The sequence below is a fragment of the Leuresthes tenuis genome, unplaced genomic scaffold, assembly GCF_036924035.1.
Source record: "Leuresthes tenuis unplaced genomic scaffold, fLeuTen1.0.hap1 SCAF_19, whole genome shotgun sequence".
NCBI classification, from domain to species: Eukaryota; Metazoa; Chordata; class Actinopteri; order Atheriniformes; family Atherinopsidae; genus Leuresthes; species Leuresthes tenuis.
In genome coordinates, this window is record NW_027325373.1 from 31,598,955 (window position 1) to 31,887,312 (window position 288,358).

A 288,358-nucleotide genomic window follows, 5' to 3' on the forward strand; every position below is an offset into this window, starting at 1 on the left:
ACTCTATGAAAGTTGCATCATCAAGGCAGCATCTGCCTCCGTAAATGTCATCACTCCAATTCTATAAGCAGCCATCCTCGACCTTCCAACCTGGCCCACATTTTTCAAATTCAAAGCTCAGTTTCAATCACATCGGAAAACATCACAATGATTTGTGTTCCTTTCCTGGAGACTTACCCTAACCTTTACATAACATTCAATAGAGGATTCATAATAACATTCAAGGATTTGCCTCTTGAGAACTTTCTCTATACCCCAAAAGCCAAGATGAGACCTGAAAGCTCTGCAGGTCTGCTATAAATGATTCATGTGTATCTTACAAACTGTTCCAAGATTAATGAGAAATCTGTTATATGCTGTATTCTACTTTAAAAAGCAGCAGGCACCCTTACAGCCCCTTCAAGTCCATGACATCTCTGTACCTTTGCACCTGCCTTCATCTTAAAATGACTTGCCATTTAAACTGTCCCTTTGCACACAGTATGTGGTAGATCGGCCACAAATGAATACGAGGGGCATTTACATTGAAAGCAGTTTATCTTGACAGCGACATATTACAGCAATCCTCCAAAGTATTGCTCTTTGAAAGATGAGTGACGCTGAGGGATTTTAAAAGCCCAGACTGCATGGAGGGACCTTATGTTGCCGGTGGGGCAATTCCAGGTGGATTATTTTTTCAAACTAAGTGCCAAATGACTGTTTGCAGAAGGCCTGTAGGAATGGATGCTCTTTAGTTCCCATGATATACTCAACTTTATTAGTGTGTTTTATGTGAAAACACTTAAATCCAAATGGATGGAAATTAAAACAGCCTGGAGTGACTTTTATGACCGGCTCACACCAAACAACCGAGATCATGGGAGCAAAGCACACCACAACTTTAGGAACTTTTAGGAACTCAGTCGGAATAATACTGAAATTGATTTATTAATTACAGGTGATGCCCCCATCTCATGAGTGCTGTTGAATTGGTGTCTTTTAACTCGGCGGAATATCGGGAAAATTATATGCACGACTATCATTTGGCCTTTTGGTGTGGAGTCCTTGTCACAATTTGACTGCTCTCAGCACTCATACCTGAATGAGGAATTGTGTCAGTTTCAAAGACAAAGAATTAATGATAATATATTTTACAGATGTAAATCATGTCAGAAAGGCATTCATAACGACATAATTAAACAACATGTCAGGACAATACAACATGATGACATTCTAAATGACAGACTGCTGAAGACTACAGAAGTATAGACTAAGGTTGAATCGCTCCACCCAGATTTGTGTCAGGTCAGCAATCTACATAAACAATGAAGTTTTAAAAGTAACTTGGTCCCAGCTGAAGTAGTCAGAGTCCCATAAACATATGGAAGTGTTTTGTTACATGTTCTGTGAACATAGACTGTCAGTTTACCAGGGGACACAGGACACAGGCGCAGGGTCGTATGGGTTCCAAGAGGGTTTATTAGTTAACAAAGCACAGTAACTACGCGGAGGAGGAGCTAACGAGGCAGAATAAAACAAAAGACACACTCTTTACAAAACAGAGACTATGAACTTTAACGATAACTTAAAGCTCTCCTTTAACGGAGGCGACTATGAATGGTTACAACGAAAAATCTCTCCTTGAAAACAGAGGGAAAAAACAAAGCTATGAAACTTACCGTGTTAATAAATAAACTAAGGCTATGGGTAAGCAAAACAAGATAGCACTACAGGAGGATCGCTCACTGCAGGCTCGTGGAACTGTGGATCGAGGCTTGACACAAATGGCTGGTAATGATGCGCATGGGGTGAAACAACATACTAGCACAAGACAAGGGAAACGCAGACTATTTGAACACATGAGGGACCAAGGGGAAAAGGTGGAAACACTTGGGAATCAGGGAAGACAATGAGACGCTTGACACGGGAGGAAGGGCAAGATACCTGAAACGAGAGGGGACAGTTAGTGCTTTCAAAATAAAACAGGAAATGACGAGACAAGACATGGAACAGAACATAAACTGTGACATAGACAGTGTGCATGTGAGCATAATTTTGGCAGAGGTGGATCCTCATACAATGTGTGCTTTATTTTCTCCATGACTGCATATGATGATGAAATTACATGTGGAGGGAACAAATGTTTTCAGGTATGGATCGCAAAACATTTCAGTCTTGGACCAGGAAATTATGTAAATGCTAAAAACAGTGAAAACTAAGAATAACGATGATAATACACAATGATGATAAAGCTCACATGCTAAATAAAAAGAATGAATTGAAGGAAATTCAGTTTGATAAAGAAGTTATAATTTTTTTGGCAGAAAAGACCTTCAGCTTTTTAACCAACTTTTCTGTTTTCTGTATATTTTTCTCTTTGAAGTAGTTCTGCAATCGTTTGGATATTTTCTGATCTTTTTATAAGCAGCCTACATTGTTTTGCATCTGTTTTTTCTTCCAAATATCAGCTTCTCCTTGCAGTTAGTTTGATTCTCCTTCTACTTATTCTGTGGCCTTGTATCTGTATGCAGTGTTTTATTTATTCTGTTTTGAGTCTCATATAAGTTATTTCTGTCTTCTTTTTAAATGTTCGGCATCTCATTGTTGTCTCAGGTTTTCATAGTTTTTGTGATGGAACCATTCAGGAATCCCTCTGAGATAATAATTCAACCAATTGTAGGGAAGCTAGAAAGAATGTAAAGAGTAGATGATTGAAAAATGAGCAGAGAAGACATGATACACATAAACATATTATAATATTCATGTATCTGTCTTTAATTTCCTGGTATAAGTACATGATGAAAAAAAGTAGTGAGAGATGTGTGGTTATTTTCATGCTGTTTGATTAATTTATCCTGAGTTTCATTGACAGTAAAGAACCAAGCAGGCATCATGGAATCAGCAATCTTTTGATCTTGAATTCACCAGAGTTCTTTCATATGCTCTCAAGAGGGCACTTTAGCATGCGTTTTTCAACGATTGGGCGGTTGCACACCACTGGATCAGAGTAATGTTCCATCACTGTGTTGAACATTGGATGATAGCTTTTCCTTTACAACCAGTTTGTTAAAAACAACACAAAAGAAATGTATGTGAATTGTTATGGACGTTTTTCCACGCTTCCTCCCTAATACCTCTGATGAGAAATTAAATAGAGAACTTCTCTTTTTCTGCCTTCCAGCTAAGTTTTATTTTTCGTTGCAAGGAAAAAAATCAGTCCACACCATTCAGCGGTAATGGTATGAAAAGATATAAACTAATGGAAATCAGAGCATTTATACCTGTGGAGGGCCCTGTTCTTTGGGTGTGTATTGTTCGACCATAAGATCATGAGTGCATCTGGGTGATACAAATGATTCAATTAAATTCAATTCAGTTTTATCTATATAGCTCCAAATTACAACAATTGTCATCTCAAGGCACTTACATAATATAGTCCAATTCAAGTAAATTGGAATTCAATTAATTGTAATCATAATCCAATGAAATCCAATTAATTCATATTGAGTCAATTCAAAAAGAATATCCGAGCTAAGGAAACCAACAGATTCCAATAAAACTTGTCTTCAGTCCAATCTCCCATCCTGAGCGTGCTTGTGGCGGCTGTGGAAAGGAACAAATCCCTTATAACAGGAAGAAACCTCTGGCAGAACCAGACTCAGAAAGGGTGGCCAACCGCCTCGACCTTGCTGGGTTTTGAGAAGACAGAAAAGAGGGGGAAAAACACTGTAACACCATTCAAAGGATACCTGTTGGAACAGGGAAACACAAGTTAATAACCACAATAATGTCACATGTACCTAATATCATTTGAGAAATTAAACAGGGGGAAAAGAGAACAAAGTGAGGAAAGGTGTGATAGATGAGGCCCCCCAGCAGTCTAAGCCTATAGCAGCTTAACTATGGGATGTTTCCGGATCAACTGAGCCATCCCTAACTACAAGCTTTATCAAAAAGGAAAGCATTAAGCCTAATCTTAAAAGTGGAAAGGGTGTCTGCTTCCTGGACATTTACTGGCAGCTTATTCCACAAGAGAGGGGCCTGATAACTGAAGGCTCTACCTCCCATTCTCCTTTTAGAAACTCTGGGAACAATAAGTAAACCTGCAGTTTGGGAGCGAAGTACTCTGTTAGGAAAATATTTTACAATGAGATCTTTAAGATATGATGGAGCTCGGTCATTAAGAGCTTTATATGTGAGGAGAAGAATCTTAAATTCTATTCTGAATTTAACAGAGAGCCAATGAAGAGAAGCTAAAACTGGAGAAACATGATCTCTGCTGTTAGTTCTCGTCATAACTCTTTTCTGCATCACTTTGAGTCAGAATGTTCCTGATTTTAGCAATATTACGAAGGTGAAAGAAGGCAGTCCTAGAAACCTGTTTTATATGTCTGTCAAATGATAAATTCTGGTCAAAAATAACTCCAAGGTTCCTCACTATAGAACTAGAAGCCAAGGAAATACGATCTCGAGTAACTATATAACTAGACAATTTCTCCCTGAAGCGCTCAGGTCCAAAGAGAACAACTTCAGTTTTGTCTGACTTTAGAAGCAGACAGTTCTGAGTCATCCAGGTCTTTATGTATTTAAGTCATGCTTGCAATCTGACCAACCTATTGGTTTCATCTGGTTTCATAGATAAGTACAGCTGACTATCATCAGGATATCAATGGAAATGTATGTCATGCTGTTTAATAATGTTACCTAATGGAAGCATGTATAAGCAAATAAAAAGAATCGGTCTAAGCACAGAACCCCGAGGAACTCCATGACTTACTTTGGTGTGTGAGGAAGATTCTTCATTTACAAGAACAAACTGGAATCTATCAGATAAATATGACTTAAACCAGCCTAATGCATAATGCACGTATCAAATGCAGCACTGAGATCCAACAGGGACAAGCACAGACACAAGTCTGCTATCAGAGGCTAAGAGGAGATCATTGGTAACTTTAACCAGTGCCGTTTCTGTGCTATGATGCACTCTGAATCCTGACTGAAACTCTTTAAACAGATTATTTCTATGTAAATGATCACAAAGTTGAGCTGCAACTATTTTTTCAAGAACTTTAGACAAAAAAGAGAGATTGGATATAAGTCGATAATTAGCCAACACTTCTGAATCAAGAGTAGGTTTTTTAAGTAAAGGTTTAATTACAGCAACCTTAAAAGTCTGAGGTACATATCCTATCAACAAAGACCGATTGATCAAATCCAAAATGGAAATGTCAATTAAGGGGAAAACCTCCTTGAACAGTCTGGTTGGGATTGGGTCTAACATACAAGTTGATGGTTTAGAAGAGACTATTGCTGTTGTTAGCTCAGAAAGATCAACTGGACAGAAGCTGTCTAAATACAATTCAGGTTCGAAAGATACTTCTAAAGCTGCTCTACTTGATGATACATCAGTGATAATAATGGGAAGGATTCCATTAATCTTCTCACTGATAGAAACAATTTTATTGATGAAGAATCTCATGAAATCATCACTGCTGAGAGTTAAAGGAATACATGGCTCAACAGAGCTCGGACTCTTTGTCAGCCTGGCAACAGTACTGAAAAGAAACCTGGGCTTATTCGTATTCTCTATCAACGATGAATAACAAGCAGTTCTAGCTTTACGAAGGGCATTCTTATACGTTATTAAACTATCTTTCCAGACTAATTGAGAGTCTTCTAAATGGGAGGAACGCCACTGTCTCTCCAGCTTTCTTGCAGTCTGCTTTAACGCATGCAGCTGTGAATTATACCAAGTAGCCAACCTCTTCTGACTGATTACCTTCCTTTTCAGAGGGGCAACATTGTCCAGTGTTGTACGCATTGAAACAATAGTGCTGTCAACAAGAGAGTTAAGTTCTACTGGAGTAAAAATTAGGTAGCCGTCCTCTGTCATATCTGCACATGGCAGTGAAGAAAAAGATGATAAATTAACTCTTTGAAACTGGTAACAGCATTCTCTGATAGACACCTATATGTAAAATTCTTCTCAGAAGCCGTATAGTCAAGTCATATAAATTCAAAAGTAATCAAAAAATGGTCAGACAAGACAGGATTTTGAGGGAACACTGTTAACTGTTCACTCTTAATGCCATAAGTCAGCACAAGGTCAAGGGATTAAGGCAGTGATTAGGTCTGTGAACACTTTGAGAAAATCCAATAGTCTAATGTAGAATTAAAGTTAATATTTGGGCTGTCATTTTCAACATCTACATGAATATTAAAGTCACCCACTACAATGACTTTATCTGTACTCAGCACTAACTGGGATAAAAACCCTGAGAATTCAGACAGAAACTCAGAATAAGGGCCAGGTGGACGATACACAAGAAGAAGAAGAAGAGGTTTTTGTGATTTCCACTTTGGGTGGGAAAACTGAGAATCAGAGATTCAAAAGAGCTAAAACTAATCTTGGGTCTAGGACTGATTAGTAACCCTGATCTGAAGATAGCTGCCACTCCTCCTCCTCTGCCTGTGGTTCGAGGAACTTGAACATTTAAATAGTCAGGAGTTGATTCATTAATGCTAACATGTTCCTCCTGCTGCAGCCAGGTTTCTGTAAGACAAAATATATCAATATGATGATCACAAATCAAATCATTCAATAACAGAGACTTCGAAAAGAGAGATCTAATATTCAGCAAAGTGGAAAAAAAAAGTAGTCACAACTTAAGTATCCGATACGCTAATTCACGCCTATTTCAAAATGTATCATCAAGGCAGTTGTTTAGAGGAGAGAAAATAATAACAAAACAAAGCAAACAAAACAACCCCAAAAATAAATAAATAAATAAAAATTTACAAAATGTCATCAGAGTCAGAGTCTGAGCTGGGGTAATGATCGGGGTCAGGAATATGAAGAGAGGTTGAATTTTGATCAGCATTATTGACGTTGACATGAACATATGTGGAGGAATGAGTCATCTCTTTCATGGGCATGTTAGACAGGCATTTCAATACACATGGAATTAAGGTGCAGAGCAAAAAGAAAATCACTACATAGGGGCCTACTTGCCCTACACTACATCCTTGGCCTAAAGATTTCAGCCAAGAGAACCATGAGTCATTTACTACAGGAGGTGTTTGAATGGCATCTTGCATATGTTTGATGATGTTGGTAATGTTTTCATACTCATCGGGGATATAAAAACAACAAGAGACATTAAGTATTTTGCAAACACCTCCTTTCTCAGCTAGAATGATATCAAGAGCAAGTCTTTGTTGGTTAACTGGTGTTTTAATAGCAAACATTTCAGTGTTCATCAAAGTGAGAGCAACTTCAGTTTGATTTGCTAAGGAAAGTACAGACCAGACGAGTTCATTAAATTTGTTCAGGGCCGCAGCCGTCCCACCTCCTAGAATCAGGGACCAACCCACATTCGCGTTGGGGGTAGTCCAGGGATCAGCTAGTACATAACCATCACATTTCAAAGGAACACCAGTAGAAATTACTGCGAGCTTGAATTGGATTGAATGCTGGTGACAGGAGCCTTCTGATGGAAGACTTTTGTATCAGTCGCAACAATTGACGGATGACAACAACCGGACCACTGAAATAGAGGTGGGAAATCATGATAGGCCTTTCTACCACAAGACCACTATATTCCCGGTTGGGATGACAGTTGTCTAAAGGGACAGGCAAATCTTGTCAGGGTGTTCATCTGTGAGAACAATTAGTTGGTGTTGTAGTATTCACAAATATTCTAGTTTGACAACTTGATTGGCCTAGGTGAGGTCCTGATGATGATGTTGAACAAATACAAGTCTCTGCATGCTGTGCAGGAATTTCAAATGCCATGTTAGTCAGGGTATTTTGGGATGTGGAGCAACAGGGCATTATTCCTGATTTGTTGACCAGCAAGGAATAACATCATCATTCCCAGGGGAACAGTGCATTTACCATGATCTTCTCTGCCCCAAGATTATTTCACATGACCTTGTAATACAACATTTGCTGTTAGAGGTTTTGCTTGCCATCTAGCTGTTAAAGCATGGCACACCCATCAGTCACCAGGAATTTTCAGCTCCTTTTTGCATAAAAGAGCTAGAACGCACGCACTGTTGTCATTACATTTTCTGAGGGCTGTGCTGTGTTGTCTTTGGGATCTGCAACGTTTAAGCTGCTGGAGTGGTTGTCTTCCATTCCAGAGGTTACAGAGACAGTCTTAACACCTGACAGCATTCAATTCCACACCAATATGTGCCTGCATCAGTGGGCTTGACATCAGAGATGGTGATTTGAGCTCTGTTTGAATTTGGGACTTTTGTTATGGTGAAGTGGGGATCTCTGTTTGGAACAAGGCTTTTTGTCAGTGGCGGCAACGATCAAATGCCATTTGTGTGGGCCGCAGGGGTCTCTGCATAGGTACTTGTCATATTTGGCATAATATGCCTGAACCCGTCCTGATCACCAAATTTCAGGAAAAACGAGGCAGGTGAATGTTGCACTTTGTCCTTCTGTCAAAGTGACAGTTCTGGCAGGTTTGTAGATGTAAGCCGCGCCAAACATGACAGCACCAGAATCAGGTGATGCATGATGGAGTTTGGTGGAACACGTCTAGTTGGTGTTCGTTGAATTTACAGAGCTGGGTCCGCGTGTTGTCCTCCTTGGCGTCTGTGTGTCCTTGCACCGTCCTCTTTGGCGTCTGTGCGTCCTTGCACTGTCTGTCCTCCTCGGCCTCTGTTCATCCTCGTGTCGATCAGGTTGGCACCTTGGCTCCTCCGTTGGCTCGGGGATCTTCCTGCAATGGCTGGCATAACCCACCTTGCCCTCTCTGCTATCTTCACAATGGTATGTGTCGTCAGAAGCACCTGGAATAGACCTTGCCACCATTTGGAATGCCAGTGCTTCCTTCTTAGGTCCTTTATCACTACCCAGTCGCCAGTCTGGAAGTCAGGGAGTGACGTGGAAGCTGGTTGTCACGGACCGTGAAAGCACAGGAAGCAGACACAGGGTCGTATCAATAATAGTATTTTATTTATACAATAATTACTGATAGTCTCTTTTGCAGAGCAAAACAATGGGCTATAAATTCCTAACACACTCTCATCAATATCTATGATGAGGAGAGTGTGACTATAAAACTTATCAAACGAAAATTCTCTAGCGGAGGCGCTATAGAAATTTAACAAAACAAAAACAGAAAGAGACTCCTTCTAATGGAGTTGCTATAAACTTTAAGGATATAAATGAAAAACCCTGCACTAACGGAGATACTACGAGCATGAAAAATGCCAATAAAAATCACTTGGGTTAAATCTATGACTATCGAAAAGGTACAATAGAAAATCACTCTGAAAAGAGGATTGCATCAATAAACAAGCTCTATGGGTTACTCAAGACTGTGGTCGCTGTGGAGGCAAGAGTGAGAACGCTTAGAAAGACAAATTCAACACAATAGCAACGAGACAAGAGAAGACGCAGACTAAATACACATGAGGATCCCAGGGAAGCAGGTGGAAACATTTAGGGTGATTAGGGTAGACACTCAGACACATGACACGGGAGTAAGGGCAAGTTATCTGAAACGAGAGGAATGGTTAATACTTCAAAATAAATCAGGAAGTGACAAGACAAGGTACAAAAAACTAAGAGTGTTTACGAGACCTGACAGAACCCCCCCTCTAGGACCGGCACCTGACGGTCCAGGTCCATCTTGGTGCTCATTGTAAAAGTCCCAAATGAGGGAGGGATCATCAATGTTTCTCTGTGGCACCCATTCTCTCTCCTCAGGTTCATATCCTTCCCAATCCACCAGAAACTGCTTGCCCCGTCCTCGTTTGGAGCAGTTTCCGGACATCATAGAGAAGGCCTCCATCAGATTCCTCCAGCGGCGCTGGGGGCTTGGGCTGTGGTACCATGGCGCTGTCTTTAGTAGGTTTGACCTGGGACACATGGAAGGTAGGATGGACACGGAGGGACCTTGGAAGGCGAAGCCGGACGGCTGCAGGACCGATGACCTTGTTGATGGGGAATGGACCAACAAATCGGGGTGCGAGCTTGGGTGACGGAACTTTGAGGTGTAGGTTCCTGGCAGACAACCAAACTCTCCTCCGGTCGGCAGACCCCTTGACTCTGACACTTTGTCGTACTAGCACTTGCCTGGCTGCGGCCCAGATGCGGTGGCAACGGCGCACCATGGCATGGGCGGAGGGAACCGTGGGCTCAGTCTCAGATTCCGGGAACAATGGAGGTTGGTAACCGTGCACACAGTGCAATGGGGACAGACCAGTAGCAGAGGTAGTCAAGGTGTTGTGTGCATACTCAACCCAGACCAGGTGGGAGCTCCAGGAATCAGAGGCCGGTTTCCAGTTGTTGGTTGAGGCACTCAGTCTGGCCGTTCGCCTCGGGGTGATATCCCAACGTCAGACTGGTTGTGGCGCCTATGAGCCTGCAGAACTCCCTCCAGAACCGTGAGACAAAATGGGGCCCCCGGTCTGAGACAATGTCCCTGGGAAACCCATGGATGCAAAATACCTGCTTCATCATTATTTTGGCCGTTTCTTTGACAGTGGGTAACTTTGGCAGGGCTATGAAGTGGGCCATTTTCGAAAATTGATCAACTACCATTAGCACGGCGGTATTACCCTTGGAAGCAGGGAGCCCATGACGAAGACGAAGTCCATGGAGATATCTGTCCACGGTCTGGAGGGAATGGGGAGGGGCTGCAGGAGACCCATATGTGGGCTGGATGAGGTCTTATTCCTGGCGCAGACCGAGCATGCCTCAATGTACTCCCGCACCCCCAATTTCATGGATGGCCACCAGAACCGTAGAGAAATGACAAACATAGTGTGGCAGACCCCCGGATGACAGGTAAGCAGCGAGGTGTGGGCCCAATGGATCACCTGTGGGCGCAGGCCAACTGGTACATACAGTCGATTCTCAGGGCAACCCTCAGGTGATGGTGCCCCACCGTTGGCTTGCTTTACCTCTTCTTCTATGTGCCAGGAAACTGCCTCAACCACACAGGTTCGTGAGAGGATGGACTCTGGTTCCTTGGCAACTGGTTCTGGGTCGTAAAGCCGAGACAGAGTGTCTGGATTTGCGTTCCGGGAGCTCGGCCTGTAGGACAGAGTGAAAGAGAAGCGGTGAAAAACAGTGTCCACCTGGCCTGGTGAGAGTTAAGCCTCTTAGCCTGTCTGATATATTCTAGGTTCTTGTGGTCCGTCCAAACCACAAATGGATGCACGGCCCCTTCCAGTCAATGTCTCCACTCCTCCAGTGCAATCTTCACAGCCAACAGTTCCCTGTTGCCGACGTTGTAAGTGCGCTCCGCCGAGCGGAGCCACCGGGACAGGAAGGCACAGGGATGCATTTTACCATTCGCCGACCGTTGGGACAACACCACCCTGACCCCATCGTTGGATGCATCCAACTCCACTATCACCTCCGCTGAGGATCTGGAAGAGTGAGAATGGGTGCTGAAGTGAAGCGGCGTTTAAGCTCATTAAAGGAGCTTTCTGCCTCTGGAGACCAGAGGAATCGAACCCGAGGAGAGGTGAGAGCATGCAGGGGTGCCACGATGGAACTGAACCCTCTAATGAAACGCCGGTAAAAGTTAGCAAACCCCAGAAACTGCTGCACCTTCTTTCTACTTTCTGGGGTTGGCTATTCAGCCACGGCACTGATCTTGGCTGGGTCCATCTCCACCTTTCCCGGAGCTACAATGAATCCTGAAAAGGAAATGGTGTTTACGTGGAACTCGCTCTTTTCTTCCTTTACATAAAGGTGATTATCTAGGAGACATTGCAACACTTGGTTAACGTGATTTCTGTGAGAAACAAGGTCAGTGGAATAGATCAAAATATCGTCATGGTAAACACACACAAATTTGTCTAGAAAATCTCTAAACACATCATTTATCATGGATTGAAAAACCGCTGGAGTGTTTGTAATTCCAAAAGGCATGACCAAATATTCATAGCGTCCTCTGGGGGTGTTAAAGCCGGTCTTTCACTCGGCCCCCTCCCTGATGCGTACCAAGTGGTACGCGTTGCGGAGATCCAATTTGGTGAACACCTGAGCCTGTTGAAGCTGGTCAAAAACAGAGGACATAAGTGGTAGAGGATAGCGGTTTTTAATGGTGATGTTATTTAAGGGGCTGTAGTCTATGCAGGGCCTCAAGGACCCATCCTTCTTTTTCCTTTCAACACACTGGCAACGAGACAAGAGAAGACGCAGACTAAATACAGGATCCTGGGGAAGCAGGTGGAAACATTTAGGGTGGAAACATTTAGGGTGATCAGGGTAGACACTCAGACACATGACACAGGAGGAAGGGCAAGTTAACTGAAACGAGAGGAATGGTTAATACTTCAAAATAAATCAGGAAGTGACAAGACAAGGTACAAAAAACTAAGAGTGTTTACGAGACCTGACACTGGTGGTGGAAGGGCTGATTTCACCTGCTGCAAGATCTGAGGGAGAGTGGAGGATAAGTTTTTGCAATATTGTAACATATTGTCCTCACATAGGTCGGTGGAGGGGAGTGGCCTGGTTACAGGTTCTACTCCCAGAGATGGAGGTCTGCCAAAAAGAATTTCAAAGGGACTCATGTTTATTCTAGATCGTTTCCTCATCCTCATATGCATTAGAACAATAGGCGAAGCTTTCGTCCATGGCAATCCTGTTTCCTCACAACACTTGGCCAATTTTGATTTTAGAGTGCCATTTTCTCGTTCAACAGCACCTCCACTGGTGGGGTGATATGCACAATGTTTTCTGAGGTCAATAGCAAGAAATTCACTGATTTGGGTTATTGCAGAACTGACAAAGTCAGAGCCATTATTGCTGCTCAGTTCAGTTGGTATTCCCCATCTGGGAATAATCTCTGTTAGCAGAGCCTTTGCTACCACTTGGCTACTCTGGTGTTTTGCTGTAAAACTATTACTAAGCAGTATTTCTTTCCTTCTGCTGGTGATAGTTCTATGAAATACATCATTAAGTGCTCGAATGGTCTGTATGGTGATTGGCGTGTGTGATTGTTTTGGTTTTACCTGCGTTATGCATTGCACAAACCATACACGATTGACAAAACTTCTGCGCATGAACTGAAAATCCTTTGGTGAACCAGTGTTGGGTTATGACATCCATCATCCCCCCGTTTTGACACATGGTCCAATCCATGTGTCAATTGCGCGAAATGAGCGAAAAAATGTTTAGGCAGGCAAGGTTTATTATCGGGTCCTCGCCACACATCTTCTTTTTGTGTTTCACTGCAGCATCTCCACAGTGCCTTTTCCTGTGGTGTGGCAAAAGACTGTATTGCTGTAACAGAGATGGGAATAGTGAGAGGAATTGATACAAACATTGATACAAACAAAGAGTGTGGCTCTTTTTGCAGCAGCATTGGCCCTTGCATTTCCTTGAGAGATAGGATCTGTGTTGTTAGTTTGAGCAAGGCATTTACAAACAGCAATTGACTTTGGGTGCAAAATGGCATCAAGAAGAGCTGCGACTTTGTCATGATGGAGAATGGGTTTGCCATCAGATTTTAGGAATTGTCTGTGTTTCCACAGAGTGCCAATATCATGCAGAACACCAAAAGCGTATCTGGAATCAGTGTAGATGGTTACTGCTTTGTTTTTAGCTAATCTGCATGCCTCTGTCAAAGCTATCAGTTCTGCCACCTGTGCAGAATAGTGAGGGGGGAGTGAACTGAAGAGAAGAGTTTCATGATTAGTGACAACAGCGAACCCAACTCCTTTGTGACCAGTTTCTGGGTCACATGAAGCTGATCCATCTACAAAGAGAAATCTTCAGAAAACAAGAAAAAGTTTTCGAAGTACTTCTGGGTATCAGCTGGATTGTTCTTTATCCGTGCACAATAGATGTCAGGTGAAAAAAGGACGGATTGATCAGATGTTTCTTGCCAATCGGCTGCGCACTTACATGACTCCACGAATTGGCCCAAATCGTCCCAATTATCTGATGTATGTTTTGCGAGAGGGATGTGTGGGACTGAATAGTCCATGGTGTACATGTTTCATTGAGCTGGTGTGAGAGAGACTGACACAGCACATTTATGTTGTGTCCAAAAAATGTGTGTCAATGTGAGTTTGTCAAACTTCTCCCTTAACCAGCCTTCCTCATATGATTCGGCAGATTCTAGTGACACGTGGGAGGTACACTGCAGGTCCTCTGTCACGGTTCGGAGAGGTAGGACCCAGATGCAGTTCTTTTCCAAAATCAAAAGGTTTATTTACAAAACGTGGAGCAGGAACAAAAGGCGCGGCAGAGCCGGATTATCAAAAATACTTAACATGAAGAAAAAACACTAAACAAAACAAGGCTATGAAAAAACACTGACTATGGCTATATTAAACAGGCTATGAGGCAGGCAATCCAACTTATCTTTTTCTGTGGAAGCATGAAGGGATAGTGAGGTAAGGATTCTGCAGTGACTGAAAGGAAACCAGAAGACTAAATACTGTGGAGGGAGTGATCAGTGAATGAGGTGCAGCTGTGAACAATGAGCCAGGTGACTTGAGTGAACCGAGGTGGCAGGGGAAAAACAGGACTAGAACATAACTGAAACCATGATTAAACAAACTGTAACCGATAAAACATAGACTGTGAAAGAGCAGATTGTGACATCCTCTTTGGCCACGAAGTCTGTTGAGGCTATTGAAATTGTGTTTTTTGCTGAAATAAACTCAGGAAAGGTTGTTTATGGTTGCAGTTGCCATTGATATGTCATGTTCGGGGTGTGGTGGACAAAGGTGTGTGAAGCATTTGGTGCCAGGTCAGATAGTCTGAGAACTCTGACGCCTTCTGGCGTTGAGATTAGACAGAGGCCTAATTTGCACATCAAGTCCCTGCCCATCAGGTTAATAGGACAGACTTCAGAGAGCAAGATTGCATGTTGGAAGCTTGAATGTGACTCATCTACACATTTGAGTGGGATGGTTATGTTCTCTCTAATTGTTTGACCTGATGAACCAATAGAATACACATTATTTCCACTTAGTTTTGACTTTTTTGTTAATCCTGAAGTTTTTAATCACAGAATGTTTGTTCTGGAAATTTCTTGACATGATCAGATGTGTAATGAACATATGTTAGAACAACTGCATGTGTGCTGTGAGAGCTTTCAATAGATTGTGAATCAGTGTGGTCACCATGTGGTGTAGTACCTTCCTTTCCATTCACAAGTTGGTTGGGCTTCTCAGCAGGAGTCCATCTCTTTCTGGCAACCCCCAAACACCTTCAGTCCGACTTGTTTGCTGGTGCCAATGAGGTGTTTTTGTGACAGTCACGCTTCCAGTGTCCACGTTCCCCACAGAGGTAACAGACATCCCTTGGAGTTTTCCATTCCCGGTTCTTGTTGCGGCCACATCCTCTTCATTTATCTTCATCGTGTTTTTGTCCATGAGCTTGGACTGTGTTATACATGGTTATTGCTGCCATGTGCATCTCTTTCTGTGTTTTCTCTTCTTTTTCCCTTTTAGTTAAGAGTATTTAGTCATGAGCATGTATGGCATGCCTGCGAAGGCATGCATCATTCCAACCCATGCAGGATTTTTTTTTACAGCTGAGGCAATGTTTGGTTTTAGTCCACTTAAAAAACAATTGCAGAGATGAATTTCCCACACATCTGGAGCGTTGCTTAACTCACCGGGTAGTTGAAGGCCGCTGTGGGTGTTGAATACCTCTGTCAGAAGGGTAAGATATTCATCAGGGTTTTCACCATCCTTTTGTTTGCAGGCGGTGATTTTCCCCATGTTAACTTTTACAGGGAAGGCTTGAGTGAATGCACTGCAGAGATGGCGGACAGCGTCTCTGTACTGGGCATTAGACTCATCTTCCCAGATGATGTGCTTGCAGCGGATGTCAGCATTTGATGGGAATTTTCCAGCTATCTTTTGCTAGTCTGTGGGTTTCATCTTGGTGACCAGGAGTCTCTTTAGTTCATTCATGGTGGGTTTAAATTCTTGGCAGAATGTGAGGAATTGTTCAGCAAACATTTTACCTGATGTTGTGGGGTTGGGTAAATGTTGAGCAGCTACTGTGATGTCATCAGAGGTCCAGGGACGAAAAACTAAAGTTGCACCTTGTGGTCCAGATACTTCAACCATGGCCATGTTGAACGTTGTATCTTTATTGGGATGGCGTAGTCTATGTGCAATAAGAGGGACTGTTTGTTGAGTCTTGTGGTAGAACAGACGCTTCAGGATGAGCTGCTTGTAGTTGTTGCATGATGGCGTTCTTGCCACTTCTTTCACTGGCATATGGTGGTGGAGCTGAAGAATGAAGAGGTGGGTTTCCATCGAGGTCTGGATCCAGCTTCAAAGCCGCCAGCTGTGGATATAAAGAAGAAACCTGTGAGTCTGGTGCCCTTTGTGTGGTTGAAAGTTGCTTCTCATTAGTTAAATTTTTTTCGGATGAAAATTTCTAATTTCGTCTCTCTGCCTCTGCTTTCGACATCTCTAAACATTCTTTTTGACCTTCCATGATTTCTAATTTCTTAACAGAAATGTTGTTTTTTCTTCTCATTTCTTGTTCTTTTTTCTTCAGTTTTTCTTCTAGTTTTTCTATATTTTTTAAACTAAGGGATCCCCCTATTGGGAATCCGAGTTAATTTGTCATACATTTAAATATTTTAAGCTTTTATCCCCAAATCTCTTTTTCATAATTTCCACAATTGGCCCCTCTGCAGACTGAACAGCTTCTATGGAAAATCTACTCCCGGTTCTGAATGAAAAGGCTGTAAGACAAGATACTTCAATAAGCTACAAGTGACAAAAGCTAGCCTCTTTGATAAGCTACAAATGGCAAAAAACAGACATTTCCATAAGCAACCAGTGACAAAAGCAGACACTTCGAAATAAGCTTCAAGTGACAAAAGCTAGCCACTTTGACAAGCTACAAATGGCAAAAAGCAGACACTTCGATAAGCTACAAATGGCAAAAAGCAGATACTTTGCTGAACTCTGTTCTTGGAACCCCGGTGACAGCGATCCAGGACGTTTTCCGGTTAGCCCTCTAAATTAATTGAGGTTCGGAGGCTGGAAATTATCTATTTTTCTCCAGGATGGCCTGTCACTTTCCGTGCCTCATCCGAACGGCTGCTCACAGGGTCCTGCCGACAACGCCAAATTGTTATGGACGTTTTTCACGCTTCCTTCCCAATACCTCTGATGAGAAATGAAATAGAGAACTTTTCTTTTTCAGCTGGCTGGCTAAGTTTTATTTTTCGTTGCAAGGAAAAAGATCAGTCCACACCATTCAATTCAATTCAATTCAATTCAATTTTATTTATATAGCGCCAGATTACAACAATTGTCATCTCAAGGCACTTAAGTAATATAGTCCAATTCAAGCCAATTGGAATTCAATTCATTGTAATCATAATCCAATTAATTCATATAGAGCCAATTCAAAAAATTAATATCCTAGCTAAGGAAACCAACAGATTGCACCGAAATGTGTCTTCAGTCCAATCTCCCGTCCTGAGCGTGCCTGAGGCAACTGTGGAAAGGAACGACTCCCTTTTAACAGGAAGAAACCTCTGGCAGAACCAGACTCAGGAAGGGTGGCCATCCGCCTCGACCAGCTGGGGTTTGAGAAGACAAAAAAGAGGGGGGAAAAACACCATAACGCCATTCAAAGGATATCTGTTGGAACAGGGAAACATAGGTTAATAATCACAATAATGTCACATGTACATAAAATCAATTTTGAAATTAAACGGGGAAAAAGAGAGCAAAGTGAGGAAAGGTGTGACAGATGAGGTCCCCCAGCAGTCTAAGCCTATAGCAGCTTAACTATGGGATGTTTCAGGATTACCTGAGCCATCCCTAACTATAAGCTTTATCGAAAAGAAAAGTTTTAAGCCTAATCTTAAAAGTGGAAAAGGTGTCTGCTTCCCGGACATTTACTGGCAGCTTATTCCACAAGAGAGGGGCCTGATAACTGAAGGCTCTACCTCCCATTCTACTTTTAGAAACTCTGGGAACAACAAGTAAACCTGCAGTTTGGGAGCGAAGTACTCTGTTAGGAAAATATCTTACAAGTAAATCTTTAAGATATGATGGAGCTCGGTCATTAAGAACTTTATATGTGAGAAGAAGAATCTTAAATTCTATTCTGAATTTAACAGGGAGCCAATGAAGAGAAGCTAAAACTGGAGAAACATGATCTCTCCTGTTAGTTCTCATCAGAACTCTGGCTGCAGCATTTTGGATCAGCTGGAGGCTTTTCAGAGAATATGTGGGACAGCCCAATAATAAGGAATTACAGTAGTCCAATCTTGAAGTAACAAATGCATGAACTAGTTTCTCTGCATCACCCTGAGACAGGATGTTCCTGATTTTAGCAATATTACGAAGGTGAAAGAAGGCAGTCCTAGAAACCAGTTTTATATGTGCGTCAAATGATAAATTCTGGTCAAAAATAACTCCAAGGTTCCTCACTGTAGAACTAGAAGCCAAGGAAATACCATCTAGAGTAACTATATAACTATAACAGTTTTGTCTGAATTTAAAAGCAGACAGTTCTGAGTCATCCAGGTCTTTATGTCTTTAAGACAGGCTTGTAGCCTGACCAACCTGTAGGTTTCATCTGGTTTCATAGATAAGTACAGCTGAGTATCATCAGCATAACAATGGAAATTTATGCCATGCTGTCTGATAATGTTACCTAATGGAAGCATGTATAAAGTAAAAAGAATCGGTCCAAGCACAGAACCCTGAGGAACTCCATGACTTACTCCAACGTGTGAGGAAGATTCTTCATTTACAAGAACAAACTGGAATCTATCAGATAAATATGACTTAAACCAGCCTAATGCAGTTCCTTTAATCCCAATAACATGTTCAAGTCTCTGTAACAGAATGCTGTGATCGATCGTATCAAATGCAGCACTGAGATCCAACAGGACAAGCACAGAAACAAGTCCGCTATCAGAAGCTAACAGGAGATCATTGGTAACTTTCACCAGTGCCGTTTCTGTGCTATGATGCACTCTGAATCCTGACTGAAACTCTTCAAACAGATTATTTCTATGTAAATGATCACAAAGTTGGACTGCAACTATTTTTTCAAGAACTTTAGACAAAAAAGGGAGATTGGATATAGGTCGATAATTAGCCAACACTTCTGAATCAAGAGTAGGTTTTTTAAGTAAAGGTTTAATTACAGCAACCTTAAAAGTCTGAGGTACATATCCTATCAACAAAGACCGATTGATCAAATACAATATGGAAGTGTCAATTAAGGGGAAAACCTCCTTGAACAGTCTGGTTGGGATTGGGTCTAACATACAAGTTGATGGTTTAGAAGAGACTATTGCTGTTGTTAGCTCAGAAAGATCAACTGGACAGAAGCTGTCTAAATACAATTCAGGTTCGAAAGATACTTCTAAAGCTCCTCTACTTGATGATACATCAGTGATAATAGTGGGAAGGATTCCATTAATCTTCTCTCTGATAGAAACAATTTTATTGATGAAGAATCTCATGAAATCATCACTGCTGAGAGTTAAAGGAATACATGGCTCAACAGAGCTCGGACTCTTTGTCAGCCTGGCAACAGTGCTGAAAATCAATAATGAATAATAAGCAGTTCTAGCTTTACGAAGTGCTTTCTTATACGTTATTAAACTATCTTTCCAGACTAATTGAGAGTCTTCTAAATGGGAGGAACGCCACTGTCTCTCCAGCTTTCTTGCAGTCTGCTTTAACGCATGCAGCTGTGAATTATACCAAGTAGCCAACCTCTTCTGACTGATTACCTTCCTTTTCAGAGGGGCAACATTGTCCAGTGTTGTACGCATTGAAACAATAGTGCTGTCAACAAGAGAGTTAAGTTCTACTGGAGTAAAAATTAGGTAGCCGTCCTCTGTCATATCTGCACATGGCAGTGAAGAAAAAGATGATAAATTAACTCTTTGAAACTGGTAACAGCATTCTCTGATAGACACCTATATGTAAAATTCTTCTCAGAAGCCGTATAGTCAAGTCATATAAATTCAAAAGTAATCAAAAAATGGTCAGACAAGACAGGATTTTGAGGGAACACTGTTAACTGTTCACTCTTAATGCCATAAGTCAGCACAAGGTCAAGGGATTAAGGCAGTGATTAGGTCTGTGAACACTTTGAGAAAATCCAATAGTCTAATGTAGAATTAAAGTTAATATTTGGGCTGTCATTTTCAACATCTACATGAATATTAAAGTCACCCACTACAATGACTTTATCTGTACTCAGCACTAACTGGGATAAAAACCCTGAGAATTCAGACAGAAACTCAGAATAAGGGCCAGGTGGACGATACACAACAACAAACACAAGAGGTTTTTGTGATTTCCACTTTGGGTGGGAAAAACTGAGAATCAGAGATTCAAAAGAGCTAAAACTAATCTTGGGTCTAGGACTGATTAGTAACCCTGATCTGAAGGTAGCTGCCACTCCTCCTCCTCTGCCTGTGGTTCTAGGAACATGAACATTTAAATAGTCAGAGGGAGTTGATTCATTAATGCTAACATGATCCTCCTGCTGCAGCCAGGTTTCTGTAAGACAAAATATATCAATATGATGATTACAAATCAAATCATTCACTAACAGAGACTTCAAAGGGAGAGATCTAATATTCAGCAAACCACATTTAATAGTTTGATGTTTTTGTTCAGTTAAAGTTTTTGTTTTAAATTTTTTTTGCACAAGAGGATTTGCTCCTTTTGTGTTTTTTGATTGAGGGGGGGGGGGGGGGGGGGGCAGCATCAGGTGGGAAGCCGCAGAGAAGTGTGTAAGACTACAACTCTGCATCCTGGTCTCAACCCTGGGATGTCATGTTTTTGGATGACTGATAAATTCGTCCATATTTCTAGAAATTAGAAGAGCTCCTTCCAAAGTGGGATGGATGCCGTCTCTCCTCATCAGACCAGGATTTCTCCAGAAAGATTGCCAATTATCTATGTATCCCACGTTGTTTGCTGGACACCATCTAGACAACCAGCGATTGAATGAGGACATGCGGCTAAACATGTCATCACTGGTCAGATTTGGCAGGGGTCCAGAGAAAACTACGGAGTCCGACATTGTTTTGGCAAAATTACACACCGATGCAACATTAATTTTAGTGACCTCCGATTGGCGTAACCGGGTGTCATTACCGCCGACGTGAATAACTATTTTACCGTATTTACGCTTATCCTTAGCCAGCAGTTTTAAATAGGATTCTATGATTCTATGTCGCCCGCTCTGGCCCCTGGAATGCATTTGACTATGGTCGCTGGTGTCGCTAATGCCACGTTTCTGACTATAGAGCTGCCAATTACCAGGGTTTTGTCCTCAGTGTCGCTGAGTGGAGAAAATCTATTTGAAACGTGGACAGGTTGATGGTGAACCTGTTAGTGCTGACAGCTTGACTTTAGGACTATGACTCCTCTTCCTGACAGTCACCCAGCCACTCTTAAGTCCCGGCTGCTCGGGATCTGCTCGGGGGCGACTAACAGAGCTAGCTACGCTTGGTGGTGCCGCACTGACTAAAGGGGCCTGGCTCGCTATCGGGTGGTTTTCAACAGTGCAGAGCCGAGCTTCCAATTCAGATAACCTTGCCTCCAAAACTACAAAAAGACTACATTTGTTACATGTACCATTACCACTAAAGGAGGCAGAGGAGTAACTAAACATCTGACACATGGAGCATGTGAAAGCAGGAGATAGAGGAAGAGAACTGGTAGCCATGCTAAGCTAGAGAACCAGACACACCGCTAAAAAGTGAAAAATAAAAACTAAAGATCTGTAAGAGTGAGCGTTAGAATATAACAAGTATGGGATAGAGTTAACTATGCAAGATGTGTAAATTATAGGGAGAAATAAGGTGATTATTAGTAGTTCAAGAAGAGCGAGAACTGTCACAGTGCACACACAAAGCAACAGGAAGTGATGCAATACGTCTTACCGCAAAGCAAAGCCGTCAGCCACACACATTCAGCGGTAATGGTATGAAAAGATACAAACAAAAGGAAATCAGAGCAGGAAGTGTTTAGTATTGAGTCATGACAATGGCATTAAGGTGCAAAAAGAAAAACTTTACAGGCTCTGAGATTGAAGTTCTGATTTCAGAGATCCAAAAAGGAAAATCTGTCATTTTTAGCAGCGTCAGCGGTGGAATTGCAAGACCTGCTAAATCGAAGAAAGCGATTACGAGTGCTGTTAATTCCGTGTCACCTGTAGTTTGTAATGTCACCGAGATAAAGAAGAAATGGTTTGATATGAAAGTGGCTTAAAAAAAAAAAGTCTGGTGATGACACTGATGTCACTGAGTCTAGTGTAGTCTGGCTGACCACTCAAAGTGTTTTTAACACTACATGCCACATTCACCCATTCACTCCCACACTCATACAGCACGTCTTCATCTATATAGCTACACAGTGCTTCCTACTATATTCACACACATTCATGCACCGATTTATGCATTGGTAGGCAACGTGGGGTTCAGTGTCTTGCCCAAGGACGCCTCGACAAGTGACCCGGGGAAGCAGAAGTTTTAACCACCGACCTGAATATTTTGCCACTCAGGGACTGTCAATTTAAGTGTTCTGCACATGTCTAGACAGAACAGTGAAGTTGGTGTATACCCTCTATTATAAACCAATGTTCATATGCTCTATACCACACTTTTACTATAGTGGTTTGTACACTGTCCAACAACCTGAAGGTTGGCGGTTCAATTCGTGCTCTCACTGCTCGAAGATTTCACTGTTCACTGATGTATCTATGGCTTGGCTTAAGAACGACAAAGAAAGAAGATTGTTGATTAGTAGTAACCATAGTAACGACATGGAGACTCAGTTGGATGGGTATGTATGTGATAACAATTATGGATGTTTTTTGTTGTTAGTCTGTAGTTTTAAAGTTTTAGTTTTATTTCTGTTTACCCTGCTGAGTTTGCACCGCTATTTCTGAAACTGGACAGACTTTGCTTGCATTGTTTATCTTATAAGTCATGAGTCTATCATACAGAATAAAACCTATTTTTGTTTTAAAATCTTAGCTTGAACCATTATTTGTCACAGAGGGAACTCTCGAAGAGGACTTGGACGCAAAGATCAGGTTCAGCTGACAATATTTATTTTCAAACAAAAAACACAGGGAAATTCCTGGAAACAAAAAAAAAAACTCCTCCAAAGAGGGAAGAACAGGAACGGGCTCAGACTACACTAACAGAGCCAGGACGTACAAAAAGACGAGAAACAAACAAAAACCTCTCTTAGCAAGGAAATAAGAAATTAACAAGCAGAACTAAATGCTCCGATTAAACTCAAAGAGCTGCTAAGTCAAAACGGCAAAAAGCCAAACCAAAATCTCTCTTATCGAGGAAATAAGAAAATAACAAATCACAAACAGAAAAAGCTCTGATATTACTTGAAGAGCTGTGAAGTAAAAAACAGCACAGGGCCAAACTAAGAATCCCTCTTTAACAAGGAATTTACAAACAATACTATTCTATGAGAACATAAATAAGCTAAATGGCAAAGCCCAACAAAAAAACTCACAAAAACGTGGTTTGGGACGTACAAAACTATGACTTGCCTTGACAATGGGAATAAGGCTGGTGTTCAAGACGAATGCACATGACACACTGTCACAGGACAAGGGGAGACGCAGACTATAAGTACACATGAGGGAAATGGGGGAACAGGTGGACACAATCAGGAATCAGGGAAGACAATCAGACTGGTGACACATGAGGAAGGGCACGGAACCTGAAACGAGAGGAGAGTTAATTTTCAAAATAAAACAGGAAGTCACAAAACAAACGTGGAGACAGGACAAAAAACTCAACTTGACCTACAGGTGTGAAATAAGGAAACTGTGACAAAACTAGTGACACTCTCTAATGTCACTATCTTCACAAATTCGTACAGAAATTACATAAAAAGCATTTTTATGAAAATATCGTAGATTAAACTAATTTGCTCTCCCACACTTGGGTGACTTTTGTGGACTGCGAGTTTAGATAATGTGTCATAGCCACAAGAGAAATGAATAAAAGTCTCTTCAAAGGACAGGTCTGCTTCTTCTCATTCAGACCTGGAGGCGATTTGAACGTTTTGTTGGAGATTCAGGTGATCATCATGAAAACTGACGCACAGGAACAAAGTGTATATTTTTATTGTTTGTGAGTTTCTTACCTAATGCCAATCTTTTTTCACTCAGTGACAATGTTTTTTAATTGAATGTCTTTATTTCCCAAAATCTAATATGTTAGCGCATCTCTCATCCCTTGCTCTGTGGCTCCAAGCTAATTAGTTTCTACCTAATTAATTGTTATAATCAAACATGTGGGCACAAGTAGCATATTTCTTGGACCGTTTTTAGCTGAATATGAATAAATACTTTTTTCATTTTTTCAGGGCAGCATAACAGTATATATAGGTTACCACATGCATTCATACACAATGTGTGCATTTGTGATTATAAAGGATTATGTCAGGCAGTGAAACATGGTGGTTCAATGTGTGGCACATGGTGGTTCAATGTGTGGCACTTTGCTGGCTTTTGAACAGGTCAAATAATTCAATCAGTTTTAAATGGTTTTAAATGGTAGTAGACTTGATTATGAATGACAAAAATAAGTTCTGAGTGCTTTCTGTTTTAAAAAAAATTTTTTTAGGTAATATCTTACAGAGTTGGACTCTCTTGAATCATGATAACCAGTTGTTTTTTTTTTGTTTTTTTTAATTGTTGCTTGTTTTAGAAAAATTAAGATAACAATACAGGTACAGTAAATCGCTTCACCAGGACCAGGTTGAGTCCCAAGTACAATGTCTATATTATGCGAGACAACATGGGACAGTCAAAAATGGAAGTTTCATGCAGTTGTGGTAAATCCCAAATTGAAATGAACAGGTCCACATCATCAGCACCTCCAAATCCTAGACCATGGTCCTCAGTCGGAAAAAGGTGGAATGCTCTCTCCGGGTCGGAGATCCTTCCCCAAGTGGAGGAGTTCAAGTATCTCGGGGTCTTGTTCACGAGTGAGGGACGAATGGAGCGTGAGATTGATGGGCAGATCGGTGCAGCGTCTGCAGTGTTGCGGGCTCTGCCCGTCGTGGTGAAGAAGGAGCTGAGCCAGAAGGCGAAGCTCTCTATTTACTGGTCAATCTACGTTCCCATCCTCACCTATGGTCACGAGTTGTGGGTAGTGACCGAAAGAACGAGATTGAGATCAAAATGGGTTTCCTCCGCAGGGTGTCTGGGCTCTCCCTTAGAGATAGGGTGAGAAGCTCAGTCATCCGGGAGGGGCTCGGAGTAGAACCGCTGCTCCTCCGCATTGAGAGGAGTCAGATGAGGTGGTTCGGGCATCTATTTAGGATGCCCCCTGGACGCCTCCCTGGTGAGGTGTTCCGGGCGCGTCCCACTGGGAGGAGACCCCGGGGAAGACCCAGGACACGTTTGAGAGACTATGTCTCTCGGCTGGCCTGGGAACGCCTCGGGGTCCCCCCGGAAGAGTTTGATGAAGTGGCCGGGGACAGGGACGTCTGGGTTTCTCTGTTAAAGCTGCTGCCCCCGCGACCCGACCCCCGGATAAGCGGTAGATGATGGATGGATGGAGGTCCACATCATGTCAAGTCCCAATTATCAACTCCATGACAAGTTGGACCAGTCTAAGATAGTTATTGGAAAAGCTCCAACTCATGATCAATAACTGCAAATACACAGATTGTAAGTCAAAACCAACAAGTTCCACCTCACTTTAAAATTATGATTAGAGACTGCAAAGAGAGAGTGTTAAGGATTAGTTCACTGTTGGACTGTAAGATTGTGTTTATCACAAAGAAAAAAAAAAACATACCACCAGACTATATCTTGAAAACCGAGCTCTTATATTACAGGTCAACCTTTACTACTTCTACCTCAGTGAACAAATCGTTTCTTAAGATTGTCTTTTTAGTTACCATGACAGCAGCATATCAAGAGATGCATAAAGCTAAAATAAGAGATCAGTTATTCTCAGATGTTGATACACAAGTTTGTCATGTTCTTCTTGAGGAATGCTTGTGTTCTGATAACTGAAGTGTTGCTTCACCCAGTGTGACCTGAGACAGTCATCCACTACTGAGCATTTTCTTAACAAACTGCCAGGTTTAAGTGTGAGTGACCCACTCGAGTAACAGAATGACAACCTCTGGACAGATTGAAGAGGCATTGAGGGAGGTGGGAGGAGACAAGCAAAGAAGAAATTAGGCCTTCAAAAGCAGACAAGGGAAAAGGAGAAAGGAGACAAGGAAGCAAGATGAGAATAGAATAACTTTCCTGGGGAGATTAGGGGAAAGGGGGTTCAAGAAGAGTTTAGAAAATTTGAAGCTATCCAAGGAGGGGAGAAGAGGAAAGACACAATAAGAGAGGAGAATCTACATTTAAAGAGGACAGAAGAAGAGAGGAGACTGATGGAGGGCAGCAGATGAGAAGAAAAGAGGCTAACAAAGGATGTGAAATGAAATGAAGATGAAGAGAATCAGTGTCATCCTGATGAGGACACAAAAAAGGAGGCTTGCAGAGGATGTATGGACAGATGACACCAAGAGGAGAGAAGAAAAGAAGTTCCCAAAGAAGGTTCCCATCAGATGGAATAAAAATATAGAGAAATTAGTCTTTTGTAGACGAGAAAGGAGGCTACCTGAGGATAAAAAAAAAGGCAGGAGACGAGATGCTCAATTACGTCTGTTTCATATTTTGATCGCCTTTACCTTAAAGAGCAAAGATGACCTGTTTGCAAGAAAAAAAGAGTAAATATGTAATGCAGCAAAATTAAAAAAGTATATTATGTGATTCTTCCATGAAGAATAAACCACAACTCGTATTTTTGTTTTTTGAATGAAAATAAATTCCAATCCCAATTTCAAATTTTTCCACTATGAAATATCATCACTTGTTTCTCCTGTGACAGTATGGAACAAGTGAAGACATACCAAAGATCAAGAGGTAAAATACTTTCTTCCTTTTCTCTTACTTTCACACACCTCCACACTGTGACAGCCACCTGCAGCTACATGCACACGGAGACAAACAGAATGGCATCACCATTACAGAAAATGTCATGGCCAATCAATGGCAGCCTTTGGTGTTACACTGAAGGGCCCTAAGTACTTGACACTCTCGCACAGATCAGCATGCCGTGTCTCCACACTGATGAATGACTCACAGTCACTTTCACATCGCCCGTAGTCAGAATAACAAAGCTTTGCTCTTTCCCTGAGCCTCACAGGCTCATGGCAAATTGAAACTTTGAGATAAAAAAGACAAAAATGGTCCCAAAAAGGGCCATTTTTGAGAAAGTCAGGCAATTTGAAAAGGTCCATCTCTGATAATGTCACAGCTGTTGCAGGTAAAAGTGCCCAGTGAGAAATGTGATCATTTAAATGAGAGTGGGGGATGATGGGAGAAGTAATTGCCAGGGGTTTTATCGACTGTTGATCCAAACGAACAGCTCTTTGAATATAATATTAACTACATGCTGTTTTAGGATCATTCTGGAATATTCTGAAACAGGATCTTGTGTTATTCATTTGGTGTATTGCATTCATTAGACAGTTGGAGTGGAAATAGAAAAGAATGGCATGCAGTTTTAGCAGCTTTTTTATGGCTAAATTCTCCCAAAACAAACACATTTATCATTTATCGGGTCATTTAATCTGTTAACACTTTCTCAAGTGACCTATGATTCATTTGAACCTTTATGATTTGAAACTCATTTCAGCCTCTCGTTTCCATAATCTCATTCTTTTGGTCACTACCAAGACCACAGGAACATAAGTGAGGGTTGGAACAAAGATGGAGCAGTAAACTGAAAGCTCCTCCTTCCGGCTCAGCTCCCTCTTTACCACAACAGACCGGAGCAGTGCCCTCATTACTGTTGATGAAACCCCGATCCATCTGTCCATCTCTAACTCCAACTAAGAATCACTAAGAACAAGATCCAGAGATGCTTAAACTCCTCCACCTGAGGCGGGAGCACTCACTGTGTTGATTCTTTGTATATAGATAAAATTTGTACCATCATTTCAGTTGATCTCTCCTGTGGGTCCTGACCAAACATAATTATGAGATGATTTGGGAGTAAAAAAGAGTCTCCCAAAATCTTAGCATGCTCCCTCAGCTTCTGCTGCAGAAATACAGTTCAAGATGTTTAAGAAATTTGAATGCTTTTGAAAATAGACTTAAAGTTAATCTGATAAAGCTATTAAGCAAAAACATTTTGATTTTATTACTGAAAAGGTTTAAACTGTTTGCTAAACCTGGGCCATCAGTGTATGTAATTTCCAATCTGTTCCTCAAAAGCTTTAGATTTATGAAAGTAATCATCTCTTTAGGATTGAAAATGTGCTTCTTTAAGTCCAAAACTGCTATCTTTTATAGATCTTCTAAAGTTCCATGACGTAAGAGTTTTTAGAAGATTACACATGAGAATAGAAAGAATTATCAAAAGCTGGTATTCAGCATGTAAAACCAGATATGTGGAACTAAGATGGTGGAACAATAAGCCTGCACTAAAACCTGAGACTAATAAGAAGGATTAGCTTTTTACTGTATCTAACTATATTGACAAAAACTAAATGAACACATGAAAAACACTTTTAATAAGAGATGGAACCAATTCACCAATCAGTTTTAGATTTCTTGCATTTTCAAAATCAAAACCTGTTTTATCCAAATTCTCAAAAATCGTGATTAAAGTCTGTAATTAAATCAATATAAAGTCTGAAAGATTTTTCTGTGCTAATATTCTTCATGATAGAGAGGCTCTCAATTGGTGTCTCAGAGTTCCCGCTTTGATTATCATTACACAGCTGATGCAGCGTGCTATTAGAAAACACAATTCAACCACGACTTTCTGTCTTTAATGAGATTTTCATCCTCTTGGGCGAATGGAAGCAACGCATTCTTGACTTTTAGGGGAGACACTGTACCTTCAATAAATTTACCAGAGGAAAGCAGCTTGGAGTTTCTGCACATAAACAGCATATAAACAGCACAGAAAACAACCTTAGTCTCAGAGTCTCAGAAAGCCAATTTCAGCCAGAGCTGGACTGTAATGACGGACTACAATGGGAGGCAGCTCCCATAAGGCTGTGTGCTGCAGTTTCCCATTGAATTACATGGGCTGTCATGCATTCAGCCCACAGGAGAGCTTCCAGAAATACCTTCCTGAGATGGACATGGCTGTGAAGTGGCACTATGATTCATTATATACACATTTAAGGCTTTATATCATTACCATCCAACTGAAGAGGAACACATGAGCCCAGAGGAAGTGTAAAGCTTCTGTTGATGACCTGGCAAACAACAGGGGAACGAAAGCATGCAACGGAATAAATCTTCTTCTCAAATAAAGAACAGGTTCAGCTGACATATCCTTGTGTGTTTGACCTCCTCTGTGACTCTTTCATCTTTCATTTTCACAAAGATTTTCTACAATCCCTCCCTGCATTTGTAAAATTTTACGTTCTGTTATGAAAGCATTTACTGTGCTTTGCCTCTGGGCTGCATTACTGACTGGAATATTATGGAGATGGAAACAGGCACAGAGGCAGATATTAATATACAATCATGAGAGCTGTACACTCCACATGATCAATCAGGAAAACACAAGATAAATCCATGACAAAATTGAAAAATATCTCATTGGGCACGACATTTGAACACTGCATTATGTCGTGAAGGGGTGTTATATTAATCATGCTGGTCCCACAAAAAACAACCGAAGCTTGTCTTTCTCAGTTGACAGCTGTGTGAAAAAATTCCTCATTTACGGACAGAAAAGCACAAATCAAGTTCTGCTGGCATTCTCAGGTCATGTCAGGCTGCCCAAACTATATGAATTTTTCATAACATGGCGTTCTATTTTTAAGTCTCTCTAAACTATCACAGATGTCCTCCGTCTGCTGGATCCCAACAGATCAGCCACAACTGAGGCTTGTAGAACCTGGGACTCTGGACCCAAAAGCACCAAAACGTGCCAGTGAGACACAACAGCACACCCCAGAAATCTGGTGTTCATGCCTGTTTATAGCAACACAAAGGGAAGCCCACATAATATCAGGCTGGTGGTTTTAATGTGATAGATGATTAACATATTCAACCCCCATTACCAATTAAGTTCATCAGAAGAATATAATAAAGAAATGCTGAGTGACGGAGTTGTATTTGTTCAACTCCTTAATGAGAAGCATCTCTAATACTTTGTGGAACCACCCTTTATACGTCACTACTCAGTTTTAAGACTATGTGAACAGACAGAGACTGCAGACAGAGAGGTAACAGTAAAGGATGACAGAGCTTGTTAACAACAGATGGTGTAATCATGTTGTCCCTGTGTTACTGTGAGTGACACCATCAGCTATGTTACTGCTGAACTAAAACCATCTATAACAACAACATTATTTTAATTATAAATTATACTGCAGCACTATAATTTACCATCTGAGATCAATGAAGAGTTATTTTTCAATCTTTGAATCTTTAGTTCCAGGACTTTCTCTGTAGCCTTGCTAGAATTTGAAGTATCTTTTGGATCATTGTCCAGTTGGAAGATAAATGCTTCAGCTTCCTCACATATGACACAATCATTTTAATGAAGATATTCTGGTATTAAATTTAATCTATGATGTATGCTATATGCTGCAGGTTTCCAGTACCTACCTCCAATTTGGAGTCATCACTCCACAGAGGAATATACCAAAACATTTGTGGCCTGTAGATGGTTTCACGTGTATTTTAGATGTTTTCTTGTGCTTTCGGTCCGCCGTGGTTTACATCTTGGAATTCAGGCATGTGATCCGTCGGCATGAAGTGTGTACATGACTGTGTCTGCAGTGACCAGAGGCCTCATTGTTTGAACAGGGAGTCGGTACAGCTGTGGGTGACACTGCTCTTTCAGGGGTGGTGTGAGCACATGTGGGTGACAGAAGTGCACAGGGGAAAAGGTGAGGCTGATAAAGACATTTCACACTTTACGCACAGGGTTTTGATCAGGGGCTTGTTAGGAAGATCTTAAGCTGTAGTTTAACCAGCAAAAAACAGCAAGTTAACTTTAACCACCAACTAGTAATGATGTTGTGAAGACGGGATGGACATTGGGGGCGCACATGCTCAATGCACGTCACAGGGAATAATATTAGGACAATTACACAAATAAAGTTACTCGCCAAGAAGCCACCCATCGCGCACAGTGCCACCTTGTAGTTTGTTCCCAACAATGCTGTTACTCAGAATGTATGAATCATGCGTTGAAGGCCACCTCATCACAATGTTGGTTGCATTTGCGCACCGCATATGAGAACTGATCAAATGAAAATATTACTACTTGACATATACAAATTATTGGCACTTTTATAGCAATGTGTGTGCAGTGATAGCTCCGATTACATTAGGAAAACTGGCTCTCGCTTAAAATAACGCTTTAATGTTGGGCTGTTCAACTCAGGGTCGACTGGCACAGTCCCAATCAGTTTTCCAGCTCCTTCTGAAATGCCCCAGTTGCTAGGAACCCCAGTGTGCACATCACCTGTGGGCACAAGCAGCGCATGGCTCCTCGCTGTTGCGCACAAACGCCGGTCGCAGCTCTGATACAATATGTTGTACCAGATTACAGTGCAGAAAAAAGAGAGTGCAAGTGATTTTTTATTTTTAATTGTTCTCCTTTCATTATTCATTGTTATCAACTGGCTTGCGACTTTGCGGCTTTCTTTTGCGGTAAGACGTATTGCATCACTTCCTGTTGCCTTGTGTGTGTACTGTGACATTTCTGGCTCCTCTTGAACTACTAATAATCACCTTATTTCTCCCTATAATTTAAACATCTTGCATAGTTAACTCTATTGCATACTTGTTATATTCTAATGCTCACTCTTACAGATCTTTAGTCTTTATTTTTCACTTTTTAGCGGTGTGTCGGGTTCTCTAGCTTAGCATGGCTACCAGTTCTCTTCCTCCATCTCCTGCTTTCACCTGCTTTCACCTGCTCTGTGTGTCAGATGTTTAGTTACTCCTCTGCCTCCTTTAGTGATAATCGTACATGTAACAAATGTAGTCTTTTTGTAGTTTTGGAGGCGAGTTTATCTGAATTGGAAGCTCGGCTCTGCACTGTTGAAAACCATCTGATAGCGAGCCAGGCGCCTTTAGCTAGTGTGGAGCCAACTGGTCTAGCTAACTCTATTAGTTGTCCCCTAGCAGATTCCGAGCAGCCGGGACCTCAGTGTGGCTGGGTGACTGTCAGGAAGAGGAGTCATAATCCTAAAGTCAAGCCTGTGGTTCACCATCAACCTGTCCACGTTTCAAAGAGATTTTCCCCACTCAGCGACACACCCGCTGAGGACAAAACCCTGGTAATTGGCAGCTCTATCGTCGTGTTATTAGTGACACCAGAGACCATAGTCGCATGTATTCCAGCGGCCAGAGCGGGCAACATAGAATCCTATTTGAAACTGCTGGCTAAGGATAAGCGTAAATACAGTAAAATAGTTATTCATGTCGGCAGTAATGACACCCGGTTACGCCAATTGGAGGTCACTAAAATTAATGTTGCATCGCTCTGCAACTTTGCCAAATCTGACCAGTGATGACATGTTTAGTCGCATGTCCTCCTTCAATCGCTGGTTGTCTAGATGGTGTCCAGCAAACAACGTGGGCTACATAGATAACTGGCAATATTTCTGGAGAAAACCTAGTCTGATGAGGAGAGACGGCATCCATCCCACTTTGGAAGGAGCGGCTCTCAATTTCTAGGAATAGGGACAAATTTATTAGTCATCCAAAAACATGACAAATTCCCAGTTTTTCCCACCCAAAGTGGAAATCACAAAAACCTCTTGTGTTTGTTGTTGTGTATTGACCACCTGGCCCTTATTCTGAGTTTCTGTCTGAATTTCCGTCTGAAAATGACAGCCTAAATATTAACTTTAATTCTATATTAGACTATTGGATTTTCTCAAAGTGTTCACAGACCTACTCACTGCCTTAATCATACCCTTGATCTTGTTCTGACTTATGGCATTGAGAGTGAACAGTTAACAGTGTTCCCTCAAAATCCTGTATTGTCTGACCATTTTTTGATAACTTTTGAATTCATATGCCTTGACTATACGGCTTCTGAGAAGAATTTTACATATAGGTGTCTATCAGAGAATGCTGTTACCAGTTTTAAAGAGTTAATTTCATTATTTTTTTTTCACCGTGGTTGGTTTTTTTTGCCATGTGCAGATATGACAGAGGACGGCTACCTAAATTTTTACTCCAGTAGAACTTGACTCTCTTGTTGACAGCACTATTGTTTCAATGCGTACAACACTGGACAATGTTGCCCAGCTGAGGAAGGTAATCGGTCAGAAGAGGTTGGCTCCTTGGTATAATTCATAGCTGCATGCGTTAAAGCAGACTGCAAGAAAGCTGGAGAGACAGTGGCGTTCCTCTAATTTAGAAGAGTCTCAATTAGTCTGGAAAGATAGTTTAATAACGTATAAGAAAGCCCTTCGTAAAGCGAGAACTGCTTATTATTCATCATTGATAGAAGAGAATAAGAATAATCCCAGGTTTCTTTTCAGCACTGTTGCCAGGCTGACAAAGAGTCTGAGCTCTGTTGAGCCATGTATTCCTTTAACTCTTAGCAGTGATGATTTCATGATGTTCTTTATCAATAAAATTGTTTCTATCAGAGAGAAGATTGATGGAATCCTTCCCACTATTATCACTGATGTGTCATCAAGTGCAGCATACAGCTTTAGAAGTATCTTTAGAACCTGATTTGTATTTAGACGGCTTCTGCCCAGTTGATCTCTCTGAGCTAACGACAGCAATAGTCTCTTCTAAACCATCAACTTGTATTCTAGACCCAATCCCAACCAGACTGTTCAAGGAGGTTTTCCCCTTAATTGACATTTCCATATTGGATTTGATCAATCTGTCTTTGTTGATAGGATATGTACCTCAGACTTTTAAGGTTGCGTTGCTGTAACTAAACCTTTACTTAAAACAACCTACTCTTGATTCAGAAGTGTTGGCTAATTATCGACTTATGTCCAATCTCCCTTCTTTGTCTAAAGTTCTTGAAAAAATATTTGCAGCTCAACTTTGTGATCATTTACATAGCAATAAACTGTTTGAATAGTTTCAGTCAGGATTCAGAGTGCATCATAGCACAGAAACGGCACTGGTTAAAGTTACCAATGATCTCATCTTAGCCTCTGATAGCAGACTTGTGTCTGTGCTTGTCCCTGTTGGATGTCAGTGCTGCATTTGATACGATCGATTACAGCATTCTGTTACAGAGATTTGAAGATGTTATTGGGATTAAAGGAATTGCATTAGGCTGGTTTAAGTCATATCTATCTGATAGATTCCAGTTTGTTCTTGTAAATGAAGAATCTTCCTCACACACCAGAGTAAGTCATGGAATTTCTCAGGGTTCTGTGCTTGGACCGATTTTTTTACTTCATACATGCTTCCATTAGGTAACATTATTAGACAGCATGACATAAATTTCCATTGCTATTTTTTTTTGATTAACCCTTATTTATACAGGTAAAATCTCATTGAGACCCAGGGTCTCATTTGCAAGAGAGACCTGTTTTAGGTAGGCAGCAGCAAAAAACAAAGTTACAGTTTAACTGAACGTAAAAGAGACAAAAACAAAACAGGAACATATGATTATTAATAATAATAAAATTAAAGAAAAAAGGAACCAGTTAAGTAACGTACATGTGCAGACTCCCACTGACTGCCTCACCAGCCTTCCTACAAGTAGTTTGAAGTCCTCTAGTGAAATAAAACTGGACAGCTTCAGCTTCTATTGGAGCCTGTTCCATGTTACAGACGCAGCATAGGAGAATGCCTTTTTGCCAAGTTCAGTACGGACTGAGGGGATGGCAAATGTGATGTAATCCAGGGACCGGAGGCTATGATCAGGCTGTTTCCGTGTCAAGTATGTGGACAAATAGGAGGGGAGTAGTCCAATGATGGATTTATAGATAAAGAGATACCAGTGGGTGGTTCTGCACATGGAAAGTGAAGACCAGTCAGTGAGACAGTACAATGTGCAGTGATGTGTATTTACAATCAGTTATGAATCTCAAAGATCCTTGATATGCAGTATCCAGTAGATGTAGGGAGTGAGCAGAGGCATTCATATAAACAACATCACCATAATCCAGGAGTGGCAAGAAAGTGGCTGCAACAATATGTTTTCTTGCATTAAAAGAAAAACAGGCTCTTTTTCTAAAGCAAAACCCCAAATTTAATTTAAGTTTCTTCAGTGATTGGTCAAAATGGCATTTAAAAGAAAGGCTATCGTCCAATGTTATGCCAAGGTATTTTTAAGTGGCCACAGACTCAATATGGGTACCCTGAGCAGACGCAATACAAGGTAAAACAGCAGGCACCTTCTTTTTATTTGAAAAGAACATAGACTTAGTTTTACCTGCTATGCTGATGATACTCAGCTGTACTTATCTATGAAACCAGATGAAACCAATAGGTTGGTCAGACGACAAGCATGTCTTAAAGACATAAAGACCTGGATGATTCAGAACTGTCTACTTCTAAATTCAGACAAAACTGAAGTTGTTCTCTTTGGACCTAAGCGCTTCAGGGAGAAATTGTCTAGTTATATAGTGACTTGAGATGGTATTTCCTTGGCATCTAGTTCTACAGTGAGGAACCTTGACCGTTATTTTTGACCAGAATTTATCATTTGACGCTCATATAAAACAGGTTTCTAGGATTGCCTTCTTTCATCTTCGTAATATTGCCAAAATCAGGAACATCTTGTCTCAGGGTGATGCAGAGAAACTAGTCCATGCATTTGTTACTTTAAGATTGGACTACTGTAATTCTTTATTATTGAGCTGTCCCACATATTCTCTGAAAAGCCTCCAGCTGATCCAAAATGCTGCAGCCAGAGTTCTGATGAGAACTACCAGGAATAGCAATTCAGATTCTTCTCCTCACATATAAAGCTCTTAATGATCAAGCTCCATCATATCTTAAAGATATGAGAAGTAAGATATTTTCCTAACAGAGCACTTCACTCCCAAACTGCAGGTTTACTTCTTCCCACTTTTAAGATTAGGCTTAAAGCTTTCCTTTTTGATAAAGCTTATAGTTAGGGATAGCTCAGGTGATCCTGAAACATCCCATAGTTAAGCTGCTATAGGCTTAGACTGCTGGGGGACCTCATCTGTCATATCTTTCCTCACTTTGCTCTCTTTTCCCCTGTCTAATTTCTCAAATGATATTATGTACATGTGACATTATTGTGGTTATTAACTTGTGTTCCCCCCTTTTTCTGTCTTCTCAAACCCCAGCTGGTTGAGGCGGATGGCCACCCTTCCTGAGTGTGGTTCTGCCAGAGGTTTCTTCCTGTTAAAAGGGAGCCATTCCTTTCCACAGTCGCCACAGGCATGCTCAGGACTGGAGACTGGGCTGAGGACAAGTTTCGGTGCAATCTGTTGGTTTCCTTAGCTAGGATATTGTTTTTGAATTGGCTCTACACAAATGAATTGGATTATTTTAAAATTAATTAATTGGATTTCATTGAATTATGATTACAATGAATTGAATTCCAATTGGCTTGAATTGGACTATATTATTTAAGCGCCTTGAGATGACAATTGTTGTAATAAAACTTAATTGAATTGAATTGAATTGAATAGCATTCATAGCTTAAGGCTAGGTATTAAGAGATATAAAAGGACGCCTTTATTCAAACTCATTTTGACAGGTGACCTCTGACCTCTTATCGATCAATCAAATTAATATGACAGGTGACCTTTGTTTGACATCCGTTTGCTGACATCTGGGGATATGACTTTTGACCTCTTATCGATCGATCAAGCTATTTTGACGTGTGACCTCTGTTTGACATAGATTAGCCATCTGTTGAAGAGATCTAAGGAAGGAAGGGGGAGTTTATGGCTAGGGTTAAGAATGATTACAGCTAAAGTCAGGAGGTTGTGAGAAATATATTAGTTGAATGTTTAAATAAGAGAAAGGGTTAGGGTTAATAGAAAAGGTTAAGTTGTAGAAGTGGTCAGCATTTTAACAGCTTCAAAGACCGGTCCCTGTAAGGTAAAGATGGGAAAATAATTAGATGTGTGGGGTGGGGTCTGTTAACAGACATCTGGCTGTCTCTGGCTGCACCATACTGTGACACTGAACGGAGGATGGGTTGTTTATAGCAAATAGAGGTAGGTTTAAATTACATGAAAAAGGTTTCCCTCTTAGTTTGCATACATGTTGTATATGGTATCATGGGCTAATCTACAGAGAATTCACTAATAGAACAGGTTGCCCATAAAGTTTACATCTAGTTCTCGCTCTGACTGATCAGCTCACACTATGAGAGCCAACTGCAGGGGGTCGTAAGAATGCATCATGCTGCGGCACTGGGCTGTAGGGGGCAAATGGCCCGGGTCAATAAGAATGCAAAGTACAGTGTGGTAAACAGTATGTGTCCTTGTCTTAGTTCGTAAGTAAACAAATGAACATATATGATGTTCACAAGGATGCACCATGCTGTGTGGGAATGAGATAACATTTTAAGTCTCGTACGAGCAAGGCTCAGGGTGCTGGAAAGTCCTCCTTTTACCAGGTGTTGCTAGCACTGCATGGATTTGGGTGGGGTGGGGGTGGGGGGTGTTAACAGACATCTGGTTGTCTCTGGCTGCACCATACTGTGACACTGAACGGAGGATGGGTTGTTTATAGCAAATAGAGGTAGGTTTAAATTACATGAAAAAGGTTTCCCTCTTAGTTTGCATACATGTTGTATATGGTATCATGGGCTAATCTACAGAGAATTCACTAATAGAACAGGTTGCCCATAAAGTTTACATGTAGTTCTCGCTCTGACTGATCAGCTCACACTATGAGAGCCAACTGCAGGGGTCTCAAGAATGCATCATGCTGTGGCACTGAACATTAGGGACAAATGGCCCGGGTCAATAAGAATGCAAAGTACAGTGTGGTAAACAGTATGTGTCGTTGTCTTAGTTCGCAAGTAAACAAATGAACATATATGATGTTCACTAGGATGCACCATGCTGTGTGGGAATGAGACAACGTCTTACTTCACAAGTAAACAGAATCAATCTGTTACTAACCGTAGGGTGGATATAAACTAAGTGTGAAGAGCAAATGGGTTGAAATTAGCACTTCAAGAAATTTTTAAAACACTCCCTTATTTCTATGGAGGGGGGTAAGACTATATAAAATGGTTCAGGCATTTACGTCAGGGGCTCAACCGACAGGATAGGAACCATGGACACAGGTACGCAAAAAGTCTCCTTAAAACTTTAAAAAAAAAAAAAACCAACAAAAAAACCAAAAAAAAAAAACCAACAACAAACAACTTTTTTAGGACGGAAAACAAGAGCTGACGTCCATACACAGCCAACCGGCGGTTCTTTGGCACTCTTAGGAGTATTCAACGGTAAGTAAAAAAGATCTGATGTTAAACATATGAATGCGTGTATAATTATATTACCACACCATGACAGAGTGTTAATTTCCAGAGTTGGACGCAGAGGATTTGGATGACTTCATATTGACGCAAGCCGATTATGGTAATGTTACTTTAACTTTAATAACCTTTAACAAGTGAAATGTTTCAATGAAATAACAACAGATGTAATTGTTCACAGATTTACTAAACAGTGTGGAGCAAGGCCGAAAAAAGAAGAACCCAGCCGTGTTCGAAGGTGAATTGACTTTAAACGTGCCGGGAGGGGGAAACGGACTTTCCCTGAATAAATCCCGGCTACGACGAAGACTGCTCCCTGTACAACACAACCAGTTTTCAACTGAGTGTCCGAGTGTTAGTACAGAGGACGGACGGCAGGAAACATCTGTTCTACACACACCTCCGAGTGTACCTTACAGCCCACGAGAAACCCAACGACCCGAGTCGCCTGTGAGCGGCTACCATACCGACACAGCTGCAGGGGCTGAAGGGGCTGTCGGTTTACTAGGCTGCATAACGGCGCAGCTATTAGAGGCGCCAAGCGTTGCTCGCGGGGGGGAGGGACCCCTCGCTAAACAGCCTGATCAGCGGGGTAAGTTTTTAAAAAAAACTCATCACTCATTGTTTTTGTTTTCTCACGTGAGCGCGTAAGCGTCATACGTCATCAACACGGATGTGACGCATAGGGAGAGGGTGAAGGGTGAGAGGGGTTAAAAGAGCGCAGCTTTTTTTTTTTTCCAGTAGAACTCATGTCTGGTGCCTGTAAAACAAGCCAGTTGATATATTATTACTGCTCTGTCCACTTATCCGTGCTGCATTCAACGGGAGCATTACATGGTAACATCTATGCAAATTTCACATAGTGTATACTTAAGCAAGGTTTTTTTTTTTTTTAAATTTATTTATTTATCTATTTTACGCTATTAAACTGTGTTTCAATTTGACAGAATCTGATGTTATAGCTCCCGTGAGGTCCGTGGTGAAGAATCGGCGGTGCAATAGAGTGCGCAACAGACTGTCGCTTGTCGAAGGGCTAATGAAAGGTACAGCCTATTATTATTATTATTATTATTATTATTATTATTATTTTAAATTATTATTATTATTTTTTTTTTAAATTTTTTTATATATAATTTCTTTTAATTTCATTTATTTTAATTTAAATTTTTAATTTTTAATTTAAATTTTTTTTTTTTTAAACTTTAATTTAAATTTTTAATTCTTAATTTTTTAAAAAATTTTTTATTTTTTTTATTATTTTTTATTTTTATTTTTTTTAAATTCACAATCACTGAACCAGGTATATTCAAAATACTTTTATGGTTATTTCTCCTTCAACCACAGAGGCCGATCTGTCAATAGAACGGATAAATCCTCCAAGCCGGCCCGACCCTCGTCTGTGGAGGAAAAGAAACGCTACCATCCGACGTGAAAGATCAAGAGCTCGGGCATTCATGAGAAGTAGCGAGATTCTTATACAGAGAATTAACCGTGACTTGGCCGTGATTTCGAAGTAAAGTAAATGTGTGTATATATATATAAGTAGATATCTTAACCCCTCTTAGCCATTCTCAATTCTGTGTAAAGATGGATAATCAAGCAGGCAGAGCTGTGCCGGCTGTAATATCCGAGGCTGTGGGAAATTTGGAAAACATACCCATACCGGTTCATGTGTGGGATTACTTTACACCACTGGAGTATGCGCTCCTTAATATCGATTATCAATCATCTCCTATGAATATTGAAGAAGATGAAAATGGTCAAATTGATGTGTTACATGAATTAGAATCATCAGTCCTGAATTTAAACGGGCCTCCGCCACCCGGCCCGAGTTTACAAAATGAGTCATCAAAACCAGCTCCTTGTGTCACATCACTAGAGACAGCCTCAGCGATTAGTGCTTCTCAATCTTCAGCATCAGACACAGCCTCATCAAATCTGAATTCTTTACCTTCTCCAGCTGCAGCAGAACAAACTCTGCAGCATGGTAGGGGGGTGAATCAGGAGAACGTAGCCGTCCCTGAATTAGAATCGTCAGTCCTGAATTTAAACGGGCCTCCGCCACCCGGCCCGAGTTTACAAAATGAGTCATCAAATCCAGCTCCTTGTGTCACATCACTAGAGACAGCCTCAGCGATTAGTGCTTCTCAATCTTCAGCATCAGACACAGCCTCATCAAATCTGAATTCTTTACCTTCTCCAGCTGCAGCAGAACAAACTCTGCAGCATGGTAGGGGGGTGAATCAGGAGAACGTAGCCGTCCCGGAAACGAGTCGGAGAGCTACACCTCAACCGATTGAGCGGGAACGCTACAATTGTCTTGAAATAAGACGTCCCGTCACAATACCGCGTCCGTGCCCTGATAGAATGCCCAACATCGCTGAGTTCACTTCAGCTGTTATGAGCAATCTTATTGAAGTGGCAGAAACAGCGCGATCACACGCCAGATGTAATGATGTCGTCCAGCTAGAATTAGTAGGTGAGAGTATTTCTCAACACATTACCGTTTCTGTCACAAATGAGTCTGATGTAATCCTGAAAGCCTTTCTGGACTTTTTAGACGAGTTAACTCAATCGAACGCAGAGATTGCCTCTGATACTAACATGGAGTTAGTCCTCCAGGTAGTAAGAAACCCTACAGGGGGCGCCAAACGGAAGGCTTCAAAAACCTTAGAATGCGAATTAATCCATAAGAAAAAACGTCACTTGTACATTACAGATAACTGTGACAATCAGCTCTGTTTCGCCATCAGTCTCGCGCACGTCTCCGGTTCTAAATTTACCGATAGTCAGGCTTCGGCCCAGGCGAGAGAGTGGCAGCGTCAGGCAGGGCTGACTGATCAGACGCCTGTGTCTTTCGGTGATGTTGGAAAATTCGAAAAAATCCTAAACAGAAAAATTGTGGTGTTTCACAGAACCAAGGGTGATCGAGCTCTGTGTAAATTTGAGACTGATTTCAGAGATCGATCAAGCCCTCTCTTTCTGTTATTACTCCAAAACCATTACTATGGAATAAAAAACCTCAAAGGATTTTTAGGGTCGAAGTACATTTGCGAGCACTGCTACACCAGTTACAATGAGCCACACTCACACTACTGTCCTGGTTACTGTCCTGTGTGTTGCGACTCGTCATGTACAAATCAAGAGCTCAGTCCTGTATTTTGTGGCGATTGCAACAGAAGCTGTCGTAACTCGTCGTGCTTCAACAGACACAAAGAACCTCGTGAGAGACCCCAAGCCAGAATGCAAGTGAGTCATTGTGATCTGATTAAAAGGTGTCCGACGTGTAAGAGATTTTATCGCGTTGCGATGACTAAGGTAAAAACCCCCCACGTGTGTGAAGGTTTAAAATGTAAAATCTGTGGTGAGAAACTGACCCTCGGTTCTACACCAACTCTCGGTGGACATCAGTGTTACATTCAGCCTACCAGCACCGACGAACGGCTTGACGAAAAACTGATCTTTTATGATTTTGAATCCTTAGTCGGTCAGAACGATGTGCACGTCCCCTTTCTGGTCTGTGCAAAAACGCTGAAAGGTGTGGAGTGGTCTGCCTACGGGTTGGATTGTGTCAAGAAATTCCTCCTCCGTTTCAGGAGACCACGCTACCGTGGATACACGTTTATTGCTCACAACGGACGAGGTTATGATAGTTATCTAATCCTTAACGTCATGGTGCAACTAGGTATGAAGCCCTCTCTCATCACACAGGGGAGTAAAATTCTCTGTTTTACAGACTGTGATTATGGTTTGAGATTCATCGATAGTCTGTCCTTCCTGGCTATGAAACTGAGTATGATGCCGAAAGCGTTAGGTTTCAGTGATCATACCAAAGGTTTCTTTCCCCACAGATTCTCTTCAGAGCAGAATTTGAAATATGTGGGGCCTTTTCCTTCACCGAGTTACTACTCTGTAGAACTCATGAGCCCCAGTGAGCAGGGAGAGTTCTACAGATGGTACGATGGAGTTTGTAAAGGCACCTTTAACTTTCGTGAACAGAGCATGCTTTACTGCAAAAATGATGTAGATATACTGTTCAAGGGGTGTGTCAAATTCCGCGAGCAATTCTTTAACGAGACGCGCGTGGACCCCCTGAAATGCATCACGATCGCGTCGGCCTGTATGAAGGTTTTTACCGCCAACTTTCTGCAGCCTAAAACCCTGGCCATACCTTCACCCGTTGATTACAGTCAGCAGAGTAAGACCTTCTCAAACGCATCCATCCAGTGGCTGGAGTGGTTAGCGTTTAGCAGAGGGATTGAGATTAGCCATGCGTTAAACACAGGGGAAAAAGGAATCGGTCCTTATCACGTAGATGGGTATGCGGAAATTGACGGTGTGAGGGTAGCTTTTGAGTTTTACGGCTGTTTCTTTCACGGCTGCCCCATCTGCTATCAGCCTCAAGACACATGTCCGCTGAGGAAGGAGCCGTTTGAAAAGTTCTATGCAGAGACCCATGAGAGAGAGAGAGAACTTCAGTCAGTGTACGGTCTTCGTCTGCATATCATGTGGGAGCACGAGTGGACTGAGATGAAAAAGTCCCATCCGGAGGTGATTGAATTTCTCAAGAGCTTTAACGCCCCTGAACCTCTCTCTCCGAGACAGGCACTGTACGGTGGTCGGACCTGCGCACTCAGGTTGAGGTACAGTGCGGGGGTAGATGAAACTGTGCACTACGCTGACTTTACATCTCTTTACCCCTATGTAAATTGCAGCTTTCCTTACCCTCTCGGCCATCCCAGAATCATCTGCAGAGATTTTGATGACCCTGACAGCTACTTTGGTTTCATAAGAGCTGTTGTTTATCCTCCGCGTGGGCTGTTTTTCCCAGTTTTACCTTACAAGTCATCTCACGGAAAACTTGTATTCACTCTCTGTCGCACCTGTGCTGAAATGAATAACCAGGCAGGTGCGTGCAGCCACAGCGATGAGGAGAGAGCACTAACAGGTGTGTGGGTGAGTGTGGAGTTTAGCAAGGCGTTAAAGCTTGGTTATCGTCTTGCTAAAATCACTGAGGTGTGGCACTTTGAGAGGACCAGTAGCTCAATCTTTGTAGACTACATACACACATTTCTTAAGGGTAAACAAGAGGCTTCAGGATATCCCGCAGACGCAGTTGATGAGGAGAGTAAGCAGAGGTACGTCAGTGATTACAAACTCCATCAAGGTATTCAGTTGGATACCAGCAAAATAGAGGTGAACCCTGCTAAAAGACAGGTGGCTAAACTGTGTCTGAACAGTTTCTGGGGGAAATTTGCGCAGAGAAGCGACCTCCATCAGACCACCATCGTCACAGACCCGAATGAATTTTTTAATTTCATGTTCTCGGGTAAATACAAGATAGCCTACTTCCACTTTCTAAACCCTGACATGTGCATGTTGCAGTGGACTTACAACAAACGGTGCATCGCTCCACCCAACAAGGTAAACAATGTATTCATTGCAGCATTTACCACCGCATATGCACGTTTAAAACTGTACAGCTGTCTGGAAGTAATGCAGGACAAAATTCTCTACATAGACACAGACAGTCTGATCTATGTGGTGAAAAAAGGTGAGACTCCACTGAAACTGGGAAACTATCTGGGGGATTTGACCGACGAGCTGGGAGGTGACACAATTCAGGAATTTGTTGCAGCAGGACCCAAGAGTTACGCCTACCAGACCAGAAATCAGAAAAAAGTATCGATGCGCGTTAAAGGCATCACTCAGACGCATGAATGCAGCGAGAAGGTCAACTTTGACAGCGTCAAAGAGTTAGTGGAGGGATACTTGGCTGACTCCAGAGAAACGGTGATCGAGACCCCTCAGCGTACCATCAGAAGAGATAAAAAGGGGTTTCTGTTAAAAAATGTGACATTCCAGAAAAAGTTCCGGGTGGTGTATGACAAGAGACGCCTTTTTCCTGACGGTACAACTCTGCCTTTCGGTTATTAAGGTATTAAGGTGGTTAAGAGAGGGAAAAAAATAAATAAATAAAAATGCCGCAATTTTCTGATATGAAGGAGATTGATTTTGACCCCAGACTAAAGACTCCTTTTTCATGTCTGATTGTGGGGCCCAGCGGATGTGGAAAATCATTTTTTGTTAAAAGTGTTTTAAAAAAGTGTAACCATGTGATGGATGTTGTACCGGATAATATTGTTTGGATTTATACCTCTTTCCAACCACTGTATGCTGAACTGCAGCGGTTGAATAAAAACATCAAATTTGTGGAAGGATTGCCTCATTCTTTTGAAGATGAAAATCTGTTCCCTCCTGATCGTAAGCACTTGGTTATTCTGGACGATGTCATTTTTCAGGCTTCAGACCATCCTGAAGTGGTAAAAATTTTCACACAGTACAGACATCACAGAAATATGAGTGTCATGATGTTGACTCAAAATGTATTTCATCAAGGGAAATACAGTCGCACCATCAGCCTGAACAGTAACTACCTGGTGCTGTTTAAGAATCCCAGAGATAGATTGCAGGTGAATATACTAGCCCGTCAAATCTTCCCCTCAGAGAAAGCTATTTTTCTGGAGAGCTTTGAGGACGCCACCAGAGAGCCGCACGGGTATTTAATCGTCGACCTGACCCACTCATGCCCAGAACAATACAGACTGAGAACGGGTTTACTTCCTAGTCAGTGGCCAGTTGTCTATGTTCCGAAAGCATAGTAATTTATCATGTCAGCCCGTATAAAAAGGAATGCTCCGTTACTCCGAGCTCTGTACCACGCCACACCTCAGAAACGTAAGGACATTCTCGGCCATTGTTCACCCGACTTTCTTAAAGCTTTGTGTGAGATTGCTCTGAATATTTTAAAGGGTAACATTAAGCTATCCCCTCCCCAGTATCGGAGTTTGAAAAAGCAAAAGAAAGTTATCAGACTGCTGGCTGATAAGAGAACCGGTTTAAAACGTAAGCAGCTGGCTCTCAAAAGTCAAGGAGGAGGGTTTATTCTCCCCATCCTAACGGCTCTTGCACCCGTAATTGGGGATCTAGTGGCCGGAATCGTTAGAAGATAAGATGTCGCTCAGGACAGCACAAAAGATGTTTCTCATCTCACCTCATCAGTTCAAACACTTGAGTCAGTCAGAGACTTCTATCAGACAGACGGCGGAGGATGATTTGGATAGTAAAATGAGAGCGATACTCGACGAGTCAGGAATGACCTCTTATGAAAAAATTAAGAAATACGACGCCCTGCTGCAAAGATACCTCACCCTAATCAAGCAAGGTCAGATGGAGGAGCCGCGGATGACTGTGACTCTTCAGCGAAACAATCTTAATGATCCAATACCTGAATCAGATTCCCGTGAGACGGATCGTGTTCACGAGCCCGATCAGCTAGAATTGGATGCAACGGCGAGTGAGGTATTAAAAATCCTTCCAAAGCGCGATCGCAGAAATGGTGAATACATCTTGAGGAAATTATCTGAGAGAAATGGCTGGACCCCCAGAGGAGAATTTGTTTATCAGGGGCAGGTTGTGAGAGGATCACATTTGGTTGATTTACTTAAAAACCTTCTGCTCCCTTTTAAAAGAAAAGCCCAAACCATGCAACCAGCAGGCTGGACAAGTTTTCTCAATGTTCTGAATGAACTGAACATACCTTTATCCTCTGTGAATAATCCGCAAGCCCGTGAACAATATCGTCGTCTCAAAACAGAGTCGAGCGGAATAGAGAAAATACCATCTGTAAAACCGAAGAAGAAGATAACCCTCTCCCCACATTTTTTAAGATCTGGACATGGTGAGCGAGACGAGGCTGCAGATGAACATAGTCTGCATAAAAAGATAAAACCTCCGCGCTGGGTTACCTTTTCACCATAAATTTCTGTAAGAAATGAATAAAATGATACCGTCATTTGTTCTCAATAAAAAATTTTTATTGATTCCAATTTTCAGAGTCTACAGAGTCATCACTTTCATGCATTCACAGTTTATAGCACTCTTTGAACATCTGTAAAGAACAGGCTCCGTGATGAAATGAGGTAGCACTGTGCTTTCTGATGCATCTCTGATATTTTTTCACAAAGTTAGATACCATCACATCATTTTTAAGAACATCGTCACTGTAGGAGGATAATACTTGCTGCAGAGACATTCCGCACGCCCGGTGGCAGAGGTAATAAACGCACTGCTGACCGCACACGGTGGACAAGGTGTTCTGAAGTTGGCGATTATGGTACGTTATCTTCAGGGATCGGTCTTTCAGAAATGACACAATGTCTGAGGGGTAGTGAGAAAAATCTGGCGGTAGCCCGTAAGAGTCGAAAAAGGTGGCTTGACCGTTCTCCTCCAGAGTCAGAGCTAGCCAATGCTCCCCAGGCATGTGAGAAGGATGTGTGTTCACAATGAAGTAAGCCGGCTTTGTAAACGTTTGTGTGAGCAAGGGGAGTTGGTCACTAGCCCACACGCCACAAAATAGGTCACCCAGTAGATGGTGCAACAGGCTCTCCAGTTGGTGGTTATTCATGCTTACTCTTTTAATAATAGTCCACCAGCACCTGTCTTCTTGAGTTGATCTCCAAAATGGAATCGTAACATGCGTAGACAATGAGGGTTGTGGTGTGAGGTAGCGGAACTCTAAACCTCGCCTCCAGTCTTAAATTCCCATTAGAAACAGGTGACAAGGCGTCGCTATCCTCACCAGGATTGAGATTAAAGATAAACAGCGAGTAACCGTTGTTAAATTCTTCACGTGTGATACTCAGAGGGAGATCTTTTAAATGACGACCTGTCGCTGTGAACAAATTGTAAAATTCCCGGACTGAAATGCCTTGGTTGAACTGAGGCTGGAACGCCTTGGCGGGAACTTGTTTACCATCCTGACAAAGAGCTAGATACTCTATATCCATATGTTTAAAGTTGAAGGGTGACAAGTCCCTTCTTCCCGTGAATGCCTCGTGGTGCACCATACCTAAAACAATATATTTAGGCATCGCTCCCAAAAAGAGATTCTCCTGATTGCATATCCTCGAATTTTCAGGGATGGAGTATGTTTTTACATTCACTCGTGACAGTGGGTAGAGAGCGTTTCCTCTCATTAAGGCCGATGTGTGGCCTAAACGAACAGCGGGGGAGACGGAAACTTTTTTGATAAAAAGAGAGGCTCCTAATATCATTAATCGGTAAGTCGAGTCTCTGGTTCCCATGAGATAGAAGGCCTCACTGGCTCTGGTTAGTTTAACTCTCATATCCACAGAGTTCAGCAGGAGCCTTTCGCAGAAAAAGATATCCCCATGGAGGGGGCCCAATAGGTGTACTTCTCTGGAATTAGCTGTACAGAGAGCCCTCTGGTTTAGCCCTCTGTTTGGCCCATTATTGGTTACTATAGAGTCTATGGCGCCGGCTGTGTCTTTACAATAAAGACCAGCGCTGAACTGACTCTTTAACGTGTCTTCAGAAAAGTTTAGCAGAGTCTCGATCATAGCTCTATATGGGTGGGTGGCACTAGACTGTGAAATTAATCTATCACCCAGAGTAACATCGCATTGACTGAATAGTGTATTGAGAGGATAATTGATGAGACCCACAGGTGCGTCGTTCGCCAAGTTTGTGCCGTCTGCATTGGTGATCTTCACGCGTAGATGTAACAAGGTATCGTTGAGATCCAGATACTTTTCACCATCTCCCGGTATAAAAAACTCAATCGGACCATTCTCAGTAATAGCGGATAGAGGCATAATTTCCGTGTAGATCTTATCCTCGATAGAAAGCTGGGTCATAGGGACTGAAAATAAGTCCAGTTCTGCCAGGGTGCACTCAGGGGATTTGTGATGCAAAAGAGCCATGTTTCACTCTCTTTCTCTCTCTATTTATGATTCAGTGGAATATATCCCTGCTCCGTGCAGACTTCCTCCCTTTAGGCTTGATTCTTCCAACTGACTTCTTTCTTTTGAGCGGCCTCACTATTTGTGACCTCCTCACACGTTCACCCGGCGGCCGCTTTCTTGGTCTTCGTGACAGAACCATGATACCCGATCCTTCTTGTCCTCCCGTCTCTGCAGGACCAGAGATCCTTCTCATGGTTTTGCCTATGACATCTGAGGCAATGTTTGTAGCTGCTGTTTTCAGATGAGGCTTAGCTATAGCAAAACCTTTTTTAACAAGGGGGGCTACGAAGCGAAATAATTTTGAAAATATAGAACCTATTCCACGACCGTACATTACAGGTGCTCCGTAAAAACCAGGCAGGGTACCTCCGACCTGGTTCTGGTAATAGTTTACGAAGCGGTGAGGATCATCCCTCATGTTTATCTGAACCATGTTGCTTTGTTTTGTCGTCCTCCTCCTGACACAGACACAGACACTGAGGTGACCTCTGACTGAACGTTTGTTTGATAGTGACTAATGAGTCTGTGATCAACCCGTTTTTATATATATATATATATTACCTCTTACTCTCTCTGTGATATTAGAGTGAATGACCATCATTTCATTACGCGTTGTGATATCACGGGTCGGAAGTGTAGTCTCACAACGGTTTTCCCATAAGTAAAATTTACCGGAGTGTTTTGATCCGTTTTAATCTCTATGTGGATGTTTTCAATATGCCTCTTTGCTACAGGTAGATAGTTGACCGGGTTAAAAGTATGCGTAATTATATCGCCAAACTTACCCTCTACTCTAGCTGTTCGCAAGAGCGGGGCATAAGCATCGCCGACTATCTGAGGAGCAACCACATCGCTGTAACAGTAAAGCTGGTAGAAACCTGCTTTTAAATCCATCGGGTAAGGGGCACTCCTTTTATCAAACACGATCCATTTGCCAGGCTCCACACCTAGCATGTAGCTCAGTGGTGGATAAAAACGCAGGTGGTACTGGCCACCTGCCTGATACACGAGTCTATTTTCCACCGTGTTCACGACTAAATAAATATCAGAACCTATTTTTCTAAGGTGACCCTCAATCTCGGCTTTGAGCTGATTCAAATCCTTGAAATGTCCCCATCCTATATTGTGGCGGTAGAAATTTTCCAGCCCCGCTTTCCTCCATTCAAAAAAAGCCTGGTCCTTGGGGGCGTTATGCCATGTGTACGGATAAGAAATCTCCGTCAAGGCAACCTGCCACGAACCTTCCAAATCGATATGCTGGGCTAAATCCACGCGGAAACTGGAACTGGTATTATTCTTAAAGACGTTGAGACTAGCGTTGGAGGGCAGGGTGATATAGAACCCCTCATCCTCCACCGTACGGTTCATGGTGTAATGTAGCAGGCTAGGAGTAGCGATGGCCCCCTTTATACCTCGTGAAGGTCACTGGCTCTGACCCAGCTGTTGAATTTCTCAGGCCAGTTTTTCCAACGGACAAAAACCTGTTTTACACCCCTGATGTTGCGTCGTTTTAATATCTTCTCCACTTGATACATCTTGTCTTTATTCAGTTTAACTTTTTGAATCTCCTCCGCGTAAAATGAACCTTCAATAGCTTCTCCATCAAAATCTTTGAGTTTGTACACAGGGGGAGATCGTGCAAGCTGCTCGGTCACTGTAAACACTTCGTCTGTAAAACTTTGTTCATATTTCTTGTCAAACACACCTCGCAGTTTAGATATTCTTACAAGATCTCCTTTTTTAAACTTTATCCTTGAGTCCTTGCAGCATCGATCGCGTGCAGAGCCGTACAGGTTCTGAAAAACTTTAAAGGTGTTTTCTAGAGTCACTTCTACAGGCTTCATTTTGATGCTCGTGTGGTAACTGTGGTTGTAACTTTCCACGAGATCCTGCAGGACGTCGACGTATCGACGTGTGTTATTAGCAGTAAAATATCTCCACATCCTGGTTTTTAACGTGCGGTTAAACCTCTCAATCACAGATGCCTTTACCTCGCTCGGAGTAGCAAAATGCACAACTCTGTGGTTCTCTAATAATGCCTTAAATTTTTTGTTAAAAAATTCTTTCCCGGCATCAGTTTGAAGTTTTTTAGGGGTCTCGCTTTCTCTAAAAACAGATTCAAAAGCCTTTACGACCTCTGCGGCTGTTTTTCTCTTCATAGTGCGAACGTAAGCCTTTTTTGAAAACACGTCAATGACGGTTAATAGATAATTATACCCGTCATTGTACTCAGCCAAGGCCTGCATGTCGCAGAGATCTGCTTGGAATTGTTTTAAGGGGCTGGTGACAAAAACTCTGTTTCTCGGAAAATGTATTCTTGCAGGTTTATGTAGAGTATATGCATCTTGCTCTGATAAGAAGTCTTGCACTTTTTCGCACGCGACTTTCTTACCCGTTTCGTCCTGTACAGCTTTACGCAACCTCTCTACTCCCCCAAAACTACCAGGGTGGATAGGATCGTAGAAAACCTTTTTCATTAACCTCGTTTCAGCCATCTCACCTTATACAAACTCTGGCTTGTAATGACAGAAAACACAAAACGCAAGTATATTTCAACCTTTTATTTTTTCTCTAATGTGTAATAATACACACACACACACACATACAAATGATCACAAAAAGCAGGAATGCTAGTAATATAGGATTTAAGAAAAGTTAAATGTTATAAAAACATCACACGAATACAATATTAGTCTAAACACATCCGGCTGATGGAAAGAAGGAATGTAACACCCCTCTTTTAACCCTCCCAGAACTTTGTCATGGTTTGAAGCTGCTGCAATTTCTTTACATCATCTCCAATCAACTGCTCGTACATATCGTGTATAGAAGTGTTGATTTGTTTCACCAGAGTTAGTTCGTACAAGTAAGCTTCTGCCACAGCCCTGACTCTGGCATCATCTTCACAAATGTTACGCGCAGTTAGAAGATGTTGAATGGAAGCAACGAATCGTTGATTATAAAGTCTCCGCATCAGAGTGTAGTAATGGTCATGAAAAAAGTCGTCCTCGAGGACATCCTTGCACTGATGTTGGCGTAAACTAGGGTGATCGACACTACACCCGTAGCATGATTCAATCATAAATTTTTTGATGGTCTCGTTCAAGAGGTGTATCACTGCAGTTTTCACAACTTTGATGAAACCTGAGGGGACCCATCCATCAAACTCGTCCTCACCCTCTCCTCCGGCATCCTGAGTGTGTGCAGGGGACCCCTGGCCTGGTGGAAGCTGAGAGTCCTCCATTTCGTTAGATTTAGCTTCCTCCATTGTTACGGCCACGGTGGATCCTATCGGGTAGAGCGTTAAGCAGCAGTCATCAGGCGCCGAATTTGAGAACTCGATCTCGAGAGAAGAGGAGGAGTTGGAGGAGAAGAAAGACTCAGACGAAGTCGCTGGTGAAGGAGGGTGATACGGCTCCAGGTAGTATCTGTCGCTGTCTGGTGATCCAAACTGCGGTGATGTGGATGTTGAAGAAGGACTCCCTGTATGCACCAATAGCGACGGAGAAGCATTCTCCAGATCGCGGTCAGCGATCTCCTCGCACAATGTCTTCTGGACGCTAGTTCTCATCCTGTTCCTCGTGTTGATCGGTGTATGACCTGTGCTGGAGTGTGTCCTTATAAACCTGAAGGGGGTGTGGTTATTGAGGTTGAGGAGGAGGGTTCTCAGCGGAGGGAGGTCTACACAGCCAGGGTTTTCTTGACTGCTAGAATCTCACCCCAGTTCTGGCAACTGCGGAACAGCGTGGAAACTCGATCCGCTATATCATTCATCTTCTCCACCCAGGCTGCATGAGGTATTGCTAACAGCGTCCTAAACACACCACAGTCAGAGTTATAGCACTCAAGAACAAAAAGATCCCCGTCTTCATTCTCATTAGATTTCCGGTGGCTTGCACGGAAGAACCAACGGCCTGTAACGCCTGTTTTCGATTGCCACACAGCAGTGAAAACCATCCTTGTTTTGGCCAGCTCAGCATCATCCAGAGGATTCCTCAGTCTCGGACTCTCCAGTCTCGGCCGTTTGGCTGCAGACGTTGCCGGGATTTCTTCGGGTTCTTCTTTCACTGTTAACACCTCCTCAGCCGAGCCCATGCCTCCTTCTCTATGACGCGGTATCGCTAGTTTCAACACTCCCCAGTCGTTGGAAGTTAGCATACCCACAGTGGTCAGAGGTCCCGGCTTCTCACCACCCTCGTCAAGCTGATATAGACAGAGGTCACCTGTTTCATACATGAACACATAGCCCCATCTTCCCCGCAGTCCATAAGGCTCCAGTGACCATTCTTCCCGTAGAGACACGGGCGGCGGTTGCTGCGTTCTGCACAGAAACACCATCCTTTTCTTGGGAGCATTAGGTACCAAGGGCTGATCTTCAATTATCGTTACCGGAGTCTCACAAATGAGAGACCGCAGAGCACACGTCCTCTCCGGGGCCTGCGTAGATTTATCCTCTACACTCACTCTGCTTCTTGTCCTCGGCATCTTGAATCAGCTATCTTTCACCCCAAAGTCGTTCTCTACACACTGACTGTCTCAGGGTTTTTATCCTTTACTCGAAACACCTCCCCTGTCCACCCATTGGCCCTCAAACCTGGGGGTCGAACAATACCCCACCCCACACATCTAATTATTTTCCCATCTTTACCTTACAGGGACCGGTCTTTGAAGCTGTTAAAATGCTGACCACTTCTACAACTTAACCTTTTCTATTAACCCTAACCCTTTCTCTTATTTAAACATTCAACTAATATATTTCTCACAACCTCCTGACTTTAGCTGTAATCATTCTTAACCCTAGCCATAAACTCCCCCTTCCTTCCTTAGATCTCTTCAACAGATGGCTAATCTATGTCAAACAGAGGTCACACGTCAAAATAGCTTGATCGATCGATAAGAGGTCAAAAGTCATATCCCCAGATGTCAGCAAACGGATGTCAAACAAAGGTCACCTGTCATATTAATTTGATTGATCGATAAGAGGTCAGAGGTCACCTGTCAAAATGAGTTTGAATAAAGGTGTCCTTTTATATCTCTGTATTAACTTTTACACAACTTTATTAGTTACAGAAGAAGCTGTTACAGAAAAAGCTTAACCTTGCTTTTTTTTTTTTGTAAAGTTAGTTAGTTGTAAAGTTAGTTAGCCAGCTCCTATGGCTAACTAACCAAAGCGTGAAGTAATAAATGTAACAATGATACCGTTTTTACATTTCAAACTTAACGTTAGACTAAGGTACTGGGGAGACACTTGAACCCCCATCTGGTCTTTACACAAAAATTACCATACAAGAATGTTGCTGAACCTCCCAAAGGTTAAGTTTTGTATTAAAACTTGAGTTCACTACACAGGTTCAACTCCCAGCTCGGGCCTTTCTGTGTGAAGTTTGTATGGTCTCCTAGTGTATTCGTGGATTCTCTCCAGATACTCCAGCTTCCTTCCACCGTCCAAAAGCATGCATGTTAAGTTAATTGGTGTCTCTGGGATGAGTGTGAACGTGTGTGTAGTCGTTTGTCTCGTTTGTATCTGTGTGGCCCTGTGATGGACTGGCAAAATGTCCAGGGTGTTTCCTGCCTCTTGCCCAATGATAGCTGGGATAGGCTTCAGCCCTCCCGTGACCGAGTTTGATTAAGCGGATATAGAAAATGGATGGTTTGATTTTTTTGCTCGAGTTATTGCCTGTTTGGACCCTTTTGATTTCCTTCCTTAGTTCTTGAGACTTTTATTCTATCAGTGAGCTGAATTAAAATGCACTTTTTTTGCATTTGGAGCCTTCACGCTGTCTTCCCTGATTAGTGCAAAGACTTAAGCTGGAAGTCCATGCACCTTTCCTCTAATTGTTTTGCTTTCAGATCTTTGTGATGCTTGATAATAGCACTGATTCACTCTTAATTGTTTTTTGTATCCCTAACCAAACCCAACAAAGAAACGTAGCTTTTGTGGTGGTGACTGTTATAGATGCAGCTTTCCAATCGTATAATTATTTCTCTCCTGGAGAATGAGGTAATTAAAGGTGCCTTTGTTCTCCTACCATAGATATTTATGAATAAAGAGTCCAGGAACAGCTTGCAGCAACTCCAACTGACATGAAAAATGACTCCTCCAACAGACGTTTTGGTTGTAAGTTGTTAATACTGGCTGCTGTGCTTGAACATTGGTTTTCTTTTCATAAAGCACATTAAATGGGAAGAAGAGCAGAATTACAAATAACACTGATGGACAGAAACAGTAGATATTTCAGAAGAGATCATAGGAGCTTTTTCTGCATCTGTGGTAAAAGCAGTTTTCCTGCTTCTTTTTTCTGAAGGTTGCACTTTCAGATCTTGATAATTGTTTCCGTGATAGAAGTTCCCTTTGTCCATCCTCTCCTGTTCTTTATGATTTTTCTTTTTTCAAAACTGGTCTTCTTTCAATGATTTTATCCTCTCTTTTTACATAAAATAGAAGACCTTAACATTAAAGATTTATCCAAGAATCTCCCCATCTCGACGCATTATCTCCACCTCTGCTGTTCTGACTGGGATGGCTTACTTTGATTATAAGCAAGTTCAAACCAAACATCCTTTATATTTCGCTGAGGGTTATGAGGACAGGGGAAACTCCACTAACACCCAGCTGATGGATGGTGGCATAATCTGGCTGTTATTCCTCCATAACATATCGGCTCAATAAACTCAGAGTTCACTATCTGTCCACTCATCACTTCCATTCAATTCAGTATATGTCACGGTTTATGTTCCGTTCCATGTCTTGTCTCGTCATTTCCTGTTTTATTTTGAAATCACTGACCTTCCCCTCCCGTGTCAGGCGTGTCGGGATGGTCTTCCCTGATTCCCAAGTGTTTCCACCTGTTCCCCTTGATCCCTCATGTATTCAAATAGTCTGCGTTTCCCTTCTCTTGTGCCAGTATGTTGTCTCTTCCCATGAGCTACACTACCAGCCTCATAGCCACAGTACCACGAGCCTGCAGAGCGTTCCTCCTGCACTGCTATCTTGTTTGTAATTTATTCTCGTCCATAGCCATAGTTTATTTGTTATCACGGTAAGTTTCATAGCTTTGTTTGTTCCTCCGTTTTTATGGAGATATTTTTGTTGTAACCATTCATAGTCGCCTCCGTTAAAGGAGAGCTTTAAGTTATAGCTAAAGTTTATAGAGCCTCTGTTTGATTGTGTCTTTTGTTAAATCCGCCTCATTAGGAGAGCGTGTCTTTGTTCATAGCTTTTCTGTTTTCCTCCCAGTTTGGAGAGATTTGTTTTGTAACGTTCATAGCTACGCTTCTCCCCCGCCATAGTTTCCGAGGAGAGCGCTTAGGTTTTCATAGTCCTTTTCTTTGCGCTGCTTGGAGATCGCCCTGCCTTGCTGTGCTCTGTATTCTGTGTTTAAAAAAAAAAAAAAAAAATAAAGCCTCTTGGAATCCAAAATGACCCTACGTCTGTGTCGTGAGTCCACGGAACCTGACAGTATATTAATATAGTGCCAATTTACAACGAAATCACCCCAAGCCACTTTATTTTAATTTTATGTATATATATATATTTTTTATTTTCCCCCTGTCCTGTCCAGCATTATGGCAGCAGAATTGTAGTCTGAATACCTTTTATGCCAAACAGATTTGCTTTGCTAAGGGAAGCTTTATGAATGTAAAGCTCCCTTTGATGCCCAACAACTGCATATTTATTTTTGTTCCAATATTTAACATGTAATAGTGCAGAACCGGACAGGGAAAGAGGAAGAGCAAAGAAGAAGAAACAGAAGAAAAATAGATAAACGAGACAACCAGCTGCTACACCTATAAAAACAAAACAGACGACAATCCACAGCCTCTGAGGGGAATCCAGCCTTAGCGCCACCAGCAGCACCTGAAAGCAGACAAGCAGAGAAAAAACAAATACAAAAACAAGCACAAGTAGCGGCAATCGCATACAACACAACTGTGGATATAGATGACCTCAAACCACAGGATAACACATCAACTGCTTATGGAGCATGCTACTGGGCTAATGAATGTGTGTGTGTGTGCATAAATGTGCAATACACATGGCACAGGTCCTACATGATAACCGTGCTTAGTTATGTGTGTATAAGTGTACAGAGCCACAATCCACATGAAAGTTTGAATGATCAAACTTCTCCAAGCCTGACACATGCATTTGGGTAGCAATATAATAGCCTTATCCAGTTGATCAAGTATGACCCAAACCCAAATTTGTTTAATGCTGTGAATAAAAAATTCCAGTTAACTCGATCAAATGCTTTTTCTGCATCTAGAGAGACGATTGTGGTTTCCAAGTTGTTGATGGTAGAATAATCTATGAGATTAATTAGCCTGCGAGTGTTAGTGGATGAATGTCTACCCTTTATAAAACCTGTCTGGTTAGGATGTATTATAAGTGGAGTTATTTTTCCTATTCTTTTGGCGAGGGCTTTACAAATAGATATTGGGCGGTAGCTGGATGGAAGTACAGGGTCTTTTCCTGGTTTCTGTAGCAGGATAATGTTAGCAGAGTTCATGTTTGGGGATAATCTGCCATTCTCTTCAACTTGTAATACCATTTTGTGAAATGTAGGTGCCAAAACAGTCCAAAATTCTTTGTCGAGCTCTGCTGGAAAACTATCTGGTCCTGGGGCTTTGTTACTGGGCATATGTTGAAGGGCTTCCACACCCCTGCTTCCTGGTTGCTGCTCGGGGCGGGAGGGGCCAAGAGGATTAATTAATTGTTCTGCTGGTTCGGGGTCTGTGGTGGCTGGGGGGCTGCTGGCCCCCTGGTGTGCGCGCTGCACTACACCCCAGCAGAGTTGAGGGAGGGAGGACGTGTGGATGTATGGGACGTGAAAGTGTGTGTGGTAATGATTGGGCCTGGATCTGGGACTTGCTGTCGCCTGGCCTGGCCTGCCTGTGCTTCTCCCGATGGGGGGGCGGCGTTGCCTCTCCCCGCTGCTCGCGACTTCACCCACCTGTGGGCACGTCTTGGCTCCCAGGGCACTTGGCCAGGGGCGCTGGGGCAGGCGCTGACCCACTGCGTGGCTGTCTGGGGCACTTGGCCCTCCTGGGTATTGGGTGGGGCCTCTGCCGGGGGGTTTGGGGGCGCTCGGGCTCCCGGGGCCCGGGTCCAGTGCACGGCCCATGTCTGGGCGGCTGGGACCTGGTGGGGTCGGTGGGCTGTTGCCCCTGGCTCTCTGAGGGCCTCTGCCCTATGCTTATGGGGGCTCTGTCCGGGGGCTTCCTCTGCAGTCTTCTGGGTGGATGCGTGGTTGTCCCTGTGGTGGGCTTCCTGGGTTCTGTGCTCCGTGGGGGCTGCTGGTGGCCTGGGTCTTGTGGCCCTCTCTGCCTGCTTCTGATTGCTGGGGTGGATTGTGGCCCTGTACACTTATACACTCATAACTAACCACGGTTACCATGTAGATCCTGTGCCATGGGTGTTGCATGTTCTCACACACACACACACACACATACATTTATTAGCCCAGTAGCATGCTCGCTAAGCAGTTGATGTATTATCATGTCGTCTCAGGTCATCTATATCCACAGCTGTGTTGTATGCGATTGCCGCTTCTTGTGCTTGTTTTTGTTTGTTTGTGTGTTTGTTTTTTCTCTGCTTGTCTGCTTTCAGGTGCTCTTGGTGGCGCTAAGGCTGGATTCCCCTCAGAGGCCATGGATTGTTGTCTGTTTTGTTTTTTACAGGTGTAGCAGCTGGTTGTCTGGTTTTTGTTTCTATTTTTGTTCTGTTTCCTCTTCTTTCCTCTTCTTCTTTCCTTGTCCCCCGGTCCGGTTCAGTTCTATTACATGTTATATATTGTAAACAAAAATAAATAAATGGGCATCAAGGGGAGCTTTACATTTATAAAACTTCCCTTGGCAAAGCAAATCTGTTTGGCATCAAAGGTATTCAGACTACAATTCTGCTGCCATAATGCTGAACAGGACAAGGGGGAAAAAAAAAAAGAAGGGCTTCATGGAGTTCTCCTATTGAGAGAGGTGAATCCAGAGCCATTGCCTGTTCGGGTTGTAATTTTGTAAGGTTGATATTACTAAGAAACTGATCTATTTTACTGTCTGGTGCATTTTGTCCCTAAAAGCATTGTTGATTACATCAGGGTCATGGGTGATATTTCCTTTTGAGTCTTTAACAGAAGTGATTGTTGTTTTCTCTTTGTTTATCTTTAGTTGATTGGCTAGAAACCTTCCAGATTTATTGCCATGCTCAAAGTTCTCCAAGTGAAGTCTTTGTATCTTGTGGGCGGCTGCAGGAGGAAGAGCAGTTGCCCAGCAATCAGAAGGTCGGTGGTTTGACTCCAGCTTCCCCGGGCTACATGTCGAAGCGTCCTTGGGCAAGACACTGAACCCCACGTTGCCTACCGATGTATCCATCAGTGTATGAATATGTGTATGAATGGTTAGAAAGCACGTAGTTATGTGTAGACTTAAGACATGCTGTATGAGAGTGTGTCTGAATGGGTGAATGTGGCATGTAGTGTTAGAAGCACTTTGAGTGGTCAGTTAGACTAGAAAAGCGAAAAGTCCATTTATCAGAAACTGTGTTTGTTTGTCAATAATTTAATTTAGTTCAAGTTTAGTTTTTCTTAATTCATTCAGTATGTGTTCGTCTTTAGAGGCACTGTGGGCAACTTCTAATGATTTAAAGGGGAACTCCGTTTTTTTTTTTTTTAAACCTAGACCTTATTTCTGTCAGGAAATACGTTTATCTATTCACCGACAACAGTTTGGGGAAAGTCGGCGTCCTTCGGAAGCTATTTAGAAAACTCGCGATCGGCGTGTGGATGAAGTCCTCCCAGTAGAGGTGTGTGTAGAATTCCCTTCGTTAGCTCTCCTATAGCTGCAAGTAGCCACATAACAGTAGCTATGAGCTAACAGACAGCAATAGTACGCGTTCGTTCATTCATTCGTCTTAAAGTATTGGTGAAATAAAGACAGATAATGCCTTATTTGGAGGCTGCATCATCCCTGCCCTGTTCACTCCGTTATATGGATATACGCCGATTGTGGTAAAAATACCGTAGTTCCCCTTTAATCCTGAGTTCTAAATCTGAAATCCTTGAACTTTCTCTCTTTTTCTTATTTGATGAAAAAGAGATTATTTTGCCTCTCATAACTGCTTCCCAGAGAATACAAGCTGACATTCCTGGCAGGTCATTGTTATTTACATATACAGACCATTCCCTTTTGAAATAATTAATAAAATCAGGGTCTTTTAGTAATGATGTATTCAATCTCCAATTCCTCGCTGGTGGTGTAACTCTGTTATTCTTCAATGTGATAGAAACTGGAGCGTGATCACTGATAGTGATGGGGTGGATTTTTATTGTCTGAAATATCACTCATCAAGGAACTGCTAACTAAGAAATAATCTATTCTTGAATATGAGTGGTGTACTTGGGAGAATAAGGTGTATTCTCTAAGAGTGGGGTGGTGGGAGCACCAAGCATCACAAAGACCAAAATCATTAATTTACTGTTTAACAATATTTGTGGACTACCCGTTCCGCTGACTTTCTGAAGTACTGAGTCTGTATACTCCTGAGTCAGATACCATGTTAAAGTCCCCTTCCATGATGAGTGTGTTATCTGAATGATCAGAGAGTAAAGTGAAAAAGGAGTGAAAAAATGAGGGGTCATCAACTATACATATTTGCACTGCATAAATCCATATTTTGGATAGATAAATGATCGATGAGAAATCTACTTTCTGGATCTATAACTGTGTTGTTTACAGTGAAATTTACTCTTCTACTTATCAGAATTACTACACCTCTTTGTCTGGAGTTGTAACAGGCTGAGTACACATGAGGAAACTGTGCTGTGGTGAGAACATCAGCTGCAGTCTTTGATAAATGAATCTCCTGTAATAAGACAATGTCTGCCTGTAGATCCTTCAACTTATTGGAGATTTTTAATCTCTTCTCCCTGGACCCAGCTCCATGCACATTCCATAAAATGAACCTTAGCGTGGACATGCTCAGACTAACGCAGTGAGTGCTGGATGCTTGCTAAAAGCATCCCGTGCGTGTGTGCATATATGCTTGCATGAACATGCCATTGATTGTGTTTCTGTTCGTGAGTGCGGGCACACTTGCTACAATGTGTACGCGGGCTGTCAATGCTGTGGTATTTGATTGCATGTGCTGCTCAAATCTCAAGTGCACCGTGCATGTTCGCATTACGTATTAAGGTGGAAACGCAGCGGGTTGGGGAAGAAAGACAGAATAGATAAATAGTGCAAAAGAGTGGAAATGTGAGATAGAAAACAAGCCCAAAACAAACCCAAATAATCAAATGTGAAAATGTATACAAGTTAACGAATTCAGATCACCCGGGGTTTAAAAAGAGTGGTTTCCTGGTCGCAGTACAGCTGCCCGTTGATGAAAAATGTATCCACCGCGATGACAGCTCGGGAGCCTCCTTCCATGAACTTTCTCCGGATGGGGAACAGAACCCTGCCTCTTTCCAGGATTTCTTTGGGAAACTGGTCGTTGACGCTGAAGTCCGTTCCTCTCAGCTCCCTGCCGCGGCCCCTCACCTGAACTTTCTGTTGGTAGTGTTCAAACTTGGCCTCAATCCACTTTAAAGAGTCCAATTCAGTCCAATTACATCAATCAAATCCAAAATTCATGAAAAACCCAATAATTAGAATTCATATAACGCCAGTATAAAATGTTCCCTCCAAAGTAAAGAGTGGACGTCATTACTGTATGATTTTGGTTTTTAGCAGATAATAATAAGAACTTGTCTTTATAATGGCCACTTTTAAAATATTTAATAGTTTGTTTTTGTAATAATTGGGTTCAGCTAATGTAAATATTTTGGAGTAATGATTCCCATCATAAACCAGCTGTTGCAACCATTTCCTGATACATTCCTCCATTATATCAAGATAACTGTCTTAGTCGACACCATACCCTCGATACTGTCATACGGATATGAAGGTATCCGATAGAGATACGATACGGTAGAGTTAAGGATCCATCAGAGCAACAAAAATAAGTGGGATTTTTTGGTGTTATGGTGCTTGTTGTCCCCTCTTTCCTGTCCTCTCAAGCCCCAGCTGGTTGAGGCAGATGGACGCCCCTTTTTCTGTTTTGATAAAAATCTGTGGGTGTCTTTGCTAAGCAATTGTTTTTGATCCAATCTTCAATATTGTAATATATTTGATTAGATTGTGACTGTATGACAATGAATTGGATTATAATTGGCTTGAATTGGACTGTATCTTTGAAGTGCCTTGAGATAGTATTTGATGGTGTTTTATAAATAAAACTGAACTGAAATTATAAACCTAATTGAATTGTCTGAAGTTGGTGAAACAGAAGGCTGTATACTAAAAAGACAGGAGAGACTTGCTTTCCCTTTCAGCCCCTTTTAATACTGTTGAACTAGATCATTCTTTATGAACTAATACACTAATTGAGTAATAAGCTTCATAGTCTCTAGTGCAGGAGACAATAATTTCAAAATAGGATTTTTCTGTTCAATAGATTCAAAATGTGGCGTGTTCTCCCTCAGAATTTGTACATGCCTTATGCGTTACAAAGCTTCTCTACCTAATATTCCTTTTTATTTTTCATATAGTAAAGGTATACAGTAAAGGTCCAGCAATACCAAGGCCAAGCTTTTTGTGGAAAATAGATGCATATATCCCAGAGATTTAAACTTTAAGAAAAGCCCGCAATATAATGAGCAGCTAAATCAAATTATGGAGACAAAAACAGTGAAGCTTGTTCGGCTGACAGCATCTTGTTTAGTGAGCCAAACAAATCTGCTCACATTGTCTCGATAGCTTTGCAGGAGCTCGCTACTCTTTTCCAGAATAAAAAGGAATAGGTGACAGAGAATAAGACAAGTTGTTGCTGACAGGATACAAACACTTTCCTTCTTCATCTCCCAGTCTACACACACACACTCAAAAACCTGAGTCGGAGCCTCGTTAGCTGCTGAGTTGAGGCAGCCAATCATCACAGCATCAAAGTTTTGACCTGTCAGGGGGGAGCTGTTGCCATAAAGACGAATAACATTTATAGACAAGCTTCCCATCAGTGGGAGGCCTGCTCAGGGCTTACTGCATCTGTAATGAGAAAAGAGTGAACATTTGTGCATGCATGTATTATTTTAAAACTCATAGCCTCCCTTGTTGTTACGTAATGTTTGAATGTTTTTAGAAGTGTTGGCGTCAGTATGTCAGTTCTTCTGACAGTGAAATACGGGAAAATGGTTCTCACATGAGAATATTCAAGGTCGTTCTCTTTGTTTCAACTTTGCAATGAATGGGGTAAAAATGCAGAAATTCATGATAAAGTTGCGCTTTGTTAAGGATAGATTTTGTCTTTCTAGTTTTAGTTAAAATGTCAACTTTTTTGGTTGGTTGGAAGATCTCAGTCAGCATTTCATGGAGGTACTCCGGAAGAAGGCCTTCAAGTGTCTTATAAACTAATAAAAGAATAAAAATCAATACGAAAACCAAACTAAGTAATGATTTCTGATTTAGTGCTGACTGCTTTAAGCTGATTTATCACAGTCCTGGGTAAACCAGATAGGAGAGTGTTCTAGCAGTCTGAAGCATATCTTATGCATTAGAAGCACAAAAGGACACAGCAGCTCTGTTTGGCTCTGAGTGGACCCTAAGATCATTTAAAAGAACCCCAGTAATAGGTGCTGTATCTCAATTGCCGCTTTGATATGACAGAAGGCTGGAAAATACAGAGGTGACACATTTTTTAAAATGATTTTATATTCCATTGATAATTGTGTGGAAAAACTTGACTGTATCCCTGCTAATAGTGGATTTTCTTTCCTCTCGTCTGTGTGTGTATGTGTGTGTGTGCGTGTGTGTGAGAGATACTGCCATGATAAGGATCAGCAGGAGCAGCATTATGAATTAAATTATACACCGTTTGAAAGCACTAAGCCCCACAAGTCAAACACTTTAAACCTTTTTAAGATGAAAACTGCTGCAGCAGTAATTCTTTACTGTCTAGGACTGCACACACACAACTTAACATCCATATCTTACCTTATCCCACTGACATAGGTATATTTTTGTCCCTCTCCATATATATTCTCTTGTGGAAATGTTACTTTTCCCATATTCTTCAGTGTTTTAGATGCTGTTTGGTTAAGTTCAGGCAAAAATTCAGCCTGATATTACCTGAATACAACAGAACTAAATCTCTGTTCTCCTTTGAATGAATCTCCAACTTTATTGTTGTCACTGCTACTTTCTTTACACTCCACATTAATCTAAGAAGAAAGCTTGATGCTTTAGTTCCTCCAGTAATTCTGGGCATATAATTTTATGTATTTCTGTGAGACCAGGGTGGGGTCACATTATTTGAGAAGAGGTATCTGAAGACACATCTGATCGTACCTCATCAGAGTCAGAATGAGTGTCTACTTGATATTGACAGAAGTGAAAATGTACCTCGATGCAGAGCTCTGCAGCACAGCTTTTATACAACTCATCCAAGAAGATATTTGCAACAGACTTTCAGTCCTGCAGCCGTTTACTCTGTAATATATGATGTTCATTTAAGATTGAAAAGTTTCAGAACAACCCTTTAAAAGTATAGCGGACTCAGTGGACCTCCAAGAAATTATGTTGAATAACATCACAGTCATCCATGTGGAACTGCAGCAGAGCCTCACTGTCAGGGGCAACTTTCTGAACGCCAGAGTGCAGGTGGAGTTGAAAACTTGAGTTCTTGAAGCAAGATGTATGGAGTGAAAGAGCAACAAAAAAGGAAAAGCACTTTCTGATACAGTTTCTTTATTGCCAGTAGCATTTCTCCCTGCACAAACTGAATGAAAGATTAAAGTTCACCACAGAGCTTTCCACCTCTCAGAGTGCTGTATGCAGTTCAGATTTCTGTATGTGGAGATATAGAATTTCCTCAGTTGCACTTACTGTATGTATACTGGCAGAAGGTTCTCATATAACAAGTTGGTAAATCAGTGCTCTCGGTGAGGGTGGGGCCTCAGCCTCCTGAGTTATCTCAGTCCATCTATAATAATAATAACCCGGCTGCAAGGCAGCGGCCCAAGGTAAAGTGTAAATAATGAGCAATCGGAGAAGTGGCATAAAATATGTTTCCTCAGCTCCACTTCATCCCTGGAGTCTCAACATAAGTGGTGGTAATGGCTGCAAATCAATTCTCTGAATGTTTCCTCTGGTTCTATAACAGCTTCCCCCGAAGACTTGGAGGACAAATAATAAACTACACAGTTGCGTTTTTTTTTTCATTTTCTGCTTTATACATTTATACCGGGAGGAAACAAGGACACTAGAAGATAAACAGAGCAGATGCATCATAAAATTTTGCAATGTGCCTACATTTCTCATTCTTCTCTGCAGAAACGTCAGTTCTCAAACAGAAAGTAAAAAATCAGCTGCTTAATTTATGCTGTTCTTGTATTTTTTAATCTTCTTCCTTCCCACCCAGAAACTTTGGGTGTTTTCAGCCTTTTACAAACTTTTGTTGCGCTTGGGCTTCTTGGTTGTTTCTTCAGTGCATTTTCTTTTGTGTCTCTGTGTCTCTCTCTCTCTCTCTCTCTGTGTGTCTGTCTGTCTCTCTCTCTCCTTTTTTCTTGCTGTCCATAATTTCATCAATACAATTATAATTGATTATGATTACATATTAATATTAATATTAATATGATTACATATATTACATAGATCTTGTTTTTTCTTCCTGTCCATAATTTTATCCATTCTGCCTATATTTAAAACAAAGTTTTTATAGATTTTCCCCAGAACAGAAACAAAAACATACACCTTTGTATAGAAACCTACTGTATATGATTGTACCAGAGATAGTCTGTACATCTCACGAACCATGTATGTGTGAGGAATTGCAGAGAACAGGACCCAAATGCATACACTGGTAGAGACAGGTAGGTGAACAATAAACTTTATCTTAACTCACAAACTGAACTCACAGACAACAGGAGGAACACAGGAACACCAGTCACGGGGAACAGGCTACAACACAGGACAAAACACAGGACACAGAACACGTAGGAAGACAGGACACTGAACTTCAAAATAAAACAGGAGCACAACAGGGAACGAAAGACACAGACATTGACAGGACATTTGTAGGGGTTAGGGTTCATAGACAGCAATTTGCCTTTTGTCCATAATTTCTTGGCAAAATGCCAATCATAATCATCCTGCAAATTGAAAAGAAACATGAACGGTTCCCTCAGCTCATCATTCTCCTCTGGATCCAGGTGATCGGACAGATGGAGGAGTTCCGCTGCCCTTAAGCAATCTTTCCTGTCCATGGAGAGGACTCGGGGAAGGGAAAGTTTTCCCTTAAAAGTTCTGGTTCCACACCACCTTGCTGCCTCCATGGTGTCTTACTTTAGAGCAGGGACAATGCCAGTTGTTCTGTTTTGAGTCATATGATACAATTACTCTTCCCAACCTACTGTAATATGTTACCTTTGGTTCATGAACAGAGATATGAAATTTGGATGATGAGAGGGGCACACCCTCTGCATCAGCATTTTGTTGGCAACGCAGGAGACTAGCCTTATGCTTTTCACCAAACCAGTTATTCTCCACCATTGTTTGCAAAGCCTCAGAAATTAGAGTCACGGTTTGATCTTCAGCACATGGGCAATATAATAAAGATTGTAGATGGCGGCACTCAAAAGGCAACATCCCGCTCCTTATTGCAAAGTCACCATTCAGGCGGCACTGGTCAACTTCACATATCACCTTCTGTGTTGGCCCCCAAGTATTCTGTATCACATGTATGGGTGTTGCAGGACCACAAAAAGATTTCTCAACTGCAAACACACCATGTATAACATCGACACACTGACAGGCCTAAAATCTGTCCTTCGACACGGTGTCAAAGTGGTGGGTATGCTTTCTTTTGCAGTGTGTTTTGAATTTTTTTTTTGTTTAACCTCACTTTGCAGTGGGGACAAGTGACCATCCTCTCTTTTCTGTGTATTGTGTGACTATATGTTTTAGGGGTGTCTGAATGCTCTGCAGGGGCCACAGAGTGCTGAGTGGGGGTCACTGGGTTCTGTGTGGGAGCCACAGAGTACTGAGTGGGGGCCACTGGGCTCTGTGCGGGGGTTCTGTTGGTTTCCTTAGCTAGGATATAGTTTTTGAATTGGCTCTATATTAATTAATTGGATTATTTTGAAATTGGTTTTGCAGCCTTATATCTGCAGAAGGGACAGTGGAATAGTCCACTGTTGGTGCATTTAGTCACAGTTGGTGTGTCACCATCCAGCAGTGTACTGACGTGTCTCTACATATCAGAGGGGGAATGAATACACATAAAAGTAATAATTAGAAATCCAAAAGATTCCAAAAGAAAACAAATGTTGATTCATGTCATGTCATCGATGCTGAAGAGCGTGGATGAAGAACAGCTGACCATTTGCTAACATGACAAAGGCTGTCAAAATTTGATTTACACTCATTTTTACCCAATAGGTCACATGACCTGGAAGCTGTTGAGCTAAAATGCTCATATTTATTTAAAAAATAGTGTAGGAGCACAGTACAACACTTGTTTTATGAGACACACATTAGTGGGCTGCATTGGGATGTAGCCTACTTGTGTTCTCATTAATGTTTCTTATTCAATCACTGCGTGATTATATAAAGGTAGAAAAATAAATAAAATACAGAGGAGGAGAACAGAATATGAAACAGCCTTTACTTAATTAAAAACTAAATGAAAAGAATGAAATAGGAGTGTTATTCCTGACCAGTGCGTCAAAAAACATGCTGGCCAGAAACGAAACAAACAACTCCATGAATCTCTTTATTAATAGCCTGTAAAATTACGTGTTTTCTCCTGCGGGACGGGAGAAGACACAACATCAATGCATTTCTATTTTTGTGTGGGCATAAATTCTCAAAGTTTTGAGGGTGCAGGCTGGAATGTAACACACACGCTGCGGGTGCGGGCGGTAATGGTCAGAAAACAGTCCCGCGCAGGGCTCTAACACCCATCTCTTTTTTTTTTTCAAATAAAATTTTGACAGTCCTGTTTATTTTGAAAACCGTAAGTTTCCACATGCTGTTGTAAGATAGCGCTGACTTCCTCGGTAGTCTCCGTCTATTTGCCGCGCATTTGAAATGTTGAAGCAGCTGGCTTGACTGCAGTCTCATACTGGCCCAAAAGTATGTCAGCCTACCATGAAAATGCTCGATTACCAGTCCAGCCATGGCATAAGTTAATAACAAAGCTAATAACTAAAAACATGGTGAATCATCACAGAGAGAATAGCATATTCTAAAATAAAATAATGTTACTTCCTTCCTTGTCTGTCACAAATATTGCAAAATAGCACATTAAAACAAAAGAAAAACCTTGCTTACTTCCATTTTGCAAATTGTAATCTTCTTCTTCTCAACAACATGCACTTCTCACTATTCACCTGTAATACACCAATCTTTTTACACCGCTCTGCTTCTTCCTCTCTTGCACACATTATTCTTCTGCTTCTGCTGGTTCAATGTGGGGACAAGTGGACGTGCCTCAACTTTGAGTTCCGCCCACATTGAGCCCCGCCCCGATCTGCGGTCTGCAGTCATGACCTACTTGACACATCCGCAGACAATCAGACATCTCCATAAAAGGCTACTGGGAACTCGACTACGCTGCCAGATAATTCCACATGTTCAGTCTGAGCCACTGAGTCTTTACAAAGATTCTTGTACACAGTCTTTCTTGGTGCTTAGATATTGATACTTTCCCTTCCTCTGTTTTTTACAGTCAGCAGAGTGTTGTGAGTGTCACCCATAGTGCTGCCCATGGTGCACCCCATGATGCTGAAGCGGGCAGGGGGTACAGTAAGATGGATGGAAGAGGAGGATCTGATGGAACGGGCTGGAGTGGCAACATGGAGGAGGTCAGACAGAAATGGCGGGGCAAGAGAATGGATTGCCTTAAAGATAAACAGAAGGAGTTTGTAATTGATTCTGTGGATGACAGGGAGCCAGTGGAGCTGCTGCAGGATGGGGGTGATGTGATGAGATGATGGAGTCCTTGTTATGATCTGGGCAGCAGAGTTATGGACGAGTTGAAGCTTGTGGAGAGACTTCTGGGGCAGACCAAAGAGGAAAGAATTACAGTAATTGATGCAGGAGGTGACAAGACTGTGGACAAGGATGGAAGCAGTGTGGACAGTAAGGGAGGGACGAAATCGGTTTATATTGCGAAGGTCTAAGTAAGCAGACCTGACGATGTTATTGATGTGAGAATGGAAGGACAAAGTGCTGTCAGGATGACACCCAGACTCTTAACCTTAGGGGAGGAGGAGACGGAGGCACTGTTGATGGTAAGAGAGAAGCTGTCAACTTTGCATAGTAATGATTTAGTACCTATGAGAAGTAACTCAGTTTTTTCACTGTTTAATTTCAAGAAGTTGGAGATGAATGATAAAGAGAAGGGGCCCTGGGACTGAGCCTTGGGGCACACCTGTAGTGACTGGAGAGGGGTTTAATCTGGAAGGGAAAGATTTAATCTGTATGAACTGGGTGCGGCCGGTGAGGTAAGAATGAAACCAGTAAAGGGGGTGTAGGTGATGCCAATGGATGAGAGTCTATTGAGGAGGATGGAGTGAGAAATGCTGTCAAAGGCCGCACTGAGGTCGAGGAGGATGGAGAGTAGGCCAGAGTAGCTGCAGTGAGGAGGTCATTGGTTATCTTTAGGAGCGCGGTTTCAGTACTGTGGCGGGGACGGAAACCGGACTGAAAGGGCTCATAGAGGGTGTTCAGAGTTAAGTGGGAGTGAAGTTGGGAGGCAACAGTTTTGTCAAGAATTTTGGATATGAAGGGTAGGTTAGAGATTGGGCAGAGATTATTGTAGTTATTGGGATCTGAACCAGGTTTTTTTTAATATTGGAGTGACAGCTACAGTCTTGAAGAGAGATGGAACAAATCCAGTTGTGAGTGAGGAGTGGATGATGGCAGTAATGAGGGGGAGGAGAGATGAGAGCCAGGATTTGACCAGGGATGTGGGGAGAGGATCCAGCTGACATGTGGAGAGCTTGGATTTCCTGATGAGGTTGGAGATTTCAATCCGGGTAGGGAGCAGAAAGCCAGAAAAAGGCTGGCAGCGTGGGGGAGGTTCAGGTGAGGGAAATTATTATTAAGAAGTGAAAACAGAGTCTTGGTGTTACCTTCATTGGAGTTGATTAAACCAGAGTAATAATTAGATTTAGCATGGATGATGGAGTCCTTGTAGAGTGAAATGTGTTTTTTTGCATGTCTTTATGAACAGTGAAAACAGTTCTTTTATACAGCCGCTCAAGCTGACGGCCTTTAGCTTTCATGGACCGGAGTTCAGGAATGTACCAGAGTGATGTTGAGGAGAAAGAGACTGTCCGTGTTTTCACTGGTGCAAAAGAGTCTAATAATCCATCATTATAGAGTGAGACAAGATCATCCGAGGTGGAAGGGAAATCAGGGATCAAGGTAGAGTCAACACTGGAGCAGAGGGTATCAATGTTAATGTTCTTGATATTCCAAAATGAGATGGGGCGCGGAGATTGTCACAGTTTATGTTTTGATTATTGTTATGTTTCAAGTTCTGTCACATTTTATGTTTGATCTTCATGTTTTCAGGTTCTTTGTTATGTTTCAGGTCATGTTTTTCCCTGCCACTTAGTTTCACTCTAGTCACCTGTTTTCTGTTTCACAGCTGCACATCATCACCAATCACTTCCCCACAGCATTTAGTTTCCAGGTTCAGTCCCAGTCATTACAGTATCCTCACTTCCCTTTCATGCCATGTTCACGAAAAGCTAAGTCTGGTTTTGCCTCACAGTTTCAGAGTGTATTTGTTAATTCATAGCCACAGTTCTTCATAGTCATGTTTGTTATCTACCATAGTCTTGTTTTTTTATTCACAGTCTTGTTTAATTCCCACAGTCAAGTATTTTTGAGATCCGGCTCTGCTGCGCCTTTTCTTTTTGTTCCTTGTCTTTTTTTGTAATTAACCTTTTGAATTTGAAGTTCTGCATCTGGTTCCTCCCTTCTTCCACCGTTCCTGACAGAAGGATTCTGCCAGCATGGACTCAGCAGAACTGTTTGATTTATTGGAGTGAGTCAGAGCGATGGGGACCTTCAGGAAGACCAAGACCAGTCCCCTAAAGGGACTAAAGGTGTCAAATAGGATCCTTAAATTTTTCGAGGACAAACCTGTGCATCTTTTGTTCACAGACATGACACGCATTCTAGAGGAGGCCAAGAGGGTCAACCAGGCAGCCCTGGATGAAATCTTTGGGCGGAGCTCTTCACGGGAGGCATGCCTCTTCCCTCGTGCCTCCAGCCTCCCCAGTGTCGTCGTCTCCTGTGTTGCCACCTCCACAGCCTGCTGACTCCGCCAAGGCACAGCCCGCTAACACCACCGGGTTATATCCGGCCTTTCCGCCGGGCTCCTCCTCGCCTGAGCTGACCTTTCCGCCGGGCTCCTCCTCGTCCGAACCGGCCTTTTCGCCGGGTTCCTCCTCGCCCAAGCCAGCCCATCCGCCTGATTCCTTCTCGTCTGGACCAGCACAAGTATGGAGACAAGGTTTACATTTCAATGTGGTGGACGAAGGGATGCTCTGAAACACTATTCTTTCATTGTCCTTGAATGATCATGTAATACCATGTAAGGATGCTCAATATTCTAATGTTGTTGTTTTGTTCAGTGAGCTGTGAAACAAGAAGGTGGCATCATACAGTGGTGCCCATAACTGGTTCTCGAGGGGGCATCTGAATATGTTTCTTGGTGCTCACCTTTACGCAGCATGGTTATTTTTACAAGCTGCCATCATCTCCTGAATGCTCTATTCACCATCTTCCTCCCTTTCAAAAATGGTCAATGATGATGTAGGCCCACTTCTTTCTCCTTGATTGAATCTGCAATTAGCTGTTTGCATCAACAAGTCGGCAGCTAACTTTAGGTCAAAAGTTTGTCATCTTAGATGAGTTGATGTGCATCAGGGATGAGAGGTGAGTCTGACAGGCATCTGTACCTGCTTTTTATTATATTGAGACATGACGAACGTTTGAAAATCCTAAAACCAGAGACAAATGTGATGTTAAGCTAACGTTATTTCGATTCACGATAACATAACTTAAGCTAACTTATTTACTGGTAGGTTAAACCTTGCTAACTTGCTAATGCACCCACTTAACTAACTATATTAGGTGATTAACAACTGAAATTTAACATGAACACATTTATCATAATGGCTATCTCACCAGTGATTTTTTTTCACAAAGGAACATTAACTGTGTGGAAAAAAATTGAGCTTTTTTTTTTTTTTTATTATTGTGACCATGCATGCGCACCAGTTACGTGCACCCCTGATCATACAGTCCATCTGCGGCTGCTCAGGATTCAAGACATCATCTTCTCCTCTCTGCCTGTTCTCATCTCATCTTTCTCAAAATCTGAAGATTCTTTCTTTCAAGTCTTTTCCACAGCTTGGAGATTTGATTCTCACCAATGGCCTCTAAAATTACAACCCCTAAAATCAATAATGCTCATATGACAGTGACAGTTTGTAACAGTACCATGTGAACTCATTTAAAAGCAACAGGCATTGTTGGACCAACAACAATAGCAAGACCGCAAGAGGGCTCATATCTATCGCTGTGGTAGATATGAGCGGCGACTTAAAGACGACTTAAGGCCAGTAGCCTAATATGTTTGTCAATTTGTGACGATTCCTGTAGAGACATAACACCAGCTAACGTTAGCTCATAACAAAGGCTAACATAACCATCTCACATTCAGTGTAAGTAAGAGAGGTTCATTATGAGACAAATCATTATTAGGTCATTACCTCTCCTAGAACATAATCGCCGTCCACTCAAAACCTGTTGATCAACACAAACATTTTGGATCTGTCGTTTTCTGATTCCAATGAAGCACCGTAAAGCCAGAAGCAGCAGCTGTACAAACGTTGCTGCTTCTTCTTCTTGATCTTCTTCTCCGTGTTGTTGTTGCTTCGATATTTGCGCATAGGTGTATGGAAACACAGCGACGTAACTGACGTATACAGTGACATAATGACGTGGCTCCACTTAGCACCCAGAGCTATGGAAAAGCAGCAAGTTCTCAGCTGGTTCACAAGTTGAACCAGCACCAGCACTGGCCCCGAACCAGCCCTGGAACTGATTTGGTGGAAAAGGGGCATGACAGTCAGATCATATGTCCACAGGGTGTTCTTGTTTTTTCATGGTGTTTCTGAGGAAAAATGCGAGTTGGATTAATGCAGGAATGATGTGTGCAGCTGTGAAGAGATTTATTGTGTTCCACTTTTATTCACATGAAAAATGACAGATGTAGTTTCAACAAGAACAGAATAGTAGAGCCACATTGTCTTTATAATATTTTATCATGTAAGAGAGGGATCAATCAGTCATAACATTATGACCGCCTGATATTGAGAAGGTCCTCCTTTTGCAGGGAGGGATCCAAAACATCCCTGATCCATCAAAGCATGGACTTCACTAGATCTCTGGGGTCTGCTGTAGTATCTGGCCCCAAACCATCAGCAGAGGATCCCTCAAGTCCTGTAAGTGATGCATGTGACATGTTTGTCGAAAGTATCCCAGAGATGCTAAGTAGGACTGAGAAGTGCAGAATTCTAGGGCATAGTCAACACTTGTAATTCTCGGTGGTGGAAAACACCCAAAGGTTACCAGTCTAGTAACAAATCGGTGTTTAGTTGCCTGTTTGAAGTTGCCCTAAAGACCTTGAACCTACAAATACACAGTGTTCTCTGCAGCAGTCAAACCCTGACATGCAGTCATTCATCTTAATACAGTATCTCCCATAATCTTGTTAGAGGACAAAGACCTGTTACAGCTGCGGTCCTTACACTCAGGCTCGCCTCAGCACACAGATCCATTGTCTTTCGGAGATGAGACTAAAATCATAAAAAAACTGTCAGATTGATTATCCAGCAAGTAATCCGATAATCCTCTTTAAACATAGACAGTAAATATTCATCATGCAGTAGAAAGGGCAAAGTTAAGGCTGTTGAGCAGTAAGTAGAAGTTAAAGACTTGTAGCGGGAGGATGTCCCTGGGTTAGTGGTAATTGAGCCACTAGTGGTAGCAAATGAGAAAGCTTCTCATTCACCTTTAACAGGGAGCCAATGAAGACAAGCTAAAACTGGAGAAACATGATATCTCCTGTTAGTTCTCATCAGAATTTTGGCTGCAGCATTTTGAATCAGATCATTTGTGGGACAGCCCAATAATAAAGAATTACAATAGTCCAGAGAAACCTTCGATGAGTTTTGCACACGGTGATATTTTGTTCTTTCAGAGGAATCATGGCTCTAAATGTGTTCTCGGCCTTCACAAAGCTTTATTAACAGAAAGAGACAGTGAGAGTAACTGAATGATAAAAAGCTGCGGCTTCAACGGAAGAATGAATCCCACTTTTTCTGTCTGTGAAGAACTGTATGAGCCTCTAAAAAGAGGCTGCTGTCTGGTTTTTGTGTCCGCTCCTGTGAGGATCATTACACCTGTCTGTCAGCTGTCTTCCACAATGGAGGATGATTTTCATGTAGATCACAGAGCCAGATGTAGCTCTCCGTTTCCTCTCAGGGCGCTCTGCACCAGGTTCTCGTCATGTTCTGAATAACTAAAAGATTGGAGTCAATTCAGTGCATTTGTTCTCTCAAGCTGTTATTATTATTATTATTACATACTGATATATGCATTAAATATCTGTATATGTGAAAACTGTAAGATGAAAATGACTCTGACTAGAGTAGTTTATTCATATATTTCAGGAAAATTCTCTCAAAATTAGGCTCAGAGTCGCTGGATATGATTAACACAAAACATTTACTTCTTGCAAGAAAGAGACAAGTCTGCACAACTTCCTGATAGGTTTGTGTGTCTAACTCACAAAATGGAACTATTGCTATTAATATTATTTATGTTTGCTGGCCACACAATGTTATGGGAAAACGAGTTCAGGTAATCAGAAAAATTTTTGCTTGCTACACAGTGTTATGAGAACCAAAAGCTAGGAGGAAGCCTCCCCCCATCACAAAAACATTTACTCTTGCAGCTTTTCTCATAGTATAACTCTATAATTTTTCTAACACTAGAGTAGTTTATTCATATATTTCAGGCATTCAGTTTAAATCTATTGGTGGACATTTTATGTTTCTTTTGGGTTATTTTGAATATTTTTTGGTGCTTTTTTTATGTTCCATTTTTGTGTCACTTAGTGTGTTTTTGTTTTTATCTTGTTGCTCTTTGTGGTCAGTGTCAACTAAAAACCATTTATTCAAGTTAGTCTTCAAGAATATTCTTGTTTTGCTCTTTTTATTTCTCGTTTGTATGTTTACATGTGTAGTTGTTTGCATTTTTGTGTGTATGCATGCAGATATGTATATTTAAACTTCTATATTTGGTCCCAGTTGTGTAACTGTGTTCTTAGTAACTGTGTTTTTAAATTGCCTCCCATTCTACTTTTTGAAGCTCTGGGAGCAACATGTAAACCTACAGTTTGGGAGCGAAGGGCTCTGTAAGGAAAACATCTTATAATGAGACCTTTAATATATGATGGAGCTCTGTCATTAAAAGCTTTATATGTGAGGAGAAGAATCTTAAATTCTATTCTGAATTTAACAGGGAGCCAATGAAGAGAAGCTAAAACTGGAGAAACATGATCTCTCCTGTTAGTTCTCATCAGAACTCTGGCTGCAGCATTTTGGATCAGCTTGAGGCTTTTCAGAGAATATGTGGGACAGCCCAATAATAAAGAATTACAGTAGTCCAATCTTGAAGTAACAAATGAATGGACTAGTTTTTCTGCATAACTTTGAGTCAGGATGTTCCTGATTTTGGCAGTATTACGAAGGTGAAAGAAGACAGTCCTAGAAACCTGTTTTATATGTGCGTCTAATGATAAATTCTGGTAAAAAAATAACTCCAAGGTTCCTCACTGTAGAACTAGAAGCCAAGGAAATACCATCTAGATTAACTATACATCTAGACCATCTCTCCCTGAAATGCTCAGGTCCAAAGAGAACAACTTCAGTTTTGTCTGAATTTAGAAGCAGACAGTTCTGAGTCATCCAGGTCTTTATGTCTTGATGACATGCTTGTAGTCTGACCAACCTATTGGTTTCATCTTATTTCATAGATGAGTACAGCTGAGTATCATCAGTATAGCAATGGAAATTTATGCCATGCTGTCTAATAATGTTACCTAATGGAAGCATGTATAAGCAAGTAAAAAGAATCGGTCCAAGCAAGAGAACCCTGAGGAACATGACTTACTCTGGTGTGTGAGGAAGATTCTTCATTTACAAGAACAAACTGGAATCTATCAGATAAATATGACCAGCTTAATGCAGTTCCTTTAATCCCAATAACATGTTCAAGTCTCTTTAACAGAATGCTGTGATCGATCGTATCAAATGCAGCACTGACATCCAACAGGACAAGCACAAACACAAGTCTGCTATCAGAGGCTAAGAAGAGATCATTGGTAACTTTAACCATTGCTGTTTCTGTGCTATGATGCACTCTGAATCCTGACTGAAACTCTTCAAACAGATTATTTCTATGTAAATGATCACAGTTGAGATGCAACTATTTTTTCAAGAACTTTAGACAGAAAAGGGAGATTGGATATAGGTTGACAATTGGCCAGCACTTCTGAACCAAGAGTAGGTTTTTTAAGTAAAGGTTTAATTACAGCAACCTTAAAAGTCTGAGGTATATATCCTATCAACAAAGACAGATTCATCAAATCCAATATGGAAATGTCAATTAAGGGGAAAACCTTATTGAATAGTCTGGGTCTAAAATACAAGTCTCACGATTTACGTTCTGTTTCATGTCTTGTCTTGTCATTTCCTGTTTTATTTGGAAAAATCACTGACTTTCCCCTCTTGTTTCAGGTATCTTGCCTTTCCTCCCGTGTCAGGTGTCTGATTGTCTTCCCTGATTCCCAAGTGTTTCCACCTGTTCCCCTTGGTCCCTCACATGTTCAAATAGTCTGCGTTTCACTTGTCTTGTGCGAGTTTGTTGTCTCTGTTTCATGAGCGACACTACCAGCCATTGTCTTGAGTCATAGTTTCCACGAGCCTGCAATGAAGCAATCCTCCTGCAGAGCCATCTTGTTTTGTAATTTATTCTTATTCACAGTCATAGTTTATTTAGTCAAAACGGTAAGTTTCATAGCCTTGTTTGTTCCTCCATTTTTAAGGAGAGATTTTTCGTTGCAACCTTTCATAGTTGCCTCTGTTTTTTCGAGTTCATCTTTTGTTAAAATCTGCCTCGTTAGGAGAGCGTGTCTTTGTTTTGTTAAACTGTTCATAGCGTTTCTGTCTTCCTCCCAGCATGGAGAGTTTTATGTTTGTAACTTTCATAGCTGCGCTCGTCCTCTGCCATAGTTACTGAGGAGAGCGCTTAGGTTTTCACAGCCTGTTATTTTTGCTCTGCTTGGAGATCCTATCCTGCCTTGCTGTGCTCTGTTTTTTTTTTTTTTAAATAAACCCTTTTGAATCTGAAAAGACCCTGCATCTGTGTCCTGAGTCCCCGAGGTTCCTGACAACAAGTTGACGGTTTAAAAGAGACTATTGCTGTTGTTAGCTCAGAGATCAACTGGGCAGAAGCCATCTAAATATAAATCAGGTTCTAAAGATACTTCTAAAGCTGCTGCACTTGATGATACATCGGTGATGATAGTGGGAATGATTCCATCAATCTTCTCTCTGATAGAAACAATTTTATTGATAAAGAACGTCATGAAATCATCACTGCTGAGAGTTAAAGGAATACATGGCTCAACAGAACTCAAACTCTTTGTCAGCCTGGCAACAGTGCTGAAAAGAAACATATGCTTATCTGGGTATATGCTTATCTCTTCTATCAATTATGAATAATAAGCAGTTCTAGCTTTACGAAGGGCTTTCTTATACATTATTAAACTATCTTTCCAGACTAATTGAGACTCTTCTCCAATCTAGTCTAGTCTAATATAGAATTAAAGTTAATATTTAGGCTGTCATTTTCAACATCTACATTAATATTAAAGTCACCCACTACAATGACTTTATCTGTACTCAGCACTAACTGGGATAAAAACTCTGAGAATTCAGATAGAAACTCAGAATAAGGGCCAGGTGGACGATACACAACAACAAACACAAGGTTTTTGTGATTTCCACTTTGGGTGGGAAAAACTCATTTAAACATTTAAATAGTCAGAGGGAGTTTATTCATTAATGCTAACATGATCCTTCTGCTGCAGCCAGGTTTCTGTAAGATAAAATATATCAATATGATGATCACAAATCATTCACTAACAGATTCTTCGAAAGGAGAGATCTAATATTCAGCAAACCACATTTAATAGTTTGATGTTTTTGTTCAGTTAAAGTTTTTGTTTTAAATTTTGTTTGCACAAGAGGATTTGCTCCTTTCTTGTTTTTTGATTGGGGGGGTAGCATGAGTATCCGTAGGCAGCAGTTTTAAATAGGATTCTATGTCGCCCACTCTGGCCCCTGGAACACATTTGACTATGGTCGCTGGTGTCGCTAATGCCACGTTTCTATAGAAACAAGGGTTTTTTCCTCAGCGGGTGTGTCGCTGAGTGGGGAAAATCTGTTTGAAACGTGGACAGGTTGATGGTGAACCACAGGCTTGACTTTAGGACTATGACTTTAGGACTCCTTTTTCTGACCGTCAGCCAGCCACTCTGAGGTCCCGGTTGCTCGGGATCTGCTGGGGGACGACTAACAGCGCTAGCTAGGCTAGTTGGCTCCACACTGGCTAAAGGGACCTATGGAAAAGTGTTATTAAGGTGTTATGGTGTGAATGTAATGTAGACTAGAAGGCTAGTTTTATTTTACATTGGCATTTTTTTTTTATCAGGAGATGTTTTTTTCTCTCTCTTTTTTAATTCTAAACAAAGTTGGTTCCGTAAAACCTAAATCTTGGCTATTCCTGTAATATTCAAAACTTTTTCTAATAAGTATGAAAAGTGTAATGCATATACAGGAGTCAACTTATCAGCTGCTCGCAAATTTCTACAGAGCAACAACAGAGAACATTCTGTGTCTCAGTGTCACAGTCAGTGGGTTTACATGATGAGATTATATAGTTGGGTTATGCTCCTTATCTGAGCAAGGGTAATTATCCTCGGATTTATGGCGGTGAATGAATTGAATCACTGGCACAAAGCATGCAATACCACAGTACATAGGTAGCGCTGTACCCATTTCAGCTATCGCTAATAGAGCCACTTCCGGTTGACGTCTTCACCACCAACAACAACTAAACTAAGGCACTCGAGAAAGATGGCAAATGAAGAGCAAGATGAAGCTACGTCCCTCTACATTTGTGATGAGCATGGTTATGGTACAAATGCGATGCACAACTGCACATTCTCCATCACATTGTTTATTTCTCTCTGCGGATCAGATTAATGGCTAAATTACAATAAGACTGAGGTATTTAGTTCATGTAGACACCTTAATCTGACAAAAAAACGGATCGAATCGGGTTACTCGCGATCGGATTAAGACCCCGAGATAACACGATCCAAACGTACATTAAACGTGCGTGTAGACGAAATACCTGGTGGATTGGATTGAGCGTTCTGCGTATACTCAAGATTTTTTCCCACAATCATCACCCTGAAGTCGAAGGAGACTGCTTACATACACCTGTGCTGCGTGTGCTTCTCCTGGTGTGCAGTGGGCTTTTGTTAGAGATGGACAATGTGGTGACGCCCGAGCATGCCCAGCACTTGTCATATGCTTCACTCTCTGTGTCAGCCCCTGAAGCTCTGCGGTGTTCTGACCCAAAAGAGGTTCCGTCTGGCTGAACAACTCGACGGCTGGATCTCAAGACGGTAACTCAGCATCAGTCTGCATCAGGATAATTCACATGCAGCAGGATAATTCACACTCCATCAAGGAGAAGAAAGGGAGTGAAGGTCGATGGAAATGAATGTCTAGCTTGACCTGCTTAAAGATTTAGTTTGTGTAACACTTCTGTCTAAATGTTTAATCGTTCTCTTTGTTAATGTTTAACCTACAGCTTTATCATCTCAACTTCACGCTTGTGTGTCCCTGACTTCACTTCAGGGCCTGACAGCTTTCCTTAATGCCAGATGTTGAGCAGTCGTGTTGATGGTCAGGACTCTGATTCCATTTACAGGAACTTAGTGAGATATTTATGGAGGATTTTACTTGAAAAAAATGGCTAGGTGGCTTTGTGGTTTTTCTGTTTTATTTTGTTTTTTGGGTCAAATTTCCTTGTCTTGTTTTTTCTGTTTTGTTTGATTTTGTTTTCTTAACTGTGTTCTTAGTATTTTGAAGTTATGGGTGTGAATTGTCTATTCATGACAACAGGTCATGTATGCTTGAGTCTCTTTGTAGTTATTTAAACTAAATTTACTAAACTATGCAAATGGGAGCATCAGTTTTGAGGGTCAGGACCTAAAACTCAGTCGTAAATATTTTCCACTGTCAGAACTATGGTGCGGGAAGGGAGGACCCAGATGCAGACTTTCAAATCAAACAAGACGTGGCATGAACATGGGCAGTAAGTGGGGATTTCATGATGACTGATGGAAACCTGGAAACTATATACTGTGGGAGGTGATTGGTGACGAGGTGCAGCTGTGAAACAGAAAACAGGTGACTTGAGTGAAGCTAAGTGACAGGGGAAAAAACATGACAAAAAACCTAGAAACCTGAAAACATAAGAACCTGAAAACATAACAAAGAACCTGAAAACATGATGAAAGACCTGAAAACAAGATAATCAAAACATAAAACGTGACATCCACAAGATAAATTTAAACATAGTTTTATTCTTATTAGACAATTCAATTCAATTCAATTCAATTCAATTTTATTTATATAGCGCCAGATTACAACAATTGTCATCTCAAGGCACTTAAGTAATATAGTCCAATTCAAGCCAATTGGAATTCAATTCATTGTAATCATAATCCAATTAATTCTTATAGAGCCAATTCAAAAAATTTATATCCTAGCTAAGGAAACCAACAGATTGCACCGAAACGTGTCTTCAGTCCAATCTCCCGTCCTGAGCGTGCCTGTGGAAAGGAACGACTCCCTTTTAACAGGAAGAAACCTCTGGCAGAACCAGACTCAGGAAGGGTGGCCATCCGCCTCGACCAGCTGGGGTTTGAGAAGACAGAAAAGAGGGAAAAGAGGGGGGAAAAACACCATAACGCCATTCAAAGGATATCTGTTGGAACAGGGAAACATAGGTTAATAACCACAATAATGTCACATGTACATAAAATCAATTTTGAAATTAAACAGGGGGAAAAAGAGAGCAAAGTGAGGAAAGGTGTGACAGATGAGGTCCCCCAGCAGTCTAAGCCTATAGCAGCTTAACTATGGGATGTTTCAGGATTACCTGAGCCATCCCTAACTATAAGCTTTATCGAAAAGAAAAGTTTTAAGCCTAATCTTAAAAGTGGAAAGGGTGTCTGCTTCCCGGACATTTACTGGCAGCTTATTCCACAAGAGAGGGGCCTGATAACTGAAGGCTCTACCTCCCATTCTACTTTTAGAAACTCTGGGAACAACAAGTAAACCTGCAGTTTGGGAGCGAAGTGCTCTGTTAGGAAAATATCTTACAATTAAATCTTTAAGATATGATGGAGTCATTAAGAACTTTATATGTGAGAAGAAGAATCTTAAATTCTATTCTGAATTTAACAGGGAGCCAATGAAGAGAAGCTAAAACTGGAGAAACATGATCTCTCCTGTTAGTTCTCATCAGAACTCTGGCTGCAGCATTTTGGATCAGCTGGAGGCTTTTCAGAGAATATGTGGGACAGCCCAATAATAAGGAATTACAGTAGTCCAATCTTGAAGTAACAAATGCATGGACTAGTTTCTCTGCATCACCCTGAGACAGGATGTTCCTGATTTTAGCAATATTACGAAGGTGAAAGAAGGCAGTCCTAGAAACCAGTTTTATATGTGCGTCAAATGATAAATTCTGGTCAAAAATAACTCCAAGGTTCCTCACTGTAGAACTAGAAGCCAAGGAAATACCATCTAGAGTAACTATATAACTAGACAATTTCTCCCTGAAGCGCTCAGGTCCAAAGAGAACAACTTCAGTTTTGTCTGAATTTAAAAGCAGACAGTTCTGAGTCATCCAGGTCTTTATGTCTTTAAGACAGGCTTGTAGTCTGACCAACCTGTAGGTTTCATCTGGTTTCATAGATAAGTACAGCTGAGTATCATCAGCATAACAATGGAAATTTATGCCATGCTGTCTAATAATGTTACCTAATGGAAGCATGTATAAAGTAAAAAGAATCGGTCCAAGCACAGAACTTACTCCAACGTGTGAGGAAGATTCTTCATTTACAAGACAGGATGCATTGCGATCAAAACCTTCTAAACTTGCTCAAATAACCTTAAACTCTCGCAAAAAAACCTATGGCTCTCTTCATGAAACAAGTTTCAGTCAAAATTAACATACTAACAAAACAATAAAACATCACAGTTTACCGACCTTGTGCCCAGTGTTAGCCAGAAGCTAAATATTTAATGCGAATATCTGGGCAAGTAAAATTTCTAAGATGTGCTCTGTAGCTTAGTTTAAAACAGGCATGTAAATATAATATAAACCCTTCATCTATTCCTCTGCACTCGGGGACAGCTAAGATGAAAATATAGACAATGACATCCATGCTTCAAAAGTTATGGTGCATCCACTGAAACAACGAAGAAAGCATGAGGACAGCTGTGGTGCAGCAGTTGTTGCATGTAGGTTCAGAATAACATGGCATTTCTGTCATTCCGAATAATCTACACAAATGTAGCCGATACTCCACCTCCAAGCAGCGACTATCGCAGTCACAACAAGCAGAGCATTTAAGAACTACTCTTTTTTCTTTCTTTGACAATGAGTATTTCAGTGTAATGCAAGGCACAAAGCTTGGCTAATCAGTCTGAATGTCACAATCATGCTCGACCTTTGTTGCTGTTTGGTTTCTGAGTCTTAGGTGAGGGCGGGGCAGGTTTCCTGGGAGTCTGGAGCGGAGGCTGGATCTATCCTGCCATCACACATGTTCTCTATCTACCCTCGTCAGAACACTCTTTTTAAGGATCTGCAGGAATTCCAGTCTTCGTCAGATTATCTCACTCCCCGAGTGTCATGCTCCTGTTGCCTGATCTCCAAGCTCAGGTTCCCTGTGCCAAAATCTACTCTCAGTCGGATCATTTACCACTTTCCACTTCACTGTCTGCCTGCTCACCCCACCGTGGACTCAGAGCCTCAACATTCAGCCAGCACCCTCCTCTCCTACCTGGATACTCATCTAACACAGTAAGGACACCTGCATCTCCATTGGATTGATCATTCCTCTCAACCCTCCTAACCGTCTTTTCCTATACTCCTATACTTTCCTATAAAATACATGTCGATATGTTAGTTCTTATTAAACCGAAGTCAGTGAAACACGTCCTAACGATGTGGCGAGGAGATTAACTTCTCCTGCATAGATAACTTCTACTGGACAAACAATGGCTTTGACTCTGTGAACACCCCACAGTTCCTGTCCCAGCCTTTGACCCAGAGTTAACAGAAGAAGTTTATATGCAGAGGAAGAAGCTGGTAACAACAGAAAATCACCACAAGAGATAGCGTGCATCTAATTCGTGAAAGAAATTTTAAAAAGCACACAGCATTTACAAAATAAAGATGTCCAATTTACCACTCAACATGGAACTGATTTACTGTCAGCTAAATTGCTTGTCAGTAGTGATGTAATAGTTCAACATGAAGAAAGTGGGGTCATATCATCACCAGTAGAGATGATATGTTAACGACTGACAGTGAGCAAGCCCGATATTTGGAACTGTAGTGACTTGAGATAAGACACACAGTTAATGAACATGTTGAAATTAGCATAGCATTATCACAGCTCTGTCTCGTGGCATTGAAAAACGTTCTTGTGGAGTGTCAACATGTCATGCTAGCGTATTCTGTACAAGTCACATGAATAAATATTGCATCTACAATTAATGAAACTGCATTGGGATTGTTACAGACAGAACCACAGAGCAACGGTCCCACAGCAGACGGCAAGATGGAAACAAAATTGAAAACATTTCAGAAGAGACCTATAAAGAAGTGAAATAATAGTGAGGAGAGGACTTGTAATGTATGGGGAACTTTTGTTTTGGCCTTGGCTCATACAGGTGCATGTTGATCAATTCTGTCTTCACCAGTTTAATTAGTATCTTGTTTCTAATATAATACATAAATGCAGAGTGGCTGGTCAGATGGCCACAGTGTCCATGTTCAAGTACTTCATAACAGTCTGTTCCATATAAAGAGAACAGTTCAGACATTTCACCAAATGTACACATTTTTAAATCCAGGTTAAAAACATTTATTTTCTCATGTGTCTTGCATGAAATCTGCACGGTATCTTTTAACTTATCTAGACTGTTGCTTGTTTTTAACAATTTTAAATAATTTTATTTGTTTCTCTTTATAGAATAGACGTAGAAATAGAAAAAATACTTTATTCTTCCCCCAGTGGGGGAAATTCAAATTAGTCGAATAGCTAAAAAAATTATAAATATTTACAATGATTTAATACTAAACAACAACAATAATTATAGTAATGATTATAATCAATGATGAAATAAATAAAATAAATTTGAGGAGAACATGTCAGCAGTCATTATTAAAACGCCTTATGGCTGTGGGGACAAAGGACCTCCTGAACCTCTCAGATGAGCCTCTCACTACAGTTGCTCCTCTGACCTGCCAGGATGCTGTGGAGAGGATGTCTATTATTATCCAGAACAGAATATGATTTCCTCCTCATCTGCTGCTCCACCACAGTACTGAGAGGGTCTAGTCTTCTAGCCTTTTTTATCAGTTTGTCCAGGCGCCTACAGTTTTTGTCTGTAGTGCAACTCCCCCAGCAGACAACAGCATAGAACAGTGTGATAAAACATGCACATCATATCTGTACAAACATTGAAGGACCTGATCCGTCTCAGGAAGAAGAGATGGCTCTGGCCCCTCCTGTACACTGCTTCTATGTTGGCAGACCACTCCAGTTTATTAGCACCACCCCCAGCACCACCCCCAGGTATTTGCAGGTCTGAACAGACTCTATGTCCCCTCCATCAATGCAGACTAACTGGTATGGAGTTTTAGATCTCCTGAAGTCCACCACCAGCTCTTTGGTTTTGGTAGTGTTCAGGAGCAAAAAGTTATTTTTGGTCAAGCCATAGAAGGACTCCACAAGGTCCCTGTACTCCTTCTCCTGTCCACCGCGCACACATGCCACAACAGCCTTATCATCAGAATACTTCTGGATGTGGCAGGACTCTGAGTTGTACTTGAAGTCTGATGTGTACAGGGTGAAAAGAAAAGTAGCCAAAATGGTACCCTGTGGAGCCCCAGTACTGCATTCTAGTGTTCCAGAAACACATCTCCCCATCCTGACATACTGTGGTCTGGCAGTCAAATAGTTTATAATCCACAATGTCAGGGAGGGTGCTACACCCATACATAGAAGCTTGTCTTTCAGTATGGGAGGCCGTATGGTGTTGAAGGCACTGGAGAAGTCAAAGAACATGATTCTCACATATGAACCAGGCCCATCCAGATAAGCATGTGCCCGATGCAGCATGTACAGAATTGCGTCTTACACTCCTATGTGTTTCTGGTAGGCAAGCTGGAGGGGGTCAAGATCCTCACTAACCTGCAATCTCATGCGACGAACAAGGAGTCTCTTCAAAGTCTTCATGATATGAATGATATGCAGCGCTCCGGTGTAGGTACCAGATGTGCTCGGGTTACCAGATGTGCTCGGGCCCTGCGCCTGTTTGGGTTTACGTTTACCCCACTATTTACATTTTATGAATAATAATCAGATGTGCTCGGGGTGAAGTCCCTTTCGAAAGATAATGCTGGATTTCTTTGTAAAAGCCGTCCATGTTTCCTACGAAGAGCCGCGAAAACGACTTCAATAGGTTGTTTTTTTTACCTCTTTAGTAAGTTGTCCGGACCAATCACATTCCCTTACGTCATCGTGCCAACGTCCAGCCAATAGGCGCAGGGCCCCGAGCAGATCTGGTAACCCGAGCACATCTGGTACCTACACCGGTCTTCATTGTTCTCTGCTGTTTATTTATTCTTCAGGTCAGTACACGGTGAAAACACACCAGAACTATCTTGTAAAAGGGTTACAGATTATTTTAGTAGTAGATGGTACTTTGACACTGTTTATGTGCACAGTTCTGCTAATATACTTAAGTTTTATCAGCAGAGGGTTAGATCGGCAGGATGCTAGCCCGCGCCGGGGAAGTCTCGCGGGGCTAGGTGATTAAAAGACCGTGATATTTTTACCAACTCTGGTTTTGGGAGTTTTCTAATGATTTTGTTTAAATCATCTTCAATGAATGTTATTTAGTGACACTGAAAGTAAAGTGAGTCCAGCTGAAGTTAAAAGTAAAGAGAGAAACCATTCTCTGTTCATTAAGTGTGGGAATGGGAGGTTAATGTTGAAAGAATGCCATGTTAAATTCTACATTAGTTATAAGTCTGGTAATACTAGTTTTGATAGGTAGTAAGTTCAAAATGGAGTACATGTTGATGTTTAGACCAGTCAATATGCAGTTAAATGCAGTAAAGCTCCGAACAGTTAATTAATCCTGTCTAATGCACTTAGTTGCCTTTATTGAAGTGAAGGATGGCAAAGTAAAATGATGTGGTAAATGTAATTATTACGAGTGAGGAAAAAGGTTATGTAAAGCATCAATGTTGTACACTGAAACAGTTCTGTTGTAATCAATAAATGAGACGCAATCTGGATGCTAAAAGCAGTGCTCCGGTCTTCATTGTTCTCTGCTGTTTATTTATTCTTCAGATTGTGCACATCACTGTTTCATCCGTCCTGACACTCAGGACCTGTAACATCAAAGCCACCGGTTTGTAGTCATTCATCTCCACCGGTTGGGCACCGGTATGAGACAAGAAGTTTTCCACAGCACTGGGACTTTTTCCATGTGAAGGCTCATATTGAAGAGCCTATGAAGAGGGACTGCTAGTTGACCAGCACAGTCCCTCAGAAGCCTTGGACAGACTCCATCTGGGCCTGCAGCCCTCCCTGATTGAAGTCTCCTGAGCTCAACTCCAACCTCCTCTATAGTTAGACATAGAGGTTGTAGCGGAGGGATGGCGACAGGAGTGATGTTGCTATAAAAATATAGTTATATTTTTTTAATGTATTTTTAATGCTTCTTCCACTCCCCGCTGCAATGCTTTTATTTTATGTAAAGCACTTTGAATTGTTTTGAACATGAAATGTGCTATACAAATAAGGCCAGCAGCAATGTTCTAACAGTTTAACAGGATTTGCAGTATGAGCAAAGTGTTAGCAAATCTGGACCTTAGTGTCTTTTTGAGGTCATTATTAGAGGTCTCATCGGTCTTTTCTTGGTATTTTCCATCTGTCTGTGGTGATGTTATGTTACCGTTTGATCACCCTGAGATAGCCTATGTGTTCAAGTTATAAAAGTTGCATTTTGTGGTTGTTTTGTGTCATGTTTGTCATAACGTGGAGTATTAAGTGAAGATGAAAACCCAAATTTTAGAGAGAACTCCACGAGGCAGCTGGGATCAGGAGTAAAATAGTTTTAATGATCTAATTAACTCAAGGAAATACAAAGCCCTGCAGGGCAGGAACTCCAGGAAGACAAAGTACAGTACAAAAAACGGTCAGCAACACAACAGAGCCGGAGCAGTGGGTTGATGAACTTAATAAGCTGGCTTTGATCAAAAGGACCCAATCAACAAACAAAAAGAAGGTGTGATAATTAAGGATTCATAGGGAACTAACCAAGGAATACTACCTCAACCATCTGGGCGGCTGTAGGAGGAAGAGCAGTCGCCCACCAATCGGAAGGTCGGTGGTTCGACTCTGGCTTCCCCAGGAAACATGTCGAAGCATCCTTGGGCAAGACACTGAACCATTGGGGGTATCATTGGGGGTATGAATGTGTGTATGAATGATTAGAAAAAAGCACGTAGTTATGTATCGTAAGACATGCTGTGTGAGTGGGGTGAATGCGGCATGTAGTGAAGCGCTTTGAGTGGTCAGTTAGACTAGAGAAGCGCTATACAAGTCCATTTACCATCTAAAATGAGGAGTTATGGTTTTTATACTCCCCCTCTCCCTTTGCCCCTTAGGAGGTATTTTACCTCCTACCAGGCCATTGCCATAATAAGAATTCTTTCTTTGCAATTTTTGCCTGGTTAAATAAAGGTTACTACTACTACTACTACTTAACTAGAATACTGAACAAATACAAACTAAACCCAATACAGGAGATTTACTAAAGCAATGAACAAACTGTAACACAGACTAATCTAACCTGGAGAAGTGACTGTGACATCAGTTTTAGAAACCAAAACACAACAAATACCATGACGATTGATTTTGTGCTCTGTGAACCTCATGTTTCTGTCTCCAGCAGCTGACTCATTGGGTGAACTTTGTGTTGAGCACTGGCTGGGGCTCACCATGCGGCTGTTGAGTGGTGATTGGCAGATTTTGGGGTATATCTGAGATAAACCAACACTTTCTGGTTATGTTTATGCATTTGGCAGATGGTTTTATCCAAAGCGACTTACAGGTAGGTAAGATAAGGTAAGAGGGTCTTGCCTAAGGACCCCTACTGGAGGTAGTACCTTTCATGCAGGGGATTTGATTGATTGGTACAAAAGTTGTTTGCTCCAAATAGAACATCAGGTCTCTGAAAGCAGGAGAAACTAAAGTGATTTTTGACTTATCTTTTTAAAACTCTGCCGAGGCCTGTTAATGAGTTTCCCTGTGTTAAATGTTTGTACCCTGGTCTGGCAGGAGCTCAAATTGGCTGTAAAAGCCTCAGAGCATAAGGTGAAGTTTGGGCTATGTGAGCCTTGTGTGAAATGCTCCAAGCTGTCTTATCTTTAGAAGGTCACACTTCTTCAGTCTATGCTTCACAACTGTTTCTCTGCATCCTCCACACGTCTGAGAATTAATCATAGTTTTACCGAAGCAACAGTTTGGGTGTTGAGTGGTTTGTGTTCATCATTGCCATGAAACACAGTTCTGTCTGGATGGACTTCTTTGTTTTACTTCATGTAGAAAACAGTCGTCAGAGGTGTTACTGAACTGACAAATATAGTCTATTTCTGTCCTGGGCTCACATCAAATTCTTCTCTGCAGTCCATCTAATGACGCTCTGTGATCATGCAATGAGCTGCCCGTTACTGTTGGTTAACCGTTCAGATATAGACGGTGGAGGCTGGAAAGGAGTGAAGAAGAGGGGGCTCCTCAGAAAACTGACACATTGGGACAAGGATGAGGTAAAATATAAGAGAAGATATTCAGAGAAAGCTTACAGCACATTTTTTCTGTCAAAAAGGGTTTTTCCCTGAGGCCTTTCAGACAAGAAAAGATTAGGGAGCAAACATAAATATGCAGATCCAAGGGCCCAATGAGTGAGGGGCCCCTGAGACGCCCCCTTCTGCTTGTGTTTCTGCAGTGACAGTAAACAAAGCTGAAGATTATGTAATTTTACTGATTCTTCTCCTGATGATGTCCCAGACAGCAAAATTAGACTTAAACTTTTAAATGTCCTGAGGCAGAAGTACTGGATCTGTTCTGATGTCTGAAAACTAGGGCTGGGAAAATATTAAATTCTTTAATCGCGTTAATCGCATGGTTTCCTGTGATTGATTACGATTAATCGCATTGTTATACATAAAATCCGATAATGAATTCAAAAGTAGCATATAACGCACTTTAATTGGAACTGTACACTGAAGGAACTGAAGTACTCCGGTGATAAGACAATTCAACGTTGCAGCGCTTACAAATAACTTTGGCTCTGTCGACTGCGCCATCTAGAAGAACATGGAAATGAAAATGGCCATGTAAAAGTTCCGTAACCTTCTCCATGTTTGTTTAGCCCGTTTAATCCGCCATACTTTTCTTTTCTGACTGTTTCCTGTGAGCAGCAGTTTCACCAGTAAGCAACATACTAGGCTCGCCCATGATTGACTTTTTCAAAATAAAAGTCAGTGAGCAACACACGTTTATAACAAAAATAATAAATAATAAAAACAGCGTTAATGGGAGACAAATAATTGTTGGCGATAATGAATTCATTAGTTAATGCAAAAATAGTTGCAGGGTGTAGAGGTGCATTGAGCTCCTTATTTCTCTGATACTGTATCTGTTACATATCTGAATTTATTGAAATATTTGTAAAAATGCAACTCTGAAATGTGTTAATATCTGAATAATGAATTATCAGCAGACCTGACGATTGCTCAGCTGACCGACTGTACAGTTATTGAAGAAGCATGAAGAAGACACACTGTAATGCCAGGTGAGATCATCTGTACGTAGAGCTGTCCACTTGTGATTTGATCATCCAGGACACATGATAAAAACAGGTTTGAACAGCCTCTAAAAAAGGCTACAGAGACACAAAACAATAACAAATGAAGATGCAAAGACACAAAAAGCAATCACAAATATCTACTGACCACAAAGAGAAATTAAATGGACATTAAGGGATGTGGATAACGACAAAGAGATGAAAAACAAACCATAGCTGAGGTTTTGAGTCTGATTCTTGCTCCTGCGTGAGGGTCCAGAGACTTATACATCACAGCAACTAATCAGCCATTAGAAATTAATTTCTCTGTGTTTTCATGCTCATGCAGTCTGAAGCCCTTAGACTCCTGCCTGCAGACACTTGTGGTGATCTCAAAAGGGGTGTAAACTGTGTATCAGCCTGGAGCTGGGCCCAGCACAGGTGTGTAGACATTTGGCTTGGCTGCTTGCAGCTGGCAAACCCAACAAGAAGACAGTGGGCAGACGGCCCAGAGCCTCCAGGTGCACAGGATACATGATGAGCAACAGGAAGAGAGATTAAATTGAGAATATTTGTTTCCCTGATTAAGAAGCCTGGGTTATTTAAATGTCATCTGGATTTAACAGTTGCTGGAGCACCTGTGCTACACACTGGCTGAAGTTAAAGTCTGCAGAGCCAGAGAAACATCCAGATGAGAACCGCTGACACTTTGACAGCAAAGTTTGTCACCCAGAAAACAGAGACACTGACTGCAGGAATGTAGTGACACGTGTTACATCTCGATGCTGTCGCTGTTTATGCATTTTATATAAGCAAGTTTCAGTCAGATTAACGATCCAATCAAAACAAAAATGCCTCATGTAAAACGCATCAGAGTTCGTTTAAACCTTTGATAATCTAATCAACAGGAAAATGTAAACATAATGTTTCTCTCTGGATGAAACTGTTTCTACTCGAATCACATGATATGATGAGCTTTGTGGAGAAGTAAAATAATAGCAGCAACAAAAAAAATACTGGAAACTTCAGAAAGGTTGATGATGCTATTTTGGCAGCTTTACATTCCTGAAGAGTAAATTCAGTCCAGCGGTAGACGGAACACAAATTATCTATAAATATCCGCTTTCACTGCAGTCACTACCACTTTCACTTTATCAGTTTTATTTCTCAGTCCTGCTGTTTATTTATTAATTTTTTTTTACTATTCCAATTTAACTACCTTACATTTTACTGCTATAGAACCTATTTTGTCATTTTGATCATCTTTCTTTCTTCTCTTTTGTCCTCTTTTCATAGACACCAGGAGAAGTCGGCCAAGATCCTGTTGAGTTTGGAGCTTCAGTCGAAGCAGAAAGCAGAAATGCTAAAATCAATTTTCACAAATCAAAGTGAAAAAATAAGAGGTGGCTGAGGACCTTTGCACTGCATGTTTTAAAGTGTATGGATCTGACTGAGAACGTATAACAGCCGGAAAGCGTTTGATGTGCATCACATGACCCGGCATCCACAATCAGCCACCAGCTGATATCTTTATATGTGATGGAGCTGCAGAAACTCCTCCAACACTGTTGGAAAAGCTGCCTGTTTTTGTTCACATGGCAGAACAAAAACTCGAGGTGCACAGCAGAAGTCTCATCTGTGATTAGAGATTCTTTCACACTTCATCTCTTGCAGTTTGACAGTGTTGCTTTTCCTCCATTGTTTCCCTTTTCCACTCCCATCTTTAGATTCTCATTAGTGACACACCATTGATTCAGTTTAGCTCTCCTCCCACCACATTTTGCGTCATTCTAGTCCATCCTCTACTTTTCTTAAATCTCATCAAAGCCATTTGCTCTTTCACCTGGACAGATACATAACCTTTCTGTAGAACATCCTGTCCTCTGTCAGCTGTGATTCTTCGGTGTGTTTCAGGATTTGCTTCTCAGGAGGACGCCGGGAACTTGGATAAAAACACTTGATTTGCTTTGTGACAAACCTCAAAGAAAACTAACAGAACTTCTTTCAATCATACATCTTCTCCTTAAATATCTGGTTGCTGCATCCATAATAGACAGCTTGGTAAAGCAGTGGTTACAAAGAGATAGACCTGTAGGAATCACCCAAATTCACAACTAAGGACGGACATGGAAAGAAAACAGATCTTCCTTTTTAACCTTAATTTATTTCTTGATGTACAGTATTTTATATCTCACCAAATGTTTGATTTACCACACAAAACCATCAGAATCCCATCAATATCTTTTTTCTGCACACATGTGAGGGTCTTATTACAGTTGAGGTCTCTCAAGACTACTTCCTTTTACTACCTTTTTAAGATGCAAAAAGGAAACTCAAAGGCATTTCTGTTCAACAGCAACAGAACTACTGCTCTCGGTGTGTTAACATTACATTATTGGCATGTTTCTGATAAAGATGTAGGTCTCCAAGTACAATTGTTTCATGAGGTTGATTTGGTTCAGCACTGACAACAAAGACTGGATGGCAAAGAGGTATCAAAACAGGGCTCAGATAAGAGCCACTGTGCTTAAACCAAATGTTATTTTGACCAAAGTGTGTCTCATACATCTCGATAAGACCTTGGAAAATTGTATGAAATTGTTAAAAAGAACAGACTATGTCACCTTTAAAGGATCTGAGTGAATGTCTGCACCAGGATTCAGTTTAATCTGAAACTGCATGTGTGAATGTTTCTGTGCAGTTTTATCTATGTAAAATCTTGCTTCAGGCACCTGCTGATTGTTTTTATTCTACCTGAACAGAGATGGAGGAATATGGCTAAAAAAAAAACCTCTGGCATGTTTTAGGAGGCATGAGGCTGAGCTGGTCAAATATGTCCACTTTGCAAAAGAGCTGTGTGTTTGGCTGCCGCTGTTAACATCCCCGCAGACATGTTGTAAAGGTCAGCAGGATCAGCAGCGTGTGAAGGTTTGAGGAAAAGTCGATGCTGCTGTTCCCTCCTGACAACAGAAGGTCATCACGCAGGTCATACAACTTTCAGAGGGCCGATTTATTCACACCACATTGTTTACTGCAGCTTTTTAAAGCACTTAGAAGTCTGTTACTCAGTGAGTTTTGGTCCTGGAGGGACTATTTTCCTTCTTCAGGTGGTGAAATAAACCCCTTCTTCATAAGACGGTTATTATCGGAATATCAAGATGACCACTCCTTCAACGTAAAACTCATGGATGGATGTTAAACTAAAACATATTGTCTGCTAACTTGAAGGAAAAATTCTTCCATTACACCCAGAAAGTAAATAATAAAGGGAAAAATCCCTTTTGGATAAAAAGTCCTGATTTCACTCTACAGTCACAGTTGCAGGTGGTCACAAACACCGCTCCAGACATCCTTTCTGTCCTTCAATATCTTATTAAGAGTGAAATAAACAGTACGAGTTTCAGTTGATCTTTATTAGAGTGAAATACGGAGTCCTTTTCTGACACTGGACAGCTTATTCAGCCCAAACCTGGAGATGGAAATAAATCTAATACACATTTTCTATTATAAGAGATGTTATTAGAAGTAAGTTTATTAGGGCCCGAGCTGTTAAACAGCGAAGGCGTTATTATTATTATTATTATTATTATTATTACTATTATTGTTTGCGAAACTTGTTCCAAACCACGCCAATTTTGCCTGGGACACCAGTCGTAGTGGGAAAAGGCACAATTTGGTGTTCGCGAACATTGGCAGCGCAAAATGGCTCTGTAGTAACTCCAGTAACTCCTCCTACACATGTCATGTTACAGGCTGCAAACTTGGCCATGTTACCCTTAAGCCAAACTTACACATGCTTATAGTTATAGAACTCTGGTTCTGCCAGATGCTTATCCCACATATTCTCTGAAAAGCCTCCAGCTGATCCAAAATGCTGCAGCCAGAGTTCTGATGAGATCTAACAGGAGAGATCATGTTTCTCCAGTTTTAGCTTCTCTTCATTGGCTCCCTGTTAAATTCAGAATAGAATTTAAGATTCTTCTTCTCACTTATAAAGCTCTTAATGACCGAGCTCCATCATATCTTAAAGATTTAATTGTAAGATATTTTCCTAACAGAGCACTTCGCTCCCAAACTGCAGGTTTACTTGTTGTTCCCAGAGTTTCTAAAAGTAGAATGGGAGGTAGAGCCTTCAGTTATCAGGCCCCTCTCTTGTGGAATAAGCTGCCAGTAAATGTCCGGGAAGCAGACACCCTTTCCACTTTTAAGATTAGGCTTAAAACTTTTCTTTTCGATAAAGCTTATAGTTAGGGATAGCTCAGGTAATCCTGAAACATCCCATAGTTAAGCTGCTATAGGCTTAGACTGCTGGGGGACCTCATCTGTCACACCTTTCCTCACTTTGCTCTCTTTTTCCCCCTGATTAATTTCACAATTGATTTTATGTACATGTGACATTATTGTGATTATTAACCTATGTTTCCCTGTTCCAACAGATATCCTTTGAATGGCGTTATGGTGTTTTTCCCCCCTCTTTTCCCTCTTTTCTGTCTTCTCAAACCCCAGCTGGTCGAGGCGGATGGCCACCCTTCCTGAGTCTGGTTCTGCCAGAGGTTTCTTCCTGTTAAAAGGGAGTCGTTCCTTTCCACAGTTGCCACAGGCACGCTCAGGACGGGAGATTGGACTGAAGACACGTTTCGGTGCAATCTGTTGGTTTCCTTAGCTAGGATATAAATTTTTTGAATTGGCTCTATAAGAATTAATTGGATCATGATTACAATGAATTGAATTCCAATTGGCTTGAATTGGACTATATTACTTAAGTGCCTTGAGATGACAATTGTTGTAATCTGGCGCTATATAAATAAAATTGAATTGAATTATAGTGCCACCTACTGGTGGTCAAATAAGTCACTTATAACTTCTCCATACATTGTCCGATCTTCACCAAACATCATAGGCTGCACTTGGGCTCCACCCAGAACGCATACGTATGACCAAGTTTACACAAGCTTTTAGCGCCACCTGCTGGTGGCCATTAACGCCACTTTTTACGTCCAGCGGCACTACGCCTGACTGGGATTCTCACATCCTGCTCTACACTTGACGGACGGCTGTGCTGTGCGCAAGTTCCCCTGGCTGCAGGCCGCAGATCGTGGCGGGGCTCAATGTGAGCAAATGATTGATTCATTTTTTGGACGCCATCTGGTGGTGAAGACTATACATTACCAAACAGCAAGGGATGAAAGAATTAGAATTATATATATATAGAAAATGGATATTGGATAGTTTTTCTTTTTTTTCCCGTCCATAATTTTATCTATTCTGACTATATTTAAAACAAAGTTCTTATAGATTTTCCCCAGAACAGAAACAAAAACATACACCTCTGTATAGAAACCTACTGTATATGATTGTACCAGAGATAGTCTGTACATCTCACGAACCATGTATGTGTGAGGAATTGCAGAGAACAGGACCCAAATGCAGACGCTGGTAGAGACAGGTAGGTGAACAACAAACTTTATTTTTACTCGCAAACTGAACTCGCAGACAACAGGAGGAACACAGGAACACCAGCCATGGGGAACAGGCTACAACACAGGACAAAACACAGGCACAGAACAAGACAAAGATCATGACAGGACATTTGTAGGGATTAGGGTTCAAAGGCAGAAAACACCTGAGATCAGTTGATTAACTGAGTCAAGTCTTGTGTACTGTTGCTTGGTTGGGACGAAAACCTGCAGCCACATGGCCCTTTGTGGAATAGTTTGGACATGCCTGCTTTCTCTGGACAAGCTGAACTGGCACAAAACAAATGGGAATGCAGAATACATACACTGCCTTAATCATACCCTTGATCTTGTGCCGACTTATGGCATTGAGAGTAAACAGTTAACAGTGTTCCCTCAAAACTGTCTTGTCTGATCATTTTTTGATAACTTTTAAATTTACATTACTTGACTATAAAGCTTCTGAGAAGAATTTTACATATAGAAGGTTACTATCAGAGAATGCTGTAACCAGATTTAAAAAGGTAATTCCATCATTAGTTTCATCTTTCTTCGGATGACCACCCTTCCTGACTCTGGTTCTGCCAGAGGTTTCTTTCTGTTAAAAGGGAGTCGTTCCTTTCCACAGCAATCTGTTGGTTTCCTTAGCTAGAATATTGTTTTTGAATTGGCTCTATACGAATGAAGTGGATTATTTTGAAATTAATTGACTTGATTAATTCATGCAAAGTGCCTTGAGATGACATTTGATGTAATTTGGAGCTATATAAATAAAACTGAATAGAATTGAATATACACATTTAAGGAGGTAGGGAACTGGGGGAAACAATCAGGGCAGGGAAGACAATTAGACCAGCAGGGGAACGCAAGAGGAAGGGGCAAGTCACCTGAAGCAAGAGGAGAGATCATTTTAAAAAATAAAAAAGACAAGACAACAAACAAACAAAAAATAAACATGACTGGATTCCCTGGACATGACAGTAATAAATGAAAAAAGATTCATACCTGTGATACTGATAATTAAAATGTGTGCATTATACTGAGGAATGGTCTTTTATATGGTTGTCCGTCATTGGTTTTGCAGCCTTGATCTGCAGAAGGGACAGTTGAATGGTCCACTGTTGGTGTATTTAGTCACCGTTGGTGTGTCACCATCCAGCAGTGTACTGACGTGTCTCTACATATCAGAGGGGGAATGAATACGCATAAAAGTAATAATTAGAAATACAAAAGACCAAAAATATTAAATAATTTTTCACCTCAATAACAAACATTGATTCATGTCATATCATGGATGCTGAAGAGCGTGGATGAAGAACAACTGACCATCTGCTAACATAACAAAGGCTGTCAAAATTTGATTTACACTCATTTTTACCCAATAGGTCACATGACCTGGAAGCTGTTGAGCTAAAATGCTCATATTTATTTAAAAAATAGTGTAGGAGCACAGTACTACACTTGTTTTATGAGACACACATTAGTGGGCTGCATTTGGGATGTAGCCTACTCGTGTTCTCATTAATGTTTCTTATTCAATCACTGCGTGATTATATAAAGGTAGAAAAATAAATAAAATACAGAGGAGGAGAACAGAATATGAAACAGCCTTTACTTAATTAAAAACTAAAGGAAAAAAATTAAATATGAGTGTTATTCCTGACCAGTGCGTCAAAAATCATGCTGTCTAGGAAAACGAAACAAACAACCCCAATCTCTTTAATGTGGCTCAATTGAGCCCCGCCCCGATCTGCAGCCAGGGCTTACTCGCTGTGCGGTGCGCATCGGACGGAGTCCAACGCCTACCTCGACGTGCGTAGAGGTGCGGGGGCCCGCTCAGTGCTGCTTGCAGCCCTAATTATTATTATTAGGGCCCGAGCAGTGAACTGCGGAGGCACCGACTGGACGCGCGACAGAGAGTGCCATCACAGCAGAGCATGCGCTGAAGCCGAATCCTACCAATCGGAAGATTATAGTTATGGATGGCTCAGGTGACCCTGAAACATCCCATAGCTATGCTGCTATCGGCCTCGACTGCTGGGGGACCTCCCATGATGCACCTCTTCTTTCTCTGCTCTCTTTACTCTCCATATACAAATGACATTATTGTTGTCATTAACTTGTGCTTCTCTTTCTCAGCAGGTATCCCTGGCCTGGTGTTATGGTGCTTGTTGTCCTCTTTCCTGTCCTCTTAACCCCCAGCTGGTCAAGGAAGATGGCCGCCCTTCCTGGTTCTAGTTCTGATGAAGGTGTCTTCCTGTTAAAATGGAGTTTTTTTTCTCTCCACAGTCTTCTCATGCATGCCCAGGACTGGGGATCAGATCAAAGAGAAGTTTCTGTGGAATTTGTTGGTTTCCTTAGCTCCTTTTTTTTTTTTTTTTTAAATTGGCTCTGTATGAATTGGACTAATTTGGAACTTAATTAATTAGATTATGATTGTAGTACAATAAATTGGACTTCATCTTAGAAATACTTTGAGATTACATTAGTTGTAATTTGGAAAAAAGGTGTGAATTGGAAAGAGACTGACAAACAAACACGAGTTCAGCACTTTATTGGTTCCATAAGAGGAGTTGAGTGGTCCGAGTGTAACATCGTACAGTACACGTGCACATGTAAACTGAAGCCAAACATGTCTGGTCTGTGTGGAAATGTAACATGGAGAGACAGATGAGGTTAGCAGTTAGATCAAGTATGATACAGAACAAAACCAGGAAATACACCGAGCCCAAAGACAGAATTTCTTCCTGGAAGTGACGATAAGACTCTTCTTGTTCTGGAGCTTTAGGAAATATTTAAGAGAATCCAAACTAGTACTGCGTATACATCTCTATGAAATAAGGTCAGGGTTTTAAGTTAATGAGGGAGCTCGTGGGCCACCAGTTTGTAGTGGGCACCACAGGACGGGCAGCGCTGGGGCTCGCCCTCTTGAAGCCAGAACCAAACCACGGCGGTGTTGTCTTCCTCACCTGCAGAGGAAACAAGAGCAGGTGAGAGCTGAACATGTGGAGGCAGATGTGAATGAAAGGGTCTGTTTATCATCGTGTTTGTTGCACATGTTTAAATGCCAGGTCCTTAAAGTGCGAGAGGATCTGAAGATCACTGAGCTACAATCCTGCTGATCCTCATCAGCATCAAATTGCCTGCCTATCCTCATTCTGATAAATTCAGAGCATCTCCGAGAAGAAAAAAAGAAAGATATTCTAACAGACTAAACCAACAGGTCCCTGCTTTCTCTTTGAGTGTTAAATAATTCAAACCCGTAGAAAATAGAATCGGTGTTGGTTGATGTTGGACTGCTGACAACCATCGAACTGTTTTTCTTGGCCTTCATGCAGTTTGTTTTAAGATGATTCAATAACTCTGCAGATGATCTGTTCTTGGTTAACATCCAAGATTAATTGAGCAGCTCTAAGTCCGATAAAAGGAAGAATTTTACAGTTCAGTGATTTTAATAAATAAAAACCTTTAAGAGTCTTCAGGAACAAACTTCAGATCGCTCATTTTGTTATTTACAAAAAGAAGTGATTGGTTGGGCCATGGTGGTCACTGGTCTCTAAACTAAACCCTGCTCCAGTTTGACACTGAGAACCCAGAGCTGGGGCTGATCCTGGTTCACAGTGAGGGAACTAAACATAAAGAAGCCGAAAGTTCCAGAACCAACAGAGTTAAACACGAAGCAACTTACAGACGCATCCCACAATCCTCTTGTTTGTGATGGACGGAACCAGGTGGGGGTCGGTTTTGGAGCCAGCGTAACCTTTGGGCTTCATCATGTTGTAGGGATCCTGCAGGAGGGAGGAGGATGAAGGACAGTCATGTGACTACAGTCATCATTCAGATCTGTGTTTGAAGGCATCTCTGAAGCAAACATCAGACCTCAGTTCAACAACATGTCAGAGACTTAGATCATCTGCTGTTGGATGAGAAGCCAGAAGTTTTAATTAAACACTCATTAACTGAGGCAATCGGCAGAATGAGACTTATTTTTAAGCAGTGTTTCTCAGTCCTGGCCCCCAGGCCCTCTGCTCTGCCCCCTCTGATCCAAATTAGTGGGTGATTATCCTCAGCAGAGCCTGATGAAGAGCTGAGAAAATAAATAATCTGTTCAAGAAGAACCCAACAAGCAGACAGATTCTTCTTTTATCATCAGTTCGAAGGCTGAGGAGCTGAGGAACCGGGCAGAGCTCCAGACTGACTCTGATGCCACAAAGAAACATTTTAATCATTTTTTTTTTTAAACTTACACAAATGACTGGAAAAAGGAATAAAGATGCAGATAAATGTTAGTTGTTGTTTTTTTTTCGTTTTACATCATGAACAAAATCTAAAAATTATTCAAGGACTCAAACATCCCAACCATCAATAGATATCACTTAAAACAGGACTGTTTGTCTGTGCTGAACGTTGAAAGAGCCTAGATGTGGCCGAGATCAGGGTAACATGTTCCGATCACCTGGGAGTGTTTCTGAAATACTCAGGAGTTCTTGTCAGCTCCAAAGTGTGAAGAGATGAGAGCTCATTAACAGCAAAACCCAGCCTTCCTTAAAGATTTTGAAAACTTTTTTTTCTGAAGAATCTTTCTGTATTCTTCCACTCTGCCAGTTGGAGCCTCCATTCTACACATGAACATTCCGTGTAAATGCATTGTAAACTCAGCTTTTTATTATTGTGAGAATGCTTTACAGCATTCACAGTCACAGTTAATGACTCAGTTCACTACTACCACACTAAAAGCGTTGGGTTTCAGTCTGAATCAAACTGAATCATGGTTTGGTTACAGACCATTTACAGGAATAGAAGAGATTCTACTTTGAATATGCTCCCAACACATAAAAGTGACTAGAATGTACTGTTTAAGCAGACCAAGTGAGAACTAACAGCGACAGTCTGAGGTGAAAACAACCCACGAAGCAGCCGGCAGGACTTAAAAAATAAAATAAAAAAATAAAAATCACAACATCCTGGACCTTTGTTTCTCGGAATAAAGAACGCAATCAGTTTTCTTTGATTCATTTAACAAACTTCACTTTTCAATGACTGGTGGAGCCGAGTGTTAATGTGCACAATAATCTCTGATGATGGATCCAGGTTAAAGGAGAAAATCGTACCGTTCCATCCTTCATGGCCTTCATGATGATCTTCTCCAGTCCAGTGGCCTGCTCCTCATCAGTGGGAATCCCTACAAACATGTCAGAGTACAGCAGTTTAATCACCTCTTATTATTATTCATTTTTACCGTAACCTAAAGATAGAGATGTAATGGCTGTGTAGATTCATCAGAAGACACCAGAAACCAATTAAACCGTCCGAAAAGCAAAAGCCAGGACAATTTTTCAGTCTATGGACATCGACTACAGAATTCAATTTATCAAATCTTCAAACCACAAAGCTTTGTAGTAGACCCTACAAAGCGTTGAATCAGAGTGAGCGTGGCTGCTTAAACGCAAGTAAATACCACCCAGATGTGGCCCAGATTGACTTCACTTCACCCACAAAACTGACTCTGTGACAGTTCGGCCCATTAGACTGTCACTTCAGAACTAAACCTAGGTAGCTTTAAATTTGTAAATATTTATTAAAGAGATAAATTACAAATATAAAAAAAATTTAAAAAATCTTTATACTATAGACTTACATTTTCGCCACATATTCTTCAGAATAAGAGCTCAACCGATTAGTTAATAAAGGAGGAACTTTTGACACCAACAGCCTCCGGATACCTCGTTTGGTAACACAAATTAAACATGAATGATAACAGAACTGTAAAGTTTCCTCCTTTAAGTACAATATCACCGTAACAATAACACACAAATCAAAGTTATTTGTTGAAACTGTCGATTTTTTCGGGTTAATCATTAAAAACGATGTTTGACCTCTTGCTATCGTTGCTAAGCTAATGCTAAAAAGCAAAGTTAGCTCTTCGCTTTAAATCAACTGTTTTGGGTTTTATGTTATTTTACAAGGAGCCGAATTGAAGATGGTTTCAGATTAAAACTATAGAGCAAAACGTTTAACCTTTGAGGCTCTAATGGGTTTAGCAGAAACACAAATTAAAAGTTTTTAAACTTGATTTGGCCTGAGCCACAAAATGGGTCACAGAGACCGGAAGAGCTCGTCGGTCAGCGGGATCAACCTGTTCTTAGCTCATATTTCAGCGTGTTTAAGGCGTTATGTGTTGATTCCATCCTCACCTCCAGCCGCCATGCTGCGGGTCAGAGCAGGAACCCGGGAAGCCTGACAGCTCGCCGCGGCTCTGAAACCTGTACGAAGCAGTAACCTTGCAGCCATTTCTCCTTCTGTGGCGTCTGTCAACTACGGGCGAATAATGATGACGTATGCCGTTCTTCTGCAGGGATTAGACACTTGCCTACCAGTTTTCTTGCATTAGCGCCCTCTTCTGTTTCAAAGTTCTCCAACATTCTCTATTGAGGACAGGTCAGGAATGCAGGCAGGCCATTTCAGTACCAGTACCCTCTTCTTCCTTAGCCATGCCATTGTAATGTGTGCAGAATGTGGTTTTACATTGTCTTGTTGAAAAATGCTTTTCTGCATTAATGCTTCCATCACAGAAGTGGAAATGAGCTTTGCCAAGGGCACTGATACAACCTGATACCATCACAGAGCCTGGCTGCAGGGACTGGTTGCTGACAACAGTCTGGATGCTCCTTTTGCTCTTTGGTCCGGAGCACATGGTGTCCATTTCTTCCAACAAAGATCTGGAATACTGATTGGTCTGACCATAATACACGTTTCCACTGTGTGATGGTAACCATGGTTTAGACATTGGGGGGGTCCAAGAAAAACAAAATTGTTAAGTGCATTATCTACAATTCTTTATTTATATATGAAAAATTGGACATTTAGAACATAGTTTAGAGGACTACATTGACCATGTAAATTCACATCTAAAGGAATAGTGTAATTTCTCCGAGACAGTGACTGCCCCCCCACTTTGTTTTGGTTAGTTGCTTACTGTTTACTGACCTTAAACAAACCTACCAATTACAATTATGCTCTTCCAGTAGTACTGTAGCAAATAGGACAGCTTCCAATGGAAAACGACCAAATACCCAAAGCATGTTTATGTAAATATTTTAATAAGGACAACTAATGATGTAACAAATTACAGACTTTTCCTTTAACAAAAAATGTGCTGAGGACTTTTAAGTCCAGGTTCATTTCTATTGTGTCAATGTCTCAAAATGTGCATTAACAATGAAAACTCTAATAGTCTAATGTTATTTTTGTTTTAATTTTTTTTATTTTGAAAGGGGGCGGAAGTTTATTTTGTTGATTCTGTGTTGGATTTCCCGTTCTGGTACAATCTGCTCTGTTGAGCTTGGCGCGGTGGAGCAGCGGCTCCGTCAAAAGTAGAAGTCCAACGTAAAGATAACGAGAGCCGCTGCTGAGACGGCGGCGCGCCCGTTGGGTCACTCTCATTGTTGGGTCACGATCAACAACGGCGACCGCGGCGCAGCCGTTACGTCCCGGTAACACACGGAAATAAATTGAAAATAAATAAGACATAACAAGAGACCGATCCCTTGACAGGGTTCATAAAAGGAGAACATGCATTTTACATATTTTCTTCTGTATATTGGGGGGGACAGGTTGGTATTTTCTCAATATTGGGGGGGACACGACCTCCCCAAAGAATGCGTGGTTACGTCATAGCCTCCGAGCCCAGAGAAGTGGATGCTTAACATAAGGTTAACATGGTTAACATAAGACTTCTTTTCTGCACAGTAAAGTTTGTGAATGGAACTCTGTATTGTTGTGCTTGACAAAGGTTTCCCACAGTAATCCCTTGTCCATGTGGTTCTATCAGCTATTGATGAATGACGGTTCTTGATGCAGCGCTGTCTGAGGGATCAGAGATCACGGGTGTACAGCTTAGGCTTGTTGTCCTTTACACACTTTCCTTCAATGCTTAATGATATTCTGCACTGTAGAAGGAGAAATATGCAAATCACTTCCAATCTTTCTTTGAGGAACATTGTTTTAAAAACATTTGTGGACAAACTGAAGATCCTCTGAACATCTTTGCTCCTCAGAGACTCTTTGTACCACTTTATTACTGTCACCTGTTTTAAAGAACTTCTTTATCTTATCTCCTTACTGGCTCTAAATTGCCTCCGTCCCATTTTATCAAGTGATTTTTTTTTATCTGTTGCAGTCCTAAAATGCAGCCGTGGACGAATATTAACAAATTAATGAGACAAGACTTGGGTTTGACTGTCTGCAGTGAAATACGACTCATACATCTGAATCTACTTATAGGGGGATTTAAACACCATCAATAATGACAGAAACAAAGCTTCTATTATGTTTAACATTTAATTGATTAATTGATTCCAGGAGAAGTACATTAACAGGAGTTGATCACATTTATTGGTTTAATAAAAGGAGTCAAGTATGACAGTGTACAGTACAAGTGTGAATGTAAACTGGTCCAAACATACCTGATCTGTGTGGAAATGTAGCATAAGACTGATGAGGTTAGCAGGTGGCTCAAGTACAGAGACATAACAAGATAAAGAATAACCCACCAGGAAATACACAAAGCCAAAAAGATGCCTGACCTTCCTGTAGACTGAGCAGTGGAAACAATCTGACTGTTCTTGTTCTGGAGGTGGAAGCCACACGGTGCAGACGTGCACCTGGGACGTCCACATATACATATATATATATATATATATATATACACACACACATGTAAGCACACACATTTATTTACACTGATAAGATGTTTTTATGTTACAGGTTAGTGAGGGAGCTCGTGGGCCACCAGTTTGTAGTGGGCTCCGCAGGACGGGCAGCGCTGGGGCTCGCCCTCCTGAAGCCAGAACCAGACCACGGCGGTGTTGTCTTCCTCACCTGGAGAAGAAACAGGAACAAGAAATGTGAGCTTTTAAATAATATGAGTCATGGATGAAAATCAAAACCAGAAGAGAAGCAGCACATTCATGTTACTGTGTCAAAAAACTGACATCAAAGTCTGAGATTAGAGGCTGCAGCTTGGACACAACAGCGCCACTGTGTGTTGAAAATAACAAAAACACTATAAGATTAGCTGTAGTTTTCACCTAACAGCCCTGAAGAATAAACATTTTTTAAAAAGTGTCTTTTATTAAAAAAGAATTTCCTGAACAGTACAAATGATTAAATATTAACGATAAAAACAAAAAAAAATCCCAAAATATGTTAAAGAAATAAAACTAATAAGACAATAAGACAAATATTAATACTTCAGGAAAGGTTACGAAAATACGAAAAAATATAAAATGAAAAATGTGAATGAAATGGTATCTAAATGATAAATAATATCCATGAAATTAGAAAATATTAAGTCTCAAAATGATGAAAAATCTCTTTAAATATGTTTTTCTGCTTTTTAATGTTGCAGCACTTTGGTCAACAGGTGGTTGTCAGAAGCACCGTGAACCCAAGGAGTTAAACTTACAGACGCATCCCACAATCCTCTTGTTTGTGATGGAGGGAACCAGGTGGGGGTCGGTTTTGGAGCCAGCATAACCTTTGGGCTTCATCATGTTGTAGGGATCCTGCAGGACGGAGGAGGAGGATGAAAGCGGACTGATGTTATGTGGTCAAGGTTTAAGGGGTACAGGTCTGATGCAAACAGTAAACTGGAGCCAAATCGTCTCTTAAAAGTAGAATTTCCTCTACAATAAAATGTATCACATGAAAATCAATTATCACTCTGCTTCTGCTATTTATGTTCTTTATCACCAGATACATTTTATTAAAAAGTTTCTTTTTTGGGTATTAACTGTATGTATGGGTCAGAGTACCGTCCCATCCTTCATGGCCTTCATGATGATCTTCTCCAGTCCAGTGGCCTGCTCCTCATCAGTGGGGATCCCTAAAAACACAGAGTTTGACTTTTACTCGTGAACTGTGTCAGCAAACAGGACCTGGAAACTTGATAATGCAGCTGTGATGGCATTAATTTAACAGACAGGGAAGTGTAACATGAATACGATCATCCATTGCCAGCCAGTGGGATCACAACACAACAGACATTGTTTTAAAGGATATTTAACGAGTTAAAATCAAGAAATCTGCAAATATTTGACTTAAAAAGATACTGAAATTATTAAAGTACCAAACAAAAAGTTATTATTTAGTGTACATTCCCTAAATCATGAACTAAGTAACTAATGCTCATGCTAACATCATACTAATTTTACACAATTCAGCTTCGAGTACCAAATTACACAAAACTCCAAAATGTTTTACAGTTAAACTGCTGACATTTATCAAATACTGCCATTTATCATAAAAAAACAGATCTGTAAAACATCATCTTTGATTTCTCATACTTTTTATTCACATAAATATCCGCATTCATGGACTGCCGTCTGAACTGAAAGGGACGAAGTTAAAAACATCACGTATTTTAACTATAATAGAGTTCTGGTTTTCCATTAGTGTGCCGAAATGAAGATTGATTAGGCTTATTTCCCATATCAAAATAATTAATGTTTTAACGGTATAAAATAGAAAAGACACTGTCGGAACCGTCGGTCCCGTCCTCACCTCCAGCCGCCATGCTGCGGCTCAGAGCAGGAAACCGGACAGCCCGGCAGCTCGTCGCGGCTCTAAACGCGGAGCGGAGAAGTAACCTTGCGGCCATTTCTCCTTCTTGGTGTTAGTTGGTAACTGGTCGCAGGAAGATGACGCAAAGGCTCGTTGACCTCAAAGAGGTGAAAATAAAGGCAAATAGAAACTGATTCTCGAAATGAATGTGATGTACAGTTAACATATCAGCTAAGACTGACCCTTCTTATTATAAAGAGAATTAGTGTAACTTAATCCTACACAGCTGAAGTCTATACAGTTACTTATAATGCATTTCTATGAAATGCATACAAAGTTTACTTTTTACTCATCCTGTCCTTAAATCCAACAATATTTATATTGACTCCTTTGCTATTTTCTCCTATAACGTTATCAGCAGTGCAGCCCTGATTCAGCCCTCATTTCTTTAAGACTTTCCTGTAATCTCTTCAAGTAATCCCGATCAATAGTTCTTCAGGCTTTCTGAAGGTCTTTCAAAGTTTTTCTTCAGACATTTTCTGCTTTTTCACTTATTTTCAGTCCAATCCTTGTATCTGACCATTTTCAGAGGAATGTGTTTTTTTCTTTGTTCAGCCACTTTAACTCTGACCAATGAATCATTCAAGCAGAAAAAAGGCTCCTAACTCAAGGGATGAACCAGTATTGTGTCTACACATAACAGACAATTTAGCAAAGAAGTAATTTTAAATTGCATCTTTAGGCACTTTGTTACTAGCAGCCTGTCACAGAGACACACAATTTGTTCCCATGTCTTTAGTTGCATCTATGAAAAACACCACAGATAACATAGTTTGACAGACAGAAAATAGTATTTTTGCAACAACAAGGTGATTCCCTGTTAGAAAAATTATATAGTTATACTATGAGAAAAGCTGTAAGAATAAGAGTTTCTGTGATTGAAAATAGTTGAAAACTTGGCATATCTCAGCATGGTGTGCAGTGTGACCTTAAAACATTTGAGGAAACTGGACAAGTGGAGGACTAAAGAAGAAGCGTAAGGCCTAAACAACTATCTACAGCAGATGAACAATATCTGAAAATGATGTCCTTAAAAAAAGAGGAAAAATTCTATGCTGGATTGACCTGACACAGGACCTGAGAGATGCATCTGGACCTTCAGTTGATCCATCTACTGTTGGCCCAAGCCTTATCAGAAATGGTCTCCATGGAAGGGTGGCTGTCAAGAAGACATTCTTAAGGAAGGTAAACAGGGAGAAAAGGCTGAGGTATGCCAAATGACAAGAAGTGGACTGAAAATCAGTGGCAAAAGGTCTTCTGGAGGGATGAATCCTCCCCAGAGCCCGGACCTCAACATTACTGAAGCAGTGTGGGATCATCTTGACAGAGAATGGAACAAAAGGCAGCCAAGATCCAAAGAAGAGCTTTGGGATGTCCTTCAAAAAGCCTGGAAAACTATTCCTGAAGCAGGGTGGTGTTGAGTAAATGAACAATTCAGGAGCAAACAGACGAGCTACAAGCCGCATGATCTACATGCATGAAAACAGGACTGCCTCAATTCTTGCATTCATGGAAATGTGGCTAAATGAGAACAACAATGACGACATCTTGCCCATAGAAGGCTTCGGTACACCCCTGAGACTCAACCGAGACATTGAGTTAAGTCTCCCTCCACCCTTTCTACCTCCCCAGAGAGTTTCCTCAGCTCTTTTCATCCCAGTATAATTTCACCCTGGAGCAAATCCTACAGCAGCCACTGAACACAAACCACTAGTGGAGGGGTTGACCATTCATGTACCTACAATATTCTATTATCGCCTTTTACATATACTGTCTGCTCTTTCATTCATTTGCACTATATTTATGTTTAACCTTCATCTGTAACTCGTCCGTGTTTCTTATGTGTATGACAGTGATCCTGATAAAAATGGACTTTGGCCTTTGTTACATCCCAAGCAAGAGGGTTATTATATACATGGTATAATGTACCGTAATCTGATTTTCATAAAACAATTCAACATGAAGACTTGAAGAGTCTGAAGAGAACGTATTTTATTGTGGATTTTATCAGTCTGTTACAGAAGTAATGTTAAACACAGATGATAAAAAAACATGACAAACAAGCTGATGTAGGAGAAATATTCATCTCATGGCCTTCCAGTTACATGAAAACAAAAGCTAAATAAGCTCCACATAATTGGCAGGGAACATGCCATAGTGTCCGTCAGGTCCAACACCTCTCCACCAACCCTCATCCAACATCTCTATCTGAGTGATAATGTCGTCAGGGTCAAAGGTGATCTCAGTTTCATCCGCTGTGGAGGACAGGTGATACCCATAAGTAAGAAAAAAGTAAGTCATAAGTAAGTCTATTTACACCTTTAAAACAAACGCTACCAAGTGTTTTACACAAGCAAGAAAACAAGATGAAATCAGTTTGACTGCATGCAGTCATGTTATCTTCCTCACACTTACTGATGATCATTAATCAGTGCATTGATCAGCAGCTCCTGGCTGCTATTTACCCTCTTAATTCCTGTTGAAGCAGTAAGGGTTCACTTAGGTGTTCACACACTGCTTCTGTGTTTTGACTCAGTTTTAGTTCAATAAATAATGACACAGTGTAATATGTCATATGTTCATCTGAGGTTGAACTTAACTCATTTTAAGACCTGGTGAGGACCAAATTTATTATATATGTATGTGCATGTATTGTATATATGAAGAATGGGACACAGCCAAGTACAGGCCCTTGAGAAACTGCTTAATAAAAACAGAAACATCAGACAGGTTTTTGTACCAATCCGTTCAAATAGATTCAACATGATTGATGAGTGTGTACGCACCAGCCTGGTAGTCATAGAGAGCTTTGGCACAGGTGCCCTGTCCGCTGCTCGTCACATCATCATATTCAGCCTGATATTCAAAACACAACATTTTAATAAACCTAAACATTTCAGGCACTATTAAGTTCCACGTGTGAGGAAATACTTTAGATTAACATAATCATATTGGCATCCAGGATCGAAAAACAAGACCAGGAGAAGAAGAAGAATTAAAGTGAAGAAGGAAGATGAATGTCAAAGGCTGTGTTATAATTGGCTTTGATGTTAGACATTATAAATTCATATTCTGTATTTTCCTAAATAACCTATGTTCCTAGCTGGTACTTTTCCACTTTGCTCATAGTGCACAACAGATGACCTTAAATGGTCCAAGACCTTAGAAGGACATAAACAACTGAGTCAGACAAAATATCTCTATTAGGGCAGATAGGTCTGGTACATTAGATCCACGCCTAAAACAGCACTCACACACACACACATTGTTTATCACATCCAAAGAACACAACAAGGACAGCAGCTGGCCTGAGCATGTCACCCAAAACTGGCCAATTATACTCTGACAAGTGTGAAAACAACTTCTGTGAGATAAAGCTGAATATAAATATGACATGGTTCCGGATAACGGGGCTCGGCCTGACGGATTTCCTGCGGGAGCTCTGGCACTCAGAGTCCAGCGCTGCAATATACTTTACTTGTGACCACTAATAAATACTTTTTTAATAAATGATTTCTCCAGCTTGTTCTTGAGCTTCCAATGAAAAAATCGGGCTAACAGTGTAAAATTTTGTTGGTTTACATACGGTCAGATAGACAATGAAGAAAGAGGAAGAAAGAGGAAGAAATGTTCTGGAGACAGAAGTGTAAATAATTCCTCTGACTGATTTCATAAGATTAAAATAGTTAACTTTGATTCTAATAAATCTGTTATAAATCATTATAGGATGTTGTTTAAACAAAATTGAACAAATTTTCATTTTGATCTCTTTGACAGAGAGATATGTTTTGAGGTCCCAGATATAGTGGACTCACCTCTGATGTGGGCTGGTAAACATTTTCATGCAGATCCTCCCTGATCAAGTCTGGTTCTGGTGCCATGCACAAATCACCCTGAGCTGGACTTTCCTCTGTGGAAAAATAACATGACAGCTTCACCATGTGGAAAAGTGAAGTTGTGACTTAAGTTCTCAGGTTAATGTAGAGGACTTAATAGTACAACGTTCAACTCTAAGATGTGATGAAGTACTAGTAAACAGTAACATCATATAGTGCAAATACTCAGGTAAAGCCCTTCTCTTAAAGTATTTTATTACATAAAAATACTGTTTCAGGAACAGTTTTGGATTGTAAAAACATCTTTTGTTACTGCTGTCATCGAACCTGGAGTCGCTTCTTCTGCATCGTCATCAAACTCGTCTGACCACTCCTCTTCCTCTGTGTAACCAGCATCTGTGTTCACTTAGAATTGAAGGAGAGGCTTGAAATCTTAATTCTTTACATATACTTTGACCTCACAATCACTTCCAAAAGCAAAAGATGTATTTTAAGTTTGCCTGCTCTCCTTCTCCCCATAACTGAGATAAGTAGAGGCAGTAATATTAACTGAAATATCACAGGATGTTACCCAGCCTTTTCTCTGAGTTTGTAATATGAAAGTCCACATTCATTTTTTAAATCTGATTATTTTTACCTCTCTGAGCTGCAGACAAATTCCTCATAAATCAAAAATTAAGTCTGCATCACAAATGTTTTTCTCTGAATTATCATTAACTTAAAAGGTTTATAATTGCTGCTCTTGTCTGATAAAGTGTCTTTGTTATTCTGTTATTCTCTATAATTAATTGATTGTAAAACATAATTCCTCCAGGTTTTATTACAAACTGTACCTGAGCATTCAGAATGAATGGCAGCTCATTCTACTGCTCCCTACCAGGTGTTGGAAGTGTGTCTGACCTGCAGAAACATGAGGTGAGCCTGTGGCCTCTGGCGGTGTTGTTGAGAAAGCTGCAGGAGGTGTCATGGGAAGCACAGGTGAGACAGGTGAGACAGGTGTTACTGGTGTTACTGGCGTGCCGCGGCTCGGGGAGGCGGGCCTGACCACAACAGAAGATGCTGGACTCTGAGACTGCACCAGGGCTTCTCTCTCAAATGACTTCTTAGAAAAAAATGGACTCTGCAGCTTCCCTAAGAAAAAAAAGATGAATCATTTGCATCATCACATGTTGTGTATGTCTGCTTTGTTATGTTTTTTTATTTCTTTACCAGGTCTGGATGCAGCAGGTATGTCGCTGACTGCAAAGCTCTGCTCCTTCTGCTTGAATATGTCTCTGGGATTAAAGGATCTTTGAGAAATCAGAGACTTGGCCTCCTGTGAATGTAATTGAGGTTTTAAAGAGATATAACCGCAAGTTAGAATTAAATTACCATACACCACAGGGATAGGTTTTAAAAAAGAGAGCTCAAAACTGAAATTCTGTCAGGAACTGGTGACACATTTTGTTCTGAAGTCTGTTTTGTCTCGTCATTTCCTGCTTTATTTTGAAATATTAACTTCTCTCTCGTTTCAGGTATCTTGCTCTTCCTCTTGTGTCAAATGTCTGATTGTCTTCCCTGATCCCAAAGTGTTTCCACCTGTTCCCCATGGTCCCTCGTGTCTTCAAATAGTCTGCGTTTCCTTCTGTCCTGCGCCAGTGTATTGCAACTCTTATGGGCTTCACCCTCGCGCCTTGAAACCCATTGATATAGCCAAGCCTTGAATCCCAGTAGTTCCCTGTAGTTGAGTCACCCTCCTGCAGTCTTTCTTTGTTTGTAACCTTTTCCATAGTTGTACGACCAGTTTGAGTAATTTCCATAGCCTGATTTTGGTTCCTCCATTTTTTTTGGAGAGATTTTTGGTTGTTAATATTTAATAGAAACCTCTGCTAGTGGAGCGCTTTGATTTGAGATCTATCACGCCTCCAGTTTCACAGCCATTGTTTTGCTCTGTTCAGAAACACCTCCAGTGGTTGTGCTCAAATAAAACACCTTGTTCTGAAACTCCCTGCATCTGTGTCCTGTGTTCATCTGGGCCTTGTCAACTTCCCTGTTGGGAGTTCATCACCATTCATTTAAACTTGATTATTAAATAGTTTGATATAATTAGTCTTGTGCTATGTTTCACCTGTATGCATCATGGTCTGCAGTGTAATATGTACTCACATTAGCTTTCTGCACAGATGCAGCCGAGTTGATTCCTTTTGTGTTGCTTTGATCTTCCTGCTGGTTCTAAAAGAGTCACATCATATTAACTCAAACAGCTCATAATAAAATACCAGTATTAAACAAGAAAGAACAGAAACAATTTTGGATAAACTGCCATTAAACTTAGACTGAATGTCTAATTGTGTGTCACAGTCTTGCACAAATAGCTGAGATTGTTGTTTTGTGGAACATGATAATGTCACGATTTACGTTGTTTCATGTCTTGTCTCGTCATTTCCTGTTTTATTTTGAAAAATCACTGACCTTCTCCTCTCGTTTCAGGTATCTTGCCTTTCCTCCCGTGTCAGACGTCTCATTGTCTTCCCTGATTCCCAAGTGTTTCCACCTTTTCCCCTTGGTCCCTCATGTGTTCATGAGTCTGCGTTTCCCTTGTCTTGTATCTCTCCCCATGAATTACATTACCAGCCTTACTTTGACCCATAGTTTCCACAGTCATAGTTCCACGAGCCTGCAGTGAGCGAGCCTCCTGCAGAGCTATCCTGATTTGTAATTTATTCTTATTCATAGCCTAAGTTTATTTATTAAATACAGTAAGTAGCCTTGTTTGGTCCTCCGTTCTCAAGGAGAGATTTTTCGTTGCAACCTCGCCTCCGTTAAAGGAGCGCTTTAAGTTTCTAGTTAATGTTTCATAGTACCTGTTTTTCGAGTGCGTCTTTTGTTTTAATCCGCCTCGTTAGGAGAGCATGTCTTTGTTTTGTTAAATTGTTCATAGTTTTTCTGTTTTCCTCCTGGCGTGGAGAGTTTTTATGTTTTGTAACTTTCATACTGCGCTTGTCCTCCGCCATAGTCACTGAGGAGAACGCTTAGGTTTCCATAGCCCATTCTTTTGCTCTGCTTGGAGATCCTCGCACTGCCTTGCTGTGCTCTGTCTGTTTAAATAATAAACATCTCTTTGCATCCGAACTGACCCTGCATCTGTGTCCCGAGTTACCGAGGTACCTGACAGATACAGGATTTATAGTTTTTAGAGACCTCCGGTTTAAAGGGGAACTCCGGTATTTTTAAACCTAGACCTTATTTCTGGCATGAAATCTAATTATCTAATCACCGAGAACAGTTTGGCGAAAGTCAATGTCCTTCTGAAGCTATTTAGATAACTCGCGATCGGTGTATATCTATATAATTGAGTGAACGGGGCAGGGACAATGCAGCTTCTAAATAAGGCATTGTCTTTATTTCACCAATACTTTAAGATGAATGAACTAACGCGTACTATTGCTCTGTTAGCACATAGCTACTGTTATGTGGCTGCTTGCAGCTATAGGAGAGCAAATGGAGGGAATTCTACACACACCTCTACTGGGACCTCTTCACCGACAGGCATGGCTGCAACACAGCTCACTAACCTCACTGAGTAAGTTATTAGAAAACAACATAGTGCTAACTTCTATATTTCCCATAGAGTCAAGCTTAAACTGAATTTAATTAAATTGAATTTAATAACACTATCTCTGAAGGTAAATTATATTGTTACTATATTAATTATAGAGGGAAAAACACAATAGAATAAAATTAAAAATCAGTTGACAAACTGTGTGAACATTTGAATGATAGCAAAGGGAGAGGCATGGTTTAAATCTCCCCAGATAATTAAGAATGTTTGCTCAAAATATGACAAACTATATACAATTTTCTTGGCCCACATTTGAACTTGTGTGATGCTGTGGCTTCCTAAACTTTGCCACATGTCCACCAGAGATGGCCCAAGTCAACCTTTTCTTTTGACCTTCGGGCCACTCCTGGTTCTCGCATGTGTAAGTTAATTTTAATGCCATGTTATTATGTGGGCCCCATCTGGCCTGTACGAAACTGACTATTACTTTAGTTAGGCCCAGCTTGTAGCCTCCGGACCATGTCTGACCCAATTAACAATTTCCAGTGCCATAACAACCATTGGGGGCAAAAGTTAAAAGCCTAAATGTGTCTGCTAACTGAGAGAGATTGCCAACGCTCTGATGTGTTGTGATTGTCAGCGGTGAACAAGTATTTGAGATTATTTTTTAAAAATACATGCTTTCTTTATCCACTTATACATACAGTATTTTGTACTAATCCTTGTTTCCCAGCAGCAGATAACTCAACATAAACCATTAGACACACGACAGTCACATTAATGGGAAACAAAACAGGCTGAACAAACTGGAGTTATACTTTCTTATGAAGAAATAAGGCCCATATATTCAGAAAGTTCCTAATTTTTCATTCACCTGCTGCTGTTGCTCCCTTTCTCGCTCCTCTTCCTCCCTCTTCTTCTTAAGCATTCTGAAATGTACACAAGTACAAAACTCACACAAGTCTTTAATTCTTTGTTTGACTGTTTGTTTCTGTTTGACTCACTTTTCTTGTTCGATCTGCTGAGCTCTCTCCTTGGCTCTCATCTCCCTTTCCTTCGCCTGTTTCTCCTCCATCTCTCTCCTCTCCATCTCCAGTTTCTGCCTCTCCTGCTCTGCTCGCCTGGTCTCCTCCTTTCGACGCATTTCTTCATCCCTCTGAAGAGGAGAGATGCATCATGTTATTACCAACGACACAGCAGGTGCTTTGGTTTGCATGGCTGCTGGTGTTATGAACGTGTGGAGAAACCTGATCTTGGACCCAGAAATCCTCCTTCTTGGTTTGTTGAATTTCCTCGACTGCGTTGACTTTCCTATACACAGAACCCTGTTATATGAGTAGAGGAGACGCCGTGGTTTATGTTCAAATACATAATTTAGTTTCTCCTGTCTAGATCTACTCATTATGTATGAAATTACTAATTATTCAAGATCAGGTGAAACAGTGTTCTCCCAAGAGACTTTATTAATTTTTACCACCGTGTGTTAGAATCCTTGGCTTGGGGAGGTGAAGAAGTTGGATCTAAACACAGGACATACAGGCCAGAGACAGGCAGGTGAAGAAACTTTAGGTCTGGTCGAATAAGGTCTGGTCTTTACTTTTACAATTACAAACTTTGATTATATGTGTAATATTTGTCTTTTAATATTTATCATATTATCTCTACTATGGAATGTATGACATCATTTCAAACGTGATAAATTAGCAGCAGACGAAGTATCTAAAGCACTTTCGGCTGAATATTTACTGAACATTTGTAGCTTCAGAGCTGTAGAGCCACATCACAGATGACTGTAAGTATGGTCAAATTCTCATTTAGTCCTTAAGTATTTTTCTACCATCTTTCCTAAACCCCATGACATTTTTCACAAGGTTAGACACTGAAAGGTCTTTTTTTTATGTTTGACTGACTGCTTATCAAAAAAATGAACATACTAAATTAAACAAAGGAACAAAACTTGAGAGAAGGCACAGGACTAGATGAGGTAGAGCCATTTTGCAAATGTAGCTTCATCCAAGTTGTTTGTAATGTATAAAACAGCCATGACACAAAGAGCATGAAGAAATTGTGACTGAATTCTGAAATACATTTTTAAATTAAAGTCTCGTTAAAACATCAACGGTTGGGACGGAAATTTAACCCATTTATTCATCTCATGTTTAGCTCCATCCCCCAGCTCCTTAATCACAATGAAACTGTCTTTCTCTGACTATTTCAGGAAAGGCAGTGAGAATATGCTCACAATATGGACACACATTTTTGTGACTATTCAACATTTTCCTGTGGGACTGGGTAACACATTTTCTGTATCATGGTAGATTTTCTGACATTATTTGTAAACATGCAATCTGTGTGTCATCTCACCACAGGTCCTCTGGGTGCATCTATGTAATTTTGTGTTTCTTTGTGGAAATTAAAGTTGGCTCCAGATGCTTTGGCCACTTTTGCAAAGATGACCTCCGGCTCCACATCATCCTCTGTACGGGCATTTATTGTCACATGGGCTCCCTGAGACCACATACGTCAAGTTTCAGGAGGGTAAGGTGACAAATTAAAGTTTTCTTAGAATTTAGGGACAAAAATTCATTAAGAATAACTTGGCTTTGTTATTAGTTACACATATCAGTGGCTTCATTTCTATTTGATCCATAATTTATATAAAAACACCGAACTGTGCAGCTAATTTAACATATAGAATCATACTAACCTTCAGGAAAGCTGCTATTGAGCTCACATGATTGGCACAAATTCCTTTCCGGGAGTCCTTCACACCTTCACCTGTCTGCTTGCACAAACACACATCATTTCTGGTTGTAACTGACCTTTCCTGAAGATCCTCTTTAGAGTTTATAAAAGGGCAAAGAACATTCACAAACCAAACAAAGTTTTAAGTAAAAGAAAGAGAGGTCAGTATTTGATATTTAACTATTTCTATAGAAATCATGTTTGGATTACTTCAACAGGATATTGAGTGCAGAATGATGTGAACCAAGTCTCATCTTTAAAATCAATAACTTGATGAAATTCCAGCAATATATCAATCTTTATCTATAATCTATATATAATTTATAATAATCCACACTGTAACAGACATGAATAGAATATATTAGCTCTTCTGAGAAGATTTTAACTGAACATTAAAGCCTAAAACACTTCAGATAGAATCACTTACAGATAATAAAGTGTATTAATGTATGTGTGCAGTAACATGTGGAGAAACTTTTAAAACCACCCCATTAAATTAATTCAACTAAATGATGCATGAGCGTCTCACCCAGTTTATGAGGACATATTTGGGCAGACCAGAGTTGGGGTCCTGGACACGACAAAAGGCGTACATCACCTTCCCACTGTTCAGCTCCTCCACCAACTCCTCTAAACCACCCACTGCACAGACATATGCACACATATGTTGGACGAACATGTTAAATAATTTATTAACACCTTCGTATTTAGGAAATTTGACCAACCATCTTTTATTCTCCGATGACCAAAAAACATCCCTGTCTGTCTGAGGGCAGAAAGCCTGAGGAAGCTAAAAATTTACACCAAAGAGGGAAGAATCTTCTGTTCCTGAACTGGCTAAAACGTCAGGTTTGTATTCCAGGATTTTCTTCCTTTACTTAATGGCATCACCATGAAATATGTTTTCATAATGTCTGCCAATCAGAGCAGACTGTGCCCTTATGGAGAGACAACTTAAAGAAATACAGTATTTCAACCAGAAAGTGGGGGGAAAAATAGGCTTCAGCAACATACAAAAGAGAAATCTTGTGTTTTTAACCTTAAAGCGCTTAAATAATTTTTTTAAGCCAATCAAGATAAAATTATGACCTTGTAAATTAACACAATATGGGCCTAACTGACTGAACAAGCACATGAAAATGCAAGTGTTAGTGTTTATGGGTTTTTGTTAGTTTTCTGAATTTTTATGTTTCATTGAAGCATTTTCTGGTTATTTTGCCGTTGTTATTTAGCCTGAACCTTATTCTTTGCTCCCAGTCCTGTGTTAGATTCTGGGTTATTTTATAGTTATTTGTATTCTTTGAGTAATGTTTGGTTTCCAGTGCTTATTCTCAGTTATGTCTTTAGACATAACTCTCTAGTTTCTTTTCGTGCTCATGCCTCAAATGAGTTTGTATTTTTGTTGTGTTTTACTTTCTAGTATTTCAACTCTTTATCTGGATTCCCTCAGTTAACTTACTCAACGTTACTTCCTCTTTTATTTTGGAGACCCTTGTTCCTTGTGTGTTATGTATGTTTTACTTCCTGTCTCTGTTCATACCAGGTTTCTGTTACCAATCACCACAGCTGTGGTTCCTTTGTTGATCACCCTCAGTACATACAGCTCCTGGTTTTCAGTTGTACTTTGTCAGATCATCATCACTGTTCCTGCTACTTTTACTGTCTATCAAGTATTCAGTCCTCTTTTTCTTATTTAGTTATCCAGTCTTTTGTTTCTTTGTTTTTGCTCCGGTTTAATTGTCCATCTGTCTCTGCACTTTGGTCCTTTACGGTCTTCACCATCCACCGATCTTAACAGTTTGGCTCATTTCACTGTCAGATAATTTAAATAAAAGCTTAAGTTAGCTTAAGTCAACATAAAGCTTAAAGCTATTTGAGGAAATGACAGTCATAAAATGAGAGAAAAAGTCACTTTTCTGTCTTTCCTTGCCACTGCTTATAATAAAAGGAACTTAATTAAAACTGCTGAGAAATGGCTAAAGATGTGTTGTTGCTGAATCCAGCTTTTGATCTGGCAGATGACAGCCAATGCTGCTAATTATGAGGTAGGAGAAAGTGACTTCTTCTGTTCTGACCATGAATTGACTCAGCTGGCCGTTAGTACAACGCTGTACTAATGTGCATAAATGAACTCCAAACCCCTTTTCCAAAAAGGTCAGCAAGTTTTCTGAAATGCAACAAAAACTTAAAACAGAAAAATTATTTTCAGTGTCTTCTCTGACCAACTTCATAATTTTTGTGAAATATAAACAAATGTCAAATCTGATGCAGCAACACACTCAGTAAAAGAAAGACAGCGTTCTGGCAGATTCTCCAATCAGCAGATCACCTGGTGACAGGTGAGGGTCTCAGGACAGGATATAAAAGGAGTATCCACCAAAGGTTTAGTCTTTACAACAAGGATGGGTCGTGGCTCGCCACTTTGTGCCAAACTCCATCAGAGAAAATATTTCTCAGAGTAAGATTGTAAAAAACTTTGATCTTTCAGCATCTGCAGAGTTGAATATTGTGAAAAGATTCAGGGAGTCTGGGGAAATCTCAGTGTGGAAAGGCCAAGGACAGAAACCACTGTTGGATGAGCATGGAGCCCTCAGCACTGCATGAGAAACTATCATGCCACCATGATCAATACAGCCACATGGGCTCAGGAGGAGCTCGGAAAACCATTTTCACTCAACACAGTCCACGGCTGCATCCAGAAATATAACGTGAAACTGTATTACACAAAGAGGAAGCCATAAATCAACTCTGTACAGAAACACGGTCCAGTTCTCTGGACACCAGCTCATCTCAGATGGACAGAAAGACAGTGGACACGTGTTCAGTGGTCAGATGAGTCCACATTTCAGCTGTTTTTTGGAAAAACTGACGTCTGCTTCTACAAAGATGAGAAAGAGCATCCAGCCTGTTATCAGAGAAAGGTTTAAACTCTCTCTCTCTACAGTGGCTCTGTACACTTACACACTCATAAATAAGCACGGTTATCATGTAGGACCTGTGCCATGTGTATCGCATATTTATGCACACACGCACATGCATACATTAGCCCAGTAGCATGCTCGCTAAGCAGTTGATGTGTTATCCTGTGGATTGAGGTCATCTATATCCACAGTTGTGTTGTATGCCATTGCCACTACTTGTGCTTTTTGTTTGTTTGTGTTTTTGTTTTTTTCTCTGCTTGTCTGCTTTCAGGTGCTCCTGGTGGTGCTAAGGCTGGATTCCCCACTGTGGATTGTTGTCTGTTTTGTTTTTACAGGTGTAGCAACTGGTTGTCTCGTTTTTCTTTCTATTTTTCTTCTGCTTCTTCTTCTTTGCTCTTCCTCTTTCCCTGCCCCCCGGTCCGGTTCGACACTATTACATGTTAAATATTGTAACAAAAATAAATAAAAAAGCAGTTGATGGGCATCAAGGGGAGCTTTACATTCATAAAGCTTCCCTTAGCAAAGCAAATCTGTTTGGCATAAAAGGTATTCAGGTTACAATTCTGCTGCCATAATGCTGGACAAGACAAGGGGAAAAATATATATATATAAAAAGAGAAAGGTTTAAAGCCAGCGTCTGTGATGGTATTGGGGGTGCAACTGTGTCCATGGCATGGATGGCTTCATATGTGTGAAGGTACCACTGATGCAGAGATGAATATTGGAGTTTTGGAGAGACAGATGCTACCATCAAGGGGACGTCTTTTCCTGGGAGGTGCGTGGTTATTTCAGCAGGACGATACCAGACCTCATTCTGCACAACTTCCAACAGCGTGGCTTAATACACACAGAGTGTGTGTGCTTGACTGGCCTGCCTGCAGTCCACATCTGTCTCCTACTGAAAATGTATGGAGCATCATGAAGAAGAGAATCAGACAACAACAACCACGGACTGTTGAGTAGCTGAAATCTTGGATTCAGCAAGAATGGACACAGATTCCTCTGAAAAACTGAAACAATCAGTATCCTCAGTTCCCAAACCATTAAAAAGTGTCATAAAAAGGAAGCTGATGGAACACAATGGGAAACATGACTCTGGAACAACTTTTACTGAGTGTGTTGATGCTTCAGATTCTACATTTGGTTCTGTTTTTTAGATAAATGAAGTTGATCAGTGAAGACATTAAAAAGATAACATTTTAAACTAAACTATATAGCCCATGTATTTGTTGCATTTAAGAAAACTTCCCAGCTTTTCCAGACATGAGGTTTGTGGAATATTTTAGTAAAATAATAGACTTTATGTATCTGTGCATTTGCAGCCGTAATTTATTTATTTTTTTCCTTTTTGACCCACAAGGTGCCCATGATAACATGACTCATAAATTTAACCACAATATATGAGTTGTGTTGTCCCCTTTTTCACTCCCACACAGGTCTGAGTTCAGACTTAACTTTTTGGGGAATCTGCCCATCTGTCTTGAGTCGGATTAATTTAAAATCCCATTTTCGTCTAACACATCATCACAGTCAGTGGGTTTACATGAGATGAACTCAATTATAGTTATAGTTGGGTTATGCTCCTTATCTGAGGGTAATTATCCTTGGATATATGGCGGTGAATGAATCGAATCACAGGCACAAAGCACAAAGTCATACCCCGGTACGATAGGTGGTGCTGTACCCATTTTAACTATCGCTAATAGAGCCACTTCCAGGTGACGTCTTCACCACCATAGACATTATAAAGAGTTTATTTTTATGTCTTTATTTATTTATATGTTTATTTGTATTTATATGTCATTTGTTTATATGTCTATGTTCACCAACAACAACAACAAAACTCAGGCATTCAAGAAAGATGGCGAACGAAGAGCAAGATGAAGCTACGTCCCTCTACGTTTTTTTTGGGATTAGCATGGTTATGGCACAAACGCGATGCACAATGGCACATTCTCCATCGCGTTGTTTTTTTCTTTCCTACGGCGGTGACAACAACAGTAATATCGTCTCCTTCGACTTCCAGGAGACGATCCTGGGAAAAAATCTCGAGCATACGCAGAACACTTAATCCAATCCACTGCTGTCTACATCCATGTTCAGTGTATATTTGGATTGAGTTATCTCGGGGTCTTAATCCGATCGCGAGTAACATGATATGATCTGTTTTTATGTCAGATTAAGGTGTCTACATGAACTTAATAACTCAGTTTTATTGTAATTTAGCCATTAATCTGGTTCAATGGCACTCATGTAACCCCACTGATTGTTTCCACTGATTTTTCAGAAGCTTAGCTCATGACTCGAGGATCCCTCCTTTCAAGTTGAGCTTTGAATAAACAAAAGCTGAACCCAATTTGTGAAAAAGTTGTCACACGTAAGATTTAAAAGTGAACACTGATACACTTCCCAGCTTGCAACGTGCTTGTTTCAGGCTCCAACATGATGGAGATTGTTGTGGTTCTTTTTATAAATGTATCTCCAATGATTCACATTACTGTCTGTCTGATCAACAGAGAAACACTGATGCTGGGTGTGTTTGATGAAGATGATGGAAACCTTCCTCTGAGATTCTGCTCTATGTTGACTCCACATTCATCATTCTGCTGGATTCACATGTGAGAGACTTCTGGTGTCCGCTGTTATCTCCAAGTACTTTTTAATTACACTTTAAGCACATGGAAGCCTACTTCAGGTTTTCCTGCCCTGGTCTGAGCAACTTATAGTAACCAGTCAATTCTAGAAGTGAACAAAAAACCAGGAAGAGGTTCATCATCTGATAATATGTCTCAGGTCTCACCTCCTGTTTCTACCAGCCGAATATCACTACCGTTGCCCTCATAGGTAAACAGAGCCCTAAAAACACACAAACAGATGACAAACTTCAGCCAATGAGGAGGCGAAATCTGTCGCCTTCACTTTTCCTCTACGTGAAAAACAGCTCACCAGTTTGTATCCGACTTGCTGTCCACCACCTCCTTATAGGCGGCCATCAGTGCAGCGCCATTCTTACTCAGGTTGACAGCCATCTTATTCCAGGTTTCTTCACTCACAGTCCAAACAGGCTGCAAGGATATTCAACAGCCTCAGAAGGAAAAAGGTGAATAAAAGGTGATTGTTGTAGAATAATCTCAACAGTGTGAGAGCAGACGTACTCTGGTTTATGATGAGTTCCCGAGCAGATGTGTTTAACCTGTCGGATCAGAGGATTCAAACCTGATGAGCCACATTCTTACAGAAGTTACTCCCCTCTGACTTCCACGCCTTTATGCACCAACAGAAAATAAATTACGAGTACACATGCTTTTATTCAAGAGAATCATGTGTAACTTCTTCATATGTAGTCCAGGGAAGCTTTGATCCAACATGCACATCAGATGAAAGCAGACTGTGTGTGTGTGTGTGTGTGTATATGTGCGTGCATGCGTGCGTGCACGTGTGTGTGCGTGCGTGTGTGAGAGTGTATGTTTGTGTGCGTGAGCTGGATGGCAGAAAACAGGGTGTGATTGTGTCTGATTGTTGTGTGCACAGACAGGAGAAACAGCCCAAGAGGCAAGTTTGGACACAACATGTCATTTTAAGATTTTTAATGTGTCCAGAACAAAACTGAAGACATCAAAACTACTAAATGATACAAATTAAGTAAACAAAAATCAGTGCAGATAAACAAGAAACTGTTATAAAAGTTTGGTTTTTCATACTTTGGAGGGTTTTCCCAGAGTCATGAAAGAGTTCCACATATTCCAATCACGTTGCTGCCCTTTCTTCACGCTTACTCCTCCCACACCATCTCACCTGGTGGCTGATTGTAGACACCAGGTCATATGATGCAACCCCATCACATTCAGAGCTTGCAGGTGTGGTGTTGCTCCCACTGAGCTCAAAGCAGGTTGGATATTTTGTTGCTTTAACTGAGTATCATCATGCCTCCTAAGGCTAATCACATGACTTTGTTGCTAAATGGACATTAGGATAGAGAGATTGGTGGCATCCCTCAAGGTAAAAGACCGTGGTGATGGTCTGAGTGAGGTCCATCACCCTGTTTGACCACTAGGGGGAGTTTCAACACTAGAATTATGAACTGCTGTAAAAACAGAGGTTTTAATAATTTGTTGCCCTGATCTAAAACAACAATCTCAGCATTTCTGTCACTGTCTCTTAGCTCTGGGCTTTTATCTCCTACAAAAACAGCTCCCAGAATAGATCAGATATCCTATCCCTTGAGTTTTTTTTAAACAGAAACAAACTAGGAGGAAGACGTTTTTTTTGGTGGGGACAATAATAAGCAGAGTCTGTGTGTGTTATCTGCAGTGGTGGACACATCAGATTGGTTTTTATTTACTGAATTTGTTCAATAGTAAGAAAAATGTAAAACTTTATCTCAAATCAGTACCTAATTATTTTACTTACAAGCTATACGTAGCTGTGATTGGAGCTCTGGAACTCTCTGATTAAATAATTTGGCATAATATTTGGCTTATTGTGGAAAATTTTGCCCTTGCAGAGGAGACCAGTAACTATTACAGCTGTAGAAGTGGTAGCCATTCTATATCTTAGAGATATCTGTCTACGTCACTCTCACTCTCCACAGATGACCATTCTTTTTCAGCCCAGATCGACTGACATGCAGTCTTATAAAAATTAACAATGCACAGTCTCAGGTGATGTCGCCGATAGGTTGAAAGTTAGTTTAAGCTGGCTAGAGCCAGGAGGGGCCAACAACAACCAATTTAACTATGAGGACAAAATAACATAAATAGCGAAGGAGCACAGGTGAAAACCTCAGATTATTTAACCCTTCATTTTCTTTCCCAACGATCTTTGTCCACTTTTAAGTTCTGCCTTTTCCACAGAATCCATCCATCCATCATCTGCCGCTTATCCGGGGGTCGGGTCGCGGGGGCAGCAGCTTGAGCAGAGAAACCCAGACGTCCCTGTTCCCGGCCACTTCCTCCAGCTCTTCCGGGGGGACCCCGAGGTGTTCCCAGGCCAGCCGAGAGACATAGCCTCTCCAACGTGTCCTGGGTCTTCCCCGGGGTCTCCTCCCAGTGGGACGCGCCCGGAACACCTCCCCAGGGAGGCGTCCAGGGGGCATCCTAACCAGATGCCACCTCATCTGACTCCTCTCAATGCGGAGGAGCAGCGGTTCTACTCCGAGCCCCTCCCGGATGACTGAGCTTCTCACCCTATCTCTAAGGGAGAGCCCAGACACCCTGCGGAGGAAACCCATTTCGGCCGCTTGTATTCGCGATCTTGTTCTTTCGGTCACTACCCACAACTCGTGACCATAGATGAGGATGGGAAGGTGAGGATAGATTGACCAGTAAATAGAGAGCTTCGCCTTCTGGCTCAGCTCCTTCTTCACAGCGACGGGTCGGTGCAGAGCCCGCAACACTGCAGACGCTGCACCGATCCGCCCGTCAATCTCACGCTCCATTCGTCCCTCACTCGTGAACAAGACCCCGAGATACTTGAACTCCTCCACTTGGGGAAGGATCTCATTCCCGACCCGGAGAGTTTGTTTTATTTTATTTATTTATTTTTTTTCCACAGCATAGCAAAGCTAAAGAACCAACAACAGCAACAATGCAACCAAGAGAATCCCAAAGCTCAGATTGTTTCACATATTTATGATACTGCCTCCAAATGGCAGCAAAATGCTACAACATTGGATTATTGTAAAACATGCAAATATGACATAAAATGTTTTTAATTTAAGGTCCAAGTTTTGCTTTTAATATCTACAAGTTCACAGATGTGTTTCACGTGGAAAAGGTTCCAGAGAGGATCAACTTTTTTATGAAAGTGAAGCAGGAAGCTGTAATATTTTTCCAGCCTGCAGGTTCGTACGGGTCACATGTTGCATGATGGAGGACTGTTGTTTATTAGCTGGACTGACTGTGACCTTGGGCAGCTTGACAAACCCTCACAAAAAGCATGCTACAAGGCAGTGAGTCAACAAGAGGACCTCCATCAGTAGAAGATGTATCACCCAACTCTTTCTGATTCACTTTAAAGTTCCTGTGAAATCAAATATGATGTATGTACATGATCTGTTTTCCACTAAATATCAGTCTGTTTCTTACACAACAGTTGCAAAATGGTTGTTTTGTAGGTTTTTCTTAGCTATTTTACCAGAAAGTGATTATAAAGAATTGTTTTTCCAAATGTTCACCCAAAAGATTCTTCTTTTGAATTATAAATGTCAGCAGAACTATTGCTGAATGGTGGGCGGTGCCTGAACAGGCTACTGGAGCTGACCAATCACAGCAGAGGAGGGGTGGATCCATACCTTCTGTTTTAACAAGAAATCTGGAAATAGGCTAATCATCTTATGATGACTTTAAAGAAAACGCTTCAGTGTTGTGACTCTGTTTGCGGTTTTAATTTATTTTAATAGCACTTATACAGAATATACATATATTTAGCACTGTTTTCCTCCTCCTTCAATTTATTCTAGACCAAAAGCTTTCATGGTTTTTGTTTCATAAGTTTGACTTCTAAAACTTGATAAGGAAATTTTCAGCAGAACCAAAGCTGCTTCGAGAAACCGGTTTGATTCTTTTATAAGTTGTTTTCCGTTTAGTTTTCTGGATTGAGAAGACTATGAAATATCCTGAAACAGAACATTTAGCATTAGTTGTAATGAACATAAATTCTGATTGTTATCATGACACCAAGCACAGCTTTCAATGTATTACAGTGGGATGTGTAATTCATAATGTCCAACACGTTTTGTGTGTTTACAGAAATCTGCAAGCCTCAGCAGCCGGTAATTCCGAAAAAGAATATTCTGATGCAATATGTTATTACAGTTTTAATGTAAGGCATGAGGCTTTCCCAACCTTAAACGAGGACTTCGAAACACCTGAACCCTGTACTGTAATTTGAAATGAGCAAATAGCTATGAAACACCAACTAAAAACCTAACATCAAATGATTTTTAAAACATCAGTGTTTGGGCTGGGAGTTTAACCAGGTTTTAACCAGGTGGGCTTCCTTCTACCAACTTCTCCAACCTCTACATGCAAAATGTATTACTCGTTGATTGTTGTTTTATAGCTATCTCACAAAATGCGGTGTGTTTTTCTAAGGAGTTATTTCTATGTGCATTCGCACTGAAACTGTTTCTTTGGATACAAATCAGATTGAATTTTGGTTACTAAAAGCATGTTTACACAGCGCCCAAACAACAGAAAACATTTCTGTGTTAGTCCAACCCATGCTGGGCTTTTAAGATGCATGGAAACATGTTACTCTGACCAAAAACTTACAAAATCAAACTTCTTAAAACAAGACTAACTTACAGGTGGGGTTTATGTCACTCAAAGTCAAACACTCACCTTGACTCAAATGGTCCCAGCTGCTCTGTTCATGCTCCAAAGTTCCATATTTCTGCATCTTTTAGTAAAAATAGTGAAGTATATATTAATCCAGCTGAATTCCCAACAAAGCCCCGCTTATTAACATATTTTTCTGTTGCATATGATCTTATTGATGACCAATGTATCAAATAACCAAAAAATGTCTAAAACAATCATATGTCACTGGTGTCAATATGAGACTTTAAATCTCCTATAAATCTTTTGTAAAATAACTTTAATGCTGACAGCAGTTTGTGCATTTTTTTAATCAAATGTATAAACTAACTGTTGAGAGTTTCTGGGAGTAAAATATGTTAAAATGAACAAATACAAACTTTATTAGCTTATCCAAGTAATGCGGCTGATTACTGAAGATTCTATTGGAGTCAACTATAATTGCAGCTGAAAACTTAGAGATAATAAATCTTTACTGTTTTCAGTAAAGCAGGACTTGCTAAGGCACGAGATTTTCCAGTTTATTGCTCCCAACTTTACTAATCCTGTAAGGTCCTGCTCTTCTGTTTGGTAGAACACATTTTTCAGTGACTTTACTTGGTCGAATTAAAACTTTGTCGAATTAAACACACCTGAGCCGATTTCACCTCTCAGTTTAGGTATATTATGTTAAAAGTGAGTATATGTTCTGTCATGACAAACATCTCAAACATTTGTCAAGAAACATTGATTCTTGTTATTGTCCTAAAAAAAACCTCTAAATTAAATTATACATTTTCCGCTGCTTTTTATCTTATTAAAGGGTTAATTTACTGCCATCTCTTTGAAGAAAAAAAAAATCAGATGAATGTGAAAATAAGATTATTATGTGTTAAAATGCTTGTTACTCAGTTCCAGTTACACTTAGATTGACTCAGACTGTTTGGGAGATAATTGCAGATTATTAAGATACCACAATGAGGCATTTCCTTCAGATTATTAAAGAATAGGTCTTAATGTAATTTGGAAATGCTTCCCACAAGCATTTAAGACTTTTACTGGAATGTCAAGACGTCCCATTTATCATCCACAACAGCTTTTGAATGCTGAAACTATCATAACGCATCACATGAAGGACATTTGGTTTTTTTTTAGAAAAATTTGGATAAAATCAATGGATTGTGATGGCTCCACCTTTGTTTCTGCAGCCCTGGGTCACACCAGAGGTCTGCTTTTACAAACCCAGTCTGACTGTTGAAACCACCTGAGGCTGATGAGGGAATTGAGGTGACAGTCTAACACTCTGAGCAGATAAGGTAGGAGAGCACAGGGGGTGGAGGGTTGGTGAAGAGCCAAACAGGAGAGAAAATGAGGATAGATGGGGGGAGGGAACCTAAAGCCTCAGGGGATCATTTGCTCTTGAGCTTCAGTCCATCAATCACCCATTCATTTACTAAGAGGATCGTCTGCCTGACCCCCACATACACACACACACACTTTGTGAGTAGAGAGGAAATCAGTGTGTGTAGAGAGGAAAACAATGGGTAATTACATTCATGTAGAGAAAATTGGATTAACACCGTTGAGATGAGGAGTTTTCTTGACAGAACTAATTTGATTGTCTGTCCAGATTCAGTAATAAGTACTTATATTTTTATATTTACAAACCAGATTTCCAGAAGAAGTTGGACGGTTTTCTGAAAAGGTAGCAAAAATCTGAGGGACAACTTTCTGGCAGAACTGCTTGTGTAACTAAATCACCAATCAAAACCTGTAAAACATCATTGACACTGATAAAACTCCATGGGAAAAAATCCTTGCCTGTGTCCTTATAGGCAAGGCAAGGCAAGGCAATTTTATTTGTATAGCACATTTTATACACAAGTGCAACTCAATGTGCTTTACATAGCAGGAAAATAAATTACAGAGTAAAAGGATGAAAAGATAAAAAAATAACAACGTGCAAAGACACGTAAAACAAAGCAAGACAATAAAACCTTATGTAACAGCCGGAACCAGAAGTAGTGCAAGATAGAATTAATAAAATGCTATGGTAAGAAAAAAAGGATAACACAAATAAAAAGGAGATAATAGGCACTCAATAGTATCTGTAAAGCTAACCATTGACACCCATCATCACATTTCAAAGGCCTGACAAAACAAGAAAGTTTTGAGCCTTGATTTAAAAGTAGTAACATTTGGGGCACCTCTAAGTGTTTCAGGGAGTTTGTTCCAGAAATAAGCAGCACAAAGTCTGAATGATGCTTTACCATTTTTTGTCTTTGGACTATAATTAGCAGTCCCTTTCCAGATGACCTAAGGGTTTTTGATGGTTGATAGAAAATAAGAAGATTTAGCAGGTATTTTGGGCCCAAACCATTTAAAGATTTGTAGACCAGCAAATTAATTTTAAATTCAATTCTCTCACACAGAGGGAGCTAGTGCAAAGATCTGAGAACTGGTGTGATGTGGTCGTATTTTTTGTTTTTTGTGAGTACCCGTGCAGCTGCATTTTGAACACGCTGCAATTTTTGGATTGTTTTCTTTTGCATTGCAGTAGTCTAGTCTACTCGAGATAAAAACATGGACAAGTTTTTCCAGGTCTGGTTTAGATAGAAGGCCTCGAATCCTTGCTATATTTTTAGGTGGTAAAATGCTTGGTTAGTGAATTAATCTGGTTTTCAAAGTGTAAGTCAGCATCTAATATAACACCCATGTTTCTAGTATGACTTGTAGTCTGTAGTGATAGAGTTTTCAGATAATCACTGACCTTGATTCTCTCATTTTTGATAGGACCAAAAACAATAACTTCTGTTTTGTTCTTGTTTCGCAGCAGGAAATTGTGGGACATCCAGTCATTTATCAGTGAGATACAATGATAAAGGGAATCAATCGGGCTCATCAGGTGAGAGGGTAATGTAAATTTGAGTATCTTCCGCATAGGTATGGTAGTTGACATTGTCATCTCGCAAAAGTTTTCCTAAGGGAAGCATGTAAAGGTTAAATAAGAGAGGACCAAAGACAGAGCCTTGAGGAACTCCACACCTCATGTCAACCTTCTGGGAGACAAAGTTGACAATGGAAACAAAATAGTCTCTGTCTTGTAGGTATGATCTAAACCAGCAAAGGACTGTATCAGACAGTCCAATCCATTTTTCTAATCTTTCTAATAGTATAGAAAAGAAACAACTTAAAATCATTGATTCATTTTGGGCACAATTCAAATGATTTGGCTGCTGTGAACAAAGTTACGTTTGGAGAAAATAAGCAGCAAAATGTCATGAAATGTTAAGTTTGAGGGGGGAGGGGTCATGTTTTGGGCTTCTGTTGCAGTCAGTGGCCCAGGGAACTTTTCACCAAAGAGGGAAGAATGGTTTCAACAAAATTTCTGCTAATTCTGAAACCAAACATCACAGTATGTATATAAAAAAGCATTTAAAATATTATAGATATGTTCAGTCTACAGCTCACAATAAAGTGAAGTGAAACAGTGGACCTAATCTGAACTGATTTGAACTGAAAAGGCCTACGATTGAAAACTGAAGAATTGTAACAACTGAACTGTTTGATTTATCCGATTTCCTCAACATGGTTGAAAAGCAGGCTGGTTTGTATGGAGAAATATTAAGTTCTATAAATATAAAGTTGAAATGTTGAGAATAAAGTTAAAACACTTCAAGAATAGAGTAAAACATTTGAGAATAAAGTTATAATATGTGAAGATTCACCTCAAGAAAGTCAAATAATTTCACGCACGGTTGTACAAAATGCCTTCAGAATAGGATTAAGTAACATGTAAATTATCTCTTTTAGCACATATAAACAGTGTGATCATAAGTATAAGCGCTTGAAATACATTGTGACAGAAACTGTGTCTGTTTAGAAAGAAAAACCACCAAACTTGGATGATGAAGCCATGCTGAAATCGCTGGTAAAAAAAAAAACAAATGCAACAGACCAGCACCCACTACTTTTGTAATTTCAGCTTTATGCTTTAAATAGTTTTTCAACTTTCTCTATTTGTTTTTCTTAGTGTGACCCAAATATTTGGATGTAAAAGTTGAAAATCACACCTGTTGGTGTTGACCAAAACTTAAACATCATGTTCTGATCCATGCAGGGGTGTTGGTAAAGCGGTTTGTTCAGACCCTCAGTGGGGACATTTAAATATCCACCAGATGTTCTGTCTTTCAGCTCTGCTTTTGGTCTCCTCTAATTTTAGAAAGCTGCTAAATGCTCATTTGCTTCCCTCCAACTGTGGGTTTCTGCTGTTTGCTGAGCAGGTTGTGGGCAGAAGATTCTTTGATGGTTTTTCTTTAAAAACAGCTTCAGCTGGAAACAACGACAAAGAGAATGAATCAGAACTGCAAATTTTGTTGCCTGACAACTAAAAAACAAGCTGAAACTCACTGTTGGTGCCATTTGATGGTTTATTTGCCATAACGGCGGTCTTTCCCCTGACCCTGACCTCAGTGTAGTCAGAGTGGGACATAATCCAGTGTTTTGCAGAACCATCTGATATCAGCTTTCGTCTCTGTTGATTTGTTCGGAAGATATACAGTCTTGTAAATCTGCAGAGAAGCTGGAAAAGTAAAACAAACCCTCTGTTAGAGGCCATGAGCTGACACTTTGGGGGATGTTAAAGTCGAGCTCCAGGTGTTCGTCGAGCAGCTGTCTTCCTCCAGTAATAACCTTTCACTACAGCTGTCCATGACCTCACTGCATAGCAATTTCATTCACATACAGAGCCATGCAGCGTGTTGTCTGCAGCAGTGCAGCTCTATCCCAGGACAAAAAGGGCATTTCTGAAACATTAAACCACCAGGAAGATGTATTTTAGCTTTAACTGAAAGTTTAGTCGGTGACTATCTGTCCTCACCCAGAGGGAGAAGAAGAAGGGAGTGTGTGTTTTAACAGTTTGGCTTTTACAGTGTCACGTTTCCTCTGTTTCTGGCCTGTGAGAGCTGTATAAACACAATCACCCTCACACACACGCAAACCGAACACAGTTTGTAACTAAAGTCCTCTCTTAAGCGACATTTCATCATCTCTTTTGCAGCTTTGGTTCTGTTTCATGTAAGTGACCATCTGTCAGAGAGTCCAGTTTTTAAAATGTGTGCCCCTCTATTTATCCACCATTTAGCCTAAGAGCTCCTATCTGTTATGTACTTTGTCCAAAGACAAACAGAAAACAAGTAAATACCAATAAAAAAGTTATATATTTTGCAGGATTCCCTCATGACATATTCTAAAAGTTTTTTGGCTTGAGATCATGTTACAGCAGACCGTGCCTCAAATAAATTAAACACTTCAATAATTCTCAGAGGTTGCCAAACATGGATTCATCACAAAAAGCATGAAAGATGACTTTAATGTTTTTTGCACATTGTGTCACTTCAAGTTGGTGTGTTTTCGAAACCTCAAGATGACAGATTCTCTGCTGCAAAACTTTGTAGAATTTATCATCCAGGAAGCATCATTAGTCATGCAGGAATGCAGACTGGAACCAAAGCTGGCAGAGAAATCTCTAGAGAACATGCGGGAACATCCCACCACACTGGAAGTTTGGATGGGATTGTCATCTTATGAGGAACACTTTATACACCCATGGCAACCTTTAGTTTTGTTTGGTTCAAAAGTTGGTCAATGTTATCTGATCAGAGATGATAGTAGAAAAGGAGAGAAGATGGAACACCAGACTGGATTACAGACCCTGATGCGTTTCCTCCACTCACATTCCTACTAACTGTAAAGTTGTTTTGGACTGAGTGTGTGTGCTTTGTGTTAGTTTGAAACTCAAGAGGTGTTGTGCAGCAGCTGGGTGGAAGATCTGCTGATTAACAAGCCAGTGAGCTGAAATCAGATCCATGCAAAATATGAAACCCTAAATCAGAAGAAGTTGGGATCTTGGGCTAATAAAGAAGTTTAAAAAGAATGTTTGTAATGTGATGTCAACAGCTGATTGAAACCATGATATAGTACAGAAGCAACTTCCATGAAAGGCTTTGAGGAACAAAGATGTTCAGAGGATCCCCAGTTTGTCCACAACTGTGTTTAAAAACAATGTTCCTCAAAGAAAGATGGGAAGGGACTTGTGTATTTCACCCTTTAATATCATTAAAGCATTCAAGGAATCTGGAGGAATTTCAATGTGTAAAGGACAAGGGAGCAAGCCTAAGCCTGACCATTGAACTCTGATCCCTCAGAAGGCACTGCATCAAGAACCGTCATTTATCAATAGCTGATAGAACCACATGGACAAGGGATTACTGTGGGAAACCTTTGTCAAGCACTACAATATAGAGTTCCATTTACAAACTTTACTGTGCAGGAAAATAAGCCTTAACCTCATCCAGAGACCATCACAGTGGAAACATATATTGTGGTCAGACCAATCAGTATTCCAGATCTTTGTTGGAAGAAATGGACACCATGTGCTCTGGACCAACAAGCAAAAGGAGTGTCCAGCCTGTTGTCAGCAACCAGTCCCTGCAGCCAGGCTCTGTGATGGTATCGGGTTTGTATCAATGCCCTTGGCAAAGCTCATTTCCACTTCTGTGATGGCAACATTAATGCAGAAAAGTTCACTGAGATTTTACAGCAACATATGCTGCCTTCAAGTCCACATCTTTTCCAGGGACGTCTGTGCATTTTTCAACAAGAGAATGGAAAACCACATTCTTCAACCTGGTTTAATCAATATTTGCATCATCTGACTGATTTGTAGTCTTAATTGTTTCTGCAGACATATTTGAAGTTTGGTTCAGTAGTTTGCAGCAGAACATTTTTTAAAAAGTTTTCTTTGTGTCAACAAAGGGGTAAGGAGTGAGTCCGGGAGAGCACATCTGGATTCTTGACTACGCCCCAGGTCTCCAGTTTCATTTCCACCATTACGAGCAGGAAAAGGGGGTTACAGACCTGAAACCCGCAAGTGTTCACGGTTAATTTGAAGGGTTCAGCCTGTGTAGCTCAAAAAGTCCATCACATCCCTGACAAGCCTCTGCAGCCTCATCAGACAGGCTGTGATGTGACTAGTCTGCTGGAGGGGAAATATGAGAAAAAAAAACATAAACTTTGGCGAGACACTGAAACAACCATTGTGCTCTGGTGCTGCACACACACAAGCAGCTGTGTGTATCAGCAGGAGGGGATTACAGAAAGGCTTCAGTCTTTGGCTCAGCTCCAGACTGTGAAGATCCTCTGCCCCGGGGGGGAAGAGGGAAGAGGTAGAGGGGGCGGCTGCTGCATACCTCCGTTCAGTCGTAACCTCCAAATCTAACTCCTACCAAAGGACGTGTAGTGACCCCAACCACAAGGCTCACAGTTTAGACAAAAACACACACTTCTGGCCTGTGTGTGTTCTTGGTGTGAGTTGATATGTGGAGGAAATCCCTCCTTTGTTTCCAAGGAAGCTGAGTTTGAGTGTTTAATGAAGGAGAGTCAAAGATGGTGTAAGCGGAAGGATGAATATGCGGCAGCTGACAGCTGCAAAGAACCAGACAGAAAGGGAAAGTAAAAGATAGAATGTCTTCAAGGAATTACGTGCATATAATTTTCTTCTTTTAAAGAAACACCACTGTTGCTACCTTGAACAGGGTTGTTGTGTATGGTGGAAATAAATAATTAATAGGAGGTGACATTCTTGAGTCCAGTTTGTGCTTATAGCAATGAGAACTCTTTGATTACAGGATAGTTTTAATTCTGCTTTCAATCGGTGGTCTGGTCCGCATGTGAACTTTTAAACAAAGCTTATGAAATTAGTTTTACATTTTGCAATCATTCCTAAAAATCCCCTAGTGATATACTTTCCAGTGTAAGTGATGAGGAAAAACTAAACTGAGCAGTTCATCTGAAGCCAATACAAGCTTTTGGCTGTCCACAGCCTAGTTCACGCTTAACGACTTCGAGCTTCATTTTCATGTCATTAACAGATCATTGACTAAAGTTCCAGATCAGAGGCAAATCTACGTTTGGCAGTCACTTGTCGCTATATGTGAACACTACTAAAAGGTGATTTATACTTTTGCATCATCAACACACCACCCATCCTCCCATTTACACAATAGCCTGACGTGCACCTCCTCAAAATTGTAATGACATAGCATACTAATGCTGGTACTGACTGTAGTGATCAGTCAGTTTGGCAAGTAACACATAACCTGATGTTTTTCTCATTTACTGACTGATCCTTTCGACTGTTGACTGTTTGCTTGTTGGCAGGTCAAACATTCCTCCTTCTCTGATGCCTTCCACTTTTACATTGTTTCAAATATTGCAACAGAAGCATCTGCTCCACAATATTGATTAGCTCCCATTCCAGCACAACACACTCGTGGTTAGTTGAAAACATAAAATACCCGGGAAGAGCTAAATTACTCATTTTAGAGCCAGCAATGTGACATATGAGCTTGACTGCAACCTAGTGTTGTGGCAGCGTAACTGCGGACTGACATCAGAACAAAACACAGAAGGATAAATGCTTATAACATCCTCCTGCCTTAAGCAGCTGGCAGTAAGGTATAAACCTTTCCCAGCAGTCATCAGGCGAGAGGCGGGGTCCACCCTGGACAGGTCGCATTGCTATTATTGATATGCATTTTGAAGATATGAATAAGAAAAGAGGAGGGAAAATTGTAAAAAATTATTTTAAAAAATCCACTTTTTTAAAAGTTTATACTTTTGTTTGAGGTGGTTTTTGCCTGTTTCAGAGAAGACTTTATTAACATTAGTGGGAATGGAAACTGGAGTGGTCTGCCAACATAGAAGCAGTGTACAGGAGGGGTCAGAGCCGTCTCTTCTTCCTGAGATGGCTCAGGTCCTTCAATGTCTGTAGTGACATGATGTGCATGTTTTATCACACTATCATTGAGAGTGCACTGTTCAATGCTGTTGTCTGCTGGGGGAGTTGCACTACAGACAAAAACTGTAGGCGCCTGGACAAACTGGTAAAAAAGGCCAGTTCTGTTGTAGGTAGAAGACTAGACCCTCTCAGTGCTGTGGTGGAGCAACGATGGAGGAGGAAACTGTATTCTGTTTTGTAGAATAATAAACATCCTCTCCACAGCATCCTGGCAGGTCAGAGGGGCAGCTGCAGTGAAAGGCTCATCTCACTGTGCTACAGAGGACTGAGAGATTCAGGAGGTCCTTTGTCCCCACAGCCATAAGGCGTTTTAACTGACTGCTGACATGTTCTTCTCAAATTTATTTATTTATTCATTTCGTCATTGATTATTATTATTATTATTATTATTGTTGTTGTTGTTGTTGTGTAGTATGCAATCATTGTAAATATATAAAATTTTTTGAGCTACTCGACTAATTTGAATTTCCCCCACTGGGGGATGAATATGAAGTATTTTCTATTCTATTCTATTCATATGTGAACCTGACTATTACTGTAAGTGTTTTTGAACCCTCTCTGAACCACGTTTCAGGACTGAAGGCTCAGAGCCCAGCAGGTAAAACCTGTTTGAGTGTTCCTGTCCAGTAATCCGAGTGTTGTTTTAATGCAGGATGTTCCAGTCTGATAAGAAGTTCACCAGATCAGATGAGCTGATTACAAACTCATACATTCTTACCAGGACACAGCTAACACAGCTCACTTCCTGACCAATCAGACCACACAATATTTTGCTACTTGATTTCATAAGGAAGATTACGCTGACTTCTAGGAACAAAAGTGATGTGTCTTGTATAACTTTATCTTATTAATTTTACTAATTCTATTTTGGATGCAATTTATCCTTAGATTTTTGTATTTTGTTTTTTTGGCATCAGGAAATGCACTTTTATTTCATTGCATTGTACTTTGTGTAATCATAAAATGACAAAGATATTTTCTATTATATTGCTATTCTGTGATTCACAACAACAACAAAACCATCAAATGTAGTGGCCAACAAATCACTTCTTTTGGTTTGTTTTGTCGGTGGAATTGATCTAATTTTTTACACAGCATACAATAAACGTGTAAAACTATCCTTTATTGTTCCAATTAAATGACTTGCTGAGTCCTATTTGCTACAATTTGTTATTCTTTTAGAAATCTTGTATGTCTCAGGCTCTTGTTCATGAATGAGGAGACAACAGAGTGGAAGAGTGCGTTGATGTGCCAGCTGATTAACCTTCCAACCTTCATGTTTAGTCATAAGCTGTAGGTAGTGGATAATGATATCTCAAATATAAGCATCCTAACTGAGCTTCTTCTAAGAGGTGACTGGCTTCATCCTTAAGCGTAGTTTATGCTTATCCCTGATTTCGATGGGGTAGCTACGGCGTCGACGTGGACTCTTACGCTGTAGCCAGAAGTGCACCTCCAAAAAATGTTAACTACACGTCGCGTAGACATGGACCGCAAGGGCTGTGATTTGTCCGCTGAGAACGTAATTTCTGGCAGTTGCTTTTTCCGGTCTTAAAGGGGAACTCCGGTATTTTTAAATCTAGACCTTATTTCTGGCATGAAATACGTTTATCCTTCCATTAACAGTAGTCCCAGTAGAGTGCCTGTGTAGAAATCCCTCCATTAGCGCTCCTATAGCCGCAAGTAGCCACATAACAGCACCTATGAGCTAACAGAGCAATAGTACACGTTCATTCATTCATTCCTTCTTCTTAAAGTATTGGTGAAATAAAGACAGATAATTCCTTATTTAGAGGCCGCATCTCTGCCCCATTAACTCCGTTATATGGATATACGCTGATCGCGAGTTTTCTAAATAGCTTTCAAAGGACGCCGACTTTCGCCAAACTGTTCTCGGTGAGTAGATAAATACCGGAGTTCCCCTTTAATGGCTGTATACAGCGAAGAAGCTCTCAAATCGGCCCTTTGACATTCGAAAGTATCGAAAGTGCATTTGTTCATCCAGGTCCCTCAGTGGGTGAACCAGTGTTGTAAATTCACCCGTTCCCAGCCTTGACCGGTTTATTGGTCATACAGACCACCTCCGCAAACGTCTTCTCTGTCACCTGCGCTTCAACATTTGCAATATAAGCATTTGTTCTTCAAAATTGATGAGCTCCAACTGCAAATACAGCTGCTCCACCTTGGTTGTCATTGTTTACTGTTGTTAACTGTGACCGGAAGAAAAAGCAAGGATCTGGCTATAACCCCTGAAAACACACAAACACACAGCCACACACCCCTAGCGGCATGGTGAATTGCAGAGCAACACATTCCCTCGATGCAGAACTTTGAATGCTCAATGACGGCGTCTCATCTACGCCGTCAACGTTACGGAGAAGCATAAACTACGCATTAGGGACAGAGTTAAGAGCTCAGTCACCTTGGAGTAGAGTTCCTTCTGATCAGCCAATCAAGGTGGTCTGGGCATCTGATCAGGATGGTCCGAACACTTCCCACAGGATATCACAGGACTCACTACAGAGATTACATTTTGGCTGCGTTGTGAATGACTGGAGGAGGAAGAAGTTGGTCTAGAGATCTCTGCTTACAGCATATCCAGATGTGGCAGGTAAGCAGCAGAACATAGATGAATGACAGTTTACATGTGGGCAACCGTACACCCCACCTTCACCCCTCTGGGAAAGCCCAGTCTGTTCTGGTTAGCTCCTGTGGCATGATCAGGCACTGGCCATGTCTCTGCAACAGAGCTGTTAATATTCAAAATTTAGACAAAGAATTTCATTGGATGTTAAATTAGGACACGCCCCCTGGTACAGAATGAGTCATCAACGTTTTAAAATAGTTTTCCAGGCATTTACAAACATGAAGATGCCATTAGGAATATTAGGAATACTGATTCCAACCACATACAGGTGAACAGTTCACATTTACCACAACACATAGCCCATTTAAATACATCCATTAAATACATCCCTTGGTCTTGCTTTTATTTTGAGTGTTTTTCTGGTACAGTTTCCTGGACTTCCTGGTGGGCCATTGACAATGGGCTGATTGCTAATTTGACTCACCTGTGGTGGCTTGTGGGTCACTGACTACTTAAGCTCCATTCTCCTGATCTCTTGTTGCCAGATTGTTGGTTATCCATAGGTGGCACATGTCTGGCTAGTGCTACTATCGTTAGCTGCTTGCGGTTTTTAGATTTTGAGTCCAGGTGTTTTTGCTCACCTCAAATTCACAACTGAATCGGATGTCACTGCCAAAGTCGTTATTGGAGCACAGAGATTCTGTACAGCCACTTGGAGTCACCATTGTCACAGCCTCAGTCACTGCTGAAGCCTGTGTCCCTGGAAAAGTCAACCTTGGTTTATTGACAGCCCGGACTGGTCAGTAATTTGTTTTACTCCAAAAATTAGAATTTTGGATTTTTTTTTTTTTTAAATGTATTTATTTTTTAAAGATAAATAAACATTTTTACCTCTGTATATCCCCACAGATCCTGAGTTTGTTTCTGTATCCCAAGTCCCCCTTTGGACTTCAGTGCTTGTTATCTTTCATAATATATAACTTACCTTTTGCCTGCTGGTCTTTGCTTCTCTCTGGATGTGACCTGTAAAACCTTTAGGAAAACTGTAACAGGTTTAACAGGAATCTTAAGGTTGGTTTAAATAAAGGTTTTGAAACCAGTTTCTTTTCTGTTGATCAGTTTACAAGTAAAATATAAAGTGCATCTTTTCTTAAGTAAATGCAGTTTTGTTCATTTTGAGGTAATTCGACAGAAAATATATAGTATTTTCCCACCACATCAGAACTAATGATAGTCTTCTGTCTTTATCTGCTGAAAGTTTACTAATTAATAGTTCTAAAGAGAAAATATCATCGTATGCGTAGTTGGACCGCTCCAGAAACTCTTCTTGTTTGTGCTTTCAATAACCTTTTTCATTATGGTTTCCATAATACAACATTAAGTTCTGGTTCCTTCTCTTCATCAAAAACTAAACTACATAATTGACAAGTGTATTAGTCTCACATGTTTTACAGGTCTTAACATCTTAAGCAACCAGATTATCTTCTATCGGCAGTTTTCTTTTACTTATTCTTTCAGTTTTAATTAAGTTGCATTTAAAAAAAAAAAAAAAAAAGTTTAATTTAAACACCCGTTAACTTGCACGTTTAGAGGAGCTTGGAAACCCTTTGTTTCCACGTTCTCTCCAAATTTTGATTTAAAACACATCAATCGTATCTGGCAGAAACCATTTCATTAACAATGTGATCGGTGGGAGGATGAGCTGAACAAAGAGGGCAGGAGAACGTTGAGAGGGAGGAGAAACAAACAAAGAGATACAGAGGGAGGGGGACAAGGTAATGCATCCTAATTGCCACCAGGCTGTTCTCCACGGGGGCCACAATTGAGCTGCAAGTGGGAGCAGTAATGAGTATGTTTACGTATTCTTTGTGCTCCTGCAGGAAAATGCTTGCCTCTCATAAAACATCTATTTAGCTGGGCAGGACAAAGTCTGATATCTGTTGATTTGGGACAAGACAGAGCATGTGTTGGGTTTGATTTTTCACCTCACATTGGTATCAGCTGCAGAACTATGTGAATGTAATTACCTAAAACTGAAAGGTGAACGTGCCTCAAAACATGTCTGGAAAGGATCTTTAGTTATAGTTAGCTGATGGCGTTGCACTTGTAATTTTCAGTGAAATTTAGATAACGTGGCTTAACTCATGGTAAACATGAACATCCAGAGGTTCAGAAGCTAGGATTTGTAGTCAGCCCCCACAAGAAAATATTGATTTCATTAGCTTTTTTCACACAGAAATTGCAATATAAGCCACTATCATTCACCTTTAGTTGTTTTTATTGATGAAATAGAATTGGCGAACTGATGTATAACTGTAATATTTCAATTCACCATTCACCGAATCACAGGAGTGGCAACAGGATTTGCATCCCTCTTAATGCTCACCCTTGACCCTCAATTTGGGCGGTCTACCTTACACAGAATTACTAGACGCAGCAGTACAACCTTGAATGGGCGGTATTTCTGCAGACACCCATAAACCAACTAGTGCTGTGGAGCTGGAATGATTGATCAGTTAGTCAAGAAACAGAAAATCAATTGGCAATAATCTTGGTTTTAAAAAATGAGAGAAAGTATTATGCAAGAATTTTGTCAAATGTTGATATTTGCTACTTTCACTGTTCTCTTTGCAAGTTAACGCATTCCTTTTTTTTTATTCAGTGGCTAATCCTGTATTTAAGTAGACAACCTCAAAGCATCTTCAGACTCTGCAAACTGCAAACCCCATTTCCAGAAACGCTGGGAAAATTTCTAAAATATAATAAAAATCTAAATCCATGATTCGTTTATTTGTTTGTACCTTTATTGAACAGTCACAAACACAAAGAAATTAAATCCACTGACCAAGTTAGCTGCATTTAGGAAACAGAACCAAATGTAGAATCTGATGCATCAACACACTCAGTAAAAGTTGTTCCAGAGTCATGTTTCCCATTGCGTTCCATCAGCTTCCTTTTAATGACACTTTTTATTGGTTTGGGAACTGAGGATCCTGATTGTTGCAGTTTTTTTTAAAGGAATCTGTCCATTCTTATTGAATCCAAGATTTCAGCCTCTCAACAGTCCGTGGCTGTTGTTGTCTGATTGTCCTCCTCATGATACATTTTCAGTAGGAGGCAGATGTAGACTGTAGGCAGGCCAGTCTACTCTTAGGGTTTAAAATTCTGAAAATGTCCCATTTCTTGAAATGTGGTATGTATGAATAGGTGCTGAGAACTTGACTCCTCAGGTGGAGTAAGGCTGGATAAATGTGTTACGGGGCCCTTGGTGGATATATGTCTGACCAACCAAACTATTTATTTATGAGAATGACTGTGCTGATATTATCTGTAATATGTCTGAGCTAGTTCTTATGAAATCATTAAATTAAAAATTAATTCACAACTTCTGATCCAGTGTTATTAATCAGAAACGGCTTTGTCTTGACTGTAATCCTGTACATTATGGCCCCCTTGCGATTTCGATACTCACTTTATCAAAATGATGATTTAATTTAGGGTCATAAGGTCAGAAAAGTGTGTAAATGTTCCTTTAAACTGTAAAAGTGTCCTTTTTCCATTTAAACTCCTCCCTTCTTCCTTTCTTTGCCTTCTCTGCAAACAAATAGGACCAACCTGTTGTGTCTGCTCTGGGGTCGGTTCAGCTAACCGCTCTTCGCTCGGCTGCTCAGCTGAACGGATCCCAGGTCTGTAAAGACACCCCCCACCCGCCCCCCGCTGTATTCCGACAGCAGCCCTGCAGCCTTTTCCTTCCACTCCACTTCAGAAACCAACCAGCCCGGCTGTTTCCCACGCCTCCGCACCACAGGCCACCAGAAAACACCTCGAATCAGCGAACTCTGCGATATGCGGAAACAGCAGTTTTAAACAGCCGTTTATTGGAATTATGCACGTTTCAAATGGGACTAAAGATGCGGGGATTCAATCAGATACGGCCTCGACTTTTTCCACTGGAGTAATTGTTCAGAAGTGGACGTAAACTTTTCAGACTGCGCTAAAATGTCTGCGGTACTAAGTTGGTTATGAGTATTTTTTATGAAAATTTTTGACCATTTGGAGAATTTCATGCCAGTGCTCTGCAGTGTATCGACCGTTTTCTAGCTCAAGACGGAACTTCCACACCTCAGGAATTCGACGCCAGTAGCTGAAGTGTCCGTGAACGCCGCAGGTAGCTAGCTAGCTTGTTAGCTATTTTTAGGGCAGTTTTTGATGTTTATCAATTGCAGTAACAAATTAAAAACGCCCATTTTATGGTTAACGCGGGCTGTGGGGTATTTAGGACGCAGGCTAATGTGGCATGCATACTTTCAGTGGGGTTTTTCAGTCGTGTTGGTTGTTTGTAAAAAGTACAAACTCGTTGTAACTCAGCCTCTGCCGTTAGCCGTTGCAGCTAACGTCTAAACATGCCGCAGCTGAGCAGAGACGGGGACGATCTGGGAGCAAACGACGAGCTGATCGCGTTTAAAGACGAAGGGGAGCAGGAGGAGAAGCGGAACGTGTCCGCCGAGCGGGACCTGGACGATGTCAAGTCCTCTCTGGTCAACGAGTCGGAGACCAACAGCAGCTCGGACTCGGAGGTGAGTTCAGCGGGGTCAGTTCATGTTGAAAAGGGTTTGTATTGTCGGTGCTGGTCTCTGGCTGTCCTTACGCCGCTGTGTGTGGGTTTGTGTGCAGGCGGACAGACGCCCGAAGCCCCATCCAGATGTGGAGAACAGGGCCAGACAGAGTCAGCTGTTTGAGGAAGGTATGGATGGAGCATTTGTATTGTGGTCATGTTTTGTACCCAGTCAGGGCAGCAAGTAGGATACTGATAATAAATTAACCACCGCAAACATTTTTCCTGTTTATGAAGTTAGATGACTTCTGCTTTTTTAGCCACCTATGACTTTTTACTTCTTGAACAAAGCAAGCTTCTTGAAGGCCGTATTTCTGTGCTATTTAAATTATTTTTAAGTAATTGCTATTTGTAAAACACATAACTAATTAAAACATTAAAACAACCCAAATATAAATACTGTATAAAAAGAAAAATACAGAGTTTGTATAATTCTAAGGAGCTTTAAAGTAAATATTTGGTCTGAGCACCTTTATTCTTCAACATAACCTGAACCCTCTTAGACAAGCTTTCTGTAATTTCTTTAAGTAGTCATCAGGAATAGTTCTCCGGGCTTTTTGAAGGACATCCCAAAGCTCTTCTTTGGATGTTGGCTGCCTTTTGTTCTGTTCTCTGTCAAGATGATCCCACACTGCTTGAATAATGTTGGGGTCCCAGCTTTGGGAAGGATTCAACCCTCCATAAAACCTGTCGCCACTGATTTTTTTCAGTCCACTTCTTGTGTCATTTGGCATAGCTCAGCCTTTTCTACCAGTTCCCCTTCCTTAAGAATGGCTTCTTGACAGCCACCCTTCCATTGAGACCATTTCTGATGAGGCTTGGGCCAACAGTAGATGGATCAACTGAAGGTCCAGATGCAGGTCTTTGCTGGATTTTTTCCTCTTTCTTAAGGACATCACTTTCAGATCCTGTTCATCTGCTGTAGATAGTTTTTTAGGCCTGACACTTCTCTTTTTGTCCTCCACTTGTCCAGTTTCCTCAAATGTTTCAAGGGCACACTGCACACTATGCGAAGATATGCCAAGTTTTCAGATAATAGCTCTTTAATCACCTTGTTGCTGCAAAAATACTATTTTCTGTTTTTCATAGATGCAACTAAAGAAATGGGAACAAATGATGTGTCTTTGTGACAGGCTGCTAGTGACAAAGTGCCTAAAGATATAATTTAAAATGGTTTCTTTGCTAAATTGTCTGTTATGTGTAGACACAACATTGGTTCATCCTTTGAGTTAGGAGCCTTTTTTTCTGATTGAATGATTCATTGGTCAGAGTTAAGTGGCTTAACAAAGAAAAAACACATTCCTCTGAAAATGATCAGATACAAGGATTGGACTGAAAATGAGTGAAAAAGCAAAAAGTTCTGCAGTCATCGTGTTTGCACATCGGCTTGTTATCGAACACTCTGCTTCCGTAACAGTGCAAATGTGTACAAATATGAGTGGAGATGGTTTGATTCTAATTTGACTGCTTTACTAACATATTACAGAAAAATTTATAGTTGTATTATATGTAATATGTGTATTTTAGGGCTGGGCAAATATTAAATTTTTTAATCGCATGATTTCCTGCGATTAATCGCATTGTTATACGCAAAATCCAATAATGTATTCAAAAGTAGCATATGATCAAAGTACTCCTGTGATTAGACAATTCAGCGTTACAGTGCTTACAAAAAACTTTGGCTCTGTCAACTGCGCAGTCTGGAAGAACTTTGAAATGAAAATGGCCATGTAAAAGTTCCATAACCTTCTCCATGTTTGTTTAGCCTGCTCCATCTGCCATTATTTTCTTTTCTGACTGTTTTCTGTGAGCGCCGCAGCAGTAAGCAACATACTAGGCTTGCTCACAATGGACTTTCTCAAAATAAAAGCCGGTGGGCAACAGACGTTTACAATAAAAATAATAAAAACTGTGTTAATGGGAGACAAATAATTGTTGGCGATAATGAATTCATTAGTTAACACAAAATTGACGCGCTAATGAACATCTTTGTGAACTTATTTACATATTTATTTATGTATATTCTTACTGACTGACTTATTTACACACATGCATTTAAAACTCGTAAATTATTATTATTTCCCATGAGATTTTATTTAGTTGACATTTGATTCCCTTGTGAGCTTCATTCCCGTTCATGTTATACATTTAATAGATAGTTTTTATTGAAACTAATTGTAATCTACTTGTAGGCCTTTCTTCTAAGATGAGTTTAACCATTTACACTGTACAGAATTAATCTCAGTATGGCATCGGAATGGTTTTAGATTTAATGGAGACTCAGTTTTCCTGCTGATGTCGTGGGAGTTATTTTCTCAGCCTGAAGTTCCCTGCAGAGTCACAGCCTACATCCCATTATACTGCTGTTTTTACAAGCTGCACAATAGCTGCACTCTTTTTTTTTTTTTAAATGAGTTGCAGGGCTTCTCTTTCACAGACGGAACATGTGATGTTGCTGTTTGTTGAGCTGTTTCCATCCATACAGCCTCTTTCAGACACAAAGTTACAGAAACATTTGGATCTGAAACATCCTACACTGTAAACTCGTACTGCCTTTCCATCATTTACTTGTATTGAGGTTTTACCCTGCTCACATTCATGAATGAAGGTGCTTCAGACACGTTAAATGGCCATCACATGCACATAAAATGAGGTAAATGACTCATGTTTCACTTCATCTGATGTGGAACTTGTTTGTCAGCACTCAGGAAGCAGCAGGATGCAGGTCTCTTCCAGCCATCTCCGTATGTCGGGTATCCCTTCTTCATGATCCCCGACCTGGGGAACCTCTGCAATCCCTACCTCGCCAACGGAGCCCTCGCGTCTAGCGCCCGCACGGTAAGATGCCAGGCGCACTCACGTTTACAAAGAGAGCTGTGTCTGATCGCAGGATATCAGGAGGTTAGCTGGATTATGTTTGGATCTTTTTCCCGAATCGTTCGTGTCTCCTTGTTGTTTTTTATTTGCAGACAAATGTTTAAAATATTCAGGGAATGTCATTAGTTCCTCATTAAAAGTGGCGCTGACCACAGCCTCTGAACGGCAGCTGATGGATGTTACAGTGAAGCTTCAGCCTGCTGGTTTCTCTTAGCTCTGACAAAGATTGTTTAAAAGTGAGGATGCAACACTGAGTTGTGTTTCTGTGGACAGCTCAGACCATCTTTGGTTACATCGAGTTCTGTCTTTAAGAAAAAAAATCTCCCTTTTTTTACACTCGCTGACTTATTATTGATTTGCTTTGTAATGCAGACATGGTCTTTTTGGTTATTATTATGGTTATTTTAGCTTTACTGTTTTATAATTGTAAAAGTTTTTACTTTTCTTTCTAAATTCAAATTTTGTGTAATTTTTCCTGAAAGTTTTCTTATTTAACATTTTCTATTGTTTAAGTAAATATATTTGCATTATATTTAGTCACAAAATGCAACTTTAACAATTTCTTATTTCGTTCACACTAACAGTTTCCACGTCAGGGGGGACATAAATGCATGTCTTTGGCCTTTATTCGCCCTCTTCACCTGCTTTGGCTGCTGGTGTTTAACTGACTGCTCACATTTAGTCGTCCCCAACAGAACGGCGACTGCTCAGATTCGTGTTGTAACTGCAGTTTCTTTTTTAAGCTTGTGGTCTGATCAAGATCTTTGTTGTAAGAGTGCTTCTGGTAATCTCTGCTTGATAAAACCGTTGTGTGTTGTTAAGTCTTCAGGTGTGATTATTTACCTCTAAAATATCTTGTCTGTTTGTGACGAGTTCAAACACAAGCGTGTTTTCTTACGGGATCAAATGGAAAAATCAGTAGATTGAATCAAGAATCACCTAATGATGTCTTTTATGAGCCCAACCCCCAACAAAAAGTAGTGAGTCTCTGTTTTAGATTATTGGTTGAATGTAAGATTTGTAGCCAGCGGTATCAAATACGCTGATTACTTTTGAACATTCTGACGGTTTTCTGACATTTCCTAAAGCAAACCGCAGATAATTGCCAAGAGTGGATATGAATGTGCAGTCTGTGCACAGTTTGGGTGTTAAAGAAGCTGACGTCACGCAGATTAATGGACTCACCTGAGGCGCTGCAACACGCTAGAGCTACTTCACAGTGTGGGGATACTGTTCTCCAAAGTGAGACCTGGATACCTCGGCCTGCAGGCGGTCTGCTGTGCACGGACATGTGACTTGTTGTGTGTGTGAACTGCCAGAAGGCTGTTTTGATGAAGTGGTTTGTGATGATTCAGGGTTAGACAAGCCTGAACACAGTCTGAGGTCTGATAGCTGCTGCTGCTCGGCTGCAGATTAGCTGCTTTAGCTGGGAGTCACATAGCAGGATTGGCTGCGTGTTGCCCAATTTCCCGTCCCTGTAGCTTTTTTCAGGCTCAGCTGGGATTAAAGGGATATGGGCTGATGGGTTAATACAGTAACACTCGAGGCCATCAATCTAAAAGTGAGGGAGGAATTTAAAGCAGAGGGGGGGGGAGAGATGAAGAATTTTTTTATCTGTGTGACAGTTTCCTGTAATCTGAAGTGTTCACATCTGAACACTTTAGTTTTCATCTCTTCTCTTCTCAAAATTATGTCCCATCATTGTAGAAAAGCTTTAATCCATGATTAAATAATTTACGATTTGTTAAAATGAACCTTTATGATCACCCGATGAAGTAAACTGAAAGTTATAAAGGCAGTAAGGGAAGTCTGTGAAACAGTTGCCTCAGCTAAGGCTGGTATGTTAGAGCTGCAGTTATCTCTCTTTTTTGCTGGTCATCTGCTCTAAGCTGTGATAATGAACTGATAGTGAGCATTATTTCCTGCCCCAAGCGCACACATCTGTCAGGTGAGTGTTTGAATGTAATTATCTGAGATGTACCTCAAAACAACGTCTTCAGTCTGGGTGAAAAATCCTCTAAAGTTTTGCAAATGGCCAAAGCAACTGGCTTTTTGATGTTCTGTCAGCTCCTGATTGGCTCATTTCATTCAGACAACATTTCTGGTTCAGATTTGACCCAAATTTGTGATTCCTTTCCCTTCCCTGGTTTGTTTTAAAAGTCTTTCCTCTGTGGATTTTAACCTAGACACACATGAATGCTAAACACACAGCCAAGCCCAGTCACACAAACACCTGCATTCCTCGGCTTGGTAGCGCCCTCCCTTTCCCCCCCGTGACTCATTGTTGTCATTAGCAGGGTCTGAATGGTCCTAATGCTCAGCTCCACAGGAGGCAGCACCGTCTCATTACACCAGGTTATGTTTGTAAGCTCCTTCCTTTCTCTTTCTAACACTAGCTCTGTTCTGAAACACAGGTCAGGGGTAAGAAACTGCATTTTTATTCTCAAATACTCACATTTCCCTCATCTGCAGTTTGACAGGAACACTCTTTTCTGAACAACCTCATTGGGACTTGTGTTGAATGCTAAAGTCATGTGACATCCTGCCTGCAGGTGGTAGTTGAGTCAAAATCGTGTCAGAATTCCTTGGTCACTTCACAGCTCTCCAAACCCTTGACCTCGCTGCCGCTTCATTCCTCTCACTTTGACATTTTCATAGATGTTGCAACTTCCATCTGGCCATTGGAAAAAAATCTAAAGCACGTCCAGTGGTACAGATACGTCTGCCATCATGGATATTTCTGCGGTGCTTCATATCTTTCATGCTGTGCTCCTGCATATAAACACTTAACTAAACTCAAATGAGCCTAGGTGCTCTGTAAGTTCCATTTTATTGTATATTAATCCAGCTGAATTCCCACTAAAACTGCTCTCATTCACAATTTTTTCCTGTTTCTTTCACCAGAAACAGTTGGAACAGACTAACTCCTGACACCCTCTCACATCTAAAGACAAAGTCACTGAGTTTTAAGTCTCAGACTAAAGATTTTACAAATACCCCACATCTAACAGGGTTATTATTTGCAAGACCATATCTCACCTTTTTTGAGATTATTTCCCATCATGCACCTGGTGGAGAGTCTTAACAACTATGAAGTCGACCGATAAGCAGCTTTTAGCCACAGCTATGTTTTTAATTGCAGATTAAACATCTGTAGAGACATTCATGCCGTTGCCATAATGCAGTTTGTTGCTCCACCCTTTGTACAGCAAATCACGGCAAATTCATTCTGACACTGAAAAGTGTGAAGTTTGAAATCGCCTAAAGTCGTGTAGTGTACAGCCAGCTTAAAACTACGAGTCAGCTCACTTAAAGTAAATGGACTTGTACTTGTATAGCGCTTTTCTAGTCTAGCTGACCACTCAAAGCGCTTCACTACATGCCGCATTCAGCCCACTCACACACATTCATACAGCACGTCTTAAGATATAACTACGTGCTTTCTAAGCATTCACACACATTCATACCCCCAATGATACACTGGGGGAGCAACGTGGGGTTCAGTGTCTTGCCCAAGGAGGCTTCGACATGTATCCTGGGAAAGCCAGAGTCGAACCACCGACCTTCCGATTGGTGGGCGACTGCTCTTCCTCCTGAGCTACAGCCGCCCAGACTGTTCCAAAGCGTTCCAGACTGTCGCTCTGCTCTAATAAAATCCTGATTTTATAACCACGCCTCATCTGACAGAATCACCATTAAAGTAAGACCGTGTCTGTGCAGTGAATTCAGCTGTACTTAAATATATTATGATCTCTCACAGAGGAAGTTAGAGGCAGCAGGGTGTTCTTGGATGTTTTCGTCCAGGCCAACTTCAGTCTTTAAGTGTTGTAACCACTGCTGGACTCATCTTTGCATGTAACCGTGCTCTGTGATCACACAAATGTCGGTGTCAGTACAGCCGCTGCTGCAGCATCGGCAGATATTAATCTGTTTGTTCACGTTCTCTCAGCCAGCTCTCTGACTCAGAACTAGATTTGGGCTGTGAAGAAGTTTTGTTTGCAGAGAAAAACGAGTTTCCACTGACAACTGCATTTAGCCTTGAAACAGCAGTTAATCCTGGTCTTCCTCTGCTCCACTCCTCCCTTGTTTCTCTGCACACAGTGGAGATCCTGTGTAACTTTCAGCCTGCTCAGTGTTGGCTCTGTTTATGAGGGAAGAGGAGATGCGCCTGCCTGTCTGAAGCAGTCATTGTAAACAAGCTATCGCTAGTTGAACGCTACCTGAACCATAATACAGGCTGTTTACTGTGCTGATGGGTGCAGGCAGGAAGCAGGAGGCGGCATGTAGAGACAACCTGTCTGCTCACTCAGCCGTCCTCCCATGACTTCCCCCATCTCACCCGCCTCCCCCTCACAGCCCAGCACACACTCTTTTTGCTTGAGTGTGTGAGGGAGACATTCACAATTCATGTAACAAGTTTATGTTCAACTCTGCAAACAGAAAATATCTTTAGATACACAAACCAGATAAAGAAAAGGAGTGAGTACAGGCAGGGAATGTTGTTTTTATACATTTATTTCCTCTGAGAGTAACCTGTTCAGTCACTGTGGTTGCAGCTCAATTTAACTAGACCACTGTCCCAGTATACATGTACGGGAGGGACTGAAGTATGTCTGTAAGAAAATATCCAAGACATCCTGATGCCTCTAACTTCCTCTGTGGGAGATCATGGTACATGTAAGTACAGCTGAATTCACTGCACAGACATTGTCTTTAAGTCAATTTAATGGTGATTTTGTCAGATGAGGCTTCAGTTATAAAGTCAGGATTTTATTAGAGCAGAGCGACAGTCTGGAAATACTTTAAGTGAGTTGACATGAATTCCCAGTTTCTGACAAAAGAAACAGAAAATATGTGAATGAGAGCAGCTTTGTTGGGAATCCAGCTGGATTAATAAACTCTTTACTGTTCAGTTTTGGTCAAACCAACAACACTTTTTTTGATTTTCTTTCATTTCAGTTAGTTTTTACTGCTCTTTGATGATAATTGACTCTCAGTTTGAACACTTTGGTAAAGTTTAACTACATTTTTCATTAAATTATTTTATTAGTTTTTTCTTTAGCCTCAGATTATTACTGTCTGTCATTAAAAACTATAATTGGTATGTTTAGGCAGGACTGAGCGGATAAGCTAACCGGTACACACTGTTTTATTTTAAGCCTTTTTGTTTAAAGGTTTTACGTCGACAAAGCTGACCTTCTGCATTAATGTTCTCGTGTTTGTGTTCTTTTTTTTCTGTCTGTATACATGCGGCAGTGCTTGTTTAGTTAAAGTTGGTCCCTTTCAGCTGGCTGGAGCATCCCAGAATTCCTCTTGTTTTCACTGACATTGTTCCTAAAGTCTTAACATACCAGGATGAGGCGTCTAAAAAAAAAACAAAAAAAAACAAGCTCATACATACACAGAAACAAAGCTGTGGAAGCACACAGCACATTCTGCACAGATATGTTCCCATACGTGTGAATTAAATATAAGGGCTGAGAATAGTTAGACTGAATTTTTAGAAACTTGTCTTCATTGTATTTGAGACCCAAACTCTTTCTTTCTCCTTGTATGTACCTCCACACTGCCAGCTGGAACTTTCTGCCCGTCAGCTGCAGCATGTTGGCCTGGTGAGCCTTTACTGCTGCACACTCTGGAATGAATAAATCGTGTACATATGTAAATACTTTTAAATTTCCTGCAGGCAGAACCTGCTACAGATTGGCTCTCACTGCTCTGTCAACTGAATGCTCAATAAAGCTTTTTACAAAGTTGTCTGAGCTCTGCGTTGTTGGATGGAGATAAAGGAAGTCCTACATTGTAGAAAGTATGTGCTCACATATCTGTAACTGACCTTAAAAAAATCTAATGGAAATACTGTTTGATTATTGGATGAATGGAGCTTGCTAACATGACCTTGTGCCGCAGTGGCTGATGGATGTATGAAGAGCTATAGATTTCTGTAAACCAGCATGAAGAGTTAATTCTTTTGTTGTTGATCTGCAGCACATACATTTAAGTCATTACAGGAAAGATTTATTGTGTTGCTAGCTTTAATATCCAGACATAAAACCATCATGATAAAAGAATAAAAGGGCAGAATCTTAACCTCACACAAGGAGATTCTCTGTGGCTCTTGATTTTTTTTATTTGATTTTTTTTTAATTTAATTTAATTTTTTTTAAGCAAGATTACTCAGCAAGTTTAATGTTTGGACGTGTCTAATTTAAGAAGAAGCAGCAGCATACTGATCAGGAGGGATTTTGACACATGTTACCATCATAACTGATAACAAGAAATGTTTTGATTAAACATCTTGAGAGAAGTTGATGTTTTTTTGCCATTCCCTAGTGGTTGTCAGTGGAACTGCACCCTCAGACACCTCCTCATTGACCCCACGTGTCAGATCCACAGCTAAAGCTATTAAATCTTTTATATCCGGTCTGTGGTTACACTCCTGTATAACTCTGGTGTGTAGAGGCCATGTAAACTTTATAGAGAGACCAAAAAAAATTATTTTACATCTTAATATTTTAACTCGATGTAGTTCCCAGCCTTTAGCTCCACCTTTGAAGGTTAGAATGGAAATCTCAGATGTAAACTTTTGTGGACTGGATATTGTAAATAATAAAGTATGTTTTTTCTTTAACGTGATTCTGATGTTCAGAATTGGATCGATCTTCAACCTCCTGTGTAGAAAGTGAGCTGTGGGCGCTCTGCAGTTTTTCATAAACAGCAGTAAAACTAACAACTTTAACCTGTGCTCACAGTGATTTTATGCTTCCCTCAGTAATACTCTTTTTGTGTGTGTGCACGTGTGCGTTGTCCTGGTATTTCCAACAGCTGGATCCAGTTAGTGCTCAGCCAGAGCTTCCTCGGGCCTCTGAGTGGGGGACGGGTTGAGGCTGCGCTGTGAACGATGCTGTGTGAATTGCTTGTTTTTCTGATTGTGTGTGTGCAGACATCCAGTGGTTTCAAACAGCAGGTGGTGGAGCTGTGTGTGTTAGCATCTTTGTCTGAGGTGGCGTAACATGCAGTGGAGGGCGTGGCAGCATGATGGTTCCTGTTCGGTGTGATGGTTTCTTGTTGATTGTTGTTCTTGTTTTCCTCTTAAGTAATTCCTTCATCACACTAAATTGCAGAATTATTAACACCTAAACGTAAATATGGCTTCCAAATTTTCAAAATAAAGGCATACTCTATATGAGCTATGTCAATATTCGTATTAATTTATTTATGTCAGGATTTGTTTCACATTTATTCAGTTTATACATATATTTATAAGATTTTATTTCTAGGCTTTCTCCACATATAATATAACATGGATGTGTTTCAGCTTCAGTCTCCTCTTTAACTTTCTCCATTGTTTTATGAGTGATGATCAGGCTGATAAAAGTCCCTGAACTCTTAAAGATCAGAGGATTAATAATTGATAAAAGACTGATTGATGGAATCAGTTTGCAGGCAGGATGAGATGTCGGAGCCACTGTCCTCCCGTCTGCTGTTGTTTGGGGTCAGAGGTCACAGTGGAGAGTCTGTAGACGTCAGTCACGGCTGAATGAGCACCAAAGACCTTTTTAGATGTGGTGTTCTGTTCGTGTCTGACAGGGTGACTGGAGAGGGGGGGGGGGGGGGGGGGGGCTGGTTATGTGTATGAGGGGGTGAGCTCTGTTCTTTGTTCAGCTCCACCCTGAGGTCCCAGTATCTGAGACAGAAAACACTCTGACCTTCAGGACCATCAGGACCTTCATAATAGTTCTGCTCTTATCTAAAACTCGTCTTCCTCTCCTGGAAGTCAAGTGTTTGCCTGCTTGTGTGTGTGTTGTGAGAGTGTGAGCTTTTGAAGGGATGAAGAGCAAAATCTACTTTGTTTTGTGCACAAACGTGGACTATGAACTGTAACTCAGCGTGGGGTTAAAATGTTTAAGCTCGAGCATCAAATGAGCTAGAGATTAAAATCGATTAATTTACAAGACGAGGAGAGCAGGTTTTGTCCCCCATCACTCGAGGAATATTTACTGCCAGCTAGACCTGTTTCAGTCCCCACATGAAGACCATTTTTAAAGAAAGATATATACACGAAAAGGGCAATGAATTCTGTTCCGGGATGAAGTTTTATTTTGTGCAGGAGTGTTAAGACATAAACTTAAATCAGGGATGTTGTCAGGCTGTTATGTCTTTAATTGTTTACAGAAATTTGATTCAAATTAAATATAATCTTCCGCTGTTTCACCAACAATCACAGGCCTGATAACCGTCAAAACCCTCATGCCAGATGTGAATCAGTTTGGGACTCTGACTGCTCTTAAAATAAAGGAAAAAAAATAGTTTTTTTTTTAAAGTTATTTACCCAGTCTACATGCATTTTTTATTTTTATTTTTTTTATTATCTCAACTTGCTGCAAGTCCTTACTGTGTTTTGGTGCCATTCAGGTGTGTGTGATGGCACAGCAGTACAGAGGAAGCTAAAGAAGTGTTTTACCATCTTGAAAATAAACCCCAAAAAACTGGACGCTGGTCAAAAATATCTGAATGTGGCAACAACGACTTCACTGCAAAACAGAACAGGTTGAACTGAAAATAAAGGACAGCGAGGAGGGTGTGCACCTGGACTGCCACGACAAACTGTGTCCTTATTATCCCAAATCCTGATGAAGGCTTGTGTTGTGCTAATAATGGTATTGTTAGGATTTAAGGGGCTGTCAACACCAAGAGTAATAACTAAGAAGATGGTTGTAAATTGATCCAAAGTTCATACCTCGACTAACGACATCGATATCCATGAATATATTGCTAGAAAATTCACATTGATGCAGTATGATAACTCATAAAAGTGACTGCTGGTTTCTGACATGTTTGTGTTGCGGCTGGTTAACTATCCATCCGTCTCCACAGTACCTGCCGTTTCAGTGGCCCCTGCTCGACGTACCAGGAAGAGCAACTATCAGAGACTCTGCTACTCCCACACACCTGGTAAGACCTGCTCTCATGCACACACTCGGGTAAGGTCGTTGCTGTTATGGTTCACTCAGTGATGAGTCATGAAGACATTTTATGATTAAGAACCTTAAGACCAGTAAAGCCTCAGTTAATCAACCCAGAGCAGCTTCCTTCTGTTTGTTTTTTCCCCCCAATGGTTTCAGGACAGTAAGAATGCAGTTATGAATGAATACCAGCGTGGTCATACTGCAGTGTCATCAGAGCTTAACTCCATGGTGCAAATGTGACAGTTCAGAAGGATTGTGGTTAGATTAAAAAAGAAAGATCAGAACAAAATGATTGTCGTTTAAAAGGTAAAGTTAGAGCGGCAGCAGACGGTGGCTTTAACCTCCACCCCGAGCTTTGATTTCACCTTAGCTCTGACACTGACACTCTGATCCTTCGATTTAATGTGTTTTAAATGAGATGATAAGTGGGCGTTGTTAAAGTGTCACAGATGGAAAAGTACTACTGTGCTGTGAGATAAACGCCTCTTTACTCTGCGCATGAACAGTGCTCAGTGTTATCAGTTGATGTTATGACTTCCTGTGAAACTGACACTTTCACATTCCTGGATAATTTCTTTATTAGAAAAAATTCACTGAATTTTCTAACTAAAAAGTCACCATATTTACAAGTGTTATGTGGTTTAACACACTCTAGTGCAAAATATTCCTTCCAATGTCACTGAAAAATAAAACTGGTTCAGCTTATCAGCTGGCACTGCGATGGACTGGCAACCTGTTTGAGGTGTACCCGCCTCCTGCATAATAACGACTGGGATAGGCTCCAGCCCCCTTCCCGGAACCTGAAGTGGATTAAGGTGTCGAAAATGGATGGATGGATGGATGGATTATCAGCCTGAAAATCATTACAAACACTCACACAGCAGCGGTACCTCCTACTGTCTATCTGCAGAGGGCAGCAAGTCGCTTTGTGTCATTGTATAGAACTAAATCGGTTAACTAATGTCTGTAAGTAAGAAGACACCTGGTGAGGTTTTAACCAGGCAGCATGGGAACTCTCTCACCTGCAGCCACAACAGTTATAATTTAAAAATAGTCAATCAAAATGCAACCTTTTCTGAAAAACAATTGTTTTAGTTTCTGCTGAACGGAAGATGCACCAATTGCAGTTTTCAAGCAGATTTTGGTAAAGATCTTCTCTTTAACTACTAAAACTGACAAAAAAAAAACATTTTTTCCCAATTTTTTGTTTGAATTGACGACGAATCTGTTGTCACTATAAACATTGACTGTAAATAACCTATATTTTCTCCAAACTGCAGCAGGTTACAGGACAGCTCTGTCCATCACTTTCAAACTAAAGTGTTGCATGTTACTGAACAAAGTTGTTAGTAAAGATAAAATCCAACTGAAGAGGCATTACAAGATATTTCCTTTATACACCAGATTATTGATCCCTAACCTTCTTCCTCTTATTACACATCACAGATCATCTACTGTATTTTCCGCACTATAAGGCTCACCTAATTATAACACGCACCCTCATTTATGGGGTCCATTTCTGTACTTAACCCATACATAAGGCGCATGTTAAAACATGGTCCAACGGTCAAGGACAACATCGTCGGTCGTTTTTACACTTATGAACTTATAAACTGCACATCGGTCTGCATCACCCATCTCAGACTGAAGAACAGGCACTCACTGGGACACGGGCAAAAGCATTAATGATGACACGATTAAATCGCTAAGTACGAGCTCGATACAATCGCCCCATTCAGAGTGAATGTCTGGGATCCGCCTGACCCTGGATTCACAACGAACACAAAGTGAGCGACGGAGGTGGCCAGTTGCTATTCATTTCCAATGTACGAGAGCGAATGGCAAAAGTGAACGTGGCGGTGACCGGCGCGAAGGGAGAGCGGTGAGTGATGCGGAGGGGGGTTAATGCCCTGATGAATGCTTGGCGCTCCCCTTGGTAAATTCAAAATGGCGGTATCCGTGACAGATTTTGGAATCCAGTGCACACATAGAGCGCACCGAATTATATGGCGCACGGCCGTTTTTTGTGAAAATCTAAGGCTTTTGGTTGCGCCTTATAGTGCGGAAAATATGGTACATTAGTTAGCTTAATTACTAACTAAACTAAAAGATTGGACATGTCATGACACGTCATGTCAACATGCTTCAGTTAAAAGCCAACCATAGCGATTTCTCACATTTACATGACACAAGGAGACAGACTAACTTTGTGAGTTTGACCAAAGCCAGACTTTTAAAATGCACATGAACATTTTATCTGACCAAAATCGTACTAAAAGTGAGACCAACACATTCTGATGATACAGTTGTGGATTAAATCTCTCCTGCATGGAAACACTCAGATGGTCCCAGCTGCTCTGTTCATGCTCCAAAGTTCCATCTTTCTGCATCTTCCAGTAAAAACAGAAAAGTGTATATTAATCCAGCTGAATTCTCAATAAAGCTGCTCTCATTCACATATTTTTCTGTTTCTTTTGTTAGAAATTGGGACTGAAAATCAGCAAATTAAGACTACGCGTCAACTCACTGAAAGCATTTCCAGACTGTCACTCTGCTCTAACAATTCTTGAATTCTTGATGTCAGTTTGGTGTAAAAGAGCCCTAATATAAGTTGATATATTTACGCTGTCATATATTTGTGATATAAACTTTAAAAAAGTTTTTTTATGTAGTTTGGCTTCCTGATTCAGACTGTCAGGAGCTTAGTATCTGTTATTGTAGCAGCTGAATTTATGTGTGGCTCATTTTCCCGCTGAATGTTTTGGTTTGGTTTCCTTGCATCGGTTCTTGTTGTCTCAGTTCTGCTCTTTGCAAAAAACGCCTGCTGTTCAGCTGAAAGATGCTGACACATTTTCCACAACTGCTGGCTGCAGCTGAGTCAGTCATAGCTGTGTTTTTGTGTAGTTTCATAGCATCAGGTTGGTGTTAATGGTTCATCACTTTGTGTGTTTCATTTAAGGGTAAATTGGGAAATAGAAAATCTTTGTTTTTGTACCGTTTGTTCCTTTTTGTGTGAATTAGCTGATAGAAAACATGCCTTTCAAACCTGCTGATGGGTTTTTAGGCTCACAGTTTTAAGACAAATAACAAGCAAGTTTATTGTAAAGTTATTAGTTTCACATTCTAAAATTATTGGCATTGAGCTAGGAAAAAGTTATGTTATATGTTAAATTTCTTTCTCATTTCTTGTTGCATCTTTTGTTGTTTTCCAGTCCAACAGCGTACCTGTGGTGCAGCACCCCCACATGACTCACCTCCACCCTCTGCTGTCCTACAGCCCTGAGGCCTTCTCCCCTCAGAGGGCTTCACCTGGCTTCTCTCCTGACACAGGTAAGCTCCCGCTTTCAGCTGTGAGACCCTACACAAAAGCTTTTGTGTCCAATACTCACCTGTGCTGCCATCTCTACAGCAGGTATGTCGAGAACGCCCGGTGCCTGCTACCCGGTGTCTCCTGGAGGCGTGGCTCAGATTCCACATCCTCTCGGATGGCTGTGAGTAAAACCCTGACTTTGTTTTTTGGATGCTGTGCTTTCTTCTGCCCGCACACCTGTACTTGTAACTCACTGAGCACATCTCTGCTGTTGCTATATCTGAGTGAAACTGAAGCACTGTGTGCTCTAATAATGTTAGTTATGATTTTTGGCTTGTAACACAAAGGATGGTCAGAGGCTGCACTGAGCCAAACTGTTTCAGTTTCTGTTCAAAGGTCAAACCAAACTGTTTGAACCAGCAACAATGTGAACATGTTTACTGTCTCTACACTGCTTCCTGTCCATCAGAGAGTTGATTTTAGAGAGTTGCTGATGGTGTGGAAAGCTTTAATCGCACATCTTCTGGGGCCTCATGTACAAAGACTTGTGTGGATTTCCTACTGAAACATGGCGTACGCTCAAACCAAAATGCCCTCCAACGGCATGCGGCAGCGGGTGTCCACATTGTAATATGAGATATTTATACAGAAAGATGTTACAGGATATTTTGTGTGTTGAGGATTTTTAAACTTTTAATTAAATGCGTATGGTAACATAAACAAATACATACTGCAAATGTTTTTGGTTTTTTTTCAAGAACAGTGCCTGTAACACGGTGGTTAAAAAGAAAAAAGACAATAGCCTACCAGGAAAAGTCATTGATCGTCTTCTTCATCTTCCTCCTGTGCACTAAAACCATCAAGGTCATCTAATTCAGAGTCCGAATTGAACAGCCTCAGAACTTCGTCATTCACTTCAGTCTCTTCGTTGTCGCTCTCACAATCTCATCTCAGATTGATCGCCTTTAATTTAAAAGCTGCATCATACATTTCTTAGTTTGTTTTCCATGTTGAGGGTGAGTACAAATGGCCGATGTACAATAACTAAACAAACTATTCATTAATTGTATTGGTCTAATGTTACGAGGTCTAATGTTACGAGGCACTGTATTATAAGCCGTGGTGTTCGAAGCCTGGGAAAAAAGTAGCGGCTTATAGTCCGGAATTTACGGCAGATATTGGCTAAGGTAGAGAGGCTCAGCGGTGGTTATAATCAAAGCCGTGGATGGAACATTGAAACAACATACTGCTTATTACAGTAACTCATCCAGTACAGTTCATGTGTGCTGGGCAGTGTGAGTGCAGGAGCTGCAGGAGATTTAATCATGAAGCTCCTGAAAAGGGTTTTGCTGAAATTTTAGTTTAAAAACAAAAAAATGGGGACATCTTCAGAAATACTGTAAAAGTCAGATCTGACTGTGTTGTCGGCTCCTGACGTCAGAGCAGAAACTTCGGAGAAAAGGGAGAAGCTGGTCCACTTTCACACTGATATATAAACACTTCTCAGTCCGGTAATACGACTCAGACGGGTAAAAACTTCCTGTGTCACACAGATCAGAACAAATGCTGGAATGTTACCTGTCCGACCAGGTGAGCTTCCAGAGCGGAGCGTCATGTTTACCTGCAGTCTGCTGATGGAGACTCAGTCTGGGTCTGTTGGTAAGACTCCAGAACATTCTCCCTGACAATGTTTGTTTCTACCTGCAGGCCGGGACAGCCCATGTATCCCATTGCGGGGGGGTTCACACCTGCGGCTCTGGCTATGAACGCCTCCATGTCGAGGTGAGTGTGCTCTCTGGAACCACGAGACACCGGTGAACACATTATGTGTGTGTGTGTGTGTTTGATGCAGATCTGTTTGGCTTAGACTTAGACTCAACTTTATTGATCCCTTTGGGATGACTCCCCCAGGGAAATTCACTCTCCAGCAGCATATACAATACAGTACAATACAATAGGAAAGAGCCACAGAGGGTAAAAAAGAAAATAAAAAAAATTTTAAATAAAAAAAAAATATATATATAAAAATACAAAATTAGATAACAAAATATAGAAGTAAGCTGGATATTTGACCAAGGTATTTAGTGGAATTAAATTAAGTGGTGACAGATTAGTCCACATATAATGACCATTTTTGAGATAAATAATTATTGCTTTTGAATAAAAGAAAAACATTAACTATTTACTATGATGTGAAGTGGTTAGTGGCTACCGCTTCTGCCCTCTGTTCCTGTTACCTCCTCCCCCCCAATTGAGGAGTTGTACAGCCTGATGGCTGTTGATTAAAATGTTTCAGGATCATTCCTTGATCGGTGGAAAAGATCTCCAGATGTTCCACCTGCCGAAGTAATGATGATCTTTTACAAATGTAAACACTCCTCTGCGCCTTTTTAAGGATGTCAGTAGTCTGGACATGTGTTACATCAGTGATGCTGAAGGTGTGATGGCGTTCTGTTCCCACTCCCACAGATCCTTTGGATGTGTTGTAGGACTGAACTTGTACCAGCAGAGGTCAGTCACACTGCAGGGGCAGACGCGCAGTGTTTGAGCCTCTGTTGTTCGTGGCTGTTATGTTATGAGGGCACAGTGTTGTCGTCCTGCTCATAGTGAGTCTATCAGAGTCTCTTTCACCTGCAGACTGAAGGTTCCTGCTGTGTTTTACTGTCTTACAGGATATAAACTCATAAAAAAGAAGCCGGTTTAGAGTCTCCTGAAATGTTTATTGTTTTGTGTTGGCAGCAGCCATAAATGCTGAGCTCAGACAGACTGAATGGAAAATACAAACAGAAAACCGTTCAGCTGCATTTCAGAGTAGTTCGGCTTTAAAACAGTTGGTTTCTCCACCACAGAGCCACATCGTTGCACCACTGTAAATATATCTGTTCCAATTGCAGCTTCATGCAATTTGAACCTTCTTCTATCCAAAGTTTCTGTAAAGGGCCACAGAGCAGGGAGACGGTTTATTTCCACAGATCAGCATTTGTATTCTTTGTCCTGCAGCTTCACATCCAGCCTGCCGGCTGGCTGTTAACAGTTTTCTACACTTTTTATTTCCTTCTATGCAAAAGCTGTGTTTAAGTAGGTGGAAAAGCAGTATACAGAGTTTCATATGAGTTGATGCAAAGCATTTTAAAATACTCACAGCGGGAACAATCAACACAAAAGTCACAAAATGGAGGCCTAAAACTCACCTAAAAAAGTTCTGGTTTGATGTGATCCTGCTAATTTCAGTAACACGGCCCCAACAATCCAATTCAGTAACACTTTAAGCTCCAAAAAGGTAATTTCTTCAATATTCCCAGATGTTGTTCCACATCAGGCGCCGTGCCGAATCCCTGACGTGTTCTCTTTTGTCTGTTGGCGTGTTGATGCTTTGTTCAATTAAACATTTGTGTGTTTTCTTGCAGTCTGATGTCGAGTAGCTTCTCTCCACGTTTGATGCCGACCCCCCAGTCGTCCATTCCCCACCCTGCCATCGTCCCCACAGCGGTGAAGCAGGAGCCTGGAAGCAGCAGCCACCAGCCTGGGTAACAACAACCCAGATCACCTCAATTCTTTTCCAGCTCCGTTTAAGTTTACAATTACTCTGCCTGTGTCGCTCTCTGTTTTTACTGACACCCCCATCCCCCCCAATGCTCTTTCAGAAATTCGACATCTGACTATCAGCACGACAGAGAAGACGAGAGGAAGCCTCACATCAAGAAGCCACTCAACGCTTTCATGCTGTACATGAGGGATGAGAGGCCCAAAGTGGTGGCTCAGTGCAAAGTGAAGGAGAGCGCCACCATCAACCAGATACTGGGACAGAGGGTGAGAATGTGTTTGATTTGTTCTCATGATAGGGAGAAATCTGTGCCCCCCCCCCAGGCTTACAGGGATTTAGTTGTCTTGCTTTTAAGGTTAGGTATCCAGTTGTGGTTGTCAACTTGTGGGTAAAGCCAAGTTCAGACCACAAGACTTTCAGTGCTGTTTGTCGTTTCTTTGGGAGTTTTAAAGTTTGTGTGTTCACACGACAGGGGCGTCTTCAAACAATCATTGGATCAAACCCTAATCAACATAATGAGACGATAGAATATATCCTTTCACACAAATGACTCACAACTACACCTCCCTCTGAAATCTGGAGCGTCCCTTCAGACCCTCCTAGAGTGTCTTTAGGAAGTCTGAATGGGGAATAATTTCCTCCAACCGAACAGTTATGGAACAGAAGTGGTTATTTTTTGATCTTCGAAAATCTGAGCGTTATTGCTGTGGTCAAGAACAGCTTTGAATCGTCACTAAAGTAAAGCCCTGTCATATAAAACTTTGGAAACACTACTTCATGCCTTCATAACATCACTTTTAGATTGCTGCAACTCCCTCTACCTCAGTGTCCCCAGCACCTGGTGTCAGGACCATATTACCCCAGTCCTCGCCTCTCTCCACTGGCTTCCTGTACATCACAGGATATCTTGATGATGGTTTTTAAAGCCCTAAATGGTCTAAATGGCCCTGTCCCACATCTCTGACCTCATACACCCCCACTCAGCTCCCAACTCCCTCAGATCTTGTAGTAAGGGTCCTCTTCACGCAGAAAGACGTCAGAGCCTTTGCAGTCACAGCTGCCTTGACCTCATATCTGTGTAATCGCAGTTGTTTCCTGATCATAACTGATAATTGTATTTGTTCACTGGTTTGATAACATTTGAGTGAAACTGATGAGATGTCATTGTTCCACATGGTTTTCCAGTTTTTAACAGAGCTGACGCCCTTTAAATGAAATTGCCTCTTTTTGTGTGTGTTATTTTGAAAGATCTGTTAAAAAATGCAGATACAGAAAGTCATAATGTTTAGAGATTTAATGTAAACGAAGACCTTTTCTCAAAAGTGAAACTAATGTTTCATGAAAAAGGAACATTTTATTTTGAAAGGGAAGTCTTTCATGTTCTGAAATTCAAGTTATAACATTTTGGGAAAGGGATGAAAACGATGAAGTTTGAATTGTTTTGAAGTGAAATCCCTCTGAGCTCTAACTACATGAAATGATGGTACTGTAATATCTAAAATTTAAATGTGATAACCGATGTGTGTGCGCTCCTCGGCACCCGTTTATCTGTGGCTGTGACTCTGAGTTGTCGTCTGTCCACAGTGGCACTCTCTGTCCAAAGAGGAGCAGGCTAAATATTACGAACTGGCTCGCAAAGAGCGACTGCTGCACTCGAAGCTGTACCCCAACTGGTCAGCCAGAGACAACTATGTAAGTAAACTGATGATGCAACACGGTCTGTCCCGTCAGCTTATGTCAGAGCTGGATGCTCACCCGTCTGTTCTGTGCAGGGTAAAAAGAAGAAGAGGAAGAGGGTGAAGAGCGAAACTGCGCTTGAAGGTGAGATGTTTATATAAGTTAGCATCTTTGATGAAGCTCTGATCACATGAAGGCTCATCCAGACCAGGTTTCTGTCCTACTGCTGAAGCTTATTGGAGCACTAAATGATCCTCAGGGTGAAGGTCTGAACAAACACCATCTGTTATCCAGACCAGCACAGAAACATTTCAGAAATGTGTGTTTTCACAGAAAAAAGCAGAAGAAGATGCAAAGAAAGACACAGTTTGTCCAGAGCTGCTTCAGGAGGCTGCTGCCTAGAAATCTCGAATAGAGTCATTCTAGTTACTGCGACTGAATGAGACCAAGCGTGTGTGCCTTAGCCTCCAGAACACTTGATGATGCGCATTTGGAAGAATGAAAACAACTTTGGTAATCGATGTGACTCAGCATCTGTTTCCAGTCTGAGCTGGAAACTGAGCAGCTATTTCATCTCACGTTCTCTTGGTATATGAGGCCCCTAAACCCAGCACGCCGTGAGAAATTGATGATGAAAAACATCAAAACTACACCTTATACACCTCCTACCGGTCACTGACATGTTGCAGCCTGCATGCGCTTGAGGACGTGAACAAATGGTAAATGGACTTGTACAGCGCTTTTCTAGTCAAACTGACCACTCAAAGCGCTTCTAACACTACACGCCACATTCACCCACTCACACACACACACACACACACACACTCATACAGCACGTCTTAAGATACACATACCTACGTGCTTTCTAATCATTCATACACATTCATACCCTGATGGATACATCAGGAGGCAACGTGGGGTTCAGTGTCTTGCCCAAGGACGCTTCGACATGTAGCCCGGGGAAGCCAGAGTCGGACCACCGACCTTCCGATTGGTGGGCGACTGCTCTTCCTCCTCCTCCTGAGCTACAGCCGCCCGGCACAACTGATGAGCCAGCCTATTTCCAGCCTTAAACTCTGATAACCGTGAACTCAGCCGTGCATTCTGAGTAACAGCCTCATTCTGTTAACAAGTTCAGCAATCGCAATAACTTTCTGGTATCCCCTGTTGCCATGTCAACAAAGAGGAATTCCGCGTGTAACAGCTCACAATCTGACGTTACAAGTCAAACACCCGCACATAACCGTTACAGCTGGGAGACGATGGAAAGACATTTGATAAAAGGTTTGTTTTCAGTGTGTGTGTGTTGACGCGATGGTGAAACGTACAGAACAGTCTGAGTTCATCAACACAGCGGCGTTTGTGTGTTCAGGGCCTCGGATCTGAGCCGAGTGAATTTTCACCATTTAAGGAAACTCAAACGCTGAAATGTGTTTTCAGGCTTCGGTTTATAAAGTTAATTTAATTTAAACCCTTCTAAATCGGTCGTTTACTTTGTAAGGATCTTTTCAACTGAACAACATCAGTGTTGTAAGGCGTCGCTGCTGAATGAAAGGGATCAGGTGGTTTATTTTATTGAAAAAGTTTCCCTTTAATGTGTCACAGAGCGAGTCTAAAGTCTGAGACTGAAGACTTGTGTTTTTATTCCTCAGTTTCTGCCGCAGCTCCTGTAGATGACTTCCCGCCGCAGCTGAAGAAACCTCGTGAGGAGACGCCACACACACAGACCTCACACACACGCCCTCACACCGTCTCCCACCTGACACACACCCACCTGTCTCAAGCCAGCCCCGCCTCTTCCCTTGATTCCCCGGCGACACCCACCACCTCACTGGCGTCGCCTGCTGCCCCTGCCGCCACACACACCGAGCACACACACTCCTCCTCCCACAGCTACAGCGGACACACCTCGCCCTACGCGGAGCAGCTGCAGCCGCTGTCCCTGACCACCAAACCCCACCGGACCGCCCACCCTCTGAGCCGCAGCACTCCAGGACCCTCCACTCCCTCCTCCTCAACAGACACCCCCACCTCCTCACCCCTCACCGCCTCCTCCAGGAGCTCCCCCCGCCCTCCTCCGCTGCTCTGTCAGCCGTTCCTCGTCCCACCCCCTACCTCTGCTCACCAATCAGCTGCGAGCTCTCATGGTGCCTTAACTGCGTCACAGCTGTTTTCCCTCCGGAGGACCAATCAGCTGTGAGGAGCAGTTTGTCCTGTGAATCCAACCCGATTAAAACACATAACAACATGATTTGTTCCTCTTTTTTAATGCTGTAAATAAGCCTTCTTTTTAAAGCTTTTTTTATAGACGTTTCATGTTTTATACTTGTATGAAAAGGACATAATTGGTCAATATTTGACCGCATCTCTAACTTCATCAAATTGTATTTTTTGTCACTTATTCTAATTTCTTTTAAAGATCAACCTGTTGGAACTGAAAACAAGGTGAGACACGGGGCTTTGTTTAAAAATGCTTTTTCACTTGGTAGTTATGTGTTGAAATCTATTTTTTGGTTCCTCTTTGTTAATAAATATTCACTGAGTTCTGATGTGCCGCCTGTGTGAAGTTGACTCAGAGGTTAAGATTTAAAGGTCATTGTTTTAAAAATTGGACACACGTTTCATCTCCTTGGGGTTGAATTAGAAATTTCATTGTAAATTACTTAGTAAACTACTATGAAGAGCTAAAAAGTCTGGAGAGTCGGGAAGAGCACAACAAGAAAGCCAGGAGGTCGTTCGTCATGATGTGAGAATCAACCAGTCCTGTTTTAAACAGAAATATCTTCCTCCTTCAGGATGGCACCATAGGTGGAATATTTAAAAGAATTGGATGACAAAGTTCAGATTTTAAAAAAACTAAAAACTCTCAAAGATCGAGAGAAATCAGATAAAAATGATTTTTAAACTCTTTTAAATTCAGACCAAACATCAGCTTAACTGTTGGAGTTACTTTTTGGGGGGAATGTTTTTATTCTCATTGTTGTGAAATTAGATTTCTGGTGATCAGCGGATGAGTGTTGACTCACTCTGAGGATAAAAGTCTATCTAATAGATCTAATGTCTGTTTCCTGACTGGACAAGGACCATACATTTACAGCTTTCTGTCCATCGTCCTAATGAACTGCTTTTCAAACTTAGGTCACGCTCACAACATATCAGTTGGAAGGCCGCCATTATTACTTCTATAAACCTGTAACAGTTTTATCTTTAGATTCATTCTTTATCTGCTTTCACTTACGTTGCAGTCATGATTTTTGTCTGTGCTCATCAGAATTACATATTTAGTTCTGGGCTCATATGTTACATCAAATGGATCCTCTTACAACTAAAAGCAGCTTTTTACTTCCATTAATTTTATTTGACAGATGAGATGGATCTAAGGTTAAAGTTTTTCATAGTATTTTGTGAGACATGCTACAGAAATATGGGTCAGTCATTATTCTGGTTGAAAAGAAACTGAAGTATTCTGCAGGTGTGCAGAAACAACCCTTTCAAGGGTTCTCAGGTATTCATGTACGCTTACTTCAGACGTGTTAAGAAAAGGAAACATTAAGTGAAATAAGCTGCCAGTTTCTTCTTAAGTTGGTATTTCATCATGTGCAGCAGACAGTGATGTGAATTTATTTATTAGTCTCTACTAAACATAAAATAATAAAACTCTGACATTTAAACATAAACGTTATTTACAGTATGTGCAGTAAAAGTTCAGGAAGTCTGACAACATGAGGAAAATACTGACAGGATATTCTCACTTAACTGCTGTCAGCCATCTACATTCCTTAAACATTCGGTCACATGCTGGCGTGCCGCAGCCTAACTTATCGAATGAGTCCGTGTTCTGATGTTCTCGGTGGCGATCAGTGATGTGGCTGAGATTCCTGCAGCCCTGCTGTCAATCCCAGGCTTTGCAAACGGGAACACTTCTCTGGTCATTCGCGTCAGGAGACACGGCATCTCCTTCTTCCCATCGAACTCTCGACCTTTGGCCTGGAAGGTGTAGGCCAATCTGTGGGAGAGCCTGGTCATCAGGCGATTCAGCTCCATGTTACGATGGCCCTCCTCCTCCAATAAAGTGCAGAAAGTCTTCAGGAAGACTGATCCATAAAAGTTCATGAAAGCTCCATAACCTGATGGAGAGGACAGAGGATTTAAACCCAGATGCTAGTTAATCTGTTCACATGAAATATTCATATCTGAAATAGCTGGATTGTCCATCTTTTGGCTAAAAAGTTAGATCTGCTATCTTTTTCCTGACCTTTATAAGGTACCTTAGGATCACTAAGGAGATTTTCTTGGTAGTTTGTTCTTTTATTGGTTAATGTTTTTTAAAGCACTTTTGGTATTTTGAGTGGTCATTGAGGCAATTTTATGGTTTACCTGGTGCTGTGGCGTACATCACAGCCGTATCCACTGGAACAGAGAGATTCTGTAAGAAGCTGCACTCTGTGATATCATCAGCTGAATCCACCTCCACTCCGTCATCCAGAGCCTCTCCTCGACACGCCTGCAGGGAACAGCAAGTTATCATTATATCTCAAACAACGGATCTTTCATCACTTTGCTGACTGTACACACACCTCTTCTCCTGCTGCCTACCTGTATGAGGAAAAGTTTGACCTTTTTCTCCATGCATTCATTGTCAAAGTATGAGAAGATATGAGACAGTTGGACAGGGTTTCCATCCGCTCCATACACGCAGCCCTCGTCCCCATGAGACGAAAAGACGGCCAGGAAACAGTCCTTTACAGGACGCCTGCTCTCTGCAGCAGAAACACAACCAGACAGAGACCGCCCACTCAGTTACACTCATCACTTACTCATTGTTAATTATAACCTAGCAGAACAAGCATCAACAGGTAAATATAAATAGATAAATCCAGACTATCAGGTATGCAAACATGCATTGCACGCACACTACTTTGTAGAACCTCCATTTAAGTGTACGTCTGACAGAACATTCAGTGTAAAGTATGTATTTACTGATATGAGTGTCACCTGTTTTTCCTGCTGTCCTGTCGTATTTGTTTAGTTATGTAAAACCTTTAGTGATGATCCTGTGAGGCTGTAAAGTTGAATCTATTAGTGATAAACGGCCGTAAAACTTCTCCTGGACATTCAGTATGTTTGCCTGTTATGTAATTTGTTGTATTGAATGATAAAGACTCACAAAGGTTTATTTAATATCTCCTATTGGAAAAGCTTCCCAAGCAAACCTTTGAAAACACTAACAGGTAATAATAACGATTTATGTTTTTAAGACATCGACTTCAGTAGTGACACAACTCACAGGTAGATGACAAATTAAAGTATGAATGTTGAGATTCTACAGGCAGTTTTAGATGCTAATGACTTTTAGAGAACCTTTCGGATGTTTTATATGATAACTAAAGAGCTTTTCTATGTAGTTTAAGATCAAATGGTTGTGATGATGCGTTACCTTCTTGAAACAGCTCGTAGATTTCCTCACTGCTCAGGTCAGTGTGCAGGTCCACCTTGAAGCCCAGCTTGTTGAGGGTCCGGTGCAGCTTCTTGGCATCCCTCTTTGCTCCAGGTCTCTTCTCCAGCTTCACCCCATGATCAAACTCAGCCACAGACACCACCACTGCCCTGTTACACTCGCCCTTTCCTTCCTTCAGTCTTTGGCACTTTGACATAGTTGTTCAGGTAAAGTCTGTATCTGCAAAGAAGCTGCTCTGAGTATCTTGTTAGACTTTGAGCTTCTGTCTCTGCATCACCTGCTCTTATAAACGCTCTGAGCACCACTGTCAATTATCTCCACACCTTTTTTTTTTTTAAACAGACCTTATATGGAGTTTCCTTGACAGGCTGTATGATCACATGCAGTGAAGTCACACTCTTTTTCACCTGTGCTGGGAAATAACGTTGTGAAATCCACAAGTGGGTTTCACTTTGAGTTAAACCTTTTTCCTGAACTTGATCATTAACCGTTTTTGACACCCATCTGCTAAAAGCACTGCCAGGACTTTCCCTCTGTCAGGTCTGATTAAACTTTCCTCTTCTTCTGCATTCTCAGCATCAAACTCTATGATCAGAGCTGTCCATCAGAGCAGCTTCAGCTTATTCCAACAGGTGTGGTCATGAAAACACATGACTAATCTGTCAGAACATGTGTTGACACATAATAAAACAGGAGAAGAAACCTGCTTTTCCTGAATGGAAGACCTGAGAGGAAATTAAACTGGCAAATAGAAAACACTTTAAGAACACTTAAATCACAACATGTAAGGACATTAAACAAAAACTTTATTTCTCTATGAATTAGGACTTTGTTCTAAACATTTGTATTTTGTACATTCATAAACACAAACATTTACCTTCAAATGCACTGTAGTCTGCTGTAAACACCATTTAAAATAACTGTTCAATTTACATCCATAAAGAACAAATAAAGTCTTTTCTGTATGTTTTAAACACTTAGAAGATATATTTCTGGTTAAATTAATACATTTTTACGTTTGTGTAAATCCAACGTGGATGTACACGTTATTACATGTGCATTATTTTTTATGATCTTCTGGGAGTTATATATGTATTTTTGTCTTCTTATAGATAAAAATGTAAAAAAAAAACAAAATCAAAATATCAATTAAACAGAAGAAATTGAGGAATAGACTGAAAGTACAAAAATAGGAAAAGGCAGGGAATATATATACACTAGTTATTTTCAAACATTTATTTTTTTTCAAGCTCATTTATTCAATTATGTATGATTAATTAATTCCTACATTCCTTGTATTTTTAAATATGTTAAAGGTTTAACCCTTTAACATCCTGCTCTACCATTTGGTAAATCACATTTTTCACCGACCATACCTAAACAAAGTTTAGGTATGAAATGCTAAAAGAAAATTGGTGACACTTTTTAAAAACGGAATATTTTACCATAAAGTGTTACCCTGGTCACTTGAAAGCCTTGATGAATGAAAGAAATCTTTTTTTTTTGTATCAAGGTGGAAATTGAAGGTATGCAAGGTTTTAATGTATTAAAAAAATAAGTGAAAACAAATACATTCATTAAATAATAAAAAAAAAGATGTGATCCAGTAAAAGTTTGACACAACAATAAGAAAATGCACATCTGTCGATTACATTTATTCAACATCGAATAAGTAAATGTGTAAATAAACAAATGGAATAAATAAACAGTTGAATAGATAAATAAAATATAAAAAATAAAAGCTAAATAAATAAAATGTAAAAGTGAACACAAAAACAGTATAAACAAAAAGCCTTGTCAAACATTTTCTCCTTTAATTGTTTTAATAAAGGAATAAATAAGTGATTCAACAGATAATATTGAATGTTAATAATTGAATAATTACTTGATATAAGTGAATAATAATTTAATAGAGGCAATTAAAATGTGAATGAAGTTAAAGATATACTTTTTTAACGACAGCATTTGTTTATTCAATCAAATCAATAAGAATGTTTAGAAAAAATGAGAAATTTAACAAAGACAATATCAATATTGTTCATGATAATAATAACCATAATATTTATCATATATGATTTATTCCATATTTTTTTCTCAAATTATTCATTAGTTTGTCATTACTTGTTCATTTTTTTGTATGTATGCTTACAATTAAATTATCTGTAATTACAGGACTTAAAAGCATATCATGTTTGACTCGATTGTAATTGAAATCTTACTTTAATAACAAGTTCATTTGATTTATGAATTTATTGTAAATCTACATATTTTGGTGCCGTTTTACACCACATCCGCCGCCAGATGGCAGTACATTTATTTTGACGTCATCACCCTGCGCCAGTGTTTCGTAGCTCAGCTGTTACAGGAGGTTTCACCATAGACAGTAAATAAGATGGAAACGGCGGGACAAACATGATGAATAGTTTTTAAAACCTCGCAGAAACTCCGTGTTTGTGTGCGCGTGTGACTGCGGACCGCACGAGGGAGCTGCGTGAAGGAGTAAACACCGCTCGTCTTTGCACACGTGGTAACATTCAGGTTCTAGACTGGTTTTATTTTCTAACATTTTCAAACAACAAGAGAAACGACCTGGGAGGTTTCAGGATGTCCAGGCATAACAACAAGAAGAGCGGTGTCCCGGAAAGGTAAGATCGAAAATAATCACGTGATTAATCAGCCACACAGCAGATTTTAGACAAGTTGACACATACTGTGACCGAAACGTCAGCATCCCAAAAAAGAAGCTCAAAACCGTGTCATAGTGAATCATCAGGTCCGGTATCAGCAGGAGGATACAGAACAGTTCTATTTGTCAATCAGAATTCATGTTTTTTTTTTACTGTAACTGCAGCCGCTTATGTGGGTCAACAGGTTTGGATTTTTAACCCTGGTTCAACACTGGATCTTGTACAAAGGACTGATTTTTAGTTCAGATTAAAATCTTACAGAGGAGGCTCCGACTGCCTGTTGAACCTCACTCAGGAGCAGCAGGGTGGTTTTCTTCCAGGCACTCAGAGTTACTGAGGGATCATGGGAGTTTGACCACACAGTCTATATATATGTTTGTGGACTTGAAGGTTTACGACTGTGCTCCTTTGAGGGATTCTGTATAACACAGTAAGAGCCGTGTCCACATTCATGGTCCAAAGTGGAGCTGATTGATGGTGCGTGTTGGACTCCACCAGGGCTGCCCCTTGTTATCGATCCTGTTTGTGGTTTTCATGGACAGGATTTGGAGGTGTAGTCGGGGAGAGGATCTCTCTGGGTCAGAGACGAGTCTCTGCCTCAGGTGGAGTAGCTTCAGTATCTCTGGATCTTATACTCAGTGATGGTCAGTTGGAGATGGACAGACGGATTGGGGCTTCGTCAGCAGTAATGAGGGCGCTGCTCCGGTCCGTTGTGGTGAAGAGGGAGCCAAGCTGGAAGGAGAAGCTTTCAGTTTACTGCTCCATCTTTGTTCCAACCCTCACAGATCTGAGAACAGACCTGCATTAGAGATACATTTCCACGTATTTAAGTTGGCTAAAAAAGGCTCCAAGCTCGCATTAAGGTGCTGCTTTTCAATTCAATTCAATTCAATTTTATTTATATAGCGCCAGATTACAACAATTGTCATCTCAAGGCACTTAAGTAATATAGTCCAATTCAAGCCAATTGGAATTCAATTCATTGTAATCATAATCCAATTAATTCATATAGAGCCAATTCAAAAAATTTATATCCTAGCTAAGGAAACCAACAGATTGCACCGAAACGTGTCTTCAGTCCAATCTCCCGTCCTGAGCGTGCCTGTGGCGACTGTGGAAAGGAACGACTCCCTTTTAACAGGAAGAAACCTCTGGCAGAACCAGACTCAGGAAGGGTGGCCATCCGCCTCGACCAGCTAGGGTTTGAGAAGACGGAAAAGAGGGGGAAAAACACTGTAACACCATTCAAAGGATATCTGTTGGAACAGGGAAACATAGGTTAATAATCACAATAATGTCACATGTACATAAAATCAATTGTGAAATTAAACAGGGGGAAAAAGAGAGCAAAGTGAGGAAAGGTGTGACAGATGAGGTCCCCCAGCAGTCTAAGCCTATAGCAGCTTAACTATGGGATGTTTCAGGATTACCTGAGCCATCCCTAACTATAAGCTTTATCGAAAAGAAAAGTTTTAAGCCTAATCTTAAAAGTGGAATGGATGTCTGCTTCCCGGACATTTACTGGCAGCTTATTCCACAAGAGAGGGGCCTGATAACTGAAGGCTCTACCTCCCATTCTACTTTTAGAAACTCTGGGAACAACAAGTAAACCTGCAGTTTGGGAGCAAAGTGCTCTGTTAGGAAAATATCTAACAATGAGATCTTTAAGATAAGATGGAGCTCGGTCATTAAGAACTTTATATGTGAGGAGAAGAATCTTAAATACTATTCTGAATTTAACAGGGAGCCAATGAAGAGAAGCTAAAACTGGAGAAACATGATCTCTCCTGTTAGTTCTCATCAGAACTCTGGCTGCAGCATTTTGGATCAGCTGGAGGCTTTTCAGAGAATATGTGGGACAGCCCAATAATAAAGAATTACAGTAGTCCAATCTTGAAGTAACAAATGCATGGACTAGTTTCTCTGCATCACCCTGAGACAGGATGTTCCTGATTTTAGCAATATTACGAAGGTGAAAGAAGGCAGTCCTAGAAACAAGTTTTATATGTGCGTCAAATGATAAATTCTGGTCAAAAATAACTCCAAGGTTCCTCACTGTAGAACTAGAAGCCAAGGAAATACCATCTAGAGTAACTATATAACTAGACAATTTCTCCCTGAAGCGCTCAGGTCCAAAGAGAACAACTTCAGTTTTGTCTGAATTTAAAAGCAGACAGTTCTGAGTCATCCAGGTCTTTATGTCTTTAAGACAGGCTTGTAGTCTGACCAACCTATTGGTTTCATCTGGTTTCATAGATAAGTACAGCTGAGTATCATCAGCATAACAATGGAAATTTATGCCATGCTGTCTGATAATGTTACCTAATGGAAGCATGTATAAAGTAAAAAGAATCGGTCCAAGCACAGAACCCTGAGGAACTCCATGACTTACTCCAACGTGTGAGGAAGATTCTTCATTTACAAGAACAAACTGGAATCTATCAGATAAATATGACTTAAACCAGCCTAATGCTATTCCTTTAATCCCAATAACATGTTCAAGTCTCTGTAACAGAACGCTGTGATCGATCGTATCAAATGCAGCACTGAGATCCAACAGGGACAAGCACAGACACAAGTCTGCTATCAGAGGCTAAGAGGAGATCATTGGTAACTTTCACCAGTGCTGTTTCTGTGCTATGATGCACTCTGAATCCTGACTGAAACTCTTCAAACAGATTATTTCTATGTAAATGATCACAAAGTTGAACTGCAACTATTTTTTCAAGAACTTTGGACAAAAAAGGGAGATTGGATATAGGTCGATAATTAGCCAACACTTCTGAATCAAGAGTAGGTTTTTTAAGTAAAGGTTTAATTACAGCAACCTTAAAAGTCTGAGGTACATATCCTGTCAACAAAGACAGATTGATCAAACCCAATATGGAAGTTAAGGGGAAAACCTCCTTGAACAGTCTGGTTGGGATTGGGTCTAACATACAAATTGATGGTTTAGAAGAGACTATTGCTGTTGTTAGCTCAGAAAGATCAACTGGACAGAAGCTGTCTAAATACAATTCAGGTTTGAAAGATACTTCTAAAGCTGCTCTACTTGATGATACATCAGTGATAATAATGGGAAGGATTCCATTAATCTTCTCTCTGATAGAAACAATTTTATTGATGAAGAATCTCATGAAATCATCACTGCTGAGAGTAAAAAGAATACATGGCTCAACAGAGCTCTGACTCTTTGTCAGCCTGGCAACAGTACTGAAAAGAAACCTGGGATTATTCTTATTCTCTTCTATCAATAATGAATAATAAGCAGTTCTAGCTTTACGAAGTGCTTTCTTATACGTTATTAAACTATCTTTCCAGACTAATTGAGACTCTTCTAAATTAGAGGAACGCCACTGTCTCTCCAGCTTTCTTGCAGTCTGCTTCAACGCACGCAGCTGTGAATTATACCAAGGAGCCAACCTCTTCTGACTGATTACCTTCCTTTTCAGAGGGGCAACATTGTCCAGTGTTGTACGTATTTAAACTATAGTGCTGTCAACAAGAGAGTCAAGTTCTACTGGAATAAAATTTAGGTAGCCGTCCTCTGTCATATCTGCACATGGCAGTGAAAAAAAGGATGATGAAATCAACTCTTTAAATCTGGTTACAGCATTCTCTGACAGACACCTTCTATATGTAGAATTCTTCTCAGAAACCGTGTAGTCAAGTAATGTAAATTCAAAAGTTATTAAAAAATGGTCAGACAAGACAGGGTTATGAGGGAACACTGTTAACTGTTCACTCTCAATACCATAAGTCAGCACAAGGTCAAGGGTATGATTAAGGCAGTGAGTAGGTCTGTGAACACTTTGAGAAAATCCAATAGAGTCTAATATAGAATTAAAGTTAATATTTAGGCTGTCATTTTCAACATCTACATGAATATTGAAGTCACCCACTACAATGACTTTATCTGTACTCAGCACTAACTGGGATAAAAACTCTGAGAATTCAGACAGAAACTCAGAATAAGGGCCAGGTGGACGATACACAACAACAAACACAAGAGGTTTTTGTGATTTCCACTTTGGGTGGGAAAAACTGAGAATCAGAGATTCAAAAGAGCTAAAACTAATCTTGGGTCTAGGACTGATTAGTAACCCTGATCTGAAGGTAGCTGCCACTCCTCCTCCTCTACCTGTGGTTCTAGGAACATGAACATTTAAATAGTCAGAGGGAGTTGATTCATTAATGCTAACATGATCCTCCTGCTGCAGCCAGGTTTCTGTAAAACAAAATATATCAATATGATGATCACAAATCAAATCATTCACTAACAGAGACTTCAAAGGGAGAGATCTAATATTCAGCAAACCACATTTAATAGTTTGATGTTTTTGTTCAGTTAAAGTTTTTGTTGTAAATTTTTTTTGCACAAGAGGATTTGCTCCTTTTGTGTTTTTGATTGAGGGGGGGCAGCATCAAGTGGGAAGCCGCAGAGAAGTGTGTAAGACTACAACTCTGCATCCTGGTCTCAACCCTGGGATGTCATGTTTTTGGATGACTAATAAATTCGTCCATATTTCTAGAAATTAGAAGAGCTCCTTCCAAAGTGGGATGGATGCCGTCTCTCCTCATCAGACCAGGTTTTCTCCAGAAAGATTGCCAATTATCTATGTAGCCCACGTTGTTTGCTGGACACCATCTAGACAACCAGCGATTGAATGAGGACATGTGACTAAACATGTCATCACTGGTCAGATTTGGCAGGGCTCCAGAGAAAACTACGGAGTCCGACATTGTTTTGGCAAAATTACACACCGATGCAACATTAATTTTAGTGACCTCGGATTGGCGTAACCGGGTGTCATTACCGCCGACGTGAATAACTATTTTACCGTATTTACGCTTATCCTTAGCCAGCAGTTTTAAATAGGATTCTATGTTGCCCGCTCTGGCCCCTGGAATATATTTGACTATGGTCGCTGGTGTCTCTAATGCCACGTTTCTGACTATAGAGCTGCCAATTACCAGGGTTTTGTCCTCAGCGGGTGTGTCGCTGAGTGGGGAAAATCTATTAGAAACGTGGACAGGTTGATGGTGAACCACGGGCTTGACTTTAGGACTATGACTCCTCTTCCTGACAGTCACCCAGCCACTCTTAAGTCCCGGCTGCTCGGGATCTGCTCGGGGACGACTAACAGAGCTAGCTACGCTAGGTGGCTCCGCACTGACTAAAGGGGCCTGGCTCGCTATCGGGTGGTTTTCAACAGTGCAGAGCCGAGCTTCCAATTCAGATAACCTTGCCTCCAAAACTACAAAAAGACTACATTTGTTACATGTACCATTACCACTAAAGGAGGCAGAGGAGTAACTAAACATCTGACACACGGAGCAGGTGAAAGCAGGAGATAGAGGAAGAGAACTGGTAGCCATGCTAAGCTAGAGAACCAGACACACCGCTAAAAAGTGAAAAATAAAAACTAAAGATCTGTAAGAGTGAGCGTTAGAATATAACAAGTATGGGATAGAGTTAACTATGCAAGATGTGTAAATTATAGGGAGAAATAAGGTGATTATTAGTAGTTCAAGAAGAGCGAGAACCGTCACAGTGCACACACAAAGCAACAGGAAGTGATGCAATACGTCTTACCGCAAAGCAAAGCCGTCAGCTTCAGAGTGAACCTAGTTTCTTTGTGTCTTGCCCATGTCTCTTTGTGCTGAACTTCATGATGTGCATGTAGCCCCTTCCTGCTACACACAGCCTTTAAATGTGTCTGCTTGCCCGTCTTTTAACCAACTTTTTGCTATATGTCATCACTGAACACTGTTGTATGAAGAGCAGCTGCAGAAACTCTGAAGAAGAATAATTCGGCAGTTAATATCTGCTAAGAAAGATAAAATGTTGTTTCTGAAACAAGCTTCTGAAATTCTGAAGCAAGCTCAAGTTAGCACCCAAACAGTAATGCGAGTTTCATAACAAGACACCATCATACTGCCTGAAGTTAGATGAGTTTTAAATTCATGTTCTTTAGGGATAGTTCAGGTTTTATTCAATGTGTGACGTACTAACAATGAAAAGGTAATCTGTCTGTGGACTTTGGTCTATAAGTAACATTTTGTCCTCTGTGTACCCTGTACCTGTGGTACTAGAACCTTGCTTGGCTTCTTTTTCAAGTGTTCATTTGCACTTGCAGTAGTGAGTGTCGTTATCTTTCACTACACCTGAGGGTGATGTATTCACAGATTGAAGCCATAACGGTTCTGTTTGTCTGTGTCCTCCTCTAATCATGACCTCTCTTCTAAAACCAGAATGAAGTCTTGATTCTGACACTGCTTCTTCTGATTAAACAACACAAAGATACAGATGTGTGAACATGACTTTGTGTCCAACAGATGGCTGGACTACTCGGCTGTTGGGAAAAGACTGAACGGGACTCGGTTCATCGCCTTCAAAGTGCCTCTGAAGCAGGTCAGCAGTGGTCAGACTGAGCTGTTTGTGCGTCAGAGTCGATTTCTCCTCACTGATCCGAGTTTGTGTGTTTTCCTCAGTCTTTTAATCGGAATCTCCCGCGCTCGGATGTGTTTGGCCCCTGGGAGCTGCTGGACGCTCTGAACAAACAGAACCAAGAGCTGGGTCTGATCATTGACCTGACTTTCACCACACGCTACTACAACCTGCAGGTGTGCACACGCACACACAACCCCCCCTTCCAGAAGGTTTGTACCTGATTGAACCTGATTTTTAGTTGGTTTTGTTTTGTGTGCGTTTGTGTTTAGGACATTCCCGAGTCACTGTTGTGTGTGAAGATCTTCACGGCCGGTCACGAGGTCCCCAGTGACGATACGATCCTGAACTTCAAACGCATTGTGTACCGGTTTCTCCGAGACAACGAGGATAATGGTGAGAGTAAAGCTTAAAGCACAACATGTGCTGGAGTGTATTTAAGTATTTAAAACATTTTAAAGTAAAACTCAGTTGGTCACATGAGATGCACCTGTTTGAATGCAGAGAATAACAGTAACTCCTCTTCCAGACAAGCTGATTGGAGTCCACTGCACCCACGGGCTCAACCGCACCGGCTACCTGATCTGCAGGTAGGTACAGTGCGACACCTGCGGGGTCAGCCGGATGAGTGGGTGGAGCCTAACAGCTGTGTCTGTCCTGCAGGTATCTGATCGACGTGGACGGGATGGATCCAGAAAAGGCGGTGGAGTGTGAGTGTTTCATTTATGTCACACACAGTCTGAGTGGAGCTGAAGCATCTGAAATGTTCTTCTGTCTGCAGTGTTCAACCTGTCGCGGGGTCACGCTATAGAGAGGCAGAACTACCTGGATGACCTTCAGCGTGGACCAAAGAGGAGGTGATGCACAAACTGTCATATTTATTGCAGATTCTTGTGAGTTACACTTTGTTCTGCTGCACAGGCCCCATTTTTACTCTGTTTTTATGCTTGCAAAATAAAGTGCAATGGATTACAACCTAAAATATGAAAAAAAAGCTTTAATTGATCAGTTAATAAATATCCAGTTTTACATTTCAGATCTGCATCACATTCCATAAAAAGTTGGGACAGTGAATCTTTTCCCACTGTGTAATGTTTCCTTCTCCGAACTCTTAAAGATGTTCTGACATCCAGGATACCAGGTGATGAAGAGTTTTAGGTGTTATTTTGTCCCAATCTTCCTGCAAACACATCTTAAGGTGTGCAACAGTACGGGGTGGTGGTTGTTTCAAAGTTCTCCAACATTCTCTATTGGGGACCGGTCGGGACTGCAGGCAGGCCAGTCCAGTACCCTCTTTGGAATGTGTGCAGAATTTGTTTTTACATTGTCTGGTTGAAAAATGCATGGACGTCCCTGGAAAAGATGTGGTTTTGAAGGCAGCATACGTTGCTGTAAAATCTCTGAACTTTTCTGCATTAATGCTGCCATCACAGAAGTGGAAATGAGCTTTGATAACAGCACTGATACAACCCAATACCATCACAGAGCCTGGCTGCAGGGACTGGTTGCTGACAACAGTCTGGATGCTCTTTTATTCTTTGGTGTCCATTTCTTCCAACAAAGATCTGGAATACTGATTGGTCTGTGCACAATACACGTTTCCACTGTGTGATGGTCCATCCCAGATGCCTCCGAGCCCAGAGAAGTGGACGCCGCCTCTGGACGAGGTTAACATGAGGCTTCTTTCCTGCACAGTAAAGTTTGTGAATGGAACTCTGTATTGTTGTGCTTGACAAAGGTTTCCCACAGTAATCCCTTGTCCATGTGGTTCTGTCAGCTATTGATGAATGACGGTTCTTGATGCAGTGCTGTCTGAGTGTCCAGCTTAGGCTTGCTCCCTTGTCCTTTACACACTGAAATTCCTTCAGATTCCTGAATGCTTTAATGATATTCTGCACTGTAGAGGGAGAAATATCCAATCTTTCTTTGAGGAACATTGTTTTAAAACACATTTGTGGACAAACTGGAGATCCTCTGAACATCTTCGCTCTTCAAAGACTCAGCCTGTCATGGAGGCTGCTTTAGGACCAAATAATGATTACAGTCACCTGTTTGAAATTACTGAGCATTACCTTGATATCCCACCCCCAACAGCAACGAGGGGATCGAGCAGTCCAAGCAGGAGCCAAAGAGAGGTCAAGCTGTCCATCAGCCGACATTCTCTGACGCAGACTCAGACAGCAGAGAGGAGAGACGGCACTTTTACGAGCCCGGCTACCAAAGGTGGGCAGAGAAACCGGTGTTGGCAGAACATTTATGTCCACGATAGCCTGAGATCACAGAAAAGTTGGTCTCTCTGCCTACTCAGCATAGAGGATTAGAATTTTTTTGCCATAATGTTTAGAAAATATTCAAAAGTATTTCTATTGTTATAAGATTATTGATAAAATGTAAATTATAAATGTTCCAAAAATAATTAAAAACTAAAGTGCTGCAGACTTGATGTTTTTAGATATGATTGAAGTGATAGAATGTTCCGTCATGGCTCCAGCAGGATGAACAAAAAGGTCATGCGACAGCTGCATCTTCTCCGTCTTTCTGACTTTTCTGTCCTTTCTGCCACAGCTTTTACCCTCCACGAGGACCGAACCACCGGTCACATCACCATCTCCCCCCCTGCCCCCCAATACTCCCCCCGCCTCCTCTGCATCCACCTCTGTCAGTCCCTCTCCACCCATATCGACGGACCCCCCCATATCCGGACACTCGGTGGAGGAGACCCCCGCATTGGGAGGACAGTAGGTCCAGACGCCCCTCACCACCAGAGATGGGGTGGTGCCGCACCCCAGAGGACAGAAGGAGGGCTTCTCCTTCCCGACTCCCCCACTACTCCCCAAGCTGGACCTCCAGGTCTAACAGCGCTGGAGCTGAGGAGGACTGGACCCGCCCCCGCATGAGACACACACAGAGGCACCGATCAAATGGATACGACAACTACTGATGAAAAGCTGCCGCAGATTCATTAATTTGCTGCAGATCTGATGGATTTAACAGGTTTTAAAGTTCAAGCAATGTTGGTTTTTAACAGAAATCAAACAGAAAGTTTATTCTGTTTGTTCTCCCAAGCTGCTGCTGAGGCTGTACTCAGTGGTCGATTCCTCTGGTCTATAAAGTAACAGAAAACCCTTCAATAGTGTGTTCAGATGTGTCACTTGGATCTGGATTATAGTCATGAGACTGAGAACTTGAAGGCAACTGGGAGAGACACTCAGAGTTTGGTATTTGTTTTTAAAATTCCTTTCAGGTGATTAACTGATCATCACTGAGTCCGCAAAGTATTTTTTGGGTTATGTTTTTTTTTATAGTTAACTGTCAAAAAGACATGAGTACATTTTTAAGCTTTCACTGTCAACCAAATGAAAATCTAATTTACTGGAGAAACAATTAGGGGCTAAAAATAGTTGGAAGTTAATGAATGTTGAAAGTTAGATTTAGCCAAACTCGACCTCGGTGTTCAAATATCTATTAAGTTTAATTTGGCTCAAGGTTTGCTCACGTTTCAATAAATCTGGCTCATAGTTTTTACCTTAACAGCAACGATCACATGACTCCACCTCGGCTCCTTCCTTTGGATGAGGAATATTTATATTTCTGGGAGTTCTCGTGTTGACATCTGGGAAATGTTATGTCGAAACACAAATAAGATGTCAATAAAAATGTGTCTTTATTAATAACTGTTGCCCTTTTTGACCCCATTGGTTTTCTGTATTAGGTATTATAGTATTATAAGGTATTATAACTGAGGTTCAGTATCATCATACAAAGATACTGTAGCTGTAGCTGCCAGCTAACTGTTAAGCTAACAGCTTCTAACTGCGGGTTCTGATCCTTTCACTTTGTAAATGTAAGACTTTTGTGCTGTGTTATTTTCATTGAAGAAAATTATTAACAAATGAACATCACCAGTGATAGATTAATGTAGAAACTTATGACTTGGCTAAGATCACATTTAAGTGCTACAGAGTTATTATTATAGCCTATATAAATATTAATATGAAACACTGTTGTATCATAAATGCATTTTTGGCATTTGTCACAAACCAATCTTGAAAGTCCCTTTTAAAAATCAGAGTGTTGTGTTTTACAATAATATAAGAATTTAGTTTATATTAGAAGTCAGTAAATTTAAAATGTTGATGTAAATTCAGTGAAAGTTAAATATAAGAGATAAAATAACTATATTTCCTCTTTTAGGCCCTTAAGTTAAACTTTGTTTTTAGAGAAAAATATGTATGTGCAATAAAAATCCCTCCAGCTAATTCATATTGATGCAGTAGGTGCGCACTGAGCATGCGCCGCGGTTGTCACGACTTAAACGTTGCTGCAACTACTGCAGGTAGAAACATGGCGATGAAAGTGCTCAGAGGGATGATGAACGGCGCCATGAGCGAACTCTCCTCAGCCGTCAGCGGGACCAGACCGACGCCCGCCGCTCCGGTGTCCGCCACGACCAACGCCGCCTCCCGGGAGCACGTGATGGCCGTGAGCCGGGATTACATCTCGCAACCCCGCCTGAGTGAGTCTGTAAATATCCAGGGTCCTCATTTGATGTTGTTTGTTTGCTAAAGAGGAGGAGAAGAGCAGTGTGAGGCAGGTGAAACTATGAAAACATCCAAGAATTTCTTCAGATAACTTATCACCTGTCAGTGATCTGCAACACTCATATGACATCAGACTAAATAATTGGACAGAAACCGGTTAAATATCACTGAAGTAACTTTTACTTTACTTAATACTTGCGTAGACATGTTCAATTCATACCATCTGTAACTGGTGACATAGACAGGTTTTATTATCATTCATACTAGTATACAGAATGAAATTTCGATTCATGGCTCTGACAGTATAAAAATAATGGTATAAAATAACAACAGCAAGCAATGTTGTGAAGTGTAGGCTATACAGAATAAAATTTAGAGAATTTGAAATATAAACATGTATATAAAACAGAAGATAAATAGAAAAACCAGAGGTCAAAGTGATGGTGGCAGTAGTGCAAAAGAAACAAAAACAAGAAGAAAAAAAAACTGCAAAGTGTCTGTGCACTTCTTTGTTATTTCCTGTTTAACAGTCTGGTTGCATGGGGAAAAAAAGCTATTTCCGAACCTGGTGGTCCTGCACCGAATGCTCCCAAACCTTTTTCCAGAGGCCAGCAGGGTAAACAGTCTCTGGTGGGGGTGTGAGGCATCACGGATGATGTTCCTGGATCGACTCACACAGCACTTTAATGCAATGTGCTGAATGGGAGGAGAAGAAGTCCCTATGATCTTCTCTGCTGTCCTCACCACCCCCTTCATGTTCTTCCAGTAGAGGCCCTGCAGCCTCCACACCACACAGAGATGCAGCTGGTCAGGATGTTCTCTATGGTGCTCCTTTAGAAGGTGGCGAGGATGGGTGGGGTCAGATGGGATCTCCTCATTCGTTGCAGGAAGTGCAGACGTTGCTGGGAGCGTTTTACCAGTGATGCAGTGTTCACAGACCAGGGGCCTCATGTACAAAGACTTGCGTGGATTTCCTACTGAAACATGGCGTACGCGCAAACCAAAATGCCCTCCAACGTACAAAAATATCCAGATGTATCAATGTGTGCACACTCATTAATCCAAGCACATTTCTTTTGTACATCCCAATCAACGTGGAATTGAGCGCACGTGTGGGCGTACCCGACTCCTCCCTTTCCACGCCCCTACTTAAATATGCAAATCATATTTAAATGAGCCCTGCACCTGCCATTCCTGTCTCTGCACATCAGAAAATATAGAAAAAACGAATGACTAAGATGGGAAAAAAGAACTTCACCGAAACCGAGATGGAAGTGCTACTATTCGAGGTGGAGGCGCGCAAAACGGTGCTCTTTGGCACCCTGTCCTCCGGCATCAGCAGCCAACGTAAGAGGAGTGGGTGGGAGAGAGTTTGCGAGGCTGTGAATGCGGTGGGGTCGGAGAACCGCACACAAGCGGAGGTCAGAAAGAAGTGGTCCGACATCAAGGTAGATGTGAAGCGGAGACTGGCTGCCCACCGTCGAAGTGTGGGTAAAACAGGCGGTGGGGCAGCAGGAGAAGTGGGGTCCATTCTGTTTGAACAGCGAGTCGGTGCAATTATGGGTGACACTGCTCTCTCAGGGGTGGTGGGAGCACGTGTGGGTGACTCCGACAATCCCCAAGGTAAATACCTATGTATTTGTGTAACTCACAACAAATGTGTTCATACAGTAGCCTGCTCACAACCCTGTAAGCTAGAGTTTCATATGTAAATGCTGTATGTGGTTTCAAATTTGTTAAATTAAGGACTTTAACTCAAGTTTGATTACGCAATTTATTTTATTGTTACACAGGAGAGGACATGGAGTTGCAGCCACGTGCCACGGGCTCCAGTGATTCCTCTGACATGCCCAGTGTCTCCAGCGCCAGTACGCCGCGACCACCAGCTGCTGCCGTCGTGCCTACTGGTCGTGTCCTCACCCGTGCTGTGTTGGAGTCGCAGGAGGAAATCGTGAGGGCAATAGGCGGCATAAATGATCGCCTCGATCAACTAAATGTCCTCACAAATATTGGGGAATCAAATGCATTGGTGAATAAGTGATTTCTGCGTGCTTGCCTCTTTTACATAGTTGAAATCAACTGTTGCCGGGCCCGAATGGCCTCCAGGGTAGGACACACATTAATGGGTCCAGCTTCTGGTTCATCTGGTGGGGGGATATGCTGCTCTGGCAGTGGTATGGCGTGCCGGTTTGCCACGTTGTGAAGGACGCCACACGCCATCACAATGCGGCACACCTTCTCAGGACTGTACAGCAGCATACCCCCAGTCCTGCCCAAGCATCGCCACCGTCCCTTCAGCAGACCGATCGTCCTCTCAACCACTGACCGACTGTGGGAATGGAGGTCATTGTACCTCCGCTCTTGGTCAGTCAGAGGGTTGGTGAGAGGGGTCATCAGCCAGGTTTTAAGTGGATAGCCATGGTCACCTGGGGTAAATTGAAAGGAGACCAAGTTAACTGGATATACAGTTTCCATTCGTTATTCTACATGTATCACATAGTATTGTTACAAAATAACGCATAAGTGCACCAAGGAAAAGGTGAGGCTGAGACATTTTACACTTTTCGCACGGGGTTATTAACATGAGTAATTTGCACTCGGAGATAATCGGGGGGGGTCAAGATGTTACGCTGTAGTTTAACCGGAGTAAACAAAAAAAAAAAAAACTGTAACACACTAACCTTAAGCACCGACTAATGGTGCTGTGAAGACGGGATAGAAATTTAGCACATGCTCAATACACGTCACGGGGAATAATATTAGGACAAGTACACGAATATAGTTACTTACCAAGAAGCCACCCATCGCGCACAGTGCCAGCTTGTAGTCTGTTCCTAACAATGCTGTTACTCAGAATGTATAAGTCGTGCGTTGAACTAGGCCACCTCGCCACAATGTTAGTTAAGTGCATTTGCGCATCACAAATGATCTGTACATTGATGGAATGGAATTGCTTCCTGTTGACATACACAAATTCATCCTGTGATGGCGCTTTTATAGCAATGTGTGTGCAGTCGATAGCTCCGATTACATTAGGAAAACCGGCTGTCGCTGCAAATTGCGCTTTAATGTTGGCCTGTTCAGCTGTATTGTATGGGAATTTGATATACCTGGCTGAGATGCGGATAATCCCGTCCCACACGGCTGGTATGGCTCGGCTGAGGGTCGACTGGCACAGTCCCGATCGGTCGGCCAGCTAGCTCCCTTTGAAATGCCCCGGTTGCCAGGAACCCCAACGTGGTCATCACCTGTATGGGAACAGGCAGCTCATGGCTCCTCGCTGTGTTGCGCTCCAACGCCGGCCGCAACTCTGCGCATAGCTCCAGGAGGATTGCCGTCGGGAACCTAAAGCGGCTGATGAGCCACTTGTCCTCATGTGCCAACAAATCATGTCTGTCTCTAAATACACGCTCTCTCCTTATTGCACCATTTGCTATGTCTTCTAACACCGCTAAAGCAGCCATTGTTTTTAATAGTATGCATTGCACCACTTTGCGCATACTTTTATATCCACTCGTGTAATTGCAGACACATGGGTGTGTTAATTGTTAATCAGTTTTAATTGTTCATATGTCTCAGATGTGCACATCGCTCATTCTGAGGACAAATTGTGTTTAAATTTATTCATTATAACAGTTTCCCAACATCACCTGTAAGTGTCGCCAAAGAAACAACAGCTGTAGAAAAGTGCGTACGACAGCCCTGAAATTTGCGTGAGGCACCGCACATTTCCACGGTCATTTCGCTCTTGATACATCTGATCGTTGACGTGAAAAAGTGTGTACGCCACTTTTTTGTGCGTACGTACCCTTTGTACATGAGGCCCCAGGTGAGGGTGTCTGTGATGTGCACCCCCAAAAACTTGGTGCTGTTGACCACCTCCACAGCCGTGTTGTTGAGGACAGGAGCGTGGCTGAGCTGGTTCTTCCTGAAGTCGATGATAATCTCTTTGGTATTGTCCACGTTCAGGATCAGGTTGTTCTCCCTGCACCAGTCCACCAGCTGCTTCACCTCCTCTCTGTAGGCCATGTCATCACTGATCACCTGATGAGGCCCACCACTGTTGTGTCGTCTGCAAACTTCACAATGTGGTTTGTGGGAGACCTGGGGACGCAGTCGTGTGTCATCGGGGTGAACAGCAGGGGGCTCAGAACACAGCCCTGAGGAGAACCCAATGCTGAGGGTGATGACACTGGAGGTGTTCCTTCCGATACACACTGACTGAGGTCTGTCAGTCAGTGGGTTTACAAGATGAGATTAACTTGATTATAGCTATAGTTGGGTTATGCTCCTTATCTGAGCAAGAATAATTATCCTTTGTTACATGGCGGTGAATGTATCGAATTACTGGCACAAAGCATGCAATACCACAGTAGATAAGCTGTACCCATTGCAACTGTCACTAATAGAGCCACTTCCAGTTGACGTCTTCACCACCAACAACAACAAAACTAAGGCATTCAAGAAAGATGGCGAACAAAGAGCAAGATGAATCTACGTCCCTCTACATTTGTGATGAGCTGGTTATGGCACCAACGCGATGCACAACAGCGCATTCTCCATCCTGTTGTTTGTTTCTTTTTGACTTCGGTGACAAGAACAACAGTAATATCGTCTCCTTGGACTTCCAGGTGACGATCAAGGGAAAAAATCTTGAGCATGCGCAGAACGCTAGATCCTATCCACTGTCGTCTCCAGGCACGTTAAGTGGGCAATCAGATCAAGTTATCCCAGGGTCTTAATTTGATCGCAAGTAACCTGATCCGATTCGATTTCTTCTCGGATTAAGCTTGTTACATGAGCTGAATAACTCTTATTGTAATTTAGCCATTAACCCGATCCGATTGCCCGCATGTAACCGCACTGAGTGAGGAAGTCGAGCAGCGAGTTGCACAGGGGGGTGCTGAAGCCCAGGGGTCCAAGTTTTTCCACCAGCTGCTGAGGGACGATGGTATTGAATGCTGAACTGAAGTCCAGAAACAGCATCTGCACATGAGTGTTCTTCTCCTCCAGGTGAGGGAGGCTCAGGTGGAGAGCAGAGGAGATGGCATCCTCAGTGGAGTGGTTGGGCCGATAGGCAAACTGTGAGGGGTCGAGTGTGTGGGGGAGCATGGAGGTAATGTGATGCTTCACCAATATCTCGAAGCACTTCATCATAATGGGCATGAGTGCGACAGGCCGGAAGTCGTTGGGAGACAAGATGGTGGTCGTCTTTGGCACTGGGACGATAGAGGTGGTCTTGAAGCAAGCTGGGACTGTGGCTTGGTGTGGCGAGGTGTTAAAAATGTCTGTGAGAACACAAGCCAGTTGGTCAGCACACTCTTTCAGCAACCGTACGGGAATGTTGTCTGGACCGGGGGCTTTTCGAGTGTTGACTCTCCTCAGAGACCTCTGTACGTCCATGGTGTTGTAGTGCGTTCTCATCCTGGCGGGGGACAGCTTTCACAGCAGGGGTACTGTTTACCACCTCAAACCTCCCCAAAAAGTTATTCAGATCATTCAGGAAGTCAGCATCATCATTACACACCTTAGGGGCTATCCTGTAGTTGGTGATAGCCTGAATGCCTTGCCACATGTTCCTGGCGTAAGAGAGGTCATGGAAAAAGTCCTGGATTTTCTTACCATGAGCATGCTTTGCCAGTCTGATGGTGCAGTTAAGGTTGGCTCTGGCTGTCCTCAGTGCCTGTTATCCACTTCCACACCAGTTAAAACAGTGACCACATGAACATTCACAGTGTGACTCATGAGGCTGATAAGAAGAACTTGGAGTCAACCTTTTCTTGTAAAGTAAAATTCACTGATAAATGCAAGTATTTTTAATTTAAGGTAAACAAGAAATTAGTGCTAAAAAAAAAAATAATAATAATTTACAGCGATCACTGGCGACCCAGAATCACTCCCCTAATGCCAGCCATCACTGCTCCTCACACCACAACAACCATCTTTTATTTATTTATTTATTTTTTCTACTACCCCAGCCTCTCACCAACTGTACACCAGTCATAGTGGGGCGGGGATACAAACCCTGGTTCGGGTAGGGGGTAATGAAAGTAAAGAGGGTGCTAGAGGCAGGACAAGAAACACTAGCAGATTTAGCAGACAAATTCAACTACACAGTCCTACAATCACTAAAAATGGCAGCATAAACAAGGCCATACAAACCAACTTACCTAAAATGGCCACCTGGTTTCAAAGGCTCACATGGGCCGCACCCTCCACTTAAATACATCCTGGATTTCTTCCTTACTTCTTCCAAGAGTCTGCTTACCCTAAGTGCTCCCCCTGCTGGGCCCCCAGCTACTATAGCTTCTTCTAATCCAAATCCATTTACTGGACATTACTGCCTCATCTGACACTTCCTTCACTTATTTCCTCTCTATTTTCCAGCCACAAGGACAAACCTGGAGTTTATTTCCCTCTAGCCTACAACTTTTATTTTCTCCGGCTACGCTCTCTTTGCTCTGAGAACTATTCTTCCCAGTTCTAGCCCTAGATAATAATGGTCCTTTGTGACATGAATGTCCACCTTGACAGTCCTAACTCTTGAGATTTTCTGACACTAATGCACTCGTTTGAGCTACAACTGCTCAGCAGTCCTCTGACCCATAAAGCTTGCAAAGTGCTAGATCTCATTTTCACAAGAAACTGTGCCACAGAGCCCCTGTCTGTCACACCACTGCACTTTTCTGACCACTATTTAATTCAGTTCAGAGAGAGTCTCCCGAGAAGACCATCTGCTTCTACCCCTATGATTTCCTTCCGCCGCAACCTCTGCAACCTGTTGTCCACCCGTTTCTCCTCTGTTGTTGCCTCCACTTTTCCAAGCTCCAGCACATTCTCCTCCCTTCTTGTGAAGTCCCAGGTTAGGAGTCCCTTTCCTCTACACTGAGCTCATCTCTGGATAATCTGTGTCCTCTATCCACCAATCCCGCTCGATCCTCCCAGTCTCACCCCTGGCTTAATGATACTCTCCGAGCGTTGCGCACCAATCTCAGAGCTCCTGAAAGGAAATGGCACAAGTCAAAAGATCCTGCAGATCTAGCTAAACTCCAGGCGCTACTGTCATCATTCGTATCCATGGTTACTGATGCAAAAAAGTCTTTCTTCATTAACAAGATTCATAGTACTACTAACACCCGGAAACTTTTTTCCACCTTCAAAACTCTACTTAATCCTCCGCCACCTGCTACCAATCTAACAGCAGACATCTTTGCCTCATTTTTTACTGACAAAGTGGCAGCTATAAGCAAACAGTTTACCAAACCTGTTCCCACAAAATCTGCATGCAGAAGTCCTACTTCATCATTTTCCTCATTCACCCCTCTCGCTCAGAGCAGTGTGTCTAAACTTCTCACATGTAGCCTTCCTACTACATGCCCGCTGGACCCCGTTCCCACTAATCTTTTACAATTCATTAGTCCTACTGTAACTGCAGCAGTCACACATGTGATTAATGCTTCACTGACATCGGGCACATTTCCTACCACATTCAAGCAAGCTCAGGTTACACCTCTGCTCAAGAAACCTTCCCTCCCTTCAACTCATGTGGAGAACTATCGGCCGGTCTCTCTCCTCCCGTTTCTGTCTAAAACCATTGAAAGTGAAAAAACTGCTTAAAGACTTCAAGAAACTCTTGAAAACCCAGCTCTTCAGAGAGCATCTTCTATCCTTGCACTTACCTTGTACTTCACTACCCCCTCTATCTCTGCACTTTATCTTTCTGTACTTCCCTCTATGCCTGCACTCTCTCTCTACTCTGTCACCTCTGACAGAGTCTGACTAGTGGGTTCCTTCTATGTAGTTTATTGTTAGCTTTTTTGTATAGCTTGTTATATCTTAATTTGTAAGTCGCTTTGGATAAAAGCGTCTGCTAAATGCATAAACATTAACATAAACAGATAATAGGTCCGTGCCCCTATTCTTCACTGAGTCACATCTCCAGCTCATAGTTGTGTTTGTTCCAGTGTCAGTTGCCATGTAGTCTACCTGTGAGTCATCTTCTGCCCCTGCTTTCGCTGACCCTCGGGGTATTCTCCTTAATTTGCTTGTTGCTTAAGCTAGTTGTAACAAAGCTGCTAAACCTCGCTACTGCTACCATGGATTTCTAGCCCATGGCAGCACCTTTTGGGTCTTTGCCTCCTGTCAGCTGTATTTCCAATCTGTCACATGGTCTGTCCCTTGTTGTCAGCTGCCCTATTCACAACAGTCACTAGCTAGGCTAGATCTGAATTTAAGGTAAACACAAGAAATTTGTGCTAAAAAAAAAAAAAAAAATAACATAAAATGGACCAGACTCAGTGAATAATTCCCTATAATCCCTATATAGACCAATAAGCAGTGCTGGCCAACATGTCATAGGGGTCATTAGGTGGGAACCTCCTTTATTTATATATACCTGTCTACACAACAGTCACCCAAACGGAGAGCTATACAGAGAAAAGCTTTTAGACAAAACATAGCCAAGGAAAAAGATCCATCCATCCATCCATCCATCCATCCATCCATCCATCCATCCATCCATCCATCCATCCATCCATCCATCCATCCATCCATCCATCCATCCATCCATCCATCCATCCATCCATCCATCCATCCATCCATCCATCCATCCATCCATCCATCCATTATCTTCTTATCATCCTCTTATCTGAGGTCGGATCACCGAGGCAACAGGTCCAGGAGGCAATCCCTCTAACCAGGTGAACCACCTCAGCTGACTCTTTTCTATGTGGAAGAGCAGCAGCTCTACTTCGTGCTCCCTCCGGATGGTGGAGCTCCTGAGCCCAGCCACTCTCTGAAGGAAACTCATTTCAGCCGCTTGTATCCACAACCTCATTTTTTGGGTCACTACCCAGATCTGTGACCATAGGTGAAGGTTGGAACAAAGATGGAGCAGTAAACTGAAAGCTTCTCCTTCCAGCTCAGCTCCCTCTTCACCACAATGGACTAGAGCAGTGCCCTCATTACTGCTGATGAAGCCCCAATCCGTCTGTCCATCTCTAACTCCAACTCACTACTGTGCTCTGATGTCTTAAAGAAATAATAATAATAATGATAAGGCATTTCATCTATAAAACACTTCCCATTTGTAAAACAAATCTCACGGTGCTACGTAGCAGAGACAAAAAGAACACATTAAAGACCATACATATTGAGCTATTGATAAGCTTTTGAAAATGAAAACGTTTTTTGGAGTTTCTTAAAAGACTCCACAGACTGTGGTGCTCTCAGGTAGTTTGGCAGGTCATCCCACAGTCGTGGAAACCAAAAGAACCACATCATCTGCAAAAAGCAGACATGTTACTCTGAGGTTCCCAAAGCAGACGCCCTCCTCTCCCCGACTACACCTCCAGATCCTGTCCATGAAAACCACAAACAGGACCTGTGACGAGGGGCAGCCCTGGTAGAGTCCAACACGCACTGTGAACCAGCTCCACTTTGGACCAAGAATGTGGACGAATATGGATTCTTGGAAATAAGATGAGGATAAATTATTTAGGACCGCTCATAAAAGTAGTGGAAATAGCAAATATAGTAGGTGCTATGATGAACCATGCAACAGCTTTTGGAAGATGAAATAAGATTTCAAAATCCTCACAAATCTCAGACATATCTGTCCAAATTCTCATAGAGCTTGGTCTGGTCATTAAATAGTCTTAATATCTTTTTTATCAAGAAACAAAAAACACATTTGCCTACAGCAGAAGGTGGAGCCCTGAATGTCAGTCTCAGATTGAATAAACTCCAGCCATCATTACCTGATATCCACAATCTTTGTGCATGTCACACGTTCTGTATTTACACAGAAGACGGGCTTTATTGAAAACACTCTGAAAAGTTCTAAAGTTAAAGAATATATTATTTTTAAAAGCAACGTTTGTGCTTTTTCATGCTGGTACAGCCCCCAGCCTTTAGGAAGATCTGCAGCCCCCACAGCACGCCTTCTTCCAGCTTCACTGTCATATTTTTACATTTATTGATCATCTTGCTGTAGTTTTGCGTGTCTTTGTGGTTATTTTACATCATTTTGTGGTCATTTTGCACTACTTTGTCGCTCCAGCTGATACTTTTATTGATGTAGCTCTTACTTTGTTTTGTTGAAGGATTTTAGTACCTTTTCCACCACTGGACAAATGTGCTTTGTTTGAGTTTTATTATATTTTCTCAAAACACAAGTAACAAACAAACAAATGAATAGTTGGAGGATTGTACGGTGGCGCAGGCTGCACAGATGTGTGTCTGTTGGTCTCAGTTAGCTAAAATAACCATCCAGCAGTCTGAGAACCCAAAACTTTAACCATCAACTACTTCATGTGTTAAGTGACTCAGAGAAGGTGATGAAGAGGATTTATTGTGGCGGCATCAGTTTTTCAGTGCTAATTTTTTAAGAAAAAAAATTCTGCACTTGAAGTGTTTAACAACTATAAGACCTGTACAGCTTGTTAAAAATGCTAGTGATGTAACCACACATCTGGTTCTCTGGTTTTAATTTTTTAAAGAAGAGAGAAGCATTTTTCCTGCATTTACATAAGGCAGAGAGGATAGATGGGAAATGTGGGGGAAGAACACACTGAATTGGACTCAGGTATTTTACTTTAGATTTTTAGATTATGGATACAAATTTTCTTATTTTCATATGAGTGAAGTTAGCACTAGTGGGTGCTATGAAATGAGCAAAAGCCCCAAAACTACAATAGAAGAATACTCAGATTACAATAATTTTAGGCAAAGAAAAGAAGCAGAATGTGGAACTTTTTTTGCTTTAATGCATCCAAAGAAAAATCATATTTTAAGAGTAAAATAATAATCTTAATAATAATTGCCTCAGTTTAAATTTTTCTACTCTTATTCACACTAATTCAGACAAATATGAGCTCTGATATTTTACAGAACAAATAGTTAGTTCATTTACAGACAAGATGCAGATTAAATTGTCATAAAAGTTAGTTAGTTAAATGGTTTTTGCAGAACATGGTGCGACAAAGAAAGGTTCTTAACTTGGTGATTTTTTTTTCCAGCTCTGTTGATAAAGATGTGTCTGTCCTGCTCTCTGCTTCATCAGCCTATAAAACAGTGTCTGGAGTCAATGGTCCGCTGGTGATCTTGGATCAGGTGAAGGTAAGAATAACACACTGCCATGCTCCTCTGCAGCACCTCATTTCTCAGGAGAGACAATCGCTTCAAAAACATCACCAGAGATAAATTACTTGAACAAATCTGATTTTAACATCAAATTTTGGAGAGCATCCAGCTTTTTCTGTTACTCAATTAATTATAAAACAGCAGCAAAATGTTGTAATTCTGTCATTTGATTTTTAAAAATTTTAATGTAGTTCGATTATTTATTCACAGAAATTGTTAACATGAAGCTTGGTAGCAGGTAAAGATCTGTCTTTGAAACTACTGCAGCTCCTTAAGTCTCTTTAACTCCTTCACTAAAATTCACTTAATTCTGTTTGCAGTTTATAGTCTAACCTAAAGAAATTTCTCTGTTTCTTTGTCCTTGTACTGTTATTATATATTAAAATGAATGAATACAATGCAATACAACAAAATGAAATACAACCTGAAATCAGAGAAACTCGGGACAGTGTGGACAATTAAAAACTAAAAAAACTGTGATTCTTTCATTTGGTTTGACTTCTGTGTGACTGCAGACTGTATAAATCCAAGATATTTCATGTTTTGTTTCATCTACTTTATTTAATTTGCCAATAAACATCCATTTTTATTTTTAAGACCTACAACACAAAAAAAAACAGCTGAAACAGAGCAATTTAAGGGTATTAATGAGAATAATAAGGGTACAAAATTAGATTTCCTTTCATTATCCATTACCTTTAACCAACTGTTTCAGCTAGTTTTCTATTAATTAATTTTCACAAATCCTGCATTGCAGCATGTAATGTGTTATGTGTGAATGTTAATTTTGCTCCTTTAAAAGTACAATATACAAAATGATATTTTGAACTGTAATACAGCAACAGTTTTGTAGATACAGTATGTTAGTGTAATGTTCTCAGTTGAGAGCACTCTCCTTCTGTGAGTGTTGTCATCAGAGCTGCTTTGTTTTGTGTTATGAAACCTTTACTGAGTGTGCACATCAGTTTATGTGAGTTCCAGGTTTTCTTGCACTAAATTAACCACATTCCTCAGCCAATTAGTCCCCCACAATAAGAAGGATCAGACTAGGCTGCACATCGCTCCGTTCTCTAACCAGGTGTTGGAAGACTAAGGGCTTGCACATTGGTCCTTTAAACGGGTTACACATTAGTTTAGGTTTCTACTAACTTCTGATATCTAAGTCAGTGAATTTAAGGATCCAAAAACTTTCTGACACTTAATCCACACGTCTGATTGGTTTTGAAATGAGTTGAGTGTTTTTAATGCTTGCAGTTCTGCTGCTCTTTAACAGTTTCCAAGATACGCCGAGATTGTTCATCTCATCCTGCCTGATGGAACCAAAAGAAGCGGACAGGTGCTGGAAGTCACAGGCTCCAAGGCCGTGGTGCAGGTACTCCGTGAGCAAGAGCCACAACTTTTAAAAGCCTTGTCGCCGCACATACATCTGCTGAGTATCACATTAAGTTTTCCCTGTACCATCTGCTGACTGGACTGACAGAACATCTGACACAGATGTTCAGTTCTGTTTCACTTGTGGAAATCACTGGATGGACTCAAGACATTTCATATTTTGCCTTTGTACTGTTTTCAGTTAAACAAAGACTTTCAATTATTTACAAATCATCAACCCTCTTAGAAAAAGCCTGTAAGTACCTTAGTGATTAAAAGCTGCAGTGTTGCTCCACTGTGCTGTCTGCAGGTCTTTGAGGGAACAGCAGGTATTGATGCCAAGAAGACCAGCTGTGAGTTTACAGGAGACATCTTACGGACGCCCGTCTCTGAGGACATGTTGGGTACAAGTCTATTTTAACTCCGCTGCTTTACATATGTTCATTCTTAGCTGTGAAAATGAGTTTTTTGTCTTCTGTAACAACAGAGTCGCATTTTGATGTATGTTTGCTCAAACTTTTCCATACAGTTACGTGTAAATGTGTGTCTGCAGGCCGTGTGTTTAATGGATCGGGTAAACCTATCGACAGAGGACCAGTCGTTCTGGCTGAGGACTTCTTGGACATTATGGGTACGTCTCTGCATTGAAGTTGTCAGCTGCGGTCAGTAAAGAGGAGCTGATCGTAAAAAATGGATCCAGAGCACCTGAAACCTGCTTCAGGTCTTCTTGGATTTCCTTAACGATATCCCCTCATGTATTTATGACTGCAGTGTGTGTGTGTTTCCACAGGCCAGCCTATAAACCCTCAGTGTCGTATCTACCCTGAGGAGATGATCCAGACCGGCATCTCTGCCATTGACGGCATGAACAGCATCGCCAGAGGGCAGAAAATACCCATCTTCTCTGCTGCTGGGCTGCCACACAATGAGGTACAAACACGCATCCTTGTACTCCACTGTTCAGTCAGCTCTCTGTCTGCCTGGTTTATTTGTTTGAGTTGAGCTCCTAAACAGAGATGACAAGGAATTAAACTTTACCTATTGTGTAAAAACATGGAAGGAAATTGTTCAGAATTCCAAGGGAATCACAACCCCTTTTCCAAGAGCAGAAGAAGATAGTGGATCCAAGATGATCCAGGATGGTAAATGAGCTGACTGAATTCCTGCAATTCCCAAAGGCAGCAAAGTCTCTTTGGTGTTGTGGTGGAAATTTTGGTAAGGGGCAGAGTCACAATCAATACATGAACAATTAAACATGATCATCGTCATTCCTCTCTAAGTCAGAGTCGCTAGAGGAAAAACCTGAAAGCAAAGGAGTTCATTGAGTCATTTGAATAATTTGGGGAAACACAGACTTATCAATAGCACGCACAATGAGGCCTCGCACACAGGGACCAATACAGCAGCCCTGTATTATTGCTTCCTGTGAAATCAAGAAGAAAATACAAATAAACATTTTCTGCCATGGTTCGCACGTGTGATCACCACGTCGGTAAGGATGTTTCAATCTTCGGTGTCAGAGGTTACTAGCACTTAACACACCGGTGGAGTACAGCTTTTACTGCTGAATCTTTCCTTTGTCCTTCAGGGCGTGTTGGTTAGGCTGATGTATGTCAGGGTGGAAGTCATCTACTGGTTCTGGTACCTTCTTACAGTGACTGGCATGAATCCAGGTTGCTCTCTCTGCAACTTTAACAGCTGTGTGAGTGACCAGTAGCACATGGAACGGGCCTTGCCAGCGTTTGAACTTCCAGTGTTTCCTGTGAAGTTCCTTCACCACTACCCAGTCACCTGGTTGGAGTGGGTGCAGAGGTGTGTTTGCTGTGGCTGGAAGGGCTGCCTTCACTGTCTGTGAAACTTGAGATAGAACAGTGGAAAGGTTTCGACAGTAAGACAACATAGCATCATCACAAACAGTTGTGGAGGGGAGGGGTCTGGTTACAGGCCCCACTCCAAGGTTAGGAGGTCTGCCAAATAAAATTTCAAATGGGCTGAGATTCACTCGAGCTCTAATTCTCATCCTCATATAGGTGAGCACAATAGGTTATGCTTTTGCCCACGGCAGACCTGTTTCTTCACAACATTTGGCTAACTTGGACTTTAATGTACCATTTTCTCTTTCCACAGCGCCTCCTCTCTGTGGAAGATAAGCACAATGTGTGTGCAAGCTTAGTCCCAGGAACTTACAAGCCTTGGTCAATGCTGTGTTTACAAAGTGTGTGCCATTATCACTGCTGATCTTCTTTGGAATCTAGGAATGATTTTTTGTCAGCAGTGCTTTACTGCATTACTGTTTGCATGTTTTACAGGGAAAACTTCAACCCATTTACTAAACATGTCCACTATTACTAGTGCATATTTATTTCCTTCAGCTAGTGTGAGTTCAACAAAGTCCATCATTAAATGTTCAAAATGTCTTTCTGGTGGAGGGTGTGCAGCTTGTGATGTGTGTGATATCTTTCCTACATTATGTGTGGCACAAACCATACATGACTGACAGTATTTTTGTGCATATGAGCTGAATCCTTTTGAGCAGTGAGAGCATTCACCATCTCCCCTTTTGACACATGGTCCAACCCAATTTGGCACATTGTCAATTTTGCAAAATGAGGGAAAAAGTGTTTAGGTAGACAGGGTTTACCATCAGGTCCCATCCAAACACCATCTGTATGAGTTGCACACACGAAGGACCAAATGCGTTTTTCATCTGCAGAGGCAAAAGTTTGCAAAGCGCGAAGACCTGTGAGGGAGTCTTCTGCTTGCAAAGAGAGGGAAGTGAAAACAGGAAAAGAGTTGGCTGCCTGCTTAGTTGCAGCATCAGCTCTGGCATTGCCACAAGCAACAGGATCGTCTGAGTTAGTGTGAGCCGCACACTTACAAACCGAAATTGCTGTAGGCAAAAGGATCGCATCAAGAAGATCAGAAACCTGTTAGGAGTTCAGAATGGTTTTGCCATCTGATTTAAGGAAATGTCTGTGTGAACAACACCAAAGGCATATCTGGAATCTGTGTAAATAGTGACAGACTTTCCAGCTGCCAGCTTACAAGCTTCAGTAAGTGCAATAAGCTCAGCAGTTTGAGCAGAGAAATGTTTAGGAAGAGAACCAGACAACAAAGTGTCATGTGAAGAGCATTCTCCAAACCCAACACAGTTAGTACCTGTGGCTGGATCACGCAAAGCTGATCCATCTACAAAATAATCATGTCAAGAGTTTGGAAGAGGAGTCTCTAAAAGATTAGGTCAGGGTGTACAAACTTGTTCCAGAACAGCTTCACGGTCATGAAGCTCCCCATCATTAGGAGTGGGAAGCAAAGTAGCAGGATTCAGAACAGTACAACGTTTAGCAGTGACATTTGGCATATCAAGGAGCACAGAATCTGAGCCAGCGAGGAGCTATAAGATGTGAAGTTTTCTGCTCAAGAAGAATAATGACAACAGAATGAGGAACCGATACAGTCAAATTAGTGTAGCGTACAATATCTCCAGAGGCCAGGACAGCTTTCTCTACAGCTACAACAGCACAAAGACAACCAGGCAGGCCTGCAGCCACAGGGTGCAGTTTTGCTGAGAAATACGCCACTGGCCTTTGCCTGCCCCCATGTTCCTGCATAAGAACAGATGTCTTACAACCATGCTTCTCATTAACTGCCTGTATGAAAGGTTTATGAGGATCTGGAATGCCAAGTGTTGGTGCTGTTTGAAGAGCCAGCTTAAGCTGACTAAAGGCTGATTCAGCCTCAGGAGTCCCTAGAACATTATCAGATGACTGGAGGCCTTTCCCATGGATAAGAGCACCTAAAGGAGCTTAGAGAAAAGAGTAGTTAGGACTAAAGTTCCTGCAGTAAGATGTTATGCCTAAAAATGACATAAGCTTTTTCTTAGTAACCGGTTTAGGAATGTTCTGAACTGCAGCAACACATTTAGGAGAAAGTGAGCGCCCATCCTTGGAAAAAAGGGTGACTTTGTCCTGTACAAACTGTAACTTAGAAAGGCTGGCTTTATGGCCATAAGAATGAAGATGTTTCAGCAGAGTCACTGTGTCTTTTTCACACTGTTGTTAGATGGACTGCATAAAAGGATGTCATCCACGTACTGCAAAAGAGCAGAGCCTGGGGTTAGTTGGAGCGGTTCCAGGCTAGCTTTGAGGGCAGCATTGTAAATAGTGGGACTTTAACAGTACCCCTGGCATAACCGGGTAAAAGTCCAAGATCTCCCTTCAAACTAAAAAGCAAGTCAAAACTGGCTATCAGGGTACACGGGCACAGAGAAAGTCAACTACTGAGAAAAACTGTGCATCTGATGGAATTTGAGAGAAAATAGTGTGTGGGTTGGGCACAGTAGGAGCACGTGGCTGAACTGCAGCATTCACCGCTTGGAGGTCCTGTACAAAACACCATTCATCTGGCTGGCCAGCATCTCTAATATTTTTAAAAGGAAATAATGGAGTGCGCACAGGTGAATTTTCATAGGGAACAATGATGCCTGTTTTCTGAAAAGATTGAAAAACACGCTTAATCCCTTTAATTTTTTCAGGGTATTGTTTTTTACAAGGGCGAAAGTCAGATTTAGGGTTGACAATCACTGGTTCACAGCCTTTTATCAACCCCACAAATATTTGCATATTTGATCACTGGGCACTTCAGCCAACATGGGTAATGAAGACAGATCTGTTTCAGATAAAAAACATGCTTCAAAATGTGATTCTGTGGTAGGAATTAATTCCACAGTTCTTTGACAATGCATTGTACTCAAAAATGTTTTTTTTTGTATGCAGACAATAGTTTAGAAATCATCAAATTTAGATCAGCAGGTGAAACAGTCCAATCAGTTTCTTTTTGACAAGTAGCAACAAACTCTCCCACACCTTACCAGTGCCAATGTGTAGGTTTGGCCAAGGAAATGTGAGGGCGAGTTCCACAAACATCTGAAAAATCTGATTGCGCAGGAGTGAGCGACACAGCCAGTGCTGCAGTTTGTGAATTCCAAAATAAAGTAGTCGTACATATTTTTTCAAAAGGAGTGCGAAACCACTTCTTCTCACAGTCATTGTCAGGCCCCAAAGAAATGTGTGATGTGCAGTGCAAATCAGCAGGTTCCATGAAATCAGCAAGGGGTGAAATTAAAGCTTTTGCTTCTTCCACTAGCTGTTGTGAAAAAGGAGAGCTAGGAAGTTTCCACTCATAAGCATATGTAAGTGCTGATGAATCAGACTGCACTGCTGTGAAAACTCTGTCAGGCTGCAACATAACCTTAACACCCTCTGGTTTAGAAGTTAAAATAATGCCTAGTTTACACATGAGATCACGGCTCATCAGGTTAATGGGACATCGCTCTGATAACAAAAATGAATGTTTGAAGGGGAGCCCATCGGGAGTGACACACGCAATGGGCGTTGTCATTTTCTCCTTCACAACCTGGCCTGATATAGACACAGAGTGAATGTGGTTTCCACTTAGCTTTGGAGGACAATCAAACTCCCCTGACTTCACTACTGAGGATGTAGCCCCACAGTCAACCATAAATGTTACTTGTTTCCCCAAAACAATAAGCTGAAACGTTTGAAAAGTCCTATTACCTGAGGTAAATATCTTTGTTCTAGGATGGAAATAGCATGCAAAACTTTACTACTTGAGTCACAGTCAGCAAACATCTCTTCATTGCACAGAGCAAGAAAAATGTGCATGTGTGTTGTGTTGTCAACCATTGGTGGAGGCTTCGCTGTCGCATGATGTCCAGAACCTGCCTCCCACCCTCAGTCAGCCTTTTGCTCAATTTAATCACTTCTCAGCTGTGGACAGTCCTTCTTCCAGTGTCCAGTCTGGCCACAGTAAAAACAAACATTCGGGTCATAGCTCAGGCATGGCACATGTCGACCTCCTCTCTCACGTCCACGTCTACGTTGTCTGTTGACACCAACTGCGCAATACATGGTCATGGCTGCCAAATGCAGCTCCTTTTCAGACTTGTCCATTTTGATTGTCTTACGTGTCTCAACTTGGTTCTGGGCATGCGAGCATATCGGCGAACGTCAGCCAGACAAGGACCCTCACACCATTCCATGTAAATGTTCTTCAGTGGTGACATCTTTTCATGAGGCCTATAATTATTGCATCGCATTTAATACTCTCCCATGGTCCTGGTTCATTACCCAAATCCATTGGTCTCTGATGACCGCTGTGCTTGCTGACTTCCTCAAGGATGCAGTGTACAAAATCATCAGTCTCTTCACCGGGTTTCTGTTTGCAGGTGTAGATGTGGGACATATTGATTTACGTCGGAAATTGAGGGCCGATTGGCTTGACATAGTCTTTGGATGGCTGCTCTGTATTGAATGCTGTCATTATGTCCTGGTTCACTGTTGGTAGGTCGCAGGTCCGGTTGTGGCAAACTGGCCTCTATTTTGCAGAGGTTGGTCGATTTTAACTTTTTTGCCAATTTGCGACGCAATTCAACCCTGGTCAGGTGGAATTGTGCGCAGAAACCTCGCAACTCGTCAGCGAAATGGGGTCCAGAATTCTCTGGCTCCGGTAAGCATTGTGATGCTTCCATGATGATCTTGGGCTGGTACACTGGTGAACCAAACTTCTTCCTTTTCCTCATCATCAAAGATAGATACTATATTTCCCTTCATGCCACAGTCGCCACAGTTAAGGCTAGTTCTTGCCTCATAGTCTTTTCTCGTTTGTAATTCATAGTCTTGTTATCCATAGTCTTGTTATTTATAAGTCATAGTCTTGTCTTGTTTTGTTTGGTTATTCACAGTTCAAGTATTTTTGATAACTGGCTCAGCCGCACCTTTTGTTCTTGCCTTGCTTTTGGAATAAACCTTTTTGAATTCGAAGAACTGCATCTGGGTCCTACCTTACCTCTCACCCCCGTTCCGTGACAATTAGCAGGCTGGAATCTGAAAACACATCTCAAGCATCATAAAAACAACATTCACCTACTATTCTGACTAGTTAGTTATTTTCAAACGCATTGAACCGCAACTATAGTGCTAATTGAGCTAAGCTAACTCACCAGGGGCGTCATGTACAAAAAAGTGGTGTACATTATTTTTCACGTCAACGATCAGATGTATTGAGCGAAATGACTGTGGAAATGTGCGGTGCCTCACGCAAATTGCAGGGCTGTCGTACGCACTTTTCTACCGCTGTTGTTTCTTTGGCGACACTCAGAGGTGATGTTGGGAAACTGTTATAATAAATAAATGTGAACACAATTTGTCTTCAGAATGAGTGATGTGCACATCTGAGACACATGAACAATTAACGCACCCATGTGTCTGCAATTACAAATGATCTTTTCGTCCACATACTACGTTATTATCATCATTCCATCCTGGCATTTGTTTAGCATTTTCCTTTCTTTTTCTTAATTCACTTGCTTTTTTCCAACATTCTATACATTTCTTACATTCCTCCAACTGTTCCCAATATTTAACCTTCACTTTCTTTTTCTGCTTCGTCTCTTTCTCATATTCGAAAAACTTTTCTTCTAATTTTCTTATTTCTGACATACTAAAAGAACCTTCAGGTGAAAACCCCCAATTTTTGATCCAATATCTAAACCATTTTACACTCTCTGGACCATATTTCTTTTTCATTTCATCATGCTTGGGTTCCCCGGGAGGGTCAAAAGTCTGAGACCTACTGTTTCCCATTCTCGCACTTGGAATGGGGTAATATATTCCTTCACTCAAAAGACATCTGAGGACCTTAATCTGTACTCACACTTCTTCGGACTGCTTCAGTCACTCTTCTTCGGACTGCTTCAAAAGTTTCACTTATCCGTGAAATCTCTGTCTCACTAATGATACAACCGGGAAAACCATCTTTTATTCAAAATAAAAAACAAAAGCAATCTTACCGCCCCAGATTATCGTGTTTAAAAAATTATCCCAGAGCTGATATTCAGGAAACGGACCTGCCAGCCCTCTCTCTCCGGAAAGGCCTTGGAGGTTTGAGGCTGGAACAGCTACTTCAGTCCAGGCTGGCCATGCACTGCGGTCCAGAGACACCAGTTGAGGGATCCTGTTCGTGACGCCAAGATTGTGGTGGAAATTTTAGTAAGGCACAGAGTCAGTTATTTTCTGAGGAGATAAGATGCTTTTAATGATAATATATTGCAAGAGAGAACAACACAGTACAAAATACAGAGTTGCTCTGACCACTGAGGCAAAGACACTCAGTTATATTGCTCACTTATCACGTTACCTTTCCTCCCTAACCATCAGTTGAGGTTACCCAGACACAGTTGTAAATATCAGCCTCACCCCTGCTCCCCTTAAAGTGCAGCTATCTCATTATAGCAAGCCCACCATTGAGCCCACAGAAAACAGGACAGGGTGGTACCTTGCAGCTGGGTCATTTTCAGGTTATACACAGTAACACTCAATACAATGCATATAAGAATTAATTTTCCATTACAGTGTCTACTTCATGTATCAGTATATAAAACTCTGACCCCAGGTCATAAAACTTACCTCTTAAATCAACATAGAGAACATAAATATGTGCATTTCAGGATTTACCTGCACTCAAATTTCCCTTCGTAAAAACACATAGTGGCATGTATCAGGCAGGTTACTCAGAAATATGACAGCAGCTCAGTCAGGATATATATATCATATCTAAATATACAAATGTATTTGTATAGTGACATTAAAGGAACTGAGGTCCTGGCACCTTTCCTGATAGTGATTGGTTTTCAGTGTCTCTACAGCTGGTGTTGAATTATTGACTCAAGTTGAAACATGTTCAGCTCACACAGATGCATGCTCTTATCAACTTTTTTTACAATAACACAGTGATCTTTGAGTTTGGTCTAAACACACCAGGAACCTCTCTGAAGCTCAGCTGGCAGCTGTTTGTAATGTAACACCCTGCTTTAATTTTCTTTTAAATATCAGTTATTTAAAACACTGTGGTTAAGGCTTTTTCAGTTAAAACTGCCCATTCACTTTAGATTAACATCAGGTTCTGGTGGGCCTGAAGGGTCCCAGTCCCAATGCTTCCCTCTGCCTTGAATTATACATTCTCCTGCTCCCCCACCCTGACCTTAAACATAAAAACTAAATTAGATCCTCACCTTAAACTAAAACTAATTCAGACCTTTACCCCTGACCAAGTCTTAACCTAAGAAGGATTGACCTTAGGTTCAGGAATAATTCCAACTCAACCACTCTTCATATTCCTGTCAGATTCTCTTTTGTCTGGCATTTATTATTTTTTTCTGTTGTGAATGTCTTAGAATGTCTTTTCAGGTAAAGGCTAATTACTGGTTAGTTTCCTGTCTCTTCTGTTTCATCTTTATTAAACTTGATGAATTGTGTTGATATATTCAATGTGTTGTTTGCTTTAATTTGTGAGCTTTGATTACACTAAAAAAGCCATTTAGGTGTTTAGTGTAATTAGGTTAAAGATGAATAAATGACTGATGTGAAAGCGCTGTTTCCTGCCTTCCTTCCAACTGTCAGATTGCAGCTCAGATCTGTCGGCAGGCTGGTTTAGTGAAGAAGTCCAAAGACGTGATGGACTACAGCGAGGACAACTTTGCCATCGTATTTGCAGTCATGGGGTTGAGAACCTGATCATTTTCTCCATACTTTAAAAACCAAAAGTAAGCTTGAATAAAACTGCTATAAATCTTTTAGAAAAAGACCCAAACCCAGATTCACCCTCTACACTGACTTTCTGTTATTCTTGTGTTTTAATGTTATGAGTTATAATATAACTCTGGTTTTAATGAGCCTGAAACAGTTTACATAATTCAAAACATTTATTTTATCTGATGTTGGTTCTGTTTCTGTCTTTTCATTTGTTTAATTATTTCTTAGTTCTTTGATTTAATCTGTTTTATGTTCTTAGTTGGTAGTTTATTTGAGCCCCATCTTTACCGTCTTTGTCCTTTGGATTTCTGGTCTTTGTGTTTTCATTTTTTCTAGTCTTTTCCCTGCTTTAATCATATCTTTGTCATGTGTTTATATCTTGTCATTACTCCTAGTATCCTCAGTTTTCCTGTTTGGTCTCCAGTTCCACTTCTACACTTGTCTTCACTCTATCAGCTACAGTAACTCCTTCATTAGTTCCCCTCGGTATATCTTTTCCTTTACAGTTCACTATTTGTCAGATCCTCACTGTAACAACCCTCCAGATATTATCTATAGTCTGTTCATCGCTTATCTTGTTTTTCTGGTTTGTTTTCACAGTTTAGTTCATGGCTCTGCTGTGTTTTTGGTTTCTGTTTTTGAATAAGTTAAGTTTCCATCCTCCTCCTCTGCTGCTCTGGATTTGGGTCTACTGTGGTAGAAGCCTCATTTTGACAAAGCAGAAGTTAAAGAAATCTAGGTAAACAAATGAGAAAGCTGGTTCACAAAATATGATTTAAAAGAGACATTAAAAAGATACTACAAGAAAAAAGCTTTATTTAAATACAGAATACATGAGTCAAACATTGATTTATTTCCCGGCCAGCTCCACCCTGATGAGGCCACCTGGTACTGATGGGATTAAAAGGTGCAGCATTACTAAGGTTCAGTACCATTAGTGTCACTAATTCTTTCAACACTGTTTTCAATGTGTGATTCACAATTTTGATGAGATTATAAAAAATATCTCACTCTTTAGGATGTAAATGTAGACCAAAGAGTGTTTTAAAATTACTACTTTAAAAAGGACCCTGTACTTCCTTGGTGGGGCCTGTAGTGCTGATTGGTCAAGTTATCCCAGTGTCTTATGTTGTAAACTGTAAATTGTATTGCAGAGGTAGTTTTGTCCGTAAACACAGCATTCATTCTCTGCCAAAGAGTGAATGAGGACAGCTTGGAAAAAGAGAAATCAGAATTTTTTTGTCCTCCTCATTTCACAGCAGTTACATTTTAAAGCTCAGAAGGTGCCGTGCTGCTGCTCTATGTGTCTGCTGCTGAAGCTGCACCACTCTGTTTTGCAAACAGCATCTCAGACCTGCAGCATTACAAGTGAAGACTAACTTCACTTGTAATGCTGCTTATCGGGGGCCAGTGTGAGTTTCAGGATCTAACCCAAGCATACATGTAAACTGGTGAAGTTAAAGATCAAACCAGCAACCTTCTGACTGAAGGACAAATGCAGAGCTGCTTTCACACACCCATTGGACACGCTGTTAAAATGTTCTATAGATATGTAGAACATATATCGATATCCAGATGTCATGTCATGTTTTGAGTTTTTGTTTTTTGTCATGTCTTGTTTTCAGGTTTTAGGTTTATTTCATGCCATGTTTTATCCCTTGCACATCATTAGGTTAATCCATGTCACCTATCTTTGTTTCACAGCTGCACCCCATCACCAATCACCTCACTTACTATTTAGTTTCCCCAGTCACAGTGTCAGATCCTTACCACCGTCATCCATGCCAGAGTTGCACATGTGTATCAGGTTTGTCAGTCATAGTTCACAGTCAAGTTTTTGTTTTCCCAAGTGTTTATGTTCATAGTCATAGTTTTTTTTTTCTGTTCTGGCTCAGCTGCATAAATTGTTATAAAATGAACTGAATAAATTGTTTATTTTATATATCTGCATCCGGATTCTCCTTCTACACCAACCCTGAGCGATGTCATGTTAGAATGCAAATGTCCACATTCACTTTGGACTTTTTGTACATTGGACATTTTCCCCCTGGCCATGAGCGGGCGAGCCAATGTACAAACGCGTCTGCAAATTTTCCGGAGCTTTGTACTTGTACAAAGCAGTATACAGGTTATATCATCATTTACAAAACACTACAGAATTGTTTTGATGATTTTACTGAATTACTTTAAATTGTGTGGAATGCTTTTGACTGTTTAGTCATAACAGGGGACTTGAATTAAAGAATTCCCTGCTGTCCTTGAAATGTTTGGTTTAACTCCAGAAGTCTTCCAGAAGATGTGATACAGGCCTCAACTCTGACAATGTTTAAATCCAGGCTGAAAACGGCTCTTTTTAGCTGTGCATATGACAACTGAAAGTATTTTATCTGCACTCTTCGCTTTTAATTTCATTAATAAAAAACACTTGTGATTTTATGTAGCTGTAAAGCACTTTGAATTGCCTTGTGTATGAATTGTGCTCTACAAATAAATTTGCCTTGCCTTACATCAACACAGAGATTTCCACAAAGGTCTGCATCACATGCTGCCTCCTGTGTGCTCTGACAGCTGCTCCTCTGCACCACTCTACTCCAGCAGAGAGCCTCCTTCTGTGATTTACTTTTGTGATCAACAACTGTGGAAGAAGACCAGATCAAAATGTCTACACATTCTTCTGAACATCTTTGGTATTTATATGTGAAAACAGCTTAACTGAGCTACTTAGACTTGGGGCGTGTCCATGATTGGTCCAATCACAATGCAGCTATGTCACAGAAAGTTTCCCTCATGCTGGGAAAGTGTCTGCTCTTTAAGTTAAATTTAGCTTTTTTATTTAATGACTTTAGTCCACTTTCTTGACTTGAAGTGGACGTTCTGCGTTATAACTAAGAAAATACTGATTATTGCTTCCAGCAAAGAAAGATACAGTAAAATCTACCTGTCCATATTTGACATCTTCTTTTTTTTTATCTCTCCAGTGAAACTTCAGCACGGCTACTAATACCATTAAAAGAAGTCACTTGACACCTCTTGTCATATATACACTGATGTTATTTGGAGTTCGGCTTCTCTCTGCCACCAGGTCAACATGGAGACAGCCAGGTTCTTTAAGTCGGACTTTGAGGAGAACGGATCCATGGACAACGTCTGTCTGTTTCTCAACCTGGCCAACGACCCTATGTATTACTTTTTACTAAATTTCTGCTCTTTTATACATAAATGTTCTTATTTTATTACCATTTAATTTTTTTCCCCAACATTTAGCTCCAAGATTTTGGAGCTCTTGGCTCTGATTTCAGACATTTTTAAGTTGATTAGAATACATTTATGCTTAGAAACCCTAATACACTCCTTACTTAATGCCTTGTAAATATCTTAGTTATTTAAACTTAAGAATAGGTGTAATAGTGGATCAGATGTCATCGATGAAAAAGATTCCTTGGAAGAAATACAGATTTTGTGCCCATTTTGAAGGATTTCTGAGATTTACTGCCATTTATTTTTATAGTGATAATTATGTCCAGCAATTTAGATGCAAAATTTAATTATTTAAGTTTCTTCTTCGAATGAAGTCATCATCCCCAGTTTTATTATGTTTACATGTAAGTTTAATAAGCATTAAGTTGGATAACAGCAGGAAGAAACGTGCTCAAAGTTAGACGCCCTTTCTTTATTGCAGCATTGAGCGAATCATCACGCCCCGTTTAGCTCTGACATCAGCGGAGTACCTGGCGTATCAGTGTGAAAAGCACGTCCTTGTCATCCTCACAGATATGAGCTCCTATGCAGAGGCCCTCCGAGAGGTAAGTCACATTTTCTGTGAATTTATTCTGAAATAAGGAGGTTGGGAATGGATTCTGTATTTTTTGCCCCACTCAGGTGTCTGCAGCCAGAGAGGAGGTGCCGGGCCGCCGAGGTTTCCCCGGCTACGTGTACACTGATTTGGCCACCATCTATGAGAGAGCTGGCAGAGGGACGCAACGGCTCCATCACCCAGATCCCTATACTCACCATGCCCAATGATGGTGCACTACCACACAAACTCACAATGTTAATGGCTGCAGGGTTGTTTTTACAGGGTTCTCTTGTGTTTTTCAGACATCACTCATCCTATTCCGGACGTGACTGGTTACATCACTGAGGGGCAGATCTTTGTGGACAGACAGCTTCACAACAGACAGGTAGTGAAGAGCAGCCTTGGATGAGTAGATAACATGTCATGTCAGGTATAATCCGTTTTGTGGACTGGACTTGACTTTAGATCTGAGTGTTACCTTTTTTTTTCTCAATTTGGGGTTTGACTTGGGCAAACATGAAAAACTTGTTTGCCATAACTTAGGACCAGACTGAGAAAGTTTCTTGGGACTTAGTGGTCTTTTCTTTGGACCTGATTTGACTCACCAATCTTGATTTTAGGGATTCAGTTTCATGTGAGAGCTGACTTTTGTTGCTTCTGACTTAAACATATCTACTCTTGACTTGGGATCTGACTTGAGACTCTGTCTTGAGTGGAAATGTTAGTGTTTGTCTTTACCCGGAACCCAACTTTAGACCTGGTGTTCTTGACTTGGGGTTTGTGTTGTAACTATTTAGTCTCCAGATTTGGGGACTTGGACTTGTTTGTTTTGGACTTTACCAGAGACCTACCCTCAGACTCCTTAATCTTGATGAAGGATCTGGTCTATACTTGAGACTCATGTTGGACTTGTTCTCAACTTAAGATGTGATGCTGGACATATTGGTTTTGACTTTGGACCTTATGTTATACTTACAGTTCTTGACTCAGGACCAGACTTGGCTGCTGTTCCTCTTAACTTAAACTATTATACTCTTTTCTTAAGATCTGACTTGAGACTTTTTCGTCTTGACTTGTGACATTACTTTGACTTATAAGTCAAGCCCACATCTTCTTTCAGTCCCCTGGTTAGATCTATCCTCCCATCAATGTGCTGCCGTCTCTCTCTCGGCTGATGAAATCTGCCATCGGGGAGGGAATGACCCGCAAAGATCATTCTGATGTTTCCAACCAGCTCGTAAGTACAAAGCTGCTTTATAATGCTCATACAGGCCTTTACTAGCCTGTCTGACACTGTGTGTTTGTAGTATGCATGTTATGCCATATGTAAGGACGTCCAGGCCATGAAGGCGGTGGTGGGAGAGGAGGCTCTGACTGCTGATGACCTGCTCTATCTGGAGTTTCTCACCAAGTTTGAGAAGAACTTCCTCTCCCAAGGTGCGGTGTGGATCATCGCAGATTAGACATTACATAAACATACACCTGGATACATCCCGGACAGGTCGCTAGTCATTCTAGTGCTGGTTTAAACATGAATGTTTGCTGAAATTACACAACAACCAGCACTAAGCTGTTGAATCTCTGACAGTATCAAGTCAAGTTTATTTTATACGATTGAAGTGCTGCACTGTAAAATAGTTATTGAGGCAGAACAAATATTAGATAAAAGGCAAGAGCTTTGAAACAGTTACGGTTAATGACAGCAGTAAAATATTGTTGTTTCACTTAAAACTAAAAGCTAAGAAATAAAGCTGTGTTTTAAGACTAAACTTAATAGCAGGAAGTGTTGGAGCCTGCCTAACATGCAGTAACAGTTGGTTCCATAATTCAGAGGCTGCTACTATAAAGGCCCCATCCAATGGTCAGTAAATCTAAGTTATCTCGAAGGCACATATAAGAGGTCCAAAAGATACACAGGAGATCGTCCATTAAGCCACCAATTAAACCTTTAAATCAGTTCTAAAATGTTTGGGGAAGCAGTTAAGAGAGGTTAGTACTGAAGGAGGCAAACCGAAGCGGACTTTAAATTCCCTTAAAAACACAAGTCCGAACCCACAGACATTTCAGTAGATGGTAACACAGAAAAACTGTGAATGACTGCTGTCTATCAACATAATTTTTAAAAAGGGTAGTGTTTCACAGATTTCTATTTAAGAGCATGGGCATTTTAGGAATTCACCATAAGGGCTTAAAACGAGGTTTACAAAAAGCATGAGGCCAGTTTACACTACGCTGTGTTGGGTCGACGGCTCTAACCTCCCAGTGAAAGGTCTTAATAAAACTGCTGCCAAGATTACGTAGGTTTAATGATGTTCTTTTGTGTTTGCATGGCCAGGTGACTACGAGAACAGGAGTGTGTTTGAGACTCTGGACATCGGATGGCAGCTCATGAGGATCTTCCCCAAAGAGATGCTAAAGAGGATCCCTCAAAGCACCTTAGCCGAGTTTTACCCCCGAGAGGCCAAACATTAGCCAAACAAACACTTTTTACACACACTTCTCCTGGGACGACTTCATCGACATGCATGGCTGCAGCACAGCTCATTCACTCCGGTAAGAACGTCCATCTTACTCAAAGTCGTCGTTCACATTGTCAAAATTTGATAAATATCCTGCCATGTTGCACAAAACTAGCAGTAGCAAACTCTGTGTGAAGTTAGCCGACTGTCACAGAGTAAGAAGTAAATAAACTGTGCTCCAGGGAGGCGTGTGAATGAAGTCGTCCCAGTAGAGTGCCTGTGTAGAATTCCCTCCGTTAGCTCTCCTATAGCCGCAAGTAGCCACATAACAGCACCTATGAGCTAACAGAGCTATAGTACACGTTCGTTCATTCATTCGTCTTAAAGTATTGGTGAAATAAAGACAGATAATGCCCTATTTAGAGGCTGCATCGCCTTTGCCCCGTTCACTCCATTATATGGATCGCGAGTTATCTAAATAGCTTCCGAAGGACGCAGACTTTCGCCAAACGGTTCTCGGTGAGTAGATAAACGTATTTCATGTCAGAAACAAGGTCTAGATTTAAAAATACCAGAGTTACCCTTTAAATAACAATATTTCCCCCTTATCCCTCTCTGCTGTGCGACAGCTTTTGTAGTTAAAGACTCATACTCGCACGTGGATTTTCATGGTGGAGTTCTACTTTGATGAAGACTGCTGCAGGTCTGGAAAAGTCTTGAAAATAATTGAATTTTGCTTGTTTCCTCAAACAGAAAAAACCTTTTTCAAAGAATGTTTAACTTTTATTTTTGTTTGCTGTTACTGAGCAATGGTTCAATTTCAGTAAAAAATTTCATGTTGGGTTTTAGTATGTTAACTTGTTTTTTAGTGGTTCCTCATTTGTCTTTGGTTGTTATGACAGTGACAATGAATTTAGTGACTTTCTATGTGGCACATTTAATATATTTCATTTGCAAAAAGCTGTGGATGTTGCAGTCAGTCAAACTCTAAATTGAGTATATTTCCAGTGATGGTAAACAGTTTATTTAAAAGTCCTGTCGACTTTTTGACCACTAGCAGCATCATGGAGTCTTGTCTGTGGGTGGCAACGCCCATTCCGAAACCCCGCCATTCCGACATCCCACCATTCTGACATCCCACCATTCTGACATCCCACCATTCTGACATCCCACCATTCTGACATCCCACCATTCTGACATCCCACCATTCCGACATCCCACCATTCCGACATGCAAACGTCCCACCATTCCGACATCCCACCATTCCGACATCCCGCTATTCCGACGTTCAAATGTCCCACCATTCCGACAAGGCTTTCCGTATAAGGAAATGTGCGTTACTCAACAGGTGAGTCATTTCTTTCTGTTCATGCAATTTATATGTTTAACACATGTTTACAGATAAGCGTTATTAAAAACACAAAGTCTCGGCAACTGGAGGAGGAGAAGCAGTCCGCGGTGGTTTTTAATCACACACTCCAATGCCACTTGTTTCAACTTCCGAAAATTAAATCCAGGAAAAAAAGGCTTACAAACATGGACCAAAATGGCTCCATAACACGCACAAGAATCCAAAAGAAACGAAAGTTAACTAAAAGAAAGCAAATAAACAGCATGAAGTGGTCAAAATTGGTTTTACGCATGCCTATATGCATCTGGCACATGCGTCTTCGGGCTCTCCCACGTTGGTTTGTGGATGAAAGCTATATGTTCAGCTGTAATGTCATGTAAAAACAATCTCTACATGACATTTACTCCCAGGTGTGACCAGTTAGGACCTTAAGATATCAACAGGCTGTATAAAGCCTTGCGCAACGGCTGTGTGTTTGTGCCAAATGTGCAAAGCCCATCCGCCCTTCCCAAAATTGGAGCGAGTACTCATAAATCACGTGAATAACATGAATAAACGTTTTTACTGCATTTTGTTGTGTTTTATACGTTCTATGAGGTCATTTCTCTCCTCTCCTATTGGCAAGGCAAGGCAGAGTGCTCGCAACTGTGTCCTGTGCAGTAGCCGTGATATCTGTAATTGCAATTATTACTTTTGCATATGATGACAGCGTGCAAAAGACGCATGGGCTCTGTGGAGAGCTCCGCTCCAGCTGGCTGCTGTGACAGCTCACTGACACTGTATTTCTGCTTAAGCAGTTTCAGTCTCGCCAGAGTTACATTAATATCTGTATTTTTATATTTGAAATTTCAGGGGATTTTGATAATAGATTATTAAAGTTTGTTTGCGAGGCCTCTGTGGCCTCTGCATGTGCAGAGTTTGTGCGCCAAACTTTAGGGCGTATTTGCGCCGGCATATCATTAGTGCAAAATGTTTTGGGTAAAAAATAGGCTATTAAAAGGAACTGTCGGAATGGCGGTATGTTAAAAAAAACAAAAACATATCGCCATTCCGACCATAGGAGGAAAAAAGTGTCGGAATGACGGGACGTTTGATAGAAAATTAAGTGTCGCCAGGATACACACAAAAACTTTAATTCTAAAGTTACTTCTTACTTCCATTACAGTGTCTCTATTTTGAGATGAATTTTCAAAGCTATAAATTCTTCCAAAGTGACGGAAAAAAGGTTTAATTTACCCAGAATTTGTAAACTCCCTGAAATGTCTCATAAAAATGAGTTAGCAGTTCAAAATCAGTGTGTTCTGGTTATGGAAGCACAAACGGCTATATCACCCTAAAGGAAAAGGGTGACGGAGAGCATGACATGACCTCTTTAAAAATGACTCCTTTTCAGTTTTTGTTGTGTCAAAGAAAACAAACCAAAGTCTTAACAGATGGATCAGATATTTATCTCTCTGAACCTACACCTGCATGAGTCCCAGCAAAGTCATTTTCGAGGTTTGAAGGTTGGTGACAGGCTTGTGTGCTCATTAGGCAGACATGTCATGATACAAAATTTTCTTTCTTACATTTGTGATAGTCGCTTTGACAGACGTTCATGTACTGTCCTGAGAAACATCACCTTGATTGGACTTATTTCAAGTGGCACTTTTCAAACCAGCCATGTCTGTAATGGGAGAGTCTAGATGGTGTCCAGCAAACAATGTGGGCTGCATAAATAAATGGCAATCTTTCTGGAGAAAACCTGGTCTGATGAGGAGAGATGGCATCCATCCGACTTTGGAAGGAGCGGCTCTCGTTTATAGAAATATGGACGAATTTATTAGTCATCCAAAAACATGACCCAGGGTTGAGACCAGGATGCAGAGTTGTAGTCTTACACACTTCTCTGCAGCTTCCCACCTGCTGCTACCCCCAAATCAATAAACACAAAAGGAGCAAATCTTCTTGTACAAAAAAAAAAATAAAACAAAAACTTTAACTGAACAAAAACATCAAACTATTAAATGTGGTTTGCTGAATATTAGGTCTGAAACAAAACAGACAACAATCCATGGCCTCTGTTGGGAATCCAGCCTTAGCGCCACCAGGAGCACCTGAAAGCAGACAAGCAGAGAAAAAACAAACACACAAACAAACAAAAACAAGCATAAGAAGCGGCAATCGCATACAACACAGCTGTGGATATAGATGACCTGAGACGACATGATAATACATCAACTGCTTAGCGAGCATGCTACTGGGCTAATAAATGTATGTGTGTGTGTGTGTGTGTGAGAACATGCAACACCCATGGCACAGGACCTACATGGTAACCGTGCTTAGTTATGAGTGTATAAGTGTACAGAACCACAATCCACAGCCCCCCCAGCAATCAGAAGCAGGCAGAGAGGGCCACAAGACCCAGGCCACCAGCAGCCCCCACAGAGCACAGAACCCAGGAAGCCCACCACAGGGACAACCACGCATCCACCCAGAAGACTGCAGAGGAAGCCCCCGGACAGAGCCCCCATAAGCATAGGGCAGAGGCCCTCCGGGAGCCAGGGGCAACAGCCCACCGACCCCGCCAGGCCCCAGCCGCCCAGACATGGGCCGTGCACTGGACCCGGGCCCCAGGAGCCCGAGCGCCCCCAAACCCCCCGGCAGAGGCCCCACCCAATACCCAGGAGGGCCAAGCGCCCCAGACAGCCACACAGTGGGTCAGCGCCTGCCCCAGCGCCCCTGGCCAAGTGCCCTGGGAGTCAAGACGTGCCCACAGGTGGGTGAAGTCGCGAGCAGCGGGGAGAGGCAACGCCGCCCCCCCGTCGGGAGAAGCACAAGCACGCCAGGCGACAGCAAGTCCCAGATCCAGGCCCAATCATCACCACACACACTTTCACGTCCCATATATCCACACATCCACACGTCCTCCCTCCCTCGACTCCGCTGGGGTGTAGCGCAGCGGGCACACCAGGGGGCCAGCAGCCCCCCAGCCACCACAGACTCCGAACCAGCAGAACAATGAATTAATCCTCTTGGCCCCTCCCGCCCCGAGCAGCAACCAGGAAGCAGGGATGTGGGAAGAAGACCCCTCCCCTCACCCTTCTGGCTCTTCAATATTTTCTAATAGTGAGCGATTAAAATTGAGGGGCAGCCAAACTTGTAGAACTGGGAGCGCGGCCCTCTGGGCAGCCTACATACCCAAAGAGCCCCGCCCACCAGATGCTACTCAGTGTAACCACCCCCCAAGACCTAATGTGTGTGTGTGAGTGTGTTTGATAAGTAGTAATGTCTAAGGTGTAATTAAAACAGGGGCGGGGAACTGCAGAGTGCAACCAAAGGGGACCACCTACGTGGCCCCATCCACTACACCCCACCGAACACACACGCCCCCAAAACCCTTCATGTGTGAGTGTGTGCTGTGTACAGGAGCCAGAAGGGAGAGGGGTATGGGGATATACACCGGGGGAGCTACTCTCCCCCGGAGAGGGCAGCCAGGGACTGGCTGCAATAGGCATCCCCGCTACCTGGGAGCCAACCCAGGGCAGGAGGGGCTGATGTCCACCAGGCTCGGGGCCTGCAGCGACCATATTCCGGGAACTACTGTACCCCCAGAAGGTACCCATCCCGCCCCACCCCACCCCGGAGGACCTCTACAAAAAACAAACAAACAACAACAAAAAACAAACAAACAAACCACCCGGTCACACCAGTCGCAGCAGCCCGGGCCTGAGAGCAACCATCACCCAGGCCCCCCCCAACAGGGGAAAAGCACCGCAAGACAGTCCCACCCGCAAGCCCCCAAAACTGCCCTCCAAGCCCGACACACAGTGTGTCGGTCTGACCATTTTTTGATAACTTTTGAATTTATATGACTTGACTATACGGCTTCTGAGAAGAATTTTACATATAGGGGTCTATCAGAGAATGCTGTAACCAGTTTTAAAGAGTTCATTTCATAATCTTTTTCTTCACTGCCATGTGCAGATATGACAGAGGATGGCTACCTACATTTTACTCCAGAAATACTTGGCTGGAAAGATAGTTTAATGATGTATAAGAAAGCCCTTTGTAAAGCTAGAACTGCTTATTATTCCGATACTGAAGGTATTGGAACTGCACGGAGAGAACATTGTGTGTCTCCTAGTGTAAGTTTTTCTAAGCTTCTTTGCCAAAAAAGAAGACTATCTGCCTCTACCCCTATGGTTTCCTTCCGCTGCAATCGCCGCAACCTGTCGCCCACCCGCTTCTCCTCCGTTGTTGCCTCCGCTCTTCCAACCTCCAGCACATTCTCCTCCCTTCAGGTTAATGACGCTCTACACTGAGATTATCTCTGGATAGTCTGTGTCGTCTTTCCACCAAACCCGCTCGATCCTACCAGTCTCACCCCTGGCTTAATGATACTCTCCGAGCGTTGCGCACCAATCTCAGAGCTGCCGAAAGAAAATGGCACAAGTCAAAAGATCCTGCAGATCTAGCTAAACTCCAGGCGCTACTGTCATCATTCGTATCCATGGTTACTGATGCAAAAAAGTCTTTCTTCATTAACAAGATTCATAGTACTACTAACACCCGGAAACTTTTTTCCACCTTCAAAACTCTACTTAATCCTTCGCCTCCGCCACCTGCTACCAATCTAACAGCAGACATCTTTGCCTCATTTTTTACTGACAAAGTGGCAGCTATAAGCAAACAGTTTACCGAACCTTGTACAACAAAATCTGCATACAGAGGTCCTACTGCATAATTTTCCTCATTTACCCCTCTCGCTCAGAGCAGTGTGTCTAAACTTCTCACATGAAGCCGTCCTACTACATGCCCGCTGGACCCCATTCCCACTAATCTTTTCCAATCCATTGTTCCTACTGAAACTTCAGCAGTCACGCACGTGATTAATGCTTCACTGACATCGGGCACATTTCCTACCACATTCAAGCAAGCTCAGGTTACACCACTGCTCAAGAAACCTTCCCTCCCTCCAACTCATGTGGAGAATTATCGGCTGGTCTCTCTCCTCCCGTTTCTGTCTAAAACCATTGAAAGAGTGGTCTTTAAACAGGTCTCTGATTACCTCTCACATAACAACCTCCTTGACCCAAACCAATCTGGGTTTAAAAGTGGACACTCCACCGAAATGACTCTGTTGGCTGTGACAGAAGCCTTAAAAGAAGCCAGAGCGACATCTAAGTCCTCTGTACTTATCTTGCTCGACTTATCGGCTGCATTTGACACTGTCAACCACAGTATCTTTTTGTTCATACTCTCAAGCATGGGCATCACAGGGAGCGCACACTCCTGGTTTGAATCATACCTCACTGGGCGGTCATTCAAAGTCACACTTCTGCACGCACCACCTCGCCACAGGTACCCCCAAAGGTTCAGTACTGGGACCTCTTCCCTTTGCCATATACACCACCTCACTGGGACAGATCATCCCATCACATGTCTTCTCATACCAATGTTATGCTAATGATACCCAGCTCTATCTGTCATTCCCACCTGACGATCACACAGTCTCAGCACGAATCTCAGACTGTCTCTCTGACATATCAACATGGATGAAAGTCCATCACCTCCAACTTAACCTCCCAAAAACTGAACTGCTTGTCTTCCCAGCCAAACCAACTATACACCACAGCATCTGCATCCAAACTGAATCCCTATCTCTTGCTCCATCAAAGGTTGCTAGAAACTTGGGTGTCATGATTGATGACCAACTAACCTTCAAAGATCATATTACCTCAGTTGCTCGTTCATGCCGCTTTGCATTGCTAAACATAAGAAAGATCAGACCATACCTAACCCAACATGCCACCCAGCTCTTGGTGCAGGCCATGGTCATCTCCCGCCTTGACTACTGCAATGCTCTCCTAACTGGTCTCCCAACCTGTGCTGTGAAACCTCTGCAGATGGTCCAGAATGTGGTGCGTCCGGTCTTCTATCAGCCTAAAAGAGCACACGTCACCCCTCTGTTCATTGAACTCCACTGGCTACCCTTAGCCACCCGCATCAAATTCATTTAACTGATGTTAGCCTACAAAGTGCTTAATGGAACGGCTTCCATCTACTTAAATGCCCTTGCAAAGGCTTATGTCACAACTCGGTCCCTCCGTTCGTCGCAGGATTGTCGTCTAGCAGTGCCTACACCACGCCTAAGACAATCCAAACTCTTTTCTTGTCGTTCCACGATGGTGGAATGACCTGCCGAGCACTACCAGAACCCTGTCTATCTTCAAGAAACTCTTGAAAACCCAGCTCTTCAGAGAGCATTTCCTATCACTTACCATGTACTTCCCTACCCCCTCTATCTCTGCACTTAATTTTTCTGTACTTCCCTCTATGCCTGCACTCTCTCTCTACTCTGTCACCTCTGACGGAGTCGGACTAGTGGGCTCCTTCTATGTAGTTTATTGTTAGCTTTTTATATAGCTTGTTATATCTTCATTTGTAAATCGCTTTGGATGAAAGCATCTGCTAAATGCATAAACATAAACATATTATTCATCATTGATAGAAGAGAATAAGAATAATCCCAGGTTTCTTTTCGTCACTGTAGCCAGGCCGACAAATAGTCCGAGCTCTGTTGAGCCATGTATTCCTTTAACTCTAAGCAGTGATGATTTCAGGACATTCTTTATCAACAAAATTATTTCTATCAGAAAGAAGATTCCGCTTCCCACTATTGTCACTGATGTATCAACAAGTACAACAGCTTTAGAAGTATCTTTAGAACCTGATTTGTTTTTTGACAGCTTCTACCCAGTTGATCTCTCTGAGCTAACAACAGCAATAGTCTCTTCTAAACCATCAACTTGTATTTTAGACCCAATCCCAGCTAGACTGTTCAAGGAGGTTTTCCCCTTAATTGACACTTCCATGTTGGATTTGATAAATCTGTCTTTGTTGACAGGATATGTACCTCAGACATTTAAGGTTGCTGTAATTAAACCTTTACTTGAAAAACCTACTCTTGATTCAGAAGTGTTGGCTAATTATCGACCTTTATCCAATCTCCCTTTTTTGTCTAAAGTTCTTGAAAAAATAGTTGCAGCTCAACTTTGTGATAATTTACATAGAAATAATCTGTTTGAAGAGTTTCAGTCTGGATTCAGAGTGCATCATTGCACAGAAACAGCACTGGTGAAAGTTACCAATGATCTCCTCTTTGCCTCTGATAGCAGACTTGTGTCTGTGCTTGTTCTGTTGGATCTCAGTGCTGCATTTGATACAGTCGATCACAGCATTCTGTTACAGAGACTTGAACGTTTTATTGGGTTTAAAGGAACTTCATTAGGCTGGTTTATGTCATATTTCTGGAATCTGATAGATTCCAGTTTGTTCTTGTAAATTAAGAATCTTCCTCACACACCAGAATAAGTCATGGAGTTCATCAGGGTTCTGTGCTCAGACCGATTCTTTTTACTCGCTTATTCATGCTTCCATTAGGTAACATTATTAGACAGCATGGCATAAATTGCCATTGCTATGCTGATGATACTCAGCTCTACTTATCTATGAAACCAATAGGTTGGTCAGACTACAAGCATGTCTTAAAGACAAAGACCTGGATGACTCAGAACTGTCTGCTTATAAACTCAGACAAAACTGAAGTTATTATCTTTGGACGTGAGTGCTTCAGGGAGAAATTGTCTAGTTATATAATTACTCTAGATGGTATTTCCTTGGCTTGTAGTTCTACAGTGAGGAACCTTGGGGTTACTTTTGACCAGAATTTATCATTTGACTCGCATATAAAACAGGTTTCTGGGACTGCCTTTTTCACCTTTGTGATATTGCCAAAATCAGGAACATCCTGTCACAGGGGATGCAGAAAAACTAGTCCATGCATTTTTGACTTCCAGATTGGATTATTGTAATTCTTTATTATTGAGCTGTCCCACATATTCTCTGAAAAGCCTCCAGCTGATCCAAAATGCTGCAGTCAGAGTTCTGATGAGAGATTAACAGGTGAGATCATGTTTCTCCAGTTTTAGCTTCTCGTCATTGGCTCCCTGTTAAATTCAGAATAGAATTTAAGATTTTTCTCCTCACATATAAAACTCAAATGACCAAGCTCCATCATATCTTAAAGATCTCATTGTAAGATATTTTCCTAACAGAGCACTTCGCTCCCAAACTGCAAGTTTACTTGTGGTTCCCCAGGGTTTCTAAAAGTAGAATGGGAGGCGGAGCCTTCAGTTATCAGGCCCCTCTCTTGTGGAATAAGCTGCCAGTAAATGTAGGAAGCAGACACCCTTTCCACTTTTAAGACTAGGCTTAAAACTTTCCTTTTTGATAAAGCTTATAGTTAGGGATGGCTCAGGGGATCCTGAAACATCCCATAGTTAAGCTGCTATAGGCTTAGACTGCTGGGGGACCTCATCTGTCACATCTTTCCTCGCTTTACTCTCTTTTTCCCCCTGTTTAATTTCTCAAATGATTTTATGTACAGGTCACATTGTTGTGGCCATTAACTTGTGTTCCCTGAATATCCTTTGAATGGTGTTATGGTGTTTTTTTCTCCCTCTTTCTGTCTTCTCAAACACCAGCTGGTCGAGGCAGATGGCCACCCTTCCTGGGTCTGGTTCTGGCAGAGGTTTCTTCCAGTTAAAAGGGAGTCGTTCTTTTCTACAGTTACCTCAGGCATGCTCAGGACGGGAAATTGGACTGAAGAGAAGTTTTCAGTGCAGTCTGTTGGTTTCCTTAGCTAGGATATTGTTTTTGAATTGGCTCTATATGAATTAATTGGATTATTTTGAAATTAATTAATTGGATTATGATTACAATGAATTGAATTCTAAATTGCTTGAATTATCTAAGTGCCTTGAGATGACATTTGTTGTAATTTGGTGCTATATAAATAAAAATTAATTGAATCGAGAGTTTAGGTGAAACTATACCAGTGACATGTTTGAGGATACTGTGATGCTTAACAACTCGATTATGTTGTGATTTCTTTAGATCATCATTGGTCATCGGTTAAAAAGTGTTAATGTAACAAGGTTGTGTTCATATTCTTTGTATGTGACAGCTAAACATCAGACGTTAGCCTTTGATTATCTGTCTTTTTGTTTGAGAACTGTGAATGTTTACCGTATATTTAAATTGCATGCACTGTTACTGAATGTTCACTGTTGGTGCCTCAGATATCATGCAATAAAATAAAATCTGCTTTCTCATTATTTCAGTGAGTGTGACTGCAAATATTTGGTGGTCATTTAAAATGTTTGAAATAGATCAAGAGTTTCCTCTTTAAATCTATGTTATGAGTTTTAATTTTGATGAGAACTAGATGGGATAGCAGCAATAAGAGACTGGAAAAGTTGTGTAAAGCAAAGAAAAGTTCACACGGATGATGTTAATGGATAGAAGCTCAGCCAGAGACACTGAGAAGTAAACATCTGGAGGGGTTCGTCACTCTGTGGAAAAGTTCCAGAACAAACAACATTAAAATATTCATAGAAGTCTGTGAACACCTGGAAAACCAGTATTTAATGTTGATGATCCTCAGGCAGCTCTGCTGATTCCCTAGTGGAGATATTTGATGATATTTAACATGTTATCGTTCTTCTATTAAAGACTTTAAATGATTTTTATATCATCAAACTTTTTGGAAACATATTGATTAAATAAGTAAATACATTATAATATACATGATAATTAATGCTTGTTAGAGGCTCTGTGTGTTGCCGTCCACTATGCCCCCTGCAGGTCTTTGAGGGAACTGTATGTATTGATACCAGCTGTGAGTTTACAGATGCCTCTGAGGACATGTTGGGTACAAGTCAAGTTTAAAGTAACACTAACAAAGTTTGTGAACCTTAAAACTATGCTTTAGACTATTTTTAAAGTGCACTGACTTTTTTATGCACATATTCAGACCAAACTCCACAACAGCACTGGGGACTGCCCTTCCCCACACTTTTACTTTACAGGAGGCTGTAGCTCTCACCGTGAATGCTAACAATAAGCTACATAGAAGGAACCCACAAGTCAGACTCTGTCAGAGGTGACAGGGGTAACAGTGTAAAGATAGATTGCAGGCATAGAAGGATGTACAAAGAGATAAAGTGCAGTAGAGGGGGTAGGGAAGTAGGCAAGGCAAGGCAAGCTTATTTGTAGATCACAATTCTTACACAAGACAATCCAAAGTGTTTTACAGCTACATAAAATCACAAAAAAAGCAAATAAAATCATTCCAAAAAACTAAAAAAAAATCAAACCAAAAGTGAAGAGTGCAGATAAAATACTTTCAGTTGTTATATGCACAGCTAAATAGAACTGTTTTCAGCCTGGATTTAAACATTGTCAGAGTTGAGGCCTTGTCTCACATCTTCTGGAAGTTCCAGATTTTAGAGCATAAAACTGAAACAGCCTCGTGTTGTTTAGTTCTGACTCTGGGCACCAGCAGGAGACCCCTTCCTGAGGTTCTCAGAGTCCGAGTTGGTCAAGACCTGAGCACTGGACTAAAATGTTCGTATTTCCTGGTTCTAGTAAGGACTCGAGCAGCAGCATTCTGGATGTACTACAGCTGTTTTACAGCTCGTTTAGAGAGCCCAGTTAGCAGGCCGTTACAGTAGTCTAACCTGCTGGAGCCGGCTTTTGTGTTAGAGGGGCACATACAACACAGGAAAAAAAGGCATGCCTCATTCAGACAAGGGTTGTGTTTACAGTGTTTGCAATTTCAACGATTTTAATTGGGTAGTAAACTAATGACAGAAAAACATCAACATAATAATTTGCAACTTTTGACCAACTGAAAATAAATAAAAACAGTATTTGGTGTGTTTTTACAGACTTTGAATGAACTGCAAATCCTTCCTCTTTGTATGTTGCCTTTTTCCAGTTTCTGAATCCCCCTGGTGAGTCAAAAACTGTCTCTTGGCTGTTAGGAGGGCTGAAATGTCTGCAGGCATAACAATATGACAAAGTCCAGCCTTTGGGAATACTCCAGCCAAGGATGAATGTCATACCAGTCTACTTCTACCAAGCTTCTTCTCCTGTCCTCCATCAAGGTCCTTGGAAATATTTTCAACTTTGGCTGTGCTGGTGCTTCTTGCTGATATCTGGAGAAAGACAAAACATATGTCAGCAGATATACTACATCAGTGTTTCTCAATCTTGGTCCTCAAGGCACTCCACCCTGCATGTTTTCCATGTTTCCCTGCTCCAGCACACCTGATTCAAATGAATGGGTCGTCCTCAGCCTTCTACAGAGCTTAAAGACCTGACCAGGATTGAGAAAGACTGTACTACAGCAATAAAGAAACACCAATAGGATATTTATAGACCAATGACATTGGAGAATCTGATTTATAGAAATAAATGAGACTCAACATGTCTACATGAACATATTGTTACTAAATTATTTCCAAACAGGCAAATGTTCTTTCAGCATCACTAACCTGATGGTCCAGTGCATGTAGATGAGGAAGCACTATCCTCTGCCTGTCTCTCAGTCTGCATTTGTTCTCATCTCTGCTTTCTTCCTGCTCAGTTCCATCACTTTCATTGCTGACCTCTTCACCTAATTCCTCTGGATTCCTTTCTACTTCCAGCTGCCTCTCTTCATTTCCTGTCTGTGTCCCATCTGGATCATCTAGTCCACTATCATGGCTGCTTATGTTTTGTGGCCGGGGGACGAAATAGGACATAATGTCCCCCTTTCTCTTCATTTTGATAACTGAAGAGCAAAAATGATGAAACAGTCGAGCAAAAGCAAAACACTGAATTAAATATTAACTGAGAACTGTTGCTATTGGCTTGCATGAATTAATATTATAATGTAGCTGCAATTCTTTTAAAATTATATGTCGAAAATGAGGGAGCTGAAATCATTTCACTTTTGTAACATATACCATCGACTCGGGCTAAACATTCAGAAAAAAAATCTTCAATCACTATGGCTAGGTATGTGAGTGAAATAGCTTTTTTGACACATGGCATTGGAAACATTTGAATTAAACCTTAGAAAAACAGTCTCACAGTATCTTGCGCAACAAGTTAACAAGTCAGCAACAACATTTTCAGCCCTGATCAAAATCTTGTGTGTTTTCAATTACACAAACAAAATAGTTTTACTCACCTTCAATTGTTTGAATGATAAAATGTTTCGGTAAAAATGTTTTCAGTAAAATCATCAATAAAACAATTCTGTGGTTTGTAAATGGTGATATAAAATATGGAAGATTGTTTTATCTCCATTTTCAATGACACATACTCAAACGATAAAAAAAACCCTGAATGACAATTTGTGGGTGGGTATATTGTCCCTGAATATGGCACTAGCGCCCCCATCCCTCTGGTTTTCTCGTGTTTCAGACACAAAATTGAAGTGAGGTGGACTAGACTCAATCAGGACTGCATTAGCTGTGTTTTTGTCGAGCCATGTCTCAGTTAAAAACATAAAATCAAGATTGTGAGAGGAAATAAAACAATTAATTAAAAATGATTTCTTACTTAAAGATCTGACATTGAGAACTGCGTGTTTGAGATTAGCTAGAGTTGAACTGGATGCTGTATTCTTGCAAAGGATATGGATAAGATTGGACAGTCTGTCTGTCCGTCTCTTCACTCCATCCCTGGACCTCTGGTTGAGATGGTGTTTACCAACACAGAGGCCCCTAGTGTCCGAGTCAACAGCATTGACGCTGTTGGAAATAACAGCTGTGTGCACCAAATGGTGGGGGGGTCTAGCTGGGGGGGCTTTGGTCAGTGGTGTAGGCTTAGGCTTGATGCTTCTTTGAGGATAGAATTCTTGATCTTGCCATGTTTGACATGAGAGGAAACATTTTAATTCCTGATTTCACCAAGCAGGTGGGTCCCAGGCTTGTGGTGAGGGCCGTGGTCAGGGCCGTGGTGAAGGCGATGGAGGAGCTGCTGAATCCTGTGTTCGGGATGCTGGAGGTGTGGGCCTTTACCTTTAATCAGATCATCTCTTTGCCAGAAAAGATTAAAGTTCTCAATGAAATGCAGTCCTATGGACTCACAGACTTTGGACAGTCATGTGTTCAACTGAAGTAGCCGGCTGAATTTATTTATCCTCCTGTCGATGTTTGGGAGAGGTCCACTAATGAATGTTGGTATCGCCACTTTATCAACACTCTCAAGTAGTTTCTCAAAGTCTTTAAGATTTCAGACTGGTTCTCTCTGATGTCCACTGCACCCACATGAACAATCAGCTGTTTCACCCCTTGGTGTTTTGCTAGTGCCTCAGGTAATAGTTTTGTGATGTCAGAGACAGTGGCACTTGGATAACTGCAAGTAGCTACTCTATTTATGTTTAAATATGGCTCTGTCTCCAAGCACAAGAGCTTTGACCTTAACACATGGCACAGTTATTCTGTCCATCTGCTGCTTTGTACTGTCTCTCTGGAAAAGACACAGTATCATTTAGTTATAAGTTGTAGGAGTTTTTGCACCCTTTCCTTTGGAAGTAAATGTGGACTGCTTACCACTGGATTCCATTGGGAGCGTTTCATGAAGTCCTATTTCAGTTTCTAAGGCAAAATTCTTTTCTTGTAGCGCACAAATTCCTTGTTGATATATCCGACAGCATTCACAGGGCATGTTAAAAGGATTGTAGTCGCTGGCTCGTCAGATGAGTTGTAAAAAAAATATTTAAAAGTCTTGGATAAAATAATATCCAAGACTTGTGGAAAGAAGTAAAATGATTTAAAAGCGAATAAAGCAATAAGCAGCGGGAGGAAGCAGAGACACGTCTGCACTCTTCAGAAGCAGGAAATAAGTACAGGGTAAGTGCTAGGATAGGAGATGTTCTCTGAAGAGCTGGGTCTTCAAGAGTTTCTTGAGGAGACAGGAACGCCCCTGTTTTGGTAGCGCTCGGTAGGTCATTCCACCATCGTGGAACGACATATGAAAAGAGTCTGAATTGTCTTAAGCATGGTGTAGGCACCGCTAGACGACATACCTTTGACGACCAGAATGACCAAATTGTGACATAAGCCTTTGCAAGAGCATTCAAGTAGATGGGAGCCGTTCCATTAAGCACTTTGTAGGCTAACATCAGTGACTTGAATTTGATGCGGGCGGCTACGGGTAGCCAGTGGAGTTCAATGAACAGAGGGGTGATGGTTCAGAGTGCTGCTGCATTCTGCAGCGGTTTCACAGCACAGGCTGGGAGACCAGTTAGGAGAGCATTGCAGTAGTCAAGGCGGGAGATGACCATAGCCTACACCAGGAGCTGGCTGGTGTGTTGGATTAGGTATGGCCTGATCTTTCTTATGTTTAGCAATGCAAAGCGGCATGAACAAGCAACTGAGGTAATATGATCTTTAAAGGTTAGTTGGTCATCAATCATGACACCCAAGTTTCTAGCTACATTTGGTGGAGCAAGAGAAAAGGATTCAGTTTGTATGCGGAAGCTGTGGTGTATGGTTGGTTTGGCTGGGAAGACAAGCAGTTCAGTTTTAGAAAGGTTAAGTTGGAGGTGATGGGATTTCATCCATGCTGATATGTCAGAGAGACAGTCTGAGATTCGTGCTGAGACCGTGTGGTCATCAGGTGGGAATGACAGATCGAGCTGGGTATCGTCTGCATAACTTTCATATGAAAATTATTTGATTAAAGACTGATTTGAAACTGCTTCAGAGTAGAAAAAAGATAATTTAGCCAATTCAACTTGTCTCTGAATCGTACGTAAACACATTAAATGAGGCAGTCTGGATTTGAATCTTTTTCTTTTTTAATCAGTATCTTTTGGTCTAATTCCCGTTTTCCAGTTAAATTAAACTACACAGTTAAATTTAGTTACTAAAAATGCATAGTTTGCTGTTATAACCATATAAAGTTAAGTAGGTATAAAAAAAAAAAATACATCTTTAAGCTTCAGAAAACTTTGTTTAAAAAAAGACAACATAAAGATTGTATTAAAGTTAGCTTTTCCTCTTAAAACACAGTTAAAATGGACCTTTTTCACCAGCCTGCAGGTCTGTAGGTAAAAAGGAGAACATAGATGGAGCTTATGTGTTAATTCAAGCAATCATACAGTCAGAGTCAACGAGAAAGAAGCCAACTTCACTCACAGCAGAGAATAATAATTATAGTGAAAAAAGGAAGAGGATTTTTTTTTTTTTTGTTTGACAATGTTGCTAAAAAATATTTGACTAGTTTTCTAAAAGTCAAACAATCTGAGCTCTTTTATGCATCATTATATACTTTAATGTTATGTAGATTGGTCAGTTTTCTATGTCGGTGTGAACTTAAACCACGCACAAATATTTAGATCTGAAAATGATTTTCAGATAATTGCAGTGTTCTTGGACTTCTATAATTGCAGATGGTTTTGGTAACTTGGTCCTTGTCCATTAAAGGCATTGTATGGATGGAGGAGGAAAAATTCAGGAAGTAACTCGAAGCCAGGACAGAGGAACTGGAGTATTGTGCACTCTCATTTTGTTTTTGGTTAGCTAGAACCTTTTAACTCCCACACTGCTTGAATAATGTTGAGGTCCGGGCTCTGGGGAGGATTCATCTCTCCATAAGACCTGTTGCCACTGATTTTTAGTCCATGCCTTGTTTCATTTGGCATACCTCAGCCTTTTCTCCCTGTTTCTTTTTTCCTCTTTCTTAAGGACATCACTTTCAGATACTGTTCATCTGCTGTAGATCGTTTTTTAGGCCTGACACTTCTTCTTTTGTCCTCCACTTGTCTAGTTCCCTCAATGTTTTAAGAGCACACTGTGCACCATACTGAGATAAGCCAAGTTTTCAGCTAATAGTTGTTTGTGAATCACCTTGTTGCTGCAAATATACTATTTTCTGTCTGTCAAACTGTGTTATCTTTGGTGTTTTTCATAGATGAAACTAAAGAAATGGGAACAAATGATATGTCTTGGAAGAAAATATAAAGAAATGAGGACTGGATCAGGACTTTAAATGTCCAACCCCTTCACATTTCTTCATATCCAGCCTCTCTCAAGAGGCAGTTGAATAGACAAGGGTTACAGTGTATTGAAGTCAGAGTAGTTTTTACATCTGAATGCAAGAACGAATTTTGAGAAACAATAAATATTCCAGTACCCTCATGTTTTGGAAACGTACTGAGTAAATCTGAAGCCACTCACACACCATCCTCTGCCTCTTAATACAGTTCTGCAGATGACCACAGGAGGATGCTGTTGGCCTGTATGAGTTTAGCAGAGAGGTAATCCCCCAGTTTGTCAGTTTCATCATCTCTCTGCCATGCAATAATAAAATTATTAGGGGTGGGGGGGTTACGCCACATGCATCCCAGATGACTCACAGCTTCTCCAAAATACCATCAGGTCATCCATGAAACTTCAAATGAGAGTTGTCATTGGTTAAATGCCAACAACATTTTCAAAGGAACCTTATGAAAAATGAAAGCAGAACTCTGAACAGCAGCTAAACCCAAACTGTGGTCATAAACAGTGGCTGCATGACTGAACCTCACAGACAATGGACATGAAGTGGTTTTAGAACCTCTGATAAACCCGAATATGTTGCAGCCACAGATGGAGTTCTAGAATTCCACATTGTCCTCCAAACACGATCAGAACACAAACCAACTTTGTTTTAATACAATAATCCTCTTATGAATGCACTTGGAACAAATCTGAGGGGCGGTTGCAGGGTTATATGGGAGGATTATGTAGTTTTTCTTTTTGCTGTTGGAAGGAAAGTTTCTTTTATTTTTCAACTTAAAAAAAAACAAACTGATAGTTGTGTTGAAAAATGCATGGATGTCCCTGGAAAAGATGTGGTCTTGAAGGCAGCATATGTTTCTGTAAAATCTCAGTAAACTTTTCTGCATTAATGCTGCCATCACATAAGTGGAATTGAGCTTTGCCAAGGGCACTGATACAACCCCATACCATCATAGAGTCTGGCTGCAGGGACTGGTTGCTGACAATAGTCTGGATGCTCCTTTTGCTGTTTGGTCCGGAGGACACATCGTCCATTTCTTCCAGCAAAGATCTGGAATACTGATTGGTCTGACCACAATACACGTTTCCACTGTGTGATGGTCCATCCCAGATGCCTCCGAGCCCAGAGACATGGACGCTGCTTCTGGAGGAAGTTAACATTAGCTGCATTATGCTGGTTTAAGTTATAACTATCTGATAGATTCCAGTTTGTTCTTGTAAATGAAGAATCTTCCTCACACATCGGAGTAAGTCATGGAGTTCCTCAGGGTTCTGTGCTTAGACCTGAGCGCTTCAGGGAGAAATTGTCTAGTTATATAGTTACTGTAGATGGTATTTCCTTGGCTTCTAGTTCTACAATGAGGAACCGGAGTTATTTTAGACCAGAATTTATCATTTGACGCACATATAAAACAGGTTTCTAGCACTGCCTTCTTTCACCTTCGCAATACTGCTAAAATCAGGAACATCCTGTCTCAGGGTGATGCAGAGAAACTAGTCCATGCATTTGTTACTTCAAGACTGGACTACTGTAATTCTTTATTATTGGGCTGTCCCACATATTCTCTGAAAAGCCTCCAGCTGATCCAAAATGCTGCAACCAGAGTTCTGATGAGAACTAACAGGAGAGATCATATTTCTCCAGTTTTAGCTTCTCTTTAGCTCCCTGTTAAATTCAGAATAGAATTTAAGATTCTTCTCCTCACATATAAAGCTCTCAATGATGGAGCTCCATCATATCTTAAAGATCTCATTGTAAGGTATTGTCCTAACAGAGCACTTCACTCACAAACTGCAGATTTATATGTTGTTCCCAGAGTTTCTAAAAGTAGAATGGGAGGCAGAGCCTTCAGTTATCAGGCCCCTCTCTTGTGGAATAAGCTGCCAGTAAATGTCCGGGAAGCAGACACCCTTTCCACTTTTAAGATTAGGCTTAAAACTTTCCTTTTTGATAAAGCTTATAGGTAGGGATGGCTCAGGTAATCCTGAAACATCCCATAGTTAAGCTGCTATAGGCATTGACTGATGGGGGACCTCATCTGTCACACCTTTCCTCACTTTGCTCTCTTTTTCCCCTGTTTAATTTCTCAAATGATATTATACCTGTATATATATTTGACATATGTGAGATTATTGTGGTTATTTACTTTTGTTTCCCTGTTCCAACAGGTATCCTTTGAATGGTGTTATGGTGTTTTTCCCCCCTCTTTTCTGTCTTCTCAAACCCCAGCTGTTCAAGGCAGATGGCCACCCTTCCTGAGTCTGGTTCTGCCAGAGGTTTCTTCCTGTTAAAAGGGAGTCGTTCCTTTCCACTGTCACCACAGGCACGCTCAGGATTGGACTAGTTTCAGTGCAATCTGTTGGTTTCCTTAGCTAGGATATTGTTTTTTGAATTGGCTCTATATGAATTAATTGGATTATTTTGAAATTAATTAATAGGATTTAATTGGATTATGATTACAATGAATTGAATTCCAATTGGCTTGAATTGGACTATATTATTTAAGTGCCTTGAGATGACGTTTGTTGTAATTTGGAACTATATAAATAAAACTGAATTGAATTGAATTGAACATGAGGCTTCTTTTCTGCACAGTAAAATTTGTGAATGGAACTCTGTATTGTTGTGCTTGACAAAGGTTTCCCACAGTAATCCCTTGTCCATGTGGTTCTATCAGCTATTGATGAATGACAGTTCATTGATGCAGCGCTGTCTGAGGGATCAGAGATCACGGGTGTCCAGCTTCGACTTGCTCCCTTGTCCTTTACAAACTGACATTCTTCCAGATTCCTGAATGCTTTAATGATATTCTGCACTGTAGAATTGGCAGAGAAGGAGGTTCCAAATGGGCACCCGTGGCTCGGTGGTTAGAGCATCTGTCCAATAACTGGAAGGGTGGAGGTTCAATTCCCACCTTCACCCCTCAAAAAGATTGGTGGACTGAGAGCTGGAGGGGTTGCAGTGCTTTGTCTGAGCCATGCTTCATGGCTGCTCGAGTGTATGGCTCCATGAGTGTGTGACCTTGTACGTGTATGTTCAGTGTTCAATTTGACACGTGTCAGACACACGTGTGTTTGACACACATGGGTCAAATGCAGAGGAGTGATTTTGTGTGACAATGACTACATGAAAATAAAGCAATCTTAAGTTAGTTGTGTAATGGTTCAGACCCAATGTAACTGGCCTGAACAGGCCATTAACTGGCCAAACGTGCTTGGTACTAGTTTTTTGCACATCCATTACCCAGCAAACAGTAGCTGATTATCCCTAATTTGTTCTCTTTTTACTGGCACTAATGAGCCAGAATGTAATTAATTATAGTCAGAAGGGCTAATGTGAGTTGTGTGTACATTACTCCTCAAAGTATCACGGAGACTGCTGTCATGTTTTAAAATAACAGGAGAAAATTGTATATGAATCCTTTTTAAGATATTTCAGAAGTGGTATTTGGACAGCACTTGAGTGTTGTACTTTCAGTGATGCTGTTCAGACTTACTGTGACAGAATAAGTGGAGGTCACTGCTGCTGTTTCCATTTAAATCTGTGTCTGGTGTCCTTCAAGTCAACATCTTCGTCTCGCCTTGTTCGTGCCTCTCTATTAAAAAGATCCTACAGGTATTTGCTTTCACAGCTGCCAGCACCTTCACACTGTCTTCACTGACAGTATCAAAATGTGAATATATGGTGTTTTCTTTAGCTGCACCAGTTCTTTTTGCACTTCTGTTTCTGTCAACAGCAGCAGATGAACAAGCTGTGTCTGACTAGGACTTGAAGCTGATAAAATACAATGATTTTGAAAAAACATAGAAAAATACACTTTGCATACAAAAAAAAAGAAAATATACATGTTTCTCCTGGTGCTCCACAGATCTTTGTCTTCTTCCCGCTAAATTATTTTCCTTTTTGGTTGACGTTGAGCATCACACTGGAAGATTGTTGGTTTGGTCCTAATTTGACATCTTTTCACTGTTTGTAACCAACTGATGATGGTGGTGTTGTCTGCAGAGCGTAAGAAGTTCTCTGTAATATTCATTCACAGGAACCTTTAAAACTAAAAAAGGCACATCACTTTGAGTTTAAAGACAAATGAAACCCAAAGAAAGTGGAGCATACAACTCCACAGCTGGATAAAATTAAGAAAAAAGTAATCTTTTTATTTATGATGTTTCTTTACTTAAAGTATTAGATACAAATCCAACTGTAAATTCTACACAGCTGGATTATCCTACAAACCTTAAATGTGACATCATAGTATTATAAAATATAAGAAATTTATAATTTGGCTTCTACAGATCCATGTATCTTTTCAATTCCTGATAAAACAAGCCATTGGAGGATTAGAAGCCCACTCCATCTGAGCATCTCACCAGCTTCTTGTTCAAGCTGCACACCCACACAGCTGTGTTGTAAAATGTAGGCGTTGTGTGTAGCTCCCGGGAAGCAGGTGATCACATTCAGAGGAGATTCTGGCTGCTGAGGTGTACATTTATGAACGGGTGTTGTTTATGGATGAGATATGGAAAGTGATGTGTGCAGCTTGTGTTGCCGATGGTGTTGAGGAATCTGTCTGCTGTACAGTACAAACAGCAGTTGGAGCAGAGTTTGAGGAGATTTTCAGAGCAGGTCAATAGGTCAATGATTAATGATCGGTCACTGATTATTGGATTGAATGGTTTTTAGTTCACATAATGTGAATTAAAGTGTTTTAAGGCTTTAATGTTTGTAATGTAAGAAAATAACCATTGCAGTTTAAATTGCACATTATCATTAATCTTGAGTAATATTCTCTGTTTTGGTCAGAAACTGAACAGCTGGTGAATGGTTTTCCCACTCAGTTTGACGTGCTTCAAGTCAAGTAAAAATAAGAACTTGAAGTACTGTGGTGTTTAATTTCCATATCCATGACATAACTGGTTTACTATATTGTCAGAATTAAAATGGAAAAACAAATAGTAAAGAAAAGAGATTTAATTCAGATTTTTTTCTTTTTGTTTTTAATGAAATGGCAAAAAAATGTCAGCACAGACTGATCTTTTATATGTCAGAATAAGCGTAAATGTGTGGATCTGTCTTACTTTGGGCTCGCTCATATTAACCCTGCCATATTGATGCTAAAATGTGGACAAATAAAGCTGATGTTCATAATTCAAACATGATAAATAATATATCACTCACTTTTTGGATAAAAAAGATACCAAAATCAAACTTGGTGTCCTAAAAAAGATGTTGCCATGTAGGCTAGTTTATGTTGGTTAATTATTATTTATCTGGATGTTTCAAATGTTTTTATTTTTTGTTTGTGATTCTGAGAATAAAAAACAACTCTTTTCTCCCCTTTTTATCTCAGTTTTGTTTTAAAATGAAGAAAATGAAAGACCACTGTACTAACATTACAAACATAAAAAAATCAAAACGTAGATCAGTTTACTGTTGTTTTGGTTTTAGATATCTGACTAACCAGGTAATAAGTTAACTTTCAGACACATTAAACAAACTCAAACAGTCAAAATCTAAGAAGTAAAACAGAGACTTTGTTCGAACTACATTTCCCATGATGTTCCCCTCAGGTAGAAGAATCTGCATGAAGTCCAGCACAAACACTGCAGCTGGGATTCAAGACATACCTGTCTGCTGGTTCCTTCTGCTGGTCTGATTGTCACTTTTCACTTGGGTTTCACTTTAGTTTTCAGCCCACCTGTTCATCTACCTGCCAGCTTACCTGTCATACATCTTGTTTTAGGGGCTCTCATGTCGCGTCACATCACGCTCCTTGCCAAGAACTCTGTTATTGCTTGAGTAATTTCTCCGTGCCGTTTTCACGAAGTTTCATATGGAGTCACGCTTTCCAAAATTTTGGTTAACAAGGCCTGTCGGGTGCTGTGTTGATGATGTGATACGCTGCTAATCGCCATTTGAGCCATGCAGTTTTCATATAAGGCTTTATGGGGCTTTTTTATTTGTTGAAACAAGTTTGTCGTGTTGCCTCGTGAAGTGGCAACAGTAGCGAGACCTGTTTTGCACAATACCTGGCGCTGTGCAGCATCCTCTTTTTAAAAAACAAAATAATTCCACACAACTGAAGTACTACTCCTCTTTGTCCCTAAAGTTTCTTTAGTGCTGGCTACTGTCGTGGTTGTGCCCGAGGCCATCTTCGTATGGTCAGTTTTTCCATTTTTTTGGCCCTTTGCGTCTTGAAAGTCACATGACTTGAATCGCATCGTATGCGATTAGAAAATCTAATTTTTTCACATCGCGATTTTATCGCAAATTCAATTAATTGTTCAGCCCTACTCTCAGCTAACTTTGAGCAGCTCTCAAGCATCTCCAATTCACTGTACCGCATGTATGGAGAAGAGTGTGGACTGATGAAAAGTTACAACAGATGGAAACTTGGAAATAGTTTGGCAACCGAAAGTTACTCTGTCAGCAGTGTTGTGAAACACAAGTACTATGATTCATTTTATCATTCTAATCGGGACCAACATCTGTGAGATGAGTGCAAAGTCAGATCTGAACACCATGTTACTGAATCTTTGACTTCAGGCTGGATTGATGGACGATTCTCAGTCATATTATATTCTAAGGTTTTTATAAATCCGGTCACAATAAATAAATGACCTTTTCCTTACTAGGTCTTAAAACTCAACCTCAGAGTAACAACAAAACGTGACATATTACACTGTGTCATTATTTATGCAACAAAACACAGAAGCAGTGTGTGAAAAACTAAGTGAACCCCATGATCCAACAGTTTGTAGAAGCACCTTTAGCTGCAGTCAGTTGAAGTAATGGTTTTCTGTGTGACGTTATCACTCTCATGTTTGTGGAAGAATTCTGGCCCACTCTTCTTTCCAGTGTTGCATTTCAATCAGGTTGAGGTCTGGACTCTGACTGGACCATTGCAACACTTTGATTCTTTTCTTTTTCAGACATTCTGTTGTAGATTTGCTGCTGTGTTTGGGATCATTGTCCTGTTGATGACCCAGTTTCAGCCAAGCTTTAGCTATCGGACAGATGGCCTCACATTTGACTCTAGAATACTTTGGTATACAGAGGAGTTCATGTTGGCCTCAATGACTGCAAGGTGCCCAGGTCCTGTGGCTGCAGAACAAGCCCAGATCATCAGCCCTCCCCCACCGTGCTTGACAGTTGGTATGAGGTGTTTGTGCTGATATGCTGTGTTTGGTTTTCTCCAAACGTGCTGCTGTACATTATGAGCTAACATCTCCACTTTGGTCTGGTCTGTCTAAAGGACGTTGTTCTGGAAGTCCTGTGGTTTGTTCAGATGCAGCTTTGCAAACCTAAGCCACCATGTTCTTTTTAGAGAGAAGAGGCTTTCTCCTGCAACCCTTCCAAACAAGCCACTTGTTCAGTCTTTTTCTAATTGTCATGAACTTTAATATTTAACATGCTAACTGAGGCCTGTAGAGTCTGAGATGTAGCTCTTGGGTTTTTTACCTTGAGGTGAACTTGCTGGGATGTCCGCTCCTGGGAAGACTGACAGCTATCTTGAATGTTTTCCACTTGTGAATAATCTTTCTCTGGTAAAGACGAGAAGATTTTTTAAAATATCTGTAAAGTATTATAACTGACAGAGTGTACTCAACTTACTTCTGTTCTTAATTCTTGTTCAAGTTTTATAGTAGAAAGTAGTCTTACTCAAAAATGTGTAAAATGTATCTCTTCAGTTTTTAAAAATATGCTTTTTATGCATTATGAAATCTTGAGTGATTAAATCATTGCACATAAATCAGTCTTTCTTCTACTTTACATACTATGGTATTGATTTAAGAAAAGTAAACTGTTAGATTTTTCCAGTATCACGCAGTGTAAGTCGACCTGTCTCACAGGCAGCTATTTGAATATCTTCAGGTCGCCCCGTCCACCTGTGTGTCTGCAGCGGTGTGTGATGAGGTGAGGTGCCAGTTCAAGTCCACAGGGAGCTGCATGTAAATCAGTCTGAGTGTTGGCGTTGAAATTTTAAGATGTTTCTATCCATGTGGTCAGCTGAGTGTTAACCTTCAAAGTGTGAGTGTTTTTGCATAATGGACGTATTGCTTGCTTGCCTTGCTTCCCTGATGTGAGCTAGTTTGCTTTCAGTGGCAGGTAGATGTTGTAGAATGTGGTCAATGTAGGCATAGCATTCATTCTGCAAGCTGCTATTGGCCACTCTGTCCTCCTCTGTACTTTGAGGGGCTATTGATTGATAGATAGATAGATAGATAGATAGATAGATAGATAGATAGATAGATAGATAGATAGATAGATAGATAGATAGATAGATAGATAGATAGATAGATAGATAGATAGATAGATAGATAGATAGATAGATAGATAGATAGATAGATAGATAGATAGATAACAAACGGGTTAGTTTGTGACAGGGGAGGGGTATAGAGAAATTTAAAGATCTTTTCATTGGTGATAGATAGATAGATAGATAGATAGATAGGTAGATAGATAGATAGATAGATAGATAGATAGATAGATAGATAGATAGATAGATAGATAGATAGATAGATAGATAGATAGATAGATAGATAGATAGATAGATAGATAGATAGATAGATAGATAGATAGATAGATAGATAGATAGAGTACGCTGATGGAAAATTTCCTAGATCAATTAGAGGACCTAAAGCAAGGCAAATTCCCAGCAACACTATATAAGGCATGCATCAGTCTTATCGTAAAGAAAGGTAAAGACCCAACAGAATGCTCCTCCTATAGGCCAATCTCCTTACTAAATGTTGATACCAAAATTTTGGCAAAAGTTTTGGTCTGTAGATTAGAGGGTATATTACCAGAGATAATAGAGGAAAGTTAAGTTAAGCCTAATCTTAAAAGTGGAAAGGGAGTCTGCTTCCTGGACATTTACTCGCAGCTTATTCCACAAGAGAGTGGCCTGATAACTGAAGGCTCTGCCTCCCATTCTACTTTTAGAAACTCTGGGAACAACAAATAAACCTGCAGTTTGAAAATGAAGTGCTCTGTTAGGAAAATATCTTACAATGAGATCCTTACGATATGATGGAGCTCGGCCAATAAGAGCTTTAAATGTGAGGAGAAGAATCTTAAATCAGAACTCAGAACTCTGACGGCAGCATTTTGGATCAGCTGGAGGCTTTTCAGAGAATATATGGGACAACCCAATAATAAAGAATTACAGTAGTCTAATCTTGAAGTAACTGGACTAGTGACTAGTAAATGGACTAGTTTTTCTGCATCACTCTGAGACAGGATGTTCCTGATTTTAACAATATTACAAAGGTGAAAGAAGGCAGTCATAGAAACCAGTTTTATATGTGCGTCAAATGATAAATTCTGGTCAAAATAACTCCAAGGTTCCTCACTATATAACTAGAAGCCAAGGAAATACAATCTACAGTAACTATATAACTACACAATTTCTCCCTGAAACGCCCAAGTCCAAAGATAACTTCAGTTATCTTCAGTTTTGTCGGAATTTAGAAGCAAACAGTTCTGAGTCATCCAGGTCTTTATGTATTTAAGACATGCTTATAGTCTGACCAACCTATTAGTTTCATCTGGTTTCATAGATAAGTACAGCTGAGTACCATCAGCATAGCAATGGAAATTTATGAATTATACCAAGGAGCCAACCTCTTCTGACTGATTATCTTCCTTTTCAGAGGGGCAACATTGTCCAGTGTTTGAAACGCATTGAAACAATAGTGCTGTCAACAAGAGAGTCAAGTTAAAGTCAATATTAAAGTTAATATTTGGGCTGTCATTTTCAACATCTACATGAATATTAAAGTCACCCACTACAATGACTTTATCTGTACTCAGCACTAACTGGGATAAAAACAGGTGGACGATACTCAACAACAAACACAAGAGGTTTTTGTGATTTTCACTTTGGGTGGGAAAAATTGAGAATCAGAGATTCAAAAGAGCTAAAACTAATCTTGGGTCTAGGCCTGATTAGTAACCCTGATCTGAACATACCTGCCACTTCTCTGCCTGTGGTTCGAGGAACGTGAACATTTAAATAGTCAGAGGGAGTTGATTAATTAATGCTAACATGTTCCTCCTGCTGCAGCCAGGTTTCTGTAAGACAAAATATATCAATATGATGATCACAGATCAAATCATTCACTAACAGAGACTTCGAAGGGAGAGATCTAATATTCAGCAAACCACATTTGATAGTTTGATGTTTTTGTTCAGTTAAAGTTTTTGTTTTAAATTTTTTTTGCACATTGTTTGCTGGACACCATTTGACAACCAGCGATTGAATGAGGACATGCGGCTAAACATGTCATCACTGGTCAGATTTGGCAGGGGTTCAGAGAAAACTACAGAATCCGACATTCAATGTATACCAATCCTTATTCCCGAGTCTTTCTTTGACTCATTGGACTCAGTCATTGCGACCTATATATGGAGGGGCAAGCGCCCTTGACTAAATAAAGCCCATTTTCAAAAATCCAAAAAAGAAGAAGGTATGGTGCTGGTATGGCCTAATTTCCGCCTTTATTACTGGGCTTCTAATATAACCTACATTACTCTCTGGTTGCACTTTCTTGATTGAGCTGTCTGTCCAACATGGGTGAGAATGGAGTTGAGTTCTGTCCGAAATGTTTCTATTTCGGCTCTGCTTGGATCACCGCCCCCTATCCCACCAGGTAAATGTACTGATAGTCCAACGGTTTGGCCCACAATGAGGGTGTGGGCTCAGTTCAGGAAGCATTTCGGTTTCCATGATTTCTCTCTAGTGCTATTCTGTCCAACCTCTTTCAACCTTCACTATCGGATTCTGCATTCCAAGAGTGACAGGGGAGGGGTATAGAGAAATTTAAAGATCTTTTCATTGGTAATAGCTTTGCATCATTCGCACAACTGTCTGAAAAGTTTTTTTTTACCAAACACTCATTTTTTCAGATACCTGCAGACAAGACACTTTCTCCAGTCTCAGATGGCTAGTTTCCCTGGGGCAACTGCTGTGACGATATGTTACTTGGTCTTCATCCATCGTGCAATGGGTTGATGTCGATCATTTATGAGAAACTGATGGGCATAAAACAGGCTTCTTTGGACAAAATTAAAACTGCTTGGAAGCAGGATTTAAACTTTCAACTGTCAAACGATGTATGGGATTCCATTCTCAGGCTGGTAAATACAACATCTCTCTGTGCATGTCACTGCCTGTTACAGTTTAAGGTGGTGCACTGGGCTCATATATCTAAAGCCAAGTTATCTCATATGTACTCAGACGTTGATCCTTTATGGGATAAATGTAAGAGAGGTGAGGCCTCGCTTATTCACATGTTTTGGACTTGTCCAAGCCTGGAAAGATACTGGAGAGATTGTTTTCCAAACCTTGTCCCTTATTCTTAATCTTGAGCTGGAACTCAATCCACTGATTGCCCTTTTTGGCCCTTCTGGTGAAGATAACATGCGTCTCACTCCAACCAAAAGTCGCACACTGTCCTTTGCCTCGCTTTTGGCTCGGCGTGCGATTCTATTAAGGTGGAGATATGCTGCCCCGCCCACACGCGCTCAGTGGTTAAGGGACATCATGTCCTGTCTAAACCTCGAAATGATCCGTTATTCAGTTTGTGACTCGAGCAAGAAGTTCCAGAAGGTATGGGGACCTTTCCTGAAATACTTTGAGAACCTTAGGTCAAATTGAAGTCTCTGCCCCTCTTTCCTTTCCTTTGTTTTGTTTTTTTGTCCGTTTCAGTCAGTTACAGTGTCTGTATTAGCCATTGTCTAAATTTGCCTTCTTCTACTTATTTAACTTTATTTATTTATCTATTCATCCTGTTTGTTTGTTTATTTACTTATATTACTCTTATTCTTACTATTTATTTATCTTGCAACTCAATACTTGACTTCCAGCAGTTCCCTACAAAACTCCAGAAATAATACTCTTCAGGAATCATGGTTTGTGAGTGTGGGAGGGAAGGGATGTTTATGTTATGTTGAATCACTCTGAAAAATGTACAATGTACGAGCATGTGTGTATATGTGATACATGTAAAATTCAATAGAATATTTGAGAGAAAAAAAAAATTAGTGGCGAAGTCTCCTCATGTAGCAATTTAGCATTCCAGTCTCCTCCTCTGAAGCTTCAGCCTCCCAATGTTTGAAGATCAGTGATGATTATGATGATTATTAAAGCATCTATACAAATATCAGTAATGTTTGTAATGATGGTGAAAAACATCTGAGCATTCCAGGGTCTACTGTTTCATCTCTGTTAGATTTCAAGTTAATTTGTTAATTTTAGTACATGTTGAAGTGCTGCAGATTACTGAAACAATACCAAGATAGAACACAAATACCAACAAAAACACTATATATAACACTATATACTATATATAAAGCTCAGCGTCATGGTTCTGGAAAGCTTCATAAATGTATTCATCATCTTCACTGCACTTCACTGTTTCCACATGTGGGGACTGCTGGATGATTTCTCCAACCGCTCTCCTCCCGTTGACAGGAATGTGAATGGACGAGTGTGAGGCTGTGATGCTGATGGATAATGGCAGGTATGTGCCATCTCTGTCTCTCTACACCGCTCTGATTGCTCACAGTGACTGGTCCTCTGCCGCCCTGCTGCTGTGTGTGTGGACAGACACACTGCTGGAAGTTGTCTGTGGTTTGTTGTGTTGCAGAGTTCAGAGTTGCTGCAGGCGTCTCAAACTTTGTTTGTGTTCTGAGGCGTTCTCAGTGGAGTTCTCCACTGAATCTCTTCAATGTTTTTAGAATGTTAGACAGCTAGCTACAGTTTTGGGTTATCATTTATACAGACTTTAGGCTTCGACTACGCTAGTCCAGATACATATTTTTAATGGATATTTTCCCCTCCATTTGAAAAAGAAAATACAAAAAAAAGACCGCAGAAATCCCACACACACTGAAATAGTCGTCCACATTAACTTCACATATTCTGAGCTGATGCTCCTGTGGTGAAAACTTCAGAACCAAAACAGGAGTTTATGCAGTGGCAGTGTGACCAGTTTACGTGGACAGAAGAAGAAGTAGTGAGTAAAAACGCAGTGTGGATGATAGGTTCTAACGCAGAAGAGAATTTGTTTTGAAAAATATCTTTGTTTCTGTGGAAAGAGTCTTTCAATCTATGACATGAGAAAAAGGAATATTTACAGGTGCCATTGTATACCGTCAGATTTATATGTGGGAATCTGGAGGCCAGGTGAATTCTTCAGATTTTTCTTGTTCCTCCTGCTGGGGGAGGCAACTATAGTTACAGTATTTCTGTTGCAGTGTCAGGGGTGTTAATAATCTGAAAAATTGTTGAGGTGGCAAGTGTAAAAGTAACATCACGAATGCCATGAAGCAGATTTTGCAGTTACAATACATATATCTTAGTACATAAGAACTACAGTCTTGTCCTTGTTACATCCATGCACATTATCCTACCTGCCTCTTAACATGTTGGTGGCCTCTTCTGGCATCTTTGCATTTTCAGCCTCACAACACATTTATGTGTACGGTTGTGCATGTGTTGGGCTCAGATGGATATTTGTTTTCATCACAGTGGTGTTTTATCTCACAAATGGACAGAAGCCAAAGAGAGAAAAAAATGAAAAATTTGTATATGATATATGATCACATTTTGATATTTCTGTTGGTGAAACTGTCTGATAACCAACAACTAATAGAATAAATACATACTCAGTTGCATGTTGACTAAAGTTATTTGGCTGACACGTCCATGTTTCTCCCAATGAGCTGCACCCACATTGTTCCATTGAGTCAGAGCAATCTATTTAGATTTTGGCATTTTGTACTTTTTATCTATTTTTCACAACCGTACATGGCACTAAACTGAACAAAACTTATATTTAGTCTCGTGATTGGACTCTTAAACATACATTTTTACCAATGCATTCAAAGTTTTAGATGTCCTGGAAAATCATTTCTTCACATAAGAATTTGATTACGACTGATTCTTAAAAATGCTAAATGATAAATTACAGCCTTGACAACAGTTTTAAATGTAATTTAGTTATGAAATACAGTTTTATGCTTTAATTTACAGCATGTAAGTGCCCATTTTTCCATTTTAACTTCTTTATACAGAACATTATTTAAACAAATCTTGTATGAGCAACTTTTTGACTCTAATATGAAAGCATTAGTTAATTCTGTAGTGATGCTGTCTGACCCATCAGGTTTTTCACGTCACCAACAATTTAGCAGACAAAAATAATCCAGCTTCAACAGTTTAGCAGACAAAAATAATCCAGTTTCAAATGGCCAAGATGATTTGAAATGTGACGCAGTGTGTTTTAAATGTCACAAACTACATTATATTGTTTACTGAAACTGACTCACTGATACCACCGCTGTTAATCTTCCTACGTTTTGCCATAGCTGCATTGTTTATCCTCCTTTATTTTTTTTATTTCTTTGTGTGTGTGTGTGTGCGCGCTTCTGTACATGTGAGCAGAAAGAACCCAACAAACATTAATGAGTTTGTGTGCATCCATTTTAATTTTCCGCAAAACAGGACTGGAGAACCTTTTAATTAGACTCAAACTGGGCCTGTCTCATCCATTTTGTAAATCAGTATCAGTCTTAATTATCTGTGGCATTATCATTCCTGTGAAGAAGTGTATGTGTGCGTGATATGTGTGTGTGTCAATAAGCATACTAAAGGGTAGATAAACACGCTTCCTGCACAGAAGCAGAATTATTCATGAGCTGTCACGACGTTTCCCCGACCACACGACACACACATGATTGAAATAACGATGCTAGAATAAACTCTCACTCAAACACACGCGCGTGCGCACACATGGATGACAGCAGTAAATAGTGACGATAGACTGCTCTATTGTTTAGCAACCAGAGTAATTGCAGTATTATAGAGTACAATCTTAATTATGTGGTAATTTGGATCATTTGGCAAAAAGGAAATCTGCCAGCTTTTACACCTAAAAGCATATTATATGTATTTAGATGTTTATTTTTTATTCTTATCTGCACACAGGTTGAAAGCAACAGCAACAAGATAATTAATCTGAACCAGATTTCTAATCTGATTACCAAAAATGTTTTGTTTTATCTGTATTGTTGGATTGATGTGGAAATCTTTAATGCTTCATTTTCATCCAGAAACCAGTCATGATTTAAAGTGGTTGATTTCATCTTGGGCCCAGTTTCACAAAACACCTTAAGTTGAGTTTTTCCTCACAGTCCAAGTAAAGCTACTTTAGAAATTTGAATGGAAATATGTCATGTGTTAGTTAGATGATAGATGCTAGAAGATCATGTTGTACTTTTACAAACTTTTACAAGAGACAGCTTTTTTGAACAGATACACAGATAAATGTCTACCCAAACCCAACATGATCATTGCAGTTTCACAGTTTAACAATGTTGGTAAATTATTATCACTGCTGAAAGGTGACAGAACTATTCAATATCTACTGTGTGAGTTCAGCAACTCACATCTAAGTAGTTCACTTTTGTTAAAATGAACTCTGTTGTGTTTGCTTTGTTTTATTTGATCTGATCTGAGACCTGTCAGGAGTCGAGTTGTGTGGACATGTCCCCTACACTGAGCACTGCTGATTTTCCTGTGATTTTAAGACCTAATTTAGTTTTTTTGATTATTCTTAATCACTCATGTTTGGTTGAAGAGTTAATAACATTATTCCATGATGTGATGAAGTCAGAAAGTATCTATTTCTGCTTTGCTCAGACTTAGAATCTACTTATGGCTTCCTAAAAACAAAATCGGCATAAAACCCTCCTTTAAGTTAATCGCTTCATTTTTTTCCCCCCTTATCTGTGTCTTCAGCTTTAGGGAATCTCTTAAAACTAGTGTTGTTCAACAAACTTTTACCAACCAAGTTAAGGAAAAAAATAAGATATCTCTGACTGTTAACTCTTAAGTAGGGCTGGGCAAATATTAAATTCTTTAATCGCGTTAATTGCATGATTTCCTGTGATTAATCAGAAAATGTTACATGCAGTCTTAAATCTTTCATTTCCTAAAAATGCCACAAAAGCAATACTGCACAGCTATTGATTATCTGTTCAAAAACACTAATGAACAGTGGCATTACATCATAAACTGTCCCGTTGTGCCAAAGCATCGAGTTTGAGCTCCATCTTGCCCAATAGCGTTAAACAACGTAAGACTTCCATCTTTGTTGACCGTCACAGTTAGTTAGTGTTAGGGATAGAAAAACATACATTAAGCTGGAATAAATATCACCGCTGTACAAAATAGACATTGAAAAATGTTAGTTTAAAAATTTCTATGACTTTGTGACACTACATTTTGAATATGTGGACAAATGTTCAGAAAATCAAGTAAAATAGTGTACCGTATTTTCCGCGCTATAAGGCTCACCTGATTATAAAGTGCACCCTCAATTATGGGGTCCATTTCTGTACTTAACCCACACATAAGGTGCACCTGATTATAAGGCCTACGTATTACGGAATGTTCTCTGATTGGTTTATCGCTGCCAGTAGACATAGTGTATGTATTACGTCCCTGTGTAAGGGGGAAATAGCACGACGATCAAGGACATCGTCAGACATCGTCGGTCGTTTTTACACTTATAAACTTATAAACTGCAAATCGGTCTGCATCACCCATCTCAGACTGAAGAACAGACACTCACTGGGACATGGGCAAAAGCATTAATGATGACACGATTCAATCGTTAAGTACGAGCTCCATACAATCTATTCAGAGTGAATGGCTGGGATCCACCTAACCCTGGAAGGAAGTGGCCAGTTGCCATTAATTTCCAATGTACAAGAGCAAAGAGGCGGGGCAAAAGTGAACGTGACAGTGAGCGGCTCAAAGGGAGAGCGGTGGGTGATGTGGAGGGGGCTTAATGTCCTGATGAATGCTCGGCGCTCCCCGTGGTAAGTTCAAAATGGCGGTATCCGTGACAGATTTTGGAATCCAGTGCACACATAAGGCGCACCGGATTATACGCCTTATGGTGCAGAAAATACGATAGTTAAAGAAATATTATATTTTCCTCCTCAGATCAATTTCAATTAATCATTTCTTAAAATTATCCATTGAATAGGAAACAAAAAGGTTCCATGGAAACTGCTATTTTTTTTTTTTACATTTAACTAACTTGAATTAGTTAAATGTCTTAACTGTTTTCAGTTATTAGAAACTTTCTGTTCAACAACTTTTATGGGAGTCCCTCAGCTAAGAAGAGCTTTAAATGTCACATTTTGGTACAACTGGCCTCTGAATGCTCACTTCGTGGGCAGTTTTTTGGATTAAAGTTAATTTCTGGAAGGTACCTGCTTTAATTCTCAAACATCTTATACTCCTGTTGTCTGAACATTTTAACATGGAAAATGTAATTTACTTAAACTATACATAGCCATAACTTCAGGCAGGTGTATTTCCTGTTAAAATCTCCATGAGTTGTGACATATTTACACTCAAGTAAGCAACAGTGGAAAAATATACATTTACTTCCTTTTACAACTGTTACATAATGTATAAAGCGCACTCTCTTAGCCTCCTAAACAAGTTCTCCCAGACTGGAGGGAGTATTCGGTAAATACGGCTTTTTAATATGCAGAACCCACTTTCTTTCAAATGTCAGCAACTTTCAAGCTGTTTCACTGGCAGGTGGGGACTACTCCTTCATTGTTAAGGCAGGTCGAAGGTTCAGAGTTAATTCCCCATTTGTATTTGGAGTTTGTTGCTCCCAGTCAGAGAAATTTTCCAGCCATTAAAGAGAAAGCAGGAACATTAGAAATGCACATATCAACAGTTTCGTCCGTTCAGATTTTTCTGCTGATTATGCAGCAGAAAAAGGCCTGAGGGTCCAACAGTGGTGGATGATCCCACAATATTTTATAAGGTAAATAAAAAGTATTTTAAGATCCAGCCATTGGAAGAACAATTTTCCAGAGGAACACCCATTATCTACAACTACTGGCAAAAAATAAAAAGGATGAAATTAGCACTCTTGGATGTTCCTTCATTATAGTTCTTAGTTTCAGCTTCTTTCTTCTATCTGAACTCTCTAACAATTTCACAAATGAAAAGCATTATTCTTCAAAAGTCAAGTTCCGACTTTCTAGTACATCAGCTGACAGATCAGCTCTGTAGGATGGAGCATTTCCACTATAAATCTGAACTCAGATTGAGATCAAGACCTTTTGCTGGCCATGTCATCTTTACTCTGTAACAACATGAATTATCATTCTGAAAAATGACCTCAGCATCACCAAATCTCCTTTTGACTGATGGAATGAGAAAAGAGTCCAAAATGTACACGGCAGAGTCCCCATCTCCCCTGATCCTTTACCTGACATCAGCCCCATATCATTATTGATGGTGGAAATGTGCTTGTTTTCTTCAGCCAGTCATCTTTCTATGTTTCATTGGCCCAAACTAAAGTTTAGCATTATCTCGTTGTTCAAAGCAGATTGGTGATTCATCTCTGAATCTCACTTTCCTCCAAACATCCACAGTCCATGGCTGGTTCTCTTCACCCCACTGTAACCTGGTTTTGTACTCTACTCTACTACTGTTGGTTTACTTTGGCTGTTCTGGATGGAAATCCCATTTCCTTCATTTAGTTTCTTATAGTTTATAAGTATCACTTAAAAATGGCTTCTGTTTCTGCCCCTTTGTTTTTCATTTCTTTTGTTGGAAAGTTATTTCTAAATATTGTTTTGACTTTTCTGTCCTGAATCTTTGATGTCTTCCTTGGCTGTATGTTTTCCTATTACAACCTTTTACGTTGCAGCTGTGTTTAACTGTGCAATGAAGTTGGTTGGTGTTTTTCAAATTTTTGTCACATTTACAAAAATCTCTCATTCTTGGGCTGTGATGGTTCGTACAGATTGAGATTTTTTTTCAAACAATTTAAAAAAATTTGGATGTACACAAATGACCAGAATGGTATGATGCAAGATGGCAGCGCGCATAGACGCAGCGACTCAGCGTTCTCTCTCTTTCTGTGTTTTGTTTGGATGTGTATGTGTGTGTTTGGATGTGTATGTGTGAATTGTTACTACTTGCGACAACATCCTACTTGGCGAACAACATCTACAGCCGGCGCAATCTCCTAGGAACAGGTGTACACAGCGAGCGGACTGTCACAACCAGGGCCGTATGCAGGGCCCAAAAAATACTGAGGTCATGAGTTAGAACTTCTAGTCGGGTTCAGGGGCATGCTCCCCTGGAAATTTTTTTTATTCCGTTATTTAAATCTGGCCATTTTCAGAGTCTTAAAGGAACAAAAACAACATCATAATGACTTTTAGCCTTATTTGTTTTGTTTGTTATCAGAGAACATCAGCCTCATCCTAAATGATTTGCAAATGAGTTACAATGTAAAACTGGAGAATTAATTTCATCAAGTCATGGATTAGGAATAAAAAGGAATGAATTGTCCTGGGACAGAAGGATAATATATACAAATGCTTTATATTTCCTTCAGTATTTAAAATAGATACCCAAGACCTATTACACTATCATGTTGATGATAGTGCCTAATTTGTTCACTCTTGTTAAGGAAAACCAGCTTTTGAACACGTTTCTATTATAATCTTACACAATACTTCAATTATCATGCATTATACATCTTACTTTTAAAATGTATACAGGTCTGGCATAGTTTCTTCCTTTTATAGTACGTGCTCTCCTCTGTCACTGCTCCTCTTCTTGCTGCTTGGCCCAAAGATGAGCTTGGTTTGGCTCAGCCTTTTCCTCCCTATCCTGTTTTCCCTTTAGTGAAGAATATAAAAAACTGGACTATCTCACTCACCTGCACCTCAATGCTAACGTCAATAATATAAAACCTTGAGGTCGGTGCGGAGCTTTTGAAATTTGAGGTAAAAATGGGGCATTCTGAGGCTTTGTGAAGGATCATTATGGTGACTCATGAAGTAAGGGCAAGTTACCACAGAAAATTATTTATTACTATTATTATTTTGAAAATTGGGTGTTTTATTTTGCTTCTGCGCACAACTTCCTGTCCTGCACGATCTGCTCTGTGCAGTGTTGCTGCATTGTGCTCCGGCATCCGGCAGAAATATATAACAGGTTCAGCATCCAACATTGACAAATCAACACTGATTAAACATTTAATTTTCAATCAAAGACGTCGCTGACATTTCAGTCGCAAAATGAATTTTGACTCAACCGGTGGAAATTGATTGTCGACCGTTACTGACGTAGTTAACCAAAATTAAACTTTGATTCGATGTTTCCTTGCTATCCGAGTTGTACGCTGGGCTGCAATAAAATATCTCCACATTAAAATGCATTTTTTTCTCACAGTCATCTACCACTTAAACTGCTCTCCACCTACATTTTTAGCTTGATGTACTCCTCTTCCAGTGACTGGTGTGACTGACTGACTCACTAACGGTAGCGGTAACAACATCAACGTCCAACTTGTGCGTGGTAGTTATCATAGACAGTGCATGTTGTTGATGACGCGCAGCACGTATGCCCAAACTGAGCCACTGTTTTCTTAAACAGTCGCGCTACTCTTGGCTCTTTAAATATAAAATCACCACAATTTAAAAAAAAGTACTGATACCGATCGGTGTCCTCTATGGTTGTTACGGCCTTGGTCACAACAAGAATCTTCCTCACACATTGGAGTAAGTCATGGAGTTCCCCAGGGTTCTGTGCTTGGACCAATTTTTTTTACTTTGTACATGCTTCCATTAGGTAACATTATTAGACAGCATGGCATAAATTTCCATTGTTATGCTGATTATACTCAGCTGTACTTATCTATGAAACCAGAGAGGAACCTTGGAGGTATTTTTGACCAGAATTTATCATTTGACACACATATAAAACTGGTTTCTAGGACTGCCTTCTTTCACCTTCGTAACATTGCTAAAATCAGGAACATCCTGTCTCAGCGTAATGCAGAGAAACTAGTCCATGCATTTGTTACTTCAAGATTGGACTACTGTAATTCCTTATTATTGGGCTGTCCCACATATTCTCTGAAAAGCCTCCAGCTGATCCAAAATGCTGCAGCCAGAGTTCTGATGAGAACTAATAGGAGAGATCATGTTTCTCCAGTTTTAGCTTCTCTTCACTGGCTCCCTGTTAAATTCAGAATAGAATTTAAGATTCTTCTCCTCACATATAAAGCTCTTAATGACCGAGCTCCATCATATCGTAAAGATCTCATTGTAAGATATTTTCCTAACAGAGCACTTCGCTCCCAAACTGCAGGTTTACTTGTTGTTCCCAGAGTTTCTGAAAGTAGAATGGGAGGCAGAGCCTTCAGTTATCAGGCCCCTCTCTTGTGGAATAAGCTGCCAGTAAACGTCTGGGAAGCAGACACCCTTTCCACTTTTAAGATTAGGCTTAAAACTTTCCTCTATTATCTCTGGTAATATACCCTCTAATCTACAGCTTATAGTTAGGGATGGCTCAGGTAATCCTGAAACATCCCATAGTTAAGCTGCTATAGGCTTAGACTGCTGGGGGACCTCATCTGTCACACCTTTCCTCACTTTGCTCTCTTTTTCCCCCTGTTTAATTTCTCAAATGATTTTATGTACATGTGACATTGTGGTTATTAACTTGTGTTTCCCTGTTCCAGCAGGTATCGTTTGAATGGTGTTTTTCCCCCCTCTTTTCCCTCTTTTCTGTTTTCTCAAAAACCAGCTGGTCAAGGCGGATGACCACCCTTCCTGAGTCTGGTTCTGCCAGAGGTTTCTTCCTGTTAAAAGGGAGTCATTCCTTTCCACAGTTGCCACAGGCACGCTCAGGACGGGAGATTGGACTGAAGACAAGTTTCGGTGCAATCTGTTGGTTTCCTTAGCTAGGATATTATTTTTGAATTGGCTCCATATGAATTAATTTGATTATGATTACAATTAATTGAATTCCAATTGGCTTGAATTGGACTATATTACTTAAGTGCCTTGAGATGACAATTGTTGTAATCTGGCGCCATATAAATCAAATTGAATTGAATTGAATTGAATTGAGTCCCGTTCTATGCTTTGACAACACCACCATTTCTGTAAAAAGAACAATTTGATTTATTCAGAGAAGAGAGAAGAAATGGAGTCTTACCCTAATTTTCTAAGTAACATTGGGCTGTGAAATACAAACCTCACCAAACACATACTAAGAGTAAGTGTTAAAACACTGTACCAAGATCTAACCAAACCAACCAAAACTAGTCTTACAAACATTGAAATGGCTCTTTATATTTCTGTGTGTTCATCACAATTAATTTAATTAATCTTTAATCTGCCTCTGTTTCTGTTGTGCTAGCATTAACATACTTTTAAAATAGGTCAAGATCTGTGTGTTGGACTCCACCAGGCTGTTTATGGTTTTCATGAACAGGATCTGGAGGTGCAGTCGGGAAGAGGAGTGCGTCTGGTTTGGGAACCTCAGGGTTACATCTCTGCTTTTTGCAGATGATGTGGTTCTATTATATCAGTGTTTCTCAATTCCGGTCCTCATGACCCACTGCCCTGCATGTTTTTCGATGTTTCCCTCCTCCACCACACCTGATTCAAATGATCAGCTCGTCATCAAGCTCTACAGTGTTCTGATAAGGAGACATTCATTTGAATCAGGTGTGGTGGAGGAGGGAAACGTCGAAAACATGCAGGGCAGTGGGTCATGAGGACCGGAATTGAGAAACACTGGATTATATATACTATCTGGTCTGAGAATGCCTCGGGATCCACCAGGAGGAGCTGGAGAGTGTCATTGGGGAGAAGGATGTCTGGGTTTCCCTCCTGGACTTGTTGCTTCCGCAATTCAACCTTAGATAAGAGCAAGATATATATGGAAGATTATTTGACATGTTTTTGCATGATTTCAGTTGGAGAAAAACAATAAATTGGCAGTCAAAACCACTTAACTGGGTTGCAGCAGCAGTAGTCTGAGCAAAGACGCTGAGTCGTTCTAAAGTCATATGATGGTTTCTGGGTATACCCAGATGCCTCCTTGTGAGACCTGTCCCGAAACACCTACTCTGGGAAGAATCCAGAGAGCGTTCTAATCTGATGACTAAACCACCACAGATGGCTCCTTTGATGAAGAGGTGCAGTGACTCATGATAGATATCTTCACCCTATCCTTAAGAATGGGGCCAAGCAATCTCCACAGGAAGCTAATTTCGGCTGCTTGTATTTGAACTCTTATTCTTTCAGTCACTACACACAGCTCATGACCAAAGGTAAGGGTTTTAATCTAAAGTGATAGGTTAAGACACCTTTACCCTGCGACTTAGCTCTCCTAAGCCTCGTCCAGCATCACTGTAGACACTGCCTCAGTCTGCCTGTGAATCTACCCCTCCTTTACACCACTCATGAACTCCTCCTCTTGAGTAGTAGTCCACCCTTTTCTGACAGAGGACCATGGCCTCAGACTTTGAGATGCTAACTTTCATCTCGGTTGCTTCATACTTGACTCCAAATCTCCCCAGTGCCTGCTGAAGGTCTAAACTCAATGAAGCAAATGGAACCACAACATAATACAAATGAAAGAACTGAAGAAGTAAGAAACAATAAAATAAGGAAAGGAAACAGAGGGAGAGACGATTAGGAAAAAAACATTAACAAACAAACAAAAAAAACAAAATTAAACGGGGAGAGAAAAGTTGGAAAAGATAGAGCAGGACATAAGGAAAGGTAAAAAAGAAAGTAAACAGCCAGAAAGAAAATGTCAAGGAAGAGAAAATACAGCAGTAGAGATGAGTAGATCAGTATTTTCATGGAATATTGCTCATTTGTATCTTTATAATATCTCTGTCTTCAACACTCAGCTGGTCTCCTCTTACTCCACTCTCTACTCCTCTCTGTTAGTTTGTTCTCCTAACAAGGCCCCGTTTGCTGCTCCGTCCCTCAGGACAGCAGCAGGCTCATGTTTGAATAATGGTGGAATCAGGATTGGTAATAGCCTCCCACAGATTTGGGTGAGTTTATTTATGCATGTGTGCTCAGCTGCTCTCTTTGCACCTTTCTTCTTGTTTGCGATCTTGTGCAGAGGCGAATCGGAGCAGAGCCAGTTTGTCCAAAAATGTGCAGCGTTGAGGCTTCTGGTCACATACAGACCCTCGAACAAATCCATGAGGCAGAAACACAGCAGATAGAGTTAAAATGGATTCATCCAGCATATGACAGATATGGAAAATGGATTTCAGTTTCTGTCAAAACAAACAATACATTTCTGCTTGAGGCTCACTGAGAGACAGCTGGAGGGGGATTGAAGATGGATGGAGGATAGAGCTGAGCTGCCCGTGACTCTGCTCACTGGCCTTAAACTTCAACTCTCCTCTCTATATACCGTTCACGCACATGCTTGGACTGAGAAATATATGCAAACACATGTACTGCAAAGCATTTAATGAGCCAGCAGTGTCATGTCGACGCTCTTAGCAGATTCGACTAAAAGCTGTAACCAGAGCCTGTGTTGTGTGACTAACAACAGCACACACCAGAGCAATGTGAACTCAGCAGACTCCTGTCATCTTAGTAATCGCTTCACAGCTTGTAAATAGCCAGCAGATGGCACTGTTGTGGCAGTCAGCAAAGTTAGACTCAAATATTTCAATCAAATATTGTTTGTGTCTAAAACTAAGTAGTTCCGGTTTGAAAATGCAGCATTTCAATCTTGCTCCCCAATGCTGGAGAGTGACGCTACATTTGATTTTCCTTGGAAATGGGACATTGAAACTCAAAATTTATTATTTTCAACCTCAAGATCAACAAATGCAAACCCTCAAGAAAAATTAAGGTTTTCTTAACTTGGGAAATTTTTCATATTTTATGATATAGAAATGAATATAGAATCTGATGCAGCAACACACCCGGTAAAAATTGTTCTGTAGTCAAAGAAAGACAGAAACGTTTATAGAATCTACAGTAGCAGCATTTTGGAAGATTCTCCAATCAGCAGATTACCTAGTGACAGGTGAGGGTGCCAGGATTGGGTATAAAAGGAGTATCCACTAAAGGTTTAGTCTTTCCAACAAGGGTGGGTCGTGGCTCACCCCTTTGTGCCAAACTCCATTAGATAATCATCAATAAGTTCAACAAATATTTCTCAGAGTAAGATTGTAAAGAACTTTGGTCTTTCAGCATCTGCAGAGTTGAATATTGTGAAAAGATTCAGGGAGTCTGGGGAAATCTCAGTGTGGAAAGGCCAAGGACAGAAACCACTGTTGGATGAGCTTGGAGCCCTCAGGCAGCACTGCATGAGAAACTATCATGCCACCATGATCAATACAGCCACATGGGCTCAGATGGACAGAAAGCCAGTGGACATGTGTTCTGTGGTCAGAGGAGTCCACGTTTCAGCTGCTTTTGGGAAAAACTGATGTCTGCTTTTACAAAGATGAGAAATCATCAGTGTCCATGGCATGGATGGCTTCATATGTGTGAAGGTACCATTGATGCAGAGGTGGATGTTAGAGTTTTGGAGAGACAGATGCTACCATCAAGGTGACGTCTTTTCCTGGGAGGTCCGTGGTTATTTCAGCAGGACGATGCCAGACCTCATTCTGCACGACTTCCAACAGCATGGCTTCATACACACAGAGTGTGTGTGCTTGACTGGCCTGCCTGCAGTCCACATCTGTCTCCTATTGAAAATGTATGGAGCATCATGAAGAGGAGAATCAGACAACAACAACCACCGACTGTTGAGCAGCTGAAATCTTGGATTCAACAGAATGGACACAGATTCCTCTGAAACTATCAGTACCCTCAGTTCCCAAACCATTAAAAAGTGTCATTAAAAGGAAGCTGATGGAATACAATGGGAAACATGACTCTGGAACAACTTTTTATGAGTGTATTGATGCTTCAGATTCTACATTTGGTTCTGTTTTCTAAATATAATGAAGGTGGTCAACGAAGACTCTGAAAATAACCTGTTTGGACTTGAATGAAGGTTACAATGAATTAATGAATTGCAGATTTTTATCTTACTTCACAAAACTTCCCAACTTTTTTTTGGGGTGAGTTTATACATCAACATGCACATCTATTTGGTCTTGCAATATATTTGCAAGATATTACTTTAGCATGAGCCTACAAATTGTATTCAGGTGTATTCCGCTTAGTTTGCCTATGTAAAAATAATAAAGACAAACTTTATTTTTTACACTAAGCTGGTGGATTTTCCAGGTGGACTGAGCCTCTGTCATCTTATGGATGGGAGTTGATCAGCTCAAAGTAGAAGCTAATCTAGAATTTGATGCAGCAACACATTCAGTAAAAGAAGCTTCTTCATTTTTGATAGTTCAATCTCAGCTTACCAGCTTTTTTTAAACTCTGTCAGACAATGATCATCTACACTAACAAGACGATTATATACATGAATATGTTCATGCATTCATTTGCATCATATTTTTATATTTTTTCCAAGGTTATGAGACATCCTTGTTTCCTGATTTTTTTGAGTGTGTGCTGCTGATGTACAGACACACCTCAAACAAGGTTAATTTTCTGTTGATTCCTGAGTGACAGGTACAGACTATGGCCTGAATCTGTGCACATGTTTGACAGATCAGTGGAAAGAAATCATGCAAGTTGTGAGCTCAACTTGTAAAAAATTATTTTCCTAACTCGATGTCCCCTTCCCCTTCCCAGAACTTTTCCTCACTTTAAGCCTCGTGTTTGATGCACTCAGGTAAACCAGGGGAATTTTCCCAGCAGGTAGTCCAGCCTCTGTGTTGTCATCCAGGTTCTTCATCTAGAGTGAAAGGCACATTTGATGCTTTGAGCCGATCAGCTCCTACCCACATGACGGAGGCTCAGCCCACCTGAAAAGTCCTGTGGCTCGGTGTAAAGCCTATGGTTACTGAAGACCATTCCTCATTCTGTTGCTGCTCTCTGAAGTGTTTGTTTGTGTTCAACCGGAGCGTTCAAGGTGACCAAAATGTGAATGAAACATAAATGGAGAACACTTAGTCAGAGAGAGCTTAAAAGCAGCAATTTACGTGCTTATTTGTACAAGCGTGTGTGAACACACGTGAAATAGCAGCTTAAACTGAATCCATATATCTGTGTTTGTATTGTGCAAGATTGCGACTGTATTTGTGTAAAATACCTCACAGTTTACAGGGGACGAGGGAGCTGACGTGATGTTTCATGCATGTCAGTGCGCAGTTGTTTGTCTGTGCTGGTCTCAGTGCTGCTGGCCTGTGATTGATGCTGGCAGGTGTTGCTGCCCTCACATGCACACTGACATCTCATTCCCATCTGAGTCACTCAAAGCTGAGGCCTGCGGGAAGTCGGCGATCACAGGCTGAATGCTAAAGAAGAGGCCGCAATGCCCGCCCCACTATCTGATAAGATCACACGCTGACATGACGGAGAGATCAGAGCTGACACGTCTTCACCTCGGCTGGTGTGTGTTCAGTGGCCAGCGGTGAGCAGCGATGAAGAGAATACAGAGGGGGGGAACGTGGAGAGGTGGTAGATGATGAGTTCAGGAGGCAAATGAGAGGAACATTGGAACAAAAGGTGAGGAATGAAGACTGAAGCATCACAGATCGGAACCAAAGGTGACAATATGAACAACTGAGTGAGGACTTGATCTAACTCAGTTTATAAAGTCACCATGAAACATCTGCTCTGTTTTCTCACTTCAGCTCAAATTTCCCAGTCAGTGAAACAGGCATAATTTAGATCTTCAGCAACACTCACAGCAGAAAAACTGTTACAAGTGAAGTCGTCCACAAAAAGTGTTGGAGACGTATTCTGAGATTCTCTTTTTCACAAGTTCACACAATATCCCGAGGTCTTAATGAAATGTTGGTGATATGATTAGGTTAACATGCCACAGAGACACAGAACATCTGCCCCTCTGTCAGACATGTCTCTACAGCTTGACATTGTTTTGGGGGGTGGGTTCACACCATGCTTCACCAATCTCTTTTGAGAACCTACATTTTAACACAATTTACTCTCAATAAGCATTCAAGTATGTTCTTATGTGTAAGAAATATGTACAAAAAAAACATCCAGTAAATGGCATGAGAGCACACAAACCTGAAGGTTGTTTTTTTTTTTTTTAACTCTTTTAAACTGTTTCTAAAATGTCATTCTTGAATGTCCAGGTCTTCAGTTGTATCCTGTTACCTCCTGCTTTATTTTCTTCCCAGCTTACTTTCAGTTTTTTTCCAGTTTCTTCCTCTCTGATTGGCTCCCTTTTGCTCTTGTTCACGCTCACCAGCAGCATCTGTACACAGTTTGATGGATGGGCCCGATGGGCCATCTATAGGATGGTTAAAAGGCCAAAAGCCATGTAATTGCAGACCAATTAACAGCGACAGAATGACTAATGCTGACCTCCTCCTATTTCCACACTCCTCCTCTCCACCTCCATCACCCTATCGTGCACCTTTTTACATTTCACATCTGTTTTTGAACAGTCAATTCTCTTCCAGATTTAATTTAATTTTCTTTTTTTTTATAGCGCCAAATTACAACAAATGTCATCTCAAGGCACTTGAATAATATAGTCCTATTCAAGCCAATTGGAGTTAATTGTTAATTGTGTTAATTGTAATCATAATCAAATTAAATCTAATGAATCAATTTCAAAATAATCCAATTCATTCATATAGAGCCGATTCAAAAACAATTTCCTAGCTAAGGAAACCAACAGATTGCACCGAAAATTCTCTTCAGCCCAATCTCCCATCCTGAGCATGCCTGAGGCGACTGTGGAGAGCAAAAATATCTTACAATGAGATCTTTAAGATATGATGGAGCTCGGTCATTAAGTGCTTTATATGTGAGGAGAAGAATCTTAAATTCTATTCTCAATTTAACAGGGAGCCAATGAAGGGCAGCTAAAACTGAAGAAATATGATCTCTCCTGATAGTTTCTCATCCTCCCTCCCCCACCCAGTTATCCCTTCATTTTTCTCCCCCAGCCCTCCTCTGTGTGGATGTGTCTCCCTTGACCTCATCCTCTACTTCACAATGATGAGAGGCACGATGACGAAGCTGCTGAATTAGCTTTCTGTGTTTCTTTTTCTGTGTTGCATTTTCACTGCCTCCACTCCTGGCTTGCTGATCATGCCGTTTTTGTGTAATATGCAGATGCTAGTCATATGTTTGTCTCTAATAACCACACAGCAGACAGGTCACAGAGTGGAGAGCATGTTGTTAACAAAAGGGAATGCTTAAAATAGAGCTTTTGTTGGAGCTTGGGATTGGAAAGAGGTGATGAGAAAAACACCTGACGAGTATAAGACATTCTAACAGTTGTGGTTTTTAAATGATTGCTATGCTATGGGAAAGATGTTTAACAAATTTGACTCATAAACCAACACATTATTTAGTTGAAATATTTCCAATCAGTTAGATGTGAACTTTTGGGTAGAAAATACTCATCAGACTCATTTTTTTTACCAAATGTTATCTGCTGCAACAGGAAACAACCTGTTCTTCACCTCATCCATCCTCAGCTTTCAAATCCACAACACAGCTGGCCTACTGCTCGATACCAACAATAACAAATGAAATGAACTCTTAGTCTTGGTCCCACAGCGTAAAATACGTGCATGTTGGTTGTAGTCTATAGTCTCCAATAGTAAAAAGTGTGCTCGTATGAAAAATACACAAAAAATAAAACACAGCCTGCTTCTTGCAGGGAAGTCCAGCTCTAACAACACCTTAACGTTTATATCAGTCAGACATGTTTGTTACTTACAGATGCTGCAGTGGTAGCTGGAGCTCAAAGCTTTTACAGATGCAGAGAGGCGAGTGTGTTCTGCAGGACAGAAGTAGGTCCATCTTACAGACTTTCTGTACATTCTTCCTATGTTCAGCTCCACTGCCTTTGCTGATGGGACATTAAATACTGCTTTAAGCTTGTGCTCAATTTTTCCTCATTTGTATTGTGCTTTTAAATTCCATCTTTCTTTGAGTAAAAACAGTGAAGTGCATATTAATTCAGCTCAATTACCAACAAAGCTGCTCTCATTCACATATTTTTCTGTTTCTTTTGTCAGAAACTGAGGCTGAAAATCAGCCCATTAACTCAGTCAACTCACTTGAAGCATTTCTCTGCTCTAGTAAAATCCTGATTTTATAACCACAGCCTCATCTGACAAAATCACCATTGAAGTAACTTAAAGACAACGTCCGTATAGTGAATTCAGCAGTACTTACATGCACTGTGATCTCCCATAGATACAATTAGAAGCTGCTATATAGCACTTGCAGAACCTTCCTCACTAGCAGATAGTGTCACATGTTAAGAGAGTTACCACTCTTCTTTGGCTGTGATGAATAATTGTGGTTACCAGAAAAGTAAAATTAACACTTCTCAGGAGTCAGGCCATCATCCTTTTAAATGTGGCAGTTTATATGTATTAAGTGATTTGACAGTCCAACAATTTCCCAAAGGAATTATTTTGGTTAAAGACTGTGAACAGTGATCATGGTCACAGGTGTGCATCATGGAGCTTTGGGTTGTCGTACATATTCATCTTGTCTCTTGAAGGTAGTTTAAATGCCTATAGCTTCTGCTTTTGATCATAGATGCCTAAGGTGGAAGTATTTATGAGCATGTCCATTCCTGAGGAAATTCTGAAGGGATTAAATCTCACATCTGGCTCAACAAGGCTTCATTACTACCCAGGTAGGAAGGGAAGACAGATGTCTAACATACCTGTTGCATCTGTTCAATAAAAGGGACAAAAGTGCAGAATCAACAGATGGAAAGGGAATTGGATGGTAAACGAAAGCCACTTCAGTAAAATTTACTGGATGCAAGAAAAAAATGAATAACCAGAGGGAGCATGCAGATTAGTCCAACAGGAAACAGCTTCTTCAGCTTCTGACATGCTCACAGAGCTCTTAAAAAGGCTCATATTTCAAATCAATACTTATATTTTTTAAACTCTTATTTAAAACTCTAGTTTGTCATAAAGCATTTGGACACTCGTGATTGAATGTCAGAGGATTAACATTTCCATAGTCTCTGCAGCAAATTCCAAAGATTAATGAGCAATTAGTTCTAAGATCTTGGTATTAAAATGGGATTATGAAAAAAACAATATTTTGACCTGAGGGAATGCAAGATTAAAGGTCAGCAAAATAAATACATATCTCTGTCAAATGTCAGATTTCACAGCAATTTGCCCAGAGATGTTTTGCTATGAAACAATGTGCTGATATCTAGCCTCAGGTGGGGAAAAGATATCCAGATGCTGCATAAAACCAGTGTCTCAGTTTACTCTAACTGGGATTTGGAGATTGAGCATCACCTGCAGGTTTGATGGTCCCTTCTTAATCCTTCTGTTTGAGATCTAAAATGAAACCTCCGTTGTATTTTCTGAGACTTTGTCATCATGGAGCCACCAATTCCCTGCTCAGTCCTGCTCATGTGCCACTTCAACTCCAGGATGAAGCTGCCTGACAGGAGTTTCTGTGTGGATGAGCAGATTTTTGATGCTTGTGTCACGCTTCTGTTAGTTATGATCAGCACTGTGCTGCTGGTCAATGCTGGGAATCCTCCTTCAGTTGCTTGCTTCCCTGTTCAGCTCTGCAGTGATGTATTTGAATAGATGTTGATGTCCTGTGTTAATAATTAAAGTGGTTAGCTTTATAACTACTTGCTGGTAAGTGTTGGTGTTGCCACCATTTCTATATTACATTTTCTCAACCAGCAAAATGTTATTGAACACACTTTCAACCATTACTTTTCCAGTGGTATCGACAGATATCAACTATGTGCATTTCCTCCTTCAAGCTACAGTTATACCAGCCAATAAAAGTCAACTATTGATTGTTCTCCAATTTTTTTTAGGAAAGACCTATTTGCACACTTACAGTGACATGTGGAATCTGTCCAGCAAAAAAAGAAAACTTCAAGTTACAAGACAGTAATGAACCATGACATCCTGACAGTGAGTAGTGGCCTAAAGGTTAGACAGGAGGACGTGTGATGGTGAGGTCACTGCTTTGATTGGCAGGAAAAATCTGAGTAAGTAAAGTGACAAGGATGCATCTTTCTTAGGAGTAAAAGGCTGCATGCAAACACTCGGTCCTCAGAAGAGTACAGATTTAAAGGAAGTGTGACTCCTGTATTCCCGTCATTAAACAGACCTTTGAACCATCTTAACTTGCCGTTGGCATGTTTGTTTGGCTCTGTGTTGTTTGTGAAGTAGGATATTAGTATGGTACATGTTTCCTTTCTTTAGGCCCAATTCCGATTCCTCCATTTGGCACTAATACTCAGTTTTGCATTCTGACAAATAGGGAAGGTGTTCCTTTTATTTTGGGTATTAAGAACTCACAAAATTGTATTTTGTGTGTTTATATTCAGAAAGGGCCATGTGAAGCTTCCCAACAACATCAAAGCTTGACAGTGAGGGGAAAATTAAAAAAAAAGATAAAGCTGGACTTGATACTGATACTGCACACCATTTGCGATGTGTTGTTCATTGTTTTAGATAGTATGCAAGTCCATACAAGATGCCAAGTAAGATGTAAGCATATTTACATGACTAGACTATATTACAAAAACAGGACAGCAGGCACCACAGGATGCATTTCCACAGTACAACTTCACTCTACAGGAAACTGCAGAAGCATTTTAACACTCATATTTGAGGAAGTTGTCCCCTATTTTGTTTCTGCATTGCATGAACTGCAGCTGATAGTTTAGAGAATAGCTCTTATATTTTTGATATGGGCAACATTTGATGTATTTACTCTGGGTAAATGGAATTTTCTAGTCGAGCTGACCACTCAAAACGCTTCTAACACTACATACTACATTCACACACACTTATACAGCACATCTTATATACATAACTACGTGCTATCCACACTGATGGATACACCAGCACCGTGGGGTTCAGTGTCTTGCCCAAGGACACTTCGACATGTAGCCCGGGAAAACCAGAATCGAACCACCGACCTTCCAATTGATGAGCAACTGCTCTTCCTCTTGAGCTACAGTTATGTTCGTCATCGTTACTGCAACTCTAAGGCACATTTTGTCAGGTTTTAAGATTAGTCTATGACAAGGCTTCTTAATACTTGGTTATGTTGCCACGTATAATAAGACAATAAGGAGGCAAGGCAGCTTAGAGGGTGCTTGTGATTGGGAGATGCAGGTAGATTTAGGAGGAAAACTTGTTGTTCCCCAGGAAATAGCCTCTACAAATCTAAGGCCTGATATAGTCTTGTGGTCTAGGAGTAGAATGAGTTTATTTCATAGAGCTGACTGTTCCTTAGGAGGAATTAGTGGCAGAAGCATATGAAAGGAAAATGCTTAGGTATGTGGAGTTGGGAGCAGAAGCAGAGCAACGAGAATGGAAAGTTAGGATATGTACAGTGGAAGTGTGATGTAGAGGATTTGTTGCAAAGTCTGTTGTCTCTTTGTTTAGGGAGTTGGGTATAAGTGGACAGAGTGTGAGGCCTTGTTTTTGCTGGCATCTTTAGTAATTGTAGGACTGTTTGGGTGAGTTTGTCTGCTGAATTTGCTAGTGTGTCTTGTCCTGCCTCCACCTCTAGCACCCTCTTTACTTTCATTACCCCCTACCCGAACCAGGGTTTGTATCCCCACCCCGCTATGACTGGTGTGCAGTTTGTGAGAGGCTGGGGTGGCTAGTGGTTGTGGAAAAAAAAGATGGTTGTTGTGGTGTGAGGAGCAGTGATGGCTGGCATTAGGGGAGTGACTCTGGGACGTCACTCACTGTCTAGCCTCCTGGAGGTGTCGTGGGCCCAACTAGAAGAAAGGAGGTTCCCACCTGATGACCCCAATGCACTGCTCACTGGTCTATATAGGGATTATAGGGAATTATTCACAGAGTCTGGTCCATTTTTTTCTTTAGCTTGAATTTATGGATTTTATCTCCAACTTCACAGCACAAGCTTTCCAAATATGAGTGGAACCATCTTTGACCATAAATTGACAGGACCAGAAGATGTAAGCACAAACTTGAAGATTTCAGGGAAAAGTTGCCTGTATGAGCAACAGATCTTCACCGTAAAATCTCAAAATTAAAACAGATAAACAGAGGGATAGGGAGGTTCGGGTTTTATAATAGAGATGTGACAGAGAAGTTATGTAATCTCAAATAGTCTACCGCCTGGTCATTATATTCCCAGTAACCCTTGGATATCAATTTTATACACATTGCTTGGCTGGAAATAGGGTCGGATCAGAGCTGGTTCAGATTCAGAAGGTTCTAAGAACTGGTCTGATTTCCACCACAGAACCACGTCATAATGTCACTTTAAATATCTCTTCAATGCATGTCTGAGTTTCGTTGTGAACACTTTTTCCAACACCAAGAGAGTTGTCTGAATGCTGACCAGTATTCATGAACCCTGCTGGAAACAGAATTTTTGAGCAGGCTCTCTAACCATCAGCTGTCGATACTAAAACACCTGACGATGTTTTTAAAATAAGTTGCGAATAGTTGAACACTGAGAGGAACACTGAGCTCATGTTCTTGTCATGAGTTCATGTCTGCTGCTTTGACTACACATCTATGTGTAAGCTCTTTTATTATCTCTTGATAATAATGAGAATAAATTCTACACTGGATTTTAAAACATGGTGGTCACAATGCATAAATTGTGTTGTATGCAGTTCTATACTCTCTCCATTCAGAGCTATTATGTTTCGAAAATTATAGAGGTTTAGTGGATGTTACTCGATGAACAAAAGGCTGACCCCAAAATGTCAGAAAAGTGAGTTTTGACCAATTTGTCAAAGAAGAGAATGTGATATTTAATTTGACCCATTTGTAAATGTGTCTGATTGTACTGATTCAACCAGCTGAGGTTAAAAAATTGACATCTATCTGGACACAAACATGACTTTTAGTCTGAGACCCTGTCAGGTGAAGTGGTATAGACTATAGGGGATTAATTTGGCTCCCTATTTGTGCTTTACTTTGTTACATTATGTTTGAAATGACAGAGCGGTGTTTAATCTCAGTTGGGTACATCCACATTTTATCCACCTCTATACAGTATACTTTTAGATTTGATAAAAAATAATAATAAAAAGAGACTGAAAGAAACTCACGAGACTTTGATGTGACATTTATTTCATATGTGTTTTCTTTTATGTTATTCCAGCCTGCAGGAAACACCAGAGATGACAATGTGTGGGTGGTGAAACAGAGAACTGGTACTAATGATGCCATAACCACACCAACAGCTTTTTGACTTTTTGAGAAGCGCTTACTTGTGAAGGTATTCTATCAGGGTCACTGATCAGAGTCTGATGACTGATATCTGACACTCTTTTCCTCTCTTTACTTCCTCTTTGTCTTTTTTCCCCGCTGTGCTGCTGTGTCAGATTGCTGGGTTTAACCACTCTGACTGTGGGCATTCATTATAAGGACTACAGTATCCTGACACACTTGAGAATGATATTGAGACTTGAGAGTAAAGACATTAGACACTGACTTCTAATAAGACATGCTTTATAAGAGGTTATTAATGTGTAACTAATTACTTTATTACGTTGAGACTGGAATGTGTGGATTAATCAGACCCACAGTGTTTTATTTGGACCAATTATTCATTAATCCTCTGTTTTAAATATTCAACTTGTTTTCAATAATATGTTTTAAAGCACAAAGCTATAGAAGAGAACAAATATTGAACAAATTATTTCATAATTCTGTCTGCTGCCAACACATGCTGCAGCAGCTGGCCAGTCGGAGCTCCTGCTGTTGATCTGTCAGATACAATGTTTTGTTGCATCTCTTGATTAAAGATAGCAGGTGTAACAAGTCTTTAAATAAAAGTAAATCCAAACCTGAGAACGGAAGAGATAAGAAATTGCTGTTTTTGGTCAAACAGAATTGGTGTTTCTTTTTAGATTCGATTCTTTGCCACTTAAGCAACTTGTTAGAAATCCCAGTATTTGAATATTTGTCTAATGTCAAATCCAAAAAACATGAAAGTACTTAAATTTCTGTATAGCAGGTAGAAGTGAAAGGATCTCAGATACTGTAGGTGCTGCAGACATGGACAACAAGAGCAGTCTGAAATTGCCCGGTGTGTAAGTGTATGATAGAGAAATATGCACTGCATAGCCTGTAACACTGTTAGTTAGACTTAGAAGTGCTATGTGTGGTGTAAATGTGATTGAAATGGTCAGTAAAGCAACACAGATTCAGTAAGTATGAAACCATTTACCATTTAGAAACACACGGGATCAAAAGTAGTCCCTTGTCCTCTGGGAAAGTTAAAATGCATGTTGAGACTTAAAAGCAAAATAACATTTGAATTCTCTTCCACTGCCTGAGACCGCTAACCATTTCCATTAATGTACCAGTTTTAACTTTAGGACTCTGCAGAGAACATTAATGTAGAAGTCTGCATAATGAAAATCTGTGTTTTAACAGGTAAATGTCACCTATTCCAAGTCTGAAAAGGGTTCATTTCACCATGACAGACTCATTCATTTAATTATTGCAAACAAAGCCTGAAGAAACTACTTTTATTTACATTTCCATGACAAAACAAATGCATTTATTAAAGAAACTCACTTTATTTCTTATTTTTAGACATTTGAAGGGGGGGGTTGAGTGTTTGAGGGGTGCTGTTTTTCAAACAGGGGCGCATTCCATCAATAAAGGATCACTCTGGTTCCGCTGTTGTTCATAGTTAGGTTGAGAGAAGTATCCAGAGTTAATCAGATAGAAGGTAGATAAGGTCAAGTTTCCTCTTTGTTTGTACAGAAGAAAAGCAGCTGGAAAAACTCTGCCGAAGGGTCAGAGGGTATAGATAACCCTAACCAATGGTGAGGGTGGACTCATGAAAAGGTCAGATGCTAAATTTTAAGCTTGACCTTTTATACTTGACAAAGAACACACGTTTTGTCCTTTTTAAGATGTGATGCATTCAAACTTTAACTGGATTGGTCAAATGTGTTGTTCCTTACAGCCTCATTCAGACATTCAGAGGACCCAATGCACTCTCCTTACAACATGTTATATCAGACAAACAGTTTATATCATCATGAAAGCTCTGTTTTTTTATTGGAAGCAGCTGAGCATCTCACTTTTCTAATGCTGAGACTTGATGAACATTCAGCTTTATTGAAATGAGAAATGAGATTTTTCACTTCTGCTAAAGACAACATTGTCACATCTGCGCTGCACTCAGATGCTCAAAACATTTAAACTCAAAGTTTAAATGTTTTGAGGTTTTATGAGTTAGAGACAATTAGAGATTGAGAAAATTAGCAGAGCTGTCGGGTCAAACATGATGCCAGCATGTTGAGTTGCTCTCAGATAAGCAGCACAAAGATGGAGAAAATGAAAGCAGCAGAAAAGCAGCGGCCACATTTCTGTCCAAAATGAACAGATCAGGAATGAAAGATGAAGCTAAGGATGACATAGCTGATCGCCTCCTGATCCCAGCCTGAGCTGCTCCACATACACATACAACTCCTAAAGCCAGTTCAGACAACTTGACTTTTAGTGTTGTCAGATTGTTGTATTGGTCACCTGATTGATCTGATTGGGGAGTCACACAGTACATGGCTGCCCACCGAACTGCTGATATGCCTCAGATCTGACCCATTTATCTGCATCCTCTAACGTTTGTATATGATTTCAAATCCAGCTTAAAATCATACATCTTAAATCATTCATCTTAAAATACGTTTTTAAGCCTTGAATCTGGAACACCATCTCGCGCTAAACAGACAGCTGTAGAGTGTTTTAAACAACTGTAGCATGACTCAGTGGCTGCAGGAGGATCAATACCGTCTCCAGTTATCACGCACAGTACAGCAGCACAAACTTTGGACCTGTGATTGTGATTAATTTTTTTTCTTTTTTTTTCCATTGTGATTTAATTTAACCAAACTAAATTATTTTGTAAAAGTATATTTGTATACAGTTTCAACAATAAAAGGAAATCATTTAAACACAGCAGTCCTGTCCAGAATACACTGGATGTGGAATGGGCTGTTGGAGACAAAGGGGCCAATAAAGAAGTACCTTTTTTCATGCACAGTGTGCATTGTGCTGGGTCTGGAGTAGGTGGGCATAAGCAGTCCACTTTATCCATTCATCTTCACAGTTGGCTTGCTTGTGTGTATAGATTGTTGTCTGCAATATTACAGATCTCAAAACACCCAAAGCTTGAAGTCATATGTTCAGAGGTTTCAGCTCTGACCTCCCTCCAGTAATAACTGATTTATATTTCATTTCAATTAATCTGTAAATTGCACAGATATACCCCTGAATTAAGGTCTAATTGAGGTCTAATTTAAAAGGAAGGTGTCAGGAGTTTTCCTGTCTTTATATCTTTGCTTTTAAGTTAACACAAGGAAATGATGTGGAAGTTAAAAATCATGCATCAGTTTCCTGGAAAGATAGCAACCAACTCTTCTTCCATTTCTGGCACCATTTAGACTGGATACCTTTCATGTGGGAGACCTGGGTTCAAATCCCCTGCATGAAAGATACTGCCTCCAGTAGAGGTCCTTAGGCAAGACCCCTTACCCTAGCCACCTACCAGTGTAAGTCGCTTTGGATAGAAGCATCTGCTAACTGCAGACTCTTGGAAATGTAACTCACACTTTAGAAGCAGCAAAGTTTTAAGAAATTATGTGCACAATTTCCTGGAAAAACAACCTTACCATTGTGAGGCTGTCTGACCTGGTGCACCTGAATACTGGCTGTACAGTGATTGGTTTTATTCTCAGCCGTGGTGGCTGGCTGCTGCATCACGCAGCATCACGTGGTGTGGTGGAGGGTTATAAATGGCTCTGCCTTGTTGTTTTTTATGACTCTGCTGCTTTATGTTTGTAATCATCTGCTGCGCTGCTGCAGGCCTAGAAGGTGAAACACGGAGAAACTGCGTGACATATATATCTCTAGCCATGCAAGTCAACATCACAACTCCAAACAACTGCACAATGCACAACTCACACTTAATGCTTGTTTAGGTGTGTGTGTATCAGCAGCAGTGGAGGTTGCAGTATTTTATAGATCTGGATTAGAGCTCAGTTGATTATGTGAACAATCGTGACCAAACACACAACGTCACACCACCACCATCCATACGACTAAAACCAGTCCAAATAAATGTGCAACTTCAACTTACACAACTCTGTGTAAACAATGAGAGTTTGGTTTAAATAGAGATAGCAGTCAGCAGGAATACGAGCATAGAATCTGAGGAAGGTGCTGCTGGAGATAAGTTCAGCACCAGTACACTTACTCCATAAGGCCCATTTGTTAGTCATATGAGGTTAAGCGTACACTGAATTTAAAGTATTTAGGATATTTTAACTGCTTTATGTTGTCATCATACTGTGAAGAAACAAAAGTTAAATGATAAAATAGGAGTGGCTAAAAAGGACGGAAACTGAAAATGATCAAAGGATTTGGTTTTCTTAAAGTGGTTTTATTGTTTCATCATCTTCTTTGTGTTGGATTCATCCATTGTTCACAGCACAGAATCTGACATTCATGATTTCAGGGACGTGGATTCAAAGTAACAAAAAAAATAATTTAAATAATTTTGCTTCTGTTTATTCATATAACACCAGTTAATGACAAATCTCAACTTTAAAGCAAAACTAGTTCATAAGTCATATTACATAACATCCCATTCAAATTATAACACTGAGTAATAACTGTTTAAATTATGTCAATTCATAAGAGTTACTACTCAGCTTAACAATGAAAATGCTTTCGAATCAAAAACTGAAGAGACAAAATGCACAGTTTATGAACTGGAAAATGGTGATAATAGTCAACTGATTTGGTCAACCTGAGAGAAATTTTATTTTATTGAAATTATTGAAAAAAGATTGGTATTCATAATTCGTAACAGCTAACATTAATCCATTATGTAAAGCTTTTGCAACCACCATCTCAGTGAGATGCACGACTGTCGACATTTTCCTCTCTTTCGTTGCCATTTCGTCACCATCCTCAGAGATAATTATCGCCCGTCTGTTTCCCTCGCCGGCTAACTTATCAAAGGAGGGATTCATGTCGCCCGAGGCACCTACCTTTTCCAGTTTGGTTAATGTTGTTGTTGTTTCTGTTTTGCTGTTGTGTTTTCTGATTTGCCATTGTGTAACCTTCACCAACAGCTTGAATCACAGAATAACTGATGAATGACTTGAAAAGTCATTTTAAAACATCTGCATTTTAAAAATGATTAAACCTGATTCTTTTTAAACCACATGTTGGGAACAGTCAGCCTCTTTTCATGTGTTTTTTTGTGGTGATTACTTTGTCATGTCAGCAGACAATTAAACAGCATCCTGCTGACATGACAAAGAAGCAGCACTTTATTTATGATGAGTGTCTCTTAAAGCCCTGAATATTTATCCGATGCATTTATGCTGCTGAGCTTTGAATGTCACAAACTCCAAAGAGACATGGTCCCAGAGGAATCCACAGCAACGCCAATCAGTCTGAGGAAAAGCAGAATGAGAGTGATAATGTACTCATCTGAGAGCAGCCCCAAAGGCTCCACACCATTTACCCACAAATGAATTTGTCAGGACTGACTGGTTTTATTGATTTTTGGGCTGATGAAGAGGAGGTTTATTGAATGTGAATGTGAGTCTGGGAGAGTGAAGAAGAAGAAGAGGGGCGGTGTTGTCAGAGAAAGAGACATCAGTGGCTGTGACAGCTCGACAAGGGAGAGAGATGTGCAGAAAGAGACCGAGGGAAGCAGACAAGAGTGGAGTTGACAGCCAGCAATCAGCTTCAGTGTGAAGCAAAGAGCATACTGGGACACTGCTCTGTCAACACCAACAAAACACAAGGCTGTCGGCACGCACAACACCCTAATTTGTCTGTCAAAGCAAATACATCAGCTAATTACAAAGTTTAGCGACAGCGAGTCAACAGGTGCAATACCTTGACTGTCATGTCTGTTAATGAAATTAAAGACGCTGCTGTTTATCCTGTTAAACAGCTCAGTCAGAAAAATGCAGCCTTGGTAAATAATGACCTTCTTTTCACCTTAACTGAAGAGCTGTTTGTGTGTTTACACCAAGAAAACAGGAATCATTGTACATCAGACTGAGCAGCTTTGACATGAGGAACCCTGAGCAAAGCACATAAACATAGAGTCCTGTACAAATGTCCTGATCAGCCCTCATTTCTTGCTGTTTTCTCCAAGCAGACAGATTTTCTTGCAATCTTCAAAGTAGTCTTGAGTAATAGTACTCTAGACTTTCTGAAGGTCTTTCAGAGTTTTTCTTTGGACATTTTCTGCTTTTTCACTCATTTTCAGTCCAGTCCTCTGACCTTCAGAATGTGTTTTTTCTTTGTTAAGCCACTTAAGTCTGAGCTATGAATTATTCAAGCAGAAAAGTTGATCCATCTACAGTTGGCCCAACCCTCATCAGAAATAATCTCCATGGAAGCTGTCAAGAAGCCATTCTTAAGGAAAGGAAACAGGGAGAAAAGGCTGAGGTATGCTAAATGACAAGTGACAACAAAAGGGAGTTTGAGCTCAGATCTGAGATTAAATTTTGTTTTAAGGAATGAAGATACAAAAATATTACTGTTCAGACAAATATCTGAGCAGACTCTTACTACAATAAAGACAAAAAGCAGAGTCGCATTTGTGACAACATACAATACTGAGGCCGAAAAGATTACAGCATTACAGACTTTGTCAGATTACTGACATTGAGTCAGATTTTTCTGAACCATTGTTAATTAGCTTTAGGAGATGCCCTGATCTACAGGATAATTTAATCCATAGTCTTCTTAAAAAAAACAACCAACATAGTTGGGCCCAAAACCAAAATAATCCTACAAATGCAATTATTGTAATCACTGCAAAAATGTAGTACAAAGCAAGATTTTTACAAATTTCATCCTTCTATTGGATGAAAATGTCCAAGATGCCAAGTTTTTTAACATTGGTAGGACTAAAAGACTTCTACAGGATAGATTAGCAGAGCATAAACATGCAATCTGTGGGGTAATGTTAGCTATCCAATGGCCACACACTTCTCAGATTATCACAATATTACAAGCCTTTGGTAATCATATTTCCCTTTTCTTCAGAAAAGGCGATAAGCGGCTTTTTGAATATTTACATGCCACAAAATACCAAGGGTTGGAGGGTGAGGCGATAGATTGTACAGCTTTTCTGTGAATGGTTATCATATTGGTTTCTTTATTGATATATATTATTTGTAATAAGAGATTATTCATTATTATGTTTTTTAATACTATTGTGGGCCAAATGACACCATTTTGTGTTGTATTAATGCTTCCATCTTTTAAGTTTCCCTTAGGAGGAGCAGTACAGAAGGAAAAGTCCATTACAGGTGGAGAATTCCATTATCAAAGGACTTTGGATTCCATAAATCTGTTTGACTCCATGAAAAAGGCTATGTAGAGGAAATGTGTTGGTGGTGTTTGGAAGTCAGTGGGACTTTGACATGAAACTAAAGGCATTGTAAGTTACTTTTTTTAAAGAACAGTGCCTTGAGATGAAAGAATAGTGTAGTTAATGGTATAGTGCCCAGTAATGGCAGGCTTTAAGTTTGATGATCACCTTTGGTGGTTTTGGTGAAGTGGGGCCACTATGGTGGCCCAAAAGGGTCAACACAATACAAAAGCTGCAACGGAAGTTACACAACAATGGAAGTGAGTCGCATTTGGGTCCTAACTGTACCCCTAACCCTCATTTCCACCTTATATAAACACATCCCAGTAAACAACGTTGCTCACTTATAACAGTGCATACTGACATTAAACTGTATCTTTCATCAGTGTTTCACTAACCTCCCAAACTTGGGGATTGGATTGAAGTCAAGTTTTGGAGCACACTGTTGGTTTTCTTAGCTTGGCAATTTATTTTTAATTGGCTCTATATCAATTGGAGTAATTTGGAATTTAATGAATTGGATTTGATTGGATTATGATTGGATTACAATGAATTGGACTCTAATTGGTTTGAACTGGATTGTAACTTTGAAATACCCTGAGATGACATTTGTTGTGATTTGGCGTTTTATAAATAAAACTAAATTCCACTCAACTTCCGTTGCACTTTTGTATTGCGTTGACCCTTCTGGGCCACCGCTACTGCTTTAAATTCAGTTATATCAGAATAGGAGAGTATTTCTTCTATCAGAAGAAAAGACCAAACATCTCCGTGTTGGCTTCATCAACCTGCCAAATTCAGCATATCGTTAGTTCAGCCCGCATGTTGGCACATCATTTTTAAATCTCATACAGAGCTTTTCTTTTTAAACTTCTCTATCCTGCCTAGATTTGCTGCAAACCCCTTTACAACCCACCTCCGCCTGAGCTTCTTCTCTTTTAACTGTTACAAACTAATTTAGTCGATCATTGATTCTGGTATGTTGGGTTCTGAGGTCTGTCCTATTGGTCTTCCTACCTCAGGGTTAGGGTTTCCACCATTGCACAAAGAAGAGCAGGAACAATGGAAGCAAATGTGGCGACCCCTGCTGTTGAGGCAGCAGCCTTCCAATAAGATATAGGTTTGTGGGCTAGGTTTGGTGATTAGGGGCACCTGGGCCCGATGCCCTGAGATTACAAAAACCCATGATTGATTCAATCTGGTCTCTTTTTCCTCTCTCTTCTCTCTCCAGCAGGTGTCTTGTGGGGTGTTGTGGCAGCCGCCGTGTTAACCATTCTTTTTTCCTTTCAGTGATCTGCACTTGACAATACACATCGACTACATTTTACACTCCTGCACATCTTACACCACTGATGATACTGACGTCCATATCCCATTTTAAATGTTGGTTCGGTGTCTAATGTTAAATGAATAAACATGTTAAACCTTCTAAAACAGTGCAACTTCGGTACCCCAAAGAGCCAGGTTGTGACACAAAAGAAATGACGATAATTCTTATTGGACACAAAGATAATGAGATGTAACTTAATTTGTAAACAGAGAGCATTGTGGCAGAACAGAAAAACCTTTGAGTGGAACTGCATCCTGAAAATGTTGGTTTGAGAAGTTTCAGAATAAAACAGAATGCAGAAGCTTTAGTTGGGGCTTTCATACAGAGTACAAAGTAACAGGATTTGTATCCAAGAACCAACAAGCACAACTAATCATGTGATCACATGAGGTCTTCAAAAATTTCTGGGACAATTGTGAGTCATGTAATGGATCACGACTAAAACCCAGAAGACTGACACCCTCTAAAATAACCTGTTGATAGAAATGCCAAATGAAAGATTTTCAGCTCTAATATTTATAATTTCAAATCAGTCAAACCTAAAAGACTTTGTTGCGGTTTCAGTGAACATTATAGACAGTTAATTCTATAATTCTGTACATTTTCTTTAAACTGAGGGACATCTGTGTTGCAACATGGTCCACAGTCTGTTTAAGCTTGTTTGTTGGTTTCAAACAGAAGTTCTGGTCCCTGCAGGTCAGAACCAGATGATCCGTTCTCTTCACTTCAGTCCTAGAATTTCTGTGTCTTCACTTTGGGACCGAAGCTTGAAGGTGAAGCTGAAGGCTCAAGTTTGATTCTATTTTAGATACTCGGCTCCTTCTCCTGCACACAGACTGTTTATCTACTATTTCCCTCCTTCGTGTCCGTGCCAGGTGAGCCGGCATTCTTCTGCTGGGGCGGTTTGTGTCGGAGGAGGAAGTTTTAAATTTGGTTGACTTTCCTGTCTCCTACCCTCAGGCAGTGTGGTGTCTGTTTGACTGGTCTATTTCTGGCTTTCAGTGTTCAAGGACACAGTTTGGGAGTGTGTATGTGTTGGTGTTTGTGTGTGTGAGATGCAGTTAGAGTGGGAAGGGATGGGCAGAGGGAGGACGGGAAGTAGCTAGAGCCTTGTATTATTAGACTGTTTGTTTGCAGAAGTCAGAGCTGCCTCATTGATCCACATACCTGAAGAGTTTCCAGTTCATCAGATCCATGTTGGGGCTGATGATGTTTTGTGATTATGAACTTTGCTCACTTTCATTTGTCACGGTTTAACATTACATGCTGATTTGGCAGTGACTTCAGATCATGTCAGCTTAATTTCAAACAATGTTGTGACAGAAACTCTTTGAGCTCATGGCGCTGCCTCCAGGCAGGTCGACCATCGAGTTTATCTGAGAACATGTCCAGCATTTGAATCCCGATAAGCTTCTGTTGCTCCCCTTGGTTTGTATTTCTGTCTACAGGATGAAGAAATGCTTTAATGGATAAATCTGCAAAACTCTCACTGATGACAGTTTTTTAATGTATTTCTACCACACATTTAATGTTTGTCTGATCTGTTTGTAACCTCCCAAACATAAAAAGGATGATGAGCCTTGTTGATTACAAACAGTTAAAATGAATTTAAATATCAAAAGAGATTCTCCATCTTTTAATGGTAATTTTGTGTGATGTTGTGGTCATTTAGCTTATTTTTGTTTCCATTTTACACTATTTCATTGGTCACTAGCATCAATAGCTATAATTTTGCATCTTTTGAAAGTCCTTTTGATGGTTTGTTTTCTTGGATGAAGTTCGTGCTTAATTCTAAAAAGGTTAATTGTGACCTGATAGATTATCAGAAACTTCTGTCATTTTGTGTTTTTATCCATCTCACGTCTCAGTCTTTTCAAGTTTGTTCCTGAAAATTTTGCTGGTAAAATTTGCAGCTTTTTTGGGGTCGCTTGGTGGCAAAATGTATTTTTGGCACTGCAGCTCTTTGTGGTCATTCTCTTTTACTTTGTAGGGATTTAGAACCATTTGTGGTCTTTGGATGATGTTCCTAGTTAAATAACGTGAAAAAAACGTTACACATTACTCCAGTTTTGGCAACACTTCACTGGCTTCCACTTCTTTTTAGAGTTGATTTTAAAATTCTTCTTTTTGTTTTTAAATGTCTTCATGGCCTTGCCTGATAGTATCTGTCTGATCTGCTTCAGCCATATGCTCCTTCACGTTTTCTCAGGTCAGCTTATCAGTTATTGTTAGTCATCGTTAAAACAAAGAGAAAACTTAGAGGGGACCGTGCCTCAGTCACTGCCTCAAAACTGTGGAATGAATTACCTTTGCACATCAGGCAGGCTGACTCACTTAATGTTTTTAAGTCACACATTTTTTCTCATTGGCTTTTATTTCAGTCTGAGGTGTTGACCTTTACTGTGACTTTTTATTGTTTTATGGTTTTTACATATCATTTGTATTTTATATATGTGTACAGCACTTTGGCCAACTGTGTTGTTTTAAAGCGCTACGTAAATAAGTTATAAGTTAATAATTTTTGTCATTTTGCAGCTTTCTGTCTTTGATTTACATCTTTTGTGGCCATTTTGTGTATGTGTGGGTATTTTACAAACTCTGAAACACTTTTATTAACTCCGAAACAAATATACAAACTTTGAAACACTTTTACAAACTTTGAAACACTTTTACAAACTCCGAAACAAATTTACAAAGACAAAATCCTGTACCGGATCTGACCCGGAAGTGGTTGACTGAGTGGTTCGTTTTGAAAATACTGTACGGAGCGAGTAGAGATGTGTAGTTTATATGGAGTTTTATGACGTTTTGTCCGTTTTGTGGAAACCATTTGAGTTTATTACTGCGGTTTTGCATTTCATGTGGACGGTCTCTGGAGATTTTAGAGGGCACAGACCAGACGGGCCGTGCCGCCATTCTGACAACCCACGACATGGGCCTCAAATTGTCGGAATGGCGACACTTAATTTTCTGTCAAACGTTCCATCATTCCGACACATTTTTCCTCCAATGGTCGGAATGTTTTTATAAACATCCCGCTATTCTGACAATTCCTTTAATAGCCTGTTAAAGCCTATTTTGTTTTAGAGGAACTCTACAACCTTACTAATCAACTTTAATAGATTATTATCAAAATCCTCTGAAATTTCAAATATCTAAATACAGGTATTAATGTAAATCGGGCGAGTCTGAACCATATTAGATTAGGCAGAAATACAGTGTCAGTGACCTGTCACAACAGCCAGCTGGAGCGGAGCTCTCCTCCACAGAACCCATGGTCTTTTGGCATCATATGCAACATTGATAATTGCAATTACAGACATCAATGACAGCTCACCTGTGTCGGACGTCTGACTGTAGATTTGACACTTAAATTATCATTCAGTATCAATTTAATATCATTCAAACATCACAAGCTTTGAAGAATAACAGGCAGAGAGAGAGGGGGAGAGGCTACAATTACGCTTTTCACATCTGTACACATTTCTTAAAACATGTAAAATGCATGAACAGAAAGAAGGGACTGTTACTGTTCATACATTTTGGAAAGCCTTGTCGGAATGGCAGGATGTCGGAATGGGTGTTGCTGCCCGTCAGATCCGGCTTTTAGTACATTCCCTTTCCGTTAGGATTTTGCCTTTGTAAATTTGTTTCGGAGTTTGTAAATTTGTTTCAGAGTTTGTAAAAGTGTTTTGCACTTACCAGCCGTCATAGTCGTGGGATCTTTTCATATCTATCTTGCATCTCTTTTGTCATCATTTTAAATTTTTTTGTCATTAATTTCCAAAAATTTGGAACTATACTAAATACAATACTGAATGAAATTAGTTTCATACTGAATGATGGTCCACGTTAAATACTAAAAATTGAACATTTAACAGCTTTAGACTGTTTTATATTTGACCTATTTTGTTCTTTTTCTGACAATTTAGCATTTTTCTTCTTTATTTTACACTGTGTTGTGGTCATTTTATATCTTTTACTTTACAATTTGTAGATTTTTGTGTTCTTGAATCTCCTTTTGAGCACTTTGTGTCTGTGTGTCTCTTTTTGGTTGTAATTAGCATTTCCCTTGGCCAGTTGCAGATCATTGTGGTAATTTTTTTTGTTTCTTTCTTTTTGGTGTCAATTCTTTTCTGGTCACTTCACTTGTTTTAGATCCAATTTCCAGTTTCCTTACTGACACACTTCAAATTGATGTTGTCCTTCAACTAAAATCTGCATTGCTTCCTGTCTCTGGCCATTTTACATGACTTTGAGGCCATTTAGTACAGATATAGTTTGCAGGAAGATTAGTGGGTCATAAATTGGTCTTACTTTTGGCTAACAGAGATGTTCAAGGTTTTTTCGGAGCTGAAGATAACAAGCAGGTGTGAATGAGCACTACTCTGCTCTCTGTGGTATTTTACAGCTTTTAGTTTCTGTGCTCTTCATCCTTTGGTCATTTCAGCTTCTGTTTTAATTCCCATGTTCATGGTTTGTGGCTCGCGGCTGCCCTGGCGTCCACACAGGAGGCCGTCTGATAAAGTCGCTTCATCTGTAACCTCTGATAATAGACCCTGCAGGCAATTGTTGAGTTACACGGTACAGGTGACATTTTCACTTCACATGTCTGCCTCTTTCTTCTCTCCACCTTATTTATCTCAGAACACCACAAAAGGAGAATCGCCTACATTATTAACTTGGCAGTTATCTGGGTGTTAATTGCTGCTACTTTGAACAAAGCTGTACAGCTAATGACCAGGTGTGTGTGTGCAGCAACACAACAGAGAGGAAGCTGGCTCTTTAGGTGGAACCATTTGCCACAGCATAAGGGAGGAGCTGCGTTTGTCACACTTAGGTGACAAAAGACAATAACAGGAACAGTAAAGGGCATTCTGACATTAAGTCACACATTGTTTTATTTGTAGTCGGGTAAGAAGGACTTGTTTCAGTTATTTCAACATCTTTGTGATCAAATGATTATCATAAATTTATTCTGTAGCAGGGCAACGAGTACCATCATCCAGCCAAAGAACAAGTGCAACAGTTGGTCTTTTCCCCAAAGAGCCATGATCTGAACACCTTAAAGTATTAGACTAAATCCACAGAAAAGGGTTCCTCTGAAAACCTTCATCCAGACCAAACCTGTTACCTGCATAACAACACAATTTCATCCTGTTCACATTTGTGACTGTACTCAAGATCCTTTTGAGAAAACTTAAGTGATCGTTCAGACTACTTTCAGAGGTGGTGTGGATCACATATGACCAGCTTCTCTTAGCTGTGTGCCACCCACTCAACAGACCTGCCTCCTACCAGTAAAATACGCCACTAAATCTGTCATTTAGGCCTTCACCAGAGTTGGCTGCCTGTGGTTATTATTCACACTTTGGTTACCATAAAGCTGTGGGACACTTGAACATTGACATGTTCATGGTGACACTGTGACATTCTTTGGTGAAAGTACCACTGAATGCAAAAAAACAGCTCTTTTTCTGTCATGAATTTACAGCTCTGTTCATAGCAGCTGGTGTTAAGAGGTGCAGTGAGATGCTTAATTTCATCCCTCTCTTCCAGGAGGTGTGCTATTTATTTTTTTCAAATTGATGGTTCATGTTTTTGCAACCGTAGATACATGATTTTGGACATAAAGCACATTATGATTGTTTGAGTCACCAAACTGACAATGCCCAGTCTTATTGTGAGCTGTGTGCTGAACTGATACATGTTGTTAAAACAGTTTGGTGCACAAGGAGTCAGCAGTGGTAGACGAGCCAAAATTGTGATTTCTTGCATCATATAACTGCTCAATTTGTCTCAATGTTTTACATTTTTAGAGGCTTCTGTTAAGACCTGTTGTTTATATCGGCTACATTTCACCAATGTTTCGAAGGTATTTTAAAATGTGGGCTTGAGATGAGACTTGAGATGAAAGTAAAATGGCGGATTTCTGACTTTCCACCTCTGAGGTATGTGAAGTTGTAGGTGGAGGTGATGACGGTGATGTGAGAGTGATGTTACCGAACCCTGCAGATCTGAACGACTCTCTGACAGGTCTCAGATCGAGGCAGCCTCGAACAGACAGCATTGTTTTGTCTTTTTGACTTCATAGTCTCTTCAAACAAACAAAAAAAGGCCAAAAGAGGACTTCAGGGCACTGAAGGTTCAGGTTGCCAGGTCAGCGAGGGTGGAGGCAACAGGGCACGATGAATAAAAAAAGGATTAGATAAATAAATAAAACAACTATTAGATTTACTAGTTGTTTTAATTGCAATTTGTGCTGGTCAGCTATGAAGAACAGCTAGAATGAACAGTTTTTTAAGAAGTAAAAATAAATGGTGGATGAAATCCATCTCCCGGTGACATGTCAACACATTAAGAACTTATGATGACACGTTCATGACTTTCTGGATGTGTTTTAGCATAAAATTACTTTGTTACAGTTGAAAATCATTGCTACTTTGTTAGGGTGAGAAATCAACATGTCAGGGCTAAAACACATTATTTGTACTATCCCTTGTTATTTTGTGATTTACACCATATTAAAAGTTCAGATGTTGTAGCTCTGAAAACCAGATAAGGTCACATATTCTTCAAGTGATTGTCGGTCTAATTCTTTCAATGAACAGACGAACCACGTTCTACATTTTTGGGAGGAAGACCGTCTCAGTTGCCATATGACACCATGCTTTTCAATATGGTACACAAGTGTTTTATGCTCTGCACATGAATCTGGATTGTGTGTTTGGACTGGACGAACACTGAATGTTTAATTAATCTAAAAGAGAGCAGAATTTGGTCAGTGTCATGGTCCGTATCAGAAATATGTTAATTTTTATTTTTCAGGCAAAGTAGAGTCTATAAATTATTCAACCTCCCAACCTGCCATCTGTGCCTCTTTAAGTGAGGCCCAATCTCCCTCATAATTTGCATCATGGTTACAGTCCGATGTTTCTCGGCCACAATCACAAAAATACAGATATGACTCGTACAGTAGAAAACATGGCAACACTTCTACGGTTAAAGACACTGAGGAGAATAAAGATATAAACATAACTGTTCAATAAAGAAAACTTATTTAAGTCAGTTTCAGCAGAGCATAACACATAAGTAATTCCCTGAAAGTTAGCATAGAAAAGGTTAAACTAATTTAAACTCTTCACACAGCTGTTGTGTTTCGCCGCCTTCTCATGATGATGTAAATCTTTATATTAATGCAACATTACACAGTGATGTTAAACAGGAGCTCTGCTGAGGTCTTCGCTTCTGTGGGATTCTTTGAACATGAACTAAATCAGGCTGAGCTGAAGTGATTATGCTGCAGCGTTATGAGACCCTGAGAGGAGAAAAAATTAAACTTTCTGCTTTGCTCTGCAAAGAGTAAGTATAATGTTTGCACTGTAAAAAATGATCACATGCAGGTCCATGGCCAAATACCCAGTCTCATTCTGCACAGACACAAGAACAAATGTTCATGTGAAATGAACTAACTGGTTATGAAAAAAAAACAATTATTTTAATCCAAACATGAATCACCTACTGCATCATATTCAATTTAAATTCAAAGTAAAACAGAAATAAAAGGACAATTAAAAAATCCTATCTCTGGAGAAGTTCTCTGAAATGCACCACACTTAAATATATCAGTAGTTTGTTTGAAACTTTATTTAACAGACACAAGTCCAAAGAAGTGATTTTCAATACTTTGACCATTTGCACATAAAAGCCAGGTGATAGTGTTGTGTGTTTTAAACTTGTGCATAAAGGACTATAGAAATGCAAAGATGGCATATTTTCCATAATTTAGAGCAGTGTTTCTCAATCCTAGTCCTCAAGGCACCCCACCCAGGATTGAGAAACACTGATTTAGAGACCCTCCAGAAATCCACAAACCATATATTTAAATCTCAAAGGTGAAGCACTATTCTGAAAAGGATAATAAGAAAATGTTACGTTTTCATTCACAATATTTGTCAGAACTCACCAGCAGACTGAAGCTTTACAGTTTATCTGAATCATTGCTGCTGATATTGTGCTCTGATTCTAGTAATTTACCGAAGCTTTCAGCAAGAAATGAGAAAATGTTGAGACCAAAAACAAATATTAGGACATCACTTTCAGATACTGTTCATCTGCTGCAGATAGTTTTTTAGGTCTGCCACTTGTCCAGTTTCCTAAAATATACCATTTTACTATTTTCTGTCAGTCAAACTGTGTTATCTTTGGCATTTTTCATAGATGCAACGAAAGAAATTGGAACAAATGATGTGTCTTTGTGACAGGCTGCTAGTAACAAAGTGCCTAAAGATACCATTTAAAATGGCTTCTTTGCTAAGAAGTCTGGTATGTGTCGACACAACACTGGTTCATCCCTTGAGTTAGAAGCCTTTTTTGACTGAAAATGAGTGAAAAAGCAACCAATGTCCAAAGAAAAACTTTGAAAGACCTTAAGAAAGCCTGGAGAACTACTGCTCAAGACCACCTTAAAGGATTATAAAATAGTCTGGAAGAAATTTAAAAAGAAATTATGGCTGGAAAAAAACTTTTGACCAGTACTGTACGGTAAGTGTTAAGTTTAATGAATTAGAACATATACACAGACTGAAACCAGTTGCTGTTCCGTTGAGCTGCTCAGAGAGCATTCTTTGTTCATTGTGTGGTTCAGCTCTCAGCAGATAATCCTGCTTCTCTTATTTCTGACGAACAACGCTGTGTCTCAGCTGAGAGCCACAGGGGTCAGCAGGGGTATGAATGATTCAGCATGCTGTCCTGAACATGCTGCAGCATTATTGACCAACAACTTTAAAGTGTTGTTGGCCTGCAGACTGAAAGTGGTGGTGTGAAAACCTGCTGTCCTTTCCTATAAGAAGTTTTTGTCTCTTCTGTGTATTTTTCCTTTAACCAAGAAGGTTAGGTAGTTACAATCATTCTGGTTTATTTTAACTTGATGTATTTCCCAGTAAAGTCTCAATCATTTTAGATTTAGTATTATTCTTAAACAATCACATTTTTAGGAGTTACTTCTTCCCTTTTAATCCACTCTCTAAATGAAATCTGAGAAGCCTCATCAACAAGCTCAGCCAAACTGAGCTCAGCAGGAGCCATACTGGATGTTCACTGTATGCAGATAAGAAATGCAGTTGGAGCTCTTCGGTTTTTAATGTGCAAACAGAAAATGTGCATAAAATCAGGTGGATTAAAGCAAATGACACAAATTATGCTGTTATCAGAATAATTTAAAAGTTGCTATCATCAGTTTGTAAGAGGTGCAGATATTAAGGGCCGCTCCAGAGGACATAAAAGAAGATGACACCAGCTAGAATCAGATGTCAAGAGTTGCAGAAAAAGCATTTATTTTTGAGAAATAAAAGCTGCTGCTGTTTTCTTGTTTAATTCCTAGCTCTCTCAGACCTTTTGACATGTCGTCGTGTCTCCTGTCTGCAGCCTGTTGTGATAATATAGATCATCGAGGACTGCTCATCCACAGCTGCTTGGACATAAACGGCCTCTGTTTGTCTGCCCTTGAAAACCCATTAAATCCTCCCTGAAATACAATAAATATTTCCTTTCTTCCCTGATACAGTATGCAGCAGCTCAATTTCTTCCTATTTCTCAAATGTGTGCTTGAGCTTTTATTTTTTTCCCCTTTCTTTCATCCCTGAGTGTGAGATTGACCTGAGCCCAGCTCTTATCTCAGATTGATCAGGTAGACAATAACCCAGGCTGGCCAGCTATTGACGATAATAACACAGCTTTGCACCTTCTTCTCACTTTCTCTTACCTTCCTTCAACTTCTCCTGATTTATTTCTCTTTTTCTTCTCTATCAGTCTTTCCTCCCCCTTTCTTGCCTGCTGCCACTCGTCTGCTCTCCACTCCACTTATTTCTGACAGTTGGACAAGTCTGTAAGATGCCAGAGCATTTCACACAATGATACCCATTTACAGCGAGGAGTGCTCATAATGACTTCAAATCGTCTGTAATGGCTCATAATGGGCACTTCTCTTGTCCTTCTGCAGGCATTGCAAACATACATGATTCTTTTTTCTCTGTGTGTGTGTTAATATTATGTACGTGTGGGTACCCTCACTGTACAAACATGCAGTCCAACAGCACATGTGAGAATATGATGAGTGTGACATTGTTTTGCAAACTGTGGGTCGGGACCCCAACAGTGACTTATAAGAAAAAAAAATTTTTTTGAGAATTTTCCACGTCACACTGAAATATAGAAGTGATTGTCTGCTTTTGAAAATGTCAGTATAGTTGTGTTTCTGCTAAAGCAAATTATCAGCAGATATTAATGCATATGCTCAGAGGAACAGGAGCTCTGCAGGAAGTCAGGACAGTAAAATGTAAACCAGTGTCATGTTTTTAAGTCAGGTCATGGGGCAAGCTCTACTGGGTTTATTGGTTATTTTGAATTAATATCTTGGAGACTTCCCTCTCCCTATCCATGCCTTCATTACGTCTTGGCTGGATCACCGATTCAAAATGCTGTCTCGAAAGGATGGGTTCGTTTCACCTTTGCCGACTGCCTAAAATTAAAAAAGCTGGACTTTACTACTGTAGCAATTTGATGGTCCAGTTTAAACTCACTCTCCATCTTAAAGCCCAAATTTATAGCTGTAGGCTTTACATGCGGAGGCTCACAGGAGCCACTGGGACCAAACACCATCACTTCAGTTTCTTGTCATTAAAATCTAAAAAAAAAAAATTAAGGGCCATCCAAGCTTTAATATCATTGTGGCATATGAGGAGAGGAGCAACTGAAAAGTTATCCTTCCGCTTTGGTGGCACACAAATCTGACTGTCATCAGTGGAAGGAGATATCATGCTTTCTAAGAATAGAGCCCAGAGGAAGTAAATAAAGTGAGGAGAGCAGCGGCCTCAAGACTGAGCACTGTGTGACCTGATATGACAGGGGAGCGGAGGAGGATTCAGAACCAGCAATGTTTACTCAAATGGTTCAATCTGCCATAGGACCTCAACCATTACAGAGCAGTAATTAAGATAAAAAAAAAAATGTTGTGGTCCACTGTAACAAAGATTGTGGTTAGGTAAAGCAGGACCAGAATCCAGTGCTAGAAGGATGTCATTAAGGACCCCTGACGCTGCGCTATGAAAAATCTCCAAGATATTATGTTCATCCAGAAAAGACTTCAACTAAGCTAAAAGGATTTCCTCCAAGATTTTTGAAAGAAAAGGCTGCTTGGAGATTGGCCTAAAATTGGCCAATGCAGAGTTATTGAGATCAGGTTTCTTAATAGGAGATTGCTCTTGTCAGGAACTGTGGTGAGGTAGGACCCAGATGCAGCTCTTTGGATTCACAAAAAGGGTTTATTTAAAAAAAAAAACAGGGAGCAAAAGGCAAGAACAGAAAGCGCGGCAGATACTTAAACGTGGAACAAAAATCAAGACTATGAAATACAAAACAAGACTATGATTAACTGGGACAAGACTATGATAACAAGACTATGAATAAATAACTACGAACAGGACTATGGCTATGAGGCAGGAAACCAAACTTATCTTCGGTGACTGAGGCATGAAGGGCTGGTGAGGATTCTGCAATGAATGAAAGGAAACCAGGAGACTAAATACCGTGGAGGGAGTGATGCGGTGCAGCTGTGACCAATGAAGCAGGTAACGTGAGTGAAACTAGGTGGCAGGGGAAAAACATGACCAGAACATAACCCGAAAACAAGACTATTAAAACATAAACTGTGACAGGAACATAAACTGTGACAGTTCTACTGCATGTGGAACCCCTCCCTTCACTTGTCCCTTTAAGGCAGTGTTGAAAAATGAAAATGAGGGTCAACTTAAACTAGACTCGATGAGGAGACTGCTGATTACCTGACAAATTTTTTATTTAGACCTGTAATGTCTAACCCAAATAACACGCAACAACAGACTGAAGGTTTAAATAATGTATATTATAATAAAGATCCTTCACACGAGCATTAAAAAAAATAAAGTCAAGTGAATACTGCATAGAAAATATTACAGTACCAAATCTGGATTCACCATACAGTTGTGCTTAAATACATTTTCTTAGTTATTTGGACCACAACTGAACCAAAAATATATAATGAAAATAACAAAAAACCTGTGAGATCTCAGGTGTTTAAAAGTGAATTGTCCCAAAAGTTCAAACAAATGGGAAAACAAAAATAGGCCTAAATAAATTAAATTAAATTAAATGAGTGCGCTCAAAGTCCTACCACCCTCTATAACAGCGAATGTCCAACAGCGAGTACCGTGATGGGGATGAAGATGAAGATAACCGAAGGGAACCAGGTTGGAGATGGATATGGATGACAAGAGAGGTACCGAGGACCGACGACCCAGGTGAAGTAACTCTGTGTGAAGGTTGTCTTCCAGAAGCAGCTAACACGTCGCTAGCTTGGCAGCTAACACTCGAACATCATTAGCAAGTTAAATGTGAAATTGACGTTTACATCCATTTATGTCCTGCTGCCGAACTTGCAGTTCACCGATAGTTTTTTTTCCTAATATCTCTTCAGTTTCCTGACACACATCACATTGAAAACAACTTCAAATAACCTGGAGTTTAATTAACCCTGGTTACACATGCTTAACATTTGCAGGGACCGTACTGGAAGACAGACTGCTGTTAATAATGACAAGAACCATGACATAAAATATCTTATTGGACTTGAACTGAACTTGAATTGAAAGCCATGGTTTGAAATTATTTAACCATTTTGATGTTTTAGCCATAGGGGTTAGGGGTTGGTGGATGATGTAAAGTCCTCGACCTTAAAGCGAGAGTTTGGTGGTTCAGATGCAGTCCAGCACCATCTCTTCAACAGTCCCTTCACTTTCCTTGCTTTTCTACTTTGCTCCCACCTGCTAATAGTTAGGATTACGAGTTAAAAGCACATGACTGCAAATAGTATGTATATATTTTTCCTTTTTGTAGAATTTTATGGTGGGTCACATAATCCTGTTTATATGAATCTTAATGTATCCTTTACTAAAAGTTTTTTTCTTAACTTTTATGATGAGAACTGTGGCCAATGTGTATTAAACTGTGAAGTCTGTGACAAAGTACAATTTACTGAACCAACCATGTATTTTTTAACAAGCTCAGCTGTAAGACTATACAGGCAGACAGAGACTGTAGACAGCAACAGTAAAGGAGGAGATTACAGAGCTTGTTAACAAGAGATGGTGTAATCCTGGACATGTTACGGAGATGGAGCGTCTCTGCTCTTTGTTATCCGTCTATAGCAAAAGCATACTTCAGTGATATAAATTCCCTTTAGAGATTAATAAAGTATTATTGAATTGAATTTACACTCTATTACTCTGAAGTTATCCCACATTTTGTGTATAGTGTCATAGTCAACCTCCTGTGATAGCAACCCCCCGCCCCCAGTAGGTTATTTGGGGCGGGTGTGTTAACCTTTCATTTTCTCTTTTATATGGATGCATTTGTTTGACTGGTGAAGCTGAGCTGGTGAGTTCATAGTTATATAAAATGTGACTACAAGTTATGTTGAATACTTGAAATATGTTTGTGTATGCGGATTATACGGTGGTTAATATGTTCGTGTCATTAATTTTGTGGTTTTGTGTATTTGTGTCGTTTCAGTTGATAACCTGGCTAACGGCACGTTTACTGTTTAGGAGCGAGTTAGCTAAGCATGTGTGAAACAGGAATGATTAAGAAAAAAATAAAACAACTGAAAGACAGTACTCGATGTCCGAGCTTGAGTGTGACACTGTTTCATCAGAATAAAACACCCTATACGGTGGGAGTTATTAAACTACTGTAGATAGTTGAGTAAAACCGTACAATTACACTTTATTAGGTACACCTTGCTAGGAAAATGTTGGAGCCCATTTTACCTTCAGAACTGCCTCCGTGGCATACTTTCAACAAGGTGTTGGAAACATTCCTCAGAGATTTTGGTCCACATTGACAGGATAGCATCACGCAGTTGCTGCAGATTTGTCGGCTGCACTTCTATGATGTGAATCTCCCGTTCCACCACATCCCAAAGGTGCTCTATTGGATTGAGATCTGTTGACTGTGGAGGCCATTGGAGTACAGTGAACTCATTGTTATGTTCAAGAAACCAGTTTGAGATGATATGAGTTTTGTGACATGGTGCATTATCCTGCTGGAAGTAGTCATCAGAATATGGATACTGTTATAATTGGCATTATGTGTTAATATTCTGTACTTTTCTAAATAAGCCATGTTCCTATTTTGTACTTTTCCCACTCTGCTCATACTATGCAATGTATGACCTTAAATTGTCCAAGACGGTCATGATCGGTAAAAGGTAGGACCCAGATGCAGTTCTTTTCAAAATCAAAAGGGGTTTTATTCCAATAAACGCAAAACAGGGAGCAAGGCAAAAAACAAAGAGCACGGCAGAGCCGGATTCAAAATACTTAAACTGTGAATAAACAAGACTGAAAACAAAACAAGACTGTGGAATAAATACAAAGACTATAGCAAGACTATGAGGCAGGAAACCAGACGTAGCTTACGTCACAAAGACATTAAGGGTTATGAGGAATCTGCAATGAGTGAAAGGAAACCAGGAGACTAAATGCTGTGGAGGGAGTGATTAGTGAATGAGGTGCAGCTGTGAACAATGAAACAGGTAACGTGAATGAACCTAACATGACAGGGGAGAAACATGACAAGAACCTGAAAACTTAACAAAGAAACTGAAAACATAAATGTCAAAACATGAACTGTGACAGAAACATAAACTGTGACAAAGACTCTAAGATACCTTAACTAGACTAAATAACTGGGCCAGGTTAAGCTTCTCTGTCTTGTCAGATAGACTGGTACATTAGATACACGCCTAAAACAACACTCACACACACACCTTGTTTATCACATCCAAAGAACATGACGAAGACGGTGATTGGCCTGCTCATGTCAGTAAAAACTAGCCAATTATACTCAGTCGAGTGTAAGTACAGCCTCTGTGAATATATTAAACATAAATATGAAATGTTTCCGGATATCGGGGCTCGGGCCGACAGATTTCCTGCAAGAGCTCTGTCACTCCGAGTCCAGCGCTGCCATACTTTACCTGTGACCAATAAATATTTTGTTTAACTTAAGATTTTTCTAGCTTGTTCCAATGAAAGAAGCGGGCTAACACTACACTGTGGTCATAAAGGAATATATATATATATATATATATATATATATATATATATATATATATATATATATATATATATATATATATATATATATTATGGCATGCCGTTCAGGAAATTAATCTTTGAATATATGGAATGAAACTTTGAATATATTGAATGAACCTTGAATATATTGAATTAAACTTTGAATATATTGAATGAACCTTGAATATATGGAAGGAAACTCTGAATATATTGAATGAACCTTGAATATATTGAATGAAACTCTGAATATATTGAATGAACCTTGAATATATTGAATGAAACTCTGAATATATTGAATGAACCTTGAATATATGGAATGAAACTCTGAATATATTGAATGAACCTTGAATATATTGAACGAAACTCTGAATATATTGAATGAACCTTGAATATATGGAATGAAACTTTGAATATATTGAATGAAACTCTGAATATATTGAATGAAACTTGACTGACGTCAGACTTCACGGAAGTGCCAGCGGCCATCTTGTCTAAGGTGTGGATACTGTGGCGAAAAGCAAATGACAATGAGTCAGTCCGCTCGGAATTTTGTAGGAGGAATATTAAAGTATGAGGACATCATTAACACACTGGCGAATGCATGTACGGGCCAAAATCCTCCCGATAATCCTGCCCGTTCTTCTAACGAAGAAGTCGTGGCAGACTTACGACAACAAGCCAGGCAGCTGTTTATCAGGCCAACCTCAGCATGCCGTCAACCTCTCAGGAGTGCCCCAAAACAGTCCCTGTGTGCTATCTCCACCCGTAAACAAGAAAGGGCCCAATACACAAGATGTTGGAATAGATAGGCTTTATTTAAAACAACACGACGGCCCTGATGTTATATAGACAATACCTCACTGCAGCCATAATGAGCCCTGGTAACACGGCTTCTCCTTAAAAAAACAAAAGCAGAACTACTAACAGAACAGTTTGTTGTGTGTAGAGGTCTGTATGTAGGTCTGTATAGTTAGCTTGATAAAGTTTTCAGTTGATTAAATAAAGGTGAAATACAGTGAATGGCCGTGCGTAATGACACTGCGCTCTGACGAGGCACTTCTCCGGCACTGGAGAAGCTGCTGCGGCTACAGGGATTTCGTGAACTGAAAGAGAAACTCTTAATATATTGTTTAGATACAATAAGAATCACCCACATTCATAGACCAATGTAGGCTGAATATTTAGTTTAGTATTGAACGTATTTGATGATCCGCGACACCACAGCTTTGTTCACGTTACTCACAGCAGATAGCGGACAGACAAATGCATCGTGCCCAAAGTGGACATTGTGTCACGGATCATCATATACGTTCATTACTAAACTAAATATTCAGCCTGCATTGCATTTCATTCCATATATTCAAAGATTAATTTCCTGAACGGCATGCCATAATATATATATTATACGTATGTATATATACATATATATATGTTAATATTTTCTAAAAAGCTAATTTTGCGTTTGCGATTTCAGTTAAATTAATCAAATTAACCCAATGACCAGAAATTTAATTTCCGTTCCTTTCCATTACGCCACTAGTTCGACTGCGACTGAATGTCGCAGCTGAAATCAAGACTCATCAGACCAGGCAATATTTTTCCAATTTTCTATTGTCCAATTTTGGTGAGCCTGTGTGAATTGTAGCCTCAGTTTCCTGTTGTTAGCTGACAGGAGTGGCACCCGGTGTGGTCGTCTGCTGCTGTAGCCCGTCTTCTTCAAGGTTGGACGTGTTGTGCGTTCAGAGATGGTATTTTGCATTCCTTGGTTGTAACAAGTGCTTATTTGAGTTACTGTTGTCTTCCTATCATCTCAAACCAGTCTGTCCATTCTCCTCTGACCTTTCACATCAACAAGGCATTTTCGTCCACACAACTGCCGCTCACTGGATATTTTCTCTTTTTCGGAACATTCTCTGCAAACCCTAGAGATGATTGTGCATGGAAATCCCAGTAGATAAGCAGTTTCTGACATACTTGGCACTAACAACCCTGCCACATTCAAAGTCACTCAAATCCCATTTATTCCTCCTTGTGATGCTCTGTTTGAACTTCAGCAAGTTGTCTTGGCCACCTCTACATGCCTATGGCCATGCAATTGGCTGATTAGCAATTTGTGTTAACAAGCAATTGAACAGGTGTACCTAATAAAGTGGTCTGTGAGTGTATAACCTAAGGGTCTGCAATACTATCATGCTCTTTTCT

The 288,358-nt window shown here is 40.7% G+C and overlaps 7 protein-coding genes and 2 pseudogenes across 9 annotated transcripts; 4 read left to right on the plus strand and 5 right to left on the minus strand.

The window, feature by feature from the left end:
• Positions 1-20,767: 20,767 nt before the first annotated feature.
• On the minus strand, positions 20,768-21,667 carry LOC140276754 (uncharacterized; annotated as a pseudogene).
• A 5,336-nt stretch (positions 21,668-27,003) lies between these two features.
• Positions 27,004-32,716, plus strand: LOC140276756 (uncharacterized; annotated as a pseudogene).
• Positions 32,717-97,687: 64,971 nt separating this feature from the next.
• Positions 97,688-101,515, minus strand: LOC140276915 (cytochrome c oxidase subunit 5B, mitochondrial-like). Its single transcript, XM_072371774.1, has 4 exons — positions 101,345-101,515; positions 100,262-100,332; positions 98,839-98,938; positions 97,688-98,119 (listed from the first exon to the last, which is right to left on the minus strand). The coding sequence occupies exons 1-4, from the start codon at positions 101,439-101,441 to the stop codon at positions 98,007-98,009; spliced, it is 381 nt and encodes a 126-aa protein (XP_072227875.1). The 5' UTR covers positions 101,442-101,515; the 3' UTR covers positions 97,688-98,006.
• Positions 101,516-103,521: 2,006 nt separating this feature from the next.
• Positions 103,522-105,834, minus strand: cox5ba (cytochrome c oxidase subunit 5Ba). The gene is made up of 4 exons (XM_072371775.1): positions 105,714-105,834; positions 104,966-105,036; positions 104,617-104,716; positions 103,522-104,030 (listed from the first exon to the last, which is right to left on the minus strand). Exons 1-4 carry the CDS (start codon positions 105,808-105,810, stop codon positions 103,918-103,920), a joined length of 381 nt encoding a protein of 126 aa, XP_072227876.1. The 5' UTR covers positions 105,811-105,834; the 3' UTR covers positions 103,522-103,917.
• A 1,916-nt stretch (positions 105,835-107,750) lies between these two features.
• On the minus strand, positions 107,751-212,491 carry LOC140276912 (drebrin-like protein B). Of its 2 annotated transcripts, none has more exons than XM_072371771.1 (16): positions 212,476-212,491; positions 121,763-121,901; positions 121,617-121,672; positions 116,425-116,537; positions 115,858-115,932; positions 115,515-115,658; positions 114,398-114,475; positions 114,155-114,306; positions 114,025-114,079; positions 111,755-111,820; positions 110,819-110,924; positions 110,510-110,740; positions 109,937-110,014; positions 109,589-109,683; positions 108,560-108,629; positions 107,751-108,028 (listed from the first exon to the last, which is right to left on the minus strand). In XM_072371771.1, the coding sequence occupies exons 2-16, from the start codon at positions 121,843-121,845 to the stop codon at positions 107,892-107,894; spliced, it is 1,539 nt and encodes a 512-aa protein (XP_072227872.1). In that variant the 5' UTR covers positions 121,846-121,901; positions 212,476-212,491; the 3' UTR covers positions 107,751-107,891. The 2 variants fall into 2 exon arrangements, with proteins under 2 accessions (XP_072227872.1, XP_072227871.1); XM_072371770.1 differs by lacking the exon at positions 212,476-212,491 and adding an exon at positions 122,010-122,028.
• LOC140276656 (transcription factor 7-like 1-B) lies at positions 141,182-165,102 on the plus strand. Of its 2 annotated transcripts, none has more exons than XM_072371440.1 (13): positions 141,182-141,729; positions 141,943-142,138; positions 142,236-142,305; positions 144,878-145,014; positions 153,931-154,008; positions 157,235-157,352; positions 157,432-157,513; positions 159,040-159,114; positions 160,740-160,859; positions 160,977-161,142; positions 162,461-162,568; positions 162,649-162,697; positions 164,206-165,102. In XM_072371440.1, exons 2-13 carry the CDS (start codon positions 141,965-141,967, stop codon positions 164,751-164,753), a joined length of 1,725 nt encoding a protein of 574 aa, XP_072227541.1. In that variant the 5' UTR covers positions 141,182-141,729; positions 141,943-141,964; the 3' UTR covers positions 164,754-165,102. The 2 variants fall into 2 exon arrangements, with proteins under 2 accessions (XP_072227541.1, XP_072227542.1); XM_072371441.1 differs by having other exon boundaries at positions 157,435-157,513.
• Positions 166,225-168,288, minus strand: LOC140277006 (caspase-3-like). Its single transcript, XM_072371877.1, has 4 exons — positions 167,991-168,288; positions 167,150-167,313; positions 166,931-167,057; positions 166,225-166,680 (listed from the first exon to the last, which is right to left on the minus strand). The coding sequence occupies exons 1-4, from the start codon at positions 168,205-168,207 to the stop codon at positions 166,367-166,369; spliced, it is 822 nt and encodes a 273-aa protein (XP_072227978.1). The 5' UTR covers positions 168,208-168,288; the 3' UTR covers positions 166,225-166,366.
• Positions 170,340-180,823, plus strand: LOC140277158 (RNA/RNP complex-1-interacting phosphatase-like). Its single transcript, XM_072372079.1, has 9 exons — positions 170,340-170,656; positions 177,038-177,113; positions 177,194-177,325; positions 177,422-177,545; positions 177,679-177,739; positions 177,813-177,859; positions 177,931-178,006; positions 179,244-179,372; positions 179,715-180,823. Exons 1-9 carry the CDS (start codon positions 170,616-170,618, stop codon positions 180,088-180,090), a joined length of 1,062 nt encoding a protein of 353 aa, XP_072228180.1. The 5' UTR covers positions 170,340-170,615; the 3' UTR covers positions 180,091-180,823.
• Positions 181,494-210,082, plus strand: atp6v1b2 (ATPase H+ transporting V1 subunit B2). The gene is given in 16 exon segments (XM_072371772.1): positions 181,494-181,665; positions 192,753-192,808; positions 194,106-194,204; positions 194,514-194,607; positions 194,757-194,834; positions 194,994-195,133; positions 203,683-203,783; position 204,753; positions 206,897-206,994; positions 207,494-207,617; positions 207,694-207,782; positions 207,784-207,839; positions 207,913-207,995; positions 208,743-208,847; positions 208,918-209,047; positions 209,946-210,082. Coding segments are annotated over 16 exon segments (1,563 nt in total).
• Positions 212,492-288,358: the final 75,867 nt, after the last annotated feature.

Coding starts and splice junctions, on each gene's coding strand:
- LOC140276915 (XM_072371774.1), bottom strand. CDS start 101,441: ATGGCTGCAAGGTTACTGCTTCGTACAGGTTTCAGAGCCGCGGCGAGC. Junction 98,939..100,261: donor AGGCCATGAAGGATGGAACG/GTACGATTTTCT, acceptor TCCCTCCTGCAG/GATCCCTACAACATGATGAA. Junction 98,120..98,838: donor GAGGATTGTGGGATGCGTCT/GTAAGTTGCTTC, acceptor TTTCCTCTGCAG/GTGAGGAAGACAACACCGCC.
- cox5ba (XM_072371775.1), bottom strand. CDS start 105,810: ATGGCCGCAAGGTTACTTCTCCGCTCCGCGTTTAGAGCCGCGACGAGC. Junction 104,717..104,965: donor AGGCCATGAAGGATGGGACG/GTACTCTGACCC, acceptor TCCGTCCTGCAG/GATCCCTACAACATGATGAA. Junction 104,031..104,616: donor GAGGATTGTGGGATGCGTCT/GTAAGTTTAACT, acceptor TTTCTTCTCCAG/GTGAGGAAGACAACACCGCC.
- LOC140276912 (XM_072371771.1), bottom strand. CDS start 121,845: ATGGCTGTCAACCTGAGTAAGAATGGCGCTGCACTGATGGCCGCCTAT. Junction 115,659..115,857: donor CAATAGCAGCTTTCCTGAAG/GTTAGTATGATT, acceptor ATGTGGTCTCAG/GGAGCCCATGTGACAATAAA. Junction 114,307..114,397: donor ATTTCTGGGTCCAAGATCAG/GTTTCTCCACAC, acceptor TCTCCTCTTCAG/AGGGATGAAGAAATGCGTCG.
- LOC140276656 (XM_072371440.1), top strand. CDS start 141,965: ATGCCGCAGCTGAGCAGAGACGGGGACGATCTGGGAGCAAACGACGAG. Junction 142,139..142,235: donor ACAGCAGCTCGGACTCGGAG/GTGAGTTCAGCG, acceptor GTTTGTGTGCAG/GCGGACAGACGCCCGAAGCC. Junction 157,353..157,431: donor TGGCTTCTCTCCTGACACAG/GTAAGCTCCCGC, acceptor CCATCTCTACAG/CAGGTATGTCGAGAACGCCC.
- LOC140277006 (XM_072371877.1), bottom strand. CDS start 168,207: ATGTCAAAGTGCCAAAGACTGAAGGAAGGAAAGGGCGAGTGTAACAGG. Junction 167,314..167,990: donor CTACGAGCTGTTTCAAGAAG/GTAACGCATCAT, acceptor TTTCTGCTGCAG/AGAGCAGGCGTCCTGTAAAG. Junction 167,058..167,149: donor TCAAACTTTTCCTCATACAG/GTAGGCAGCAGG, acceptor TGTTCCCTGCAG/GCGTGTCGAGGAGAGGCTCT.
- LOC140277158 (XM_072372079.1), top strand. CDS start 170,616: ATGTCCAGGCATAACAACAAGAAGAGCGGTGTCCCGGAAAG. Junction 170,657..177,037: donor AAGAGCGGTGTCCCGGAAAG/GTAAGATCGAAA, acceptor TGTGTCCAACAG/ATGGCTGGACTACTCGGCTG. Junction 178,007..179,243: donor CAGCGTGGACCAAAGAGGAG/GTGATGCACAAA, acceptor CACCCCCAACAG/CAACGAGGGGATCGAGCAGT.